Source organism: Bombus pyrosoma, linkage group LG5 (assembly GCF_014825855.1).
Source record: "Bombus pyrosoma isolate SC7728 linkage group LG5, ASM1482585v1, whole genome shotgun sequence".
In the NCBI taxonomy this organism is placed as follows: Eukaryota; Metazoa; Arthropoda; class Insecta; order Hymenoptera; family Apidae; genus Bombus; species Bombus pyrosoma.
The window spans coordinates 10428303-10669077 of NC_057774.1; the positions used below are offsets into that span (position 1 = coordinate 10428303).

At 37.0% G+C, this 240775-nt stretch overlaps 4 protein-coding genes across 21 annotated transcripts; 2 read left to right on the forward strand and 2 right to left on the reverse strand.

Moving 5' to 3' along the window:
* Nucleotides 1–2129: 2129 nt before the first annotated feature.
* On the forward strand, nt 2130–157937 carry LOC122567513 (papilin). 8 transcript variants are annotated; one of them, XM_043726117.1, is made up of 39 exons: nt 2130–2314; nt 101109–101169; nt 117437–117624; nt 120680–120740; nt 130209–130291; nt 131580–131730; nt 132079–132202; nt 132325–132405; nt 132513–132685; nt 133058–133193; nt 133850–134193; nt 134731–134910; nt 135121–135294; nt 135968–136150; nt 136723–136864; nt 137075–137190; nt 137396–137759; nt 138005–138214; nt 138503–139414; nt 139475–139820; nt 140083–140207; nt 140295–140504; nt 140809–141207; nt 141540–141896; nt 142170–142346; nt 142550–142729; nt 143474–143653; nt 146185–146400; nt 146538–146708; nt 146952–147365; nt 147948–148160; nt 148390–148575; nt 149184–149420; nt 149904–150226; nt 150555–150705; nt 151056–151565; nt 152151–152306; nt 152396–152509; nt 152884–157937. In XM_043726117.1, exons 1-39 carry the CDS (start codon nt 2295–2297, stop codon nt 153084–153086), a joined length of 8571 nt encoding a protein of 2856 aa, XP_043582052.1. In that variant the 5' UTR covers nt 2130–2294; the 3' UTR covers nt 153087–157937. The 8 variants fall into 8 exon arrangements, with proteins under 8 accessions (XP_043582052.1, XP_043582058.1, XP_043582057.1 ...); XM_043726116.1 differs by lacking the exon at nt 2130–2314 and adding an exon at nt 5092–5206; XM_043726119.1 differs by lacking the exon at nt 2130–2314 and adding an exon at nt 5092–5206 and having other exon boundaries at nt 148390–148566.
* On the reverse strand, nt 154346–162093 carry LOC122567886 (potassium/sodium hyperpolarization-activated cyclic nucleotide-gated channel 1-like). Its single transcript, XM_043727011.1, has 8 exons — nt 161861–162093; nt 161544–161777; nt 161188–161374; nt 160949–161083; nt 160389–160581; nt 160123–160314; nt 159822–160045; nt 154346–158454 (listed from the first exon to the last, which is right to left on the reverse strand). Exons 1-8 carry the CDS (start codon nt 162091–162093, stop codon nt 158170–158172), a joined length of 1683 nt encoding a protein of 560 aa, XP_043582946.1. The 3' UTR covers nt 154346–158169.
* A 437-nt stretch (nt 162094–162530) lies between these two features.
* Nucleotides 162531–240311, reverse strand: LOC122567525 (two pore potassium channel protein sup-9). 11 transcript variants are annotated; one of them, XM_043726154.1, is made up of 12 exons: nt 240225–240310; nt 239135–239771; nt 238082–238162; nt 237808–237983; nt 237016–237128; nt 234894–235033; nt 234633–234823; nt 215331–215555; nt 166947–167102; nt 166239–166582; nt 165838–165956; nt 162531–165381 (listed from the first exon to the last, which is right to left on the reverse strand). In XM_043726154.1, the coding sequence occupies exons 9-12, from the start codon at nt 167086–167088 to the stop codon at nt 165123–165125; spliced, it is 864 nt and encodes a 287-aa protein (XP_043582089.1). In that variant the 5' UTR covers nt 167089–167102; nt 215331–215555; nt 234633–234823; nt 234894–235033; nt 237016–237128; nt 237808–237983; nt 238082–238162; nt 239135–239771; nt 240225–240310; the 3' UTR covers nt 162531–165122. The 11 variants fall into 11 exon arrangements, with proteins under 11 accessions (XP_043582089.1, XP_043582086.1, XP_043582088.1 ...); XM_043726151.1 differs by having other exon boundaries at nt 237808–238162; XM_043726153.1 differs by having other exon boundaries at nt 237808–238165.
* Nucleotides 184010–186574, forward strand: LOC122567524 (muscle M-line assembly protein unc-89-like). Its single transcript, XM_043726144.1, has 3 exons — nt 184010–184310; nt 184816–185212; nt 186163–186574. The coding sequence occupies exons 1-3, from the start codon at nt 184010–184012 to the stop codon at nt 186572–186574; spliced, it is 1110 nt and encodes a 369-aa protein (XP_043582079.1).
* Nucleotides 240312–240775: the final 464 nt, after the last annotated feature.

The window sequence follows — 240775 nt, forward strand, 5'->3', positions numbered from 1 at the left end:
ATTACAAATACCGACACCGAGATACGGACAACTGTCAATAAATGTTAATCATTCACAAATATTATCACTAAAAACAAATACATAATTTCGCTCATTATATTAGCGCTGTAATCTAAACTACGCGCTTCAATCACTCTCGTCCATATCGATATCATTAGCTGAAAAATTATACACGTTTAGGCTTAAAGGACATGTATATCCTTGAATCTGATACACAATCAGATATACACGGCAGAAATAACGTGCTTTGAAATTGAAAAGCGTTGCACACGTGGTAAACTAGAATGAAATATCAATCAATTTTCTTGTAATTTCCAAAGAGGAATTAATTCTAAATTTATGTCACAAACATAAAGAAATTGATATCAATCGCGAGCCCATTTCGTCTTAAGCGCACGGCACTGTGGCATAGATGTGATCGATGTTGCTTCGATTATTTCGATCGCGGCGATTCGGTAATAGGGGATAATTAACAAAATCGGAGGGTGATTAATAAAAGGCACGTGTTGACGCCGTGATCGAGCGCCGGCGCCGATTCATCCTGACGCGTTAATCCGGCTTGTCGAAATTGAATTGGCGGGTTCGACGAGCGTATTGTTCGTGCGACCATACCACGCGCATTAATTAACAAACGGACGTTAACGTTCGTCCGCTAATCGCGTCCGTCGAATTTCGCGCGACGTCGCGCCCGAGTCGAAATGAGATTCACGCCCGATGGCACCGACAAGAGGCACGTTTCTAATTACGTTACGCTAACGTTTTCCTTTTTTTGCAACATCGTAACAACTTGTTTGATTACTTTGCGTGAACTATTTGCGGCTTAAGGGTGACCTCGTTGCCCGTTACCACGGAAAATATACAGAAGGCCCGTAGGATGGCGATTGGGGTAAGAGCAATATTGCCATGTTTCGTTAGTATAACGTACAGGTGAAAAACTTGGGATCACTTTCTGATTGCATCTGTATCGAGCGAGGTAAAATTTTATTCTATCCAGTTCAGATTTTAACGACAAAATTTCGATAATTATAAATTTTAGATAAATCCATTTTATTTCTTCCACTTGTAATTATGGTATCAAATATGTCACTTATAGGGAAAAAAATTATATTATCCAAGAGTTGATTCATCTTCTCTGGTTGTCGGATTATGTCAGTCTCATGACAACGTTTGTAATTTGATTATTCGAAGATTAAAATGCTGAAGCGACAATCGAATATTTTACGCCACTATGTTATTCATTTTCCAAGCGAGCAAACATTAAATAGGATACACAAAGATCGAAATATACGTAATTCTGGAACAGTACATTATTTATGTACATTATTCGATATTTTCACTTAATTTTTATTTTTAATCTGTAACGCAACTGATAGCACGATCTAAAGACAAATCTCTCTATCTTATCGCTAAACTGTATATCGTTTATTTAACCTCTTTATTACAATGTTATTATAACACGACGTGTAACTCGGTTGCATTTATACCGATCAATTCATTCACGTACTCATTCATACAGAATACTCATAAATCTCCAGAAGTGTTCTAACCGGAAATTAAAATCGTAGCCAAACACACCGCGAACAAAAATCTCTCAAACATCGGTCACCCTTACTTATCAAGGCTTTCATTTTCGAACCGGTTGAAAATTCAATTCATAGAAAAATATCCAAGAAATCCGAACGAAAATCTTCTATTCATGAATCACCGCATTCGTCCGAAACTTTCGCCATCCAATCTTTCGAGCAAGATCAAACCGAGTGCATCGAATTCGTTAATCAAGCAGCGTATAGCTGGCAGTTCGAGCGTGGAGAAGAAGCACCGTCTTTACGGTACTTGCAATTTTGCGGGGGCGTTTGAGTATGAATGAGTAAGAAGTCCCCACCAGGTCCTCTCTCCCACCCTCCAACTATTCTCTTCTTCTCTTTCGGTCCTCCACCCTGTCGCTGTTTCTCGTCCCTCCCGCCCCTTCTACGACCATCTCTGCCACCAACCTTCTATCTGCCTTCCTCTCTCCACGCGTCTCTCGTTTCTTCTCTTCCTCTCTTTCTCTTCGTACATTCTGCTTGTTCTCTTTCCTTCTCGACTCGAACCGAGAGAGTAGCTCGGTATCGGGGGTCGGTACTCTGTTCGTGTACCGCGCTTCTTTCGCTCAGTTTTCTCTCGTGAGTTCCACGCGCGCGTCCTTTCGCAAGGATTTCACTTGGTGCCGGTCTTAGCGCGAATTAACCGGATAAGAGAGAAGGAGGCTTCTTGTCGAAGGATTCCCGCTGGACGGGGAACTGTCATCCGCCACGATGCGCCGTCGAAGCACACGGTTAGTCCTAATGGATCGACTTACGTCGTTTTTCTCTTCCGTGAATATTCGTCTCGAGATTCTGGCGAACGGAACGTTCGATGGTCCGAGGGGCTTGTATCTTGCTTCGTGTTTTGCATGATTGATCGATCGGTGGTGAGAGAGTGTATGTATTTGTGTTATAGTGGAAACTTGGATTTGAACGATTTCATAATTTTGGGACTATCTTAGTGAAGAAGGCTTTTACATCCGACGTTTCGTTCGCTAGTGTCTCCAGTAAATGTTATGGTTAAGGTATTATGTATTGAGCGCGACAAAAAGCTACGTATACATAAGATTATTGAAAAACGTGGATATGATAACTCACATTGAAAAATATATTAGAATAATAGGTAGTTTACAGGAGTATACGGTACAGGTTTGGAAAAATAGATTATTACAATGTTATAAATACATTAATTTGTACAAATTTCAGAAAATCGTAGGACCTAAATATTTAGATTCGAAGGAAAAACCAGCGTCGAAAAAAAAAACCCTTGGAATTGTCTTTCATAACCATAAGAACAGTCTGAGGGAATAGGATTCGATACTATAAATTAATTAAAGAAAAAAAAAAAGAAAATTGCATTAACCTAACGTTAGTTTTCTCAACGAGTTGAAGACATTTCCGGAATTATTAAAAATCGAAAAATCATTACGAAAGATCCATGATTTCTTTTCAAGCAGCGGATAAATCTCATGATGAGGGAATAAAAATGCAGCGCGATTAAGGTAGTTGTTTCTCAAGCATCAAAATCGAATCGTTCACGGTAGTAGAACATCTCGGGCATCGAGGAAAACTGGAAATAACCGGGTTGGAAAAAGAAAACGGGGCAGAAACTGAGAACGGCGGAGGAACAATTGGTTCTGTGCACATAGGTTGTTAAAACGATTTACCGCCTGTCCCATAGCTATTAAATCTTGTCGTTAAAACTTTCTTGTCGTTTCGAGCTTCTTTCAAGCGTGAGACACGTCGTACGCTTCTCTCGTTCGACGATCGAGAATAGAATCCAGCTAGAATCGCGAAAAGCTGGTCCATGATAGCTACATAGAAACGATCGTCGGTGAAGTGATAACCTCCCCGTTAAATTTAATTAACTGTCTCGCTACTCCTCGTCATCGACTTTGCCTATCTCTGTTCTTCTGTCGCTCGAGTATCCCATCATGATGGAATCGTGTCGCTGGTTACTATTAAGGGGGCTATCCAAGAAGCACGCGTTCCATTATTCATCGGTCGTTTCTACACTCGCATCGAACGATCGCTCGTAAATCGCCGGTTCGCTTTTCATTAAGACGTCCGCGAGTAGAGTGAATGAGCGGCTGAATGAATTTCCAGAACCCATTGCTCTTCCTGTCCACTTGCCCTTGAACCATTTCACACTGGATCACAACCGTGTTGCTTCATTTTTCTACAGCTTGTCAAGTTTAACACGTAAGTGGGAGAAATAGAGAGATATCAATGGTATTATCGGTTATTATTATCGGTTTCAGTATAGAAATTGGCGATATTCTTGTTTTACGATTTGGAGTGTATTCACATAAAATATCGAAATATTATTATGGTATATATAAAGTGTCAAAAAGTGTAATAGCTATATTTTATGAGTATATTTTATGAATATAAGCAAACAAAAAATGTTATATAAACTTCAGATCATTGGTATTGTTGATAGCTATGAACGTAGTATGCAAATTTTGAAGTGAATCATGCATCTTACATTCGTGGTCAGTCTAATAGTTTGCCATGAGGAATGAATATTGATGGTGTTTCGTGTGAAGAACGTGCTAGTGGCTTGGGACTAGGTTCTTAGAGATTGCATGAAATATATTAACTAAATAGATTGATGTTCATCGAAATTTTCTATTAATATTGCACAGATCGAAAGCAAATGTTGTACAAGCGATAGAATCTTTAATTTGAAAAAATTATAAATAAAGTTGATATCGTTATATATAAAATATATCGTTATACGTACTCATAAACGTTTGAAAACTTCTGAATAAATCCTATACATTATTATAAGTGTTACCCATGTATCGTATACCGTTTCGTACTTAAAGTGCTTTTAAGAGAAAAACGAAAAAATACGCTTGCACGCTTTTTCGTTGCGCCCTTCGACTGGCTCGTTAGCATATTTAAAAATGGTAAAATTTTCGTCTATACGAAACAGAAACTTTCCAAAGTGCAACGTGCAAATGAAATAGCGTTCGAACCATCTTGTTAGAACCTCTCGTATCTTCTCCATTTCGTGAGCATATTTGGCGAACGATTAGCAAAAACGGACTAACAAAATCCTCAAACAGAAACATCCGCGCAAAGTATATTCGATTACGTGTGGGATCATCTATTGCGCCGTAATCTCCGAAAAGATGCCGATCCCAAACTTCACCAATTAAACCACCATTACTTCGAATTACACCTTTGAATCTCGATACCAGCGACAAATAGAAAGCATGCAAGAAAGCAACCAAGCACACAGACGGTTTTCTAAAGAGTCAAGTTCCGTTGATCGGTGTAAAAGGGATCGTCTGTTTATCGAGGAAAAAAGAAAAGTGTAAACGAAACGCAACAGCTCGGTGAAAGAGAAAAAGAAAGAGGAGTGAGGGAACGAGAGAAAGAACGAAGGGGGAGAAATTGACGGTGACTTGAGTGTCAGAAGGCCGCAGGCTCGTGGTCCCTGACCGGTCGACGCAGCCTCCTCCCGGTTCCAGAGAATCAGAGTCACGTTCAGTCAGTGGCCGACTCCCGTCCGCGGAGGTGGTGCGCGTTGTCGTTCCTTCGGCTCTCATACCAGTGTCGAGAGGGGTTTTCCGGTATCCAAGCCGTGGGTCCGGCCGATCTTCAGCGGGAATGACGGCCATCAGGAGCACGTGGTTAGTGGACAAATATTATTATATTTATTTTCTTCATTTTTCCCTCGAGCATAAATGAAGAACTTTGAAATTTATTATCCGTAGTTAGGATACACTAGAGTTTCTAGCGATCGGATATTAATTATTATCGTTGGAAATGACGGTCATCAGGCGCATGTACTTGGTGGATAAATATTGTTATATTTAATTTCCTCGTTTCTCCTTGGAGTATAAACGGAGGACTTTGAAATTTATTGTTAGGACGTAAGACAGATTAGAGTTTACAATGATCAAATATTATTATATAGGAAATGACGTCCACCAGATGCACGTAGTTGGCAGGTAAATATTATTGTATTGGTATTCTTCGTTTTGCCTTGGAATATTTCGTGGAATGTTCATAATTAGGACACATTGGAGTTTATACTGGTCGAATATTATAATTAAGATCATGTAGTGTGGTTCAGATGTATTATCATTCTTGAAATAAGCGAGTAAGTGAATTTTAACTTTATATTTCGATTTTGAATTTGGGGACAACTTCGAGACGTAGATCCTCTCATCAGGCAATTATTCGACGATGTATTGTATCAGCGACGAAACTCGTAAAAACTTTGAAAATAGAAGGACTACACATTTTTATCGGTCTCATTACGCCGCTTATCCGAGTGTTACGCCACATACGCGCGCCGCGTACAATTGTGACATAATTACGAGGCCGCGCGTCGCATTTGTCCGCTTTTTTCGCAGGTTTTTCGACCTTGCCTTCGCGTTCCCTTCGAGTCGAGTTGTTTCTGCTTTCGTAAGTGATGTTATGGTCCATCAAGTAAGAAGATAATGCATCAATGCATATTTGCCTGTGCGGGATTGAACGATATAAATTTCTCGTTAATTTATTGTCGTCAGAAGCTGTCTGTTCGGCGCCATACTAATCAGAATAAATTAGGAAATAGTTCAAGTATCAAACTAGATAGACATTTGATGATTCATAGGAGATATTAGAAATGTTTCTATAATTGATGTTTGAAAGTATGGAAAGTCTCTTTTATTCGAAATTCTCCAGTCAGAGGATTATCTGTACAAATATTATAATTTTATTTTTCTTGAAAGAAATTATTTCTCCAAAGACTATATTACAATCCACAAGTTAAATATTTAGTATACGTATTATTCCATCGAATAGAGTTCTTTTATTCCACGAACTTTGATTTCTTTCTCTTAACCATCAGATTACTCTAAATTATCCAAAAAGAAAAAAAGAAAATTACTTTAAAAGATTACTTTTACAAACACGTATTATTAGTAAAGCGTATTAGTAAAGCGACGTTCTAAAAGCTCTATTAGAAAATTGTGCTTTATGATCATAAAATAAATGTTTGAAATTTTCAAGCATTTCCTCGATTGCTCTATTCGCCCAAAAAATTCAATCCCCTAATCGCTTCGAACAAAATATATCGGACAATTTTCGAAAGTGGGGAAAGAACGCGGCTCGATGGAGTTTCAGTTAATCGAGGATCGCCGATCGAAAGCGGCAAAGCGGTTTTTCTCGCCGGTTTTCCGCCGAATAAGGCATGACTTTAAAAGCGTAAAGTAGGTTCACATGTTTCCGGCGTTGAAACTTAATTGAACGGGAACGAGCCGATAGCTGGGTCCTTCTCGTGTGAAAATTCATCGAAAAATCCTCGGTGCCCGGCTGTTCTCGGATTTTTACGATCCTCCTGACACACAATTCGCATATGCCATGAGAGGGTAGACCCTCTGGCGAGTTCCTCGAGACGCGGACCGGAGACATGTGCACTCTTCTCCCCGAGAACTCTGTTCGTCATTTGTCAAAACACTCCAGCAAAGCTTGTATGTTGCGTCATGTGCCGTACGGTTCCTCTTTTTTTCCTCATAGTTTCTTTGTAAGCAGCTCTCCTCCTTCAAGGGAGACAAAGAGGCTTGTCGCGTTCTATTACACGTCTCATGAGAAAACCTTATTAGAATTTTCTTTTATCGTCAGTTGGACAAATTTCACACTTAGCAATTAATTTCTTTCCGCTCATGTTTCTCTTCGATTTCTGGTAATGTTAGTTTTATGTGCGGCTACAAATTTCAATTAAATCCCAGATTAGACTAAATTTTTAAACGAACAAAGAGATTAAGATGAAAGATGTACGAAAAGATATATAATCCAGGAAGAAAAACAGATTTTTACTCGTGTATCTTTACAAAAGTTTCGGAAAACGCATCGTTGTAAATTTATAAAATTCCTATGAAAAATAACGAACTGATCACTTTGTCAGATCACCATTGCGGTAGTTCTAGCTTTAAGGTTCTATGAGCAGCTATTTAAAATTGGTTTAGAATCACTCGTTGTTAGTCTGTGTGTCATCTTCGTTGCAACACCGTAGTCATATAATTGCATACGACACTTACCCACTACTTACATAGTAATTTAATCTACTTAACCTAGATACAGTAAAGTACTATGTATTATTACTACCACTTAATTGCCATGTCAATGTATTAAACATTTTATCGCGTGACTGATCGATCGTGGTACTAAAGGATTAAGAAGTACATATATAAAAATGAATATTCAGAATGATCGTACTACACAAGCGTAATTACATAAATATCGCAATTACAAGGCATGGATATAGAAAGGAGCCTGCAATGGCGTAATTTTGCGTAATTCTTTTTCACGTAGTGCTAGTGTTAATTAGAAAAAAAAAAAAAAAAAAAATACTAAACTCCTTCCCTTGCTTCTACTTTATTTCAGTAAAATATTTTTGTTTCGTTGATAAAAGTTTTATTCTCGTCCTGACACGTGTCGGCAAGGGGAGTGCATCCGTCGCATTTTTACGAGCATCCGTGTGTCGCTATAAGCTATTTTGTCGTAGTAAGTTGGTCTAACATTATAGAAGGAAATTTTGTATATTTCGTTTGCTTCTTCTTCTCTTTTTCTTGGAAGCAAAGTTCGGGAAAGTTGAAATCCCGGATGAGATAGAATGAATCACGTTTCTTAGTACACCACTGTTTGCTTCCTCTTTTCGATATAGAGAGAAAATATATCTTACGTCAATTGCAAATTCCTGACATCTAACGTGGTCTCCCAATTAAAACGGAGTGTACAGGATTTATCTGACAATGAGTCTTTGAAGACCGCAAGTTTCCGTATACTCGATAATTCGCGTTAATATTTCGAAAACGACGATAGAAACTTACTGGAAGGTTCTGCGGATGTTAGTAGAACGCGTCTATGCAATCAATGACGATTGATATAACAGTATTTACTTAATCGAAAGAGTAATTAAGATCACAGGAAACTTCCCACGTACTCTTGCACGCGATATTAATAACGAAGTAGACTACAGTCTACTTCCAATCCATAGAGCAACCTATAAACCAGCATATAAACCAACTAACCTATATGAAATCAATTTTCTTCTTGTTTAATTCTTTGAGTCAAGTACTTCGCGAACCACCCATTCTCCTCATTTTTCAAGCATTCTTTTACGAATTCAATAATTAAGAGAGACAAAACGAATTTCTATCTTCTCTTCACTCGTTAAGCCAAATATTTGTCTAACCATCCATTCTCTCTGTTTTTTAAAAATTCTTTTACTAATCAAAAAAATTAATTAATATAAAATCATTGTTTACTGCATGGTCATTCTTTTAGTTCAGGATTTTTTAAACCACCCATTCACATCACACTGCAAGAATTCCTCTACGAATCAAACGATCAACACTCGCAATATCAATTTTTGTTTTCCCTTCGTTCGCCAAGTCAAAGATTTCCTCGACCATTCGTTTCCATTACCCTTAAAGAGTTCCGCGAATCGAATAACTAGTCGATACAAAATTACAGTCTTCCTTCTTTGTTCATTCTCTAAGGCAAACATTTTTTCAATAACTTATTATCAAACAAATATTCCACGAATCAAATAACTAACGCGAAATGAGTTTCTCTAAGAGAGTGTCTTCTCTCTTTTAACTATTAGAAATCTTTACATTTGTTCGTAATATCCTTCGAGAATCAGCAAAGTTTCTATCTCAACAACATGGGAATAGCGACGATCGATATTTTACATTCGATTACGCGATTGTTTGAATCAATTTCGGTCCCATATAATAGGAGCAACGATTATCGCACTTGGCCTGTATTATCAAGACATCCCTTCGCACATATAATTGAGAGTTGACAATATCTGGCCCTGGCGATAATCTAATCGGTTAATTGGCAAGTCGTAATTCCTCTGGCCAACCGAATAGGATCGCAAAAGCGCTCACGATACGTTTTCATACGATTTACGGTTATAACAGTACTCCACCTGCACTGTATAAAGGATTATTGTAGCTGGTAGAGCTTTCAGGTACCATTCTCCTGGTCGAGCCGTTGGCAGGACAATGGCTTATGCTAATTCCCTGCCTCTATGTAGATGTCCTTCCGACTCCTGTACACCAGCTACGCGTGTAATACGTCAGATTTAAAATTCAGCTCGGGTCACGCTCGCGGCGAGCACAAGATTAACCATCGGAGCTTGCGGACGCAAAACGAAAAGAAGATACAGAAGAAAAAAAGAAATATGAGGAGGAAAAAAAAAAAAGAAAATACGGAGGGAAGGAAGTGCGACAGGAGATGCGATTAATTCCACGTGTCTTATCCCGCGAGTGGTTTCGAAAGTGAATTTCGTGGGACTTCCTCTGGCTACGATTCGCGTTTGATCTTTTTGGGATACTCGCTGGTGATTTTGTCAAGTTGCGATAATTGAATAGCTAGATCCTCTCGCAATTTATTAGTTGATTATATTAGTGAACCGACAAGTGAATTCTTGATTATTGACCTTTAGCCGTTCGAACTAAGCTTTTATGACTTTGGAATTTTAATTTTGCAACATTTGCTCGTAAACTTGTTTCTATCAGATATTTATTAATATCGGCGAATTTTCTGACAGAGGAAGAGCGTAAATGTAAATTTAACTTGAATCTAGAGTGAATTTCGTGAATGCGTGTTATACATGTCACCGAATATATGTATTCGTTTAACGCTCGATGGGACTAAGAATAATTTATTTGTAAGATAAGTAGATTTCACACGTAAATTGCTACATTAAAACGAATATGTTTATTGACTTTTGGTTTCTGCAATTTGTTACAATTGTTAACGTCGATTATGGATAAATCTGTAAATAGTGGCAAACATGTTGAACTTACGAATTTCCACGACAGTTTATTCTCTGTTATGTGAAAATATTTACGCGCTTCATTTAAGCACTTTATTCGTCCGTATCGGAATCGGCGTTTATTTAATCGCGGATTGGAATTTCGACGTAGGATTTTTCTTGCAAATAGACCGTATCGTTAATACACGTTAACGGCGTCATCAATCAGCCTATTCGTGAATCCAGGGAAGAAATGTCTGCTCTGACTCGGATCATCGGTCTGTCTCCCTGTGCACGTTCCATTTGTACCCTTTATGACACGAATATATATCGCTGGCAACGTTGAGAAATCATTTTGTTCCGTAATATTCCAGTGAGCCGTGTTCGGTTGATGCTCGCTCTCCGCGTACAACTGTACAAGACCACCGTCATAACGAAAGAAAATAAAATCCAGATTGGTGCTCCGAGAAGAAACCCTCCGCAAGCTTTAGATCTCGATAGGAACTGTAATTAACACTCGGCCTAGAACTCGTAAAAACTTTCAACAAGCTATTATACCTATACTTGGATCTTTACCTTCGTTCTTTACCTTATCTCGATTTTGGTTGCAACATCAGAAAAGAAGTAACATCCGATTTAATTGCATCTCTGTGATACGGCGGTGTCTATAAGGAAGTAAAGTTTAAAGTTTAGAACATTCTGGTTTAACGATTTGAAAATTAAAAAATTTCCAAGTTAGAAAACTTTCAAACGTGTAAGTTTGAATATACGAACATTTGGAAACGAAAAGATCTAAAAATTTGGAAAATTGAAAGTTTGAAACTTTAAATATTCGAAACATTGAAAATTCAAGAACGAAACGATTCGAATTATACGTACTTTTCCTTCCTATGGTTTCGATCCTAATCGATAGCCACGCGAACATACTCCCGCAAACGAACGATCGTCCTAAAATTTTCTAAATCCGTATACGTGGCTACTATCTACTCGCGTCTCAATCCTTCCACGCCCTCGAGGATCACGCGACAAATTGAACAAGCTAAACGCGTCTGTGAGAACCGATTCGGAGCCATTTAAAACGATTAGCCGAGGCCGCGTTTCTACTGTATCCCTCCGCCCGTAGAAAACGATGTCTGTCAAGGTTAATCTTAATGCCTCCAACGACGGACAAGTGTCTGCCCCAGTCATCGTCTCTTTTCTCATCGGTGGCTCTTATGCCTTTCGAACTTTTGTCTCTTCGCGACAGGGTGTCCGTAAAGGGTTGTCGAAATAAATAACCAGGCAACGACGACGAGGAACAAATGGAGGCGCCCTCGAATATGCATCGACCCGGAATTCCCAAGTTGGGAAGCGGTCTCTCGAGTAAAAAGACTCGTAAGTCACGGACAATTCTGTGTTTCGCCGGGTTATTTTGGCTCCCGTGGGGAAAGCTGTTATTTCTGTTCCATAAGTTAATACGCACGGCGGCAACCTCGGTACCGGATTCTCGTTCTGCACACGCATGCACCTCCTCTGCCTCCTTATTCCCGGTCGCTCGCGAGATCAACTCGAAAGTATCGCCGTTTATTTATTGTAGCCGAGGCAACTTGTTGTTTGCCGAAGTGAAATTACTGTTTTCCGTGCGTTGAACTCTTTACCCGCGGAACAGTGCTGTCGAAATAGTAGCTTTGATCTCTCGAGTCGAGAAGAGTACGTTTACCTCTGCTAGACTAAGTGAATACATTGCATCGTTTCGGAACAGAGTAGCTTCGATTATTTTGAACGAGGATGGAAGATGATGTTTCGGTTGTTTCCCAAAGTCTTGGCTTTGCGACGCGAAGAAACGATAGGGACGTAGATGATGAATATGACGGTGTACAAAATGAGAATGTGGTGGTTACAAATTGAGCTTAGATGAGCGGTGTTCTACCGTTTTATTATAAATGTTGGCCTTTTACGGGCTTATATCTCTATCGGTTTAAAGTTATGAAATAGTTGATGATTGTTTTTTTTTTTCAGAAGGTTTCTTTTTATTTCGTATTGTTGCCGCTGATATATTGTTTTATTCAAAAGGTTTTAGTCTATGATTCTATTATATCTTTCACTGGTTCCATCATTCGTTTAAAGCGATAATGTTTTTTTTTTTTTTTGGAAGGGAACTAGCGGAGAACCATTTTTCTTTATGAATATTACATTTATCCAAGCCCTATCTCTAAAACAACAAACTCGTCCCACAATCTGCATAAAAATGCATCGTTTAAAATGGTCTCTTACGTTCATTCACAATTTCCATTTTAACACCAGTGATTACTTATTGGAACCTTTTATCCCGATAATGATCTCGAAGCTGTAATTTTTATTCAGATAAATGGAATTTTTTCTGTGTCTAATCTTATGCAGCACAAAATTTCTTCGTTCCGTTCTCATGATAAACGTCGCCATGCTTAATGCGTACACTTGGAACAACCGAGTTCCTTGAATGATTGAGAACCGCTTTTAGAGGGTAGGCGATTAGCATGAATTAATAAGAGGGACTGCACGTTTCTTTGATGCAGCCGACCAAACGTCCCTTTAGTAGTCGCACATGTGTGCACGTTGCCTGTAATTGCCACCTATATTCTTGCACAGTAAACGAAATGAACGTCGAACGCTCATTAAGGTAATTCATCTTTCCTAGTAAAGTGTGATTGACATGACGGGGTGGTTTTAAGGAACACGTACGTCGAAACACACAAAGATACCCTATCAATTGGCCCTTTGTGTCGAATAATGTATAAAATCACTCAACTACTATCTGTTTGTAACGCTAACGGTAGAGAGAACTCTACCACTAAAAATTAAGTATATGTTACAATACAACGATATGTTATTGTGCTTGTACAGGTTTCTCAATACAGAGCCATCGTAATACTCTACCGTATTATGCTACAATATGAATATTATGAATATCAACTGCAACATTTTCATAGTAAATTTTATACGCAAGATATACACCTCATCTATGTTCTCATCAAACTTTGGCGGAAACTTTAACAATTACTATACTGACCACTATACATACTAAGAAACTTATATAACATTATAACGAATAGTTTTCACGGCCATATCCCATTATTACAAACTGTACATTTTTCGGTATACGGATACAATAATACGGTTACGTAATACAAATACAATACTGTAGAACTCCATCTATCTGAACCTGTCGAGGGATAAACGGTCAGTTAATAAAGATACATTTCATACGTAATAAGTGTAGGAGTTTGCCGATTTTACTTCATTACATACGATTCCTACGATTGGCGAATGAAAGAAGCGAGAATTTAGATAATCGAGCACTAATTAGAATTCCATATAATAGAACATAACAGCCTCTTCATATTATATTATTAGTTTCGATCATCTTCCTTATAAGCGGTGAAATTTTCTGTTTCCCTTACAAGTCTAACGCATATGAAGAAAACTCTGTAAATGAGAGTTACTAATTTCAGTAATACACGCGCAAATAGTCGTTGAGTCATAAGAATGATAGAAGTTTAAGAATTTACGCGCGAGTCACCTATTTCTCTTAATTCAAATATCCTGTAAGCAAATAAATTTCCACTGTAAATTTTTATTAAACATTCGCAAGAACTACGTAGTTGGCAACACCCTAACCGAGCCACGAGATACAGACAGAACGGTAGTTGAATGTAACCGAACCGGGGGGTGTAAGTGACAAAGCACAGTTTCGTGAATTAAGTATCACGCGTTTCGAGACTGGGTCCTCAACTTCCGCCATTCACGGAACAACTCCAATATCTCTGGTGGTCGGTTTTCAGCCGGAGGGTCGGCGGGATCTTGCTGAATAATTCGAAAAGCCAGGTCAATGGTCGACGCTAAACTTTCGCCGTGGCGCACATGTGTTCTTCCCCGGTTGCCCATCCATGTCCCGACACGAGGCTTTTTCGCGGAAGGAGAAAGGTCGGCCGAAAAGGACGCGCGCGTTAACTTCTAGACTTTCCGCCACGACCTTTTCGGCCACGCCATACGACTTTAAATTTACGCCGGCCTGGGAATACCGTGACGCCTATGAAGAGCCACGGAGGAACGTTTCAACTGTTAAATAGATATGATAGCCAAGGAAGCTTTTAAAAGTCTTAAGGCACTCGTTTTGTTAAAATATTTTTGGCGTAAAGTTTTTAACACATTTTTATCGAGAAAAAAACATTTTTTAATGATATTAAGGATTTTTTTCTTAGTATAATATATATTAGGCAGTTTACACTAAACGTGTATTCACACTTTACATCACTGTTTTATGGCAGCAAATAGTATTTATATGATATTCAGTGTTTTTTTTTTTATAGTATTCCGTTAGTGATAGTGTTTATTTGAAGTAAATTTTTTTTATAGAAAAACGGTTTTCGTACAATCTAATATATTTCTCTTTTGTAAAATGTTAAACGAAACAAGTTCTTTCTGTATCTCTCGATATAATTCGATTTGAATGGAGCATAATAATCGAGGTGCTGAGCGGAAAAGTAGCAGGAATGTACTTTTCTTCTATAACTAATTGTAAGAAAAATATAGAAAATGATACGTAGAATCTGTACCTGTGTAGAAGAAAAATGGTACAAATATTTTCTCGTGATAAGCATGATATCTTTAATATTTTAACGATGGCGAGCATAAGGGTTTGTTCTGTAAAAATTAAAATTTTTTATAATTTACATGTATTTTCTTTATAACCAATTAAGTATTTTGTTGCTTCAACGAGTCATCAATCAACGACGTAAACGGTTTGGAATAGCCAGCTTTTTTTCCAGTTAAAAATAGAAAAGATTTGATATTCATCGGATATAGATTTTCAAATGAATACAAGTGTACGAAAGGAAATTCCAGTGAGTGGTTCGATTTCTATTTCCATTGCAACAGATATTTTTGTCTTTCGAATGTTAGTCTGGTTACTCTGGATCCTATATATACATTGTCGATGGGTAGCGTTGGCCGACTCGATAATCGTTTGCGCCCGCAATTTCCGGTACAGAGGATCGACGTACCTTCAGACGTAATACTCAATGTTTTTTCAGTCGGGTAAAATTGTTTGCTAAACCATCACGCGCGGAACAAAGTTGGAACGCTTTGTTGAACCGCGAAACGCCGATATCTCCGAATGGTTTCGTATATTCTTAGTGAAATTCACGTGAGAATTATTGAAAAGAACCAACGTAATAACGTAGGTAAAAGATACCTTTTTCGAATTCCAAAGCGTGGCGCAATTTTTCTTTCAAGACGAATTAGATTTACGTCTCCGGTTTAACGTAAATAAATTAGAGACCCTTGTTCTTCCCTTTGCCATTAAAAATACATACGGTGGACGAAGATCCATCGGGATATGCTCCGCGTGCTGCTCTTCTACGTGAAATAATAGCGGCACGTTGTATCCTCGAATTCACGAACCGTAGTAGCGGCCAGTCAATTCTTGTCAGCGTAAGAATAGCCAGAGAGTAAGAATTCCATTATTTATGAACTCAAAGAACCGAGCTCCATTATTTATAGAATTGGATTGATATCGATGACTGTGGAAAACGGGATTGTACTTGATATTTTCGTGTGGCCTTGAACGTCTATGAGCACGTTTGTAACGTTCATTTGCTAGGAATATCGTCTCTTTCTGTCACAATTTTCTACTTCCGAGATGTTAGCGGAATAACGGAGCGGTTGGAATGTCGATAGACCGATGGAATATTAACGTTCCATTAACGACCACGAGCTACTACTTTGTTTTTTCATGGTCAGAGCAAGATAGGACAATTATTATCGTTAACGCTGAGAAAATTGTCTTATATGCATTTCAATTGATACAATGAGTGGACTGTGGATGTTTATACATGTATTTATGGGAAATTTAAATGTACAAAAATAATATGTAAAAATATACAAAATATTCAAAGTAATCGTCATGAATACTGAAATTAGCTTTTTTGGCTGTATTTACAAAATGCATAAAAAATCGACAAGTCCCATACGTGATACGAAATGTGATACGTATTTGCAACTACACACCAAATTCTTATTTGTGTCTCAGTCGCATAATCTTATAATATGTTGCCGTAATATCTCGATGAACTTGTCAATTGCGAATGTGTTAGTCAAATGGGCTCGAATTTACATAAAACGTGTTGGACTGAAAGACAATATTGTACATCGACCGACAATATACGTACATATCTCATCAAGCGTCTACTTAATTACATGACAAATATTATACGGACCGCGCGATATTATACACATAACTACGTTTTCGCATACGTCACAAGAGTTTCATAATTCTACCTAACGTTCCAGCAATTTGGTTAATTGCTTCCCAATGAAGCTTCGCTAGTGTACAATCGTAACGAGCGCAATTACAGAATTCCGAGGCAACTTATTAATGCACGGTGCATTTTAATATTCCATTGCAGGCTTGAATAACAGGAAGACACGCGAGGAAGGGCGGTGCAGGGGTTAAACAATGTCGTAATAAAAAGTTCGAATCACAACTAACGAGTAATATCCTGTCCCCGATTCCTGGTAACAATGGCCCTTTCGATTGCGCTCGTCTGGTTCTTGCCCTCTCGGTTCGAGAGGGTTGCGTGCTTCTCTCTTTTTACCTTCCTCTGCTCTTCTTTTTTTCAATCCCCGCGAAGGCCCTTCCGTTCGATTTCGTGCGCTCCACGTCTCGAAAATCGGTGGTAAAACTGGCGCAACTGGTCCGTGTCTTTCGAGGGATGTCGTCTGGAAAAGTTCGAGGCTGACTTCGCGGCTTAAATATTTTGCCCGCTTTATACAAGCTGACGTGAAGCCGATAAGACCGTGCTGATGCGATACGATGGTGTCGTGGAACCTTCTTTCTGTCTCGTTAGCTCTCCACTCGCGAGCTGCTGTTCTCAGATAATCCGAAATTTACGCCCGCGATCGATATCAGCCTCCTACGAGAATCGCTTTGAACGTTGAACGCTTTGCTTCTTGGAAAATTAGAAATTTCATCGGACGTAGTTTGCGTGAAAATATTTATGTCGGAATTTGAAATTATTCACAGTATTTATTTTCAGATCTAATTAGCAAGATTTACTTTACGACGGTGAGTTTCTAGACGAGTATTTTTTCAATGTCAAACTCGATAGAAACGATAATTAATTCTCGGAAGATTTGACCGGATGATCGTTGAAACTAATTGAATCGTGCTCTTACGGGTTACGAAGTCAATGTACTTGCGATAGCCGCAATGCACTTCGCTTGCAGCGTTATGCCGATCGAATATCTTCGGCCCTTTAATGCATAACGCGATTGTTTGGCAATATTATGTATATACCTACGGTATCGTTCGAAAGACACGATACAGCTTAATTATGCAATAATAATTGATTTTTAAGAATTACTTCCCATTAACAAGACTGACATTACCAAATTTTATGGAGTTCTTTCGTTTTTGTTGGATTGTCTCGGTTCCTGCATTCCTGCATTCTTCTATCGATTCTTCCGCCAAGTAAGCACAAAATATTCTTCTCTTCTTTCCTTAAATTAAAAGATACAAAAGGGTGAGGTCGATTTTTAAAGTTATTTTCCTGTAAGTGTGTACTACATAAATCGACAATTTTAAACAATTTTATCACATTGAATTGTCACAAAGGATTAAAAGAGGACATTGGAAATAGTCATCTACGATTACTTCACAGATATTCAGTCAGGAGATAAGTTATATTATTTTCAACTCATTCATTAAAGAGTATTATTCCTGAAGCATAAACAGCCTGGAATGAAACTCACGGTCTTGCAAAATACATACATATTTACAAAGAATTGGCCAGATTCGTGGCTAGTTAAACTTTGTGCGATCTCGTAGCGCGAAGTTACAAGTTCTCGACCAGACCTCGAGCCTCTCGGTTTTATATTTTTGAAAGATGCGCAAACTTTTCGCCGAGACGTTTCGCAACAGTATTAACCGTTCCATGAATTATTCCCGTGGTTGAAGTGATTCATGCGCCACCATAACCTTCCATCCTCGTTTATACGATAAGGATATTTCACCACCCGACTCGAGAACACTTTACTCTATTCCTTCTCTCTCGTTTGTTCTTCCTTCTTCAACTTCCATATCCTGATTAGGATATACTAGTCCGGCGAGCAGCCTTCGGTCTTTTTCTGGAATTTTAACGCGATTCTCCGCGAGATAAATAGTCGAATGGTTGATAGGCAGTAAACTTGGAGCTTTTAAATCTTCTAGAAAGCTTTAATCCATCGATGTAATCGAATTTGTTATCGCAGTTCCATATTTCACGTTAAAAACACGATTTCGTAATACATATTCGTTTTAAGAAGTCTAAGAAATTGAACTTAATCTTTCTTATGGAACGACTTTTACTTTTAAGGGATCCATATGAGATTCTCTTAGAAATGGGTTACGTAGAATCTTGGTATCACGATCACAGTTAATAGCGATCTTCCGTACCGAAAACATATTTAATGGTTCCATGATACTTTCATCAAATAGAACTGTTCTCCACCGTTCGACAAATTTACATGAAATTCTCTTAGAAACGGCATACATAGGATCTTTGTATACCACGGAACTTCGTTAGTTACAGTTGATAACAATTTTCAATGTTGAAAATATATTCAACTGTTCCATGAAGCTTTTATCCTAAGAAGTCTAAGAAATAAAAATTAGTTTTTCTCACAAAATAATCAAAACGGCAAGACATCCGATCCCCAAGAAATTCATACGAAATTATCTTAGAAACGAAGCACGCAGAATCCTCTCGTTTCACAGCTTTACCTATCACACTTGATAACAATTTTCTACGTGTAAACGTCATGAGCAAATGGAACTACATAAGATATTCTTTGACTATAGCTCTTCAGATCCGTTTGTGAATTATCGTATGCACCGATCAAAGAGCATCCTGTATAACCACGATCAATCCACGGCCTCTGCGGTGGTCTATCGTGGAATGTCTCCTTAGATCCCGCATTGCTGAGAGCTCATGATGTCAGCAGCACCACGAAGGGACCAGCGAAGCTACGAAGGGAATCGACGCCGTCGAGTATTCCCTGTTGCAACGTAACTATTCTCCGTTGCATTGTTTGATGATGGTAATTACGAGAGCCGCGAGATGCCTGGCAAAGGAAGCAAAAGGGTCGAGCATGAAAGCGATGAGAAAATGGTCGCTGGTTCCTCGGCAAGCTTCACCTATGTGTGTGCACGCGTCGTGATTCTTTCCTGGCCAGGATGATAATGCTTCGCGGAAAAAGAACAACAGGCACAGTGCACGGTTCATCTTTCGATGATACGGCGTGATAGGGATGCGACCCTCTAGCCTCGTGGTTCGAGGGGATCAGGAGGAGGAAACTGAGAATCGTGGCTGCGAAATTGAGGATGGGAATGAAAAGGGAAATGTAGGCTGCGATGAACGCCCTGGAAGTGAGTGGCTGGTTTTGTTTGGATCAGATTTTCGCTTGGGAAACCTTAGGGGATTAGTCCGGAATAAATCTCTTGATGGGATTGCAAATTGAGTAGCTTGGGAATTTATTATTCGAAGGAGCAAGTGAAGAGGCACAAAGCGGTTGAAATTATTGGATATGAAAACCTTGGTTTTTGGAATTTTATAGGAGGGAGAATCAAATGCGATTAAGACTAATCCTGTACTGATAACTGCCTTCCAAGTATCAAATCCTTATAAATTGTATATTTATGAAATTATACACAGTATCGCAATCTTCATACGAAAATGAAACAGTGAATGTATTGATCGTATTTTAAATTTTGATAAGAGATAAAAATTGGAAAAGATGGGACTTGTTTCAACTATTTATTGAACATTAAAGTCTCTTTACTTACGTGTCAATGGTCAAGAGTTCAATATAGCAACGAAAAAAAAATATAGAATCAGAATTTTATAAAAAAAAAGACAAAGTTCTGTGTAACTTTGTTTGACCTTGACCACAGCACGATCCTTTTTCGATTAAAGGAAGATTAAGGCATAGATGAAGCTACGCGAAGAATGTTGCTAAGAGCGAAATTTTACTGTTTCGTTGGACGTTTATCGAGGGATCACCGATCAGAAACGAACGACCAGATGGCCATGGAGAATTGCTCTCGCTACGTGTTCTACTGGAGGCAGGCAAAAAGTCCGCGATTCGTTGCTGGCCACCGCGGTGCAGCATGTTTTACGATCGCTTCTGATGCTCACCGCCGTTGTTGCATTAAATATGATTCACATGGCGATGTGCCACGATCCGTGCTGCTGAGCCAGACATTCTGTCTGTCGGGTTCGGGCTATTTGCGTTGTTGAAATTCTGATCGCAGTCAGGGACTAACTAAATTATTCGAGATATTGGAGTAGATTGAATTAGGGAGATATTTCTTATTAAATTATATGGAGAAAAATTTCGATATAGGGAGAGGTTGGAGTGAAAATCTTTGAACTTTTCGGTTTAATTTAGCTCGGTAAATTTAAATAGCATTTTTAAATTTAAGTGAAATTCTTTGATACACCATACTAATTTCATACACCACATTAATTTCGGGCACATTTATGATCGTAATAATATTTTCGATATACTATTTATTTTTAAAAATATCGTACATTCTAATCGTTTTTAAATTAAGGCGGTATTTTTCTTTGATACTTCTCTAACATTGTAACAAACATTATACATACATCACATAACTACATTGTCATTACGCAATTATGATAGACATTATAACTATACTATATATCTATGGAAACTTTAAATGTGCAAACTTGTATAAAAGTACATAACGTGCAGAATTATCCAAAACGTTCAAAGCATGTACAAAGAATGAAACGAATTTTCATTCAGTTTTTGTCCTTTGACTGTATTCGTAAAATACATTTACGCAGATACCTACAGCCCCTTGGCAAAAATGTTTCCTTTCGCCCTCATCGTGCTCCCCATATTTCTCTCAATTCCATTTTCCAACGAACGCCGTACACAACTGTCCAACTATCCGTGGAACGAAGCCCATACGTAGTGCGAGCACGTGGCGCGATAATCGCGCAGAAGCGACCACGCGTCGTTCGATCATTCGCAGTGGCGTCCCCGGGTCCTCCGATGTGTTTGCTAATTTCGTTGGACGTGTCGTGACGCGTGTATCGCGGCTATCAGCGTGGAATTTCTCCGGGGTCGCACATCCCCCGGCCGGGGTGGCATTCTGCGACCCCAGCAGCAACTTGTTGCTTCCAGTCGTGGCGTTCTTCTCGGTTCCTCTTTCGGGATCGACCGGCAGAGTTGTCGCGTCTTGCTCTTGCACCGGCTCGTTCCTCGTCGACGCCTCTGCGTTCTCTTTCTCGCTGGTAGTCGGGGTTCTTTCTTTCGCGCTCCGCCGCCGCCTCTCGTCTTTTTCCCTCTTTCCAGGAACGATAGAACGCCCTTCGTCTGCCACTCGTCCGCGTTTATGTTCTCCTGGTATCGCGGAGGCCGGACGCGTCGCACTCTGTTGCTCCGTTCTGGTCGTCTCGTCCTCGTCGCACCGTCGCCGACGCCTATGCCGCTTTCTCGTCGACTCACACTGCCGCCGCTCGTCCCCCGACATCCCAGCTGTCACGCGCCCAGGCTTTTCTCGTCCCGGCTCTTCCTTCTTCGCTTTCCTCGTTCTTCTTGCGATCGCGTGTGCCGTACACGACGTTTCAGCGTCGCGGCGGTGGTACACGCTGCTTTCTAGCCGGGTCGAATTCGCGCCGGCTGCCTCCTCTACCGACTACTGATGCCTTGATCCGACGTTCCTCGATGTAGAAGAGCGCGGTCTCGTTCGACACTGCGTCCTATCTTTTTTCTAACTACCTCGGTACTGGTATACGTGCGAGGTCTGCCTAAGAGATATACAGTCATTTGGCATTCACGAATTAACGACGTATAATACATATTTACGTAGAGTAATGGCGCTTTAGATCGTTCAAAGCATTCTCCTTAGGATTTTGATCGTTAATTTATACAACAATTTGAGACGAACTTTTTTGGCACGTTGTCAGTTGCCTTGTCACGTTTTCTTTCGATAGCGAAAAGCTTTGGAGAAAGTTTCAGTTCTTAAAAATTAAATCTGAACTCTAGGTTGATAGACACGGCTGATGCAATACTTTGCCACAACTTAATTGTAAATTAATTATATATTACAACTTAAGTGATTAATTAATTAAATGCGGTTATCGTCTACTAAATATTCTTACGGAAGGATGGTTGTTCACAGATCCACGCAGTAAGGTTTTGATTATTTTAAATTATTATTAAATGGCCAGAAGATCTGCTGCCTAAATATTTCAGATAATTTAAGTTTTCCGTAGAAATGGGATTCGCGTTGAAGATATCATAAGAACTTTATGAATACGAAGATCGTTCCTAATGCAAGTTACATTTGTGCCGATTTCCGTGGACCATCAATGGCTCAATTGCCACGGAATGGTGTTAATAGGTATGACAGATTTGCAGTCGTTCTGGTAATGTGAGAGGATGGAAGTAATTGGTTCTTGAAAGGTAACATGCGCACACGAAACGTTTAGTTATATCGTTTAGCTTTATCTTTATGGATATTGTCGTGCGTCAGGAGGAGATACGCGAACAAATTGTTGTAACACGCGGACAACTTTGTGCTAACGATTTATAAGAGGTGTCAGCTCATGAATTTTTATCGAGGAAGGAAGTTAATCGATTCACATAAATTGGTCGAAGCATGCAACCCATTACGACATCATACGGGGCCAGTTTTCTCGGTTCAAGTTGCAACACCTTTCGATAAAAACTTGTTCCGCTAAATAACGTTATTACGATATGTTATTTAATGATTATTACCCGAGAAACGTTTGACAAAATATGATTTCATCCACACTCCGTCCGCACGCGATAAGAAAATAAAATCACATTGATATCTGGTTTGGAAAACATTTCTGAAAGCTTATTTCGATTCAAGATACATGTGGCAGAGAAAATCGTAGCGGTGTAAATTAACATCTTGAAAATTTGGTTTTAGTTATGTATTTCAACTCTTTAGAGTATCAATTCTCTAGTTTTACAATCAATTAATTTATAGTTTTATTAAAACTATGTTTGAAACGGAACTTTTTCGCGAATCGAAACAATACAATGCATTCTTTTTATAGCGATAGACACAGAACACTATTTCTTGAAAAAATAGCAGTTGATCACTGTATAAATCTTAAAAATTTACTACGAACTTAAAAACATGTTAAAAAATAAGAATGCGTGTATATAAAAAAGACAGAAAAAGAATGGCGAAGTTGAATGACGTTTCACCATAAATATTTGCAAATACCATGGGGTGCCATTGTATCCAATAGTTTGTTCTACGTACGATGTGTTTCGTCAGTCATAACTGTCTTCTAAAAATTATTATCGTCTCTGCACGAGAAGAGAAGCCAAGGTTTTCGAGCATCAAGGGGCGTCTGCGTCGAGGTACGCCTTTCTTCGTTCAGACCCTTGTGTTCTTTTTCCATTTTTCCTCGCTTTTTTTTCTTATCACTGCAAACGAGACCACGGTGGCTTTCGAGGGCGACTAATAACAGAGCAGACAGTTTGGGACGATTTGCGGCGCGGCGCTTCACCTCTCGTTCTGCGGTCAAAAAACCGCAGAACACCCAAAGTCTGGACGAATCCCAAGCCGCTGAATGGCTGTGGATTCGTTCACCCTCGAACAAATTTCGCCTTTATACGGCCGCCTTTGATAATTACTTTTCGTATCCGCAGCAAAAGTTAATGAAACTTGTATAACGTGAAATTAACGATATATCGACGTTAAGATATTTTTAACGTTATTTATCCATGTTTTCATCAAAGTTACAAGCAATTGTTGGTAACAACACTTTCTTTGTCGTAATTTTTAAATATAGAATTCATTCAGAATTATAAAATAAAATTTGATATAAAAGAAATATAGTATAACTTTCGATTATCGTTTTGCGATTGAAGACGAAGTAATTAAATAAAAGTATACATTTAAAATTAAATTCAACGTTAGTTGAATACATCAATAAACAAGCTACATTCAGACAGCTGTAAAATTCTTTCTTCCAGCCGTAAAGAAGGTGGAAGTATAATACTCGCGCATATGTAAAGACATCTTGTCAGACAGTTAAAAAGATGGACGACGCTTTTGGTTCACGTTGTATTAATGGTACGCGTCGTTCCCTCAAAGCCGGCGCTCATTACGCGAAACTTCCGGTGCATAGATCGCAATTGCAGCCGCGGCGCAGTCTAACGTTGTAAGATGAGAACGCAGCAGACTGGAACTTCCATCCGCGTGCACGGCGCGGCAGCTTCTCGAGCTTCGAATCAAATTGTTCTCGCTTGACGGGTCTCGGGCAATGCGCCGATTTAGCCGGACATCGTTCAATTATCCTTTTCTTTGCTTTGGTCTCTATTTTATTAAATAAAAGTTCGTCCTTTCTTTAAACGAAACGATACTATGCATGGAACATGTACGAGTCTTTAAATAATCTGTAATTTTTATTCTTTGTCTTTTTTCTTCAATATTCTTCTTAATAATAAATAGCTATACATAGATATTATCAAATTATTGTATATGGAGTGTATAAAAATTAATATTCCATTTCTTAGAATATTGTACACGGCAAAGGAAGAAAAATTTGCGAACAGTATATATTTCATTCTACTCGGTTAATTAGTCTTTATAATTGGTATTCATTATGAATGAAAGAGGAAGCTAGCAAACGATCGATTAGAATCTCTCGTAAGCACAAGCGTTTCAACTCATTTGCTCAAATTCAATTAACCTGATACCGGTGTTTGAAATAGCAATATGTATTTATTGTTCCTTTTCCGCTTGGTCAAACACAATGTTACCAAGAAAACACCTCCATAAATCGTCGTCCATGTCGTTGTATCGTAATTTTGTTTGCGATCGTTTATTCGTGACATTGACGCAACGTTGCTTTCTTTTATTAAACGCCTTCCAGAAATGAGTTCCTTAGTATAGGAGGAATTTTATTTATTTCAACAAAATTTCAATTGTACCAAATATCACGCAACAGATGACACTAGGTTGTACATTTTCTAAGCGAATTTTCCTTTAGATATAATAATCTACAAGAATATTTTTCTCCAATCTAATAAAAGACGAAAGACTTTTAATATAAGAACGATTAACATGAAATTGAAACAAGAAATCACGCATACATAACGAAAATGCATCGTTCAGATTGCACAAATTGAAAAATTCTTTTTATCGATAGTAAAACATGATTGAATGAAAGATGATCCACAACTCGTATCAAGATCAATTCTCAATCGTGAAAATTTAAACGCGATCCGAAACAACTCAGAGTCCGATCTTTGTTAAAAGATTCAATGACAATGATCCGTGATCCGCCCATATTTTGACCCAGCTAAAAATTCCATTTATCTACCAAATACCTATCGAACTTTTCATCTATTTTCACGCGAATACAAATTTCGTTTCAACCAACCGAAAAAAGGCCAAACAATTCTCATATATTTCGCGCGATTGTTCGATTTGCGGCCTCGATCTCGAGTTAAATTCCTAGCGTGCTTAGTTATAGGTTTCCGATCACCATCCCGGAAACATTTGGACTGCTCGAGGCCCGTGTGCCGCGCCGTTCCGAGTGCCGGTGGTCTTTTCGAGGTGTGGCGATCCTCTCGAGAACGCCACGATTTCGTATCTCCGGCACCCGGTTGAATGTAGGACAGTAGGACCTGTTTGTAGAAAGAATTCTAAAGCGGGGACCCCATTACAATAATCCCTCACGTGCTCGTACATCCCCTTCAAGAGGCTCGCTTCATCGTCTGCTGGTTGCTTTCATATCTGCCGATCCTTTTCAAAGCTACTACTCAGACTACTGAATAATCATATAAGAATTGTAGTACCTTTCTAACAGCTTCTTTAGCTACCACCGTTCCACATAGTAATAAGAATCACAACTTTGCAATATCATGTATGAAAGGAAATTTAAGGAAGTTTTCATTTTTATTCTCATAACATTATATAGTTGTATTTGTTTTTTCGTTTGTTTCATTTTTCAATGGACAGAAAGATACGATTACATAAGAGAAACGATTATTATTCTACGATCGACGTTTGGCTTTAATAGATATTTATTCGCATGACGTCAAAATTTATTCTGTTTTGCTGGTTGTGAAGATCTACAACCACATACATACATATTATACGTACGCGTTCTAGTAATATAAAGGATACGAAAAAGGTTACGAGTCAAAGAATGTTGTTTTCTTTTAAAACTAAAATACTAAACCCAAAAATGGTTAAAACAATTAATTATATGTATAGTTTGAAAATGAAATTGTACTATAGGACTAAAATATGATTACTGGTGGCGTTAGAAAAATGTTCAAGAAATTCCAAACGTTTCAAAAATATTCATAAAATGTATTTCATTGGATTAGTTAATGATCTATTTTTTCTGAAGATGGATGATATAACCCGATAGAATTGCGCGGTTATATTTAAATAAGGAGAGAGTTACGCGACGTCTAAATTTAGACGGCTGGAGTGCAGCTGTGTTGGACGTTTATCGGAGACATCGATTTGTTAGGTCGCGAACATCGCGCATTTCTTGCGTTGACAAATTAATTCGTGATTCCCATACGGACAGACACAATCTGTCTCATCCTCGTGCTTTCTAACCTGGAGTATTACATAAATATCACGATAACGAACTATTGCCTTTACAGCCTTATTTGTATAAATATTTAATATTTCTAAAGCAATATTGACACAAGAGATACATGTATATTTCTTGCACGTCGAACGAGACGATTTTGTTACTCATCTTCTTACTTTCTACACGTAACATTTACGTAATATTTAGGTATACTTGGTAAACTTTACCTCATATTGCGAGTTCTTCGAAGAACGTAGTGTTAAGATCTGTAATGTATGTACCATTATAGTGAAAGCGTTATATAGCGTTCACTAGGAAATGCTACATTCATAAAAAAACGTTTAATCCATACGAATTCTAATATCAATACTTTTAGCGTAAAAACATAATTCTCCATTTGTTTATGGGGATATTATACGAGATTAACATTAGAACGACTAATTGGATCGTTTTAATCAAGGAAGGCGATAAAAGCTATTACTTTCTTCAATGAGTATAGTTATTCGCAATTTTTTGACAGTCAGTATTAATTCTACTAAAAGCGCGCTTTTATAATTACTGGACTGCGGATTTTTATGCATTTATAGGAAATTTAAAAGCGCAAAATTGCACAGAATGCACATAATACGAAAAAAATATATAAAATATCCAAAGTATAATGCTTTCTATAATATTTGGCAGGTAAAATAACTTTCTACCGAGATCCCACCTTTTCATTATATTCTCAAAAATACGAATTTTCATAAAAATCCGCAGTTTATTAATTACATAAATAGGAAAGCAATAGAATTTCGTAACTCTACCGTTAACGGAATAAAAAATCTATTTTCGCTCCTAGTTCGCTGTTCGTTTTTACATAAACCGTCCTTGACCATCTTACCGATTCCCATCGACGAAACACGAACTAGATCTCAGTAGGTCGTGGTATCCCAAAAACACGTCATTATAATGATCCCGCACGTGTCCAAGGCGAGCGTATCTTCTGTACAAAACGTCCTCCATTGTGAATTACGGTTCGAGTAACCGCACAATGAATCAATGCCAACAAAGTACTCGAGCAACGACTTCTTTAAACCACCCCCGCGCTGTAACGCGACGCACTCGCACGGCTATATCCTTTCGAACAAAGCCCGAGATCCTTTCGACATTCCACGAATATCTTACAAGCAACCGGCGGCCCCCCTTTCCTGCCATGGTCACTCGATACACGTCTCACGTGCACTCCAAGTACCTGGCACTCGAACAACGTCGAATTTCGTGGGTCGTTTGTCGAAAATTTATTAGAGTTTATTGGAGGGATTGTTCGTTACTGTTATAGTTTCGTTAAACTTTACTTTGTTTGTTAGTAAACCTCCTTTATGGACAACACGGAGTGTGGTTTACCGACTGACCCAAGTTGGATGAAGTTCGCGGATAGATTAAGTTTCCTATGTTTAAGCGTGCTACACGTTATGGTATAGATAGGGAGGTCGTAAAATTGGGTGATAATTGAAATAAGCGTGTTATAGACGTTGGGATAACGAAGTTGATAGAACAGCGGATAATGAACGAGAAGTTGAGATTTTAGTGAAGATTGTATCAAGAAATTTTTAACGCAAAGGAGATTTTTTGCCGAAGTATATTTTGGTGACGGTTTTGGTTGCTGTTATTTTTGGTACATTTGGTAACATTTCATTGATACGTATACAGCTTGAGCTATGTCCTGACCAGTGCTATAATTTCAACTACTTTTCGTCTCTTGCGAATAGTGCTTTTGCACAATACGAGACCCGTGCGATAATTGCTGACTTTTAAATTCTACTGCTTTCCTATTGTTCGTTATCTTATCCAAATAAAAAGTTCGATGTAAATGATTGGTCGTTCGACATGGAAAATGGTCATAGCAGAGCGAAATAAAATTTCGCGCTAGTTCAGTTTTCGAGATTTTGAACGATACAGTTTTTTTAGTGAAAACCGACGAGTCAGGTCTCGGTTCGAGCCGTATATTTACGTTCACGTGACTGTTGGTTTAATAACTTTCCGTTGGTTATCCACGTTCGAATATAAAACGAATAGAAGATTAAAAAGGAGACGATTAAAAAGTGAAATTATATTCTCTATACAGTTTGTTTGCAAATGGTAAACCCATACAAGAATTAGCTAGAATTTTAAACCTATTTATGTGTGTAATTCCAGCTCATAAATTCGCCGATTATGCAATGATATTTACTACAAATTAATACCTGGAACCTCACATATTAATGCTTCTAACAGCACGCCATTTACCTACTTTATTACTGAGAAATAAAATCGCACACGATTATATCAGAAATTTCTATCTCATAATTCCACCAATTACGCAATAAATATTTATCATAAATTAATACCCATAACCTCATACATTAATATCTCTAACGACATACCTATTTATTCGCTTTAATCCTGAAAAATGACTTGCCATCGAGCACACAATGGTCGCTGTTGAGAAGGCCGTTTAAACTATAAAAGGATTTTGGAGCCTTGTCCCCAAAAAACGGAACGTCGATCGTCAATGCCTTCCAACGAGTTTAGAAACGAGAGTGCGTAGAAAACGACCATTGACCGCCTGACTCTGAACTCACGATATTCCACGGCATGACATAGCATAATACGTCGTCGCGTCGTGTTTCTCGAAACCAGCCCTTTTGGTATGTAGACGCGCGTCTGTGCCGCGTTGATATAGTTTGGATCTACTGAAGGATTATAGCGTTCTCGCGGGAGGTCGATACGTTTTCAGAGGGTTGAATCAGTTGGAAATGGAAACGCATGGGAGCGGCGAACAATATCAAACGGTACCACGATTATTCGAAGATTTTATCTCGGTGAATACTCGTTTCGAAGTGGTTCTATCTGGAACTCTCATCGTCCGGCAAATGTATTCATTGTCACACAGCTTTGCGTTTCATCGTTACGTTAAACAAATAGAAAATAACAATATCGAGATATAAATCAATTTGAATAATTTTATTTGATAATAGTCTTAGTATCAACACTGTTAGTATAGATTCTAATTTAGTATGAATTCTAAATTTTTAAGAAATTTTGTTTGGTAATTTTAACTTTAAGTAAAAGCGTATGTTCGTTTTTTTTTTTTTTACGAGGGAACAATTAGAATTTGTGGCTAGAATTTTTTGAAATGAAATTTCATAAAAGGAAAGAACGCGTAAAGGGATAAAAGAAGGAAGGAGACCGATTACGTGGAGCCAGAGTTACGCGAGAGTTTCACTATCGCGTAACTGATCGAGCTGATCGAGCCACTCAACGAATGTACGCGCCAGGGATTCAACTTCGAGTAACGATCCTCGAATCCCACTGATTGCACGTAGATCCTAGCCCGGATTGCAGTCTAATCTGTAATAGAATCTGCCGGGATTCGCGCGGGAATCAAATATAAACGAGACTAGTCAAGACGACACCAGACGACACAATCTCTCACTTGTAGTTCGAATCAAAGATTCTGTTTATTCAAGGCTAGTAATTAAAAATTGTTTCGAAATGTTGCTCTCTAACCTATTAGGCAAGTTATCTCTCAATTAGAAACTTCTATAATCGTAGGATTAAAAGTAAAACGAAGAAAGATCTATTTCAATTCTACAACTGACATAATGTATTTGAAAAGAAACATAAAAAATAATACATTTAGAAATAGAAAATCCATATGACGATTAACAAGATAATTTTTTCTGTTTCGTTGAAATAACGTGCAATTTTTTTACTTTTCGTTCGATTAATCGTATCTAACGACGGAAGAAATTTTGTCCTTGAACGTTGAAAATCTTTGGCCGCGACTATAGATAGAGCAGAATCGAACGGAACAGGATCAGTCGAGGTGTGAGAATATCACGAAATCGAGCGTTTATTGGCACGATATCCGGCAGAACCAACGTTCGCGGTTTTCACCGTGACGTCAATTCGAATTCCCGAATTTTATGAGATCGTTGACATGCTAGCGTTCACTCGAGCTATCCGGAAATCACGGTCGGCTCGTTATTGGCCCGTTGCAATCGATTCAATAGTTCGTACAAGTGCGTTGATCTCGTGGAAAACGTCGCGTGTCTTTTTTTTTTTCTTTTTATTGTCCAACAATTGGAATGCTGTCGACACGAACGAACAATTATTTGATCGCGTGTTTAAATTATGGTTTTTTGACATGGCGATCGATGAGAAATGAAGAACTATGTAGAGAAAGTAAATTGTGAATCGTTAAACCATATAAATTATACGACTATTAATCGGAAAAGTTAGAAATTTCAAATCATTTGAACAAGATTAAAGATCCTTATTATCTATTATTTAAAAAATATAACGTTACTTTATGTCAATAATTTGATCAAGCACTGTAAATAAAGGAGAAATAGCGTTATAACTGAATTCCACAAACCATTAGGCCAGAGTAAACATAACTAATAAAATATATATGTAGATCAAAACAGCAATTGTGCATTAATTTTGGAACGACGATATTTTACGTAACCGCGTCTTTTGGAATTTTGCGGCGCACCATAGATATCTCAATAGTTTGCCTTACAGCACTTTCCAGAGCCCACCAACCACCGGTTCATAACAAAACTGTCACTCTTACTCAATGCCATACCATCAATGTTAAACTCTCGAAAACTCATTACCACTTCGTACAAACGCCTCCCGAACTCCATCATCACCATTACCAACCACAATATCAATTACGAAATTCCAAGGCACACTTCGTAAACATTCCCTATCGACACCTTTACGATTCATTTTGTTTCGACGAAGTCTTTCACCCTAAAGTCCTAATTTACGACCCCGAGGGTCCCGCCACCCTTTCGCCGCAAGTTCACCCCTTTAGTTAGTCTTGGGATCAAATTCGCCGTAGCTAGGTAATAACATTGACAGATTAGATTTCAACATTCTATAAGTATCTGTCTTGTACAAAAAAGCAATACCTCCAAGTAAGTTCGAAATTGTAAATAAGTTCGAAGACAGGCTGAAACTTTCTATGAGTGTTTCGAAAAATAAGAAAGATATCGTAGATTAAAAGATGCGCGATTGGATGAATAATTTCGAAACTTTATAGCCAAACATTCACTTGAAATCATTTTTTGATTCGAAGTTACAAGCGCGAATGCCCAAGTAAAAGTTATTGAGCTTCGAAGTTAACTTGCGAAGGTCGAATATTTGACACGAATATTTACAATTACGTGAGTCGTTCAGAGGTAATCGAAAAGCGAAGAAAAGTGATGATTTAACATTGCTATAATTTGCCGTTATTTATGTCATCTTTTTGCTACAAACGAACTTATGGAAGTAAAAAAAAATAGAATTTATTATTTTGGCTTCTTAGATTCTATGTTTCGAATAAAGTTCGAATCTATAATGGATTTGATTGCAGTAAGTTCATATTGAACTTGATCCCATCACTGCCAATTATACCATCCCTATGTTTAATTGTCCTGTGGGAGTAACGTCGACCCATATTCCCTATGAATAATCCTCCGTCGTGTGTGTCATGACATTAAACAGCGTTCAAGCAAAGGCCGCGTGAGCTCTCGTTACTTCTTCCCGTGCGACTACCGTGCCTGAAGACAAGTTTCTTGTATGCATAGTGCATTAGCAAGGACGCGTCGAAGCACACTTCCGCCATAATCTCGTTGGACAAAGCGATAGCTTATTTCCCCGCGACGCCATTGCACCTGCAACGCAAACGTCAACACGATCTCTTCTTTGAATCATAAGCATCATCGTTTGCATCTTTCAGGCTGTGAACTGTTTGGTGTCTTCTTCTTTCCGAAGACCTTTTTCTCTTTTTTCTTTCCTTTTCTCTTGAAACATTCGCAGTGGTTTCTACGTGGTATTCAAACATTGTCAAGTGAAATTTCTGGCAGAGTTGCTGTTACCAATGTCGGTAGCTGGGATTAACCCTCTCAGTCCTAAAATCCTAGAAAGTTTTCAGGTACCGCGGCGGAGCCGCGGATTATCCTGTTACGTATAAGCGAGACTTGTACTAATTTGAATAATAATTACAAAAGTTTAGAGATTCTTTGCTCGGGGAGGATAATGATGGTTCTCTTTTATAAGTGTCTTTTCTATAGCTTTATACACAGCTCGTGAGTATTTTGTGTTCGATCTATAGTAACGTTGTGCAGGAATTTTATTAAGGTTGCGAAAATTATAATTCTTCTCGTGTAATCATAGGAAGATTATATTATTTGTTTAAAAGTTTATCAATGTCATAATAAAATCGTCTAAAGATTGGCAAAAATTAAACTAAATCAATCCATCTTCATAAATCGACTTCTTGCCCAAGAAATGATTCTTCACTGTGAAACGATCACGTTTATACATAATTCTACTTTCAATTCTACTTTTACCTGCAACACGTATCACGTATAAAGCACGTTTCATCATTCGAGTAAATTCTTAAACCGAAAACAATGTCATTCAACCAGAATATGCAACCATTTCCGTGCTCTCTATTCACCTAGAACGGCAGTGAAAGAATACCGAAAAGCGCAAGCACCGAGAATTGCCCTTTGCATCTCTGACTTACTTTTTCATCTTCTCGCCCGTACGACGCTCTCGTCTAAACAGCCCTCGAGACCGGTGGGAGAGCACTAGATCCGCCGGAGGCTGGAACTACCTAGCAGAGAACTATTATTAAAAATACAATCGAGGCTTGTTTGCAGGGAACGGTCACGTTGTACCTGTTCGTTTGCAGATCGTCAGTCGCGCGAGATTGTCGCGGCGCAGTGTCGAGCGGCACGTGTCGCATTGTCGACGATTCATCTTTCCTTTTCGATACCGAGACACGATGTAGCTCGTATGAATGAAGCACCCTTGTAGGCAGAAAGCTTTCCACACTGCACTGGCAGAAAATATTTGCCTCGCGAGGGTTTCATCTATACCGAGGCTGGAACAAACAAAAGCTCTTGCGTACACCGGGGGTTTGGCCGAGCCTCTCCCTTTCCCCATGTGAATGAAAATCTTCGCCCTGCGTTGTATCGTAAACGCGCAAGGCACTCTCGTGGGGTCGTTGCACCCCTATGCGACAGAGACAATAGACGGCTTCTTCGTGAATGGCGCAATTCGTCGGGTCTCGATGACATTATTGGTTTTTCTGCCAATATTTGCGCGAGATTTATGCCTGCCTCCCTTCCACGTTTTTTTCCAGACCACGATAGCGTATCGACGTACAGGCGTCTTTCCTTTTGCTCATTCACCAACCAATCGCTTTTCTGTTTGGACGGGCCGTAAAAGAACCGAACTTTTGGCTAATTTGGCTGTTGACGGTCGTCCGTGCTTTTCTATTCATTTCACTCCCATTATGTCGGCTCTGTCGACAATTTAGAAGACGATGAGAGGACGAGTTGTGAATTACGCTTCGTCTCTGGTTCTACAATTGCAGACTCTCTCTTTATAATGATAAATAATAATGACGCGATAATGATCGTATGCACTGTACTTCAGAATGTATCGTAGTACTAGTGAGTATGATGTGATTCTACGTTAGAAAATGTATTGAGAATGAAAATTTCACTAATAACATTAATTTAATTGTGCAAAGCGACCCAGGAAGTTATACCAAATTCGGAAATAACTAAAAAATATAGTTTAAAATTGTTTCGTTGAAAGTCTCCCAAGTACACCGTATATAAGCCTGTTTAACTTTTATACATTATATTTTAATGTATAATTAAAGTATAAGTATAGTCATTTGCGATTGTACTTTACAGCCCCGTTTGTCTTTCGTCAAAGTAAATTCAATGTCAGATGCAGAATAAAAATGATTCTAGACCGCATTTCTTTCTCAAAGATTCGCGATTAATTCGTCTTTAATTAATTTCACGATGGTCGTTAATTATTCGCCGTGCAGTGGGAAAAGATTTACGGTGGAAATTTCCTTTGAGGTCTTTCTGGTCCGCTCAGGGAACAATGCTGACCGAGTTTCCTGAAGTTCTTTCAATCTGTCGCCACGGCAGCAGGTGCATTCTTTCCAGGTCCATTTCGTCCGGCACGTTCTACGATTATTTTGTCGCGGTGTCCTCGATGATCCTTCTCCCGTCTCAAACGAGCATTTTTGCGGTCGCGTCAGGTAGACGAGGGCCCTTTCCCTTTCAGCGGCCGCCCCATCGAAAGATCTCGTCTACAAATTGGCCCCTTGGTTATCTCTGGCCACAACAAATCTTTACGCCGTCAGATGAACGAAAACATAATTTTCTGAAAATTATTTGCTTTAGATACACTCGAAAATAAAGTTTCCATAGCCTCTAGGGATCTTGTGAATGAATAGTGAGCTTTGCGCAAGAGATTATCTAGTCAGAAAGCTGTATAGATCATAGGTTATCGCATTCTCTATTTTCGTATCCGAATCAGTGGACTAATTACTTAAATTTGTCGATGTAATTTGTTTTTACATAGATTACTTGAACTGCCGAATTAAAGAAATATTCGAATGAATGAATCATTCTTGGTTTATAAATATCTAAAAGTTTATGAATTAAGCGATCATTTTCAAAATAAGTGTTATTCGATACTACTTAATACTTTTATTTTAAATATTTCATTGATCAACGATATACTCTGGCGCAACTAGATTGCGGATGTTTATATATTTACGAAGAATCTAAAGATGATAAATAATCAAAAGTACGTAAAAGCTACTCTTATGACATTCAATGAACGAAATAAATTTCTGCTTATATTCCATTTCTTCGATTATTTTCCCAGAAAAATATGAATTCTCCATAAACACCCACAATCTTCTTATAAAGTTAGAAGAAGTATAATAATAATTCTAACGCCACGAGAAGTTTGCATTGTCCCATGAATAATGAATCGCCCGGTTTAAAATTCAAATGTCATTCCACGAACAATAGACGAATAGTTCGATGATTATTCGCTTTCGATCCTTGAAATAACCGCGGAAAAAGATCTCCACCAGTGAGTAGTGGGCAAACAAATCTTCCGCTGATGACTATTGACTTAGGATGAACGTCTGTATATTTAGTGTTTTGCATTTCGCGACGTGCACATCTTCTCTCTTCCCTTTCTTTAGCCGTTTCGGAGACTGGCGCGATGTCGATTAAGACACAATACCTTTCGCGATACTTTTTACAATTGTTGAAAGCTTTCAGTGATTTCGAGATCGTAAAGAAACCATACACTTGTCGATTTTTACACGCGAATATAAACGCTCTTATTCATTGATTTTACCTTGATGGAGAACCTTGTACTCTGCCCCAAGAATATCAAAGCTAAATGGCTCATTCAGTTTCACTCCCACGCGAATCTTCTGCAACTGGATTATAAAATCTATAAAATTATTTTCTAGTTACGTACTTATTATCATTAACTGTTTCACAGCGTGATAAAACGAAGAATAATTCAAAAGGAACAATTTCGAAAATAATGATACCTTCTTCCGCAAAATTTCTTGCTCTCCTGACGTCACATTCAAAAGATACATCCTCGTACAGATACAAAGATATTTTCAATGAATTTTAATAATCTAATTTTAATATTTTCGTAATAAATTTTAATAATTTCATTTTTACAAGGAGACGTTCTTTCTTTTGTCATTTTTTACGGATGAAATACAAAGGATAATTCTCAAATTATTAATATCCGTAAAACTAGTACAGAGAAGAATTTTCATATTATGTCAGTTAAGTACAAAGGATTAAAAGAACGTGCCTTCACTTCTGAGCTGAAACTAACTGAGAAAATGAATTTCGGGTTTCCAGTGAAAAATAAATCTGTTTCTTACTCGATGTTTTCTACCGTACGTACGTAATACAGGATCTCATAAAGAAAAGGAACTTTCATAAGCAACCAGCCCTCGCGACCAGCAAATCACAGCGCCCAACAAGGTCCAGTGGCTGAAGAAAATATGAGCGTGACGATGCTCACGTATGATTAATTGGCCGTTTAAGTACGTACACGATGGCCGGGATAAACGTCAGCCCGCATTTCGGCCAGCGGAGAATCCAAATGGCTATGGCACACGTGATTAATCTAATTGATGTGGCATCTCTTGTCCCGCACGCCGGCATACGCGAAACACGCGTGCGCAGCTGCACTCGACATTCGTGCATGAGTTGTCGCCGCACTGTCTTCATTAATTAGTGTTTTGCCACGGTCTAATGTGCCGAACAGACGGCCGTTCGATGGCCGTTTTCGATATTCTGATCGGTGTCTCCGACACGCGTTCATTGCTGACCATTGCTAACCATGTGGGTGACCACCATTTCGCTCGACGTAGCTTTCGAATCTTCTCACAGTTCGATGGGATGATAGAGATACGTTAAAGGCTGATAACGTTCGTACCTTTAGCTTGTTGTAATCGAAACTTTGAATAAAATAAAATATGTTATTTCGTGGAATATAAAATCTATTCGTATCTACAGTGACAAATTGACTGCGGTTTGTATAAATTTATATGTTTATGAACACAGGTAAATAGTTCTTAAAATTGGGATCTGTTTCAGCTATTAAAATTTATAACGACCACTCTATTTTGCGTATTTTATACATTATTGTATACCCTCTGTATCCTCTGTGTTCTTGCGTCCCCTAAATAAAAATCCATAGTCTAGTGACGAATAATGTACAACGCTAATTTTATATAAAAAAAAAGTATACACAGATCGAAACATTCGGTTCAGATTCTTAGAAATTCGATAGATATCCGAAACCTAGGCTCGATACATTCAGAACACGCTATATCAGAAATTAAGACGCATAATGTCCCATTCACAAGCTCACGAACACCGTGTTACCCTCATAGAGTCTTTTTTTCCCCCGAACCGTAGGCGAACCAACAATTTTGCTTCCGAGATAGAGGCTAATAGACAGCGTAATGGCGGTCTAAGAGGATGCCGTCGAAGAAAAGAAAACGCGATTCGACGTAGCGTAAAAATCCGCTATGGCAACAGCTAGTGGATGCACGAGAGTAAAAAGGTCGCGGTTAATTTCAAGTCCGTTCGCTAACGAGCGATTTTTGCGGAGTCCAACGTCACCCCTTCGTTCTCTCTTTCTTTCCGCGATTCTCGCACGAAATTTGCTCTTCCTCTTTGCCTGTGTCGAGAAAGAGAGGCGCGTTTCGCAACGAAGAGGTAGAATCAAGCGACTGTCAGACGCCGTCTGGATTTTCGTCAGGAATAAGTCAATTAGCAGTCCTAAGACGGGGATCCGTTTCGTAAAGCTTGCTCCTCTCCACAGCCGTCCTCGAGAAGTTTCAAGTGTTCCGAGATGATATTAATTAGAGCTTCTCTGTAAATGATATGGCAGGGTGTAGCAGTTTGTTCATCAATTGCTCTTCTTATTTTTGATTGGGTGTGCCGAAGAGCTGGATTCGTTTCTTTTGTCGCAGTATACTGGGATAGAAAAGTCGTATAACACAATGACGTTTCTGAGTGATTTTCGTGCAAATTTTTCACGCGGATACATACGGATTCGTTTCGTACAATTTCACAAAAATTGGCAACTTTTGTGTAATCCAGCATATGCTCGTAACAAAACATTGCTTCTATTTTTTAAAAAATATCCTTTATATTGTTAATAAATAGATGGGGAATAGACTGCTACATTTTATTCATTATAACTAATCAATTCTGATCGATTGATCGAAGCGTTGGAAATATTGTTTTGACATTTTTCTAAGGTTTACTTTTTCGAAGCAAAGTGTAAAGGTTTCCGGGGAAATGTAGGCATGGCGAGAGGAATTTTGGAAAAAATTAAACTCTCAAATATCGAAAGACCGAGTTCTCCAAAGCCTCGATTACATTTTCGTTGGAGAAAATTTGAATGTCGAGAACTACGAGCGACAAGATCAAAAAGTCTACAATAGTAGCGTAGGTAGAAAGTCGAACAAGCCTTTTGTGGGCTCGTTCCCAAAACGCGTCTCGTTTATTTGGATTCGTTCCACCGACGCGAAACGTTGACCCTTCTGAGCCAGCTCTTTGGTGTCGAGAACAACCGGAAGTCGCGTGAGGCGAGATTCGGTGAATAAGATGACTGCTTGATGACTTTTCTTTGTCGAACAGCTCTGTTGCACCGTGAGAGAACAGAATGAAATGTAAACGCCCAGCCTCGGTGTCTCACGGCTATATTAAAGTACTGTTTTCATTTCAAGAAACGTGTAAAAAGCAGAGTGTAAAAAGTAGAAAAAGATCGATCCTAATTAGCGAAACGTGCACGTTCTTAAAAAGTATCTTTACAAATTTCAAACTAACGTTATTTTAAACATTGAACAACGATATTTTTCAAGTAAAATTTGCGGCTGTCAACAGCTTTATCCGACGGTACGTGCTTCAAAGATCATACCACTTCATTCCATGCGAGATAAACGCCCATGAATAACATTTTTGTCTCCTGAACGGACCGTTTCATGAAAATCCGGCTTCCGTTATCTCGCCGTCGTTATCATAGACGGTAGTTTGCGGGTTACACGATAAAGGGTAACCTGCTCCGATGTCTAACTAAATATTATGAGAGTAGGGCGCAACTCCGACAAGGCAATGATGATAGTATCCACAGCTTCGCATGGAACCACGAACATATCTGGCGGTTCCAGCGTTCCAAGTTTAAACTCTTTTTCTCTTAAACGCATTAAACTCTTTTCGAGATTCGATCTAGGTCATTGACTTTTCCATTTACTTTTCGTAATCGTGTCATCTTTCTTTCCTTTTTTAATTCATAAGGCAAGATCGCAACGTTCATAAATTCTTTTCATAAATATAAAATAACGAGGATTAATATACTTAAATCTTTTTTTAATAAACATATATTTTTTTTTATTACATATAATGCAATCCTTTAGACGCGAACAAATTGATCTTCTTCCAAACATCTTTCAATTATATTCTCTCCTAGAGTTTATTACCTTTTCTCTGTTACAAATGACTCTTCCACTTTCCAATTGAATTCTTCTTCCGACGATGCGACAGGCAATGAATTCTCATTTTCTGTTCGGATCCTTCTTGCAATCAGACATCGTTTGAAACCCGGTAGCCAACGTCCTAGTCGACATTAGTTTATAACGTCGCAATTGTAAGTCGCGATCGGTCAAGATGAATATCTACAGAAACGCAATTCCAGCTTCGCCAAGACAATGGGCCTCGCGATGACATTGATGCATAGAGCGGGATAATCATCGACGAATAGCAGGTATTCCGTGTATTCCGGGAACCGAAGGTATTCGATGTTCGGAGTAGGCCAATAGAATAGGGACACGCGTATAGAGGGCGAGCGAATAATCAGACTCGCGCGTTTACGGTTCAACACACCGTTCAATGCAATAAAATGGTAAATAGTTGTAAAAATTGTATTTCATTCAATTGCATGTAATACTATTGGTTAACGTAGTAGTGCCAACATAGTTAACATATCTATAGAGTTAATTAACGTTGTTTGCTAACGGCTCAAATACTTAAGTATCTACTAAATGTCACAATAGAAACAGACCAATGTATTTCCCTCTTCCATTTTTATCCGCGACATACGTTAATCATTAATTAATAAGTACGATAGAGTAATCAGACACTAAACGTATCATTCGATACGAAATATCTCCGCAATAATTTTATTTTCTCCTAGCAATCTCGGAAATTCATCGACATGCACAAGTCGTCGATCTTTCAAAATTTCCATTTCTCACGATCGATATTCCATCTTCGATCCATCGTCTACTTTCGAAGCATGTTGCGCCCGGTTATCTCGATCGTGGCTCGCCACGATACATATATGTATACGTAAGCTCTTGGTCCTAAGAGCCATTTAACGAAATATGTAGCTCGTGCCGAGATTGCCATTTATCACGATCATCCCGGTACCATCCGGACGCGCAACTACTTTATTCTCACGCGGTGAGAAATCGCGTTTGCCCCGATGGACTTGTTCGATTACCCTGGCGTCGGAAATTTATTCAATATGGAAGAAAGGACGCGTATGTGTATGGAGGCCCCTCGTTCCGAAACGTTGCGCCTCTGTATCTCTACGCTCGCATCGTTTTCCGTGAACCCGAACGTGTTACCTGGCGCGCCGATGGTGCATGACAGCCTTTCCGCGGCACTTTCTACGCGTTTATTAAACCGACTACGGTGAAAGGAGCTGCGCGCGACCGCCAGAGAGCCGCGAAAGCCTTTTCAAACGCTCTCTTGCCTGGAAAGGTCGGCGTCAACGTCGACGTCGACGACTAACGACCACCGACGACCGATTCAAATACCGTGGGGCACCGGTTGCGTTTCGTTTAATTAATCTTAATTAATCGCGCCAAAAAAGAAAACTCGCCCTCTCTATTTACCTGTCAACCGTAATTATCGAGCGGGCTGGTTCGACTTTCTACGTAGAAAATGTAGTTGATAGCCTGTTACTCGCTCTGTGACGGCTTTACTTACGTATCGGCGATAAAGTATGTCTATGGATGGCTGGTTCGACAGCGGTGAATTTCGATGGGAATTTCGATGAGAGTTTCGACAGGTAAAGATTACTCGAATGTATTATATGAAATAGAAGGATGAATTTCTATAGATTTGAGAAGCAGTCCCTGGATTACCTTAAACTTCGAGGGGTGAAGTTTGAGGGGTGAATCTTAAGGGGATCGTAAAATTTATGCTGAAGGGTCGAGGTCATTTTCAACGAGAGTCGTTTTTATAGAATTATTTGCTTATGAAATATCATTAATTTGTTATTTCTTCTACGACAACTTACGCATTTCAACGTTTATGCTTCGGTACAAGCCAAGACATCTTTATGTAATTTTAACGACGAATGTACCTCTACTGTTTTTCATTAAGTAGAGGCTGCTTATACTCCTCGCAAAGATAGAGAAATATTATATTGAAATTATAGTCTGAAATATTTTCATGTGTCTAATTTACTCTGTTAAACCTGCCTTTCTACATAATGATAGTAGCGCAATGGTTATACTACGATCGTAAACATAGTATCGGTACAAACGTAAAGAAGTCATTCGGCTATTACAAAAATGTGTAACTCGAAAAACAGAAAACGCTTCTTGAAGATTGTATCGCACATATTCTATACTCGCTTTATCTATCCACCACGCTTGTATCCAAAACTCACGAAGAAGTATCTCGTCGAAAGATAGGAAAGAAGCTAATAAAATCGAGCAGCGAAGCAAGACACGATCGATGCCAATCCATTTGAGAAGGGCATGACCGGTGATGGACGCGTAACGAGAACTCGGTGGAGAATCGCATGCGGATTAAATTCATTACGTGGGCCAGTGTCTTGGAGGCCGCGAAGCCGATAATTACGATATTCACAGGGAGACACGATCCGGCGCATGACTTATCGACCGCACGGTGTGTGCCGTGATGATTTCGCGTGGTACGATCGTGCGATTATGTTAGCGTTAATAACAAGTCGGCACCTCGAGCGTGGCTCGTCGCTCGCGGCGTCGTTCCACGGTTCCTGAAAGGGTGCTCTCTCATCAGCCCGGTTTGAAAATCCCGAAGATTAGGTAGGCCATAATTTCCACCTTGGCCCAACGCCATGATATCCGCTTCGGGTTTTCGAACGCCTCCTTGATTCCGCGAAAATGTCGATATTCGGAATACCTCTGCCTTCGCCATTCTCTTCTCCTTCCTTTTACGAGCGTTTGGATGCCACGAACGCCTCGAGGCCCGCGATTTTCGTATGTCATTTTTAATAAATTATCGGTTCTTTTGGGCGAGCGAAACATTGGATCGCTGCTGGTGGATTTTTGGTTGACGGAAAAAGAAAGGAGCAGATGCTAGGTATTTGTCGGAACAAAATTCAAGTCTTATTTCATTGAAATAATTCCTGTTGTTCAAAGTACGAACGTATCTGAGTCCTAAATTAGTTGTTGGTGTTGGCAGAAGTATTTCGAAAATAAATTCTGATATAATTTTTAAATTTCTTATATGCCATTTATAGAGTATAGTCAAAATTGATATCTTTAGAAACGAGTAATTCTCGGAAAAAGTTCCTTTTGTCGAATTAGTTATCAATTTCTTAAAATCTGCATTCAGAATCATTAATTTATACATTTATTTCTTAATAAATTAATTAATTTCTACACTTTCTTTTCATACAATCTCGACACAACTGGCGAACAGAAATCACCACATTTACGGAGAATTGCTGAAACTAAAAATACGAAATACCTCGCGAGTCGTAGACGAAGCGTTAAAAATTCCTCCGTCCATTTCAATTTCTGAAAAACAAAAAATCCTGCTTACGCTCCATAGCCATCGCGGATTTCGCTCACTCCCTCAATCTCGGGAAAATTCCATCCACTCTTTGGAAGCGCATACCAAACAACTAGGAGCAGATTTTTCGCCTATTTTATTTCGTGCTGGCTCGTTACGTTAACGACTTTCGCAGAAATTCCGCGCGTCGCGTAACGCGATACGAATTTTTCAATCAGCGCGGGAACGACGCAGATCGAGCACACGAGCGCCGGTTAATTAGCAGAAACGCCGCCGTTGGATTTTCGCACGGCGCACGCATTCCTCGGGCATAAAGCGCACAAGGAGGGTTAACGCGAGTTACGCTAATTAACCACCGCGAAACATCAAAGTCCTTTCGTTGTTCTCGTCGGTTCAAGGCGACGTTAATGGAAAAGTCAAACACTCGCGAAAAGAGGTGACACCTTTCACCTAGCGGGAAATCGGCGCTAAAGTGTTCCAACTGTTCCAGTGAGAGGATGTTCCGCGAACACCGCGGACCAGTTTCTCAGGGAAAGCAGGCAAAGTACATGGACCGAGACCGCAGGTTGATGGAACGAGATTCGAGCTTCTGGTAGGGTGTCGGGGTTTTGTGTCTTCCATTGTTTTCCTAAAACTCTATTAAACTTCGGTGCTTAAGAGGTTACATCGAGTTAACGCGCAGCGATCGATTGGATGCTGACTTTTAGGTAGAAAATAAAATCGGTGATTTGTACAGTTTCTTCTTCTTCAGGAATTTATTAAGTCTTTTGAAATTACTCCAAACAGATCCAGATTTATCGAGAATATCCACTCTGTTTATAATAACTTACAGATATTTATTCCTTTGTGCACATTCCGTGCACATAATGCGCGAATGTGTCTAAGATACTCGAAGCAAACGTATTCATCATATTGTGTTTAGAACACAAAATGAATTTTTATTTAGATTTCATCTCATCGAACATGCACAATTTGCTACTATATATCAACTCCTAGAATTTTAGTACCTTTGTTAAAGAAATTTCCCATAAATCAATTCCCCGAACAAAGTTTCTCCAACTTCTCCAAAAATGGAGATGGTCACGTTTCGACCTAGGTGAACGATTTCCTTGGTAAGATATCATCGAAAAGAAAGTTTCGAAGTAGCAGGAGGTGACGTACGGGATGTTTTATTAAAAATCTTCGCTGGTTGAAATCGACGTCTTCGACAGGACGTTTTCGGAACGAGGCGCGAGGACCAATCGTGGCCAGAACCAATCGAGCATATCTAGTTGGTTGGATCTTATATCTTGGCTCAGCCGCTGCTGCTGACGCTCCTTGTTCACCGAATACCATAAGGAAGAGGATGTGCCCACGATCCATTTATCACTGACCTGGCCAGGAGAAGCCGGCCGGAAGTACAAAGCCACGAACACCGGCCCGTCGGTGTTCTTGGTCTGTGCGCCCTTTGGATGACTTAATTACTATCTCCGAATTTCATGACGGCCACTCACTCGTACGATAGAACGGAAGTTAGATGATTAATGGATGGTTTTAGCGTAATTGAAATTTACTCGTTGCACTGTATAACTTGATTCTGCGTAAGAACCTTATCCTGCACTTCCAACTGTTCGTCTTTCCCCGAATCTTCAGTTTCGCGTATAAATCGCCATACACAGGGATTATATTTGATATAACGCGATGTCACGATTTTATAATCACGGTACGATTTAATTATCGGATTTAAGATAAAAAGACAAATGATGATTTTAATCTTCCTTAATGTAAATACTAAACATAGTAGAATATTGTGATATGATGCATTCTTGTCACCCAACAAAATATTTCAATTTTCCTTCACGATACAATACAAATATCAAGTACCTTCTTCTAACTGGAATTCTAAATCACCAAAAATATCTCATTGCAGGCTATATGATCCATATAACGGAACACATAGAAACTTTCAGGCAGAAAAATATTTACATTCCAAAGTATCGTCTCTTTGCTAGGATTTTACACCATCAAAAATCTCTTCATCCATATTCAACTGGTATAACTAACTAAGCTGGTCGAAACGATCGTGCATATCGCTTTTAGACGATGGTATCTCACAACTCCGAGAACGGAGAGTGGAATTTATAGATCGTGGACAAATTTAGCATCTTCGCGTTCTCTGCTATCTAGTAACGAATCGTTTATTTCTCCATCGGAACTGGGAGCCGCGGATTTTCACCATCGGTCCAACGATGACACGAAACACGTTGCCAGCCACGCCGAACCGGGGCAATGCGCATCGATAATGTCGATTATTTTCCTGGAAGGCAAGCAGTAAATCTAGGCCCGGACGCGTCGCCTCCCGCTGAAATTCACCGGTTGCCCGTTCGATGTTCACCTCGATCGCCGCCGGACTAGAAATTTATTTTCACGAGTTCCTTCGAGCGCGATCCGCTTCCGGTACAGGCGGAACCGTTGTTCGATTTATTGCAAAACTTCCTCTTATTATTTTCCGTTCTTTTCTCGCCGCGCCGTTTTCGCTCGTCGAGACACCGTGCAAACCGCGAGATAAGGCGAGAAACCGTCCGCCGCACGACTTCACGCTCAATTGCGATCAGTAGTTATGGCACGTTATCAAGCTTATAATACTCTCTGCGCCATCGAAAAGCGTAAATGTGTATATAGCTTCAAACGGATCGTAGATCGGAAGGGCGGATGATAGAAGAATCGAGTTTTGGAATTAGTGATCCGAGGATTCGTTGAAACGGTATTGTTGAATGATACGAGGTGATTATTTTGAGGAACAATGTACGATCGGTAAGTTGTAGTTTGTTGATAATGCGTGTTGCAGGTTGGAAAAGCAGACGATCGGGCGAAAGATCGAGATCACATTGAGAATTTCTGGATAATTTGTTGATTGAACCAATAATTTCATGATTCGGGGAAACAGTAGTCGTGCATGATGTAAGTTTATTTTGAGTTGATCGCTTGGTATGATCGTGTTGGAATAGTGAGAGAAATTGTGGGATTCTAATTTGTTGATAATACAAAGTGTAAATTGCGAGAGTCGTCGATGGAAGAATTGAGGTTCGATCGTGTTGAAAATACGAGGAATTTCTGGAATTAATAATAAAATATTCAGTAAAGCGATAATCGTGAACGATATAGGGTGATTATTTTGAATTGGTTACTCGCTGCAGCCTTAAATATTGGGCCATTTCTTAATAATTGCTTGTGAGTCTAGTTTCACTCACGAAGCTGACGAGAAGCAGCGTGTGTGTGTCGAGAGGATATGATATAAGCGTAACAAGCGATCCAAACGAAAGTGATCGCGATGAAGCGCCAAGAGAGAAATAGTTAACTAAGTTAACTTAACTGTAACTCGTTACTGGTTATCGATATACCACGAAGTCGGTAGGAAGCGAAGTCTCACATCGATGCTGTTCACGTTGCTTTCGCGGATGTCACACCTCAGTACGAATCGTTCGAGGCATGCAGAATTCTATATTTGTCCGTGAAACTATTTATATCATGGCGCTTGACGTAATCCATGATACTTATTCATAGCCACGAAAAAACAGCTACGAGCCCAATTAACGTTTGTGATCACATTGCACTGGATGATCGCGTCATTCTTTTAAATAATCGCTCGCTATTTCATTCAAACACTCCCATTCAGCGATAAAACATTACGACAGAAAGTTTCGTTGCAATTTCTACTGCTATTGCCACAATTTCCTCCTCCTTGTGTAAATTATTCGAGATATTTGGATGGTTATTGAAGTTATTCCGATAACAGAAATTAAATTCGAAATATTAAATAAGAGGTAACCTGTTTTAATTGGCTCATGAAATGTTTCCCAGTTTATACCTGAAGTATTGTTATAACATTTGATATCTCTAATAATTCCAAGGATAATAAATCTTTGCAGTACGAGAATCATTGTTCAGTAAAGAAAGACCATATGTGATGTATGGATTTTTATTTATACATTTATACTGACCTTCTTCTTTTTTCTATTTTATGTCCACGAATTATATCCCGATCTTCGATAGTTCTTGTTATACACTCGTTTTATATATACGTAATTTCGTAAGACGTTTTGTATATTTTATTATTTGAGGTTCTAGATGTTATGCTAAGAAAGCAAACTTGCTAATTATAACTCACGTACCTATAGTTGAGCTTGCAGAAGTTTTCCTTAAAAAAAAAAAAAAAAAATAGATAATGAGGAAATAGAAACGAAAAAAAAGAAAGAGAGAGAGAATGAGTTTCTGGTAAAATTATGAATCCAAATCCATGTTCATGACTGTTAATTCAACGATAAACATTCGCATCTCGTGTTATATCGTTAGATCAGCCAAAGTGTCGCTATCGAATTTGTCTATGAAAATCGTCGAATCTGAACAGAGAGCTCGAAATGGGCAGCACAGATCGAATATTTACCAAGAGTCAGTTGACGTAGCAGGTGGTAATACGTCGGACAATAATTTGCAGGGGCGATTTAATCGGCGTGCGGTATGGGGGCGGAGCCGAAGTTCGCTGATTAAAATATAAATCGCGGTGGCCACCGGATCAGATTAAACTGGCTGACAGCGTTGCTCAGTTTGCTCGAATCGACGATGATTTAGAACTGGCCAACGATGTGGTATGATTTAGAGGCGTATAGGTATGATCGGAGGTAAAACGCACGGCAAAAATCTACCCCTTGGGATATTTATCTTGGCGCTATATGTGGCACTCTGATAGGGAAACCGTGATCGACATCTGACTCGTAACTTTAGAAAATAATTGGAAAACTGTGTTATATAGGGTTGATTTCCAAATGATATCCGAAAATTTAACAATGTCATGCAGAATTTGCGATCGATGGAAGCGCGCGGATTTAAAATTTAGATTTGTGGACTTTGCTGTTTTATTTGAAATTTTAATTCAGCGATGATTCCTCTGTGCGCGGGTAGAGTAACGAAGGTTATTTAAAATGCCTTTTCAATTATATTTAATGTTTCTTGTAATTAGCAATTTTTATCCATAATAAAATACCACCTATTCTATATGCCATTATGGATAAAAGGTATAATTTTCTTATTAAACCACGAATTATGTCCTTGTATTAATATCAGAAATCATTATACTTGCAAGAGAAAGAAGTTTACGAGCCCGTTCATTAAATCTTGTTCCCATTACGACTTTCAGTGACGCAGTTTTAAACCTTCAAAGATTACCATTTTAGGAACATCCTGTACGTATCTGTCTCCGCGATAAAAGCAGCGGCCAAAGAGACAACCTTCGCATTCAATTTCACGCAACAAATAGCAAGATCGAGTATTAAGATTCGAAACTTCTGTCCGCTTTCGTCCTTAAAAGGCGGCGCAATTTCACTGTTGGCATGAAAACGAATCGCAAAAGGTTGTCGCTTTCCCGAATACCGATCCCCAGTCGATTCTACTAATAGTCATCGAAATAATCATCCTGGACGTTGCCATCGATCGAGTGTCCTTTATTGAACAGCTGGCTGTCCCGTATTTTTACGATTTTATTGAATCTGTGTCGGACCACCGCAACGACGACTCGGTTGCGCCCTTCTCTTCCTATTCACTGATCGTCGTCCGATGGAACACGAGCCAAGTCGGCCTCATTAGTCGACGAATTATGTTTTCCGATTGCCACGAATCGATATCGGCGACCTCCGGCCACGTTCACCGTGCCAGCCGCGCACAAGGTGAACGCTAACTATTTATCTCGGTATGCGGTAATTACAATCAATTAAACGTCGAATCGTCAACCAGCCATACGTCGATCGACCCAACTTTTCGACGTGGCCAGACTTCGTTCGAAAGTTCCTCGTGTTCTCCGCAGGAGAAACTGTCCCGCCGCGTCACCGATCGCACGGGCTTCCGAAACTTTCGAGAAATTCACGCGCCAGCTAATTTGATCATTTTGGTCTAGGATTTTGTAAGTTCTTTTAACGTTTCGCTTGTTTTGGAGGAAAATAGGTGTGGATATGACGAGCTATAGTTTAGAAAATGGAAAATCGAAACCAATCATAATTTCGGCAAAGCTTTTAATCTTTGCGAGGGATTTAACAAAATGAAGATAAACTTTTATCTAGTCGAGGTAGGTTTGGAAAAGATGAATGCATAATAATAGTATATAATATTATATGATTTTTGAAAAACTAAGCGAATTATAATTTTCAGAAGCTTTTTGTTTAGTTTGCTAAAGTGAAAGTGAAGATACGATGGATTATTTGGTTGTTCTATGATTTCGCAAGATTTGTGTGCTACATAATCATCCCAGCAAACCATCGTTCTATGAGCTTCCCATCTCTTTGTATATTTTAGAAAAGAAACAGTGGTGAATATGCTAGCCGACACGATTATTTCGTCATTTAGCGACACTTTAAGAAATGGGAAGTTATACATAGATATATATCCCGCGATGAAAAATGGAAAGTCGAAAATCAGAATGTGAAATGTGATGGGCCATATGAATCATTCTACATATAATTCAATAAGGCTTCGTAAACATTGAATAATCGGAATGAACCATAGTTTCGTCAAACTTCCGTCTATGTATCTTTTGGTTTTAGATTAAACGATTAAATACTGGCAAGTCAATAGGACTACGGTAGAGCCAAAGCAACCTAATTGAAGCTCACTTCTCAGTTCGGTATGCGTGGACGTAGAACAAGCCGGATATAAATGTACGCCTATGAATTAAGCAAATACACGAGATAAAGTAAATATCTCTTTCACAACATCAAACTGTCGGTGAAAGTTCCACCGAAACATTTCCACGTTCCAACGACTTGCACGCGTAAATTAACGTCGACGACTTAAGAAACCGCGCCGGCACATTTCAACTATTCCTTAACCGCGTAACGCGTGTATCTCTAACAGATATAATTTATATCCCTCGATGGTATTTCGGTCTCAGAGCTTACGTGAAAATATAGCCGTGCTTGCTTACGTATTTCTCTCGTAATAGACTTCACGTCGGTCGAATATTTTATTCCCTGGTGAAGAAGAAGAAGAAGAAGAAAAAAAAAGGAAGAAGTTGTAGAGACAACTTACTCTGTTTCTCTCACGAAAAATTTACCGCCGTGGATTTTCCTCTTGTAAATCGGCATTTTGCCTGACGCGTCTAGATTTCGATGCACGCGGGAATTTTGCAACGCGAAGAATACCTTTCGATGGAATTCCTTGGCGTACCTACGTGCCTGCCATCTTTCCCACCAAGGAAATCGTCCGATAGAAGAGCATAATCGTGCGCGAGCGGATTCGCGAAAATCGCGGACCAAAGAAATACGCTTTGTCAGAGGAATGATAAAAATTTGGCCCGTGAGTTGACGAAGACGGTACAGTTGGGAGAATAGAGGAAGCATAACGTAGATGAAGAGATAAAATTCGTGTATGCGTATGTGTATATATATCTAAGTAAAATAAGTAGACAGAAAAAGGATTGGTACGTTTGCCCAAATTACTCTATATATGTACATAGTATTTCTGGTTAACTATATCGCATTTCTTGAGTTATTTTCGACACAGTTGTACGCTTTTACTTCTTTATCGTTAAATAATGTCATAGATTTGAGAAAAATGTGATAAAATTGCTATTCAGACACGTGAGTTTATTGTTTCAATTCTGTGTCTGATGATTTTCTAGAGATATCAAAAATCTTTTAATTCGTTGAAATTCTCCTAAAATTTTGCGAACCGGTGCAAATAAGAGTATACCAACTGAGCATGCAAATTGAGATATTTTAATCATACAACTTTGCCCGAACAATTAATTTGCCGAGATGTGCTGAATTAATTAGCCACGTACAACTCTATCAATACCGTGTCATCGAATACTTTGGCATATGCATAAAACAAAACCTACAGCGTGGTACATCATTCATGATTTTAGCAGAACAATGGTTATCGATGTGTATCTATCGACTTTAAAGCGGACAAACTGCGGAAACTTCGATCCAATTTTATCTTAAATAAAAAATGATCGATCTTCCGACCAAACTACTTTATTACCTTTCCACGAAGTTGTCGGAAAACTTATCAAAATACACTATTCGAAGTGAAAGAGGCTGACAGTTAACGAAAGTCAACCGAATCCGAATCGCTGATAGCCGGGAATATTTATAACGTGGCAGGGCCGTAGAGATAGAAAACACGGTTTTTCCCATCGATCGATATATTCTCTTTCGGAAATATCTGGCGGCAGCGTTGTACCCATAAACCTAGATTCACGAGGGGAAGTTTTGCTGCGACAGGAGTTCCCTGAATAGAACGTCTTCACGTGGTCGCGCGTAGGAAGCAAGAACTTGCCGGATCAGAACTGAGAATTCAACGAGGAAACCAGTCCAGCTAGAACGAAGGAAGAAGTAGCCACGAAATGCAAGTGCCTGGATAAAATGATCAATCGATGGAAAGAATGGACTGTAGACACATGTAGATAAAATTTGAGCTATGGCAAATGTGGATAAAAGGGTCAAATGTGAAATCAATAGACAGCCCCTTCGTTGTAAATGGCGAATGGTACGCCGAATTCTTTTCAGTTTGATAAGAGAATTTACTGTGTTTATGAATCATTGTTAATTCCGAGAATTAATCTTAATTCTAAGATTTCAGAAATTTTAGAACTTTGAATTGGTATTTTCCACTGCCAGTGTGGCGATGACTCGAATAAAAAAAATTGGAAAATCAATATTCTGAAACTCATAGGTTCAAACATTTCGCAATTTGAAAATTCCAAAAATTATGGATTCAAACATTAAAAAATCTGAGTACTTGAACATCTCAATATCTGGAAATATATTTAAATGTTCGGAAATATTTAAGTTCCCGAAAACTTGCATATTTGAGTATTAAGTTCGGATGTTGAAAAGTTTGAATAATTTGGAAATTTAAATATTTATCTATAAATCTATAGTAATATAATAAAATTGTTACGACCGTTCGCGGAGAGACGCGATCGCGAGGAAAGCGCGTCAGCGGGAGGCGTAAATTCTCGCTACGATTCAGAAAATCGACGCCGCGAATTAGTCGTTCCTCTGTGTCTGTTAAGATGACAGAGGTGGTTAGTTGAAATTAACACTGAATTAACAGAGTTAACTAAAATTATATATTTGAGAATATATATATATATAAACAACAAGATAGTGATGCGCCACAAATTATTAGACAGATGATACAGTGAATTTGGTGTAATGATTCGACTCGACTTTACAATGTGTTTTGTATTTGGACGACTTACAATTCGTTGAAGACGTTAGTGTTTATAGTTTGGATCCTCGATCGATAATGATTGCCCTTCGATGGGCCTTTGTGTTTCATGGGAGACGATCCCCACCGTGCTCGGGTCACGCCACCAATCACGCGTGTCACCTTATGAATGTTGAAACAACGAACCGAATCGACGTTTCTCGAACTCGCTCTGTTTGATGTTGGCCGTTACATTGTATGTGTTGAGCTACTTGAGACGGTTCGCTCGCGATACTGCGATGCCACGAGCGACGGTTAGGAATAACGGCCTCTGAATAGCCACGTGGCGTAACAAAAATAATATAATATATATATAGTATTATTAATACTAAATAACACGATATCACAACAAGAACAACTTTCTACAGTACAAAAGCATAGCCGATGAAATTAAACAATAAACGAAACTATACCGTGAAAATATAGGAGAAAAGCAAGTTCCCGAGGAAAAAAGACAAACAGTCTGCGTCAGGAAAAACATGGAAAAATTCGTGGAACAAGGAAGAGCGCTATCGCTAAGGTTACGCTCAGGTTGACAATGCAGAGGCAGATCAATTCACATGTATAGTCGCGCGTGTCTCTGACAGCGAGCAAGAACGGAAACGTAAGTAAGTAGTCGTTGAATGACGACAAGGAATAGAGGAAAGGGTTACCGGGATTTCCCGAGGAGTTCACTGCTCCCATAAACACCTCAGTGCACATAATCTGCATTCGCTGATACGGTCCTTTGCGAGTGAATCGCGTAGCCTGCGATGCCAACCTGCAACGTCGTCGCAATTGTTTGCACACATTTCCAGTTGCATTTGGAATCTCGTCAACGAAGGGAAGACGAACGATAGATGAAGACCGCGCGTAAGAAAGACGACGTTGACACCGTCGTTACGGAATCTGATTTTACAACGAGTTTGTCTGCAAATCGTTACACGCCTGTTTCCTGTGTATTTACTGTGTATCTACTAAGCAACGTCAACGAAAAGAGGATTTCAGTTCTAGCTAATTACGATAATTCCGGCCTAGAAGATCACATAGTGTGTTGCAAACGTATATAACTAGCGAGAATTGCCTTCAAATGGGAATACATTACTGATTTATATAATCTATGATAGAATTCGTAGGTCTTTAAACGGAAAAAATTCTGTGGCACACTTTCTTGCTCGAGGAAAGCTTGCTTGAGCGCTTTATATCTCATTCTATTTTTAACCGTTTATATAATCAACAAAACTTTGAAAATCGTTTTGCAAATGCTGATTTCTTTCTTTTATAAATCTATCGGATGAGCGATTGTACTATAAACAAACGATAATGCGAATTATCGTAGAAAATAGCTCGAAAGGAATTAACTGTAACTCTAGAAACACATTTTATACATTTGTAGTATACGTGCGAACAACGAACACGCAATCCAATGTTATAATCTCATATTTGCCAATTCTTTCGCCATTTCTCATTTTACGATGTAAATCGGACACCAGTGAATCATGTTAACCGTGCTATCGCAGACCAATGTATGTGTGTACAGTATGTGCATTATGTCACCCCATGACAACCGGAGACTGGTCGCACACGGGTTAATTCCCACAAATATATTTCAACGATCTCTCGTTCGCTCCAGGCAAAATCTATTTCAAGCTCCCCAACCACACCACAAACTGATCTTCCCAATTACCAAAGAAGCTCCATACAACCCTCAAAATAGTCACACAACCGTCTCACGATTCCATCAATCTTCCACCTATAAACCACCCTCTTCGCACACACTTCGCTGTCCCTAGCTCTTCTCGCGTCTTCCATCCACAGCCTTTTATTCTCATTCCTCGTATACCGTTCGAAGAAACGTTAAAACATCCTCACGATCTGCCGCCGGCACAACCAGATGCTGATTCGCGCGCGTAACTCGTACGCATAAAAGAGCGAACGCGCGTAACTGTACGTACACGCGAACAATACACACACGCAGTCGCATGGATAGGCGCGTACACACGGCTGTTATTGCACAGGCGGCCAGTATGAATCACTGGATGCACTTAGCCGGCGGTGGATAAGCCTCGGCATATTGTTGCAACAAGTGCATCGCGGTGCCGCCTTGCAGTCTCGCCGGTGCAGACAGCGCGGCGCGCTCTCGCACGGCCGTGCCCCCGATCGTGTGTTACGCAACGCGGAATTACGTCGGGAGAGCTTGCCCTTTGGCAACCAAGCCAGAGAGATCGCCGTTCCCTGTCGACGGCTGGGATCACCGGTTCCACAGATATTTCGCGAGATGAATCACGACGTTGCGAACATCCCGTTGCACGGGAGAATAATGTTGCACGACGCTGGCAACGCAATAGTAATTAGCGGAGAGACGTTGACAGGGTGAATTCGAACAGTTTCATTTGACTTTTCAAAGGTACAATGCGTTTCGATGTGGATTAAGCGAGTTTTGTGAGAGAGGAATGGATGATTTTACGCTTTTGGGAAACGGGATCTTTGTTTGCGAGGAAAACGTCCGTGGAATGTTCCTTAATGCAAGTATTTAATTGGGGAACTATGGGATTTAGTTTTTGTTTTATTTGGAAGAAGGTAATGTGGTTATTTTTGTAGAGACGTAGATGTTATTGATAGATAGGTGTTATAATATAGTTGGTTGCATGTATTTGACTAATTGGAAGTTTTCTTTGAGGTTATTTGGAAATAAAGTTCTTAGGGTAGTGTTTTATGAATTGATAATGAAAATATGTAATTGTTAAAATCGAATGTTTTACGTTTCGGCAGAGGAAAGTTATTTTTGTGGAAAAATATGTGAAAAGTTGGAAGATCTGTTTGAAGCAGGTGTTGTAACTAGAATTGGTCAGCTGTATAATTTTTGGAAGCGAGAATTTTTCTTTCTGAATGTGAAGAAATAAAACGGTAAGAATATCCATAGGATGTTTTCCTTGAAAATAGAGTGTAAGCTTGATCTCTCGATTCCTTATTTTAGCAATTTTATCAAAAGGTAGAATTTATTTCCACGCGAAAAATTTATGAAGGAAATTAACAGATGGGGTTCCAGATGTCACGAAAAGAACTAATCTACTTGGTTTTTAGAGAGATGGAAATTTTGTCTGCACACTGAAAATCTGGAAATATTTATGGAAACAGAATTTCAAGGATATTCGTAAAATATTTTTCATTCAGATAGCGATGTTTCGTCTTTAATCTCGTAGATATTTCATTGATTTTTCCGGATAACAAATATACATCTTTGTAGAGAAATGTATAACGGAAATTAAAGAACAATTATTATTTGTATCCTTAAGAAATTGAAGTTTCCCCCTGTGGAAATATAAAAACGTCTTTGGAAAATGTTCTTAATGGAAACAGTATAGAAGGTTGATCTTCCCATTCCTTATTTCATTCCAATTTCCTCGGAAAATAGATTTATTTCTGTAGAAAGGGAAATATATGAGAGAAGTTAGGAGATGCTAAAAGTAGGATTACAGTGAAATTTGTTTCCTTATCTCTTGGAAATTTGCGTCGGCAACGTGACAAGAGAGCACTAAGTAAACAAGACTCGTGACCATTGGTTCCATCGACTCACCAGTGTCGCCGGCGAAGAGTGAAAACGAATTTTATCATCGCCATTACATCATTCACAGCGACACGACCATCGAGTTACCGGCCCCTTATGCCGGGACGATGAATTTCCGTGGAGCACTTACAGCCGCTTTTAGCGCATCGCCGTCGACGTTTACCCTCCACGTACGACCTTATCCTACGTTTTAGCCCCGGACATGTTTCTGACCATTTGCCTTCACTCGTTTTCTGTCATTCGTACGAATCTCTTTCTTTGTCCATCGAATCGCCACGAATCCAATGCTCGACGAATATACACAAATGGACTTGAAGAGGCACTACATTTCTTGAATCTTTGTCGAACTCAAGTACTTTCTGTTTTTCACGCGGAGAACACAGAACATATTCTTCCAGTCTCTATTATCAATTCGCCATCAACGAAATTGTCTGCGAAAATGAGAATCAGCGGCATATAATGCGTATCACAATATAAAAATAACCATCCCGTTAACTAAAATAAAATTTCGTCCAATTTTTCTTTAAGAATCAAATAAACGATTCATCGATCTGTCCGAAATTTTTTGAACCGTCTTTTATCCTCATCAGCGCCTCAATTACGCAATTCGCTGTCAACACCACGATTTTATAACTACGATCGAGATAATCTCGTAGATTGCCGCGATCGATAGGATCAGTCTGTTCGCTTACGAAACGCTCATGAAAACGTGAGGCACGCGCTCACCGTTTTGCTTGAATTAACGACAGTAGCTCGATTTCTTTCACTGCTTGTACGATCAAGATTTATCATTCTTTCTCTGCCCATGCGCTGTTATGTGGCAATTTGGACGAACATATGCTCGAAAGATACAGTCTTTCCCTTTCTCTTCTTTCTTTTTTCTTCGATTAATTTAAATCCACTCGAAAAACCGCACGATCATGCTACTCTTTTTGAGGCACGTTTCTCGCTTGATCATTTTTTGCCGTTCTGCCGATTATTTCTCCACACTCTGTGTCCTCTTTAATTTGTGGAACGACGGTCAATATTTTCTTTCCCGGCTGTCTTTAAAATCGTATCATGACAGTGTGGCTGTCGCGAATCGCACACCGAAAAAATATTGCTTCAATCACGTTCCATGGTTCGAAGAGTCGGCTTAAATCGGTACGACCGATCAAGCGGATTAGGGAGCCTGTTTTATTAGTAGAAACCCGCCTTCGCGTGCACAGTGTATTTTTATTGACTCTTTTAATATTTATCCAGCAAAACACAATAATTTTTATTTGAAGTTTCTTAGTTTATCTGTGCAAAGAAATAATTAGCAGAATAAACTATCCAAGCCCTCTTCGTTTGTTATTATTTTTATATAGCTACTGTGATCGATCATCGAATTTGCAAACATTTAATATTGCATCAACACTACGATTGAACTAATCCCTCTACAATGTCCTCAAAGAGACTTCCGTATACTGTCGGAGATATTATGATACTAGAAATTTTATTTTTTCGATGCCATATTATTATATACAATTATTAACGCTTCACGTGGTACATTCTATAAACTATTAATTAACTAAACGTTAAATGCATTTGTTTTTAATATAACGAGTTTCGAATCTCCCGTCACTTTATTACACTGAACGCGTCGGTAATTCAAATAAACAATTACTCTCTATATCACCCGTTTTTAATTTCTCCTCGTTTCATTATAAACGGGTTAATAACCTCAATATCCAATTTCCGCGTTGAAAAATCCACGAGCCAGAGCAAAACCACCGTCTCGTTCGAACAAAACGGGGCGGTCGGAAGCAGGGAAAAAGTGTCCACTTCCGGCGTGTCGCGGTGCCGTCTGAATTCGTGCGGTTGGTGCATTGTGCGAGATCGGGGCATCCGTCATTTATTGCGGCCAGGCCTTTCTGAAAGGCTCTCTCTCTCTCTCAGCTCTTTTAATGGTCCACAAAAGAGCCACCATGGAATCTCTGGAGCCGGTCGTCGTCGTCGTCGTCGTCGTCGTCGTTGGCGGTGGCGGCGGCGGCGGTGGCTGGCTCGCAATACCTAAATGACGTCGTCCCAATTAAAAACCGTCGCCCTCTAACGTATACCTTTTTATCTGTTTCAGGTAAGTCCCCGTTCCTGTCGTTTTCCTCCGATTCCAAGCTTTAAAGGCGCGCCACTCTTAAGAGGGGACGGTAGGGGGTGAGGGAGAAGGTTTGGGGAACAACCCCCCCCCCCTGTGGCCGTTATCGTCGATTTTAAAGGAAGAGAACCGCGTGATGCCTCCCGGTGGAATTTCAACGCCTTCGTAGTGAGAGAGAACTTGCTTCGAGGAAGCTCGGACGAACCGCGTGAGTGCGTTTTACCGCGTGGAATTCCCGATGGAACTCGGTGTAGATTAATTGGCCATGATAATTATTTCGTTGGCGCTCGCGTTTCGGATAACAGATGTTGCCGGCAGTGGGAATAATTAATTATGATTGGCCATTAGATTGGTTGGCAAGTGTTTAACGCATAGAATCGCTCGGATCTCTTTTTTTGTAGGATTGAAGTAATTCTGTTAATGAGTTTTGAAACTTGATAGGTCACTAGTTACAAGTTTTACTTTAACCGTGGCTCAAGCTAGTTACAGGTTAATATGTTCGTCGAACTTTCGAAGTAAAAAGTTACGAGGTTTTGAAAATGAGAGGGGAATAAGAGTTTGAAGTACGTATGTGCTTATCGCGTTTTACGCTGCATATTATTAATTGAAATAAATATAAGAAAACTTCTTTTAAACTCAGAGTCTTTGGCAATGGGGCTGCTTGATTTTATCGTAGATACGAGGAAATACATAAACTTCTACGAATAAATTTTGCAAATTACAAAGCAGATCCGAAAATAATAGAATCGTAAATGATCTCTACGACGGAAGTTATACGTCGATTCGCTAATATACTATTAGCTAGTAAATTATCCTGCGAGGAGAACTTAGTGATAAAGATAACGTTGGTTCTGATTTATTAAACCGTCGAGGATAAATTCCTAAAGTTTCTCATTCAGCGGTGTCCGTTGATTCAATTACGACAGAACGAGGAAGATTCGTCTTGATTAAATTCATCCTCAGGTATTTAGCCTCGAGAAGCGAATTACAATGGAAATAGGAGGGAAGCTGCAGTTTGAGAAATTCGGTTTCCGGAGAGGACGCTAAGTTATTCATTTCTTCCGGGCTATCTGTATCGACATCTGGCAATGCCTGGAGAAAAATTACTATCGATCGCGCATACAGCTGCATAATTCCTATAGTCATGGCGATACGTACAGAAAAGCATCTCGGTTTCGCAACCACGGCTCCGCTCTTTCCTTTCTACGGTGGAAGATGCGAGGTAAGAGCTCGAATCGATCGAGCCAACGATGGCCTCGGTGGAGTTAATTAGTAACTATTATCTTGATACCAACGGTGCAATTAATTACTGATCCGAAGATCCCCTTGTGCCACCCCATTTCGGACCTTCCACGCGTCTTTTCTTCTTTTTTCGCTTCCATTCCCCGCTCCCCTTTCGGTTCGTTCGCCATGCCGTCTTATTCCCTTCGTTTAATTCGAATCGTTCCTCGACGCAAAGGTGAAACGTCGCTTCTCTGTCGGTCAGCGTATGCCTCCTTTTTTCTAAGAGGAAGATTACAGCTTCGAGGACCGACGATTGACCTTTCTCCGGCGTTTTCCCGACTTTTTGCCACTCCGAACCTCAAAGAGAAAATCGATAGAACTGCGAAGAGACGCGCGATTGAACTAATTGCGTCTGAAGAGACTTCGTCGATGAGGGTTACCGTGTCGCTTCGAGTCCCGTTTCATTCAATTTCCGACACTTTCCGCCTCTTCGGGGGCACTTTCTCTTTATCACCTCGCCCTCCATACAGAGCGGAAAATCTCTTGGAAAACTTGTTATGACAGAATTCTGTGAGGAGCTCGCTTCTTCACGATCGCCAGACACGAAAATCCTAAATCTTTTGTCAATCTTTTTGATCTCCCAAATTCCTTCTTTCAAAATTAAAATCTTCTCGCTTAAAATTGCTTCAATCGAGAAGGAAGGTGTCATATTTTTTAGCGAATCATCGTTCAACGACCATATTTTATTTTTCAATCGTTACCAAGAAACCTCAGAGGTCCAAGAACTACGCAATTTTCAAAACTCCATCTTTACTTCCATTTACGAAAAAAAGATTTTTATACTCTACGACAAATTGGCATCGAAAGACCAACTATCAAATCTCTATCATTTATTATCAGAGAAGAACGTTTCAATTCCCAAAGCTCCATCTTTTTCAATCTCTCTTATTAACCCCTTCCCGTACTTTAGCGAGTCAGACTCGCGATGAAGATATTGGCGCAAACATGAATATCGCGAGTCTGACTGGTGACCAGATATATCTACATTTCGGTTCGTATTGCGACTGTTTACGAGCATCAGTCTGTTTAGCACGCGTCGATGTCTACCGCTTGGGCCCGAGTTTCGTCGAACTAAATGGCACGGGAAGGGGTTAAAACGATGCATCCACGAAAAAACATGCTATATCCTCGGCAATTCACGATCTAAAGACTCCTTATCCAAGGTAAGATCCTCGCAGTTTGCAAATCCTACTTTGCCAAATAAGTCGAACCGTTGCCAGATCATCGTATAGGAAAGCAGCGCGATCGTTTCGCGAGAAGCTGCATGGAAGGTTTCAACGAAATCCTGACGCGAATAACACCGCCGAAAGCCGATCTCCGCGTTCCCCCATAAAAATGTATAGGTATTTGCAGGCGCGCGGGTGCGCACTTGCATATTGTGTAGCTGCACAAATAAGACTGCGAGCACACTCGCTAGCCGACTTCACGGACGAGAGGGGAGGCTGTAGCATTCATACGTGGCGGCGACGCGACGACGAAAACGACGCAGCCGGCGAATGCGAATACAATATTCAGCGCTGCCGGCGTTACTCTTTGTTGCTCGATTTTTCTGTCTCCTCCTGATGCTCTCTGCATCTCCCATCCTCCGCGCGAACGACCAGTCTCTCTCGTTCTCTCTCCTCTCCGCTTCGACTTGCGCGTGGTCCAACGCGTTTCCTCTTCCTCCTCCGGATTTCTGCTCGGTTTTTAAAGAGGTCCTTCTCTTTCCTCTTTCTATTGTGTTCTCCGGTCTTTCCTAGCTCTTTTTGCCTCCTCTCCCCTTTCTTTGTCTTGCTCTCGTTTATTTTGGTCTCTTTTTTAACCCGGATTTCTGGCCTTCTTCTGGTATCTGTTTCCCTCGTACCTCGAATCTCCTTTGTCCCTTTGGCGCTCCGTTTTTCGTGCCGTTTACGTAGCGACTTTGGCTGAAGGTAATTCCATTCGTCTGCTTGAGATTTTGTTCTTTTCGTCATTTTTAACGAGCCAGTTACGAATTTTCGGAAACGAGTGTTTGGTGTATGGGAATTTCGTTCGGGTAATATACTACTCGATCGAATAAGTGGATGAACTTCTGGTTAGTGGAACTTCTTGGTTCTTTTTGTTAGTATTTTTGTATATTCTTATAAACTTGTTAAACTTGCCTGAGAAAAATTCTTCCTACTCGGTTTATGGTTACAATTCTATCACGGGATTTTCCTAAATCCTTCGGTAAAGTGATACGGGATACTAAAGTAGTTCTTTGATAGCAAGGTTAATCATTTAATCCTTTCTCCTTTCCTTTCATTTTTGCCCAATCTAATCTCTTTTTCCTTGAAATTACGAAACTTTAATTCCAGCATTTACTTCTACATATGTGTGTATACCTCTAACCTTTAATCCCTTAACTTCTCTTTCTGATCTAAACCGAATATTTTACTATTCTTTTTGAATAGATAGCTTTGGAATATTTATACATATTTAACTTCTACTACTTTTCGCGAATAAAGTATCTTAAAATTGGGTAAGAAAATGTCTGAAAGGATACAAAGGTAAATACAAGAATAACAGGGTTAAATAAATTAGACTCTAATTTAATTTAATTATTAGAGAATAAATTAAACCAATCCAATAATAAATTCTCCAATAAATCGAGGACCAATTTTCCGACAAACGAAGTATTAAATTTTCCATCCGATGAATATTCCACGGGATAAATTTCCACGAATTTCCTCGTAGCTAATTGCCATCGTCTCACGATGTTTCTCCATTTACTTCTAATCTTCCTTTTGTGCGATCGTACAAAGCGAACGCGATGTTTACCATTTGTCGTTCGCCGTAAGATTCCCAGCGTGTAACAGCAACGGCGATTACAGCAAATTGCCGTACACCGACGCGAAACCGTGTTCCGTATAAATTTTGTTCGATCGCGCCACTCGATGGAGCCCTTGTTCGCGATAAATGCGGGCTCAAAGGATTGCACTGCGATCGTCAGAGATACGAGGCGGGAGAATCGAAAAGTCCGAAGACTCTTTGACAGCATCTCTCCAATGTTTGTAACGGAATCGAGCTGTTAGTCTGAATACAGATCGCGTTGCTTTGTGAACGCTGTTGAAAATCTTCGCTACGATGGGGATAGATGACAGAGTTAAATTGTATCGCCAGACTGGAACAGAAATACTTTATTGTCAATGTTTCGAATGTTCTTATTCTGCTTTATTTTCACCAGTGTCCTATCAAATCACAGTCGATCCGAAAAATCTTTAATTGCTCGTCGTCGAATCATCGCAGTCGCGATCGCATCCGATATATAAATTCTTGATCCTTCAAATAGGATGCATTATTCGAGCGCATAATAAATTCAACGAAGCTGTAATCAGGAAATAGTCAGGTTGACCCTCGCCTCGCCGCGAATATGCAACGTAATCTTCGTGCATGCGTACACCACCGCGTCTTCAGACGCCGTGAATCGACAAGGGGAAAGGAACGAAACAAAAATCCTTTAAGAGGATATATACGACGTCGTTAGAAACAATCCGGTTAATTTCCCAGCCATGATGAAGGTCAAGAAGATAATAATGAATCATGAAGGCGAAAACGAATTCCTAGAACAACCAGATTATGTAATGAAATTCTAATTATGAGATTTATTCAGCAACTGGTTTCGAGTACACTGCGCTAGTCTCCCCGTTTTAACAAGCGAATACGAGCTTTTCTGCAGACTGGAATTTTGGATAACCCGAATATCGTACGTTATCCATTTATTATCGTATTGTATACTCAATAATTTTCAGCTTTAATTTCATGTTTCGAATGTTTATATCTATATTTTAATACAAATTATGTTCTATGCATTTATTTGTTTTGTTTTTCTATCTCTCATATATTGCGATGAAACTTAAACAAATATTATAATCCACAATGACCTGACCGAGTATTAATCGAAATACGTTCTTTATTGTTCTTTCGAGAGAATGATTGCAAGGCAATTTTGTTTTGTATAAAAGTATTTACCAATGGAAAACAAAAAAATTTCATTAACATATTCGATTTAATACATTATGTTTAAAAAGTTCAAGTATATTTATGAGTATATATTTACAGTCAAATTAATGTTGTTAGTCTGTGTAACATAGTATCTGTATCCTTTTATGTTTCTTCTAATATTTCTGAGCATTGAATTTCCGTCAAAGTTACATTTATCTGTAACAGATATGAGAAAATATGAGAAAGAACTTCAGCAGATTCCTCAAACTACAACTTCTACCGAGGAAACATATTTGACAGGTCTGACATCAAACATTTTCAGGAATTTGATCTATCGTGAAACTTGTTCCTCGAAATTTGCAAACAAATAAGCTTTCGAAACAATCTCATATAGTTTCTTTATCGAAGATAAATCCCCAAGATATTGGCAGCTCTCTTTGTATGTCGTAACGAGATCAAGGTTGACACATAAAAGTTCGAAGATCGCAATAAAATCATAAAATGTAAGATAACGTTAAATTTTGTTAACTCTGCAGCGTCCTTATGATCATTTTCAACCCAATAGTGTCTCCATTTCGCTATCTGAATGATCTCTTAAATTTAATAAAATATATCAAAATTCTTCTGAAAATAAGCAAATCAGCAAGGCTGGGACGTTGAAGCTGGAAAACTGTAACGGTGTTGAAAAATCCTCGAAGAAAGGAGAGCATAGACTAGGAAAACGAAAGAAGACGAGATTGCCCGGTCGGATTCATAAATAGGCGTATATCGTTACAAGCAAGCTCGGTTTAAGAACGAAATAAGTGGAACAAATCTTCCGTAAGAGGATGAGAGCCACCGTTTCAAGCGATCCGACTAATTTTTCCGAGGTCCGGCAATCAGCTGAAGATCAAGAGTAGAAACCGTGACGCGAGAGGGTATCGTCGTGGAGGAGATAATCCTGAGGAACGCTCGAGATGCCATCGTTGTCCCTTTTCTCTCTATCGTCGTCCCTCTTCGCTCTATCGTCGTCCTTTTAGCAACTTTAGCTCGCTCTTCACGGCATCAAGGGATCCTCGTTGAACACAAATGTAACCACAGAAACGTGTCCTGTAACTTACAATGTCGCCGCAATCCGGAACGTACGATATTAGCCTGACAACGCGAGGTCGCACTGCTGACACGTGAATGTAATTAACACTGATTGCCACGTGTTTAGCTCGATTGAGAAACGCGAACGAGCTATTCCACACCTCCTTCCCCCCGCAACTTCCTACAACATCGCGTGGTTCATGGAGAATTACGATCCTTGTTATGGAATTCGATCGATTGTCTATTCTGTGTTAAATGGAATGAGAAATTGGCGGTTTCTTGTTCGTTTAGAGGATCTTCATTCCTGTTAGATCGCTGTTTCATTACTCTTGTGGAAAATTTCTTCTTGGAATCTTCAAGCGTTCGATTTTAGATAGCAGATTGATTTGATGGTAATTCTAAATTTGGTTTTCATGAATCGATACTAAAATTTGTTATGTTACCATACATACACATAATTCGAATATAATAGAAATTTCCAAGTGTTCAATTTTAGATAGGAGTGTTTCGATAGTATGTGAAAATTCGATTTTTAAGATTCGACATTGAAATTCATTACATATCCACGTAATATCGTATATATAATTGAGATATAATTAGGATCATATTTTCATTTGGTTTGTGAGTTATTATGTATCTTTACCATCCTCGTGAACAGTTCAAAAATATTGATCTAGCGTTAAAACGTTCTTGCTGCTTTAATTCTACTAAAAATCCAGCTTACAACTCTTCCACGTTACACTGTTGAAAAATTGTGGAATTTTTCATCACATTTTCTCGGCCTACGCGTTGGAATTCCGTATCGTGGACGCATAAAGACGTCAAGCAAGGTTTCGCCGTTTATTTCCGACGAGCGACGAGAGGCAGAGGTCCTCGCGGAGAATTAACAGTTACGGTATCGTTGGCTTTAATCAGGAACGTCCGCTCAGCTGAGCCTGAGGAACAGGTAAGAATGATGAAGGGCGGTAGATATTATCGCCAGAAGATGCTGCGTGACGATTATTGTCAAACGTTTCATCGGCCGTAAGATGGTCTATGGGGTGGCCCCGTATAAATCCATTCTTAACAGGTTCCACGAGAAGATCTTACAGTCATCCTTATTTTTCTCGGAGACATCTACAGTTACATCGGTGTGAGAATGAAAAGCTGAAATTAATATCTCTCGCTGCGTTTTGGATATTCAACGCCAGCTGCCAGGCTTTCCAGCTGCCGCAGAAACGATAAATTTATTTTTCACGGAATATTTATTCCAAGCAGATTTGCCTGAAATTCTCCTAAATCGAATTTTTCTTACGTTCATCTACGTGGAAACGAATCTTGTATTGCAACACATATCGACTATAAGTTCAATAACCTTTCATCTATTTCCAATGTAATACACGTACCACAACTACCTCTACAATGAATCAATAACTTTTTTTCGTTCGTTTCTTCCTCGCTGGAATTTACGCCAATATAGTATCTAACCTCGTTCGATATCAAGAATATAAATTCTGGCTACTTTCGACATGTCGTGGGCCACAAACCTCGGTAAATCACGTAATATATACACCGTTTTTGAAATCACCGTAACGATTCTTCCTTTTTATCAAAAACCTTGAATTTAGAATTACTTTCTTTGTGTGACAGTCTATGCCATTGCAATGCCAATTTAAAAATATGTTGTATAATATATGCAACACATACATATAAATTTTCTATAATAAGCGTTCGAACACTCTCGTGTACCAGTACATATCCAAAATCACAGGTCCCCTAGGAATCTTCATTCTCAGAGACAACCCTCTATCGTACCGTAAGAATCTTCTAATCGCATCTTCGGAAATTTCACAATTTCCCCGGTCGACGATGATCGTTGAATAAAATTCCCAACGAGTGAATTTAGATGCTAACCTACCATTGAACTATAGTATTCACTAGAGAAATCCTAGCTCGTAGAATCCCGCGATTTCGACGGACCGATAAGTCGTCGCAGTCGGGGTCAATCTTCTCTCCTCCTCCTCCTCCTCCTCCTCTCTCTCTCTCTCTTCCGCGCGCGCGCGCGAAGATTCTTGCATAAATTCGCATGATATTACAGGGTACACGCGCAACCACGCGGAATTGCGTTCATTGAGTTTTACGTAATTCTTCGCCAGGCGAGCGATAGTGGTCAAGAACGATCTCGAATTGAATTTCCGCCGCGATGGAATAATAGCGGTGTGCGTGGCTTTGACCGCCCTTCAATTGCAATGGGAACTAGCGACTCGTATGACGCCCGTAAACGAGTTGCGTCCGTTTCGCTCGAAACAGGAACGGACCAACAAAAAAAATAATAAAACACAGGGAAAAAAGGAGGGAAAAAGGAAAAGCTGGAATGTGGGAGGAGGAAGTGGATAGGTGGGTGGAAGTGCACCGATGCAAATGAAAATTTTACTCGTTCGAATTGACGAGCTGACGACGATACCACGCTCAATGCTGTCGGAAAATCATCGGCTGAGGCGTGAAGTTCCTGGCTTTTTTTATTTTTTAATTTTTTACAAGAGGATATGACATTCGAGTGAAAAGCAACTTCGAAAGAGCCTTTGCTGCGTTCTTGTTTCGCGTTTTCGTTTGTTGATACGCGATCGTGACTACGTCTCTGATATACGATAGATTTGACCGATATACGGTATATATTGATGACATGTATTGAAAACATGCACGAATGTAACAACGACATTATTTAATGGCGCTGGAATTAGTTTTTGCACTATTTATCATGTTCATTTTAAATAACTTTCCTTGTCCTAAATACTTTCTATACATTTTTGAATATTATACACGCTTTTCACTCCTTTGCGTTAAACGTTTTCATAAATGCATAAACGTACCTAATCTATGTATTACATGAAAACGTAGTTTTACTTCATCGTACGTCGTAAAAATCACAGAAAGGTACGATGTAATTTGTGCCTTTTCAACGGAGATATTTCTAATTTTTCTAATCCATATTCACTTTACAACACAACGTAGCGCCAGATTTCTATCCACGTAAAACACGCAACGCTAGCAAAACAATTACAATACTCCAACAAGGAAACAGGCGTTATCTACTGCAGCTAAAATTATTTCAACAACCTGCCGGCCATAATCCCTTCGGCAAAACCCACGGAGCTTAAACTCCTGAGTCTGAACAAACTCCAACGCTGTGCTGCAGTTGCAAAATTTTATTCGTTAAATAAGGACGAACCGCGTTACAACTACGACAACGTGGAGACAAAAAGCTCGAAAAAAACATGGCAGTAGTTCTAATGTAACGGGATCAGACGATACATCTACTCTCTTATATTTTCTTCTTCGTACGATAAAGAGCCGCGGGGACCTTCCAAGAGGGAGATTCCAAAGGACGTTCCCGGAAGAATGGCGTTCCTTGAAAAACTGGAGAAGGAGCAGATCTCCCGGAAGCTTTTTAAGCCCGGAAAAATTACAAGGGAATCGTTGGCGTGAGAAACGGGACACGGGTGTTTTCCTATTAACATACGGGCTGGAAAATAACGTCCAAAGGGAATGAAATATTTGTCCTTGGGTCTTAATACTGAATAGTTTTCCGATATTTGTAAGCAGGGAATTAACAATGAAATATAATACAAAGCATCGTGGCGATATTAGCTGCAAACTTGGGTTCTTAATCCCTTCTCGCTCAGTTTTATGTACATACAACATTGTACTTTACTGTAAGCACGGAATTACCAATGGAACATAATGCAAAACATTGTGATAATATTAGCTATAAACTTTGATTCTCAACGCTTTCGTATATGTACGTATATGTATGTGTGTGAATTTGTTTTCTGGTCTTTTTTCATTTTTTTTTTTTTTTTTTTTTATTGACACGTTCGATATTACTAGATTGCGGATGTGTATACATTTATGGAAAATTTAAAATATTTAAAAAATATTTAATATGTACTTGTCATAGTATATTTAAAGTGTAATATAAACCTTTATATATGTGTGCATATATTTGTATCCTATTCCATTCTACTCAAACGTGGATTTGTAGACAATTAAAATATTTTTGTTAAAAACGGTAGTTTTCATAAATTGCTCGGGTTTTTATTCTTTACAATGATGGAACGATAAAATAAAAAAACTGTCTAAAAGTCTTTTTATCACTGTTACACGTTTCACGATCTCAACTCTGAATTCGCTTACATATTAATTAGAAGAGTTAGAAATACATATTTCTATCAAAAATTGAAGAGTTTGCAGCAATAAAGATCTTCCAATATCTAATACTTATTTGAAGCAGAAGAAAGATATAAGTTTAATATTCAAAAGTGCAAATATCTATTACTACGAATATTAATTAACAAGATATCTAGAGCACGCTTGAAAAAGTAATTTGATTTTTATTGATTTTGAGTCGTTTTTTATCGATTTACTAAATTAATAGAAAACGGAACTGCCTTTCTATTTCAACATCTATTTCAACAACGTCGATTTATAAATTACACGATTCAATAGACAAACTCCGAAAATAGTCTTTAAATTCCACCTAACCCCGTTTCGTTTCACTTTATTATGTAAGTAGTTCTTAAAAATTCCGGCCACCTACTTTGTCTTCCTATCTCCAACTTCTATCTCTCTATGTATCAAGGAAAAATAACAAAATCTCCCACGTTGGCTTCCTTCACCCCGAGATAAAAAGCTAAACAAACATCTCGCACACACGTTTCTCGACTTCAGGTGTAGCGCGTGTAACGCGTGTAAATCCTTACGCGAGACGGAGGATAACCCCGTGGTGTAGAGTGCACTCAAATTCCAACAGGGAGAACGAGAGAGCGAAAGGAAGAAAGTCACCCTCGCGAGAAGAACACAGACAGAAAGACTCGCTTAGATTACGTAAGAGAGAAAAGAGTGGATACTCTTAGAGTGTCGTTGACGTTACTTCGCAAGAGAAGAACTCTTACGTTTTACTTGTACGGGCATTCGCGGGCTTGATAACACTGAAATTTCGAGCGCCACTTTGGACCGCGTGCTGCTAACGGGGGTGGAAAGACGCACGTTCGAAATACAAGTTGCAAATGCTGTAGCGTCGCGAATTCACGTCGCCCGAGCGAGTTTCCGCGAGTCTATTATGAAATTTCCAAGATTCAATCGCTGCTATTTCCGTTTGTTGCTCACCGTGCTCTCGCGTGGAAAAGGGTTAATTTCATTTTTGCCAGAACCGTGTTGTTCGAACGACGAACTGAATTCGAACGGAGAATTCAGTTAGTGGTCTCGTTCTTGGAAGTTTCAAAATTGTCGAAGCAAGCGAATTCTGGATTCTTAGATTTCTAACCGTTGAACGTCTAAAGCGATACACGAGTGATATCAAGATTAAGTGGGATATTACGCTGAATATTATTTATCGCGTATTAGGTTTGGATTATACTTGTAGCTTGTAGGTCTAATTCATAATCCTTGGAACATAATTTGACGAAACTCGAGGCAATTAATTGATATAGTGCGCGCCTACGGTAATACGGTGTAATCTGTCGTTCACAGATACCTGTCAAGACGTCGTATTAGATGATCTATTACTTGTCAATAACCTACAGCATACAATAGTCTAACAATGTACGAGCTACATAGCTGAGGAGTACGATATAGAACTTCAAGCGTTAATTGACACGAACAGAACGCATTCAGAGCTCAGGGACGTGTTACTACGGAATCAATATCGATATTTCATCGTCAACCGTCTGAATTCTAATTCATAAGTGCGCTTGCTATCTGAAACAGACTTTGCTATCGAACTTCCTTCGATAGGAACGACTTTAGTTCGTAACGACGTTTTAATGGTAATGATACTTGAAAGTCCTGTCAGAGCGTAAAGAGTTAAATGAATTTATCAAAATTTCAGACGAAATTCGAAATGAAAGTTAGCTAGTCGATAATTCATACAGATTGCTAAAATACATATGTAAAAGCACTTGTTTCTTTTTTTCGTCTCGTAGAAGGTGGTTAATGTGGGCGTTTAAAGAACCGAGAACGTGTATTCGTTCGTATCGTATTTATGGCTAACGAGTATACCGATATTAGGCTTTTGAGCGTTGTTCTTAAAGGCCACTTTACGTGCACTCACGCGCAGTAACGTTCTTGAAGATCCCCCTTACGATGTACGCCGGTGGATCCTTCAAACCCACTTTCGTAGTCCTGAATGCCTTCTTGGAAATGACACGACCCACGGCCCACGGGCCATCGACTTCTCGACAGCGTTGATTCAAATGGAATAACGATGAGACAACGTGGCTAGATTTTCTATTTGCAACAGCGAATGATCATATTGTATGTACGATTATGAAACCTTGTTCATTTTAAATAAATTTGTATTTCATTCGAACTTGGATAAAACAATCTCTGTTATATTTTGGTCCGATTTTAAATCCTAATAATTAGCCGTCCTAAACTTGATTTTATTTTTCTGACTTTTAACAAATCTGATTATTATAAATTATTGAAAATCATCTATTAAATATAGAGGAACGAAATAAATTAGGATCCAATTCGACGTAAAATTGCGAAGGAAATCCTTTGATCGCTTGAATGAAGTTCGAACGGGATACAAAGTATACGTTCTTTCGTATTCGAATCTCATTTAATAAATGAATATATACGATTTATCAGGTTTGAGCCAGTTTGGATAAAATATCAAAACAGGCTCTCAACAGTCTTATCTTGACCTGCAATAATTAATTATCTCTATCTTAACTCGCCTTCAATTTTTTCAGATTTCTGATTTGTTCGCTTATCAAAAAAAAAAAAAAAAACGCGAGACTTTGGAAAGAGCACCGAAGAAGTGTTGTCATTAAGCCCGAGAAAAATTCAGTACAAAGTACCTTCTTCCACGAACGTGCGTTCCCTTTAATCATCCTACACTAGCTCTTTCACTTATCATAGCTCGGTAACCCGTCAACGAATCCTCGTCTCCAACGTGTGTCTGGCCTTTTTCTTTTTTTTTCCAAACACTCTCGACTCGACTCGCGACCGGGACTTTCAGTTTCCTCAATTGCTACCAGGCGAAAGCGAATGCGTGCTCTTTTTAAACTCGCACCAGGCGAATTACGCTTGCTTCTCCGATATTCGCGGCGTTTACGTTTCACGCGTGCTTCGTGCACACGTTCGAGTATCTCGTAGCTTTTTGATGGCGGCCAAAAAGCTTTCATTTTGCGCCAGTTTCGACTTTTATACCTTTCAGCGAGAGCTCTTTGAACGGAAGAATTCTATGAAGTCGAGTTGCACTGTAAATAAAATTTACTGCCCTAAATTCTTTAAAACATTTGCCAACGTTGCGAGTATTTTATTTGAAATTGATAGTTCCCCTCGTCGCAAATGTTTCTATTTTCTTTACCGTTCTGTTTTATATCCCACTTTGTATTTTATGGAGGTTCACATTTTTTTTTTTCCGATCCAATGTATAATCAGTAATACAAGTTACTTTTCGTGGTACGACGTGGTATTATCAAATTTACTAAAAATTCCCGCGGATGGAACTAATTGCAAATGACAGGAAAAATAAAGAAAATACTACGATAAACATATGACGATGGAGAAATATCGGAAGAGGTGTGGAAAGGATGGTTGGGGTGATTTGACGATTAACAGTAGTGGAATAACGTAGTGGAAATTGAATTAATTAAATTGAATTAGATACAAGCAATTAAAGGAATTAATGAAAATGGTTTACACTTAATTCGTCCAATTGAGTCATGTTAAAAGTAAACGAACTCGTGAAACTTATAGCTGCTAATGTGTTTACTGCTGATTCAAATTTATGCAATTGATTTTATAGCATGAAAGGAAGCTTCTCGGGTTTCCTATTATCTTCTAAACGTTAAATTATCTTACGTCAGGCTAAATAAAGATACATATCTCTGCATCAAATTAAATAATATATTTCGCAACATAATTTCTACGTCGTATTAAGTAACAATATTTTTCCGAAACGAGATAATTTTCGAGTACAAAAGCTTTTGCAAATTATAAATCGGGTGAACGCTCGATGCTTCAACAAACAAGAAAGTCCAACACGAGAGATCATTATACATTTGTGTTAAATAACAATATTTCTACGTCAAATTAATAATTTATAAATAATCATAAATTATATAATATAATAATAGTAATAAATTTATAAATCAAAATAATGTACAGTACAAAAGCTTCGAAAATCCAGTAAATTGAAGTTAACTATAAGTAAAATAATTTAAATTTAAGTTCAATCCACCAAAGAGGAATAAATCCAAGCAGAAAGATAATTTTACATTGAAGTTAAATAACCCTTTCTGCATCGGATTATGTAATATTTTTCTGAAAGAAGACGGTTTATACTACAAAAGTTTCGAAAATCTAGTAAACGTCCATCAAAGAGGAAGAAATCCAAGCAGAAACTCGATCGTCAATTAGGAGTACCGAAGTAGAATTCAATGAACTTCCAAGAATTCCATCCCCGTCTTCTCCGAGAACGTTCTCTTTCGCCTCCAAAGATATAACTCGTTCCCCAAGCCATCAAAGCGACGACCTTTCGGATCTCTTCTCTCCCGGGGGAACTTTTAACGGCACCCTTGGCTTGTCTTTTTTACTTCCATCGCCTCTCTCGGTATAATGCGTTTAAGAAGAGTTTTATCTGTCGTATCCAAAAATAACGCGGTTCAACCGCGAACGGTAAAAGCCCGGAAGCGGCCGCGGACGTTTTGATTATCGAATTGTTAAATTTCTCTTCGTCGATGCAAAACGCTTCTTTTTCCTTTAGAGAGAGAAACTGTTTAAATACAGAGCTGACGCAAGCGTCACAAAGTGTCGTCACCGCATAACTAAATTCAAAGTAGTCTCGTACGAGTTTACTTGTTTTTGAATTATTTAACCAAACGACTAACAACGAGGACTTTGTGGGTGACGTTTGTTTTACGAGTTGAAAGTTTCGGAACTTCATAAATTCATACGATTGTGAAGCTGTCGCGATGAATAGCATTCGAGCACGTTTCCAATGGTTCGTGGTGGGTGAGGAATGAAACAGCGTTGGGCAATATGTAAACGAACTGACGTTTAGCTGGTCGAAATATGACATATGGATTTTTAAATATCGAAAAAGGAGAAAGTTAAATAAGAATTTTTCTTCTACCAATAATCATTTATTTCTCTTTATAGCGTTCTTATTCACCAAATGTGTGTTCTTGTAACTTATTTCTTTTTCGACAACATTTTAACACCTTCGCCAACATGTTTACTCGAGTACATACATATGCTACGCGTAAAAAATAGGTAGAATTTCCTCCATTACAAATAGCGGTCAATTAGTTGACGTGCAAAATTCTCTTTATTTTGTCACGTTTTTTCTCACTTCTTGTTTTAGTTGAAGAATATTCTTACAATTTAGATCCTTTACTCAACTATTTCACGCATCGGCTCACAGCGTCCATAAAATCTGGCGTGCAGCGCGATATTACAAAAACCAGATCGCGTTTTTCGTCTGGGTCATCCAAACATTCAGTGCTCTCTGACTCCTCGTAAAACGAACACATTAGGCTCTACAACGTCGTAAACATTTGAAAATTCCAACAAACTCTTGGCGATTCGTTGCGTGAAAAGTTATGTTCCGAGGTTGGCGCGTGCCACGTGCCATTAGCCAGGTCAAACGAGTGTGCGCGCGTGCACAAGGGGAAAGAGATTCGATGAACGAGATGCAATCGGTCGGAGTTAGCAGAGCGCGTCACTCCATCAGCATACCATTAGAGGATCAAAAGCCTATCGTGTCTATCTGGCGCGACGCCGTCGTCTCGTCGTCTCTATTATAGGGATTGTTTATCGGATGTTCTAAAAGTACCAGTCACGGAGACACGGGAAACCGGAAGCGGCAGCCAGTCGCTGATTGCGCGCATACGCGTAGCTATTTATCGGCTCTTCCTCGTCCGTAACGTGATTTCTTGTTTTCCTCGTCAACGTGTTCCGCGCATTAGCGTTTGCTCGATTTAGACTGGGTATTTCTATTAGTCATAGTTCGGGAAATTTTAAGCGATATCGGTATCGGCAGAGGAATATGGAAACCATCATCGCCGGTGGTATATCTTTTAATATTATATGTTATTTAATAATTACATAATATTATCATAGGTAATATTTTACATTTAATAAATTTTATATTATTAATAATATTTATATTTTAAACTCCGAAAATTTTAAATAGAGAAATATTTCGAATTTTTACTTCGATTTATTACTTGAAAAATAATACATTCGATGGTGTTACATTTATTGGAACGAAATTTTAATCAGGATTAAATGCATCTGATTGAGTTAATAAGAGATATTTATCTGAAAGCGAACTCGTATCGCTTGAAAACGAAAAATTATCGATTATTTGGAAGAACTAATAAACTTCTACTTATATATGAATTTCAGTTGCGCGTTCAAACCGTCCATCTTCGAATAATTATATTAAAAATATTTAGCCAGGCCGTAATTCTACTATACACATTTTTGACGTAATCAAATTTTAAAACAGAGGCTTATTGTACGTCGAAGTTTGTTGAAAACATTGTTATTAAATATTTTATATATATAATTTGAGTTGAAACGTAGCTACAGTTTGGCTGGAACCTTTTCACAGTTACTGGATTGGAACTTTGTTGATTCCATATTCTAGAGCACTAATTTTCGATACATAAGTTCTCGAATTTCGAGCACAATGAATTTCCGTTTTTGCTTTCTCAATCTTCTATGATTTTTATCTATATAATTACGAGAAGTCTGCGAAGTCAATAGACATTCTATCGATATTATATGATTGCACAAGAGACAAGCGATATTAGGCCCATAACGGAAACCCTGCGTCTCGGCTACTTACCTTCACTAATGTCGTCATTGAAATGCCTGATGACTGATTGAAACGCCCACCATACCTAATCTAGCTTGTAACTAATTCCGAATGTACGCGCGCGTTGCCTTGTCCTCGAGGCTACTGAGTTAATCGAGAATTGAATCGAAACAGAGACAAGCGCGGTGTTTGGTTGATAGAAAATTCGATCGACCCGTTTCTAATCAATTTTACTCGCTCAGACACACTTCGTTATTCGCGAGTATGTCGACTAGTCGCAAATATGATCTTTTTGTTACACTTTTAGTTTCTATAAGTAATCCATCGATCCTGCAACATAAATATCTCATCATTCTCTTATTCATTAAAACGTTAGAAATTTGTGTAAATTCTTAAAAAAATTGGTTCGCATCAGAAAGTTTTCTCTCTTTGAGATAATTTAATAGAAGATTTTCAATTTCTCCGAGTTCCAGAAGAGTACAGATACGCATCATTTTGTTGTCGAATCGAGAACTCGTTGAAAATGCAGAATCCGCGGTGATTGATGGAGAATTTTCGTAAGCAAATGACTACGTCGTTCGCAAATATTGAACCATCGCTAAAACATCGGTGGTACTAAAATCCAAAAAGCGATTCGAAGTAAATTGTGAAACAACTTCTGGATTACGGCACTTTGTGTAGACATTGCGGACACGGATAGTAAAATATGTCCGTTCCTTTTCGGTTGATTTTTATACTATCCAAAAAAAAAAACAAAAATGATAAAAATAGCATCGCGGCAGACGACTGTCATGTAGGTTTATGTTACCGCTTTCAATATTTTTTGGCAGCAATATCGTAAAAGTTGTATGGCATTTCCATTCAGCTTATTGAATTTCGGAGCCTCCTCGTACATGATAGATTCCATATATCTATGATACCTTGCTTTTCGTTATTATATGAATTGAGAAAAATAGAATCGTTCAGCGTTTACAAAATCTTTCATTCGTTTTTCAAACGCTGCTTTTTAGCTATCCTATCATTAAAATCTCATTGTAGTTCTAGTTTTATATTTAAAAACCCTTTTGCCGTTTCTTACTCTGAAAACAGAACGTATTGAAATATTATAATACGACGTGCGTTAATTTTTGAAGCACCATCTTTTACCTATTTTGCAATATCGATATTGCATTATGTCGTATATTTAAGAAACTTCCTGCCAGTTCTATAAAAATGTTCCAAGAAAAGAACGAATCGAAACATTGTACCACGATATACATTAATTTTTGAAGGCCAATCTTTTATCTGTTTCGCAATATCAAAATTGCATTATGTCGTATATTTAAGAATCTTCCTGCTAGTTCTATAAAATATTCTCATTCCAAGAAAAGTACGAATTGAGACATTTATAGCATGAAGTTTTAGTAATATCAGAATTACATTGAACTTAATGTTTAAAAAAGTTTGTGTCATTTTTGTAGGATATTTTTACTTTGAAAAAAAAAGGGGGGGAAAATAGAATAGAACATTATGAAAGGAAACCTCTAAACACGTAAGCGTTTGAACGTGGAAGCGTTTCTGTGTTTCCCTTTATCGACATACATAATTTTTTGCGGAACGACACTGGTGTCAAACTAAAACGAATCTCGGTCGCGGTTAAACCACAACGATGACATCGCTCAAGTCATCTGCATACATTAAAAAGACGTGACATAACGCACACGACCAGTATGCGATACATGGTAATCACATCCAGCGCAACGTCATTAATAATTCATTCAACTCGCCATAGAGACGCATCAAAACTTAAAACACCAAATATAAACGTGTCAGAATGTTCGCTTAATCGTGTATGCGTTCCGAAGGATACGCGTTCCACGTACGAATTACTGGATAAATTCACCAGAAAATCTCTTTCACCATAAAATCGCATTTAGTAAATTGTAAAGAAAATGTTTTCATTCGTCCGACGATTGCTCCAGAAGAATCGTACGAACAGATGGGAGATTGTTAAAAATGTAAAGATACATATAGCTCGAAATTTTTACAATATTTCTCACGTTAATCTGTAGTAACGTTATATCATGAAAATTAAACGAATATATTTCAGTTGCATTTATAACTTTTTATATATTGTCAAGCAATAAGTCAAAGTAATTAATTCTATTCCGAGACTTTTTAGAGAAACCAAACGATCGAACAATCATTCCACATGTTGTCTTCATAATTTTTCGATTCGTAAATACACATTCACTCCAATTTATATTCATAACTGTTTATTCTGTATAAATCGTAAATCCAAGGAGCCAAGATATATCATAGTAATATATATATATATACGCTTAAATAAATAATCGTTTTACATTGTACTCGTAACACTTCTTTCATCGTAAATCAGAAATCGGAGGCCTGAAAATACATATCATAGTACAGCAATACATTTACAATGTTACATAAATAATCATTACAAATTGCACTTCACAACACTCCATTCACCATAAATCATAAACCTAAATCTTCGAGATATATCACGGCGATGTATTTACAACTAAATAAACATTCACACAAATTGCATTCAGAATTCATGATAAATCATGAATCTAATTCCTGGAGATCCTCGAGAATCTCAACATCCACTGGACGCAGCAAGAACGAAACCCTCGCCAAAAAGAAACAGTCACAAGTCACGCCGACAAACCGCCATGATGCATAAAGAAGAGCTCTGAAAAAAGCGTCAAAGCGATCCCGCCCGGTCATAATTTACCAGGTTTCGTGGAATCACATACGAGGTTGCAGAAACCTTTTTCGTCACTTCATAACGCCAACGTATACTGACAAAAAAGCAGAAAAGAAAGGGAGGGGGCGGGGGAAGATGAAAAGATGGAAACAGAAGGAAATTCTCCATTGAATTTCGCCATCCGTGCCACGTGCTGCTTCGTGTAAAAATAGCCAGGAAAGTCTTGCACGATTACGTCAGCAGACCTCGTTGCTGTGTTACGCGGGCAGTATCAAAAATTCCGGAGGTCCCACGTGTTCCCGTCGCCATGTCTGGCGTTCGCGTTAGCGCGGGTGGTCCTCCGCGTCCTTGAGGCGCATCGGTGTTCCTCGTAAATCGCTATAATTGGGCAAAATATCGAGCAATTTTTCATAAATCGATCGTTCGAAGGATCCTTTTGAAACGCAACGTTTTATGTTGCAGTTGTTATTTGAGAATGTTACGTAAGGGGCGCAAGAGGATCTGATTCTTTGCAAGCTTATGTAAGCGGATTTCATAAGAGCATTTCCGTACGTGATTGTTGGCGGAAGTTGGTAGTACAGATGGAGATGGTATTGATGGTGATAAGATATGAATAATTCTTTTAAGTGGTAACTATCGAATTGTGGTGATTAGTGTTGTGGTTGTTATTAAAAATTATATTGTCTGTATTATGACTAAAATGTGGAACTTGTTTCAGAGAAATCAAAGACAAGTATCCAGCGATATATTTTATCAAAAAATCACTTGAATCCCCAAGAATGCGTCGTTATTGATCTATAAAATGTCTATGAATCGAGAAATTGTTTATAATTAAATTTGACGATATTCGGATATTGGTACAAGGAATAAAGGGATGAAGAAGAGCTTCTATTTGGTTAGTCAACATTTTAGATAATCCAGGTGAATGTACTTACATGCACGAAATTGATTTCTCTGCTTAGGTAAATTTACATACTTTTAGCGATAAGATCGATGTATGTTAATATGAATATTTGCAAGTCGTTATGTAAATCGTTATCGGAGTATGCAGGGATTGGCACAATCTATTTGTACTTTCTAAATTTACAACTAGACATGTAATTGATACGAACAGCTATTCTTAAATTGTACAAATCTCCTTGAACGTCGAACTCTTTTTCATATCTCATCATTTTATATTTTTATAATTCGAGCGCCTGAGTACAAAAATTTAATCAGCGTAAAATAGCTTCCTCATAATAGATACAACTAATCACCATATAATAATAAAAGGATCGGAAACAGCTGCAAGAAATTAAAACCATCACTGAAAATATAACAATCACCTTCGCTACTTAATTTTCTTAATCTTCTAATTTCAACAATTCGCATTGAAAGAATCACTTTTCAACAGTGAATGAATCTCAAAGGAGGCAAAAGTTTCCAAGCAATTTGATTAGTATTTCGCTCACGTGATCAGGGGCCATGCAATTATAATTAAAGCTGGGGTTTATTTCGTTCTGGCATTAACATAATAACAACGATATTGGTACGCGACTCGTGGCCACCATTTAAACAACTTTCAGCCCCGTGTTGTACACCGTTGTTCCTGGTAAACAACGAATTACGTAGAGCGCGGCGATTTCGATATTTGCGATCGTGTCCGGAGGCAAATGAAATTGTTTAACGATTTAATTACGGGTCACACTGTTTTCGTCGCAACGACGCAGCCGTTGCGTCCTATCCACACTCGCGAGATCTAGTTTCATGGTTGTTTGGCCTGATGTTGAGGTCCACCGTCCGACCGTGTTCAGGCTGGATGGTGTTTGAATTTTGTTAACTGACATGGTTCAAAGTTTCGGTTTAACGTAAATTCAGGAGAAACAATAGTAGATTTTATGGGATAGAGGATTTCTTAAATCAGCCATAAAGCAGCTTTTAGATACTGTTCAATGATTTAATTATTGTTTTATTAAGGAAATTAAAGCTTATCGAACAAAGATCAAAGATTTTAGAATATTTTATTAACCTTCCTAGGAATAGATTAATTGTTAGCAGTATCATTTACGTTCGTTTGTAAAAATTATACAAATAGAAAAAGTTCAGATTCTTATTATTCTTTTTTAATATTAAAAACAATCGAATGATACTTTAGGAGAATTCTCCTTATCAAATTCTCGTGTGGACCAGGCCCGCTATAAAATCTCCCTAAAATCCTTTTTATCTGTCAAAATTTTTACCATCAAGTTAGCCAACGATGAACTCAATTCCAACGAGAATTTCGTGCGCAAAAAGCTTAAATAACGTAACGAAATCGTCGATTCATTGAGCAGTTATTCGCCAGGCGTATTGTGTAGGCGACGATACCAGCCTCTGCCCGTTTAGATAGCAACAACATCCCGGATGCTCGAACGATAGTGCCTCTTCCCCCGCATTTCCTCGCGCTCAATACGCATCATCCTCCGAAAATGACGGAATTTCGCGTCCTTCGCGTCGGATCGCGTGTTTCACGCGATGATCCTTCGATCCTCATACGCTTCTTGTAAAACACGTCCGATGCTGTGAACCGTTCGATTTAACCCTAAAACGATAATGTTGAATTTGTTGTGATATGTTAAATATTATAGGATCGCGAGCGATCCAGAATGAAATGTAAATATTTGAGATATTGCTCGATATTTTCGAAATACTTGAAATATTGCTCGATATTTTCGAAATACTTGAAATATTATTCGGTAGTTCGGCAGTATTTGAAATATTACTAGATATTGTCCAAATATTCGAGATATTTCCACTACAGAATATTTCCGAAATATTTGCGATATTACTTCTAATATTTAAAAAAAAAAAAAATTTGTTTGTGATTCGTTTTTTTTCACATATATCGAAGAAAAAAGATGACCGTGATAAAACATTTTTGATTGAGAATACTTACGATAATTCTATATATACGTAGAGCGATGTTTGGAAATTGAAGTTGACCAAACCGGGGCTAAAAAATGATTTTTCCTCTAGTGGACAATGTTACGAATGATTTGCTTCGTTTCTCATGTTGTTGGCTCAACTTTGATGTGGGCAAAAATATAGGAGGAAACAAACGGGGGATGTTTTTGTGTAACAGACTGGAAAAAGAGTTTTGCTCCGATAAATGGAGGGTTTGTAAGCGAGGACATGGAAAGATGGTTCCCGTGGTCGGTTGGATAGGTGGCTCGATGAAAGAAAAGTCTTTTATGTTATTTGTTAGCTTCGTTTTTGTCGATATTTGTTTCGTGTTACAGACGAGCAGAGGACTGTAATATCTCAGGGAAACGCAAAGTTGGTTTTGATCAAAGGAAGCAATCGATACTTTGAAAGTTACCATATTCTATCAAATAAAATATTAAATAAGATTTTTCTTTAGATCGTCCCGTAAATAATGCGGCTCCGACTATACCAGAGTATCCAACTTGTTGCTGAAAAATTAACGCGAGATTCGATCCTGATTCTGTGCATATTGTATTAAACAAAGCATACATATATTGGAAAAAAGCAAGATAGATTATAAAAATACTATAAAATTCTATATACAAAATCCCATATTTACTTTCAAACGAAACAGAACTCCAACCTACGCAAATACACACGTATCAAAGTCTCATCTTACATTCAATTTTTCATCTTAACCAAACCTCGATTCAGAACGAGAGACTTCGAAAACACGCGCATACGCCGACTGTTAAATTATTCAACTCCTCTACGGTGCTTGATACGTTCACGCATAAAGTATATTACACATCTCGTGTACCCTTTCGTGTATTCGGCGAAGCTTCTTTACAAGCTCTTTACAAGCTCTTTACAAACGCCCACGACTGCACCGCGGTGCCTTTGGAAACTGTATATGTTCCATTCCTTGAAATTATTTCGCCGTCTCCGTAGCCACTCGACATCGGGACGAGTAGCGAATTCTCTGAGTGTTCATAGGGCTCCCACTCACGATGATCCTAGGAAGAGGGTCCTTTTCTCGATCAGTGGAAGGAATTCCAAAAGGGCTAGCGTAAAAACGGCATGGAGAAGAGAGAGAGGTTGGCCAAAATTGGCCGGCTATACACTTTGAAGAGAAAACCGGCCAGGACGAGAGAAGCGGAGAGTCGATCGAAGCTTCGAAGCCTGTTCTACCTACGGCCATGGCTATGGTTCCGCTCAATTAGCTCGTAGTAGAGACAAAGGGGCTACCGACGGTTTTGGCAGCCGACGACGGATCTCTTTTCTCTCCTTCTCCTCTCCGTGTCCTCTCTTCATCCTCCACCCTGTGTATCTCTCATTTTCTTTTTATTTTGCTTTGTTACTCCATCGTCTCTCTTAGGGACAACGATCTTGATAGAGGGTGCCGTTTACGCGACCTGTAATTCTTTCGCGAGCTAAACGTAATACATACACGAGGCGGTTGACGAAACGAGGGTTGGAAAAAAGAGGGAATCTGATATATTATGCCGGTGCTTGAAATCGTGGGTCATAGCGCTGTGGGCCGTGGATAAAATTATCCTTCCACTGGAATTTCCTTTTCCTCTCTTTTCTTTCTCTTCCATTTTTGTCTATTTGAGTTTTCCATTTTTTAATTGTCACAGCGTACGTTAAGGCTGTCTCGGTGGCTTTCTCTTTTTTGATTTCGTTAGTCTCAACTGGTAGGGGGTCTCTCTGGCAAAAAATTGCCCATTAACCGCGAGCCATAAAGCTCTCATCGTTTATTGTTCCGAGAACTACGCGATCCACCGGAGGATACCAGGAGAAAATGGAATCGTCTGTCTGCAGTTAATGCAGTGCGCGGGATTTGATGCGATTTATGAATGAAATTAACGAAGTTTCCGTTTAAAACCGGCGGCGGTGGTTGTGTACCTGTATGTACATGCATGTTTCTGCTTTCAAAGGATGCCCGCATCAAAGAAAGAATATTTCGGAATACGTTTGCTGGAAACAGCTGGAAATTACATTTCTGTTGACGCGGCCGGTTTCCGTAGAAGAGTTCGGGATTCAGCTAGCTTTCGCAGCGGCGGATAAAATTGCGTCACGGAAATCTACAATGAATCCATTGACTTATCTTACAGAGCCTCCTATCTTGTACCGAGGTTGAAACGATCCTCTAAGTTGAAATTATTTCATACGATCTCGTTATTATTAGTATGCAAACTAAAAGAATCTAATTTTAACTCAAGAGACAATTATATACGTACTAAACAAATAAAAAAAGAAATTTTAACACAGTAACGATAATAACATTGATTATAATGATATTTTTTATCGCGTATCTGAATTTACATATTTTTCAGAAAGGGACGAATGGCAAATTGCATGTGTCCTGGAAAGTATTTTGAGGATACATAATGTGTCACATTTATGTTAATTAATTTCTAATATTTATTAATTTAATTAATATTTAACGTAATCATCTCTCGATGCATGTAACATTGGAAACAGTGTTCTAAGTAGAACAAGCACGAAACCGATCAATATTTTAGAACGTACATGAGCATATACAACGAATCCGCTTAGCCCGTTCCGTAATCCATTCAGAAACGCGAACTACAGAAAATAAAACCGTTCGTCGATATCTTGGTGAATCTATTCACGGCGGCCAGGCTAGAATTTGCGAGGGCATCCCTTTGTTTTCCCTTCTCTTTCACGTGGCCGTGGCCGGGACACTTGTTTTTACGGCATCCGAGCGTGAAACTGGACGTGCTTTCGAAGCCAGTGAGTAATGTTAGCCGCAATTCCGCGTGCCCTCTTTTACTACATTACAAAAGCGACCGTACGACGGCGGTCTTCGTGCATAATACAATACAATAAAAACGCTCGTAACCCTTTAATGAACATACCAGACTAATTTTATTACATTTACTTTATCCTCCATTTATAACTCTGTCGACGATTACTCAGTCTGATAGTTTCCGAAAATCGAGAATACCTTTCTTCGATAAATCGTATAGCAGATATGGAAATGGCAGTGATTGTTGCAGAATTGTGTTTAAAAGTAAAATTGGAAAGGTTTACGTGCGTGAAATTGTTAGAGACTCGTGATCGGAAGAATTGTCTGAAATTAATAAAGAATTTTAAGCGTTAACGTCCTTCTTTTCTCCTCGACGCTAACAGGTTTCCAACGATGCTGAAACCTTAGAAGCTGCAGGATTCATGGACCTCGATGATGGTTACTTGGTTACTTTTCGAGAACTAGATCTGGTAGTGCATCGTATCTCGATACGGTAGTATGTTATCCCATAAATTAAATGGCAGTTCAGAGCAAAAATTGTACAATACAGAGATTGAAAAAAGGATCTTGGATCATCGAAATCTTTAATTTAGGGAAACTGTAGATTAAATTATCCTTCAGTTGTATGATGAACGAGATACGATTGAGAAAATATGGAAATCGCAATATACTATAGAAAGTTATTGAAAATAATCGCAAAGATATAAATCAGGACCAGAGAATGGTATTACTATACGCACTATGTAAATATTTTATTTAAGTTTTCTATAAAACCAAGTGATTTATTCGGCTGATGAACGCTGTTCATATTCTTTGTTTAAAAATTATACTTGTGCCAAATTTCTATTATTCAAACAACATCCACCAGCCATCGACGTCGTTCGAATAATTATGAGCTGTAGTGTATACACGTACGATTCACCTAAAGCAGAACTAACAAGTCACGAGTACAATAGTTTACAATATCGGACATCCACATCATTATCACGAACTGAAATACCCAACACCCTTCAAACAATCACGATACTTGTTTGGTCTACCGCAATATCCACGATTATTCCCTGGAACCAGTCCGGACCTCCATTATTCCCGCTATAGAATAGTCTTTGGCAAACCCAAAGCGCCATAGTGTTCGATGATTCGGCAAAGATACTCATTGGGACGAGACGAAACGCGTCGCTTCAAAGAACGCCAGGAATAAGGTTGGACGGATGGAAATGGAAAGTTTCATCAGTGGAAGTAGGATTGCAGCAACCATGAGCAGAAAACGAGGAGACAGATAAGTGTTACAGTGGATAGGGACAGGTACACGACGTTCATCCTGCCCATCGGCAAAGAAACCCTTGAAATCGGTTTCTTTGTCTCGGCCGGCAGACAACAATGTAGCAACACTGGCTCCTCGCTACTTTTTCTCTTTCGTCGCCGCGAAAATATTGCGCACAGTCTCGATACGACATCTGTTATTTTCTCTGGTGAACAGCTTGGTTTCGAAGATTGATCTGTTGTATTGAAAAATTCGTGAACGTTTTTGACAGTTGACGTTTTAACTTTATTTTATATTTTGCGCTTTTATTGTATGTTCGATGAGTAAACTGTGGATTTTTATACATTTATGAAAAATTTAAAGCTGCCAAAATGTGTAAAATATGATATGCAAAAATGTGCAAAATATGATAGGAAAAAATGTGCAAAATATGATGTGCAAAAATATAAAAGGTATTCAGAATGAAGTGCTTGTTGTAGGATTTAATGACAGAAACAAATTATGTAGTTTCCATTTCTTTGACCATGTTAATAAAAATATGAAACTGTGTAAAAAGCCGCAGTTTATTGGCGGCATTCGTACAGAATTGCTACGTATTTGTGTAAAAAATTCTTTCAACCTTTCAGATGATTTAATATCTTTCTGCTTTTTTCCTATGAAGATACACAATCTTCAAATTCTTTTTCCTCTTCGAACAATATTTTTTGTGTGAAAGATGTTTTGTTAGAAAGATTCAATGGATCGAGGCGTTAGCGAGGCTACACGTATGGAAGTTTCTCGAGTCAAGGCGGATTCTATTGAAAGAAGAATATCAGGAATGAAGTTAATTTCGAAGAGTCTTTGGGCCAGCGGTCGTAATCAGAAATTCATCAGGCGGAGTTTTGATGGGTTTAAGAACAGCTGGCTCTGGTAGCCGTGAATTCTTCGCTGCGGATTTGATAAATTGCTCGCTGCTATTGGCGCAGTGTTCCGTCTAAATCGTTTCCTCGTTCTGTGATAAGTTTCCATTGTGTCGTGCACTGAGTTAAGATTTATCACCCGCGTGCAATCTTCGAATGTTCAAAAATTTGTGTCGCAATGCGATCATCGCGATCCTTTCGACATTTATTATAAATATCGAGTAAAACTCTAGCGAAAATATCACAACCTCGATTTTAATTTTGATTCAGTGATTCTCAACTGCGATACAGCTTATCGGAAACAGTGATCGATAAAAAAAAAAAAAAAAAAGAAACGAATATAAGAAAATTTCCTACTGGAATCCTATGACCTCCAAAAAATATCATCTTCGCTACATCTCTATCACAAGAGTGTAGTATATTATCGCGAACTCTGTCACTTAACGCTTTCACAAAAGAAAGTTGCGGTAACATAGTCGAAGTAAAAATTGAACTTTATCCAGCAAGTGGATCAAAAACTTAACATCACCGTCGAAGGCACGCGAGGTCTATTTATCAGCGGAAGATCAAAGCGCAAAAAGCACCGGATAAAAACGACTAGGCTGAGAGTTGGGTGCTCGGTGGGTGGCTCGTAGCCTTCGGGACAGACTCCATTCATCGAACCAATCAGGCCCTAGATACTTGCTTCTCAGAAAAGAACTCCGATTTTTCGCCAAGAACACTGCCTCGTAATAATCCTCCTCCGGCCGCATAACTAAATATATTCCCCATTAAGACCCTCCTTTGAGCGCTGCACCGCAAACGAATCGAATTATATTGCATCCATAATAATCTTGGTACGAGCTATACAGAGTGTTTCAAGAAGTTAGGGTCAAACTCTAGGAGCGCCAAAAGTAGTATTCAACGAAACAAGCAAAAATATCTTGTTCCTCCTAACTACTATCTTACAACTTCGAAAATAACGCTATCTATTTTAGCGAGATTTATTAAGTTCTTTCTGCTTATTTTGACGAGTACTATATGCTCCAGAAATTTCATACTTTTTGAAACATACTGTATATTCAAGAAAGAGAGAAAGCAACAAAAACGAAACTTTTAGTCGCGAGAGTTTATCGCAATGAGAAAATCGCCGGTGACTTAAGGCCGGACCAAGAGTCGACCAGTTGTTGCGATTAATCATCTCGCGAAGAATGCGTATCTAATTCTCTAATGACGACGACGAATAACGACGAACGACGACCCGTTTCCGCCATGCAAAACCTGATCGCTGATTTCCTCGCGCGACTTCACAACTAGTGTTCGTACGTGTCTATGTATATATATAGACACGGAACGGAAAGGAACGTAAGGCGCGGGATTTATTGGCAGTTCGACGGAAGTGAGACTCGTCAGCTTGACCACGGACGTGGGCCAATTAGCGACGCTGCGTTGCCCGCGGTTTTCTTTCTTCGACGGCTCGCTCCTCTCTAACAGCGGTTCGTTTCATCTTCTTTCTGCAGATAGGACAAAGGAATCAAATGTCCTATAATGTGATTCGAGGGACTGGGTCTAGGGCAAGATGAAAGAATTTCATATTGATCGATATCGGTGGGTTGAGAGATGGCGTGAAAAGAAATTCGTGGTTCTTCTAATTCTTAGAGATTTTTTTATTAGCGCAAGGGAGTGACGTCTGTATTACTATACTTGTACGTGTGTCGCGTATAAGTAAAATTTTACAAGCCACAAGTTGTAAGAAGAAATGTTACGTGTCATAAGTTACCCGAATTGATAAATTCTATTGCATATGACAGCGACAAATTTGGCAATAGAATAAATGAAATTTTATAAGTTATTCGATATCTTGACAGGAAAATTTGTTGGCTGTCAGACATGGGCGCATATATGTACATCACACGTACTCACGTACGTACGTACTGCAAAAGCTAGGAAATTCAGAAAAAGATTCTTCACACATAAATACTCATTCTCTTTTTGAAGAAAGACGGACTTGTACTATTTTCCACCCATTCTAATATATCGTCAAAATTCTACATCTATCCATCTCTAGTTCATTCTTCGCCAGTTAAAACTTTAATTTTAGACAGAGTCGAAAGTTTAATTAAGGTTAAAGCTTTCTAATCCTATACACAGCGAGTCCTATTCGCTGCGTTAAACTCTATAAAATCTGAACTCCATACATATTTTACGCAATCCTATTGAACAACGTGGAATGACGTAGTCTGATTTAACGTAGAAACACACGCAAACACAATGCCGCCAATAAAACAATGACGGAGAGAAGCCTCTCAGTCTCTCATCTTTGTCAAATATCAGGCAGCAATCTACATCTACTCATAACATCTTATTACGAAGATGAGCGCCATGAAGCATACTAATCGCGTGTACGTATATGCCTAAGATGCCTGTTTCGAGCCGGTCGAATTCCGCAATTACTATCGATTCTGAGCATCGGTAACCGGTATTCTTTCGAGAACAATGGAGTATTGGCCGGCTGAATACGACTTAATCCTGCTCTCATGATACAATCGCATTAGGATTGCAACAATATACCTGGCCACGCAACGGCCGGTGTCAGAGAGGAACAAGAGTGGGTTTCTACTCTCTCCGGACGATCCTCGAATCCTCGAGAGCAGGCTAATAAACGGGCTTCGTTACGGCGAATCGGCTTAATTGAAAGCTAAAATACGCGGCCGCGAGCGTCAGCCACAGACTTTTCTACGTTCGAAACGTCGCGATGTACGCGGCTCGAGTGATCGCACGGACCCACCTCTTCGATGTTTTCCATCGACCGTTTTTTCAATGGTTCCTCCTGCACAATTCGAGTAATATTAGTAATGAAATTTTACAAGACAAGAGTCATCAATTGCTACGTAACAGTAATACATTTTCTTGCACAACGCGGTCGGTGTTAAATCAAACGAAATTTTACAAAGTTTGCAAATCATCTTATTACCGTAGTGGATAAATTATTATGGAGAAGAGCTCCAGTGTTTCTTCAAAATTGTTTGGACGCTTTATGCTGATCAATTCTAAGAATGTTACATGAGACGTAGAGAAAAATGACGATCTTGTGAACATTACATTTTAAAATACTTAAGTAAAAAGTACTTTGGTACGTGCGATTATGTATTTATCCTACTTCGTCCTGATAAACGAATTTATGGAAGTAAGTCGTTTGCTTTTTGATATGCTGAATACTAATCACGCATCTGACTAATAAACTTAAGAAATTTGCAAAAAAATGGAATTGATGGAAAAGATTTATAGATTTTACATACTGCAAAAAGACTAATTGGATTCCAAATTCATATAATTCATATTCACGCAACGATAGACACGAAAGGTGCCAAAAATACGAGTTATTGGCGATCGTGCAGCAAACAAGAACTGCTATTCTAAGGAGAATAAATCCACAAATACAAATATTGTATTGAACGATAAAGCCAAAGTTGCAATTCCAGATTTACGTAAAAGAAGCGCGGAAGGTGTCAAAGGTGCAGGTTACTGTCGATAGTATATGAAACGGGAATAAGATATTTGAGATTCGCGTGCAGGTGCTAACCAACGGAGTTCTAACCGCGATTTTACGAGGCATCATAATTTCGACCATCGATGTTGGCACGTTGCCAAGAACCGGCCGGCGGCTAGATGCTCGCTCGGATAGCCGGCTAATGCCGAGGTTTACGCTCTTTTTCGTCCACGAATAGGGTAGTGATCTCCGCGGCGGGCCCTGGAGTCGAGTAATTGGATACCAAAGTCGGGCTATATAATGAAGAGATTATTCGCGCTGCGAAAGATAAGGACCGCGAAATCGCGTTTCAAATTTTCGAGGTTCGAGGTTTCTTCGAGCGATCGCCGGTTCCATTTTACGTCGAAACTCGCACCGTGAAATTGATTTGATAACACGTTCAAGCTACATTTTTCACGGTGAAAATTATTGCGATAAAAGGGTGAATTTTATAAGAATAAATTGGCGATTGGACCCGTGAAATTTTTATCATGGAGGATCTCGAATGATGAATCTGATTTTCAGATGGTGGATTTTCCACGGTGATGGTGGATGGAACTTTGTTCGGGTTAAAAGAAGAGATTAGTTACAGCGTATAAAGTCACTACGTATTTCGAAGAATTATCGTAATGAAAGTAAGCAACTTGGGCGGCATTATTGGGTAAAGAAGGACGTAAATGGCAGACCGTTTACTGTTCGATATTATGAAGGTGTAAAATACTTTGTATGATAGTTCTTATATCCTTTTATGAAATCGTTATAAATGAAAAATAAAATCGTGATATATGAAGAAAGCATGGGAAGAACGTGAGAGAACACGCTATTTAATTGATTTGTTCATTTTTATGTCTCTTGATGGGTAAGTTGCAAAGAAATTTTCTAGGCGATCGTATTTAATATTACAACAATCGAAATTTTGGAAACTCCAACAAAGTGCAAAGTACGTATTTAATTTTACAATCAGACAAAAGGACTGTTTTGGTAACATGGAATTGCTTACCATGTTCTTTCCCTGAGTTCTCTATACTGATAGAATAATTCGATCGGAGTTCAATGGTTTCTCTCTCACATGTATTGGCTGATTTCAGACAAGTGTCTTCACGATTGCTGTAATGCCACGTTGTCTATTAGCAACTAAGTAGTAGCCATCGCATCTTATAAATGTTCACTTGAGAAAAACGAGACGAGCTGCACGCACGCAATTAATAACCATAGCGACGGAGACGAGGCGGAAAGTGCTCGATAAAATATTAAACTTGCCAGGTTTCTGAGGTCCCGTCTGTCCGGTTAAAGAGTTCCAAGTTAACGCCGCGTCTTAACCAATTTTCTATGAATGGTCGACGCGGTCGTTCTCGTTTATATTCTTCGAGAATTTCTATGCGTTTAAAAATGAAAGAAAAAAAGGAAGGAACGTTGGATGTGGAAGATGATGGAAACGCGTAGTATCGTCTAAATTAATCGTGACGGCCTAAATGACGACGGCTGAGCCGCGCGAATCCGAATTCATAAAAATGTTCAAGGCCAATTTGTCCCGGAACACCGTCGGGGAGAAGGGAAATCGTAAATTATGGGGAAAATGATCGATAGTAATTGCTGGAGCTCGCGTCGCTTCGTTCGATCGCGATTAATGCGCTAAATACCCCGTGAAATATTGTTTGAGAGAAATGAGCGTATAAAAAATGGAATACCTGAAAAAGATGGAGCTTTTTTCGTGAGAATATGTATTGCAATAATTCATAGGAAAATTATTTGTATCGAATTTTGTATATTCTGATGGCAATATCAGATGTATAAAGTAATTCAGGTGTTTGGAGTAAATATATTTTATTGATACTGCCGATAGACTATTATGCAACGGTATTCGAACAAATAAAATCCACAGATGAGATTATCGAATCGGAATTAGATGAAATCGATGAATTGTATAAATTATTTATATGAAAATCTGGAGTTGAATTTTGTTTAAGAAAGAACATCTAACAGGCAATTAAAAGCTAAAAGTTCTGAAAGAATGATACGGATATGGAAAAATTTGGAATGATATTAACGTCGTATCGTGAAGTCGAAAGTTGGTGTATAAAAATTTCCAGCAAATTCTCGCCAAATTACACAATATCGAACAACATTCATAACACTTATTTGGTGCTGTTAGCACCCAGCCGTATTGTCCACAGTAATCACACTTGATCAAGTACAGGGAGGAGCGAGCTCGCGTTCGATAAAAAGGGATCAGTTTCCCCGGTGCAATCGTGAAAATTACACGTCTCAGTCGGGCGGTCGAATTACGTTAGTGCACGTGTTCACCGAACCTCGAAAATCATACACCTCCGAATCTCGTTCCATTTGCCAGTTCGCATCGAGAAGATCGAAAACCGCTACGGTAGAAACTGCTACTCTTAATCATCGGTGCCAACCGACAAACATATTCAAGCATCGTCAAACTTCATAAAACGGATTTTTTATCCTTCAAAACGTTCGTTTTACGCTTAGAAAAAATCACACAGTCGATGGAAACGATCGTGTTGTCGATTTGGTTCGAGGAAATAAAACGAATGTACAGCAATGGGGATTCTATAAAATTAAAAAATATAATATTGCGAAATTGGTCGTGTAATACGGGTTATCATCGTGAAAGGGATATACCGTTACGAAACGCGATAATCACCACGAAATATTTCATCGCGAATCGTGTGCGTGAAACGGGTCGACGCTTCGAGAAACCGATCACCGTGTCGTTAATTATCGAAGCCGGGCCATTTGTTTTTCAGACGATAGTAATTGACCGGAGCCGTTGACGGGGTGCGCCTATCCATTGTACAAGACGTGGTTACATTGGAAAGGTGGTGCATGCACTGAACCAAGATCGAATTCGATATTTCGCGTGGTTTCAAACGACTGGGTGGTCGATGATATTCGCGTTTCTGTTATCGATCAATTGTACCAGGGATGCGCGATATATGGGCTAGCGTGTAAACCATCTGTCGATTTTAATGAGATTCGCGACATGATATGAATATTTTTTAGAATTAAAATGTTTCGTTTATTCTGGGATGTTGGACCACAACTGATTCGTTCAGGGAAAAGAAGGTACACGTTGTAACAGAAATATGAAAATATTTCAGACGTAAGAGGATATCGTTGTTAACGTAGCGAAATTTAATCATTAGAATAAAGTATCGAGTAGTATTTAGAATTTATCTTATACGTGAATTTGTTCCTTATTTAGAGATTTCTTGCAACCACTTGTTAATTGAAGTTAATTCATATTCGTTCATTTAGTTGTTTAGTCGTATTTTAACACTGTTATGTTGTTTGTAGTTAAAAACACTTCTTACGCCGTAAAATTATATTAGCATACTATAATTAACTGTATTACATAATATCTTACTAATTCGATAGAAACTATCCTGGATTTTCAAAGTCACGCATCTTACAGTGGGCGAGTAACTTGAACTCTAAAATCGAAAAAGATAAATCAATCCGAGATTCTTGAAATTTGACATAGTTTGAAATGTTTGGCTCGAAAACGTTCGAATTCATTTATCGCAAAAGATCGTATTATTCTAACCATAAATTAATTGGCGTGTAAATCAGATTTTCGCGTTCTGGCGTTAATCCAATATTAAACAGAATCGATAAAACATAATTTCAGGATAAGTCGTACGTTCACGAATCATGCCATTAAAATTGAAGTTTCGGCCTGGAGGATCTCGAGCGTGCGTTGTTAATAGGTCATTACGCAAGCGTAATGGAAATCGATAATTAATTGATCCGGCGAGAGTGCACGACCCCTCGCACCGTGTTAATTGACTCTTGAATATTTATGATTAACGAATTAGCAGCGTTGCTGATCGTTTAATCCGATGCTTGAGAGTCGCCTGTGTGGAATTACACTTTTAAAGCGGACTTACGGTTTCTTGGTTCAACACGTCGCTTGATTACCACTCCATTTACCGCTTCGTTAAGTGGTTAACGTTTTGGTCTACCAAACAAATGTTCATCCTGTGTGATCATATTGCACTCTAACACATGTATATGTACATGTTGCAGTTACGAATAACTTGTAACTTTGACTCTACTTTCTAACGTGTCTTATTTTTTTTTTTTTTTGTATCCTGTATTTTTGTTTTATTTGAATCATTTTGAACATTTTTCTATTTTCAACGATATAAATTTCAGAGATGTAATATGTGCTAGCATTTTTATATCAAGCCTCGAGTTTTTATATAGCATAAGTCTTTTACCGCCAACGAAAAATTATTAATCGTATGAAACTAATATTAAAAAATTTCTAAAAAGCTTTGTAGTTGGCCAAAATGAAAACAAGATTAAAAAATACAAATAAAAAAAATCAATGATCACAGTAAAAAGAAACTGTCAAACGATAGCACAAGCACATTACAAACGTATTGGTTAAGCGATCAAAAAACGAAGACCGTTCAGGGAACAATTTACTTAACCCATAATACAATACGTGCATAATATAATTTCCGTGCGTCTACTCGAAAACACGCGACGTATTCGATACCACGTATGTCCAATTATGAATAACCGATAGGTCGGTTAAAGCGCAGTCGGAAACGTTATCCATTGCAGTGGCATGCAACGAAGGCACGCGTGGCTTCGTGGTCGCGATCAGATACCGCGTTGCACTTTCGCGTGCGCATACCGCCGCGTTTTTGCAACTTTTGGTATTCTGCATATCGGTTCGCTACTAATGAGCCCGTTGTCCGCGCGCTGGGATTCACTGCGATCCCATCGTACCCGCCTCTCCAATTCTCTCTCTTTCTCTCTCTCTCTCTCTCTCTCTCTCTCGTCGTTTATCACGATCCTATTCCGTCCGGAGCGCGGGCAATTTGCGGTTTAGGCAGCCAACTTTCGCGTGGCCGCTGAAAACGTGCCACGGCTCGCGCGGATGTTGACGAGAACCGGGGTTGGATAACGAGAAAACGTGTGGCCCTGGTTCGTTAAGGTTCCATCGTGTCCCTGTTGCGATTTGATAAGGTAATGGTTGAAACGTGTGACGAAAAAGCTGCTTTGCAGATTAAGGAGAAGGATATTTAGGAGAATGGAAGCTGAGAGAGGTGGATGCCAAGAATCTTTAGGGGTACGTGGAAAGGCTGTGTTGAAAATTGAACTGGGGTTAGTTGAATTATTTTTTAAAAGCGTCGTTCAAATATGATATTCGAAAAATGAATATTCAAGCAGTAGATGATTTTATTTGGCTAGATGTTAGTATAAAATATTTGAGGAAGAATTCTTTAAGTAAAGTACGATCTTATTTGTTTGTATATTGATTTACAAGTGTTTATAACTAGAATGCGAATTTTTATAATTTGTGGGAAGTTTGAAAGTGTGAAAATAATATGCAGAAATACGTAATATACCCAAAATAAAGTATCTGTTACGAGAAAACAAATCGTTGTTTAAAATCCATCTCTTTAGCTGTGTTCATGAAAGCATGAAATTGTATCAATATCTACGGTAAGACAAATGTTTAATATTTTCCATAAAGTATCAAAGTATACATAAATATTTTTGAAGTGCAAAGGATTAAGAAAGTTCCTCGCGTTCTCAGTAAATAATCACGAACAGGTAGTATCATCATGTAAACAGCTTGGTGCTGGTTCCCTGAAATGGACCTTCGAAAATTAGACATAAAACCTTGTTTAAACTTCGAGGCCGGCATGGAAAGCAGGATCGTCGTAATTGTTCTGACCTCAGCAACAGGGTAGGACTTGGGTGTAAGCCGAAGAACTTGTCATCTGTAACGAACCCGACCGTAGGAGGTCCTCGTTAGAAGCCTTCAGGATGCAGGTTCGGTCGGTCGCTTCGCTTTACATATTCATGCCGTTCCGAATCTCGTTCGATGCGAACCGTGAATTTCACAGTTGCCAACTGCTCGTCGCTTTATAAGCTTAGCTCGTTCTTGGAATCGTAAAAGATGCTGCGTATCGCCGCGAGGGCCAAACTACCGACCTTTAAAAGCTTACAACGTAATAGAATATTCGATAGGATCGAGTTAATAGCCAAGCTGGCAGAGGATTATGTCTCGTGGTTATTTCGAAGATTACAGAAATTTTCTTTACTAGTTGTTCTGTTTGACAGGCCACTTGGAGCATTGTTACGATTTTATTTAAGGTAATTTTGAGAGGGGAGTTTAAAAATCTCTCATATCAAAATATTTCAAGAGTACCAGATATTGCATTATACTTGACAAAATGAATCGTTTCGGCAGAAATGGCATGGTTTTGTGAAATTGATTCGTTACTTTAACTTGAAAATCACCCTTGTAAATTGGAATTGTAGATTATGTTAGTAACGATTATTCCACGAAAATGATGTATATATGTATTTACTCCGAAGCAACAGAATTACTCAGATTCTTATAAAAATGGGAAAAGGTTTACAAGAATGTGATGCAAAATTCACATATACACTGAATTATAACCACCATAACAGAACAGTACAGTTTTGAAAAATAGTTTTAAGAATGAACTTAAGTAGCTGTTTTGTCTGATCCTACAGTTCACTTCTACTTAAACGATGTTAATTAATTTTTAATTAACTATAAAAACTCGAGTAACATCAGGTTATACGAAACCAAGAGTTGAAATTCCAACCGAGTGTGTATCTCCGTGGACACCATACGCGCGTCGCATCGTAACATGGTTAGATTTTGTAATTGTACGCGTTAGAATCGTGTCGTCTCTTAGCGGAGCCATTTAATTCCACTTAACATCAATTTCACGTTCGCCACCCAATTAAAATTATTCACCGAGGATCAATTACCGCACCCACGAAGCATCCAGACGTCAAGGCCGAGGTACGATAAACCAGTCTCGTGTTTCAGTGAAACCGGTTGCTCCATGGTGTTTTACGCGCGAACAGAAACATCACACGAGGATTTCGCGGACGCAATTAGATCTCTGAAAACTACGTTCCAATTAACGCCTCCGTAGATCCCTGTGGCTCGCTGTCATGTTTTATGCAACCGCCTCGTGCAAGTATCTTACACCTGCGACCGGTTACAAAGTAGTTGTAGATCGAAAGAGGTATTCGTGCGTTCGCCCGTTTCATTCGATCAAATTTATCGTTACACGTACGTACTACGTACATGTAGAATTATGATGCAACTCGAACGCGAATATATGGAGTTTAGATGGATCATCGGGAGAAGTTTTAGTAGCAAAATGACACATAAAAGTAATAACTATATTTTTGAATATATTATCGATTCTATTTATTGTTCTATTTATATGTTTTGAGAAGATTTAGGTAATTTGTGGGGAAGGAAGGGGATGAAAAGAAAGAAGGATAGGAGGGAGAAAGGGAAATATTTACGAAAGTAAAAAAGCCCTTAAGAAGTAGCATTTACTTCTATTTACTGCTGCTGCTATTATTCTAAATTTTAATTAATTATATCATTGACAGATTATAATACAAGAGTACTAAGTAGTAATATAAGACCTTGCAAAGTACAAGAACATAAATGTAGATGCAACTATGATCGATTTCGTTCCATCGTGTAAGAGATATGTTCCAATAAAAATTCAAATTTCCCCGTCGAAGGAAAGTATGCCGTTAACCGAAACAAACATTCTTTCTTTTTCCCTTTCTGGCATAATTCACCACGCGATAAATCCCTCTTCAACCAGCGAGAGAGAGAAAGAGAGAGAGCGCGACAGAGAGAGGGGTGGAAATGCCGGAAATAATTCGCGAAGGAAGCTGCGTGGCGAAATTTACGGGCGGCGAGCTTTTTAGCAATTTATATCCGGCCGGGGCAAGATTGTTGTTCGCCGGCCATTAAAACGGCACGACATCTCGCATTGTTCTGGGCCAATAGCACCGGTGAGCCATTTTTCACGAGAATATTATATCTTCCGACCGATAGCAGAACACGGTCCCCCTTTCTTTCTCTTTCTACCTCTCGTTGCCACGATCCGATTCAACGATTCGAACAGCGAATGGCTCACGCCAGTTCCCGGGCAACGTTCCAAACCAGTGAATGACGCCCACTCAAAGAACTTACGTAACGACGCGCGCCGATGCAGCAGAAAAACACGTTCATTCACGTTTTGACGACGGACAAGCAGTCGTTGCACCGGTCGATTCAAGATATCGCCGTTTTTTTCCTTTTCGTTCTTACTTGCATCGATGCGCACTCGCACGTTTCCACTTCCAACACGTGTATTCGAACCGTTGTTACTTCGAAACGTTGCTCGAATATTTTTCTAGACGGAGGATGAAAGGGTCTGATCGATTTTGTCTGTCGGTGATTGGTTTTTGTTTATAGACTTGTAACACCTGCTTCCACTTTGTTTAATGGGTTTATAACTTCTTTTAAGAATGTGTGACTCCTTCGAAGACTATGTTGAGTGATCTCAGGATAAATTAGAATAGGAGATAATTTAAATAGATTAGATGAGATTACAGTAGGTAAATTATGATATGCATATAGAGACAGCTGCGATAGGAAAGGATATACATCTTTTCCAGTTACTAGAATTTGTCTTTAACGTACTGTTAATCTGTTGATAATACCGTTTCAATTTCTTTATTGCACCCTTACGAGGTACAAATTATACTGTAATATAATACAGATTGCTGGTCTTTTATAAATTTACTAAAAATACAGAGCATAATTAGCATAAGAATAAAGAATCTGCACACGTGTCTTAGTATTTTATAATTCACTAGAGATGACGATTTTAATGAGTACAAAAGATATTTTGTATCATTGTTGTGCGATCGTATAATACTTTAGTCCTAGAATACCACTCTTCAATCAAGTTCCATTTTTTCCCTCCCACTAACTTTCATCAGAAATCGATACGATCGGATAAATCTTTTCCAGCGTAAATTTTCCAGTTTCCTTGAAACAACACCACTACTTTAACACGCTTTTACATGGTAGCACGACGAAATTGCGACCTAACAGCACTCGTACCACGTGAGAGCTCCTGATTCGCAGGCGGATGATACTCGCCGATAAATCAGGCGAGAAAGTAGCGAGCGTCGCGACTAATTCATACAATTTCAGACAGTTGGTAGATTTATCGGCAGCCTCGGCGCGTGCTCGCATGTAAATAGCAAGAGAGCGGAGCCTCGCGGCTGCTGCAAAATAATTTATCGCGTCGGCCGCGACGGCGGGGAACAACGAGCGCGTGATGGTTCGCCTGTTCTCTCTATAAATCCTTTCGTCCACAGGGGAGAGCATCGGCTCGATTACCCAGTGGCTCGTTCCAGTTTTGTAACGCACGGAGAATATCTTGAATTTCCAGTTTGTCAGGTGAAGACGTCGACGACATTCCTGGGATGCTATCTTATCAGCTTAATTAGATAAATTCTGAGAGTTAGAGACCTTCGTGGCTTCCGTCATGTATATCACGTTTTGATATTATTTTTCCAATTGTTTATGTATATACTTGTATTCGTATATGTAGAGTGAAATTGGGTTATATTTAAAATTTTTTTAATATTTTATTGTGTGATAAAGTTACAACGAATTGCAAAAGAACAGTTGACGTTAAAAACATGACTTGACACTGATAGATTGATAGATTGATTGAATAGAATGATAGATTCTAATAATTATATTGTATATATATAGCATAATCTAAGATATGAAATTTACGATATTATAGTTGTAGTTAATCCAGAGCATAATGTTAGCATAAACCTCAATACCAGACCTTGATACTAGTCTTAATATTAATCTACAATCTATGTTAGACGCTCAGTGGCCGAAATGGATTATTATACACAGAATTTAGGATGGATAGCAGACAGCTTAAAACTAACATCCGGAATCCAGTCTACATTTTCCAAAATTCCATTGGGATTCCAGAGAAATCTAGAATGAATTGCAGATGTGGGACTCGCATACTAACTCGGAACTTCTTGAAACTAAGGCGCCGCACGTATTTCTCGACATTCGATAGAGCTCCCACGAAGATTCTGCGAAAATACCTCGATAGGAGTATTTGCAATTCTGTACAATCGACAGATTTCCTTTGAGGATCAATTGGGAGAAGACATATTTATATTTTCAGTTGTACGATTATTACAATAGTCCGGATGACCAATTTGTAATTTTTCATAGAGATTTTATAGATTTAGAACGGCGTATTTTTAAACTTTTAAATACAATTTATAAACTCGCCGTATTAAATTATTGAGAAAATATATACATATATTTTTATTATAGAATATTAGAAAATATAATGCATTAAAATTACGATCGGTTTTATCAACATTGAATACGCTTATTTAGTTTAGTAGCGCAACGTTGCGTCGTGAGGATAAGAGGGTAAAAAGCTACGATATATTATTCTAATCTTTTTTCTCTGCATTTCCCATAGAATTTTCATCCCTTTCCACTAAAAAGGGTCATTTCTCATTTTTTTTTTTTTTTTTTTTTAGCACTTACACCATTTACCATCTCAACATCTCAGTTACGAAAGCGTGTCTTGACACGAAAACCTCATTATCAGACTTTTTATACATTTTTATATTTCTATGGACATGTATAAATCCAAGTTTAAATAGAAATTTTTTACCAAACATATCATACGCATTGTGTGCATTTCTGCATCTTCAAGTTTCGTAAAAATGCATAAAAATCCGTGGTGTACCGATCGCGAATTCTCGTTTCAGAAATCTTCGAATTAAGAATCATTTTTCCTTTCTCCAGTAACTACGGTCAGTAATATCGATGACGGCCAGAACTCGTTTCACCTAATGACACACGTAACTGCGTATCCAAGGCTGACGTAACTAGTTGCGGGACAAGTTCGCGGTGAAACTCGTCGCAGCGTTCACGCAAGAATCAAAGTCTGGGTCAATGTTGCCGGCGACCAGTTTCCTCGCCGGTTTGCCTCGCGTGCATTGGTCCCGTTGCGTTTGATTTATCGTGGAAAACGACGGCGCGGCTTGTAATTAGCTTGCGGTTTCTTGGGTGGTTTAATTGGCGGTATTACTTGTTGGATGGCCGAGTGATTGATTCGTATGGGTGAATGTGTGAATCGTGAAGAGGACAGATGTGAATAGATCGTGACGCAGAGACGCGTGATTATTTCAGTCATGGTTTATTATTACCTGTCTTGTCTTTCTTCTATCTTTGATTCAAGTAATAAAGGGGATGTTATAATGTGAATGTTGTAAAGTACAATTTAAGGTACTGATTGGATATTTATTTGACAGAATATGATCGTATAGTTGATCATTTTTATCATCACTATGACAAATTAAATGTCGCTGTGATATTACTTAAAACGTTAATTTAGATAATAAGATGCGATTCTAAAAATACTGCGTTCGTTTCAGGTTCGGGTTAGGTCCGAGTCAAGATTCCTTCAATCTTTGATTTCAGTACTAAAACGTATGTTACGAATTAAATTTTGTACAGATAAATTTTAGAAGATGCCGATTAGAAATTTATACGGTATAGTTGCATTCTTCCATCGTATGATCATTTTTATCATGATCATAGAAAACTAGATAATACCCTAGTGTTAATTGAAATGCTAATTTGGACGATAAAACTAGATTGTAAAAGAGAATATTATGTTTGTTCCAAGTTTAAGTCAGGTTTTACTTTTTTTTCAATCTTTGATTTATATAATAAAGATGTTACGAGGTAAATGAAATAAAGTATAGTTTAGGCAACAAAGTATTCATTAAGGATTTATGATTTATTATATGATACAGTCGTTTATCATTTTTATCACAGCAAATTAGTTATTAGGTAGGATACTAATTAAAGCGTTAATTCAGATGATAAAACGAGATTGTAAAGGAGAATATTGTTTTGTTTCAGGTCGTCGGTGCTTCTTATATTTATTATAGGATTATGCCTGCACGACGTCTTCGCGAAACACGTGAGTATATAAGCTTGTTATTTTATTTTGCTCATCGTTTTATTCAACTTTAACGATAATTACAAAACGTTTTCGACAGAACACCCACTCGATACATTCTTTTCAATTTTACTGCCTTTGAAATCACTGCCGCAGGTTGAATGAGGAACGTTACCGATCGAATTATCTTAATCAACGTAATTTGTACAAAATGTGGAAACGTAGAATGTAGAATTTATGTCAAATGAGTCTCACTCATTAGCTCCGCTAATTTCGAATTAAAAGCCACGGGTGACCCGTCGCGTTCGATGTAAAACGCCATATTTGAAAAGAATCGATAATAATAAAATTCGGAGATTACAGCATCGTTAAAATGAATCTTAATGTTCAATAAACAGTCCTTTAACATGGAATATGAAACGTATTCAAACCAAGTACTACAAGGATCGTAACACGTGTTTCCAACTTTAATGCTTTACAAAGAATTGCCGCACGAATCAATTTCTCAAAATCTTTACAAAATTGAGCTTCTGTATTAAAATTGGGAATAAACATTAAATTATAATTAATTCGAAATTTCGTTGACATTTCTCTTACATCTTACAAAGAATTATCGGATTAAATGGAAAATTTAAATAGCATATGACTGTGTCATCTTATTATACGCACAATCTCTTATAATTACCTTTCATCTTGAGATTCTTTTACATACTGAGACTGTAGGCGTATTTTTAAAAAATCGTTACCATCTCGTACCATTTTCTGTTAGAATAGCAAGATTTTCTCAAATTTCCACCTTAACTCAACATTACTCACGAATTGAATCAGAAACTTTAACAACAATATTTTCCCAATTGGCTTTCTAGTGGTAAAACGGAAGCTACTTGGCTAAAACCATTTTTCCTCGTATAAAGGCGCTCGAGAGACCATGAAATGCTATTCAGGGTAAATAAAGCCCAAATATCCTGAAGATATCATCCACGCGGTCCCTAATTCCGAAAGAAACAGTCTCGAGGCACGAAAGACACCACGTGAAGTTAAAAGGAATAAAAACGCGCGTGTGGAAGATCTCATCGTTATGACGCTAATATTCGCGTGTGAAATGGAAGTCCAGCTTTGTTTTGCTAAAGAAGAATTTCAGGATGAAGGTAGAGGAGTCAAGGGGGAAGTAGAAATGTGGAAGACGAGAAACGATAATCTCGTTGCTCGGCCGCTGTTGCTGCCGTTCCTTTTGCTGTTCCATACACGTACCTACACCTTGCATCCGTCTTTCGTGAGAAATAACTCATCGTAGGAATAACTCAGGATCGTGTTACCCCCTCTGGCCCTTTTACGCGACGCTTTGCTCCATGAACGTGTCCCTCTTTCCCGTATTCTTGCCTCGGGATCAACTCTGCGGGTGTTCGTTCGAAGCTTTGTTCGAAGAAATTTCAATTGATTAATCGTCGAGGAAGCGGTTTTGTAATCGCGATTATAGAGGATGAATTGTGGAATAAGAAATAGGAAAACTCGTTGGAGATTTTGTGTTACTTAGAAGTTGGCTTTATCGCGTGTTTGTGGTTTCACTTGCGAAGTTTGATTCAGTTTAGACTATCTTGGTTTTCTTTGAATATTCAGAAATACGATCCTCTTAGTTATATCATTATACAACGGGTACTTCAGTATTACGTGAAACGTACATATTTTCTGCTGATCAAGCATAAATTTGACTTCATTTAATTTCTAAAACGATGAAACTTTTAGACAATCGAACATTTAATTAAATAAGAAGGCTATTGAGGACAAATATGATAATTTAGATCTTTTACTTTTTCTTTTAAATTCAATACGCTGCCCAATAATCTTATATTACTAAACATGTGTTTTTCTCATCTCGTTAAAAGCTAATTGTATCCTTTTTTTTATTAAACTTTGTGGTATTATTTAATGTGGTATTAATTATTTCCATGATACTTAGTAGGGGCAATTTTCTACCAAAGTTCTATTTTCCTAATTATGTTCTCAGAAATATAAATTTGCACAAAGCTCCTCGGTCAATTAATCACGCTGCGCATGTAAATAACATTATACTAAACTGACAAAACTAACTGTGAAAATTTCAATGTTATCATTTACTGATTATCAACATTCCAAGACAGCAATCGTTCGATTTCCTCGTCGATTCTATTACGCTCATTTGGAAAGAATGTCGTACAATTCGGTAACACGCGTGACAGGATATCCAACAACATATAAAATATCGGCTACGTCCATTTTCCCATTTCGAAATCGTATCGATTTCGTGGTTGTCACGAGCTTGTCATACGCGCCAATATTTTAACCGACATCTGGAAATTACGTTTAAAATCCAAGCTTACGATGCTTCTCTCTGCACAAAACCGTGTTGTCTTTAAAACTGACTACAGATTATCCAAACTGGTATTTTTATGAACACACTCTAAAAAAGTAGAACCTACGCACCTATTTCTTTCATTTACTAGATATTTTTAACTACTATTATACTTTAGATATTTTATATATTTTTGCATATTTTGTGCATTCTGTGCCTTTCGACACCAGTGAATTTCTCACAAATGCATAAACATCCACAGCGACTTTACTGATGGGATTATTGGATCAGAGTTCAAGAGAGTCGACACCGTCTTTTTGTAACTATTAATTAGTATTTTCATAAATTTTGGTTAGAATACAGTGGTATGTCGTTGGAGAAAGGTGTTAAAGGAGTAAAAAGCGCAGAGAAAACGTTGGTAAACCTTTGACTCGCACTTTTACGACATTTTCACCGGGCACAATGGAAACGCGCAAGAAAGGCAGAAAGAGAAGCAGTCCGAGTGTTCCCATTGAGCATGGCGCGTCATTTCGACCCACGCTGTCTATTTTACTTTCTTCTTTTCTCGCTTGCACATAAAGTTTATTTCATTTGTAGTAATTTACGCTGCCTTTTTCTATTACGTATTTTGTACTATTTAGTGTGCTTGTGCTGTTATAACAATTAGATTCTGCAGCGACCTTTTACAACCGCAAACGTAGTCGCCAACCCTTTGGCGGTGTATGTGGCTAATTTGAGTTAAGGGTTCTCCTGACTAACTTTGCAGGCGCGGTGTACAGAGTTTACGAGGATGAGAGTAGAAATTATTATTAAAGTCAATTATCATTTGTTCGAATTTATTATTTCGTTACTCTTAATAATATAGTTCTCCATATATCCTATCAAATGTATAATAAAACGAGTGGATTATAAAAAACAATACTGTGATGATATGAGCTGCCCAAATAACATAATTATTCTCGTAATTAATAATGGAACTAAACCACTCACGAAATAACCCAATAATTTTCATAATTACAAATGCAACCAACCAAATTTATCTAATTTATAGTTGAAATAGATTTCCCATTTCCCTTGTTTAGAAATTAATGAAATATTAGCTAACTAATTTTACGCTCTGTGCTCAAATTTCTAGATCCGTGATCCACGATCTTCTCTGTTAAATAGCAGTTAAAAGGCCGAGAAAATGTTGAAGAGAGTCGCGTCAATCTGGCCGCAACTCTTTAGGTCAGTCTCGTCGATCTTCCTACGTCGAACGAATGCAAATGATCTCGAGAATCTATTGGGAATCGAGCACGGTATTCTTGGAACGTGAACGTTGATAGTCGGAAGTTGTCTCGTGGTTCGGAGAAAACCTGTCTCTTCTAGATTTGTAATTATCGTACGGTACTTTTCTCTGTTTATGTGTACATTTAGATGTATATACGAAGGATCAGGCGGTTCAAAGGATTATAAACGAAAGAAAGGAAAGGAAGGTATCAAATGTGGTACTTTGAAACTATGCCATATAATAAGAGCAATAAAGCACCGTGAATAGCGATACGATCGGGGTTGTTATGTAACTACGTTTGCAATGAATGAAAGAAGAAATCTCCCGCGACTAATGCCCTTCGTTCTCTTACTGACTTTACACTCTGAGAGAATATTGGAATATAAAAATATATGTGGAGTATAAACGTAACTCGTGTAGCTTGGTAATGTATGGAATTTTCCGAATTATTCGAATTTTCCGCAGTTATTAATCTTTTCGCGTTACATGTTGTGTTAAACCATGAATGTATTTATTTCCGATGAAACTGGTCCAAATTTTAGTGCGTTATATTTTTCCTAGAAACAAATCCGTCGGAAACGCTTTTGTTATATCTTTATATATCAAATATTTTTGATAAAGTTTACATTTTATGTTTTCTCGAACTTTACCCAGGCATTCCTGAATTCCTCTTTTGTGACATTTTTTGCAATAACGTCATTCTTCGCTTGACGTTAAAATCGAACGTATTAATTAACAGTGTCTTCCCATAAAGAATTTCCTCCTTTCCATTTGTACAACACTTCCTACATCAATCTTAGTGTGCATAAAAATAGTTACAAAACGAGGATGTCATAACGGTGCCATACGAGGAAAAGATAAAGGACGATTGTACAGTCCTTGTCTTCCAGTGAGGAAATGTGGCGGTGGCAGAATTTACGAGGAGCTCGAATCCGTATCTATCAGCCGCGATGGATTAGGAATGAAGTAATTAAACTCATTTTACGAGTCTCCATCTCTTTGCGCTCGTTTTCACAGTATCCAGCTCGTAAAACGAACGCGAAGAGATTTTATGGACCATTTAATACGGTAGATATATTTTTTGTCATTGCACACAGAACAGTTTATTTAGTAAAAAGAGAACAGATCGTCAAATCCAATTTTCGAATTAACGCGGGAAGTAATTTTCTAACGAATCGCGACAGAACGTGGTTAATTCCCTCGATGCTTTTAAATGCATTTTAAAGCTATTTGGTTATTTCGGCAACGTTCTTTCCTCGGTGTTCTTAAGCCACGTGTTCTTAAAACGCAGCAGGAAATGGAAATAAAGCAGCAGTTCGAAAAGTTGCTGCTCAGGTACTTCTTGGAATTACGCCTTTTCTTTCTTGCAATGCTTTCTTTCCCCTTACTTTCTGTAAACGTTAATTTTCGTACGGTTCTCGCTTTATATTTGGTTGTTTCGCTGTGGCACAGATGTAAACCGGGAAACAGGTTAGAAGCAACTTTTAATTGTATCTCTGTGGAATAAGCACCGAATGCAACAGAAATTTCAGCGGCAAAAGGAAACGCGCCAAGTCGTAGCTTGCAGGCTCCGCAATAGTTAAGAAAGACGATAACTTATCTGTGATTACCCTAGTCGTGACCAGAATATTTGCAAACGTTAATTACGCAAGTAACTTTAAAGTAATCCGATAAAGGTTCGCGTTTATGCGCCACTATATCTGAAAATCAATTTGTAAAATACTTCTCTGAATAAAGTTACTTTGTTTACTTTCGAGTTTCGATGAATCTGTAAATCACTAAACTTACTTTCAATAGAATTCTCATGAAATGTATTGGCCAATTCCTTAAGCACGTTGTTATTTATAATAATTCTCTAAATAACGATACTTGCTAGATTACAAATTTTTATGGATTTCAACAAACATTTACGATATACCCATACCGAAGGACAGCAAGAGAGAATAAAGCAAAGATACTTTTGTTACTACGGCCATGATCCCACAATAAACAATTTTCTACATAAATCAGCTCCACCATAGAAACCACACCAAACCTCTACCACTCACAATTACCCAAGATGATTGCACGCCAAGATATTACATAGCTTTAAATGTACACAGATATACAAAGGTATAGAAGGCATCCAAATTAAAAAGATGCAAGAAGATTGTCCATTTGGATCTCATTTCTCGAGCCGTATTCGTAAAAGCACAATTTGCATTAACACAGTCCAGCGACAATACTTGGGACAGATCCATCCACACAGGAAATACTTCTCCAAATAAATCGCAGACACAATCACACAATCGCAACGTCGTTTTAAACGAACTCGTTTATCCCAAACTCGTCTCTAAATTGCACCCTCAATGTCGCGTTTAAGCCTACCTATTACCCCGAGCAACGCATCGTACATCATCATTACCAAATCCTGTTAACTCGTCCGTCTGCCAGAAATCCCGCGATTCGGTGTCGTCCGCGATTTACGCGAGCGAGAAGAAAGGAAGAAGAAGAAGAAAAAAAGAGGGAAGTGTACAGGAAAAAAACGCGTTCGTTAACGCGGCGCGCGGTTGCATCGCGCGAAGGCTCGAAACGACGGCTCGTCAACGAACGAAGCGGCGCGATAAATTCACCGTCGTGTCAGAGACATTCCCATTTCGCCTGTGTTATCGGGCCGGATCTCGAGCAGACGAAATCGTCGTGGCAATTTGCACGATTCGAGCACGGTTCGTCTCTGCGAGCAGTCAGACGAGCGGAATGTATACGCGGTGATTATTAAGGGAAAGGCGTGGTGGTGTGTACGGTTGCGTTCGTTCACGGTTCATCGGCTGACCCAAGCGACATCAACTTCCCCGAACCATTTAATTAACTCTTCCCTAACCGCAATCTCGTATGACCGTCGAATTTCAAGGACCAGTGGCCACCGGAGATCCTAACGCATTTCATCACTGATCTTCGAACGAACGTTTGCGGCATGAGATTTGTTTTCCAGACACATTGTAGATAAATGTTGATATTTAGGTACACTGGGTTGGTACAGGAGGTATATCGTATCTTAGTGAAATTCTCTGTTAATGAAATTCTCGAGTAATTATTGTAGATAATTCTTGAGTAATTGCGGTTAGTGCATGTTCGGCGTGGTTTGAATGAGCTTGCGGGTAATTATGTAGAAAATTGTTTGATGGGGATTGGAAGAGTGAAATGAATTTTTAGTTTACTGTTTTATTGTTTTAAGTACAGTGGCTACAGAAAGTATCGTAAAATAAGTGGAACGAGAAGTCTGTCTTCGTACGGGTCGTGTTCCTCGATTTGAAGCTGTTGAATACCTCAAATAGAAATATGAAAGAATATTTCAAGTAAATGACAGGATAACATTGACAAAGGGGTGACGCATGTTGCATGAATTCAGATCGTTTGACCAATTTGAATGAGGCTTAACAGTGAAAGTGTATACTCAAAAACATGGAACAGTGTGGTCAGTATACGAAACGTGATTGTAATATTTCACGGCCTCCAAACCGTGTGCATAACTTCAACGAGCGTGTAATGAAATGTGGGTCAGAAGTTAAACGAAATTTGAAATTGCCCATTAACTCTTTCAGGAACAAATTTATTTCTGTCAGTTAGAAAGGCTATTTTTTCATTAATTATTCACAAATTATTATAGAAACACATTTTTTTCAAATGATTTTATAAAACATATATAATGTACGAAAATTAGAACAAGTACATTTATTACTTATGATAGAGATTAGATTTTACAAAAAGGTTAAATAAAATTTATCTAACACGGCATTAAGCATGAAAATTGGTTGTATCGTTGGTTAATTAAGGCACCATTATCTAGAAGTTTAAGGCCAAAGGGCTGGAGATAATGCTGTATGTGAGTCTTTCCAACGATTCCAGCTATTCTGGAGTTTCACGAACGCAAGTACCAGAGATGCAGTAAGTCGATGCATTTAAATCCTCGTTTTTGTTGCCAGTTCTGCTCCACCTTTCATAACACGAATTCATGGTGTGCATGATTAATGATCTCCTTCTTGCTAGGAGAAGTTATCGTTCTATTGCTGAGACGTTGCTACTAAAAAGCATTCGTGCTTATCTAACCACTAATGTCGCGATTATTGGCCCATGCTCCACGAAAATGTGTTTTAGGCGTGTACATGTTATAACGACGTTCTCATGGGAAATTATGCGGCCGATAGAACTTTTCGTCCTTTAGAAAATTTCGATTGCTTCTTAACCTTTCGATACTACATCCATGAGAAGTTCACTTAATACCATAATAGACAACTATATATCCCAACTGGGAGAATTAGTCAAAGGGGAGTTTAAATGGGCGAAGGTTATAATTTTTTTAATTTTATAGTCATCCAGTCATCTCAAACTGGAATTTTGTCATATAGTTATGAATACTACTACACCACTACTACATACTACTGCACATACAAAATATGAAAAATTAATCTGATACATGATTTCTCACTTCAATTTTATGTTAAACATCTTAAGATATTACGAACTCTTTTCTTCGACAAAAATAAAAGATTATATGAAAGATTAAGGTATAAGAAGCTATCATTTTTTAGAAATAACCGAAACGAAAATGAGTGAGAAACGAATTGCTCCACATAGTATTTCAAGACTAAAATAAATATATGAAAACTAACATGATTTAAATATATTTTTGGAAATTTCCAGGTAGGATAATAAATTAAAAATTGTCATACATAGATCTATAAGAAACTTTATCTTGACACATAGCATACTTATTCAAATTTAAATGAAAAATTGAAACGACTTTCAAGCTTCCACATTCCGGTCGAGAATATTCAATCTTCCATCAGCTTCATTCACGTCAGAGATCTATCAAATTCGCTTGGATTTCGATTCGACGAAAAAAAATTCTCTATAAACGTATGAAATCGTTTTCGAGTGAATATGATTTCCAATAGAATAGAACGATTGATGTGTTTTATCGAGGTGCGAACGAGAACGAGCCCGACAGGTAAGCGTATACGATCGAGCAGCTTAATTCACTGTCATCGAGATTATGTTAATCTCGGTGCGGAGAAGCGGTGGCTCGGCTGAGTTATTCGATCGGTGGTCGCAGAAAGCCTCTCCTGCGGATCGTTGCCCTCGGGATATTGGATTATGTTTCACTGTTAACAGGTTACGTTTCGTATCTCGCCACGGCAGACGTGCGACGCGCCGGAGCCAATGCCACGGCTAATCGACTACAGGATCGATCATGGAAACGAGCGTGATCGACACTGTCAAGATTGCCGAGCCTCGATCCGTGTCGATCGTCCCTTGTTTGATCAACGATTCGACAGCCGATGAAACCTACTGAAAGAATCGACACCGCCATTGAAAGTTAATATAGTGTGATATCTTGCCTTGGTATTTAGCATGATAATTTTAGGATTCGCAGCTTTTGTTTGGATTTTCCATGCATTTCGTATTCGATTGATTTGTACAGGAAATTTGAAGAACGATTCCAACGGTTTAGAAGCTTCATATGAATTTGTGGAAGAATAGATGCTAGAATTGAAAGTTAATATTATATGGTATGAAGTTAGTAATTGAAGTATATTAATTTTAGGATCCTACGGGACGGATTTTCTGTTTTAAATGATCTGGAGTAAGTTCCGAGAATATTGTTAATAGAGAAGTTTCATAACGAAGAAAAGATTTTGCTCAATTGTTAATTCGAGTATTAAACTTTCGAATTCCATCTTTATGAATTTATATCGACCATAAAGGTAATTTAATAAATGCAATTTTTGTTATACGATTTTTTTCATAAATTGAAAACTTATAGAATCTGAAATATATAGTTTTGTATGGATTGCACATAGCTCGCGAGATAGAAGTTGAATGAAATGAAAGGCCGTTACAGAACAGAAACAATTTCTTGGTGCATTCCATGGCCATTTGGACAACATCGTTCTGGGATGGCGACGCGTCAAGCCGCAAAGGTGCGGACGTTGCACTTCCTCGACGCGTAACCACCTCGTATTAGCATAAATTAGCCGGTCGTCCATGGAGCGTCGTAAACCTTAACAATTGTAAGGTCCCCGCTTTGATGTCAGAAACGGTTGAACGATCGTCCGCTTTAATATAGTGACGCGAACACGGTGAAACATTGCACCGGGTTAAACGCATTCTTTGACATAATTTGTGTAATTGTGGCACGGCTTTCGCGCGTTTCTAAATGCTCGTACAGGAATGAGCGCAAGCAACCAAATGAACGGTGAATAATTCGTCCTCCGTCCACGTTCTATAGCAATTTCTAACCAAATTATATTCGTCTGCGGACTTTTGGAAACTGTCGAATAAGGATGGAACTTAATCGCCATCTAATTTTGATAATTCTATCTTTTCTCTGTAGTCATTCTTGTCAAATTTTCAGCTCCGTTCACAGAAAAATTAGAATCTTAAAAGGGAAGAAATTGTACAAAAGTCGAAGTTCAAACCTTTAAATAGTTGGAAAATTATTTTCGAAATGTTCGATAGAGTGCAAAAATACACGTTCAATTCTACGAGCAAATAAAAGGACAGTTTTGATAACACGGAGTCGATTATCATTGAACTATAAAATTGCTTATCGTATTTTTTGTCTGTGATCTTCGATCCTAATTGAAGTTTCAACTTTTTGTACTTGCAAATCTATCAATTATTAATTACGTTATTGCCTATTAATAATAACAACGCAATGAAAAACAGTGGAACAATATCAAAAGTAGATATCGAATAATACAAAAAAGAAAGAAGATGCAAGTAGAACACGTTCGAATTTCAATCTAAAATTCGGCCGACCATAGGATGGTCATTGCCAATACGAGAATATGATACGATACAGGAGAACTATATATAACAACGAACCATTCTAACGAAGCTTTACGAGTCATGAGACAGCGTACCACGAATAAACGCACAGTCACCAATGACAGACATCGACTCGACTCGCGGGAACTGGGTTAATCCAAGAATTCTTATGCCATGATTAACGAGAAAAAGCGGCTAGAAAACCCGGCAGTTGTTTTAATTGTATCCAACAGAAGCAACTAGGCTGCCAGAAGTGAACGCCGTCTTGCAATTTAGCCGAGCCGCGTCTGCTAGTCTGGCGCAGAAATAGCCGATCGTTTCACGCGCGTGTCGCCCGATGATGTAAACGTAAACCATACAACAGTAGCAGCTGGCTTCACGTACACGGAACGGTTAGTCACCGTTTAAGAAGCCAGTTTAATTACATGATTTATCGCGAGCTAGTCGTGATCGCGGCTATATTGCTGTGAGAATTGCTGGAGACCCAATTTTCCCCTTTTATTTTTCAAAAGATCCCTTTATAGCTGCGGTATCAAAGGGAATGAAGTGAGTCATTGATAATATTCGAGATCTTGGAATCTGCACAGCTGCTGGATCAATCTTAGGAACTGTGTCATGGCTTGAATTGAGATCACTTCTTCTCGGGAATCTTTCATTTAAATTTCTTAGCTGAGAGCTTTTTTTGTTTGTTTGACAAAGTGACTTTAGATTAGGAATATTTGGTTGATTGTTTTACTAGGAATTTTGTACCATGTACGAGGAAGAGGATGTAGGATACTATTGCATTGAAGCACTTGACAATTTTTGATAAATGTAATTCTGTATAATTCTAAATTTTTTTCTGTATTCCGTATATTTAAATTTTGTACCCTTCTAAATAAATAACAGATGATCTTCATTTGAAGGAATTTTTATGAGTTGTCGATTGATTCATATTTATCTTAACTGACTCGGATGTAAGTTTCACGAAGATAGACAATTTTCACTTCAAGAAATCTTGGCGAATTAACACGTACACGCCAGTCGTACGATAAATCTTTCGATATTAAACAAACATATCAACTATTCATATTTCTACTCCGAGGTTGTATTTTATTATGTATCATCAATAAACTGTGCTTCAAGATTCGAAGATATCCTTAATATCCTTGATAATTTAGAACATAATCTAAAAGTCTACTGACCTAACGAAATTCCAAAATATCCAACATCTCAAATACAAAATTACGCACCCCACATTCACCTCTCGATTTCCTTCATTGTAAATCAATCCCTACCATTGGTTAACCTTTCACTTGAACCGCGAGTAACTCAGGCGAGCGAGACCGGAAGTCCTTGCCAGCCAGAAGAAGAAACGTCGAAAAATTACGATTCTCCGAGCGACGACGCATAAATTATACCGGCCACCGGGTGTTCGCCGTCGAAGAAGAAACCCGGCGTTTTAATCTGCACGGTTTTCCCTATGTCGGTGGACCTCTTAGAGAGGTGTTTTGCAAAACGGAATCGCGTCTACAGGGTTTTATAGTCACCCACGTTGCAGTCGTGCCATTATTATCGTCGTATATTCTCACGTTACGGTTCCAAACGACACAGGGCGCAGATGCTCACTGGAAAGAAAAGCCTCTGAGTCGACTCATGCGGAAACGCTGACGACACTTCTGGCCCATGTGTTCTCCCACGCTCCACAAAAATCCACGTACAGCTGTACGAAACTTATTTACAGCCTGCCAGTCTGTAATCTCTTATTTTTTTCCGCTGTATCGCGGAGGAACGACCGGAAAAAGCGCCACGAGGAACAGGAATATGGAACCCTTTGAAGCTTGATACGGCCGACGTAGACACTTCGCGACACATCTTTAATTGCGACTTGCGAGACTGCAAAGGGAACGAAGAAGCTTCCATAGAATTAAATTCGTCTTAAGTTGCGGGATTTTTCTTTTGCTTTCTTTTTTCTTTCGTGTTAACCGGTTGCGGTTGGAGAGTGTTTTAGAATATGGACGATCGAAGATGGTTCGCTCGAAGGTTTCCTCGAAATTTGAAGCGATGATTCCCTGTGGCGTGTGTAATAAAAAGTAAAACGTTCCGTGTAAATTAAGCAGATCTTTGGGACTTTTGGGATAATCTAAACAATCGTACAATTCTTAGGAAATTCCACTAGCCGATCCTAAAAATTTTCTAAACTTGGAACTTTTGCCATAAATTTTTCTAAAGATTACAGAAATTTTAGCACTTTCAAATTTTGCAACTTCGCAAAGATTTCTTCCAAATTCTTCAATCTTTTCCAATATTCTAAGTTTTGTCATTTTTCAAAAATTCGGTTTCGTAATATTTGAAAAATTCAAAAAATGTCCTATCTTTCGATTTCCTCCACAAGAAGTACATAAATAACAACGAATATACGAAATATATATCGATATATGTAATTCAATAGATATTGAAAATACAATTAGCGTATTTGAGGAGAAAGGAAAGAAGGAAGAAGCGTTCGTGTAGTGTTTACCGGCTAATCTGAAATCGAACATTGGCGTGTCAGTGGATAATTGCTTCGAAATCGTTTCGTTGGAGGTATCGTGAAAACCAATTTAAGGTTCACCCGTGGGTTAACTACTATTTTGTATACGAATAATCGACCAAGACAAACGCAGAGGGATCGGAGAAGGAATGGATGGGTTTACAATGCGTAATTGCACGGATGTTTAATGGAAGATAGATTTATTGCGTTCGTATTGATTATGCCGCGTGGAATTCATCCGATTAGCAAGTTACGGCACAGAGTCACGAGCCCCGCGTTAAATTATGCCCAGCTTGTGTTCCAACTTTGATGAGATCATGAAACGAGATTCCCCGAGAGTTACTTAATGTACTGGCCGATGTTTGAATAAATCTCGTTGCGTGTTATCCAACATGGTGCACCGGGTCGGTGAAGATTCGAAGATTTATAAACTCGGTTCTGAATTACCGCCGCTTGTACCGCACAATTCTTTGTATGCGCGTCAATTAAAATATTAAAACAGTGAGAATTCTCCGTATATTTATGTAAATTAAAGAACGAAAGAAGAAATCGGTCTGAAAGAAGAGAACAGGGATACGAATTTTACCAAACTAGAATATTTATAACAATTAGAAAATTTCAAAATCATTTAAATAGAATATATAGTAACTGTGTGTTATAGAAATGATCATTTCGAGCCATTTAACTTTTCATACATAAATATATTTGTCCACAATCCGTAGTCAAACCTATCGTGAGTCGTCCATGTCCAAGTTCTTTCTTTGTTGCTGCTCTAGTCCTTTAAAAGATCTGGAAAAATGTTGAAATGGTTATGAATGCCTCCATTGTGATACAGAGCATTCGTTTAGTCGAATATCCGAAACTAAAATTACCATTTTCGATCGAATTGAACTGTAAGAAAATATAATTGTTTCATGTTATATCGAAGTAGTATCATATCGAAGTTTATACCTTATTTGTCCAAAAATGTCGATTTATATTACTTTCCCCGGGTCATGTTGCTGCTCTGAAATAGTATCTCGCCTCGGACTATCATCGAGCGATTACTCGCGACCCAGCTTCGTAAATGCGTTACTGGGTTCGAGCCGAGAGCGGCAAGAAATTTAATAAAGTCGGTGAAAAATGAGCGGCTGTTCGGGCCGGTTCATTTATCACCGCTATTTATCGGTCGGAGATACACTTCGATCAAGGAAACTTTCGAAATTGTGCCGCGAGGTTAACTCAGCTCGTGGGACAAGTTTCAACTGGTTACCAGAAACTCTGGAAACTTCCTTCGCGGACCAATAATCTCGAGGAAATGTACACCGACGCCAGTAGAACATGCAACTTCTCCTTTCCTTTCTATTCTAACCAACGGGTATCTTCGATCCATGAGCTCCAACTAGAATAGGATCATTTGAATTAGAAGGATGTTTCAGCTAAACGAGTTACCTTACAATTCGCCAAATTTGGTTAGGAATAATTTTTAAGCAACTTAAAATGGAAAATGGATTGTTTAACTCGTTGCTAGTGATCTCGTTAACATAACGAAATATTTGGATAAAATACATTGCATAGGGTACGCGATATTTTCTCATCCTTTCGTTATTATCTTAAGGAGCGACGATATCACATAATATACAACAACTTTGATTATTCTGTGCAAAGTTGAATTCTAAGATGTTGATCTAATAAAGCAACCCTATCTAATATCTAGAATCTGGAATCTAGAACTTAAATCTCTTAGATATTAAGATATAGAAAGTGGAAGGAAACGGTAGAGATCGTTAAACGAAAGGCAATCTTATCTATCTGAGAAGGAGAGAAAAGCCGAAGGGCAAAAAGTGTGGAGCGATAATTCTATTTGAAAACGGGAGGGCATGCACTTTACAACCAACCAATGCAAACTGGCTTGGAGCCATGCCAGAAATGGTCGACCGGCGGAAACGTTATGTGACTGCCGTTCTAAAGGTGAAAGAAGAGCTATAAAAGAGAAAAGAGGCACGAAGGAGAACCCAGGAGTCCTTTCAAGATCGCACGATTGTCGTCCCATTTGCTTGGATATTAATCTCCAGCTTTTCTTTCTGGGTCAACTGAGCAAGGGGTACGCTCACCCACTGCGATATTTCTTCCAGGTTTCTAATTTGCAAGTATGAAAGTGGGGAATGACTAGGGGAGCGCTCGTCTCTTGGAGTGTTCCGTTGCTTCCTTTCGCGGTAGGAGAATCTAGTAGAATAATATAGGATTATGCGGACGAAATTAAAAGAAATAGAGAAATAGGAAAATATAAACGAAACCAGGAGTTTCTACTATACAGCGTTGTTAGTTGAATGGAGTTAAACTGAATTTCGCTAACGTTGGTTGTTTTGTTCGTGAGAGGATCAAGTAGAATGATGCAGAATTATACGGACGAGAGGAGTAGAAAGAGAGGAATATAAGAATATAAGCGTAGACAGGAACTTCTTTGATGGTAGTGCGAGACGGAACTTTGCTAATATTGGTTGTTTTATTTATGGTAGGATCAAGTAGAACGATGCCGAATTATACGGACGAAAGCGGTAGAGACAGAAAAATAGAGAAGTATAAATGAAACCACTCTAATACCCTTAATGAACTGCCGAAGAAAATGTAGCTCGATGTTTAAGCTTTTATTACCTATTTTATTTTCTTTTATTAGAAATCTCTTATTCCATAAAAAGGAACTAGACTTTGCGAAAAACACCTGTTGCGTTTCGATAAAATGCCGTATTTGGTACAAACTGAGTGCTTTCCGCTGCTTTTATTTTCTTCACATTAGAAATCTGTTATCGTAATACTAAAATACCAAGAGAACTACAACAAAACAATTTATTACAATTTTCCAACAAATGCGTAGGTATCTTAATACTTATAGCCACCAGCTTACGTCATGAATCTACCACGTAGCTACACCGTAGTAACTCGATCACCTCGCCTCCAACTTAAACCCAGCTGAACTAAAGAAAAACTACACACCTGTGCCTGCTGTTTAACGTGAATCTAACCCATAAAGCCATCGAATATACACTTACAGGCAACGATAACGTAGTTCACGTTTCACCCCTGTCACTAGTTGGCCGTTCATCACCGCTAAAAGCCTATACCTTATCGAAGCCAACCGATAAGGGGATCGCGCCTACGTTGCTCCCCACGAAGGTCACTTATGCTCCCATTGCAACGCAAGACCCAGCGCACAGGTGAATAAGAGGGCACTTAACGTTGAAACCTTCGCCCTGTGTTCCCACGTCTTCTGCGCGACCTCTGATACTGATACTCGATAGTCGAACCTTGCCCTTTGTTTGACCTCTTTGGAGGATTTTGTGCTACAGCAACAGCGTGCTAAGTGTATTTTCGTGATTCTATGTTTCAGCATCACATAAAATTGAGGCACGAAAGACATCGTCGTCAACATGGAGAAAGCTATTTGCCTAGTAGCTTCGTGTTGGATACGGATGAACCTGAACAAGGAACGTGGGGACCATGGTCCACGCCTAGCTCGTGTTCCAGGTCCTGTGGTGGTGGTGTCGCGCATCAGACTAGACAGTGTCTTGATATAGAGTAAGTGGTTCCACTTATTTGATAAGTTTTGTTCATGATTTTGTGATAAATTGACAAATATTTGCAACTCTACGGTTTTACGTAAAACAGGCATACTTTGTATTATGGAATTCATTTATAGAACTTTATTCACTTTAAGAGAAAATTTATTATTAAAATAACCATTATAAGAGAATTTATTATCACTGGTGGTAATTTATAAAATCTCGTTAATATTGCTCTATTATATTTCTTTTACTACAATCGTTATTACATTAGTTGCTAATAATGTTAACTTTACAAGGACATTCAGCATTCTAATAACCACGTTTACCATAGAAACTCTTCCAATTATATATACTTTACATTAATTACACGTATATATACAGTTTAATGTGGCGAACAGAACGTTCTAATTAAGTCACTGTTACATATCCAAACAGGAAGCACATAAAGACTTTCACGACAATTCTCAGATACGGTTTTCGTTCTTGTAAATATTCACGAGATGTTTTTCCTACGTTTAGAATTTCTTATACCGCGTTAATATTTCATTACAAGATATAGCTGCAGGCGAACGTTAACGAAACTGAGCTTGAAATTCCAACCCGCGAAATGTCCCCAGTCGGACTCGGTAATGGAAAATTAATTTGTTATCTCGTCTTTTCGCAAAAGATGGGTTTATTCAAATTCAATTCGGTCTCGTCGCCGTTTCCACGCTTCGGAGACTTTTCTGGTGAGAGTTTTTGACGGGTCAACTTCTTGCGGAGAATCACGGTAAATCCTTCTTATCTGAAGGGGGATGCTCGGCTAAGATTAATCGCGACCACCAGCGCGCGCTTCCGGTATCCTTCTGAAGCTTCGTCTCAAACGATCTCACAATTTTTTTTCCTACAAAATTTGTTCCTACATCGTAAGATTTTATGTTGTGTTTTACCATGAATTATGAAGCATTTTTTATAATACACATTTTTAGATCATATATAAAAGTTTTAAAAGTAAAAAGTTTTAGCTATAACTTTCATCATGCAGGTTTTCATATTATAAATTTTTATCAATACTTGTTTTTATATTATCTACGTGGTAGCCAAAGAAAAGATCACGAAACATTAAAGAAATGTTTCAACGTAACTCGCTCACGCTTCTAATGTCGTCTCAAAACTTCGTTTCCAAGAATTTCGCAATTTTCGTATAGAAAACCCTATTTTTTATATTATAAAACTTTGCACGTTTAATTTATGTAAATTATTTTTAAAAAAATCTGTTTTATTTAAAATACATCTAAAGTCTGTTTAATAATAATAAATAACAAATTAATAATAATAGAATCTATTGAGTAATAAAGAAATAAGACTAATCGTGGTCACTAATGCATTCTTCCGATATCGTTCCAATCGTTTCAAAGAATTTCGCACTGAAAGGAAGGTAACGAGGACCGTAAGTTCGTTACGTAAATGAAACGAGGGGAAAAGAGGAAAATCGAACGAGAAAACGATGGGTATCGGTCGAAGAAATCGAGAGCCAATCGCTAATAACACGTTCGATGAAACGAGAAAGCGGGCTAATCGTATCTTGTGAAAGCATTCGGCGTGTAGAATGATCTCATGGATGGATCGTGTCGCAGGTCAATCTTAATCGCGCTGCTTTGCGGTTCTTTTCAATTTACGAACTTCGTTTCACGACTTCCGCGACTGGAATTTCGAACATGACCATCGTTCTGCGACTAGCGTATCTAATTTCAAAGAACCCGATGCTAGATTAATTTCATGTTACGATTCGTAGATCGGTTATATTGCATCGTAATATCGTGATCCGAAATTGCCGAAGAAAGTGTTCACGATGTGAAATGGAAACTTTCTAGGTGCCATTTTTAATTGTTTCCGATAGAAGTTAATTTTAACATTTTGATTGGCTTATAATCGCTGGTTTAATACAATGTTGGAATTGATCAAATATTTAGATTAAATCTTTCAAGATAGGTATTTTAAATTTAATTAGTGGATGTAATAAAACAATTGTACGGACCATAATACACTCAAGTTTGAAAAACATAGAAAAACGAGCGTAATTTCCCAAACGAAATACCTATCTAATAATACACCACTCAAAACAAGTAGAGAATTACTACTATCTGTTGCACTTCACCCATCTGTTTGTTCAGACGAACAAAGGTAAACAGATATAGGCTCAATATAAATTGATATCTCACTTGTACTATAAGGATTTGCTTTTACGATCTGCAAGTAAAAAATGTTCAGGCATAAGAGTGTGAAACAAACTTCAAAACTTCGTGCTAAGTATATATTTACTTAAAAAATTCTAGCGAGTAGTTCAACTAATCCAGGGCGGTAATTCAGCGCCGCTTTACAAGTGCATTAAACTCATACGTTAAATTCCTTCCGCCTGATTTCCGCATGAAAATTTCATTCGAATGGAAGCCGTGTAAGACGAGGGAGCGCAATTTCCCCGAAAGGATTGCGCGCGAATTATTTAGAAACCGAGCCAGCGAATCGCATTTTTTCCCCAGCGTGTCGAGGTGGAGAACGTTGGCGGTTTACGGTGCGAAAAAAATTCGTCGCTCCACTTTTCCTTCGAGTTTCCTCGAAAGAAGCTCATTAACGAGGAGGTACGACCGACGCAAGATTTAACGGACTGTGAATTTCCGATTAGAGATACGAGCCGCCATTTTTTCGCGATCGTTGGATCTACCGCTTTGGAATCGAACGGATCAGTGTAACACGCTACAAATATTCGCCTGTTCGTGTTATCTATTCAATTTTGGTACGAGCAGAATAAATCATAAAATTATCGAATTATGGAATTAATCGGATGAAGTCGCAATTTTGTGGAATCGCGAATTTTTTAAAGTTTAATTTGATCACAATAAATTTGTGATAACTATGAAATGAATTGTGATTTTGGATTTTTTAAAACTTACTGTTGCGTCTCGTTAAGAACAATAAATCATGTGGAATCTAAGATAAATATCGGGAGTATCGATCTTATTGATTATTTAATCGTATATTCTGTTGTGAAAAGGCTTATTGAACGCTATAAAGATGTCTTATCGTTGCAGCGACAATGGCTACAACAGGTGCAGTGGTGCGTCGAGACGATTCTTCTCTTGCAATATCCAGGTGAGTGTGATCTATAAAACGCGATGTTATTATATTTATTCTACTCAAAATATCGATATGTAAAATATCAGTAAAGTATTAGCACAATAATATAATAAAAAATCCAAATATAGTTGCGTAAATCAAATCAATTTTTTAAGCATTTCAAGCATTATTTGGTAATCATTTAGAAATCATTTAATAAACATTATTCGATAACAACCACGTTAATTTGATTGGAGCAATTTTCTTTTTATTTTTATATCAGACACAAAGAATATCATAAGATAAATCAAACGCGTAGTTATACATCATTAATGGTCAGGTAGTTAGAGAAAATCTATGCGATCTATTATTGTAATAGGTCAGTTCTCTGGACAATCTATCAAACAGTAACGAGGCCGCGACGCGTGTCACATGCTTCAATTACTCGCATCTGCATGACCAATGAGTATCGTTCTCCATTATCTAGAATTGCCCGATATTTTCACTTTGGCTAAACAGCTTCTTAATACATTCTACTCTGTTATTATTGAATCCCTAACGACGCGTAAGAAATTATGCTTCTCCTATACATGAGTTTAACAAGAAGATTATATAATGATAGTACTATAGTAATGATGATAATAACAAGTTTATTATGCAACTATACATAGATATATGATTTAACACATCCACAACTGATTGCATTTTCATTCATTGCACGCTATGTGGAATAAAACTAATAAACAATTTTCGTGCCAAGTCGACTTCTATATTATATACATTTACATTAATAATTTGTTTACGTAATTGACAATTATGAACCAGAAAACTAATTCGTGTAAAATACAGTACAGTTCATATTCGATATATGTGCATATTATATCGTACAAATATTACAAAAGTAAATTTGCATAATAAACTTGCTACAGTTAAAGATTTTCTCAAACCTATATAATATAAGAAATAATATAAAAATTGATCGAACAATAATACTTTATCACATTCATCTTACATCGTTTCATTAAAGAAGAACTTTTCAATTGTTCACTCAATTACTCTTCCCTCCTAAAATTTCGTAACGTATTGTGAAATAGAAATTCGTCAGCTAAATTTCTCCCAGCTATTCGCGTTTAAAGCAGATCTCTCATCAAACGAACAGCTTTGCTATGAGTAAATATACGTTGCTTGGTGCACGTCCCTAACCTTTAGATATGTCGGTCAATTTCTCGCGGATCGGTTCGACGGTCTTTAATAAAATGATTTATACCATTATTTAATTCAGTTCGTTAAATGTCAGCCGCAGACTGGCTGAACTTTGAACCCGGCGACGGATCTCCCATCGACGATCGACGTTTCACGTGTGGCTCGTTCGAAAGAACTTTTGTCCCTTTATCGCGCGTCTCGTCCCACCGTTTAACCTGGATCGATCCGGCTATCATTCTCGTCGCTTTGGCATTGCCCGTTCGACTTTCATTTAAAACCACTTAATCAAAGCGATACTGTTAATCTCCATTCCTTTCTGTCCGATTCGCCCCATTTTGACAAATTGATTCGGTGATCCATTAATTCGCACCAAGAGTCGCGATTCGATAGATGTAGCCGCGGGTTCTGCTTGAAAATCTATCTATGAATGCTATTTTTCGAAGAAGAAAAACGCTGTTTTCGTTTACCAAGCTTTTAACTTGTCTCACTTTATAAATTTAGATGTGTCCTTATTGTACAAACGCATTTATGGGTGAAGAAAAATTGTATTATTGCGATCTATGAATATGTAATTGGAGGTGAAAAGTGATAGAAACGATCAAATAAATCCGAAGCTTTCTTTTCGAAAATAATCTCTGTATTATTTGTTCAGAATTTTTGCAAAGAGAGCAAATATGTATTCAGGTCACGAACGCTCTTTACGACTTTAATCCTGGAGTATTACAATAGGATATTGCATTCTCCACTCGTATGTTTTAGCTATTTCTAAGAGATAGCTCTTTGTTATTTATTCTTCTTAGTAACTTCTTGACATGGAAAAACGAACAGTTTGAACCACCAACATGAGAAAACTTGCTTCGAGTGGTACGTAAAATTATGTTGTTTAATTATCCAAATTCTACTTTCTATTCATTTTTATAATCAGAATATTCACTATTTTATAGCGTGACATTACAAAATTGATAACTTTGTCAGTTTGAAAGACAATTGGTACTGAAAGGGTTAAAACAATTTACTTTTTCAACCCTCGCACAGCAGGACCCGAATTTCAATTTGATTTGTTATTTGATTTTATATTGATAAAGCAAAGAGTCGGTTGAAAAACTTTTTACCTCTATCTGGTAACTAAATTTACTTGAAAAATATAATTTGTTGCTTTAGTTTGACAATTTTCGTCCGGCGATTAAAACTACCCTCTACTTTTCTATCGTTCAATTACATCAGAAACTATATCCCAAATTTTAAAAGCACAATCGTTCGTTGCGAAATAAATACTTCAAACGATATAAAATAGCGCACGATCCTAAATACTTAAACGATCACGTTCTGCCAAAGACACTTCTGTCGATTCCAATCAACCCACGACGAAAATGAACGAGAGAGAATTATCGATCAATAACTAGGCGAAACGAAGGGTTAATAATCGGCGACAAGCAGAGCCGGTCCCTGAAACGTTGCATGCCGCTGTATTCCAGCCGATGACTGTAAGCTCACGAGGTCACCGGGACGCCGTAAAATCTCTGGCCCAGGTAGCGTTTGCAGCAGCCACGACGATCGTTTCGCAGTACATCCGTTGGTTGATGGACGCGTTGACCCGTTTCGAAGCCGCGAGCAGGGATTAAAAGTTTATAGCCACGGTTAAGATCGCCCTCCCACGAGCCAACACTAAATCTTGAGTCGAGGGCACTCGAGGGTGTATTCAGGAAGGTTGGCCAGGTTAAAACCGTACGATCTCGCTCGTGGCAATCGTAAACACACGTGGAGACCGTACATAGTCGTCTTCGAGGAAAACGGAGTGGTAGAGAGGCTCGGAGTTTGGCGAACTTCTTTTGGAGTTTTCTTTTTTCTTTAAACGGGATTTGTTGGGGAGGTAGAATTTTAGAGGTGAATTTTTAGTAATTACAGCGGGCAGAGTACTTTTCTGTTCAGAGGTAGCATCTTTTGGGGAGGAAGAATTTGGGAGGTAGATTTTTAATAATTTTATTGATTTCTCCTTTGAAAAGGGCAGATTTGTTCAGGAGAGGTAATTGTAAAAGTGGATTTTTAGTCATTGTTTATCGATTAGAGTTTCATTTCTTTAGAGAAATAGCAAGATTTGCTAAGGAGGGGAAAACGTTGAAATGGATTTTTATTTAATTCCTTGAGGCCACATACGAGTAGGTCTGAAAACCTTTTCAATTATTGAATGAATTCGTTCGTTCGATTAAAATTGGGTCGAAGTACAAGCAAACTTTTTCTTAAACTTGTGTATTATTTCATTTTTTATTCGATTTCGTAGCGAACACTACCTACTTCTTACTCAAACCATGAAACGAAAAACAACAAAAACTTTTAAGTGTCGAAGCGTATTGTTAATACTTGAAGTGGCCGTACGATAGAAACAACGAAACCAATTTTTGTTCGTATCGAACTCGAGTTGAAACAAACTTTTGAGAAATTGTACGAGAGTCTCGAACGAGGTTTCCCTTTCGTGTTAAAAATTAATTCCCCCGTCACACACGGTCCACGGGATTTTTCCCTCGCTGTTGCTGCCGGTAATTGAAGCTACGTCGTCGCATCAATTTTCACGAGCGCCCGCCACGCCAATCGAGCCACCGATCCCACAGCTTTAATTTCATTTTCCCGAATCACGAACCCTCGATCACGGCCTACCAAGACACAAGAAACTACTTCGGAAACAGAACCACTTGCCTCAACCCCCGACCGTTTCTTCCTAGATGGAGAAGATCACTAGTGAAAATGTATTTCTGAAAGTCACGTACCCGCTATAAAAATTATTTCCACCACATCGCAAAACTTACGATGCTTCGAATTACTTTTCTGCTAGATGGATCTAACTCGAACTTCTATGCAGCATTAAGCACGTCCTCATAATCGCGCTTCTTCCGGGAATATAATGATCTCCGTAGAAGTACAGAGAATTTCTTTAAAATCTTCAAAAAATTCAAAGACTCATAAATTTCATTTTTTCAATGCAGCTGTTTCTAGGATATCTTTTTGATGTTTCCACAATTAAAAAATTATACGTAGAAATGTGACAATAGATACATGTATATCATAATACATATCTATAACATATTTCTGTATCTTATAATACAACAGCATATGGAAATGAATATTTTACAGCAAGATGTGTTATTTCATAAAGATATTTAAGCAGAAACAGAAAGGGAAACTTTCTTTTTTGTATTTGTATACTCTTATTATTTCGAACTAATGTTTTTGCATAATATTTTGTATTTAAAATAGCTTTTAATTGGTCTTCGTCACATAGAACGTGCACTAACTTCGCGGTGAAATTTTCTAGAAGACTTTCGCGACTGATCGAATACAAATCAAGTTTGAAGATTAACTTTCGAACTATTTCGATAATAGATACAGAAAATAAAACATTGCAAGAATGAGAACGAGAAGAATACCAATATAAAAGTATTTGTCATCTTAAAAATATTTTTTCATCCGTTTAATTAGGATATGAGTTCCAAAACATGATAATTCAACAATATGAAAGGATACATATTATAATACGATGGATCAAACTGTGGACGTAAAATCACGTTAGTTGATAGAAGGAGGATCGTCGAAAATCTTGCGTGGCTTAAAGGCTCTTTAATGATCCTCGAGAGCAACAATATGACCCAACCACCCGATAACGCAGCAGTGCGCTGTCGGAGATGCTAAAATTTATGAACGGCTGGGCATTATACAGCATGGACTCGCGAAGTATTAACTTCGTTAAAGTGACGTGCTAAATGAAACGAGCCGCAAGCTGCGTCGCTGTTATGCGTCCTCGGCCTATGGATATTGATCGCTGATTCAGCTTGCCCCACGATAATCATCTTCAAATCTATATAAATATTCATCCGCATTAAATATGATTATACACTTTTTTAATGATATTCCATAACAAATATCCTTTTACTTTTTTTTTATTGTCGTCACATTTTAGATACAACGTAGCAATAAGTGAATTAATGATAATTAACATTCTAAGCATCATGTAATTACGTTTATTGCGTGCGAGAAAGCTGTTGAAAATTGATGCGAGAAATGTCGCTTTTATCTTTATCTCCTATCTTTGGTGTGTTTCAAGAATTTTTTTCCAGACTAATTTCCATAAGTAAATTATAAATTTTATTTCATTACAAGGATTTGAAATTTTGCATTCTTCAATTGTTATCTCACTGCAAAAGATTTTCTAATTTTTAAAAAAAGTATATAAAAGTTCCTTAATTCGTCGTATCTCGCTCTATTCTTTCAAAATTATTATCTTTTTCAGAAAGGACAAGAAAGTTGAATCGAACAGTTAAAAAGCAGTAACGGAATGAAAAATTTCCTATTTTTGCCTTCGATTCTATTTCAATTTTACTTCACTTTCCTCACATTCAGAGCGAGAAAAATATCCCCTGAACGCTAATTAATCTCGTTAAATTTTAATACTTACCTAACGTCCCATCGTGCATTCTGCTAAAATCATTCGGCGTGTAATCTAGTTCCCCGGCAAAGAGACGTCCCACGGCTGCGATACATTCCAAGGGAATTGAACGAACGCCAGGCCACTTACGATATCAGGGGCAATCCATTTCTCGCCGCGAATTGCTCGCCGTTGCAAAAATTCCCTCCCAGAACACCGCTCATTGTTCTCGCCCCTTTGTCCCGGCACCGCGAAACATTTCGTAATTAGTAACAATGCCTGCCGGCTAAACAGAGATTATTGAACGGCGGAAACTCCCGGGAGACTTCGGTGGATGAAAGCCAGACCAGAACGAGAAATAAACGAGGGAACGGAAAAGAGGCTGAAGAAGATGGATTCCTTTAACGAGGCAAACCTTTAATTGCGAGTCCCCGTAATTGCGGGAATATTCGATCCTGTATTTATGAAACTGTTTCCACTGAATTCTCGCCAACTTCTCTAGTTTACTGCTGGAATTAGATAGGAGAATAATTGTAGGGTAAGATATAAGATTATTAAGATTAATACAGCAATGAAAATTACTAGTTTCTTTCTCCATTTTTGACAAGATTTTGGACTTAGCTGGAACTTTTTACATGTGATAAATATTCTCTGAGCTTGTAGATTGTGAATCGTAGGAAGGTGATAGTTTGATAATTTTATGGGAGATTTTACCATTGTAAATTAAATGGCTTAAAGAAAATGACGGAACTTCCTACGATACCTAATATTTTATTTGATTTAAAAGTTTTCAAGAGACGTGTGAAAGTAGATAAAGAATCTATGAAAGATCGATGAATCGAACTACACTTGGATTTTGATGGAGGTCTTCCACTCGTCAGTCGATTGCTTCGCCACTTGAGCTATTTGAACATGAGATCGAATAAATTTCTCTTCCTTACGTTTGACACTTCGAAGTGACGACACAGAAAATGTAACAGATCTTTATTTAGAACTATATATCTCTTGTCTGCCAACTCTAGATCTAATTATACATTCGTGAGTATAGTCGATTTATAAGCATTCTACGTCAATATCGCATGTTTATTCTATATTCTTTGAGGATAACATTTTTTGAAACTAAGTAAACATGCATTGGATATTTTTCCTCTTTTTTTTATGCTGAAGCATGTTTGACGTTTGACGGGATGGACGACACCTGCTAAAGGCAAGTGGCATATAACAGATCGAAACAAACGGACGTTCCGCATATTCGTATCCCAAACGTGAGATATTGCGATTCTTTTGAGAATTACGACCACGGTGTGCTTGCAAAATGATAGAGCAATCGTATGCTTTAATACTCCTGTGTCCATAAATCACACGGAAAAGAGAACATAAAATTGAATCATTCAGGTAGTAGTAGCACTGTTCCAAATATGTACTTCTAAATTCTCTTTCACGGCCTTTATTGCTAATTCATTACGTTTCGTTACATTATGTTCGTTGTTCATATTTTATCTCTCATATCGTTACTCGTTAATAATTTCATTGGTTTCACAACTGAAGAATTTTATTCCATTTCTGCCCATTCTAATAATACCTACAGATCATCCCATTTATTTAATAAAATCACTCCATTTACCTCAACAATTGGAATAACTTCATCTCATTTTACTCTAAAATTATTGTTTCATTTCCATAATCACAAAACTTGGCTGATGAATTCTTTTTCTGTACGAAGAACGCACATATGCTTATTTTTAAATAAGATCAAATCAAACTTAACTCGTAGCTTTCAAACCCAATAATAAATAAACCAACAATTGCGATCAATTCTCTCTGATACCACAGTACAGAAGTTAACCACAATTTTGAAACAATAATTGCAATCCTGAAAAGAGGCGAAGTCTCTGATCACGAGCCATGCATCTTGCAGACTTTCCACGAGATTCGTGCAGGTTCCTGCGACTCCGCAACGGTGCCCCGTGAATCGATTCGCTACCAAGCGTTCAAGGTCAATCGCAGGACCGCCACGGCAAAGCGGTTCGCCATAAATCACCAGGGTCACAGAACCTTTGACATCGTTTCGGGATCGCGGGTTTCGCGATCAAGATCCTTTTTCTTTTGCGGTCACCAAGCGGCCCGATTTCACCCAATGGCCCCACCCCTTTCCACGGGGTCCTGTGTCTCCGCAAGAAATCTCCCGTCATAAATCCTAGCCGACGTATCCTCGTGCGTGCTGTACCAGTCCCTCCGGGATATCTTTTTGTCCGTTTCACCTCGCTCGATTTATCGACATTACCTGAACAGGCCAACTTTCCTGTAGCTCTCCTGTTGACTCACAATGTTTCCCCGTCTGTGACTGGGGCCATCTAATTTTTGTGACCATTCGTTGGTGGAAAATAGTGTAGCGGAGTATCATGGTTGGATCGTTCTAAGGGGAATTTTGGGGCGTGCGATGTTATTGATTTGATGGTTGCATTTGATTGATACGGGAGATTCTATAGGGGACACGCGTGGATGTTTCGCAGGTTGATTTGAGATTTGTTTGAAATTGGATTTTGCACAGTTTGAAGACCAGAAATATAGGTTTTTCAAGGATTTGTTGTGGTTTTATAAGGGTTCTTTGTTGAACTTATTAAGTGGATAGATGAAATGATATTTATTTATTAGATATGAAGACTCAATGTGGATATTTACTTACTTGATGTGTTTTACTCTGTATGCGACGTTAACGATAGAAACGTGACTAAATTAAGAAAGTTGCAATGTTAGATTACATATGTACCTCTTGCTTTGAAATACATATATATCATTCCGAAACTGATTAGCCTTGATATTTATCATTAACAGGTTATTATTTACTTCTTGTTGCTGCCTCTTTCGCACGAAATAACGATGTCTGTGAGAAACATAAATCCGAACTTAAAACTGGAACATGGAAATTGACGATAAATTACTGGGTTGCGAGAGGATCTGAGGTGAATAGGAAAAAATCTTGATGTGAATGCACACGAAAAGCTCGCAGTTACGATTACGAGTAACGTGCGTTCATGTGCTTTCCTTTTTCCCTCTTCGTTGCCTACGGAATAATAAAATTGCAGTTTGCCCCACACGATCTTGCGAGACTTGGAAATAAATATTGTAACCTAACGGGGGCGGACCCTTCGAGAAGAAATATGCGTGTGCGTATAGCAACGACGAAGATTAGGAAACGTGCCTGGTTACCGTATATGACGAAAACAAGAGGGTGACTAGATCCAGAGCACAGGTTTCAGATGTGGGGATCTAGTAAATTATATTTGTGAACGATGCAGCAAGGAATGACCATTCGATGAATCATTTTTGCCACGGATTTCTTTTCATCTTTCTTTTTAATAGGTGCAATTGCAGAGCGTAAAATGTCGTTTTTCATATAAGAGCAATTTTTAAATTCATTATTTTGTCAATCATTCACATATTACCAAAACTTTTTTATTTAATTTGAACGTGGAGTTCTCTCGAAAAATGTTTACATCAAAAATATTGATTATTCCACTTCGTATACGAAAAAGGTTTTTAATTAATCTTTTCACAAAACTTCATGGATCTGTCATCTATTGCCGAAATGCTTATATTTCTAGATCGAATGGATTATTTCTTTTCTCAACTATGTCATACTTAAATACACCTAAGTTTTCGAATCACTAAATAACATTAAAATCATAAGACCAACAAAATTATATACCAGTATACCTTTCCTCCATTCTCATCGATAATAATACGAATGTGCATTTAATTCCTTGTCTACTTGTAAATTATTCGTTTAAAGTTTCTGAATAAATGGAAATAACTCGCACGTTTAGAAAGGAATTTCTTAATTCTTATTAGCTTATTAATACGCTGCTCTTTGTTTCTTTATTCAGGAATGTCCCGGTGAACCGAAGGACTTCCGAGCAGAGCAGTGCGCCGAATTCAACAACGTTCCGTTCGAAGGAATTCACTATGAGTGAGTATCGCAAACCGCGAGTTGCCTGTGATCCATTCTGTCAGTACATTCGCTCAAAATCGTCGTGGAATGCCGATGGAGTTTCTGGATACGCGGCGAAAGTGATTTATTGTCGACGTCATTTTCGACAAGAAAAGTTCGCGGACTTTTTGCGAATCTCCGACAAGATCTAATGGTCGTCCGAAGTTGAAATCCATGCTCGTTTAAATTCGCGTTCAATGCGAGGTTTCACGCTCGAATTTCACGTCACGCTGCTGAAACCCCGAACTGTTTGTAAAAAAAGCACTTTTTCTCGATAGGGAAATATTTTGACAGTATCTATTGAAATGTTTTTATTGTAACATGTTTTCATTCTTTTTTGTTTTTTGTGGGTTTCAATTTTTACTTTCTACGATCCATAGTTCTATTATATTTCAAGGCTACAGAGAAAGAGAACACGATAAATCAATTTTCTGTCTTACACGAGGAAGTACTTTTCAAATTCAATGCTTTACGAGTGAATTCCATGTTCTTAAAATTGTTCTTTTATTCAATTTTGAAGCTAAATGTCGTTTTAATATTGGAATATTGCCTATCTTAGTAACAAGTTTAATTATAAAGCGGTCTTAAAATTGGAAACTCAACGAAAATATACTTATCATGTTCTTCTGCTGTGAAACCTTCATTTATTTTACCAAAAGTTTTAAATCTCTCATCGAGTACGAAAATAGTAATAAATTTGAACCGCCATTGTAGTGCTCAATTTAGAATACGAATTTAGAATTGACCCAGTAGAATTGTATAGCCTTGTTTTACACTTAACGTCAGTATTCATTTCAGAGCCGGTGCACGTTTTTTGTTACGAGTTATACGACTCATATTAATTTTATAGCGGCCAAGAAAGCAGACGCAATAAATATGTATATAGATCCATTTAAACAGTTGAAGGTGACCGATCTTCTTAAACAATAATACTTTGAAGCGAGATTGATCGCTGATGTCATGTGTTTATATTTATTCCAAACACGATAAAAGGTGGTCGAGTGATCGAGTGATTCTCTGTTAATCTTTTAATTTTAAGATTCTACGTAACACATTTTTGGTCGGTAGACGAAGATCTTTAAAAAATAAAGTAAAATAAAAAATAAAAGAAAAGAAGTGAAAACTCAGTACCCAATCGTGGCTGAAAAAGCTGCTAGCAGCTTCGGAAGGGAGAACAGCTAGTTATCGAGAAGATCGATGACGATCGCCAGATTTCCGCGCCATAAAACGGCCCACGGCGAGACTAATCGCGCAAAATCGTTCGCAGTTGGATTCCGTACACCGGCGGGCCGAACAAGTGCGAATTGAATTGCATGCCGCGCGGCGAGCGTTTCTTCTACAGGCACAAACAGATGGTGATCGACGGGACGCCATGCGAGATCGAGAAGAACGACGTCTGTGTCGGAGGCAAATGCATGGTGAGTTAACGATCCTCGATTCACTGCAGCGGGACCAACGCGAATTCGTTTCCGTTCGTGCACGTCGAGTTGTTTTGTCTGTGGGAGACAATCGAATGAACGACGAAAGCTCGTGAAAAAGAGTAGATTTAGCGAGAACAAGAAAGAGAAATAATATTTCTCCTTTACTCTCGCTGTATCTATTTAAGTACCATTTCTGTCAGATTTAGGTTACGCTGAGTTCTAAATACCGAATATTGTAGAGTGGGTTTGTTGTTGGGGAGCATTTGAATTTAGGCAAAACAACTCCATTGGAATTTAAGCGAGGAACATTACTGTACCGGCACGTAATTTCTGTTTGATTGTCAGCACGTCGGATGTGACATGATGCTTGGAAGCGACGTGAAGGAGGATGCATGCAGAGAATGCGGTGGTGATGGATCCAACTGTAACACCGTTTCCGGTTTATTCGATACCGACGATCTTCAAGTGGGTAAGCTGAGAAATTTTACATTTTTAATATTATTGTAAGATACGATTGATAAATAAAACACGATTCAACATACCGAAACAAACTTTGTCGTAAGATTACCAATTTTATTAAACTTTCTTTAGGATACATCGATATTATACTGATCCCGCAGGCTGCAACAAACGTGATTATAAAAGAAATCAAACCGTCGAACAATTATCTAGGTGAGTGAAATATCTTAATTATAAGCGATTACCATTTATGATTATCCAATAAGGCGTTGATGAAACTCCTGTCGTTGTTCACGTTTTAATACATTTTATACCGGCAGCTATTAGAAACACTTCAGGCAGTTATTATCTAAATGGAAACTGGAGGATAGATTTTCCACGAAGCTTAAAATTTGCCGGAACCATATTCCATTATTCGAGAGATCCGCAAGGTTTCTCGGCACCCGATACCATTACCGCCTTAGGGCCGACGAGTGAACCAATTTACGTGGTGGTGAGTGGCTGCATCGCTCTTAAATAGCAAATTACAACGTCATCCAGTTAAAAAAAGAGTGCAAATTCTTCCCAATAAAATAAGTGAAATCGCTAAATAGTAAAATGGTGCCTTGTCCATAATTTTTTTTATTTCTCTCTCCACTTTTGCTTTATGAAGCTAATTTGCTGAAATACGACTGCAATGTTTCATCGAGCATAATTTCTTTTGTACCAGAAATAATCGATGCGATATAATAATGGTAGATGTAATATAATAATATAATGATCGATGTAAAATACTGTTAAAATAACGATCAGTCGAATAAGTAGATGGGTATGCTACATTATATCATATAAGAGAAAGAATAATTCGCCGAATTGATTTCGACAGCTTTTGTATCAAGACCACAATGTCGGCGTGCATTACGAGTATAGCGTGCCGAAGAGAATCTCGCAGCAAAATGATGCGGATAGCTACACATGGATAACCGATGAATTTTCCAGCTGCAGTGCGACTTGTGGCGGAGGTAATATTTCCAAAATTAATACCGTTACCCAAATACACGGTGAATGTAATCAATAACCCGTCCGGCTAGCGTACCGAACGCGTTTCCATCGGTTCTAAATTTGATAGAGTAATTTACGAACGGACGGATACTCAGCGTTTGATGAACGTTTATTAATTAATATGCTTTTCATTTAACCTACCTGAAACAGATCATTCTGTGTCCATCGCATATTGAATTATCGAATCGGTAGATCGCCAAGGGCGAAAGTTGTTGTATTTTCGCCAACTATGAAAACAGCTCTTGCTTTCTAGTTTCGAAGTGTCATTTATTTACTTAGAAGGCAAATTATGAATTACAGATACATTATTTTCTTAAATTGCTAGAGTACTTTTATATTGTATCGTCTCACTTATCGTACGCATATTGATAGCGTTAATCCCTTCATATTTTATTCATAAAATCAATAATACGATAATTATTAGGTTTCAGTTATTGAAAAAAAAAATATTCGTTAAAAGAATACAGCGTTCAATTGCAATAAGGAACATAGTATTAATAAAATAATTTCCCAAATGATAACATATTTTTAAAATTTAATAAAAAATGTTTACAAATCTCTATAGGTGAATGACCTTGCTTTATAAATATTCATGTTGAATAATTCTCTTTCGAAGGTTACCAATCGAGACGAGTGGCCTGCGTACGAAGAAGGGACAGGCAACCGGTGGATGAGAGCCTTTGCGATCCACAGATGGAACCAGATACAACCGACGCCTGTAACGTGGATCCATGTCCACCTGTGTGGGTGGAGGGCGAGTGGGGTCCTTGTAGCAAGCATTGCGGCGAAGGAGGTGAGCAGAGCAGAGGGATCAAATGCGAACAGGTCATCTCTGGTGGAATCCCTACGGTGGTGGACGATAGTCAGTGTCTGGAGAAGGTGGGACCAAAAGGGCCGACCAAACAGGAGTGTAACAAGAACGTGACGTGCCCACAATTTCACGTTGGACCCTGGAAACCGGTACGAATTACTTACGTCTTATTTTTCCAACTTGATCTTTTCAATGTTCACTAAATGGCGAAATAGAAAGAAAGTCGTGTTTTTATGAATGCAATGAAAAGAATGGAACCTGATCAGAGATTTGTTTCACCTAGTAAACTTCATAGTGTTTTTATAATGTTATTTCATACATCTTTATATATCGTGTCTACTCTTCTACTTTTATATTTTTAATTAAAAGATTGTAAATTTTATGATGTTGTTGTAATACTTCTTCAAAATTCATTAAAAAGACAAGCAAATAGAATATATAAAAAAGAAATTATTTAAATCCAGACACCAAATCAATTTACGCACCCAATAAATTTTTTCTATAACTTGTCAATCAGTGAAAGTATTAATTATATAACTCTATAAACGTGTTTATTCTCTGTTATCAGACAATGTGGTTGTTTATCATACATTTATATCACTTTGCTAATATGTTTTTAGGCAACTTATTAAACAATGAAACTATCAATTAGAATTCTATAAAAATCTTTGTTGTCTTTTGGACAGTGTGATCATTTATGCGGTCCGGGGAAGCAAACGAGAAAAGTGACGTGTTACATGAAGGTGAACGGAAAGATTCAACTGCTGAAGGATCAGGCCTGCGAGGGAGAGGTTCCCAAGTCTGAGAAACCTTGCGAATTGAGACCTTGCGCCGGCCTCGACTGGGTCACGTCGGATTGGAGTGGAGTAAGCTCGTAATTTTTCACGCGATACCCACCCGAAGATCACCGCGTTCCATTAAAAATATTCCCCGCGAAAAAGTAGAAGCTTCTCATAGAAATATTTTTGGCAAGCAATATTACAAGAGCCACGTACAAATGAAATGTGTCCCCATTTCTTTTCGTGTCACGGACGTTCTTTGCGATTATCACCTGACTCTGGTCACTTTTCGTTTAGTGCGACGACAAATGTGGTCTGACTGAAGAGACCAGGACCACGTACTGCGCTACTCAAGATGGGACCGTTTATCCGGACGAAAAATGCGACGCTGAAAAGAAGCCGGAATTGACGCGAGATTGCGAAGCTGAAAAGGATTGCGAATTCCTCTGGTTCGCCTCTCAATGGAGCGATGTAAGTCAATTACATTCCTTTTTGGAACGCTTTTCAAATTATATAGCGACATTATATTTATTTCTTGAAGAATTGGAACTGCAGTTATTCTTCATTTTCTAGACATTTACAACATAACCTTTTTGACATTAACGAGACGCTACTTTAGAAGATAATTTTTAGTAAGTTTAGAACGTCCTATTACGAATATGAAACAAAATGAACTTTAAAAATAACGTTTAATCCGTTCGTTGTTAAAATAAAAATCCGCCTCGAGAGGGTTAATACATCCTTTGATGTTAGTTCAACATAAAGGATGTATACAATGGCACAAAATAAACAAATTGGAACGCTTTTCAAATTATATAGCGACATTATATTTATTTCTTGAAGAATTGGAACTGCAATTATTCTTCATTTTCTAGACATTTACAACATAACCTTTTTGACATTAACGAGACGCTACTTTAGAAGATAATTTTTAGTAAGTTTAGAACGTCCTATTACGAATATGAAACAAAATGAACTTTAAAAATAACGTTTAATCCGTTCGTTGTTAAAATAAAAATCCGCCTCGAGGGGGTTAATACATCCTTTGATGTTAGTTCAACATAAAGGATGTATACAATGGCACAAAATAAACAAAATTCATTATTCAAGTCACACTTGACACACAATTACTTTGATCCCATAGTGTTCAGCGAAATGTGGGTCAGGTGTACAGACACGCAAGGTGTTCTGTGGCACGTTCGATGATGAAACGGTGAAGAAAGTGCCAGACGAGAAGTGCGACGCAGACAAGAAATTCAACGAAACGAAGAACTGCACCGCCAAGGAAGAGTGCAAAGGTGAATGGTTCGCTGGTCCGTGGAGCAAGGTAATGTATATATTTGAAATAATCTTGACTATTCCCTAGGTTTTCTCCTCTTCAAGTTTTCTCAACGATTCTGACGAAGACCATTCACTTTAAGTATGTAGTTTCAAGAATAATTTCGTATGATTAAAGATGATAAAGTTTATTTAAAAAAGAAAAGTAAGGAATAAACGGATTATTATTAAGATGAATAGTAAATTGAAGATAACAGATGTATAATAAAATAACGATAGAGACAAATGCAAGTATAATCAAAAAATGGTGTTCCAATGTTAAGTAAATACCATTGACACGGATAACTCGAGAAACGAAGTTTCTTTCAAATAATTTCATAATGCTTCATCTAGCCTTTCTTCTTCAATTTCTCCTTGAACAAACGGAATCGTTGACAAGAAGTGCAGAGGCTGATTTTTTTTCGAAAGTCTCGTTAGCCACGTGAAATATCCGCGAGAAATACATCGTGTCCTATTCCCTCGGTCGTCGAAGAAATTCAATATCTTCGACGGCTTTGTAGCGAACCTAACAAGAAGCGTCCGCCTCAAATTTCTTCCATTAATCACCTTACCGTGTTCCAGTGCTCGAAACCGTGTGGTGGTGGCACGATGAACCGCAAGGTGATTTGCATGAAAGCCAACATGACGGTCACATTGAGCAACTGCGACTCTAATACGATCATATTCTCCATGGAAAATTGCAACAATCAAGCCTGCGAAGAAGGTACGTCCTAAATCTTGGAGAAGTTCAGAAAAGTTGAAAATTGATTCATGCTGCAATTAAAAAATCAGGTTTTCTAGTGTTTTAATAAGTCACCTAAACTAATTCAATTATATTAATTTACGTATTCAATGTTCTTAATGTAAGTGTCGTTTCTCTCCAGAAATAAACAATAATGAAGGATAATTTGGTTAATGAAAATCTTGTTTACAGACGAGGTGATACCAATGCAACCAGAGAAAATCCCAGATCTCACTGAAGAGGACGAAGAGTGCGAGGTGTACGAGGATGAAAACTTCGTGACTGTCTCTTCGAGCTTGACACCTAGCGTAAGTGAAATTTGATCGTAGTTAATCAAATACTTAGTTTCACAGTTTCTTCATCCACCGTTACATTTATATCTCATTTTCCTATGAATGTGATGATAATTTATCATTTTTCTATTGGTACAGGTGTTATTAAAATTTATTTTCTCAATTTACTTTTATGATTCCCCCGATTTACATAAAAGTGTAATTTTATCTATTGATTTAGGATAAATCTAGTAAAATGTTAGATCTTACGGAAGCAACTCCTCTGAGCTCGCCAGATATGGGTGATACTACCGGAAGCGACATATATGATAAAATGCAAGGGGATGCCGGATATACCAGGGGCGACATATCTCCTGGAGAAATGGAAACGGGTGAAGGAAGTGGGACAGATTTCACGGATATATACACATACACATCAGGGTTTGAATCGACGTTCGAGGGCAGTGGAACCAACGAGGTAACCGAAGATGGTGAACTGTTTGCAACGGAATTTGGAATGACGGAAATCGGCGTGACTGAAGAGATCGAATCCACCATGGATTCTACTGACGAATCGACAGTTGAATCGATGACTGAGTCTGATGGTGAGTTGATGTGATTTTGTTCTTAACAATTGTAGCGTGGTAAAGAAATTGCTTAATTGAAATGTCTATCTGTATTTCGAAAAAATAATATTGGAAGACATTTCCTTTTTAACTAGATAATATAGTAAGTTTTAGTGTTTTTCCCTTAATTGAGATATAAATTTAATGTATTGACAACAAATTTTATTATGAAATTATCTTCTTGAATAATTACGTTGTTTGAAAAATATCACAAAATAATTCAGGTACGGATATGACAACTGAGTCTGGTGCAACTGAAGAAACAACAACTGGATCGAGTGACGAGACTACCGAAATGCTAGAGAGTACTGAGAGTGGACCAACCGAGGCCACGGAATCCACTGAATCGGGCCCAACCACATCTTCGTCGGAAACCGAAAGCACGGTTACTGAACAGACCATTTCAATAGAAATGACCCCTACCGAGGAATCTGGTAAATCGAAATTCCATTATTGTATAAACAGAAATGTTACGTTAGAAACACCATCAATTGAAAATTTTGAAATACTAAATAACAACACAATTATATTAAGAATTAATTATATGTTAATGATACAAGTGTAATTTAATTATACGATAACCTTTGATCTACATGATAAAGCACACTACAAATTCTTCACACAAAGGCTTCTACTTTTTTCTTTCTAAAAGTTTTGCCTCTTATTCTGAACTCCGAACAAACCAACTATTGTTGCTGCTAATTATTAATTTTATATGTCAGCAGTTACGTTCGAGACAACATCAGAAGTAGAAGAAACGGGTATGACTGGAGAAACAACAGAATCAGGTGCCACCGAAGAAAGTACCGAATCAGGATCAACAGAACCAACGATGTCTACGGAATCAGGAGCTACAGAAGAAACCACAGAATCTGGTGTAACGACAGAAAGTACGCCAATAGAAATCACTGAGTCTACAGAATCTGGAGCTACGACAGAGTCTGGAGCTACGACAGAGCCTGGAGCTACGACAGAGTCTGGAGCTACGACAGAGTCTGGAGCTACGACAGAGACTGGAGCTACGACAGAGTCTGGAGCTACGACAGAGTCTGGAGCTACGACAGAGCCTGGAGCTACGGAAATCACTGAATCAACAGAATCTGGAGCTACGGAAGTCACTGAATCAACAGAATCTGGAGCCACGACAGAATCTGGAGCTACAACAGAATCTGGAGCTACAACAGAATCCGGAGCCACAACAGAATCCGGGGCCACAACAGAATCTGGAACCACGATAGAATCTGGAGCTACAACAGAATCTGGAGCCACGACAGAATCTGGAGCTACAACAGAGTCTGGAGCCACGACAGAATCTGGAGCTACAACAGAATCAACAGAATCTGGAGCAACTACTGAAACCACGGAATCTGGTCCGACAGAAACTACCGAATCTGGCATGACAACAGAATCTGGTATGACTACAGAACCTGGCAAAACAACAACAGAACAAACGACAGTTTCCGGCGAGACCACCGAATCTGGCGCCACGACCGAATCAGGAGAAACTACAGAGTCTGGTGCAACCACTGAGAGCGGCGAAACCACTGTGTCTGGCGTAACTGATACTACTGTTTCTGGATTGACACCGGTCACTGAGGAAGCAAAATCGGAAGTAACTGAGAAGATAGACAGACGTAAGTACATTTAGTTCATTGATACGTTTTGTATTAATTAATATAAATTTTCTCTTTCAGTATACGGATTCTGGACGACCATTGGCCCAGAAGAAACCACGCGCAAGCATCGCGTGTGCAAAGTGCTGAGGAAGAAGACCTGCAAGGCCTCGCCCTTCGGTTGCTGTTACGATGGAATTACTGCGGCTGAAGGACCGTTTGGCCAAGGATGTCCCACGGTACAGACTTGCAACGACACTAAATACGGTTGTTGTTCGGATGGAGTGTCTGCAGCCACTGGTCCGGAGAACCAAGGTTGTCCCGAATCACACTGCAAGGAAACGTTGTTCGGTTGTTGTCCTGATGGAATTATCGCTGCTGAGGGCAACGACTTCGAGGGATGCAAGAAACCTTGCAGCGAAACAGAGTTAGTATAATATTTTAAACATTGCGATAGTTATTATGTTTTATAATATTCCAGAAAATAGATTTTATTAATATTTTAAGGACATTGATAAGAGAAACAGTAAGTAGAATCTACATAATGTTTTAAACGTCACAAGAATGATATTTAATGTTTAATGTAGTGACATGAGAAATTCTGTTGCAATAATTAGTACGATATTTAATATATATAATATTTATTTAATATTTAGATATTTGTTAATGATATTAAATAAATATTTCAGATTTGGATGTTGTCCGGATAACGAGACTGCAGCTAGCGGAAAGGATAATATCGGATGCTGCAATGTCACTGAATTTGGTTGCTGTCCTGATGGAATTAAGCCTGCTTCTGGACCAAATGAAGAAGGTACATTGTAATTTTTACTGAGTATATTTAAAAATCCTTAAATGTTATTAATCATACTGAGATGTTTGGTTAATATAATGACTGCAGGTTGCGAAGAGGAAATTACTTCTGTCACACCTCTCACAGAAGAGTATGAAACAACTACAGTACAGGAAGATTGCGCAAATACCACCTACGGATGTTGTCCGGATGGTATTTCGACTGCTACTGGCACAAATTTCGCAGGATGCGGTGTTATCAATGTAGAGAACTGCACTATATCGTACTTTGGATGTTGTCCTGATGCTGCCTCACCAGGTAAGTTGCATAATTATATAAAAATCTCAAAATATACATTCTCGAAAATTTCTGTATTTCTCTAGCCAAACTTCTACAAATTCAAATGATTCTATTAGGCTTGTTCTATTATCTGTAAAAGTACTTAATTCCAATTCCCACATATTACGCCATCTTCAATATTTCTAATCCAAGATAAATTCTCCTTTCTCAAAAAGATACAAAAAAATAGGCTGGTGATATATCAGAGCAAATTAAATATAAAAAAGAACTCCAGTCTTCCAATTTTCTAAGATAATTACCAGCTAATAAACATCGCACGTAGCTTTGGGTCCTAACAACTATGGCTGCCACATGCCCTGCGAAAACAGCACTTATGGCTGTTGCGATGACGGTAGCACTCCTGCTCATGGTCCAAACAGAGAGGGTTGTTGTCTGTCGACACCGTTCAAGTGCTGTCCAGACAACATACTTCCAGCTCGTGGTCCAGATTTCTACGGTTGTGGCTGCCAATACTCGAGATTCGGATGCTGTCCAGATAACAGCACTGCTGCTCGTGGTCCAAACAACGAGGGCTGCGGTTGCAAGTATACACCTAATGGTTGCTGTCCTAACCGCTTCACCCCGGCCACAGGACCAAATTACGAAGGCTGTCCGTGTTATACGTATCAGTTTGGTTGCTGCCCTGATGGTGTCACCATCGCTAAAGGACCTCATGGACAAGGTAATTATGTCAAAAACTGAAATCATGTTAATCCTGATATACATATAGTGGCGTGGTAAAGGAATGTTTAAAATTTTTACTTACTCGTATCAGTCTTAACTTAATTATTACTATTAATTATTACTATTAGAATTTTCTTTGTCAAAAGGTCCTTATTAATAATCAAAGCATAAAAAGACATAGGAATAGAAATACAAATGTAGATGGAACCAGAAATAGACAAATCTATGGTCTTTATCTTTTTCCCTTACACAAATTAATTCTAATTCACTTCATATATTGTGGAGAAACATAACCTCAAAATGTACTTAGTACCACATCGTTTCTTGCAGGCTGCGGTTGTGAGAATACAGAATTCAAGTGCTGCTCAGATGGAAGAACTCCAGCAAAGGGTCCAAACTTCGCTGGATGCACTTGTGACACCTCGAAGTATGGATGTTGTCCCGATGGGGTGGAAGAAGCTCAAGGAGAAAACTTCGAGGGCTGTCTGTCTGTTCCATCTACTCCTGGTGCAGCGTGTGCTTTGGAGAAGGATAGAGGACCATGCCGGGACTTCACCGTCAAATGGTACTTCGACACAGAGTATGGTGGTTGCTCGCGGTTCTGGTATGGAGGCTGCGAGGGTAACGAGAATCGATTCAAAACGCAGGAAGAATGTAAGCAAGTGTGTGTGCAGCCCAAAGGAAAAGGTAAAGTACATAAAACATACTGTTGAAAAAATTCAAATTCATTTAAAACGTTGAAATTCAATTGAATATTTGAGAAAAATTTAAAAATAATATATTTTTAGGGAATTAGTTTTTTATTAAGAAACATATGCACCTTTTCTGTAACAATTGTGATATTATAATATTTGTACAATATTTACAACGTTTATGCGTACAAGTTAAATTTTTCTTATAGTTTTAAACATTGCATATTTTAATTATATCCGAGATATTAGAAGTCAAAAAATTTCGCAGATTCATGTAACCTGCCGAAAATCTCTGGGCCCTGTGAGGGCTACTTCCCTACTTGGTATTACGACTCTGGGAGGAAACAGTGTGGTCAATTTGTCTATGGCGGTTGTCTCGGAAACGCGAATAAATTTAAAACGAAAGAAGAATGTGAAGAGCTTTGTGTCACTCCCGATGATTTGGGTAACTTCACCAATTCTTATTGAAATTCTTTTCTCGTTTTTATCAATGTTTGACAACATTTACGACAAATCATTCTTTTAATATGATAATAAATATTTTCAATTTGCAATTCCTCTAATTCCAAAAGGTAAAAGTTAAATTTATATTTTGTATACTGCTACTTCGTTGCTAATATGCTCTCTTGTATTTTGTTACTTATGAAGACCCGTGCGAACAGTCGAAAGAGCCAGGTCCCTGCGAAGGCAACTTCACCAAATGGTATTTCAACGCAGAATCGCAAGCCTGCGAGCAATTCCGCTATGGTGGATGCAAAGGAAATGATAACAACTTCGCGACGGAAATCGCTTGCCACCAACAATGCTTGCAACCAGGGAGGACACGAGGTACGTTCTCCAGCGCAATTCTCTTGATTCGACATTCGCACGTACCATGCTCGTTATACTGCCTGAACCCATTTTTCATATTAGATATTCTTTCCTACCAGATTCGTTTGAAAGTGTTTCAGATTTTTATCTATTTTTTTGCTCGTAGAACGAATCGAAGAACGTATATTTCGTGTGGCAACCTTTTTGACGATTGTTTTTGATTTTCATTTTTTAAGCGATTTTTTTTACAGTTGTTTTCTGATGAACGTGAAAGGAACAGAAGTACAGCTAGCAATGGGAGTGGAAAGATTTATTATTAATTTATTTAATAGTAATTTATTTAGATTTAGACGATCAGAAAAATAATTCGCGCGAGATTATTTTTTATTACATACTGTGAACAGAATTTCTTGATTAGTAGTCAATTTTCAAGCTGCGGTCGATCGGAGAAATTGAGAAGAATAATCGAAACTAAATCGCCAGATAGTTCGTTCAAATTCCACAACACGATACAACGAAATACACTCGGATATATTAAATGGATATGAACTACGATTTTCTATTGTACTACAACTCTGGCGACTTAGTATTCGTCTGAAAACATCGCGCCAACAATCCGAATCTACATTTTCAACCAAACACCAAACACGATCTCAGCAAACATTCAGGCACCACATGTCACATAAAAGCACCAAATTGGCACCGACCATCGTCAAATATATCAAAGCTCTATGAGTAATCCGTAAAAATACATATTTCCAGTAAAACTGACAGACGTGTGCCGCCTGGAGAAAGATCCGGGCCCTTGTCCGGGCTCTGTGTTACGCTGGTATTATGACGCCGTGCGTCAGATGTGTAGCCAATTTGTTTACGGCGGTTGTAAAGGCAATGCCAATAGATTCCTTACACGTGCTGCCTGTGAGCAGCGCTGCCCCGTAAAAGGTATCAGAAAAAGCAAAAAAGAAACAATCATAAAGAAAAAAAGAAAAAAGAAAGAAAAAGAATCCAAGAAAAAGAAAGCGATTAAGTAAAAAGGATAGCACAGAAAAGAGAAAACGGAGAGATCAAAGGAACAAGCTTATCTGCTTCTTGTATAACAGTGTCGCTAGCAATATTCAGAAAGAGAGTTGTTTCTCGTTCATTGATATTTGTGGAATGGTTTAATATTGGATAATTGAGAAATTACTCTCGATGTTGTCGTTGGTGATGGTTCGTTTGTCGTTGTCTCTATTTGTTGGCACAAAACACGTTTAACCCTTTGACAACTAATATTAACTCTGCTGTGATCATCGAATGTTTATTTCAGCAACGAAAAGGATTTGTATTGTTTCAAGAAGATATTTAACGAGGAATTAAATCGCGGAATCACTATCAATAAGAATATTTTCATTTTAACGTTAGAAAAATTCGATTTAGATTTGTCATGGATGAAATTTCATCCATGACAGCTTCCGAGAAATAATCGTGAAAATTATTATCTCTCACCAGGTTTTATTTCATGTAAAGTATTTTCCTCAAAGTGACCGATGTCAAGGGTTTAACGAGAAAAGTGTTAATTGTAATCTGAATATCTTGGTTTTACAAATTTTTATTTCTTCTGCCTTCTTATTGATCGTAATCGATTATATCAAGCATTGCCTTTTATCAAAGCACAGTATGCACTCAAAAGCACCCTTTCCATTTAAGTTGCACGCGATATCAAGCTGTCGTAGCGTTCTACGAGTCAATCCAATCAATGGAACTTGATTTTGTCGTATTATGTCCTCCGCAAAGCGGTTCTCGTCTCGAGATCGATCGTTCGATAGCTTTTGTCTGGCTTCGAACGAGCTCTCTCAATGGAGTAGCGCGATTTCCTTTCATTAATATTTTATGAGTGATCGCGTCGGTGATTTTTTATTGATGGTATTACAAGAAAGAAGGAAAGTCATTTAACTTGATTAATTCGTATGACGTTAAAATTCAAATAATCGAGCTTATCTTATTCTTTTATGAGCGCACTGATTTTATCTGTCTTATTTCTTAATTGATCGATTGTGATAAGAGAATTTCACGGAAACATTTAACTGATAATTTTAAACGGAATCTTTTTATGGTGGAATGTAGAAATGGAACTGATAGCTGCACGAAATAATGCTTATATTTTCAGGAATTACAAAAATATTCGTTTCAAAGGTCGTAAGATAGTTGCAATAACACAACAATTTACGACTTACAATAAATTATATAATTATGACGTTTATTTAATCTGTCAAAATATTGAAACATGCGATTAAATATATAACGATAGAAATAATGATACACGATACTAAATATGTTTTAAGAATTATATTAAAGAATTTCGAGATTTATGCCACTTTTTAAGTAGTATAATGCGTATTTTATTTTGGATATTGCTGCATATTATGTGCATTTTGTACATTTTAAGCGTTTAAATGTTTCATAAAAAATGAATTTTACTTAATTAAAGATTTAATCATTAAAACGTGATTAAAATTAACTAATTTCTATCTTCGGTTTTGATTCACTAGTTTGAACTACTTATTACTTGAAGTCTACATACATCTTTTTCACTGTTTTAATATTTTTTTAGCACTCTGTATCGTGCATTAATTTAGAAAAAAAGACCGCAGATCGTTAACGACAATATACTAAAATCTAATACTGCATGATATAATAATTAATGCGATTAACAGATAGTTGCTTGCTGCCGCGAGCCGAAGGTAACTGTGGCGAGAAGCAATCTCGATGGTACTTTGATCAGTCGGAGAATCGGTGCATGCCGTTCTATTATACTGGTTGCGGTGGAAATAAAAATAATTTCGAAACTAGGGACGCATGCGAGTCTGATTGCCCGACTAAAATTGGTAAGACTTTGTCTGATCACATTCATCTTATTTTCATCATATTTCTTAAACATACAAACTATCTCTTCTCTGTTTTGTCTAAACTTTAGCTTCTTTTAGGTTAAAAAGTATCTTTCAACATATTTCTTTTAGCATAAATTAACAGAATATAATCTAACGCTTACAACTTAATTAACGCTTTCCTTGTCAGTTTCGCTGTATTATCGTTATTGTTCCTTTCTTGTGTAATTGTTCTCGATGTCAATCGTACCGCATGCACGTAAATTGTTTTACGGATTATACTCTAATGTGCGTTTTTTGCAAAAACAAATATATTCTTAATATACGTCCATCGCATAAATATATTTACAATAAATTAAGTTATATACGTTGTATGTTGCTTTATTTGTTACAAAATGTGAGGAAAAAAGTTCAATAAATTTTTTAAACGAATGTATGGAAAACGAGAAGGATATATTATAGAATTTTTAAAGATATTGTTCCCGACGATTATTCGCGATTCAGGACAATATTTTAGCGATTTTCCAAGGATTTTATTGAACTTTTTACTTCTCGGTATCATATGCTGAAACAAGGCAGATTTCTTATGCTATCTTTGTCCAAACACAGAGCAAGACACCTGCCTCTTGCCCGCGCTTTTGGGAGAATGCCACAATTATACTCAACGATGGTACTACGATTCGTACGAACAACAATGTAGACAATTTTACTATGGTGGTTGCGGCGGGAACGAGAATAATTTTGTTACCGAACAAGATTGCTTTAACAGGTGCCAAACTACTACTAGCACCATCACACCATCGGAAGAGGACGGATTTAGACCAGGTAATATTTTCTGTAGCTAAAATATCGGATATTTTGTTCAATATAAATCCAATACTTGCAGATAAAATGGAACATTGGGATTACATGAATTAGACGTAAAAATGCGAATTTAAAGTTTAATACGTAAAATTTTCCAGATTTCTGCTTCCTTTCGAAGTATACCGGTCAATGCTCCGAAGAACACGTCAAATGGTTCTACGACAGCGGCGATGGTGTCTGCAAGCAATTTGTGTATAGCGGCTGCCAGAGCAATGGAAATAATTTCGACAGTCACGAAGAGTGCGAATATCGATGTGGAGATGTTCAAGGTTTGTATCATTGTTTTCCTGTTTCAATCACTGTAAATAAGTTTACCATAATCACTATGATAAATTCTCTTGCACTATAGTAACAAGTTTGACAACAAAAGACACGAAATTCTGAAAATAAACTTTACAAATTGCAAAAAAAAATGGAGAAATGATTACTTCAAATATAATACTTGCTACCAATTGCTCTAACGGTTGCACTATTTATCTTTCTCATACTTTTCTTTTTACTTCTTTCTTCAGATCCATGCACTCTACCCAAAGTCATCGGTCCCTGCAATGGTGTCGTTAGACAATACTACTACGACCATCAATCAGATTCTTGCTACGAATTCGAATATAGCGGTTGCCAGGGTAATAAGAATCGTTTCCAGGATAAAGAATCCTGCGAAAGGAAGTGTCAGAAACATGTTCAAACAGAAACACCTGCAAATGTTACTGTCGTACCTATTGTATCGGTTGAAACTGCCTCGAAGAATCCGATTTGTTACAAGACTGTCGATCCTGGCTCTTGCAATGGCGATATCACCGCTTATTACTATGATTCACACAATCAGTTGTGTCAGGCGTTTATCTATGGCGGCTGTGAAGGAAACGCGAATAGGTTCCAGACGGAAGAACAGTGCGAACGTCTTTGCGGAAAATTCCATGGTCAAGGTATGTGTAGTGATTTTATTACTTTTATTACTATTCAGGCAGCATGGTTTCTGGGACTATAGCTCTATATACAGGATATTAGAAAATTTATCGGAAAAATATCTACAGATATGTGCATAGAATCGATTCTAGACATCAACATGATGACAAAATTTTAACGGATTTATAGATATAGCTACATTTGAATCTTTCGTAATGAAACTTAATTTAACAGCAATTTATCAACGTTGTTAATTATGATATAACTATAGCCAAATTCTAAACAGGATTCGGGATGAAATTGTATTTTTAGAAATTTTAGACATTTTAAGCGATTTTATTATCCTTTTATAATCCTTTTTACTATTCTTAGGATATTTAGTAGGATAAAATTCAGTGATGTTATATAGATATATAATGATTATATAAAACAGATTAATAAATATTGATCCTATTTAAAATATATTCATGAATCATTGTCTAATTTTTGTATTGTCTAATCAGTAGATTATCGTATATATTCCAAGGAAATTGAGTAACAATTTAAAAGATTCCTCTGTTGTGTAACTTTATTAAATCTTTATTAAAAAATTCTTTTTACAGATATGTGTAATCTACCAGTGGATTCTGGCGTTTGTAGAGGCTCTTTCGCCAAATACTACTACGATTATGTCAATCGCGTTTGTCGCGAGTTTCTGTACGGCGGATGTGAAGGCAACGCGAATAGATTCAGCACGATGGCAGAGTGTGAATCGATTTGCATTCATCACGAAGAACCCGTGCCACCTGGAAACGGTACCAGCCTCTCAAGCTTGTGTAAGTACTACCACTCGTTTGATACGCAAAATTCCACCCAAACTTACTAACAACGTAGACGATCTCCGAAATCTTTAAACGAAACGCGAAAGAAATTCGAAAGAATATTACTCGAAAAGAATTTCTCATAATTTTCTTTCAATAAATCTTTAAAAAGAAATCGGGAATTTCTTTTCGAGAGAATAAAATTAGCTCGCGACAACAATAATTTTGAACAATGATGATCCAGCGATTTGCAAAGAACCGGTCGACACAGGATCTTGTGCTTCGGGTCGACATGATTATACCAAGCGATTCTATTTCGACGACGAACAACAAACATGTCGAGGGTTCATTTATACTGGATGCGGTGGAAATCGTAACAGATTCAAGACCTTCGAGTCTTGCATTAACACTTGTCTTACCAGTAAGTCGAGTAAGTCGAGGAACGGTGTTCCCCAACGATCTAAACGATATTTTTGTTACACGTTTAATATTTTGAGCTTCGAACATGGTGAACACATTTCCATTGTATATCACTGTACATTGTAGCCTTAATGTTTTATATCAATGTTGTTTCAAATCCTCGTGCATACCTTTTCCTAATACCCTTTTTCTATCTGGAGGGGAAGAGCACGATAAATCACACTTTCTATTTCTCTTTTACAAAGCAATGGATTTTAATTTAACCGTTTAATTTTAATCATTTTACTTTAAAATATTCCTTCTGAGTCATAAAGCGACATTAAAATAAAAAAGCGGCAAATATATACGCATCGTGTATGTGACCAGCGATGTTCATTTGTCTGAAAAACTCTGCTTCTTATTTTTCCACAGTTTTTATTTCTCAATCGTTCATCCTATCAGCTATTATCGCTCCTAGTCGTAAGCTTCAAAATCTGTGTACTATTGCTTTCACCGCAATATGTTTTTTTTTATTATTCTTTTCTTATTACTTTTTATATACATTTTTATATTTTTTTCTTTCTATCGTAAGAACGTTTGTATTTTCCTTTGTTGTGACTGTAATGGGTGTTTTCATAGCTACTAACGAGATCGACTCCGAAGAGAATAAAAAGGATCCTTGTGCGGAAGCTCGCGAGGAATGCAATATGATTCGTTGTCCTTACGGCAAAGAGGAGTTCGTAGATTCTCAGGATTGCGGACGATGTCGTTGCGTGGATCCTTGCAGGACACAGATTTGTCCGGATGACACCAAATGTGCCATTACTCTGGTTGGTACCGAGGATGGCACCGAATACAGAGGAGTTTGTAGATCAGGTAACTGGAAACATTAAGCTATATTATATTTTCTATATTGTCTGTATTGAAGATAAAAAAGGGTAACATACGGTTCTTCTTTTCATTTATCGATTTCAGATCCAGTCATAACCAAATCCACTTACAAGAATCCAAATACCCATATCCATCCTAACTTTGTTAATTTTTCCCTCTTCTAACGAAAGTCTGCCTGATTTCGATTGAAAACAAGTTACGTGGTAAAGTAATTGAACATTTTTCTCCTTTTAATAAGAAACAAACCGACATTAACATCTAGAATTGATGCTCCTCTTTTTATCTCGTAAACTAAATGAATTTTTCCTGGCATGATTTAACTTTCCAATTTACCGCTCACATTCACGATAAACATATTAAATATATGACGAAAAATTGTTATACGAATGACGTCAACCAATAGCTTCCCAATTACTATTACTTGCATAATTTAACTGTATGTAATATAACAATTTGTTTTTAATTTAGTTACGAAACCAGGCCGCTGTCCGAGCGTATCGAACAGCACAAGATGCGAACAGGAATGTCTCACAGACGCTGATTGCGCCGGAGAAATGAAATGTTGTAACAATGGCTGCGGCGCTTCCTGTCTTGAACCGGCTGTCGATGAAGTTCAATCGACTACTCCGCGACCGGTAATCACTGCACGGCCGGTTGGTTCGGAACCAGCCTCGATCAAACCACCGGAAGAACCAAACGTTAGCGCTCAGGAGGGTGGCTATGTGACATTGAAGTGTGTTGCTTTCGGGCATCCAAAACCAACCATTACATGGAGGAAGGGCACAATGCTGGTGAGATTTTGATAAATTATAAGATATAATCTCAGTTCTAGGAAAAATCGCGTTCTGTCTTAATGTCTATAATTTTCAATTTTATCGGATCTTGAATTTTTAGTGAAATCGGAAAGACGATTGAAAATTGACGAAATTGGATGAAACTTAAAGTTAGAGATATTGTTAAAGTATTATAAGAAAGGATTTGTGTTGTTTTAAATTTTATCGGATCCTGCCTTTGTAAGAATAAAAGACTAGAAATAAATGACGTTAGATAAGGATTAGAGTATTGTAAAATTTAAATATTAGATGGAATTGTAATAATAACAAAGATTGATGTCTGCAGATTGCAGCTTCAGAGAGCAGGCGTCGCATATTGCTGGATGGTTCTCTTCAGATCATTAATTTAGACCGATACGACGGTGGAACTTATGTCTGCACAGCTGACAATGGTTTAGGACCACCGGTAAGAGTGGAATACCAATTGGTGGTCACAGGTACGTACTATACGTTAAGTACTATAAAGACTGTCTTGATGTCTTGCAATGATGAATGTATCCTGCATCGTAGACTTAACGGTTGATCTCTTTACTTGATCTTTTAGTAGCTGATCTAACCAACTTTATGTAGAAATGTTCTGCCATGTGTTTAGTAGTAACAACACGTTTTAACTATTCACTTAAAAAAATTGCAATTAATTAAAACGAGAAGAAAATGGAAACGCAAATATATCCATAAACCGCGGCAGAGTTAGCTGTACTTTTAAACTACCTTTGTTTGCAATAATTGGTGATGGTATTCAACGTTCTTCTCTTCTGCATGCTGTTTTCTCTCACACACTATACAGAGCCCAGAGAACTGGCTGCGGCTATCATTGGAGAGCCTAACACTAGCGTGACGGTGACCATGAACTCGCCCATATCTCTGCACTGCTACGCGTGGGGTTGGCCTAGGCCTTTTGTCACTTGGTGGCAAGGCGATCGCATGTTACCACTGTCTTCGGAAATTTACGAACAGGATTCCGACTACACACTTTTAATTCGAACCGTCACGCTGCCCACGTTGGGCGTTTACACGTGTCAAGCGTTTAACGCGATTGGCAGAGCTGCCTCTTGGTCGGTAGTATTGCAAGCTGTCGGTCCAGTGTACAACATCAATCCCGAATACGAACAATATCTCAAGTATCTGGTCGATCCTCCTAAAAAAGATGAGAATATTCTGTATCCCTATAGACCTAACAGAACTCAAACTACTGACTTTCATACCTATGGAATTGTGTACACGACCAGACAAACACATATTTCCACGGTCAATCCTATTGGATATACTACTTTGGACTTTGGTTCGAGGTTCAGAGGTGAGAGGGTACTCTACTGTAGTCTTTTCCAGCTTTCCCATTGCACCGTGCTGAAAGATATTGTCAAAATATTAAATATATAATCAATTAGGATTTTGATGTTTTCCAAATTCATATCATAGAATTATTTATAATAATAAAATGAAATGGAAGAAAGGTTTTGTTCAGTACTAGAATTTGTTGATTCGTTATTCCTACAATTAGTAAAAATTTGTGAATCCTATAGATAAAATTAATGCTGACTTTTATTGAGATGATGTTTTAAACAGAATTGACACGTATATCTTTCGAGATCACAGTGCAGTTTGGTTTTTCTCTCTTCTTTTCTAACGACTGCGAATGCTTCTGTTTTATTATATGCTATATCGAGCATGCTTAATTTGCTTGCATGTATGTTCTTGCTAGTAATGATTACGTTCAATTTATGTACAATGTTTATGTTAATAATAAACGTCGATAAAAGGAGGTAAGCACACGATCTATAATATATTCAAATTACTTTCAGTATTTTTTCTTTCTTTCTTTTTTTTCTCTTGACAATATCATTTGCAAATATTTCTTAATGTGAAATCAATTATTTCGCAGTGCCTGTCACGGCCAACATATCGATAGGACAAAACCAATTCCCAGAAGGTAGTGACGTTACTATCGCTTGTAACGTCGATGGATATCCGATTCCTCGAGTATTTTGGTACAAAGATAACGAGCTGATTCACCAAAACAATCGAATTCAAATTACTGGTAGGTAGTTCTATTTATCTAGCATTATTGAATGATTCATTTTTTCAGCAGAGAAATTGTTCAAAAAATGTGTGAAATTTTATTTCCAGATTTGAACAGACTTGTGATCAGCGACGCAAATCGAGAAGACTCTGGTCAATACCGTTGCGAAGCGAACAACGATTATTCGTCTGCTTTTGCGATGGTGGACATACAAGTTGCTGGTAAAACTTTGTGTTTTCTATATACTGTACACAAGAAAGTATCCGAAAGCTAAAATCAAAATTAATTTTTACTGATCAGTATAATTTTAAAATGATATTTTATTTATCATTATTTTATTTACGCAAATTTTTGAATTTCAAGTATTCAACTTATCAGTAATAATATAAATAATTAGACAGATAAAAACTCTTTTAAAAAATAAAAGCTTATTTCAACAGTAAAAAAGTTCAACTGTGTAAGAAAGTGCAATTATCTTCAACCGATTCAAAATATAAAAATTCTCAACAATTTCAACATTTTGATGAACGACGTTATTATGTCACGAAAGAAACGAAATTGATTAGAGTTCAAGAAATAATTTTTCTGCTCCTAGGAATCTTCATTCACCCTAATTGCCAGGACAATTCGTTCTTCGCGAAGTGTGACCTGATCGTGAAAGCAAGATACTGTACGCACAAATACTATGCGAAGTTCTGCTGCCGATCCTGTACCGAGGCCGGCCAGCTTCCTTCCAGAGGGCCTCACCTGAACACATCGAGAAGGAGGCGAAGGTACATCCTGAAGAATCTCGTCTAAGAAAGTTTCGTTTGCTTCCTGCGAGCCCGATGAACAAAGCAGAGCAATCACGATAAGGTCTCTCTTGCATAGTTCAATTAATATTGTTAATAAAATTTGACAAGTCACAAGTTTTCAGCACTAATGAATTTTGAAAAAAAATAAATTTCCCAAATTATCAGACTACTAATTATCCTACTTGGATGGAATATGGAATAGAAAAATTATTAAAAATTCCAGGACACGATATAGTGAAATTATTAAAAATTCTGCGACATAGGATTATAAAATTACCAAATGTTCGATGGCACAGGATAGTAAAATTATTAAAAATTCTAGGGTGTAGGATCGTAAAACCTCGAAAGGAAAGTTTACAATCTATAAATTGTAGCTTGTCAAATTCACTATTATCGTGCAAAAGAGACGTCTGAAAAAAAGAAGACTCGGCTCTCAAATGTATCGTTACTAAAGAAACGAAGGAGGACGACGACGAGGCCGCGTGGTCATTCGATCCGATTCGAGGACACAGAACTCCTCTGTCTCGAGCACGTGCCGCATAAACGTGACGTTAATTCACTGCCAAAGCCTTAGAACGTCTATACATAGATACTTTTAATATATAATTAAGCAACAGCGAGACGGAAGAGCGCGAGAACGAAAGAGTTACACAACGAGACATAAAATGGTTTTATCGTTGCTGTTTCTTCTTTTCCTTCAATTCTGTTTCAACGTCGTCGTTCGTCGTTGTTCGTTTTATGTATGTATATACGATCTGACGCTGGAATCCTAGTCGGTCGAAGCCATATGAGGATAGGAATGATCGCTGTCCTCCGGGGAACGAGAGAAAGCGCATCTCGATCGATTAAGCGATCGATAACATTTGCTCTTCTTTTCATTTTACTTTCCGTTTGGTTCGCGTTCCAGTCGTTGGCCATCTCAGAATATAATATGGAATCATGCGATGAAATACAGAAATTGAAAGCCGAAATATCTAGTGAAGATATAGTCGAGGAAAAATAATTTAGCAATTTATGAGTAAACCTAGGTTTTAAACGATTTCTTTTTTCTTTTTTAATATCCAACCCTTGCAAAATTATTTTTCTCTAACATAAACAATTCGATAATTCGTCAAATATTCTAAAATTCTCTCTTTGTTTTATCATTTAATGTATTCTAAGTTAAGAAATAAAAGGATTCAAAATTCTGAAAAAAATCTATTACATATCTTAATTCTAGATTTAAAACAAAAATCATACGTTTAAAGAGTTACGTTATACGAGTAAAAGATATTCGCAAGGTTCCAAGGAAGTCGTCACGATGAATCCATACGACAACGCGATGTATCGATCAATCTGATTCTGCAAGTGAAAGAGCTTCGTAAAATAGACACGTCAGGGGAACAAAGAAAAATGTCGCGAAAGAACGAGTTAAGATCGCTATATCTTTTTTTCTTTTTTTAAGCCGATAGATCGCACTAAGCGATCGCATAAAATGAAAAGAAAAGAAGAAATAGGGAATTTGGGGGAGGGGGGAACTTGTACCTATTTGTATGATGCATACAAATATACGCACGTTACGTTGTAAAATATAAATAGTTTATTACGCAGTACACCATTTATATACTCTATGATACTGTTACTACTTATATCCCTTATCGATATTCCAATATATTGCCATAACACAAAACAATCCTCTGTCAATGAACAACATTTTACGATTATCATAGCGACGATTAAGAATGGCGAAGGTGCAACATCGTGACGACAATATGCTGGCTCGTAAAATGAGTAGGAATGGGAGGAATTGGTAAAAAAAGGAAAGGAAAATCGACTCTTTGCTAACGTTTTCGTTTCAATTATTTTAAGTTTTGTGCTTTTACGTAGTTTCGTTCTGAAAATTGTATAATAGATTAATAAACATATCGATAAAATTAGAAAAGTTTCGGTGGTTACAATTTTATTTTGCAAAGCTCGTTAAAAAGAGGATCGAACGGTTAAGTCGTTAGAGGTTAATAACAATTTACAAGCATTTATCAGTAATTCAATCACGATACGCACCTTCTTTCACCATATTAACGTGTTGCATTTATATATTTGTTCCTGAACATTTTAATCGTAATGTTAACTACACACTGTTACTATGTATAGCGTATCATCTATCGCGAAGCCTCGATGTTTGAGAATAAGAGCATAAGTTGTGTCGATTCCGAACTTATGAAAAAGTAGCGTGAAACTCTTATATAAAATTACTTCCTTCTCTTACACGATATTATATTCTAACAAGTTAGAAACGACGTGTTTCTTCTTGGTAAAGCTGATACCAATTTTGATATATTATCCCTTCTTCGCAAAAATATAGGAAAAAATGTATTTCTATTACTAATTGACAAGAAAAAAAGAAGAAGTTCAGGAAGGTTCAATCAACAAATGGTTAATTTCGATATAGAGTGGAAGAAGGTTACATATCATTGGAAAATTGTATGCGTATTTCGTTCCAACATCGGTAAGAGATAATTTATGCTGTTAATCTTGAAGCGTCGCAAAAATATCAGTAGCTTGTAGCGTATCAAAATTCTGAAGGAAGGTACCAAAAGCATTTATAATTATATATAAATATTATAGATATACTGTAAGCGTAAGTTTTACTCGATAATGGAAAGAATCCACGGAACTGTAGGAAAAAAAGGACATTCTTCTTTCGTCTGATCGTTTCAGTCACAGTAAATGACAGTGCCTTATTAGAAGCCCTTCGAAAGTGTCGAGGAAGGAGTGCTAAATAGAACTTTACATACAGATTACCATTAGTGTAAATACGAAAATAGTAGTATACGCGAAGCAGAACGAATTGTCTGAAGATTTTCAATCGCAGAAATTTACTGATAGTCACTAAAAGGAAAAAGATATTAGACGATCGTACCAAAGTGTGAAAAAGCTATTCCTCCAATTTTTTACGTTTCCTTATCGAATAAAATATATATGTATATATATATATATATTTATTCGTATATTATTTCCTAATTACGTATCAAACGTATGAAGACCACAAGTAGAAATATGACTCAAGTCATATTTTATTTTAGCAAGTCTTTTATAGAAGAGCAATTTTAAAATTCGATGTTATTGTATATTCGATATTATATTAATGAAGTTAGAGCAACATAATTGTTCGTTTCGTACAAAATATTATGGGTTTATCATTTATCACAAGATGCCCTTTTTGAACTATTTCATATGAAAATAGACGTAACAAATGTATAACAAACGTATTAAAATTTTATATTAAAATACGTGCAACAAAATAATGAGAAAACCAACCAAACTGAACTTGTCATATTTTTCCCATGTGTGGTCTTCGTGTATAGTAGAATCTAGATAAAATTTGGAAATTGTGACAATCACAGTATTGCTTTAAAAGAAACGAAGCATGTAAACCTTTATTATCGTTTTCTTCATTTACCCGGAGGAATCGTAGCAGGAAAGGAAAGAAACAAGGAATAATGGAAAGATATTGAGTACTCTTCTCCTCCGTACTCCTTTAGATATGACCAAACTAGACATGACACGATTGTAGTAACGTAGCAACACGACATTATTTAGTAAATGTATAAATAGCATAAATTCTCCTAGTTTACATAGATATATCCTACTGATTGCATATCGGTAACAAGCAAAAAAATAAAGAAGAAAAAAAAAGAAGACTAAAGAAAATGTAACGTAGAAAAGAATGTGTATCGCGTTTATTACAAGAAATGATAACGCAAGGAAAGAACAAAAGGTACATAACGTCAAGCAAGTTGTTTCGGTAGATTTTCTCTATTCTATAGTAAATAATTTATATTTGTACCGTGTGATTTTAAAGTCTATACAATGGCAACATATTCACTTACACGTTATACACTGGACATGTATATAATTATCCCTGTATTACGTACTGTACTCGTTTGATCGACCTATCTTACAGACCGCTGGACAATTCCTTGTGGAAACTTTGTAAAATTCGTAGAAACGATCGTGACCGGTTGATTCGTCGATTTTCAAACAATTTTCCAAATATCAATGCGTTTTCTTTTTGTAACACAAAGGTAGTGTGATAATGATAATTAACATATAGTGATGTTTAGAATGGCTATGATAGTTATAACGATATATTATAATTATATACGCAAATAATTAAGGACTTAAGATAATATAATAGAACTATTGATTCGTGTAACGAATAATTTTAGTCAGTTATTTGCAACTTGAATTTTGTGAATTTAATCGTTTTGGAAGATATAAGTGAAAATAGGATCTTTCTATACGAGTAATTTTGAAATTCGTTTCACTTCATTTTCTACGTGTTTTACAGTTTTGAGAAACGCATTTCATTTCATTTCTATAGAATAAAGTTAAACAAAAATATGCAATGGAACGTACCTCGCGTAGAATCGACAGAAGTCTCTCGAAAAAATTTTGTTTCAATATTCTTATATAAACTAAAGAGAGTGAAGAAAATTCTTAACGAGTCAGCTACGATTTACGATTGTTGCTACGAATACACCGACGAAGGATTTAAGCGTAAGTTACATGAGAAAAATACGAGGAAACAAGAAAATTCGCCAAAAAAGAGAAAAATGAAAGACGTGAAAGAAAGATTAGATTAATCATACAAATTCATGTCTCTAATGTATTATCACACACATCGCGACAGTGCTAAAGATTTTAGTGATTTTAGTACTTGTAAGTTATACCTTAGGTAACGATTAATATAATATAAATATATATATAATTATATATATATAAAATAAAGGTAGAAATGAAGGAATGCCACTATACAAACATTGTATGGACAATAATAATATATAAGATCCTTAAATATATGATTAAACGATTAGCATGATTATTTTTCTTATCGAGAAACTTTGTTGCTATCAGCGACTTCTTGATGAGGATTATTCTTTCTCGTAATTAACAAGTATGTGAATTTTTCTAACAACATTTTGTTACATCTAAATCTTTATATCACATTGTTTATTTAATAGTTACAAGAATTATTAACATAATTACTATATTAACATTTATTATTATTGAGTATAATATTACGTATTATTCGAACTATTCTCCTTTTAGTAACGTCCTACTGTTTTTCTACGATCACCTTGAGCAGAACTTCGCTTAAGATGACGTTTATGGTGTTCTTCAATGATCATAGCTCTCTCGATCCTCTCGGTCGCGAGTCTCTCGATCTTCGCGAATAATTCCGTATGCACGGAGATACACTTCCGAAAATCTTTGCGATCCAAACGGTACACCTCGCACACTTCGATCGCGATCACGCTTGCGACTCTTCTTTGTTCACCAACTAGAAGCGCTACTTCTCCAAAATGGGCTCCGTCGTCCAGGTGACAGATCTACAAAGGAAAAAGAAAAAAAAAAGGAAAGAAATTAGCTTCGTAAATGATGAAAATAACGAATACTCATTATTGCCTTAAGATAATTGAATCTTAAGAAACGAAAGTGAGAAACGAGTTGAAAGGGAATTGTGTCTCACATCGAATACCTCTTTTGCAAAAAAATCTCTCTATATCGATTTTTGTACTGATTTTATAATTACTGCGAGATTCCTTCGAACGATGAAAAGTAATTACAAGAATACGCATTTTATTCTAATCTCAATCAATATGTGGGAAAACTATAACACGCCTATTAGCTTACAATCAGTGCCTTTATAAAGACGTCATATAATTTTAACTGTGCTCCATAATATCGACCATTATTCAACCTTCAATTCAACATTCAATTTATTCAACCTATGAAAACGTAGTCACAGAAATCAACGACAAATTACCGTAATAATCACTTCGGTTGAATGCAAAGTAGCTTGAAAGATAGCAGGAGACGCGCACTTTAAAATGCTTTTTGTTTTAAGTCGATATCTCAAGTGGTTCCGGAGATACAGCGATTTAAAGCGACGCGTACGAATTTGTGCGAAAGGATGAATGACCGAAATTCACGGAAACAGCGTGACCTAGTTATTGCACGTGCTTACGCGCGTAGTACGGTGCACGTTGCTGATTAGCGCGCATGCGCGTGTGTGCAGTAGGTTAGGGAAGCCGCGTGCGACAGAGAGATCCGAGAGTGCGAGAAGGACAGCGATAGCGAAGCGCTGCGAGTTATCGTTCATTTTAAACTGACGTAACTTAAAGACGAAAAGTCGTAGGACCTTAAATCGCAAAGCATTTTAAAGGGAAGGGTTCGATCTTTCTGGTGTGTTAAACTTAAGTGAAATCTGAATCGAGCAAGTACCCTTATGAAAAATAAAATGTAACGTATACAGAATGGAGTTTAATGGTACTTATTCGATAATAAAATTGAAAGAAAATGATTTTGTTCGATGTTCTCTTGTTGATTTGTGTGTAATTACATTTATAGAGTAGGAGAAAATTGGAGGTATGAAGAGGAGGGACATTTATGAACGGAATTTGATTTCGAAACCAGGGAAAGTATTTCGGGAGAAATGGAATCTAATGGTATCGGTTCGATGATAAAATTGCAAATAAATGTTTTCTTAATATGTTCTTATTAATTTACGTATAATCATATTAGCGTGTATAAACACGTTTGGAAATTAGAGACATAAATAGAGAGGAAAATTGATATATGGCACGTTAAATCGATACTGTAATTTAAAAGTTTAAGTTAGATTTCATGGAAATTTTAAATTTTCCTTTGATTAGAAATGTTAAATGATACACTGTTGAATGGCCCTACCACATACCTCTGTCCCAGTGGGTGTTAGTACAGCGACAGTTCCAGCAGATAAAAAGAACATACAATCGCCGTAAGCTCCTGCTTTGATGATCACGTCGTTCGGTAGATAAAGCTCGAATTTCAAATTCTTTATGATGGATCGTAAAACGTATTTGGGTAAGTCCTTGAATATTGCTACATTTTCGACTAAACGATGGCTCGATTGAAGCGCAATCTCTTGACGTAATTGTTCTAGATTACAACGATTCGTTGATTAATTGTAAATCTTAATCAAGAAACGAATGAAATAGTAAATTATATTTGGTTACCTGATAGATTAGATAAGATAGACTTTTCGCGAAAGTAACTATTCCTGAAACGATAATAGTAATAAGCCAGAAGACGAATCTTCATGTGCTTTGGTAACTGTTTTTGACTCGTGTAAGCGCTTAACTGATTTATTATTTCTTGAAATTTCAACTCCGATGCTTGTTTTCCAGCTTTTATTTGAATCAGCATCACTAAAATGAGATTCATATGCTATTTAGAGATTGAAAATATATGCGTGTACGTGATTCTTTAGAAAACATCTTGCCTGCAATGTAACATTCCAGCACTCTACCAAACAGTATAAGAACAAAGCTCAGTACAATGTGACCGTCTGTTCTTGGCACGTAGCCACCGTAACCACTCGCTGCTAATTTCTCCACGACGATAAAGAGTGTATATTGAAACCTGGAAGGTATGCTGCTGCTGTTAAACCCTGTCATCCAACATTCAGGACATTCCTGTATAACGTTTATTAAATTATATTACTGTAAATTTTCTATCTACATTTCTGTAATTCTTAGAGGCTATCATTAGTGAAATTTCATCTCACGCGAATTGTGTTTTAATATTATCGTTTTGTAATAATATTTATTTGTTGCAATTTTATTATTTTCAATCACTAGAAACAATTATCTCTCTACTCTTCATACTGAATAAAAGTGAAACATTTAATTCCTCCTGTTTAACTTCATTGATCTTTTTAATTTGAAAAAGATGCAATGCTATGAACTTTCACTCATGAACATGATATATTATTAAACGTTATTCATTAATTAGCTTTTGAAATCTAAGAATAGGTAGTAGTATGTATTTTTCATCCCTTACTTCTGGTAAAGAGTTACTGAAGTGCAAAACTAACACTGGTATCAAGTAATACAGACACGAAGACCAGTACATTATGTAAAATCCCAGCATGAAGGTGGAAAATAGCTCGTAATAAAAGTACATCACTTCGAAATGCTAAAATGCCGAATAAAGATATTCGTGACAATGATGTACGCGCGCAGTTAAAATTATTTGTAAATTTTTAAAATTTCCTTTAAATTTAAAAAAGGGTAGATTACGCTGAAAAGCTCGGAGATTCGCATATTCACGTAGCCATAACGCGACAGCTTCAAACAAGGTAAGAGATTGAGTAGAGAAACTAAATGATTAGATTCTCTTCCAGGAAGACTTCGCCATGGCAAAGTTATGTGATCCCATGGCAACGAGGAAAGGATATCCAATATAAGAAAGTTTTTTAAATAGTTCCTATGAGAATAAATCATGTTATTCGTACTTTTAAATCAATCAACATTCATGCTAGATATTTTTTAATATCACATGACATTTAAATCAATTAAAATTCAAATGAATAAAAAATATTCTACATGGAAATTCTACAGTATCAAAAAGATATATATATATATAAAGAAAGTACATGAATATCTTGAAGGGAGCCAATTCCACCTGCATGAGTTTCTTGTCGTAATATCCACTGAAGCAATTGCATACTATATCCATCCAGCAGAAAGCGTAGATTAAAAAATTGAATTTATCCATTCGAATTTTATCGTGACTCATGACAATAAAACTGACGGAAAATGGGATCGTCAGAAATCCGACCATATATACCACAGTCATTACCAAGTCCCATAGAAATCTAAAAAATTTCCTTAGTGCAAGCAGTATCTGTTTAACCGCTTTTTAAAAAAATATTTTTTATCTTTTCGTTTATGTCCTTAATTTCATAGGTACCTCCAACTGCTGCAAGGATGAATAATCCACCAATGTATCAGAGCGTGCCTTCTTCTCTCGGCACACACGTGCGCCATACTGTCGAAAAATATTTTCGCCCTCGGTGTTTTCCCATTGATTTGGAACATGTTTATCCATATATTTTTACACGTGATGTCCTCATCCGAACCGAACATGTAGTATTTGTCACTGTTTTTTAAGGCACAGATATGGGGCTTCACGCCGGAATCCATGCTTTTCTCTTGCTACAAATTGTCTAGTTATGCGTAATATAGCAATTTGAAACTCGAAGCTTAAAATGCGATATTTGCAAATATCTGCAATTGTAACATTAAATCTTGAACTTCTAGTCGGAAGTTTTGAACGCTAAACTTGGAACTTCGCCCCGGAATCTTGCGCTTTTAACTCTTCGAACTCTGAACTATGAACTGTAAACTTGAAACTTTGATTTTGATCATTTTCACACAGTTCGAGTACACCGCGAATATAATTTAGCGTAAAATAATTTCCATATCGCCTTATTTCTATCAGAATACAACTTTTCCCCGATCGTGGATCGAAATTCATAACCTGAAGGATTTTCACGATTTTCAAGTCCCGATCCGAAGTTTGCAAATATCGAATCGATGTAAGTGAAAACAGGCAGGGAAGAAATGAACGTGAGAAAGAAAATAATGAACTGTCGTTTATTAAAAAACTCTCGACGATAAAAAATATACCCAATCATATACCGCCGTTAGAGTACGACGAGCGCCTATGAACTAAGGTACATGTATACAAATGAGTGCACATTATCGTTTACTCTGTGCAGCGATGTTCCTATGAGGATCGATGAGGTTTTCTCGCTATTTTTGTTAAACGATACGTAACTGTTTTTGTGCGTGTGTCGATCACTCAGATCAATCATCGATAATTGACGAAAACAGAACGCGTCGTTGGGAAGAAAAGAAGCATTGATATGGTACGGTACCGGCAACTGTAAGTTCGAATGTAAGAAAAAATAAAACATAAAATATTTTGGAATTCGTTTTAACCCTCCAGTCAGTTTGTTTGCTATGTTTAATGCACTTTCATTTTTGAGCATCATTTTTTCTGCTAAATATTTTTACACGTACGTGAGTTACTCCGAAGCCAGAATAATCAACTTCATCGAAATAAGTTTTATTTGGTTTCTGGCTTATTTTGGCTCGAAGCAAAAAATATGCCATTTTCAAATTTATCGTACATAGATTAATTATATATGATTATCAAAAGTAAACTGTTGTCCTTTTATCCATGTTTCTATCCTTTGTGCATGATGTGAAAATTTTCATAAATTTATAACCCTGTATTCTGCAATGAAATATTTACGAAATAGCATTGAATAATCTGGCTTCGCTTGTCAAATGTTAGAACATGCGTCAATTAAATATTTGTAATATTTAAAATGAAAAATTATTTATCTTATGTTTTACATCTCTAGATACTTGAACCATCTAAACAGATATCTATCTAGACTATGGAAATATTCAAATCTTCGGAAATCTACATTTTTCCTGTTGGCCATAGAAACTGGTCGAAATTAATGTTTAAAAATTCCCTCTAAAATCTCAGTATCTTTAGTATTATCTTAAACATCTAAAATACAAGATACTTAGGAACCACTCTGCAGTTACTTGAAATATTCACAATATATCATTTTTTAGTCTTCGAAAATTTCGTTTCACGTTTAAGCTACTAAACATGAATGCTTTTAATCAACAACAAATAAGCGACTATTTATCGTATACTTTTACAAAATTCACGATCGCTTACACAAATACTACATAATTACAAAATGAAACAGACAAACGTAGATACTATAATAAATGAATTATAAAAATACTAAAATTACACGAATTCTTTACAATTCTTAACTTTGTAACTTTTGGAGGGTTAAAACAGGCGCCTAGAGAAATTTTTGTTAAAAAGATAACAACTAGTCGGTTAATTCAACTATCAGTCTTCCCGGTTATTCCTGTTTGTCGGTTGATATATTCTCTAATCTTAGGTTTAAAAAATACGACGCTAAGATGTATACGACGTATGTTTCTTTCGCATCGCAAGTACGATAAAATTGTTATTCAAGTTCGAGTTACAATTCTAGAAAATTGTACAATCACAATTTTCGTAGCTACAAAATTAAGCTACTTCCTAAGATCGACTTTTTCTTTTCGCGAAATTTTCACATTTTCCAGCTTTTACGTTTATTAGTACAAACATCGAGTCGTATATATGTATTTAACAATCACGCTAACGAGGCCTGGATATTGTTCTGTTTACATTTGATATATTCAGTATACATACAAATAACCGAGATCGAAACGGCGATCTCTGCTTCTTCAACTTTCATCAAACGAATTATTTTCCCTTTTACGAGGATCGTTTTGTCCGTAGAATATTTTTGAAGGATATCAAAATCTAGGCAAATGCTTTTGTCATAATTTGTGTAAATCATATACATACACTTTGAGAACAGATTTTTGTAAAATGTGAAAGATTTTATTGACATACAACGTAGATAGTGAAGATCATAAAAAAATTTTAATTCGAAAGTTTATTCGAAGAAACCCAACTTATCTTCGGAACAAAGCAATCCTCTAAGCAACAATTTCTAATACCGACGCAACCTTCATGACTAATCTACAATCTTCAATAATTTCAATAATCGTCCAATACATATGACACAGCATAAACACCGAATACGAATTCGAATTCTTAAATTTTCTAGAGAATTTGAAACTCTCTCGGAATTCACCGGGAGAAAATGGTCCGTGGTACGATATGAAACGTACGAAATCGTTAGAAAATCGTCTACAAACGATCAAACACTCTCTGAACGTCCTTCTTCTTACGACTATTCGTAATATTACAACATGAGCCAAGTACAATTCAATAGTTCGATTCTAAAGTCACCTCCTCAGAACAAACTCCACTGGCTGTCTTCAAAATACGTCTTCAAAAATCGATGAATGTGCGCTAACGAGTCCTCGAACGTTATAAGGTAGATCTTATAAGAACACAATTTCGGACATCGGTCCAATTTGAATCAACTTGAAAAACTCCATTGTGAACTGTACCAATGAAATTATTTTCAATGTCATTGTTTCCTTCGCGGATCTTTAAATCCATTTTTGGTTATATCAATTTTCGAGTCGATCTTTTACACGTCGATACCAAGTAGTTCTCTGCTGTCGGCTCTCGATAATCGACGACGTAAACTGCGACGACGGAACTCCTTCCATCAGACGGATGCACGTTTCACTCGAAGGCTCGAGATTGAAGGAGGCCTGTATCCTTGGTAACCTTGGTCCAGAAGCTCGGAATTCGGTGGTCCTAGACACGTGCACGAGCACACGCTCACGCAGTCATCCGTATCGTGAACTATGGGCACGTGGCCAGCTAATAGTTTTCCATTTACAGCGACCACCTCACCGTCCAGTGTTAACACGTGATGAGAAGCTGGTTGAAGCTCTTCGTCGCGACGGGCGTCACCCGTGTTCCTATTTAATAATTAGGAAAGATTAGAAATTTCAGAATTTTTCAGGGCTTCAAAATTCAAGATTCAAGATTTCAAGTCATTTCAAGTCAAGTCGAAATATCAATGCTTTGATATTTCGCCAGCATTGTAACAAGCTTCAATGAAATTAGAGATAGAACTCTCTTATTAAGTGTAATGTTATAAATATAACTTCTTTCAATCTTTGGAAATTTTTAATAAAAAGAATTTGCCTGTGAATAATTGAAATTTTGTTAAAAGAAACCCTCTTTGCTTTTTGACCATTGAAGAAGTAAAATAAGTGGGATTGTGCTCGAAGATATCACATAAATTTTCGAAGAGCAATATCTTGGACGTGACCTACATTTACAGCGTGGCCTGAGAAGACAGAGTGGCGATAAGTAAAAGGGGACAAGCGAGATATATGTGCACGCTTTGGGGTGAAGGAATATGTACTTACATCGTCATAAAGCGGAGGACGAGTAAGTTTATGCTGGCAGCGACGACGGCCAGGCCAAATAGTATAAAGACTAAGCTTAAGGCCACGTATCCAGGTTTATTGGAAAGTGCGTGATCATTCTGCAACGTTTTCATCACAAACAAATATTACAAAAGTCTTTCGCAAAATTTAAATATTAAGATAAAGCGAATTGAAGAAGAAATATCAACAAAAATGAATTAAGAAATAAATAATAACGAAGCAATAAAATTCAAGCAACAAAGAAGTTCTTGCTAAAAATTAACAAATTCTAACTTCTTCCTATGAAACTTCCTATGAAAATATCAGGGTTATTAATACGAATTGACAAAGGTTTGATAAGATTTTGATGAAACATTGAATTTATCGTTAGACGAATTTACCTGTAAGGCGACGTAATCACCAAAACCGATGGTAGTCAGCGTGACAAAACAGTAGTAGAAGCTGTCGAAGTAGCTCCATCCCTCGTAACGCGAGAACACAGCAGCTCCAGTGGTGATAATTATGCTCGAAAGTAAACCAGTCGCGAGCATTAGATTCATCTCGGTTGCTTCTGTTTTCTGGCATCTTAAATACGTCTTTGCTCGTTTGATGACCACAGAGGCGAACTTGTTCAGACGTTCACCGATACTCTGGAACATTACCAGACCGAGAGGAATGCCCACCATGGCGTATGCCATGCAGAATGCTTTTCCTCCTATGGTGACTGGCGTTGAGTGTCCGTACCCTTGAAATTTTATAGGAAATTGAAATAAAATCTTACTGCGATTAAGAATATAGATATACAAATTTTTTAATATGAATGTTTCTGATATAAATGATCCAGAATATGTAAAATTAATTTATCTAGAGTAATACAAATATAGAATAATAATAAATATAGAATAGTATAATGCTCCATCAACTAAAAACTTAGGATTATTATGCGTCTTATAGAATATAGGAATTTATTATGTATTTTATAAATACATACACATTAAAGATCCCAAGGTTCTAACATGATATCGATTATCTACGATACATATTTAACTTCTACTGCACAAAATCAACATTCTAAACACGTAACAAACACGCTTGAGGGTATCACTCACCTATCATAGCAAGCACAACAGTCGCGAAATAAAAGGCACCAGCGAATTTCCATTGAGGGCCTGCTTTGTGTGGCTTATTTTCTATTATAACAATCTCCAACATTATGTAATCTTCCTGCGTGATGTTGTACTTCTTGATCATGTTTCGACGAACCTCTAAAACCATTAACGTAACCACAAGTATTATTATTATTATTATTATTATTATTATTATTATTATTATTATTATTATTATTTATGTATATACTCTACTATTCGTGGCTACATATTTTTCTGTTAATTGAGAATTAAAATTTGCAGGTATGAGAATAGCAATCCTGAACCTATCCTTCCTTGCTATTTTTCATCCCTAACTCTTAACAGTATATGTGATCACATACTCAAATATTCACAAGCGGAAAATGCTACTAATTATTACCTAAAATATTCATCTATGAAAATATCATCGCTGAATATCATACTGTGCATCCTGTCTCTCTATTTTCAACCCTTAACGTTATACGTTTACCTTAATCCCACGCTTAAACATCGACACGTGAAAATATCAAGCCCGATGCAGCTAATACGTGCGTGTGTATTTATACTACCCCTCTATATATACTACCGGCCTTATCTCTCGCCATCAGTGTTCCATATATTGTTCATTTGCCTATTCATTTCCTACCAATCCCTTACTCTAAGCATTTCTCACATTCACATACGTGAACAACGAAACAAAACTCGTCCAATAGAAACTTTCGATCTTATACATTCTACCTCTTTCTCCATACTTTCGTTATCAATTCACATCACGAACGTTCCATATATAACACACATTCTGTTTTCCACAGATATATCTAGCAATCGCGGACTCAAATATGTACACGTGAAAATAAACAAACAAAGTTTATCCAATAGAATTTTCGAATCCTATATATTCTATCACCACCCTTCCCCTATATACATTTTCACCCTTAACTCTCATCACCAACTTTCCATACAGCATTTATTTTCATATGAATTTTCTACCAACAACACATTCGCATATTTACACTTGAGGACAACGAGACAAGTCTCACCCGATAAAAACTCCCAGCGCTTCCTCTCCGTGTTCGACTCCAACGCGTCGAAAACCGCCGCGCCAATCAGCAAATAAGTAAACGTACACACTACCAACGACAAAGTCCTCACATTCTGCCTCTTCATCTTCACAGTCTGCCAACCACGAGAGCTGATCAGCTCGTGTCGAAGAACCGCGAAATCCGGCACACCTTCCAACGATTTGTCGTCACGTTTCTTCCTACACGTTCGATTGCACGAACACAGATCGCGCGTCGTTCATGCTTTTCGCAGGTTCAGGGGAATAAATAGCAACATATTCTTTTTTTATACATGCAACGCTATCGATCCTTCGACGACATGTCACGGACTGAACGATTCGAAGAGGAAAACGTCGGGACGCTTACACGATACACGAAGGTCAGCACGACTTGGACGACGCTCGACACACGATTAAGGCAAGTATTGATCAAATCCATGAGCCACGGTAAGCTCCATGGAAACGTAACCAGTGCTGCTACGAGACTGGCTATCGGCAAGAGCGGTGTTGCAGTAGAACGAATCGATCAGGAGTCAGGCAAAGAGGTTTGGCGTGGAGATTGATAAAGCAGAGTTGATATTAGAACAGATGGGGTACAGAATAAACGTGATATGCAATGCTTTTTCGTGCCTGGCGATTTAGGCGTCACCTGGAACTCTTATTTTTCGTATCATATGTAACATTACCGATTAAGTATAGTTGTAGTTTGTATCAAAATTACATTTTTCGATTGTGTGCAAGTTTCCTATTAAAAGTTAATTTTACTTATGAGGTTGCATTACAAATTATCAGTTAAACTGTGTTTTGTAAATGTTTTATGAAAAGAAATTGAAAGCGCTGAACTTTACTATAGTAACTTTGGTCTAATATTGAGTGAGTGAAACATATTCCTGTTTAAATTCTATTTTTTTAATTGTATTTATAAAAGCATTTTTCTTATACATCCGTAATCTAATGATAACGATGATGATAATGATTTTGCAAATCTTTAGAAAGAAATCACTTAAAAATTCCTTATTAATATCCGTATATAATCCGTGTATAATCAAATAAAGCTCGTTAGTATTAATTAATAATGCTAATATCTTACAGATAATCATTACAAAATCTTACTAAAAAGTTACTTTAATGAAAACTAAAAATTATTAGTTAAAAGATACTGTTTATTGATAAAGATTTAATTTTTCAGTAGTATGAGTCGGTCACTGATCAGACACGATTTCACCATTGGATTGGCGTTGGGGAAGCAACTCTTTCAGCTACTATGGATAATTCAGGAGATTCTTTACCGACCGGGATAAAGACACCCTTTACACCCTTCAAGAGAATATGTCGATTAAAAGGTATTTGCTGCTCGACATAGAGTTTCGGCTTAACTTCCTGAACTAGTACACGTATAATCGAGTTATTAATACTACTATGATCTAATTTTACGAGAAAATTACGACCTTCGTCGTTGTTCATGCAATTATTTGTTGCTCATAGACGTCTATTATTTCTGTCGAAAGTTTCTTATCTTCTGCGTTCCTTACTTAGATCTTGAAATGAAAATCACGTCAGAGAAATTACTGATATTTCTGTGAATTTTTATATTATTTTAAGTTGCATTTCCTTAGTACCTATCTGAAGAGTTAAATCTTTACTGGATCGTCGAATAGAACGTCGTGCGCTATTCAAGACGCGTGGGAATGAAGAAAAAATATATAGGAGTGACTTCAGATCTAGGTTAAAGGTGAAAAAACCGTGAAAGTGCACATTTTATCGAGCGTCAAGCACGTGCCAATGCAATTTTTCCTTGTTTAACGATATTAAAATAATACTAATCCTTTCCAAAAATTTTCCCCTGTTTGATAATATTGGAACAATATTACAACGCGGAAAGCGTTTACAGAGGCTAAAGAAATATTCGCACAGTCCTTATTTCCCGATAAATTGTTATTTATCGTATTTTTATTTATTTGTGTATATATATATAAATATTTATATATTTATTTATATTTATGAAGAATATTTACGATTATATATATACACTTTCTGTAGCAATTTAGATAAAATTAAAATTAAATTGAAGAATTAAAATCGTGGTTCTCAAGGACATCCACGGTAACTGGATAAGTCGCGCAATGATTTTACGTTCGCGCGTTTCGTACTTTTATTGCGGTTACACGTCTTACAGAAAGATGTTTACGATCCAAAGTTACGACCTGGCGAAAACAGAAGGACCCTGTGTGTATAGCGATAATTATTTTATATACGAAAAATTTACATTATCGGAAAACAAAGAGAACTTGAAATCAGGATACTTGCCAAGTGAATACCGTACAAGCGAAATTTTGCACTTGTCGCTTCTGTATTCGAAAACTTATGCTGTCAGAAATTTCTGGAAAAACAAAGGACGAGAAATTCACTTCTGCTGAAAATTCGATAAAATGGAACAACAACTTTTTCCTGGTAGTGATTTGTGTACATTTTTCCTGAAACAGCCCTATTCTTGTTTTCGACCGGGAATTAAATAAAACGTTAAAAGAAGATTAATAAAATTTCGAATTCCGCTTTTTAGCCTTTGTATTGGATGTACAGCGACTTAAAGAACCATTGGTCCCATATAAAACATAATTAATCTATACTGTCAAAGGAAAAATTAATTGATCAGGATTAAAGTGGCTCAATAGAATTACTTAGGAAATTCAGTCAAGTTCGTAAAAATATGAATCTCGTTTATGAAATGCATAAAGTCAAAGAGTAACGAATATAATAGGAAAATTTAATAACACAAATGCTAAAATTAATTTTATTATTTATAAGATTTTTGTTACAATATGGAATAAATGGATTTCTCATGGACCACGCATATATCATACATACATATAAAATAACAAAGACATGAATTATAAGTTTAATTTCCCAATGATTTTTTAAGTTTGTTTCATTATCTTTGAGCATATAAATTTTCAGAATAGTTTCAAATTGTATCAATATTGTCGTGATAACTGTGCTTTATTGCAAAACTAATGAAATTTCAACATGTTTCTTACAACACACATAATATACTTATGAAAGATCTCTACAAATTCAAATGTGTACTTTCATATTTGCCACTGAATGTTAAACTCATGCAATTATTTTGAAAGCAAAGATTCAAACAGAACATCGAAAAAATAAAAAATAAAAAGACAGGCGCAGAATGTTATGCAAAATGCGATTTCAACTCCAGAAACGTGTGTAGAACACAAACGATGGTGTAAATGTTTATACTGAATGGGGTTTTCGTTCGAGTTTCACACTTGATGTTGCAGTAATTTCCTTTCATCCTACGCATCCTACGTAGCGAATTTTCTACCAGTTTTAATCTTCATTCTCCCATTGTTCCGGTTAAAACTACGTTTTCCGGAATCCGTGGTGTGTAATTAATTCCTTTTCAAATTATAAATCGTATCTCATAGAAGAAAACAACGACCATCAAAGTTTCTCAAATCGGCGAACTTATTAATTACATTTTAGTTAATGGAATTCCACATCTTAAAGAATTCCCCAGCCTTTGCCCATTGAATCTAAAGCCGCATGAAACTTCCGACGTTCTTCACTTTTCCAGTAGAATTGTGGGGGACAAGCGATTATGTGAAGTTACATCGTATTAGGCAGATTAGCATAGATTATTAGAAAAATAATTAAATCAAAAATTGTTATTGATTCGAAATAACTATACGAAACACGCAATAAAATGTGTAGAAGTTAATTACAAGGTGAAAATAGACTACCCATCATTATCTTCCATGATAATCTGATTTAAATTCTATTAAAAAAATACGTAATAAATTAAAAAATCGGAAAGTGCAAAATGTTAATTTGACTTTATTATTGTTGATATATGTATAATTTTCTGTGCTGGACTAGGTTAAACGCGCAGTAAGAATACTTGTATCAGTGTGTGGGAGTATGTGTGTGCGTGGGGTCTCAAAAACAGATGGATGTAAACTGTTCAGTCGTTAGAAGCATCTGGGAGAGTCGTTGGTTAACAGTCGGGTATGGAAGGAAGTGCTGAGACGCGTGCAAATATGTATCGATAAATATAATAGAGATCGTCCATTAAATAAATGTATAACTATTTAAATATTAATTAAAAGAGTAAATTTTGTGCTCCCATAACATTATTTCGGCTTCAAAGATCCAAAATTCTCGATAATTATAATTCAGAATTGTTATAAATATAGACAAGTGCCTGATCTACTAGAAATATGGATAGTCAAGTTTAATATGCAATTTCTAATACAGTATTATATTTAGAAAGATGAAATATTTGCATGTGACCCTAATTTATCGGTCAAAAGTTGCTCTCAGAAAACAACGCCGACTCGTCTTGTCCTCCACGGATACTTTTCCAGGAAAATTGTCCGCTGATCTCCACAGGGAGCACGTTAATCGAAGACATTCGTACAAAACAATGCTTTGAGCTCGATTGTTAAACTATTTGCATGCAAATACCACCCCAGACGAGTGATCTTGTTTGCAGGAACGGGAGGATAACGAACGTTCTCGCTATATCGCTAATAATGAACGCCACACGGGGCTGCTACAAGGTGAAATAGCAAGAAAATTACCGTACGTTTCGTCGATCGTTAAAGGTATCGCCTGTTTGTCAAGAAAATTGCACTCTTCTTCGATCGTGCGCAGAAATTCGCCTTGAACGCGATAGCTCAGAATACTTCATGGAACGAAGAATGAAAGGGTTACGTGAATTCTCCTTTCCTTATTTTTCTCTACTTCTCTTCTTAATAGAAAAAGTTATACGATACATTTTTTCCTTTTCTTCCGTTTTATTCCTTTTACGTGAGAGGTAAAAAATAATTTTATATACTGGTCTTGGTGATTCGTGCAAAGTGCTGATTAAAGTTCAATATTGGCTGTTTAACGGAGAAGTCTAACTTTAGGGAAATCGATAACCGATTAATTGATAGAAATACAGAAACTTTTGCTAAATTTTATCGACTTTTAATACAAATATATGTTCAACTATACGTATAAAGCATGAGATGATTTTTACATAAAGTGGTTTTTTTATATCGTTGTAAATAACAGTATTTACATCATAAAGCTAACGTAGTACGTTATACAACAGAGATACATTATACATATATTGGTATTTTATAAGTGAAATAATTTTTTAAATGAGCCATCATGCCAGTTACGAAGCAACTGATCTGCGAGTAATTGAACCAAAAGATACAATTCAATGATCAAAAGAATTTATTTCAATTGTATGCAATATTTGCTGCATACTTACAGTTCTTCATAGTCGTACATTATGCCAGACATTTCACGTCCAATTTAAAAATTCACGCTCACGAATATCATATCGTTCATCGACAAGGACAACGTGCTTTTCGATCAGAAAAGGCGAAGCTCGAAGGAACGAATCGTAAAGGTTCAATGTGAGAAAGAGTCGAGACATCGTTGCCATTCAGCAGACTGTTAAATCAAAAATTTAATAAGATCTGCAACGAATAATGCAGCTGTTATCGAAGAAAAAGAAACATTCTACTGGAAGACGATATAAGAAAAGTGGCAAATAAATGCTCGCGAAGAGATGTCTCTTCCGTAAAGGACCACGAAAAGGGAGGCGAAGTGTTCGAGCAGGCACTGACGAGCGGCACGACTTGAAGAACATGCTAGCTTCGCTTTTTATCATTGCAACAAATGGACCGAAACGACGAGGAGAAACGTGACGATACGACGCGACAATAACTGAAATCGCTTCTGGCAAAACTTGAGAACTAGTAATATCTGCCGTTGCTTTGTTTGCATCGAATTCGACAAACGTTGATATAACAGCTTACTTTTAAACCGAGCATCGCGATACTCGAACACTTTGGAAACTCAAATTGTAATCGAAACTGACTTAGAGATAGTGACCTAATAATGGATGAATTCGAATGTTTCGATATTTCAGAATTCAAATTATTCAATTTTATGCTTCCAAGCAGTTTAGATAGTCGAATTAAAAGACTTTCATATTTTCATATTTAAATTATTTCGACTTTAAGCTTTGGAGATTATAAACATGAGGATCTGACAGATGTGCCTAAAAGTAATTTAGAAAAATAATATATAATAATAATATAAGAAGTTAGCTTCAGCTAGTGTCTGACTAAGTGAACTACATCCGTTTACTTCAGGCTTCGGCCGAATGTATTTATCATAGTAGTAAGTACTCTTATCATAGTAGTAAGTAAGGAGGAGCATCAGAATTCTATTAGATAATACTGTGAATGAATTTGATCAAGTTATTGTCAACGATTATGTTTCTTACTTACTACAGAAGCAGTCACAACTTCAAATATATCAACGGGGAATGTGATTATGATCCTATACAGAATACATCCCTTGGAGGCCCTTCTTTTATTAATATCGCCATTGTCAACGACCCGTTTTTCTTTATTGGAACATAGATCCCTCTTTAAACTATTTTGTAGTCTCAATATTCGTTCATCTTGTGGAAAATTGGGGGATAAAATATATAACAATGTAGGGATAGAATCAAAGTATAGGGCGAGTCATCATTCGTAGCAGTCTCCTCGTGGCGTGACCCTTTAGTATAGCGAACAATCGGTATCGCAATATCAAACTGATAGCTAAGATTTATCTTCCTTGTAGTCAATTATTATTGAATTATTATTGAAATCAATATATATATAAGAAAAATATCGATATATTTATATAATAACTATAGCAAACCCAGAGGGGAAATTTCATAGTTATATAAACATCTTTTTAATAAAAGATACCACGATATGGTTCTGACATATGGGTCCATTCATGGAAAAATTTTTCCACTGTCATATAGCAGATACCAAACAGTATATAAAAATATAATTTTCTTTTTATCAATAAAATGATATTTTATTTATTTTAAATGATTTTATTGATAGCGTATCGTACAGCAGCTCTCGAATTGTAAATCGACGCTCGCGGTTCAAAAGAGACGATGTGACGCAAAAATAATTGGAAACGAAAACGCGAGATGACAAATTGACGTGTCTGAAAAAATAAGTATATGGAACGGGCCTAAGCGAAAAAGCTCATTTGCGTGTCAGTGACGTGCTCGGGTCTCTTGTCGCCCGCATAAATTTGCCGTCGTGTATCTTCGTTTTTCCCTTCATCGGAAAAAGAGGGAACTGAGAGTGCATTTACCGGAACCAGCCACACATTTTTTTCATCGTATAAAAGCTTCACATTGATGCCTTGATATATCCGCGGCAATGAGAAATGAACTAGACTCGGCGACTTCCGTGCGTCGACAATTTGGCACGTTAAAATGATGTCTGGGATCGATTTATCTTGTGTGTACTACGTATCTTATGGCATTTTAGAAACGGAAAATTTGTCCATTCTTTGATTTCAATTATATCAAGCTTTTGTTACCTACCGATAGATCGTAGGTTTTAATGCAAATTCATATTTTTATGAGCACGACTAAATCAGTGGAATATAGTCAGAGATTTGTTTTATCTACTAAAAATTGTAACGAGTAATCTACTATATAAATTCGAGAATCGTATTATGGTTAAAAGAGGATCTTCTTAAAAATAAATTTGGAACAATGTACAGCTAATCCGCAGATTAATTTTCACAATGAAATTTCCATCTCCTTTGACCAAGATATTAAATAAAATGACGACGACGAAAATTTAAAAAATTTATAAACCGATGGAATTTCCAGAATTGTGAAATCCTGAACGAAAAAAGCTACGCGTTTATTATCGAAAATTCGGCGCTTCTCACGCCCAACCGAACCGGGTAAACGAGATTTTACGTTTCACCGATCCTTCTACGCAATATATGTATGTCGAGCTTAAACGCCCACTGATCTTCCTGTGTGTTATTGAAAAATTATTCAAATAAATTCTGTCCATTGGTATTTCCTGTATCGTGTGGCCCGCTTTCAAAATATCGCACCGTTATTGTTATAGAATATCGTTCATTATTGTTATAGAAAATAGACACGAGTGAGGGCTATTCGGATCGGGCAGAAATAAGGAATAATAATTTTGAAAGATAGATTTTTAAATGGTAATTGGCGTAAAGATTGGGAAAGAACAACAATAATTTTGTTTTGTTTAATATCATCGTGTACGAATACGACAGGCATATTCTTTTTGAATGAGAACAGTGTTTTTAATCGATAAATAAGGGAATCGAGAGAAAGAATTTTGAGTGAGCATCATTGAGTACATTGGAAATTGTTGTTATTATTAATAATGTATTATCAAATATATTTCCGTAGGAATTTTTATCCTGTTATCTCTAGAGAAATGGAAAGTACAGTGAATTACTTAAATAGTATGTAACTGTTATAATAAATAAATAAATAAATAAATAAGTAAATAAACAGTGCGTAAATATTTCTTGCAGTCGTATTCGCTTTATCATTATTCTATTCTATTTTATTTAACATTTCACAAGTGAAAGATCTATCGCCGCGACTCGAGAGACATATCCATTATATTATAGTTAAATTATTTGTCAAAATAAAATTGGATAATGAAGAAATAGCAAGGTACAGTAGTCGTAGCCGGGTATGTAATTTGGGCATCAGTTTACGGTCCTGTTCCTGGGTGGACCGTAATGAGACAAAATGCCGCGGGTTCGCGACACTTGCAGACATCCTCTATGTAATTAAATGGGAAACTGTAATTGCAATCGGCGGTTAACGACATTCCCGCGTCGCGTTCCTGTCATTACGCTCACTTTTCCACGACCTAGCACGTTCGAACTTCGCCGAGTTTTATTACACCACGTCGAAAATATCGTGCTTGTTTCTTCGTTTCGTGTTACGTTCGTGACCATTGTTTCGTAGCCGATTATTTAGTTTCATTTAGAAACGTTCCAACGTAATATCACACGTAATACTTTACTCGTATTGAACGAAATAATACAATAGATTACAATTTAATAAATTATTATTTAATAGATTGTACTTTATGTCATTTAACAGATTATTTTGCGTTGGTAGACTGTTTAGTTCGTTAATGAGGCTTTATTAAACGAAGGTAGGTGTATGTGAAGCCAAATTCGTTAGTTTTCGATACGCTATTATGATTTGAATTTCAATGGTTGTAACATAATTTTACGATGTTATTATACTTGAAATTATGATTATTTTGAGATAATGATATTATGTTAGGTATTTCGAGTATTCGAGTATTGTCGTTTGTTGGTATTCTACTGCAATTTAAATTCGGTAAATGGCAGAAATGCAAATTTATTATCATATCAAGATTACCTATTAATTGATAGTTTACGTAGATTGATTCTTCAAATTTGTCGAATTAATCGTTTGATTTAAACACAAATATTGAAATATCTTCCCTCTCTAGATAAAATAATATAAATGATAAGAAAATATATTCCATGTTTTGAACCATTGTCGACAATGATGCGTTTTAGGCGGTTCAAATAATTTTATGTAAAGTATACAAATAAAAACTTGCTCTTTCTCTAAAAATTATGTATTTTCCCATATATCATTTAAATTTGTTGGTACAACTATTGCACTTTGTAGATGTCAAACTTGTAAATAGTTTTAATGTTAACGAACGATTCTCATACAATTCAAAAACCATCCCCAGTGAATTTGTCACACGTCCACGAAGATCACGCAATCACCGCGACGACCGACTTTGAATTTTCATCGAACGATCAGATTCTCTTGGCAGGCGACGCTCGTTCGATAGGCAAAAGCTCTTTCGCTGTAAAATTCAAGGGGAACTTAGGCTCTCGCGGTTAATTCACGACGTGGCTATAGTCTATCAAGTCACGGTGATTTATTGCGCGTCTGTCCCATGAACTTGCTGTAAGATTCAAGGACAGACCTCGACATATAGCTGAAGAGTCAGGTTCAATTACTCTTCAATCCGCCTGAACGACCATAGTGAAGGAAACGTGCACAAACTGATAGCTTTATTGGTCAGACGAAAGAATAAGTAGCGTATCGAGCTGGCCGAGATTCGTTGAGAATAATTCAATATCGTTTCACATACCAGATGCATGAGACCTATGATTAAAAGTGAGTGAGAAAATCAGGCCAAAAATCAAATTAGATCATTGCAAACTTCTTGTGATTGGAATTATACCTACGTGATATAAAATACGGTAATATTGTAGTAATATCGTAATTTAGTAGAATTTAAAAAATTCAAATTATGTATACCAGAAATTGTTTTTCGTTTAACACTAAAAAAGTTGATCTATTAGAAGATTGAAGAAAATACAAGCCATAGTCACCACCGAATGTGAGACATTTTTATTTACTTTACGGATCAGATATTGAAATGTATTGCTGCGTATATAATTTTCTTCTTCTTAAAATGTAATTTTTTCATTTGAATTTGTTACACGCCCTTTAATTTAAAGAATTGTCCACCCTTCTCTAATACAGAAAAAGTCAATTTAGCAATTACCATTAATCTTCGTTTAAATATTTTTACACACAAAGGAGACTACTGAAACTCAATTTCTATCAAAGATCCTAATCTTAGACGTTCGCCTTAGTACCGTCATACACAGAAGACCACCCAAATTCGATTCCTGTCGAAGATCCTAAATGTTCGCCTTAGTATCTTCACACACAGAAGGCTACACAAACCCAATTCCCACCAAAGTTGCTAAACTTCCCTCCATAAGAATCACTATAATTATATTCTATCGATCTTGTCCTTACAGAAAGCTTGGAGATAGATATCACCCCCTTTTTCACAACCACAAGAAATCTCTTCTCACACATTAGTTTGCTCAGAAAGTTTGTTTTATGATAGATGATGTAGTTTCGGCTGTATTTAACGGAATTGGAGAAAGATTATTTACTATGAACATCGGCCTGATAACGATGTTTGCCACGTTTTCTATGTTAAAATTTTCCAATCCTGTGGATTGCGAATGAACAAAAAATTTTTCAAAAGATCGTAAATGATCAACGATGAATCATTCGTATGGAAACACAATGTTTAGAAATGTTTGTCAAATGTCATCGTGTTTGTTACATCACCCATGTAATTTTCTAAATTAAATTTTCCTTAAATTTCGCATTGAACATTTCCAACAAATGAACACGTCTTATATTTGTAAGATTCAGAACCTCTTACCCATCCTCGACTCGCGAATTCATTTTCACTGTCATAATCATCCGAATCCAACCATATGTACACTCCATTCGCAAACGAGGCATAACGACGTTTGCATCAAACCGTTAACGATGCGAGACGTCGGATCGGACAATCGTTCGATGCTTGACCTATTTTCACAAGCTTACAAACCGGCAAACGTTAACTCGACCGTAAGGGTGAGAAGCAACGCGAGACTCCCTTTAATGTCTCGGCTTAGGGAGAAGAAAAGCCTCCCTGGAGGATTCTTACGTCGTGTCTTTCCCTCCTTTCTCCGTTGTTCACCTGCAGCCGCTAGTTTACGATGTCCTTCTAAGAGGGAAGTAAGACATTTCCACGGGACATTGCTTTCGCTATCACGGCGAACTTCTTTCGTTCGTGTATTGCTACACGTCCTTCAAAACGTACTTTATGTCGGAAAGAAAGCGTACATAGAATCACTCGGCTTCTAGAACGGGCGATATAGAGCTGGATACTCGTGCAAAATGTTTGAGAATGTTTGCCTACGTTCGCTAGTATGTATTTGTATCGATGGAAACACGAAGTGTGTGCGAACTTTATTAAATAATTGTGTATCATTGTAGTATTTATAAGTGTTTTAACATACTTCTGACAAATATTTGCAGACATTCGTAAATAATTGCATTTGCGAGTGTTTGAAGCGAGGTATATTATGTGGATATATTAAAAGTTGAATGTCCATTTTAACTAAATATTTAATTGTTTAAAATAATTTCGTATATTAAATGTCGGATAACCATCAAACGCGTGCTTTTAACAAACGTTCATAAACATTCGTAGAAGTTTATGAAAATTGTCATCATTGTTGAATATCCGTGTCAGATAAATGATTGTGAATAAAAACGTGTACCTGAACATTTACCGTCGATCTATAGAAATGGTGAATTTACCATTTATCTTCACCGAACGTGCAAAAACACAAATGAACTGCCATTGTTTTTAATGTGTCAACACTACTTCAAACGCTCGCTATCCTTTTTAATTGTATACCGGAGTACATATTCGATCTTCAAAATGTTGCCTAATATTCGCTAATGTTCTTTAATGTGAATTTTTTTTGGCGGAGACACGAATGACGAACAATAACTAAGGATTGCTAATATTTACATTTAAGATACATTTAAGATAATGTGGATACATCAAAGGAACTTTTACTTCGATTTTACTTCGCATTTCCTTCTTTCCTTTTGGAATAGTTATTGCAATATGTATGTAAGTACGTAACTGCAGTATGTAAGAACGTAACTGGAGACGTTTCTCTACATTTGGTAATGTTTCTTAACCCTTCGAGCGTTATTGGCCTTCCACGATATGGAAATAGAATACGTACTAGTTTCTCAGGAAAGGTACAAAAAGAACTGCTCCTGAGAGACATATTTCGATATTCTACGAGCTCGCAGAAGAAATGAAAATAACGATGCGTTACTTTGTAAAAGAAATTTTACAGTGGACGACTAAAATGATATAATACTTGACATAATATAGTAGAATTAATTTGACACGTCTTATGATTTAATTGCTTACCGACATATATTTATATTTATTTATTCACATATTTCATAGTATCTAACATGTGATAGAAAAAGAAGGGAACAATCTCTCTCTGACACGTTCTACAACAATTTTTAAATTTCCTGAGACTATAGAAAAAACTAATAATATGCAAAAAATATACTTTTCGTTTTGAGAGAAACGATTCAAATCGTAAAACGTTGGCTCATTTCTCAAAGAATGCCTTTGGTCATCCTTTAAATTCAGTTGCCCTTATACACCAATATTTGACCTAGCAATAGAACTTTTATTTTGCAATAAATCTTCGACTTCCTAACGCTATAATAAACCTTCATTCCCTTTGAGCTCTGTACGTTCGATCCATTACTTTCCCATCTCTTTTACATTCTCCCTATCTGACATCATCGAACTAGAATGTTCTCATCCTAACACCGTACCGATCATCGACGTATCAAGAAACTTTTCAACTATAATTCATTGTTCAATCGAGCGACGTTTCCGCGAAGGGCGAATTAAAGCAAATGCATCGTCTTTTAACGCGGACGAGTTTCATCGAGCGTTCTTGACTCGTGTTCCAGCTCGAACGAGACAGAAATCCGCGACAATCCCAACAGCGAGGCATTCACAGAGCCGTGACACTCTCCCCTGTGGCCAGTCGAGCGCGAAGAACGTTAAATTCGCGAGGGGCGCTGGGTGGCTTCGCATAGTCAAGGACAAAGCTCGAAAGTTTTTCGTCCACGTGACAGTTGATCGATACACAGACTGGCCAAAAGTAGCAAACGAGTTAACTGCTGGAACAACGATTAAAGTATAATAAATCGAGCAGTGATTCTGCAAGAAAGACGCTCTCATGTATAATACATGTAATAATTTTTAAGTGATTAGGAATATTGTCAATTTTATGCATTTGTGGGAAACTTGAAGGTAGTTTCAAATAAAGATCAAAAAATTGTTTTAAATAATGTTAAAAATAAGAATGTAGAAAATACAGATAATAGGCAGAAAACACGAAAAATATCCAAAATAGAATAAAGCTATTTTCTACCTAAGTTCCATTCTTTTACTTGCATTTACCAAAATATCACTGCATGAATATCCGCATTCTGGTGATCAGATTGTTGCAATCAGATGTATAGATCACAGATCTTATATATCAAAATTTTAGATAACTCGTGTAAAGTTTAAAATTCGACGATCATCTGCAAGGGGAGATTCTTTGAGAAAGTCTGATAGGGAAATTGTTGTCGAATTAACTTTCGATATTATGTGCAACGGAGCAAACATTATGAGATGGGTGTTATAATGCACGAAGGTAGAATGAGGATAGCTTGTACGGTGATAACGACGAGTTCGAGGCGATAGCGAGGTTGGCAGAATCTCTTGTTGTGGAATTCGACAACGTTTATGTCAAGGATAAGGGGGATGAATTTTGGGTTTGTAAAATTTAATGGAACTCTGGAGTAGCTTGGATATTTGACAAGAACGATAGTGCGCTATTGCTAATATCGCCGATGGCAATATAGCGTTGCTTGATTCATTTTATAATTGTGAAGTACTCGGATGATGATGACGAAAATTGGATACATTGAAATTAAAAAAGACGCGCACGTTGCAAAATACGACAGTTAGAGTCACGAAATTACAAAACAAGACATCTTTACTTCCGCAATAAGGAAACCTTATCGAGACGATTCGAGACTCGCTACACTTAGATCCAACGTGTGTCAGGTTGAGCAAGCCAAGGTTGATGTCTTCACGGTTGTGAAATTTGGCCGCGGTAAGAGTGATAAATCTGCCATATATATACTGAGCTTGTAAAATCTATTTCGAATTGGGATTCGATAAGGATGATCAGGATTTGTGGGTGGTGGGCCGTGACAGATCTTCCTGTGAATTACTCGAACTCATACAGCGAGTAAGTTATTGCCTAAATATATTTTCCAAGTAGCCTGTATCCAGAAAATACTCGCCATGATTTATGTGGCACTTCGTAGTTGCATGAAATGCTGATGATTAACACTCGATGAACCTTCATGACCTTTAAATAACCTTCAGTACCAAATTTTCAATGTTACGTACTAACTCTGGCCTAGCTGGCAGCGACACGATCTCGATGAACCTTGTGATCTCCAAATCACCCTAAGTACCTAAGTATATTTATATGACCTTTCATGATATTCAAATGACCCTAAGTATCAAAGACTATTGCACAAAGGCCCTCCAAAATTGATATAACTTAAAATGTCAATGTCCAAATAACATCAAACAAATTTCAGTACTTTCATACACATACATTCATATACACACACACATATATATAGTATAATACTAGTAGTAATGAAAGTAGTACAATAGTAATATACTAAATATTGTACTACATATATAGTAAAATATTTATAATTTGTTTTGCATAGAAATATTAGATTTCCAATATTTTATTGTTATTTTCGAAATAATCGTATTTTAAGAATGAATTAGTAAACTGGACAAAAATTTGGCACTGAACGAAAACGCAAACATGTGACATCTTTTTATACAACATGACGTAGCTGCTAATCGATGAACCGAAGGAAACGAGTGTTTTTCAACGGCGACAACAACTCCGCTGTTTCAGCGAGAAGCAATCCACGGGACGAAGAAAAAAAGTGCCATTACTGAATAATGGCACCGCCAAAGAGGAAATCAAAAGGCCGACTCTGGAAGGAACAAATAATAGGACCACGTTATAGCTATCAACAACGTCCTAAGCGACAAAACATTCCACGCCGAGTACAGACTCTTTATCAACCCACGACTGTACGAGAAATGGTGTACAGGCTGCTCAACAGCAAACATAACCAAGGTGCTATATTATGCATAATGAATTGCCATAACGAGTCTCGTCGATAATATTATTTTCCTTACAGTCTCCAAGAAGATATAATACATTTCAATTAAAGCAATTGAGATGAATATTATTAGAGACGAAAATAAAAGAGCTGCGTATAAGGAAAAGGATTTAATTTCTTTCTTCCTCAGAAGTTTCTTTTTATCGATGTCTAGTAGTAAATTTTGCGATAATACAAATTAATCTTTGAAAAAGATAAGGAAATTTATTTAATAGAGCAAAACTTGAAACGCAAAAAATGTAGTTATTTCACTTACTCTTCTAGACTGCTCTGACCAGAGCGTTGTGAGGAAAAGGAATATTTCACACGATATTACAGCTTTCGAACACGTAGAACATTAATAACAATTACGAACCTCTTTCAGGAAAAAAGCAAAGAGTCCCTGGAAGCGGCAGGCTTCACGGAAGTATGCGGAAATATCAAAATACACGAGAGTCCTCGTACGATAGCTCGCCCTATCGCGATAGCTCGCCGTCCATTCAGGACACAGAGTACACAAAATCCGTGGCAACGTCCGTGGAGAACTTGTCGAGAGTGATGGAGGCCACTGATAGCTCAGGAGCCAGCAGCTCTGGCAACAGCAGCGTTTCGAATGCCTCCGCGGAACCGATTGCTCTCGCGAAGACGATCGATAACACTAGAGCCTTGCTGAAGAAAAAATCTTTCGTTCAGGTCATCAACAATTACATCAAGGCCGGAATAGAGGAAGGTATCGCTTGGATGCTCTCTAATCCCGGTATTTGCTAGAAGGTCGAAGCCTCGTTCAATTTTTTATCAGGATTACCTTCGAGGAAATAAAAAGACTACTATACACAAATTTTGTACAAGTTTTCTTTAAAGTTTTCTTTAGTTTTGATAGTTATCATACAACGCCTCTAAAAATGGAATTTTTTTAGTATTCTTTGTATTTTTTAACTTAATTTATTCTTTTAATTGTATCTAACATTGTAAGAAGAAATGTTATCAACCTGACGATCACGTAATATAAATTTAGTCATCAAAATATAACGTATAGAACATAAACGAAGATGGCGCGTTTCAAAATTTCCATAAGACGGCGAAGTACGTGAATTTAGATCAACGACGGATAAATCTAAAGGCACTGAATCAATTTACACGTCTTTTTAAATCTACAGAATTTCGTCGTTCAGTTCAGATTCTATTAACCTTTATAAAGTTTCTATAGCGCGACAAACTTTTTACCTAATCCTTAGGAAAACGGCAAGCGAAGAAGTACATCCGCAAGGCACTTTCCTTCGGCGTGAAATCCGGTTACCTGATTCCTGCTGGTCCACAAGGACAGGTGATACGAGTATCTCCAACGTTAATAGAATCGAAGAAGAGTGACATAGAATCACGGAAAAGACGAAGGAGGGCCAGAAGAGGCGAAGAAGACCCGATAGCCGATGCCCAGAAACGGCGTCGATTGACCCCTCCTTGGGACACGAAGAACATCACACGCCGTGAAAATACACCAAAACCGGAAACTCCGCCTCGAAAAAGAAGGAAGACGTCGAAAAATTCGATTCAGGCGAAGAAGAGTCCCAGGAAGAAAACCAAGGAACGTATTACACGGCAGAGCGGAAAAAGGAGAACTAGGAAAGAAAAAAAGTTAGTAATCTAAACGCTGTTATGCGCTTCTTATGTTATTCTTCGCTTTTTGTGGATTTACCAGAGCTTTGGAAATTAGGGGCAAATATCTTTGGCTATGCTTGCACTTTTTGTGACGGACCATTAGTTAATTTTTATGAGGCATTTTTTGCTCATTGCTGGTTAATTTCTTCTACTATCAACGATGTTTTGTCAAGTTTGAATAATTGACGAGGGTTTAATTGATCGACTACTAACTCAAATCTTTTTCCAATATTAAAATCGTTAGAATTCTGTTTTAATGGTTAGATTGCCGATTTTTATACACTCTCATATTTTTGTTATTTTCTATATTTTTGCATATTATATATGCATTTTATACAATTATAATATTTGCAACTTTATAATTATATTGTAAATCTACATAATTCTAATTGTATAAACAGCCGCAATGCGGTAATGCTTATTTAAACGTTACTACGTTCTTCAGATCACTATCGTATTAATTATATTTTTATATCGTTAAAAAATATCTTGATTTTGAGAAATGATGTCTTACTTCAGTTTTGTACTAAAGTTTTTCTTAAAATAGCTAGTATCGTCGAAACAAAATCGAGATTCGAACACAGAGATTTGTAAACTCTAACAATGTTAATATTTCCACGTAATTAAATTATCCCTCTAATATCATAATCACTGAAAAGCGATTCATTTTATTTAAAATATTTATTACAGCCTTTTTCGTCGATAAAATAGTTCATTACATAACAAGAAAACTACGAACATTCACAAACAAAACGACAAAGTGCTCTAATATTATGGTCTATGGATAGCAAAACAAACAAGTGGGTGTTTACGAACGAAACAGCAAAATATCTATAAATTTCGCCTACTATGATCAAAACGGTGCAATGGATACTCACGAACGAAACGACGAAATGCTTGAAGAATAATTTGAAGTTCTGTTTCAGAGATACGTTAATAATATCAAGGCTGTGCAAGAACCCGAGCAACAAAATCGACGAGACTCAGAAGAAAATAAAAAGTACGCGAAACTCGTACAAATACGATGTGGACATGGGAAAAGAGGATCACAGAAATCGCAGGGCCAAATCTTCCCGTTCAAAAAAAGGAGATAATGAGAATTCGAAAGAGAATAAACCAGACTCGAGCAACGAGGATGCATACAACGCGGAATTGAGCGGAAACGAAGAAATCAACGAAAGAATGGCGATAGTACGACAGAAATCGACGACCAGTCGAGAGGATGCTTTGCGAAATGGCAGCGGATCATTCGGAAATCCAGGGAAAATCGTCGAAGAAAAATTGGATGCCTCCTATGAAGAAAATAACGAGAACGATACAATTGAGAATTTGAATTAACTATTTATTGTATAATTTACTTAGAAAAAAAGTGAAGAAAATGTTGTAAAAGATTTCTACACAATTTTGAAATATTAAATTTAAAAGATGAAGCTTTTTATAGAAATTTATTGGATATCTTTTAACTAGCAGTGTATTATTAGTATGTATACAATTTTAATTTCTTTTGTAATTACATAAATTTCAAATAAAATTAATTTTCAATCGTACATGTAATATCAGCTATTCTGGTGATTTTCTGGTAATTCTAGCAAAACAGGACCATCTGTAGTATGTATTTCTTAGAACTATAGCAGTTTGGTATATGTTTGGAATTGTATAAATTTGCCGCAGGACATCGATTGATCGTGTAAGAAGCAATTGTACCATCTGGTATAATTTTACGTTCATTGAAAATTTCAACAACGTTCAACATAAATTTAGAATAAAGGATATATTTGTCTTAAAATTTGTACTACAGTGCAAGCAACGACAAAATTTTCATCACAAAACGCGTCAAATACGATTCTAGATTTATACTAATTATAAATAACTAATTTTATATTTGAAACTCTTTGTGTCGATCGACTGAACTCTAAAAGTCAATAGCGAGATTTCATCTACCATGCAAGTCGACATTTTTTCGAGAATTTATGACGATGTCGACGATCTCGGGTCGCGGAGTTTGACCTCATCACCCTTCGCCAGCTATACAATACCGTGATCGTGGTTGGTTGATCGGGTTCCACGAATCGGAAGTTGTCGCCATGATTCTGTCAATGTGTATGTGCACACATAAAAAAAAAAATAGACAGAAAAGTCAACAGACGAAAAATAGTTTGGATATTGCAATGTCAAAGGACTGGCTTATAATGGAACTGGCAAAGAACTTAAATGCGAAATGGGAGAAGTAATAATATTGGTGTAAGTAATAGTGTAATGACATTGAAAGTTGCATAAATAGGAAACTAAATGAGAAACTGTGGAGTATTTTCTTGTCCTGTTAGATATAAAAGATAATGAACCTGAAATTCTTCTGTGCATAGATCTAATTTAGTTTCATTTCCTGTAATTACAAGCTTAATTTAATTATGAGCTTTACTACATTCGGGACAGTAATCGGTACATAATATTGTGTAATAACAATTTAATTAATCATTTTTTTTATTATCTTTCTTAATATACCTCATGATCTTTCTTTAGTTGAAATGAAATAGAAATCGAAAGTAGAGTATTTATTACGATCAAGTTTGAAAAAAAAAATGACAAAGAAAATAATTCTTCGGCAACTTCGAGTGATAAATAGAAAATAAATGAATGAGAAAGTAGGCAGAAGGCAACGCCTGCTTTATGAAACGCGTAAAGAGAACAGCAAACGTGTGAATGTAGTCGACGAGACGAGATTTCGTTGTTCGGTGAAAAAAAAAGAATAGGCGAAAGGAACCGATGGATTGGCACCGTCGGTCGTGCCTCTCTTCTTTTCATCAATGTCCTGAAAATTCCTAGACAAAATTCGGCGCCACGACCGATCAAAATCCTAGAAAAAATTCGGCTGGACTATCGAAATCCTTCGGAAACAACGGCGGCTGAGGAACAAGTACGGACGTCCAGAGGAGTTTCACATCCATCAGTAAGCACAAAATGGCCCACATAAAGAGACGTCCTCATGCGCGAAGCCATCACAAGATGAGTGAGTGATGATCTTGGAAAAGATTTGAGGAAAAAATGACAAAATTCCTGTTTTATTTCCACGAGAAATTCATTGGAATGATGACGTAGCGTATTCTCTATATACTTTAGAAGTGACGACTTTTTATATTCTTCGACACTTTTTTGTTTTTCCCGATGAAAGAGGTGAAATGAATTTGCGTTAGAATATTAATTTAGAAAATTAACGAGACTAAAATGCGCATTTTTTTTTTCAAAATAAAGGTACGTTATCGCCTAGCAGATTTTATTGGACTATTTCTTTGATTGTCAGTAATGGCCACAAAAGAAGCCATTCATCGCTTGACCATATATTATATTTTGTTTATTACATTTCGTAACGACACTCACGTCTGGTACTTTGTAATTCTTCCGTCGTTTTTCGATTGATTTCTTTGAACTGAAACGCCAAACTTCGTTCGATATTTGCGACAAGCATCGTGGAACATCACTAAAAATTTCTCCCGCGAATTCCAAGGTACCTTCCAAGCGTTTTCATTATTCAAATCGAATTGACCAATTGAAACAGCTGCCAATTTCTTTTACTTAGCCTAGAGATCGTATTCTAAATTTATTTTTGATTTATTTCATATTTTTGATTTGGAGAAAAATTCAGTATACTCTTACGTTGTATTCTCAACCTAAAAATAGTCGATTCTCTACGTTCTACGAGAATTTCTAAAATATATATTCGATTTAAAAAATTAGAAATTCTACATTTAAACTTAAGACGACAAATAGTGAAATATTTCAAGTTGAAATACCTTTTTTCCAAAGTTTAGAATAGACACATCCCAGTTTCCATCCTTAAACTTTCAAGAGCAGAAGCTTTCGGTCGAATTTCATAGAATTCTCGTATCCTATCACAGCTCTTTAAGAACACCAATAAATCTCTAAATCTTACAAAATTCTTCAAAAAAAAAAAAAAGTTACATTCAATATCGAACAACCTACAATACGTCAGAATTTTCACTTAGCAGTCGTCTCAAATTCTCTTGCACCTCCCGCGCGCTTCTGCCTGAACTTGCGAAAGAATTACACGTAAAGGTCCAAGCTTTGAAAAAGAAAATCCTTGTCTGGGTATAGCTGGAATCCTCGCGACGACTAGTTTATCGCGTTTCAGAGTTACGTCGTAAACCAAATATCTCGGAGCTGGTGTACAAATTCCTGCGCCTTGGCGGGAGCAAGGAGGAAGCTTGTGAAGCGTTGCGAAATTACAGTAGGAGGTGTCGGTACTGCAAGCGGCCGAAACGCCGTGAAGAAGTTTTGGATTGCCTAGATTCTCGACCTGGCGGTAACATGGCCAACAAACGGAAAGGTTCGGCAAGGAATTCCAACATTCACCGGGTGAAACGACGCCAAACCTCCAAGGACCACACCCTCTCGTCATGCATGTATAGGAGCAATGGAGGAGAAGGTTAGTGCAATGAAAGTCATGGAAATTGTTTCTACATTCTAGACGATGCACTGTTCGAAACAGATTAGCAGATTATCCGCGTTTAATCTGCTGTTGCATAAACTTTCTAGATCGATACTATAGGTTTTTCAAGTTTTATTATATATTTTCTTTTTACAAGTTATTATGAGTTTCTCATCTTATGGATGATGGATATACTTTGATACTTTGTTTACATTAAACTGGTGTTTTATGAGAATTGTTTTTATAAATACTTTCTATGTATAACTTTTAAACCTTTTTATATTCCTTTATAGTAGAGATCTCTTTTCACGCTTTTTGCGTATAATACTCTATATCGATAGCTAGGTTAATAGTTAAATAGTCTGGTGAGAAGAGCGTGAGATATATGTATCAGAAGGATGTATGGTCGAGAGTTCAAGGCGAATAAAAATAACAATTGTAAACCCTGTCCCTTTTCATAGTTAAGAGGCAGAAAAAAATAAACTATCATTGTTATATTCGAGGTCTTTCTTGTATTATTCGATAATTATATTTTACACTTTCTATAGCTGTACTTAAGACAGTGACATTTGTGATATCGGCATAGTATCTAGTTTAATTTAATGACTTGCTGAAATTATGAATAATGACACCTATCTAAATATCATTATTTGTTACTTACTAATTAGCTTAACTATAATCGTAGGTCGAGTAATATTTATTATGATCCGAGAATAATTGCAATTGCTTAATGAACGCGAAAGTCGAGTAATGGGTATCGTTACCTTTTATTGCACCGTTACATAAAGGCAATAAGATGATTAATTAACACAGCAGTGCATTATTATTATCGTAGGCAGTTAAATAATAATCCGACATACTGCACCTCATATGTAACTTATTGCTTAATAGAAATAAAACGTTCCCTTTTTTCCCCGACATACAACTTACCATTTAGCCGAAATTAATAACTTCCGCGTGCCACGTCACGTTTCCTTGCGATAAACCAATATCGTTGATTCACCATCGTTGGATTAATACAACAAGTTTTATATATAAACCATTTATGAGTTTTCTCAATGCATTATTTTTTCTATTCATTATCCAATGCAGCATAATAACTTTGAAAATAATTTTTGAATACCAAATACACGCGAAACGTTGCTCAAAGTTGTACATATTCTTAAAAATTCTACATTCAGAGCATATATTATATTTATCAAATATATTATAAAATCCAATTTCTCTATAGGAATAAGAAAAATGAAAAGATACATCCAGAAGGCAATCGATTTCGGCGTAGAATCCGGTTATCTGATCCCGAAAGACGCGGCGTACAAAGTTCTCCGTGTATCCTCGGATCTAATGAACGAAGGCAATTACGAAAGTAAGGATAGAAAGTCGGACAGCACGGTTTCACAAGTTGAGGACAGAAGGCCTCGTCGAACGCCGATTAGATTCGAAGACTACGAGGTGCAGGACGCCAGGGGGCGACGACGTAGAAGCAGGAGGAGAAGAAGTTCAAGGCGAAGGAGATCCAGGAGTGGGTCCAGAAGAAGGCGAAGGAGATCGCGAAGGAGATCACGAAGAAGACACGGCAGGAGGCGTGACGAGTAATTCTACCAAGTTCTTTTTTCTTTTACCTTCCCGAAATAAAGTTCGCGTGTAAGAGAAATACTCATAGAAACTCTTTCAATTACCTTTTGGAAACGCCATCCTTCTTAAGAGAGGAAATGGCACGGCAACAATTGCACGAAAGGATTTCGAACGTTGTATTTTTCAAGAAGATCTGTTTATTCCAATTATCTTCGGTTAATCTATTGCTTGACTCTCATCATACGCGTTTCATATCGTAAAACACTAAATAAAGCAAGAGGTAGAATTTCCCAATAAATGTAATTAGCGCATGTTACTATATTTATTGCTAACAGCATATGTCCCGTATATTTTTGCTTCAAATTTTCTGCAAACATAAAAACATCCATAATTTATCGATAATAGCATTCCAATATTTCCAATGTAATAATTCATTCATAGTCTAATAATTTGATTATTAATTTCATATCAAAGTTTCACATCAGGAACGTGAAGTGTAGCTTCCCAGAACATTCTTCTTCTTAGAAATTTAACTTTATAGAACCATCCCGAAGGACAGTCATAATAGAATTAGTACTATTAACTTGATCCTGATGTCGTTGCCAGGGCCGCCGTTCTAAGTAATTAAACCGAACGAATTCGTTTCAGATCTGGTGCCGAGGAAGAAGTGGTAGAGATCGAGAACGACGATGATTACGACTTCGAGAAACAGGGAGAGAAAAGGAAGAGTCCGGATAACGCGAACGGAAGCGAGAAAAACGAACGTCTAAATCAGTCCGATGGTGAAAAGAAAGCAGAGAAGGCAGAGGACGATGGTTCGGATCTGTCCATCGACGAGGACGAAAGTGACGACGAGGAAGGAAAAAAGAGAGAAGATACGACAAAATCGTAAACGTGGATACATCGACAAATTGATCGTGTTGTGTCAAACTCATACCTTGAGATTATGACGTCAAATGAAACTGTTTATTCATATAAAAAAGATGAAATGTCCCGTGGTAATATTTTCTTATTGGAATTCTTCATCCAATTGACAATTATGTAGAATACTCATTTATGGTCGTGGTGATTCATACAAGTGTAGTCATGACTAATAAGTTCACGTTTACATTTTTTCACAATAAAACAATAATATCGTGAAATATATAATTAGATTTATTCCACTACATATCGCGATAGTGGAAATTAATTTTACCCATTTTCTTTAAAAAGATAGGGTTTCATACCATTTGGAATTTGATTGAAATTCAAGCTATTTATTTTAATAATTTAACTTATGCGAATAGAAACTTGAATTCGACTAATTTCAAACTCAAGCTTCAGTCACTTAAATACAAGCAACTTTATTAATCTGAACGACATTTACGTCAAAAAGTACAGCTATAGAACATTCCCACTAAGTACCTCTAATACAACCACATAAATTCAGTGAATCATAAAGCGGTAGCCTAATTTTCCTCTTCTGCCAACTAGTCGACTGTACCTCTACTATTGCGATCCTCCAAACCTCTTGCGAACCACGCGTCCCTTTCCTATGGGAGCGTTCACCTTCGTTCCAAACAAGTAAACGACCTCTGATAGAATTATTAAAAGCCCCCCCCCCTGAAGGGAAAAAAGGGTAAACACAGAGGGACCACCTATAATCCCGTCGCCTAAGTACTTCATTGGTAGTAGTAACAAACGACAGCGAGCCATAGCCCAAAGGAAATTGACCATTAGCCGGCCTACGTGTAGGTTTTCTTGCACAATTAAACTCATTAGCATGATTTTACAAATCACAGATACCAGACTACCAGTGCTAATAAATTTCCTTACATAACAGTATTAAATTTGACAGGAAAATAACTAAAAACGATATTCTATGAGTCAATTTTATAAATTCCAAGCCAGCTGATTATTTTGTTCCATGTAAAATAATAAAATTGTACAACAAAAATCTATAAGCTACACTCGTTATTTCTTGATTTCATTAGTATTATTGTTAAATAAATTATTATGCAGAAGGACCTAGGACATTTCCACCACAGTTGTCTCTGTCTTCTTCGATATTACTTGCAAAATTACGAAAGAACTTTCGGGTCGATGATCCAGGTTAAATCGAGAATTGCTCGTGAGTTTCGTTTCGTATGTAGAAATAGTATCCCAAAAGCTACTTCGAAAGAGCTATCTCGTAAACCATAATTGGATAGAACATACGCTTCCAACAGGGAGCGAAAACATATCCCTTGAAGAACGAAGGCAAAAAGGTTCCGCGTTTTGTTTCGGTGGGCTTTTACGAGCTTCCCCCGTTATCCCAACTCGTTATTTGGCTATTGTGTACGCGAGAGAATAGAATACAGGGTGCATATAGGGGTGTGGAATTTGACCGCTGAATTTACTTGAATTTTTCTAACCGTGAAGTTTCTTAAGAGTAATTCCGTTTCCTTTTTGTACGATGAATATTTATTTTGTATTTAGAACAATTTTTGGGAGAGTCTCAGTTGAATATTCTAAAGCAACGCTTCAGAATCGAAATAAAAGCTCGTCAGTCGTATGTATGTAACTTGAGGTACGAATCAATGAAATGTTATTTCATTGAAAATTTTTTAATGGTCACTTTATTCCATCGTCATCAATTTCTTTGAGGAGAAATGTTTGTTAATCCTGTCAAGGTTCTAATGATATACATATTATAATTATGGACGTATTAAAATAAATATTCTCAGATTTCAACTACACGCATATTTTAAACATACCAATGTTAATTTTGATTATATTCGAGTATCAAACATTTTGTTTTTATCTACCAAGAGAATACGAAACTTAATTAATTATCGGAAAGGTGCGCTGATGTACATTCGATCCAATCTAATTTTCTTTCCACGTTTTATTTAATTCCTGACTGCACAATACGTTCGTAAATCTAACACTTTTTCTAAAGATCCGTTGCACTTAGTTCGATCAACACATTTGTACGGCGAACATAGGTTTTCACAGGTCTAACAACAAAAGCTATTAATACATCTTGTGGATGAATAATGATATAGAATCAACTGTATCACTATAAAAACCAATTAATTTTCTTGCAATAAGATAAAGGCAACAGTGTAGATCAAAAAAAAGTGACAGCGCTATAATTCACTATAGTCTAGAATTCGTATCAAAGAAATAAATGAAAGGAAAAGGGGGCAAGTATTTGTTTATATACTTTCCAAAAACTTATCAAGGTCTTTAAACATGAACCGTGTTGCAAATCTACAAAATTTCTACTAAAAAGAAAAAAGTACGAATTGATCATTGTAACCATTCTGGTAACTTCAGTACTTTACAAAAAAATCATTCAAGTTCGCAAAAATGTGCTGCTATAAATGTATGAAATTTTCACAAAAGCATAGAAAATTGTTCGTTTTAACCACTCTGATAGTTTTACTATCAAAATACAACACAAAATACAATACAATCATTTCCGCAGACGATACCAAATAAAATAAAACAAAGCAAGTATTAATATTTATCAACACAGCCGAAAAGGCCGCAAAAACAGCATAAAAGTTCCCATTTCGTAAAATCCGCGGAACACAAACAGCGAAATCAAAACAAACCCGAAGCCCCAATCCAACCATCCGTTAGCCAAAGTTCAATGCTCGGTGTTTACAACCGCTGCGGAATAAACCCTGAAAAGCGATCGCATTCTTCTTCCTATGACCCTCAATTACAGTCTCGACAATCCACCGCAGCAAGTTGATCGCGCGATGTCTCCGGTCAAAAATTCTCCGCGAATTTATCAGCGCGTATGTAGTACATACGAATAACCCAGCTGGGCGGAGCGACGCACTCACGAAATTGCAGGAAGAGCGTGTGCGATTTCCCGGTGAACAAGGGAGTGCGGTGATCCAGTGGCCCTCAAACTATCCAATGACTGCAGCCATGGCCAAGCACTTGACCTCCGTCGCAGCCCGTGAACTCAGCACCGATATTTACGAGCGGTATTCCGCTCGCTGGTTTCCTCGCCCTCTTCGAGGCGCGTATTCTACCATCCTCGTTCGTTCGACGATGTCGTGGCAAAGCGTTATCCTCGTTGCACATAGACTACGGTGCACCGATCGATCGTCGTCGGCTGCATGGTCGACGAAGGGCGCAACGTTTCCCGCTTCGACGGCGCACAATGCGACAAGAGCCACAGCTTTTCAACCTATCCCCGTAACGAAAGTCTGAAACGGTGTTCCGCGGTTTCGCAAAAAGCAGCTGATGTAGCAGGGAATAACACGGTCTACGTCGTCGAGGGTGGCTTGTGTGTCTTAATTTAGTTCCTTTAGGTTAGGTTCCTTTCCTCTTTTTCTTTTCATGGCTTTCGGGTGGTTTCGGAGGTTTGAGGGTGGCTTATGCCTCTCGGTTTGGTTTTTTAATCTCGGTTTGGATCTTTCTTCTCTTTTGTTTGTTTGTTAACTCATATCGTATCATGCGCAGTTTAGAATTTGTTTGATCAAGAAAATTCGTAAAATTACAGGCTTGCTTTTTGGATCACACACTTGATATCATTGAGAGGCGGCTTGTATATTTGTATAATTGTTTGTTGATTGTTGTTATGTTATTGTGGAGTTTCGAATTTGTGGATTAAAGGCAAAGAATTAACGTAAAAGGAGAGATACGTCGTCACCACTGCCCTCTTCTACAAAACAATTCACGTTCCTCCGAAACATAATATGTATATCCTAACGATATGTAATAATATATGAACATAATAACTACAGTCTTCCTCTTTGGCCTTAAAGCGTCTCACAATAGATAGCTCTTCAAAGATTATTTCATTAAACTTTCACCCTGAAGTCTCTATTTACCCCCAAGATCTCTCTTCCTTGCACATTGACATTCATATCTACATTCCTCCAGAAACTTTATTCCTTTTCATTTCTATCATACACTCATATATAACAAACGTAAACACCACCTCTGGGTTTCACTCAATATCCTCTGTGTAAACATTCACGTAATACTGTCGTCTTTGATTAAAATATCCGATCTAAATCTTTGCAACATCACAGAATACTAAAAGTTTTATTATTTTCTTTTACCTTTGTCCTTTTTTTTCTACATTCAGTTTGAAATATTTGAAATATTATGTATGAACGTTAAAGGGAAAGATCTGATAAATACAATTTTATTGATTTTCTGGTTTCGGCGTTATTCAATAGACATATTTTAGGATAAATTTTAAAAGGGTACATTTTAGTATAACATAATCAAAAAGAAAAACAATATCTCAACATCTTAAACAAAAGTCTTATTTCCATTTAATATGTTGCAAGGAAACAGCATAAATCTTTGTAAATTCCGAGATGAATTTTTAAAAATAATGCTGTAATTGTTAGTTCTCTATGAATGTAGATTTATATTATTTTATTGATTAGCATGGCCTCTGAACGACAAGTAAAAAATACGGGGAACTTCAGGTATTTCGATATAAACCTTTGAAAAATGACAAAAATGCTAAATCAGACATTTTAACGGCTTAATTTCGACGAAAGCAATCGGGAATCATAATTTTGGAATTAGTAATTTAATTTTACTACTGATCCCTATCACAAAGAACGCAAGATACAAAATACAAAATCAAAGTAAATACCCTAAATTTTAATAATCTGACATAAACTAACACAGTAAAGCCTCGATTATACAAATCCCTATTATTCGAATTCTCTATTATCCGAATACGTTTCGCATTAACGACCAACGATACTACTAGCGAAAAGAGGAAAGAAATAGCTTTATCACAGATTAGATTCAAAAATAATTCTTAGTTATGTGGTGGTATATGCTTGAGTGGGCTTTAAATGTGTAACACTAAAAAGAGAGTGAAAAAAGCTAGCGAAATACATTGAAGACACCATACAGGAAGAAATAGAAGTTAATATTACGACGTAGAAGAGACTCTTTCTGCATTGAATATAATACCAGAATTCGATGACTGTGATAATACCGACGTGGTAGAGTGGTTTCAATGTAATAAACCTCCTTCAATTAACCATGATACTAATGTTACGTGTGCTTCCAATAATAAATTGAGACATGGATATAATAGCAGTGATGATATTCCTCGACATTTTGAAATATTTGAAGCTTTTAAAATAGAGTTAAGATGGTAAGAGGACGAAAAGTTTTGTAACTGTAGCGAATTAAATCTGCTGAAAAAGTCGTGTGATTTAGCAGCTGAGGAGATTTGTCGAATCGAATTATATTTAATTCCATTACTTGTATCGCTATTAATATTTATGTTTCTTTTCTGAAATTCATACATGAAGATGCACATCAGGAGCCTTTGCTATTATCCGAAAATGTTCTTATCCGAACACCGTTGATCCCCAAATAATTCGGATAACAGAGGTTCTACTGTGTTATAGTTATGTATAATCCAACGATACTGTTTCTTAACTAAGGAAAGTAGAATCCTCTGCTGAAAGAAAAAAGTAAAACAGACAGTACGTTTCGACGAGTCACGAGCGTCGACCGGTCGACGATTGCGCACCACGTGGATCTGAATTCGCGCCAGTAGGGGTAGCATAGTAGGGGTAGACTGCGCCTAGCTCGGATAAAGGGGACGGAAAACACGGAGGTGGGGGGAGGGGTGGTTGACGTCCAGCGCCGGTAGACGCACCCGACCCCCTCCTGGCGATTCTGTGGTCCCAGAAGGAAAAACGACGGCTTCAGTCAGCACGCGGCGTCGCGACGCACTCCATCGTACGCGTTTCGTCGAACCGCGAAACAACGGTCCCCTATGTGTGTCGAATCCCATCGCTCGACTGTGTAACCGCAACATAAACAACAACACTCGGGGTGAGAGCCGCGATCACGAAACTTGTGTAAGTGATTGGTAAACGACTTTTTCTCTTTCGTTCGTTGCCACAAACTACCGCGGACGTTCCTTGAACTTCGAACAACGAGCGACCGTGAACGTCCGTATTGCGGCCCTCGACCAATGGTGAGTTTTGAAAGTGTTTTCTCTCTCTTTTTTTTTTTTAAGAGATATTATTCGTCATTTAACGAGGAGTTTCAAATAGAAAGATTAGTTATTTTTAGATCTGATCAAGTGGTATATCAAACAGATAATATTTCTATGATGAAATAATAGAAGGTAATTGTGAGGTGGATGTAATGACAGAGTAAAGAGGACGGATAACAAATGTTAGGGCTTTTTTGTAAATAGTTGGGTACAAGTTTTACAAGTGTTCGTGCTCGTGAAGATAAAATTAGAAATTTATCTTGGCCTGAATAAATAAGCAATTTCCCAATACAATTAAATGTAATAGTCCGTAAGTGACTATTACATTTCTCGCGTCAATGTCAAAATTAATTTCTTTGTACGTGTAACTGATTCTGAATCTTATTTATGTATACTATTTTGTGTAACATTTATGACAATAGTATAAAGATAAATTAGAACACTTTGTCAGCTAATATATCGTTACTTAGATTGTTAACAGGATTATATATTGCCAATCTTAATATTGTGCATATAACACTTTAAAACAAGCGTAGACAAGTGCACAACGGCGTACAATTATATTGTGCAACATTTTTAACTATAAATTCCACGACATTTTACGACAATCATTTCGATCCATATTAAAACACCTTGTCAGTCAATGTATCGTTACACGTATTAACATTTGTTGTCGTGGATGAACCCGAATTCGATAAATCTCCCTATTGTATGTTTACAGTATCTTAAATCTAATGCGACGTTTAACGCTATCAATTATCGTGACGTTCTATTACATCACAGCGTTTCGTGTAATTATGTAGGGGAATTACCCAAACGTGGTTCGCAATAATCGCGACGCGTTTGTGTAACGATACGACAATGAAATCGACGGAAATCGTTCCCGCTGATACGCGTTCGTGTAATTATTGACAAGGCTGTCAAACGAAAAAAGAACTGTATCGATCGCGACTCACCCAATTACAGGAAGAAACTTAAGGGAAGAAGAACTCCAATCAATTCGCGCATTCGTCTAATTGCTATTTAAATTAGCGGAAGCAATACGATCGAATCTCGTTCACGTGGTCGCTCACAGTATTAATAAAAAAAAGAAAAAAGAAAATACCATAGAGAAAATGAAAGGTGCAGGACGAACTAGACTCGAAGCACATTGTTAAAATTCTCGTCAAACTTTCTATCTTCCGCCATTTTACTATTATTTAATCTAAGACAAGGGACGTACCGATTAATTAAGTAGGATACGAATGCTTGAAGTTGAAAACTCTCAGAAGATCAAAATGAAGACAGTCTTATTAAAATATTCTCAATTTTGTTTGAAGGTTGCTCAACTTTTTCAATGATTCAACATCTAACACAGTTCACCGCTGTACCTCGACCAACCGCGACTTCTCATTTTCCACTCAATTTTCTTCCTCCATGCTGTATGCCTATTCATTCTTTTTTCTCTTAATTTATTTCTCTCTCTCTCTCTCTCTCTCTCTCTCTCTCTCTCTCTCTCTCTCTCTCTCTTTCCCTTCTCGCTCTGATAAATTCAAGCTTAGGTTCTCGAGGTTTTCCAAAGAAACTGGCGACAAATTTTTCATCGAAATAGAAGAAATTTCGCGCAGAAGGCGTTGAAACCACGTTCTTTTCCTACGGTTCCTAACGTGTAGCGTTCGACGAAATAGAATTCAATAATTCCGTCGGTGTTTCTTCCGTAAATTGGTGACTTCTATGCAATTTCATCGACATCCTCCTGACAAATGCATATTGGAGTAGTATCGAGCCGGAGATCCATTCTTAGGAGATATTCGTCGAAGATCTCCAGTCTCAGAGTACATCCTAACACTTTCTTTCGACTTCTTTTTATAACTTTTCTCTTGTTACTCTAGTCGATAGAATTTTAACGTACTCGATGTATCTCTACATCGATCGTACCTTATTCCCCTATTCCTCTGTCTATCGTGTTTACTAATTAAGCGATCCTACGGAAGACAGTTAAAATATTCAACGAAAGTCCTCCCTTCAGTCTGACCCTCGAAATCCCCCTCTGTATTACGTCACAGCGCAATTCGTAGTTCCCATCCCCTTGGACGTCCGTTAATATTTATGCGCATCTGTCAATTCAGCGACAAGCTTAGAATCGAGGATCTAATAAATCGCCCCGAATATCGTAAATCGATTTTGACACTGCCAAGATTTTGAAATTACCTTTTTCGTTGATTCTATGGTGTTCCGTCGTGTTTTATATAAATGTTACCGTAATGTTGTTTGCAATTCTTTTGTGGATCAGTGGAATTAATATAATATCATTGGTATTGGTAACTTTATGCCAATATTAGTTCTTTTTTCTTCTTCTTCTTCAAATAATTTTGATTTAAAGAGAATCATTGACTACGCAATCTCTGTGTTTACAATTTCCTGCGCGTTTTACTCCTACGATAATTTTAATCCTTTGTGCTGTAACTTCGTACTACGGCACGGATTACATGTAGTACCGATTCAATAAAGGCAAATTGTACTTGTGACGAAGTTTAGTTCAAACTCCAACTTCAGTTTCACTTCTACGAACAAAAGGTTACCTACTAAATATAAATTATACGGTCGGTTTGTTAGAAGAGCAATATATTTAAAAATCTGAAAAAGTTAAGTATAAGAACGAGTTATTTATCAGTATAATTAATACCGAACGATAATATATTATTTGGCAAGTAAGGCTGTTTTTATCAGCTTCTTAGTAATAAACAATACACGCAAGCGAATAAACTTTTTGAATATTTAGCTTCCTAATAAACCAATTAATAAATTAAAGCGAATTACACCTTCAATTTTACCGAACGTACAAAAGCTACGTAAACCTACTTCATTCCACGCCTAAATTTAATTTTCACGGAGTACCCCTAGGATCTGTCATAATTTATTGTTTAAAAACGCTCAGATTCTCTAAAACAGGGGGAAACGAACTTACCTCGAGTTAAAGGGAGAAAATCCATTGAGAATTCAAATTCGTTGAATCTTATCTGCTCTGGTTGGTAGAAGTAGTAGGTAGTGCGCGTAATCTCCCTGTTAAATCGTCGAACTCTCGTTCAATCACAAGAGATAAAAGCTATTCGAAATGAATCTCGTTGAGGGTTCGCGCACGCTGCAATTTGTCAAGCGAGTTAGTTGCCGCGGAGAAACTGTCAGAAAGAGGAAATGTGCATAATGGATTGTTAATCTAGGCCGAAGGTTGCCTGGCGATTAGATACATGCACGACAATACCACTGTACCCGTCTTCTCTTTATCGTAACATTAAATTTTATCTTCCGCTCGTCTCTGTCTTATAGCGTGCCACCTACCACTTACATATCTTTACGGGAAAATGCATTTTAAACGGTATTACGCTGTCGACGTGTTGTTACATGTCGAGAGAAAATAGTATTTAAGCGATGGAAATGTGTTTCAGACGTTAATATTCATCGTATCTCTGGGTAAAGGATAGTTGAGACAAAAATAAAATTTCTTTTATAACTCTTCTTTATTTCACGAACCATATCCTCTCAAAATATGTTATATATCGTTATCGAAAGTAAGCTTCCATTTATTTATATATACACAGAGGATTGGAGGTAAAAATGTACGAATGATTCATTAGACTTTGTTTTAAAGATCATACGTCGACTAATAAGATTTGTAATAGTATTGAAGAGATAGTAGTATAGAATAATATAGAAGACAATCTCTGTTTGTTAAAATACAGTTAATGAGTAAAGTAGAGAAAATATTTGGATCTTTAGCTGCACAAAGTACAGCAACTTTATCTTTCTAGCACCTTATGTCTATAACATTGAAATTCAGGAAAAAGTTCGAGATTAATAGCTGGAATTCGTCTTTCAAATTTATTACCATAAATTAGTTGCTTTTGTGCAAATATACAAGAACCATAAGTTACTCATGTAAGAGCATTCAAATAAATTTAAGTATAATTTCGTGTGAAAAATTTTCTGCAATTTATATTGCTTTAATACAGCAACAAATTGTTACTGTATATTATCGCAATAAATCCCATATTTTGAATGTTACACATCTCACGTACACTATTATACGATAGTACGTATATATATTTTATTCGAGTTTTATTCGTCCATTTTTAATAACTCCATTAAAATCTACTAACATAGCTAAGCACGTATACGCAAGTTTTATTCTCCAACTGTATCGATGATGTTTAGTCAGCTTCAACCATGAAAACGTATTCGAAACACGTACCGCTATAAGAATGATCAATTCCGCCCGATAAGCGAATAGAGTTGAACAAACTCATTGATAAACGAAAGCTAGGATTGAATGAGTCGTTTTCTCAATAAATAGTAATCTGTGTTGTGCAAAATATTCCGTCGAAAGCCTCACACGTACTTGAATTACTCGCAAATGGTCATAAATTTCTTGACCAAGACATATGAAAAATATTAGAATAATAATTATGAATAAGAAAATATTAATTATTAAATTAATTAATTAATTAATCTTTACAATATTATCATAATCAATATTTTTGAAATATTTAGGAGGACAGTGAAGATAAATATCCCAAAACCGCTAATATTTGATTAACACCATATATAATTTCAAATTTTCCTTCGTACAAAACACATTTTTGTAAAGTACAATATATAATTTACCAATTTGCCTAATTTAATTTACCATCAAATTAGTCAAAAATTGGACGACAAAATTCTACAAAAAGTCCTAAAAACACTAGTGTTATTAATATTTATATCAACGGCAGTATCAATTTTAAACAGCAAAAAGTATTTTACAAGATGTGAGGTGTAATTAACAAATTTAATTTACGAACGAATGCCAACTCGTTTCATGCTAAAGTTCGAAAAAAGAAAAAAACAGGTAACATTACACGTGCTCGCCAAATACACACGACCAAACGTCTATTTCAATGAATGTAATTTACGTCCAAGACGATGGCCAAAGGGATCGCCGGGACGTCAATTTTTCTCCGTTACTCGTGCAGTACCACGCGTGTTTGTTCCAGCTTGCGTGTCGTAAGGAGGGCGAACACGTGTCGCGAAACCATCCGCGAGGTCTATAAAAATAGGGTGAAGAAAGCACGGAAATTGCACGCGCGGTCGCAATCGTTTTAACTGTGCACACGCTTCATTCGATAAAATATTGCATCACTCACGGGAAACTTTGAATAGAGAAAGCTGCATTCAACCACCGACTCTTTGGAAGGAAGTAATAACGTTGGTCGTCAAAAATGACCGATACTCTCCTTATCCGTCGTACAACTGTGACTATATAACGTTATTCCATAGCTACTTGATCGCTGCGAAACAAATCTTGACCATAATAGTAGTAACGATAAGGAGTAACTAGACAGAAATAAGAAAATGAGGAGATTGTAATTCTACGTGATTTTTTGTGTAAACATGTAGAGGCAAAGAAAATTATTTTACTGCTCTCTTACGTCTCGGGGGAAAAGTAGTTGTGTAATACTTTAACTTCGTAAAAGAAATTGAGAAAAACAGATAGTCCCTGTAGAACTCCGCCTTCCAAAATTATCTAATTATATATTAAATAATTAGCTTACTTATTTAATTAGAAACAAAAATCTCGATACCTGCAGTAGTAACTTATATCAAGAGCGTACATCTTTTTGCACATTGGCTCTGCTAACGTCTTCATGCTATATACATACTCTGATTCTTCCCACAATTTATCTCTATACAGTCATTCGTTAAATGTTCCAACGCCCCAGATTCTATCGCATCGATGAAAATGTATAGTTACGAGATAAAGCCTTGATAGATACTCTATTTCATAAATTCATTGAGAAAGAAGCGATGTTTGATCATACGAAATTTTCTTTTAATATTCCTTCGTTCTAGAAAAACCATTAAAAGAGGAACGATTAAAAAGTATTAAATAAAGACCCAGAGATTCGGAAAATTACTTCTCTCGGCGTACTAACAAAATTCAACTACGATAATTATTGCAAAGTCGTATAACTATAAATGAAAATCTTTTATTCTTTCCATATTACTTTATTGTTAGAAAATGACCGAACGAAAGAGATATTAAGGAAAATAAAGGAAGTGATAAAACCCTGGTAAATTGTTCACCCTGAGAATAGGGTCGTAAAGAAACAGAGAAAAATCGTTTCCGTAGTGGTCGAGGATTTTCAATCGCGAGCCCCGTGAAGACCTCGTGTATCCTTCTATATACACAGCCGTGTAACGCAAACTCGATTCTACTCGTGTTTCCTCTACAGGAGAGACACGTTTCCCTTCTTTATTCTCCACTGACTTTCGAGAAATCTATAAGACGAATGGCTATGCAGACCGCTCGAATATGTTTTTTCCCTGGACTTAACATTTAGAGCATGAAAATTCTTGAGAATTTAGCTAAGAGATTTTGTCCCGAACACGATAACGATTCTGTTCTGTGAGGATAAAGAGGATCAGCGAAGTAGAATGTAAAATTGAGAAGATTTCGTGGAAAACGGGAAAATTATATAAGGTTTCGTGGTATCTCATATTATACATTTTATTGATAACTAAAAAGATTGGCATTATATTCAGAAGCTAAATTACAAATTGCAAATGCTGCCAAAGCTCAAATTGATCAGTTTCATTCTTCATAGAATTATTAGTTTTGTGTTATCCGGAGACGTAATTAATATTCAACATCTCAAAGAAGAAATCTTGTTTTTACAAATTTCTTATAAAAAACAGTAGCAACAAATAGTCATCAATTCCAAAAGGAATTACAAAGAACGATGCTTGTAATTAAAATCTCGCTATGCATTTTAATTTACGGAATGAATTATGGCTTCTCAGCGACTCAGTTGTAGAAATATGCATCTATCTCTGACACATTGCCTCTTCTTACGCTTTATGCAAGAACGGCACATGAGAACAAAAACACATGTGACACAAATCCAGCAATTACAAAGCGACTAGTTAAGAGAAGAATAAATCATTGCGGCAAGATCACCCAAAGGACAACCAGTACAAGGTAGAATAGAGGACAGTTTGTGAGAATTCAACGGAAGTTGGTTGACGGAAACCTGAGACAGTCGGATAACTCGGGTGAAACGATGTAAAGTTCACGGTAGGTCGTTCTGCCGTTAACTTTGTCGAACTTCCGATCTGAAAGTTATGTTCGGCTATATTACGAGAATATTAGTGCTATCGAGACGGGCCAAAGCTTGTTTCAGGCTGGTTTCAACGCTGCTGAAAATATCCAACACATGTTTCTGCTACACGCTTGGACAACAAGCGTAACAGCAAATGGAATAAAACTATGAAAAGAAACGAAAATCTGTTTCCGTGCGTGAAACAAATGTGATCATAAAAAGTTTATAAATCAGGTCACAGCTGCACGTGTACATAATACGCGAGCCAAAGTCCGTCGCTGTGGTTCTCAGAAACCACAATTTTTAACCAATCCTTATATTGCAATCTGCGTTTGATTGGGGCAGAGTTGAGGGAACTTTCGGTGGATTGACATTTTTACTAATTGTGTTTCTTGTTCAATCTTTGAGACGTGGGGTATACATCTTTGTGATTATATAAGTTAGCTTTTGAAATCGCTAATCTTATACTTATTTACTAATTAACGAATTTGTAAAGTGGGAAAGGCTTTATTCTTTATAAAGTTGCCAATTTATCTTGGTTAAAGAAATGGGGACAAATTAAGAAATAATAATATAAGATAATCAATCTTTAAGTTATATATATATATAAAACAAATATAAAAGTGATATATATATTATGATATTTGTCAATATTTGAAGATTCTGAACTAATGTCAATAGAAGATTGCCAATATTTATTAACAAACCGTATTTTCGGTGAGAATATTGTTGACGATATTATATTGACAATATTATTGATCGTCTAAGGGCATCCTAACATTACAAATACAAAAATCATCCAATTCAAGATACTAAAAAACAAAATTTATATCTAGAAGATATACAATTGTAATTTGGAATTTCGCATTCTGACCTAAAATCTGATATTACAGTGAACAGAACAGAACATAATGAACACAAAAGAATCGCTGAACCCCACTGAAGACGTTGCACATGTGCAATGTGCACCCACCTTAAACACCGTATTTTCCTCCGATATACACAGGACACAGATACATGTATCTGCATCCTAGACTCAAAGGGTGCCCTCATCGCGCTCCGTCACCGCCTTTGACAAGGAGTTGTCAGCTTATCAAGCTCGAGCCAAACCCGGTGTGTCGTATTTAACGACACGTAGTCGACCAGTAATCGATAGCTTTGTCTGCTAGGCTTCGCGGCCGAGTAAACAGCCCCTCTCCCAAGGTATAAGAAGGCTCGCGGAAACGCGAATGCTCGAACGGCTCGAGAAAGAGGCTGCCAAAGTGATCTTTTCAACGGTTGAGGTAAGCGGCACCAGAAGAAGCAAGACACGAAGGGAATTCTAATTTTATCGTTCAATCGACGATCATGGATCTTTCAACGTGAATCGTTTCATTTTTCGTGCTTCCTTTCAATCTTCCTCGTAATTCTTCGTGCTGATTTTATCTCGTTAGAGTGGAAACTTATAAAGATAGCGGACCAATGTTCTTAACACTAGCCTTACGGGATCCGTCAATTTGACGGATTTCAAACTTCGAAACGAAATATCCCAAGAACCATAGCATTAATTTTAATCATTTTGCATCGTAAATTAGCCAGAAACCATTTTTATGATAAAACAAAGTTTGGTGTGCACGTCGTTGACCAGATGGCACGGAAATATAGTATGAAAGCAGGGCCCTTCAAGTTCTTTTCAATATCTTAGATTTGGCAGCGACAAACGCGTGGATATTTTGTAAAGAGAGCACCGGATCGAAAATATCCAGAAAGGAGTTCGTATTTTGCCAAAGATCAGACGCTTCATTTCTGTCATCTTCAACGTCAGAAGTGGGAAAACGTTGCCAAGTGTCCTACTGCAGAAGAAATAGAAGCAATAATTGTTGTATATATTGCAAAAAGATCGTACGTGAGAAATGCACAAACAAAATTCAGTATATTTGTAGAAAATGTGCTCAATAAATATGATTATCCTATACCGTTAATATTATTGTTATCAATTTCGTGATAATTTTTTGAAAAAGACCTTTTACTTATTAATAATTTATTTAAACGTGAAGCCTAATATTGTTCAATTCAGACTTAGTTTGAATAAATCGATTTTTTAAAGAAAATTCGTATTTTCGTTTACCCGTCAATTTGACGGGTGCTCGTAGAGATAGGTATATAAGAAACGCCCGTAAACCTAAGCACATCGACAAGGAATATAAATAAGAAATACTTATTATTTATTTTGCAAATTAATTTATGAATACAAATATTGCTTGTTTCTTAAATTGCTATTAATAAAAAGAGAAACGTTTAAAGGATATATATTACGAAATATTATCGTAATATCAATTTGTTCTCTCTAAATCCTTGGAGAGAATATTGAGCAAAAAAGTTCTGTTTGTAAAGTTTTTTTTTCTGCCTATAATAGCTCGCAAGTCGCGAGAGTCGACACTTTGGAGAACACTTTTAATCTTTAAACTCGATCCTCTACGGTTAGAAAAATGTAGGTAATTTGTTCCATGACAATATCTGCTTTAAAGATATACAAGATATACAATTCGCTAGCTGCGAAAAGAAACTAATGTTTAAGAAATAAATCTTCGTCAACTGTCTGGATGTCACTTTCATACACATTAGTAGATTCTCTAGAAATCTTACAAAATAGTATTTGCAGTTACACCTGCAATAATATTGTAATTTTCTGAACAACCTATATCACGATTTCTCTAAAAATTCTTAAAAACCCGCAAAAAGAATTATTTGCACGACGCTCGATTATTTTAAAAATTAGTAAATCAATAAATATTTGATTATTGAAGAAAAAATCCCTCGTATTCATAATAAAGTATGTAAAATATCTAATACGATATACAAAAGTGCTGTAAGTAGTAAAGTAATATACAAAACGTATTAATCCAAAATGTGAAAGAGTAACTATTCGCAAAATGCCCGATTACGTATATAAAAAGAAACTACTTCGAGCTAAGTAATTACGATATTACGTAAATTAACGTGGAATATTAAAAGCATAGTTAAAATACCAGATGCTCCTTCGCTTCGACGTTGCCTATAAATTCAATAAGCTTACAGTTCTCCCATTATTTTCTACTTAAATCTTGAAGCAGCGACAACATTGTTTACGATGATCTCATAACGAAACGCGATCGAAGAGTTCGCCGATCTTCTTTTTCCTTGACGACTGACTTTGGCGGTGACGGAGATAAACAAACTTTTTTTTTTACACTTTTTAACAAGTTACTCGAGGAATGAAGGGGTGGTGTGGTATAAACGACGTAGGCAAGGGGAGACGCCCAACCCTCGTCGCGAGCTTACCGCAGTAAGACGATCTGTCGCGAATATATCCTCGCATTTAATGAAGGTTATGAGAACGCAACCACGCGGGAAGCGTCGTATTCCCGATTGTAAACTAAACGGAATTTAACCTCGGTCGTCAACCTACTGGGTTATTGAACGGCGCGGTCGAGGAAATTTACCTGTAGGGTGAAAAATAGAAATAAGCAAAGAAGATGCAAATCGAAAGGAATCCGGATTTTTAATGTTTCATTTTTGAACTATTAACAGAGCTTTTCGTGATTGGAGAACTTTTTCGAAAAAAATTGAATTGATTGTGGCAGGAGATTATGTTTGATTTATGTTATTTCTATATATGTGTCAATATTCCAACAAATTTTTATTAGACATATATTTTATTGGAAACATATATAGGGATATATATCTCTATACTATAAAGATTTTTCGAGAGGTAAATTTTAATATAAAAGGTATGAAAAATTACGTACGATGGTCTGTTCTTATGAATTAGTAGATCGATTCTCAATGATTCGATTGCGATTGAACAAATTTCTATTTTGTCAATCCCATTTCTTGCTATTATTTGCTATTATAGTATCATAATTGTTCAAGTTGACTATTATTTCAAGTGCTACGTGTCCGTTGTAACGTGATGATTTTCTAAGCGAGAGATATCAATAAGAAAGATAACAAATACCTAATTGAAGAAAATACGCCATTGTAAACTAATAAAATTTCTATTCTATTCTAAAAATTACGAATTGATCATGCGACTTATTGCCAAGTAATAAGGATAGATACAAAGTTTCAGGTTTCAATGAGAAAATCAGATGAAGATATTCCTATTCTGATACCAGAATTCTTTATTCCCCTCATTTTCCGTGAAATACGAAACGTATCCAGAAAATACGAGTCGATTCATTACGATCGTACATCGATCTCATAAATTGCAGCCGTCACGGAGGCTCCCATAAAATATCACATTCTGTACGACAAGCGAAATGTATATAACTCATAACACGTTCTCATCGTTTCGCCATTCTATCTAATTATAATTACAATATATTAAACATTAATATAAAGGAAGAGAAACTCGTCGAAGCGCGTAAAGACATTAATCTCTTTATAATAGACGAAACGATACTTCCATAGAAAAGTCTGACAAAATAAAACAATCAACGAGATATAATGCGTATTTCAAATTTATTAGCTGCATAAAGGGAATCGGGGCACAAACAATTTTTCATGCTGGAATAACTTTTTTTCCATTCGAAATGATTATCATTCGTTACGCGTCAGAGGATTTCAAAGAGGGAAAGAATCGTATATCTGATCGCGATTAAAGGTGTGTTTAATCCTCGGCGTCAACCTGTCTGGTTGTTGAACCCTCGTTAAATTAAAGATATTCGAGAACGAATGGCTGAAAAGCAAAGGCGTTGTGCTCCCTGAGCCACGTCGCCCATAATTTCTTCCGTTTATTATCTTAGCAATTACGAGAACAGGCTTCGAGACAAGCCTTATAGTCGTGGGTCGACGCAGCGAGGGGTGATCTTGCGATAAATTCATTTTCTTCGAGCCGTTACATGTCGAACGAGTGAATGAACCGCGAGACAAATACAATCGACGCGTAGGATTTAATTAACCCTGTGGACTTTAGAGTGGCGTTCGAAAAGCAGCGTTAATTAGGACTGGTCGGGAGTGAAACCGCGTTTTCGTCCTGCGAACGAGTCACGCGTTAGACGCTTTTCAACGTCTCTCGAGGAAAACAAGAACACTGCCACCACCGAGTGAATATACAAAGCCACGAAACTTCCGTGTTCACTAATTTGCAGCGGCAGTACGCTTTGAACTTTGTTCAGGGGATTGCCGTGGGGACAATATTTTGCCTGGAAAATCGAGCCATTCCTAACGAGTGTGCGAGGATTTTCTTTATACGCGAATAAAAAATTAATTTTCTTTCCTCCGGCGCTCGTTGTTCTGGAAAATGGGCCGAGTTCCGAGTGTTTGTTTAGTAGACGCGAAAGAAAATATCGTTCGTTTGTTGTAGAAAGTAATGCCAATATGTTAATTTTGTCGATCTGACGAATAGGTATCATGCGTTAGGTTAAAGCTAGCCAAGTTATGTGAATTCGAAATTATTTAAAGCAGCTCGAAATTGTATCAATGTAAAGCTACTACTTTACTTGTCTTAAAATATCATTCCTCTCAAGCGAACTTGACATTTCTTGATATGAAAGGAACGACAAAAGCCAAATAAAATAATTTCTACTTTCTATTAGCTGTCCACTTAACGTCAGATTACTCGAATTCAAACAGCTCTAAATAAAGTAATTTGACTTTTGTGAATAGGATATTCAATGAAATCTGTCTATAATCGTTTTCTTGGAGTGGGACAACGTGTACTAAAACTGAATTTTGTTTGCTATCGGGAAATTATTTTACGCAACTTAGTGATATTGAGTGCAATAACTCGCACCCTTTAATTTCCACCCTGCCCTATCCATGGCTAATTACATACTCATTACTCACAATCGCTTCATACTCGATAACCTTGGATAATCGCTGATAATTATGCATTGAAAATCCCTTCCTTTTCTCGATAAATTGAAAACTTTTGCGTGAAACTTTCAAGTAACGCCGTCTGCGCCCGACGATCGCGCATTCATTAAACTTTTTATCACTTGCCTGATCGCTATGGATATTTATTCAAACGAAAGGCGAAATCTAAATATATTTCACGAGCAGGTTTTAATTCCGGACTCTGTCTCCCTTTTTATCTTTCGATTACAACGTCCTGGGAAACCGGACGATCTGAATGGAAGAAAGCAGAAAGAGACACTATCAGAAGCCACGATAGGGTTGACAGTCCGCGCTCGATTCTCAAAGAGGCTATTGCCTCTACTGTAAACCCAGATTCTATTTCTGGTGTGCACGAAGCTTAGACGATATTCGCGGTTTAAGTTACCATCCTATGATCCCCACTGGCCGTTTTTGATTCTTAAACGTCGTCACATTATCATAAAAACCTTTCGGTAGCTGTTCGATCGCGGCACGTCGTCGTTCTTTTTAAAACGCTGCTCCATTTTCTTGACTTTATTGAAATAAAACGCGGAGAAATCGTGTCAATGTTCAGACACTATTTAGGTTAATTCGTCGAGAAATTATTAGTTTACGAATATCTACGAATGAAAGAAACATGAAAGGAACAAGATCATATAGTAAAAAGTTTAGATTAACAAGGTGAAACAAGAAAAGATCGATTTACACGCTTAAAACACCACGGAGAAATATGTTTCCTCTTTTCTTTGTAGTCATTAGACATATAGTGGGCGGAGGGGGGTACACATTATAATTAGTGCAGTTTATTTGCGTCTTGGTTATTTTTGTAGCTAAGGATTGCGCGATTGAAACCCTTGTACTTGAAGAAAATATGCGTTCTACGTCTAACGTGGGCGAAAAAAAAAATATCATCGCTAAAAATAACCGTTTAGAGTATCTTCACCCCTGAGTAAATGATGAAGTTTAAATAAACGTTGCAGCAACATCTCCGCATGACATTATTCTGATAAAAATACAGACTTCAAACTACAATACAAATATTTACGGTGAAACCAAATTTGTTTTGCCTGTTCAATTAAACCACAGCGTCGTGTACTGTGTGGCTAGAGATAAAATAAACTATCACCGAAGAAAGTTGCGCGCGTGTACGCGACGCATCAAAGGGTCCAGATCGTTTAATAGAAACTTCATTGATAAATTATTATCATAATGCAGGCTTTGATTCGTTCAAATAAACCTACGAATACTGCCCTAGTTTACCAAAATATCCTGAAACTGATAGCCAATTATTGAAATATACATGAGAGAAGCATGAACGGAGAAGTGGCACAAGCGAAGCTCATATGGAAATTCTGCTTTAAGTTACGACAAGATCATTCTGTTCGAAAATTATTAAAGAGTGATGTAATTATTAAAGTATAAAATTTCATGGGATATGGGAAAAGTTACACGAAACAGAACAGTTCGATGAAATCTTCCAGAAGATGTCTATACGATATTTCATCCCTAGATTGCGCCTTTCACGCTTCATCTTGGATCCAAATAGAAATATATTTCGAGATGCTCGATACTCTTGGGAAGTGCCGCGCACAGGCTGAATGATCCATATTTCATCGGCGCCCGTGTTTTAGACAGGTTTTCATGGTTATTCAAGGGTAGACAGTTTTTTAGCTCAGGACAGACAAAATGAAGGTGAAAAAATTGGTAAGAGGTGACTGATATAAACGGATCTATCTGGATCGAAGGGAGTAGTTGACACGATTTACCAAGAAGCTTCACAGTGTATCCAGGCTACTCCCAAAATAAAGAAGCTATTCCGGCCAAGAAATGGACTGGCAATTCGAGTGAACAATGAACTTATTTTCTTAAATAATTATTACACTCGTATACGGTAAAGTTACAAATCTAAAATCGGCGCAAAGTCTTCGTATACTGGATTCTACGGATGAATTTGAAAGATTTCAAAGGAAACAGGAGATGCTAGAGACGTCGAGGAAAAAGTTCCTTGAGTGATTTTCTTTCGATGGTTTATCTCCACGTTGTTTTCTCAAGCGGAGTCTAGTTTTTTTCACTAATTTGAGTAATTTCATAGCAGAAGCTATCAGAATTAAATTAATTAAAACACGAAGAGACACAAGGGAATCGAATTATTGCAACGTGCATGAATTGTCATTCGTTGTTAACATCCGATCGATCACGATTACTCGAGGATTCGGATCACGCGGAATCCATTTACCTTCGCCCTTTTCCAAAATATTGAACCAGGGAATGAAGCGCAAACATCTTTTTCAGATATTATCGATCCTATTCACGTCATCCCTCGTCAAATAAGGAATATTTTTTCTTTTATTATTGTTCTCAGGCATTCGAACCCTCGATGAAGATTTGAAGATTAAAATTAATAAATAATTACATAATTACTAGAATGTCACATTTTTATGAATAACGTTGAAAAACTGAGCTTAAGTAAAAGATTGCTTTACTTTGTACTATACCTTCAATATTTTATATATTCTTGCATATAGATTTCCTTAAAAATTGTTTCTGACGCCTACCAAATTATTCTGGAAATTTTTTCAGCAATCTTCGTGTACGCTATAATAACATAGTTAAAAATTGAGATGTAGAAAAATCTCGATATTTGAAAGACAATGCTTCTACTATAGGGGTATTATGGGGATTCTAGAGTGAGAAGTGTTCGATTTTCTAAAGAATTGTGGAAAAAAGGCAATGGTGAATAACATGGGAGTAGCAAAAAAGAAATTTCAGGAATTAAAAGGCAAGGAAACGTCAAAGAGAAAATTCCAGCAACGATAAAACGTCGCAAATACAATGAAGAAGGAATTCCAACGATGAAAAAAGTAATGAAGAAAAGCAGTAGAGTTTAATAGTAAGAAACAACATAAAACTATCAAAAAAAGAAACTACGGTAACAAAAAAAAATGCTAGACGACTAAAGAAAGGTAAGTTAAAATAACAAAATACGAACAAAAGAAAAAATTTTCTACTAAGTCAAAACTGAAGAAAAAGTAAGATAAACCAGATTATAATACAATATTAAAATATATCGGACCGTTTCTAAGATATATACTCGTATAAAAACAGAAGATATACTAGAAACGTGCGAATGACAGCTTTAGGTGAAGTGTTTACTTGCCTTACCGACGTGAAAATGTTGCATGGCGTTACCAGAGGTAGTTTATGTAGAGAAACCGAATATTTAAAAAAGAACCTTAAAGAAAATTAAGAGCATATATCTCGTATTATTTCCACATTATAGCCTACTCTTTCAAAGCACACAAGAGGAACTGAAGACGTATTATGATCCTAATAATCTACTCAAAAATCTTTTACTCTGATCCTAATCCCACGGAATCGATACGCTGAAAGATATCGCTGAACTGCGAAAACTTATATAACTTACTTACGCATATAATACACGATATTTATTACCAGTGAGTATTACAATGATATGATATAATGTAATGCGATGTAAAATATTGTCTTACACATCTATGATAAATAAATCAAAATTTGAAGGAAATCCTTTGCGTATTCCAACGCTAGAGGCTACCTGTTTACATAGTAGATAATATAAACATGGTGCCTTCACTTCACAACGCGAGCATTCAACTTTTACACACCAAATTTTTATGTAAATCGTCATAAAGTGTCATCGGTATTCATAAAAGTATATGAAACTATAAAAAATTCTAGCAATCCAAATGAATCCATCAATGATTCAGCCGCTCGATTTTATGACTTTCATCTTAACTTACCAAACGAGGATCAATCACAGGGTCCCAGAACATTTTATGGAATCACGGAAATCCCACGATAATGGCCACGAATTCATGTCACGATACTTCGACAGAAATGATCACGTCGCTCGTTGTTTATCCGGACAGAATCTGTGTTGGCGTAGCGATGGAGCATAACAGCTCATCTGGACTACATTCAGGACGATCCGTAAATGAAACCATACGTGCCCGAGGGGGTTCGTTGCTAATTATAAATTCGGTCCGACGACTCGGATCGCGAAAAGTCACGTAACGCGACGAGATCGACGCAAGGAATAGCCGTTCAACGCGATTAGTCGATAATTAAAATATCGTCGAAATGGACAGACCTATGCGCCATCCTTACCTTGTCTCCTATTCCGAATAATTTATCACAGGCCGGATTCCCTCTGACGTGATATTTACGCTGAAAATGCCAACCAGAGTCCCATTTGCGATGGATCATTGAACTTCTTGCAGGCGTTAATGGACCGTAACGATCTTCGTTTCTCTCGCGTAGATTCTCTCTTTCCTTCTTCTCCTTTTTCTTTTTTCTTCGTTCCTTTTCTTATTCCCCCTGATACTGGAACGACTGAAAAGGATGACGATTAGAGTTTGTTACAACGAGAGATGTATTCTGAATGCAGATTCCTGATCGCGTTATTTAATACTTTAACTATTTAGATGTTAGAACACCTACTTGTTATATTTATTGGGATACATTTTACTTTATTTGATATCTTACATTTTAAGACACGCATAGTGTAAACGAATAATAGATCTGTATAGATAGATAAATGGATAGATAAACAAATATAATAATATATAATGCGAAAGTAACTGATACATTCATCAAAGCCCAGCCTAAACATAAATAAAATAGAGATAAAAGATACGCATTTTTTTTAAAGGATACACATATCTTACAAATTGTTAAAGTTTGGCATGTACAATTCGGCGTATAAACACGTCATTCAAAATAAACAAACACGTATTTCAGTGTTTTTCGAAAGTGAACTCCCAAAGTCTGTTCAGAAGGTCAAAAACATATATTCAAATACTGCCTGGACGGAAAGCTAGCTTGTGATAAAATAACAAGAAAATATAAAAGACGTGGAAAGTATTACGGTCTAATAAACACGATGGAAATTAGTTTCAATAAACGATTATTTCATTTTCGAACAGTATATATGTAGTATCTTCAATGGAATATAATGTTATTATATCATAGTATTTGTAATTTATTTACAATGAATGGATTGTACAAATATAGACAGAAAAACGATGGTAGTTTAATATGAACTAATCGCAATAACACGCTACAATCTAGACAATTGACTCGACACAACGGATCCAACGTTCTCTCTCACGCGGACCTCACTCTCTTTACAACGCTAACAGTACTATATCGACAACGCAACTCGCACTCTCTCTCTCTGGCTTCTCCATTCACAGTCTTCGACTTCTCAACTCAAACTCCCCTGCTCTCGCATGTTTTTTGTCTTCCCGTAGACCCACCACACACGTGTTCTGCGACCGCTCGTGGCCAAAGCCACGTAGACCTTTTCTATGAAACTATTCATTTGAAGGACATTGATGGGCCCATCGGCACCTCGGCTCTCGGGACATTGTTTACGGTTTAAAAACGCCTCGGCTCTCGTGACATTGTATGTGGTTTACCCGCTAACTCCTAGGCCTTATGTCCGCGATACTACATATACGTGGCCATATGTATATGAATAACAGGATTTATCTTGGTGATATTTGGTACAAATGCCCTGTTGAATGTCAGAAACAAAATTTTATTTGTGTAGTTGTACTAGATTGTAACGTATGACTGACGAAGCAATTCAATTGAAGTGGTTCAACGAAGAATAATGTAATTTTTTCACGCCTCAATTAAATTATTGAGCGAATATATTGGAAAGCGACGTGAAGTTCCTCGATACTTTAGAAAAGACAAGCTCTGTCCATTTAACTCGGACGTACTGTTTTAATTAAAATGACTCATTATTCCGCCCCATTCCTACTTTACCGCTTCAATTCAGGATAACAGCTAGAAGAATCGCAGTCGACTCGTAAAAGAGAACATATAATTTAATTATACTATGCAGTGAAGTAATAAATGACATTTTCCTTGACTAATCGAAAAATTTATTCATCTAGCAATAATACAGTTGCTAGTCTAGCAACATTGCAATAATGCAATAATAACATTATCTAGCAATAATGGGACTAATTGTTTCTTCTTACTGCGGTTCTAAAATTTCATATATATGCAAATAGATTAATATAAAAATTAATATAAAATAATTTATGGCAATAAATATAGTGTATATATATTAACTATAGGAAATAATTCTTGCAGTTTAATCGAAAGAGCACATCTAGAGTGCGGATATTATGCAAATTCGTATTTTAATGAATACAATTAGAAAAATGAAAAGTATTTTACGTACTAAATATAGGTATGTTTGAGAAATTTGTTCTACTTTTACAAATTACGTGATCATTTTAATCATTTTTATACCTTCAAATTACCTATGGATGCGTACAAATTTTACAGTATATCTCGAAATAAATAGTATAATGAATTTAAAAATGATATTATACAACATTTCCAAATTTAAACTTATCTATCCTCCAAATTTTTCAAAATTTCACTTACAGAATCGGCCAATTCATCCGAACACAATAGCGAAAGGTAGAAATCTCGTTAATTACGACAAAATAAATCGAAGATGAAATTTAATCATTTTAAAAATCAGGTTACTAAGGAATTCGCGTTTCTGTTCATTTTTAACCATCGAATAAGCGAGATTTCGATTGGAATGGAGATTGGAAATTACAAAGTCTAGAAACAAAACGCGAAACACATAAATTGCGATTAAATAATCGGCAGGCTGATAATAATTCGAACTTGTGCAGGCGTTCGAAATTATTAAAGAGAGCCGCCCGATCGAAAGCAATAAACGAGTTTCTCCCTACTTGTCTCTCTATGTCTTTCCCTCTAATTAATAGACTTGCTCTCGTGCTATTTACACCCGGTTATTTGCAACGAGTACAATTCTCGGAAATTCGGGTCTGCCGTAACGTCTCGTCGTTTCAAAGGAGAGAACATAGGGGAAAGGGTGAGAAGCAAAGGGGAGAGGCGACGGGAGGAAAAATCGAGCGTCATTCGCGGATTTGCCATTGCCGTTCTTATAATGGATCACGAGATTGTTCAAACACTTATCACAGAAAGCTCTTGCGTATGTATTATATGCATTCTACGAAAGTCTTTCGAATTTCGTCAGCGCTGTCACGAGACACGACTGTGGTAATTATAATGATAAAATTTGAAATTAATCCGAAAATGCACGTGGAAGTGACAAGACACTTATTGCGAAAAATTAGTACACATCGTGAATAGTAGTATTAAAGATACAATTAGTGTTAAAAGTAATTTCACTAAATATTATGGCTTATTAATAGCATAGCGAATAATCGACTGTTCAAACAGCTTGGTGAGCTTTGCAAAGTGTACGCTTTCAATAAATATCTCGTAACTTGTATTTAAATTTTCAGATGCGTTCCAAAATTTCTCGATATAATCACGAAAGTCGTGTCTCGTTACGGTGCTACATTTTAAAATCCTACGCATAGAAAATTTCAAAGAGTGTCGAGATACTTTGATGATCCACTGTACTATGTTACGGGAGATTTGTTAAGGAAAAAAATTTCATAATCTCTGTTCCCGAAGCGAGAAAGGCAGGAACGAAGGAAAGCACGTCGATTACGTAATGGGGCAGCAAGCAGTCGTTGGAATAGGGGTGCACCTTTCTTCTTGGCTTCCCTTTCTTTTCATCTCTTCGTCGACCCTCTCCTCGTCCCTGTTGCGCCGCCCTTCCTTTTTGTTCCCTATAGAAAACAAGCGACATTCGAGGAAAAAGAAACGGGTTCTGGATAAGTAGAAAAGGACGTAGATCAGTGGGAAAAGGACGCCGGTTTAATTCGATTGCTTGGAAAAGTTCAATTTTATAACCTTATAATTGTATAATCGGAAATTATATGAAGGAGATGGAGAAGGGTAAGTGTTGAAATAGTCGAAAGATTTAAAATTGGAATAGGGACGAGCAAATTGAACGATCCGCTGATGTTTCATCGCGGGCTCAATGGAGATTCGAAGAGATAGAATTCTCTAATGGAAACGAGGTGAATAAATTCTTACTTTACGTTTTAAAATCTCATTAAAATGACGTTCGCAAAAATTTCTGCGATGATTTTTTTTTACGTTCAAGGATGAAACGACATATCCTTTGCTTTTTTGTGATTATCCAACGTTCCATATTTTCCACGGATATTAATTTAGCTCTCAACGAGTTTGAAACACGCGTACGCGAAATATTTGTCGAAACGAAATATTACGATTATACGCAATACGCTTGTTAGACTAGTAAATAAGCACCGTGACGTACAGACCGTCGCTGATTAAACGATGTTTGGCACGGTTTTTCGTGAGTATTTATGTGCCCGGAACAAGGAAAATCGAAATAGCATTCACACTGCTTGCAAAGATCGGAATGCCGTTAGATTTGCTTTGATTCTTTCCAGTACGTGTAATTAGAGCAAACTCGTGAGATTGTGTAACATTCAAACATCAGTTTCATTTATCAGTCGACGTCTATTTATAACCCGACTAACTCAATAGACCAAGTTCCCTATTATTTAACGTACAGTGGCACGCGAATACCCTGTACGCTTGTACATAGAAACATTCTATGTATATATCATGCGCGTTATACGAAATACTTAGAAATTTCATTGGCACTGCAACTAAACTCGACTCGAAGATATATCGATATAATTATTATTATAATTATTAAAATGGCGTCTTATTATCGTCTTATCAAAATGTTTCATACAATCCATACAATATGGAAATTTTCTATGATAAATGCTCAAATTCTCTCGTGAGCGACTGTATTCTTTCACAACAGTTTCGATATCTTCGACAGTAAAAATTGAATAGTTAATTGTCGCGCTAAAAGTATAATTGATAACTCGAAGGTCTTTCTTGGCTTCAAAGAACCAAGATTTGGAAACGAATATGGAAATTTTCTATGGTAAATACTCAAATTCTCTCGTGAGCGACTGTATTCTTTCACAACAGTTTCGATATTTTCGACAGTAAAAATTGAATAGTTAATTGTCGCGCTAAAAGTGTAATTGATAACTCGAGGGTCTTTCTTGGCTTCAAAGGACCAAGATTTATTCGCCGATTTTATCTCGATCGCTCACCGACAAAAGAAAATAAGTCTCTATTCGCGTGTATGTATGCGTACAATGAGAAAGCTTTTTTTCATCGAAATGATTTACGTGGCGCAAAAATAACTGCTAGCCTGTCACGAACAAATTGCCTAATCCAATCTTCGACCTCAATATTCTGCGAATATATTCATTGTCGGACGAAAGCGACGAAACACGAAACACCGACGTGTGTCTGTATTACGGGAAACAAAAATATCGCAGAAATAGAACGCGTATTGTGAACTATGATGAATGACATATGGTGTCGTCAGGGATTTTTACCGGGAACCTACGATATAAATGTTAATCGATTCATTTTTGTATGAAACTTGAAACGCGACATTCCAATATAATGTAGTCGTTCTGATCGAAAAGTGACAGCATTGGAAAAAAATACATTTATCAGGAAATCGGTTTGAAACCATCCATTTAACGATGGAAAATTTTTTCTCCTATCTATAAATCACACAGAGTTTATTCGTGGTTAATATATTTGAAATACAATAGATGATACTTATCAGAATATTATCTAGTATATACTTAGTAGATGGAACAAATCTCCATTTAGATTATGAACGTATGAATTGGCATAAGTATCCATACTTTATTTATTCTTACTTATCTTTATCTATTCTTCGAGAAATTACAACAGCATTCGAATCGTTACGTTCTTGTTCGAGTTCCTTCAGATATCTCAAAATCGACAATTTTTTTTTAAATAAGTTACTCTCGCTACAAACCAAAAATAAAGATCAGAAGTTTCGAAGTTAAATGCTCGACAAGAAATTGCGGTTGTAACTTGACAGGGAAAAGCGCTCCTTTCAGGAAGATAGTTTAATTACCGGACACGAAGTATCTACATGGTAATTAGGAGTTAATTAAGAGACCGTGTGTGCTATCCTATCGATCGAACTATATCAAACACATGTAGATAAAAGGTCGGGACTTTTTACTAAGAAATAAATCGCTCGTTCTACAAAGCGAAATCCTTTCTTTTAACGATATTTTTCACTGATGGAGATCGTGCAACTATTTAGCGCTGCCATCGTTATTCCGTTGACATCGTTAAATATTTAGTTTTACGTGTCCGTGGATGCACAGATGCAGGTGATCGCGTGGCGATGAACAAACAGAAATTTAGATACGATAACAGAAATCCGATAATTACGTTTTACCGTTACCACGTGTATATAGCCGTATTGGTTTGACTGGGAATACGTTCATTAAGCAGGCTTGTTTCGAGCGAAACCATTACCCAAACATTGGCTAAATTCATTATAACGTGCAGGTACAGAATTTTCGGTGGAAAACATTAGTATTGCTGCTGGTAGGCAGGGAAATATAGATCAGGGCAATTTGAGTTCGTACCTATGACGGATATTTTATACAATCGTTAAGGCATTAAAAATAAACGTATATATTTATAGCATGGTCCACGAGTTACGTGATATCTGATAGCAATGATATTGAAAATATCGAGTGTTCTGCAATCCATGAAATCCGATGTTTATTATATTTTACATGTTACGTTCCAAAATTTCTCTAATTGTTCCGAAGCTTTTATTGGTTTTTATAAATTTGAAATTACTTCCAAATTAGTGTCCTGTTAACTGCACAAGATAAATTAACACGTTACCTAACCTTTTTTGTAATAATTTCTTGATCTATGAACCCGCTATGTTTGATAAAATTCCCTTGTTCGTTTCGTTTCTATCTAGCGTTTCAACCGATGATTTATTTTTTATTAAATTTTAATCTTGTACGTAAAATCTTGAGTCAAGCGTCTGATTAATGATTCGTTTAATAGATTAATATATCAAATGTAACGGATAATTAAAAGCTGAATTAGCAGAATAAATATTATAGTCGAATGGTTGAATGGTTTCTAAGAAATATAGATCTAAGACTTAAATCCCAACTATAAATTCTATGCACTAGGTAGATGCGTCATAAAGTCAGAATTGAATCCAAGATAGATATCAAAGTCCAGATAAACTCTGGGATTTGAGATCCTGAGGTCAAATTATCAAATAGATTTACATAAATTCCGATAGACGTTCAATTCAGTAAAGTTTGTAATCACTGCAAATACAATACTAAAACTCGGAAGATACTACTACAGAACTCTGCACTTCATCTTACTGATTCCAAATTGTCTACCCATCGAATTGAATCTATTTACGTTCCAACCGATCCACAACGTGCCATCCATAGCATTCCAATGGATCCGTAGTATATTTTACTAAATTCCGTAGGATTGAGAGTTACCTATATCAAGCTCTAACATACGTATAGCAGTCTATATTGAATGCTAGGAATCCAAAACAGTGTATATCAGAACTTAAGAATTCGTGACGATTCACACGTCGGGTTCTAAGTGACCACTTAAGTAACTTTTGAATTGTTCCTGATTTCAACGACATTGGGAAATCTTACGTGACTTAGAATAATTAATACGATGATTAATTTCGATGACTTTAACAAATTTAGATTTAGAATAGATCGAAGATTTAGAATAATTTTTACGCGATTAAAGTAATTTTCAGTGATCTTCGAAACAATATTTCGTCAATTCTGAATCGCTTCGCGTCCTTCATGCTTATAATTATTATATCGAGTTCTAACAGGATCATGGTTACTTGCAACAGATTCTATGAATTCCGAGTAGCCTCTGTTAGCATACAATCGGTCTGTAGTCGACTAGGTCGAGTCCCTCGAGGTCCGCAATCATTCGATTTCGCCGATCTGATCATGTCGCGAATGAGTTCCAGAAATCTGTGCGAGTTCCAACGTATCTGTATACCATTCAAAAGTTGTCGATAACACGGTCTAGAAGTCTATTCGTTCTCGCATGCTTTCAATAAATTTTCTATTCTCACCTCGTAATGAAATATGGATGGAAATCGTTAAAGAATAATTTATCAAAAATATTAATTATTGTCTATGATAGTTTACCGAAATATCGATAAATATATGATATGACAGAACCAAGAGAAATGAGTTTTCGTTATGTTTGCAAGTAAAACATGTCAATAACGCGACACTATACTGATAGTAAATTTAATTTTTACTTAAATTAATTAACTGTTCGTAATCGAGTGATGCCAGTACAGTAACATTAATAATGTGAAAATTGTTATTTTATTTTATTTCATTTCCACCAATAAAAAAGATGGAAGAAGAAAGAAAGCTTCTATATAAATAATTAATTCGACGGAAAAGCGATATAAATTAACAGAGATTTTTTAGGCTTCTAAAGATTAAAAATGGAAATTATAATCTTGCGAAGAAATCAGTTGTAAAAGCTTTTATCATATGACGATTTAAAGAATCCTATCGATTTAATAGCCATCTTATTTTCAATAGATACAAGGAAAGATAGATTGATCATATGAATGATGAATCTTCTTCAGTATTTGTATGACTTATCCAATATCAAATGGCAAAAACTTTAGCAGATATTTCTTTCATTTCGCACGCGATAAATATATAATGATTTTATTGATTTTTATCCTAGGAAAATACAAATTTCATTGAATCAAAAAGGAGCTATTTGCAATGGATTATGCAATGTTGAATGTCAAAGGACTGGATAATGACACTGTGGAGAAACTCGGAGATAGTTTCTATTCTTTCTTCTCGATAGATTAATAGCGATCTTTAATGGGATCTGTCATGCTCTTATATTTATATTACTTGGAAAGGGAACGTTGAAATGAAGAAAATGTCTACTATAACATCCTGATGTAGAAAAATGATATTAAAGACAAGGATTAGGAATAAGAAATTGTACTTTTTTATTAAAGAATTTTATCTCTTTACTGACAAATACTTGTGACAAATGAAAGTAAGGAAAGAATATCAAAGATAAATATTTCGTGTTTTATCTAAGCATATTATGAATTCAAAAGAAAGCAACGTTTCTTTACATCAAGACTTTAGTAATTATTCGAAAAAAAATAAGCTTCGATATTAACGACTTAAGAAGGAACGACCCCACAACTATATTTGCTATATACTCCAAAGGAGTTTTATATTACTTCGAAAAACAATTTTAACGATCTTAGTAAAAGAGACGGGAGAAAAATAACGTAAAAATGGCAAATCATTCCTTTTTATCACAGTTTTGCTCAACGTAAATAAGAAAATTTTTCTCGAGTTTTTTCTCGAGTGTCTGAAGTTTTAACGATTTTTATCTTTGCTTACAAAATTACAACGAATTAAATTTTAGTTAATAATAATATGAAAGTACTGCAGAAATCACAGACAAAATATTTCAAGTACGTCAATTATCGAGACACTTCGGAGAAGTTGGATTTCCACTCGAAAGTTTTATCCAGTAAGTACAATCTCCAATATAATCTTCCCTCTGTCGGATAAATCATACCACAATATCGTTCTCCACTACAAAGCTTACAAAACTTAAAGATAACATCAGCCTCACACAGTGCCAACTTTGTTTTACAATTCTACACCTGATGCCACGCTCGAGATATAAATATTTATCGAGTTATCTACATCAGCTAATTCTATATTCACCCCAAAGGATATGGTGACATTCAAATTGTAATTTTATTGTGGTATCGACGTGGAAGGGTTTTTCCAAATAAAGGCCTGTTACACAATTTCTACAGTTGCATGCACGTACGTGTGTATGTATTACACGTATATATTTGATTGTAATTTAAGAAAAATTTAACATTTTGTTAAATAATACATCTTTTCTGACTATTGAAGTAACCACAAGTTCTTCTTTAAACAACTTCTCATTCTGTTTAACGATGTCTCTTCAAATCCTTAAAGCGTCGAATTTCTTGTAATTAAAAACACTTTAAGGATAAATGATAACGCGACTCCGTTACTCTCATCTAATAAATGGAATTGTATATTCTAGTTAAGATTCTACATTTTTTGCTTACTCTTCGTCGATACACAAGACGTTATCTTGTTAAAAAATGTGACCACTAAAATGATATAACTACCAAAATTTGCAACTAACGAATTCTGAATTGAATTTGGCATTTCATTTTATTGTACTTTTGCCACTTTTACCAAGATATGAAGAACATTATATTATTATATCGAACATTCATGAAATAATTTGCCATCCTTTCAAATAATTGCAGAATAATTAACTGTTGATAATATAGGATTTAAATTGCAATGAAATGACAATTTGGTCAGAAAATTCTAATAACAGCTGCAGGCATACATTTACTGTGAGAATTGGAATTTTGCTATGAATATTTATAGGGAACTATATTAACTGTAAGTCACTGAATTTCGAGTATTAGAAATGCAAGGATAAAGTTACTGGAGATTAAATTATGGAAGAAGAGATCCACCCGTTAGAAGGTAGATATGGCCGCTTAAAGTTTAGAATGAACGAGACCCACAATTGTTTGAGTGAAATTACTAAATTTATAACTGAATGTTTTCTGGAAATTATTTGTCAATTCTGTAACAATATTATTATTAAATAAACTTAATTTTTTAAATTGTATATAAAATTATTATTGCTATTTATCGAATAAAACACGGAATAAAAATGGATAGCCATAATATACCTCAAATCTAACCGAAATTTTGTATTTCTTTATGATTTAACAATAAGAAATTGTATTAATACTTTTACTTATATAAAAATCTCATATTGCATCACTCAAAATAGTGTATATGCACAATTAACAAATAAAATACTTTACAACATTATCTCTCAATAAATCCAAGAAGATAAATTATATCAACAAAATTCAAATCAACCAAACCCAACTTTTTTTCTATAACTGGACTCCCCTTAGCAATTCGAATCTCCAAATTGATCTGCTGGATACAATTAAAATGCGACCGAGTGCCCATACCCGATTGAAATTGACTAATTACTCGCAGGACAGGATGCGACAGAGTTACAATCAGAGTGTACATCCGATCAAACGCGGATATAGCCGCGGTCTGACCCGCTCAATAATTCAACACCGTTTCGATCCGTTTTACCAGACAGGAGAAATAAATTTAATCGTCGTGGTAAAGCCATGAGCGCCGCCAAGGGTGCAAAGGGGCGCCGCAAGCTCGATGCGGTTTGTTTGCGTTTGACATTTAGGAACGAAGATTCCGGATGAAGAGAGTCGATCACCAAGGAAAGAATTGGAGTTTCGTGCGGTTTCGGACAAGCGACCGGATAATTTCTCTGCTGGTTATAGCTCGAAAAATGAAGTTCCCTGTGTGTTCGTTTGGAACCGAATCGGAAACCAGTGGTTCCTTCTGATTAGATTTGCCTTGTTGAACATGGACCTCTGTCAATTTAAATTCATAGCGAAAGTTTGCGATATTTTCTGATACTGTTGGAAATAAGTCTCTGTTACTTTGTAACCGTATTAAAAATTTGTCATCTTCCGAAATTTGATTAGAGACATTATAAATCACTGTTAATTTGAAGACGTATTAGAAATTTGCGACCTTTTTTGGCATTTTGGAGTCGTACGTAACAGAATGTTTATCAGAAATGTAAATTTTTAACGAAGAATCCCGTAATGACAATGAAATGGATAAAAATGCAAAAGAAAGCAATTCTCTGGACGAATCCTCACGTCATGAATTTAAAATACTCTTAGTAGAGGGACAGAAAGAGAGAGAGAGAGAGAGAGAAAGAGAGAGATGTGGGGAACAGAGAAAGAGCCGAAAATATCAATCTGTTTCATCTACATTTATCACGAAGCACGCTGAAATTTAAATTATCGCAGCCAGTTAATTTTAACGTTCATATATGTACCAAATTTAACTAAATATTTCACATGTTACGCGTTAATTATACATACAGTTTACAATATTTACTATCATTTTTCCTTCTTTAATAAAATAATAAAATAGAAGATAGAGTAGATTTATTGATAACATAATCGTTAGTTAAGATAAATATTGGAATTTAATTTTCTTAAAATTACAAGTTATAATGCGATAAGAGGGAAACAGAAATAAAGAGGTAGAAATATAGTGTCCAGTTAAAGGAAATAACTGGTACCTCGAAACGTCCGGAAATTCTCCATCCTCAGTGAGGCTATCTTCAACCTTCCACCTTCAACTTTTATCTGACACATTTTCTGTTATCACTAATGTAACAGGAAAGGTTGCCCTGGTTGATGTTTATGAATGTATACCAAGCGGAATTAAGAGAATAGAATTTCCTTCACTCTGGTCCTCTCGCATATTTTCATTATCAGATAAGAAACGCGGACATGTACCGAGAATGATGAAATTATTCAAACCTTACGCTATGTTCGAGTAACCCAACTGTATGCTAAATATTCATAAAAGGCGTAGGATTCATTTATTTATTTTAGTTAATAAAAAAAATAATAACACGGGAGTATACCAATGTATAGCATACAATAATGTTTGTTTATGATAAATATTACATATATTTTTTGATATTGGTATTTAACAAATATTAAATGATACAAAGTGTTTGATTTTCATATTTAACAAATTTTTTAGTATTTTTTTGGGAGAGAGGAGAGCTAGATTACGTCTATTCGTGATATTTTCATTAGTGTGAAAAAAGTTTGCAAGATGAATATAAACATTTACTAGTTTTAAAACTGTTTTATATTAAACAGAGATATGCCATTAGATATAGGCAAACTGAACAGACTATAACTGTATCAAGTAGGAAAAGCAATTTTCCCGCTATTATAACTTTGTATATGAAACCAATGACCTCAACACGTTGGCCGCAATTCACAGATATGAATGCACGCAGCTGAGATATCGTTAATTGCCGAGAAATCCATATTATACATTAGCTGCTACTGATGATTGAGATCACATGCTCGATAATTTATACATTAAATAGACATTCTGATGCGAATAATACGATAAGGCAATAACGCATCAAACAGGATCAAAATTCATTTCTCTATGTGATTTTCACGCTTGTTTACATAGAGCACTAATTAGAAAGATCCACTACCAACATTGCATTAATGCTGTATTCCAATCGTGATAGCTTTTCAATCAATTTACATTATCGAATTCTATTCCCTTAACAATGCGGTTATGAAAAGCGATTCCAAGGATTCATTCTTCCGTTCTTGCTATTTTTTCCTCTACGATAAACGTTCAAACACCTTTGTGAACCAGTATAAATTTAGTGGTGGCTGTCAATGCGTTAATAACATCGCATTTATGCAATTTCTACGCTTGCTGCTTCGATCGGTTAGAATGGAACGAGCTGTAATGTTGCTAAAACACCTCTAACCGGTATGAAATTCACTCCAGGAGAATATTGCGGACAATTTATACATAGTGTCATCAAGGAACATCTGTCTTGGACAGAGTATCCTAAGCTGGGCCACAGAAACACTGCTACGTTATCTGGACGCGACGTGTTCGCATCATATAGCTAATTTGCATGGAATAGACTTCTGGATGATTATAACTCCGGACTAAGCTAGCTAGAAAGGGCGATGGCGTCAGAGGATGCAGCTGGAAAATCCGATAGCAAGAAAATTGCCACCGCATTATCCTTGAGTTTCGATACGGCAAGTTTAGTAACATCCATGGCAATACACGTTGATATCGATACACGAAACGATAACGTTCGCAGAAGTTCGCAGAAGTTCGCAGAAGAAGATGATTAATTCGAAACCTAATAGGAGGAACCTTGCTACTATCGAGCGAGTTTGGCTGTTCAACGGGTACAGGCAACGCGGGTGAGGCGTTGATACATTACGTGCAACAGATTTCCACGAATCTTGATGCCACGGGAATAGTTCGAGGTTGTTCCAGGACTTTGAAAATTATGTTGCACGAAATTTAATATCGTACTGTCGGGGAGTTGTAGTAGTAAACGATGTGGCTGTCAAAATCTCTGTGATTTTATTTAATTAATGTTCCACAAACTTTCTGAGCGAATCTTCCATAGTACGAAAGATAACTATTAAGAGATACGAAAGTTTTTACGATTTCTCTACCAATCTTTCGTTAATTTCAACTTTGTGCCTGTCTTCGTATGAACATATCGTCAGTTTCTTAGATAATACAGCGTATAGTCTTTTGTAACGTGAAAGAATCTCACAACATTTGGTTTTAGTTAGTAAATAAGAGAGTTTACCGTTCTAACTCGTCAGTCACGAATAATAATTATAGTACTAATTTGAATTATTATAAAGAGATTGATACATGGAATAAATTGAAGAAGAAATTTGTAACTTAGCAGAAAAGCAATGATGATTTGCATATATATTAAAGATTTAACGCTATATCGTTACGCGTATAAAATGAAAAGGAGCAGGGTGGATGAAGTTAGTGCGTTTAATCAAATCGACAGGAAAACTGTAAAAACGGTAGATCCGTGAATAATTTCGTAATTTCCAGAGTTTTAGTCTTAAATAAATAGCACGGTAAAACGTGTGTTTAAAGAGCTGAAACTCATTAAACGAAGCCAGGAAAAATCGGATGACTTTTACACAAACGTAACTTCCACTCCACTTAGATATCTTCTAGGAAGGCAGGATATTTTACGATGGATAAATATTGTCAGCTTGATGAAGTTGATTAAAGCTTTTTATAAGCACGAGTACTTGCTACTTTATGTCAATCACGGAGAATATGAATTGAGAATATTGATATGATAGAATCGTATTTATACGAACCTGTATCTTCGTATGACTATAAAAACTTAATATCATGGAAATGAAACGTAGAACCTGGTAAAAAACGCTTTATTAGAAAATGATGACATGTGCGAATACTTTCTGCAGTCACTGCGTGTAAAAGAAGTTCTATCGTAACGGAAAGGCCATTTTTTATGTCTATGTAGATGTTACCGCCTACCTTTTTTTTAAGAAAGTCGAATATCTTTTGAACACGAAAAAGAAAAAGGAAAGATCAAATTGGCAAATAAAAGGAAAAGAAAAGTACAGAGACGATCTGGTAAATATCTGCCGTTAGATACCAGGACAAATATTGAATTCGGAAGAAAGCCCATGGTCAGCCATGATCTGAATAATTCAATTTCTAGTAGCAGATGTCCGACAAACAAACTTCGAACCTATGCTTGGTAATCCAATCGAATGACTTTTCTATACCGTGAAACTTTCTGTAACTACTTTTCGCGTTATTTATTTCTAGCCTTTTCGACATTTATTGATCTAATTTGGATCTTCGAATATTTAACTTTCTAAGCAAAGGTTAAGCATTTCTAACTTTACAACTTAACAACGAGAAGAGAGTACTTTTGTAAGAAAATACAATTTTAACAAATGCATCTTGCTGCATCTCTCACACGAGTTCGCATAATTAACGACCCGAAGTGCTCGTATACACGTATGTAGCTATCACTATCGTACGACAATGCTCTTTGTTCCATACTCAAAGGGCGAAATTAGTTCTACAACTTCTGGTACCGAAGTTGCAACTAACTCTGAATATAATTGCCTTAATCACCAAACCAAATGTACCTGTGTGATCGTGCCTTGTCGTCTCTCGTCTCTCGAAGATTGTAATATTAGAATGCAAGATATATATGTATATTTATATTTACAGTGTGTAGCGAATAAATCTTGAAGCTTAAACAAAAAGGAAAAATATTAACAAGAGTCTATCGCGTGACGCGAGCTACAAAGTATTAAAATGATTTCTGATTGAAGATACTTCGAGTTTTCAAAATGTCATATCTCGTCAGATAACAAAGAGTCATGATATTTGAAATTGTGCGAAATTGTAAAAATTTCTCTAGCCACAGATTAAAACAGGTCGCCCCGTTTAACTACATAATGCACACCATGAGCCAGGTAATCTGAATCTTTCAACGACTCCCGGATATCCCGTTAAACGTTAAACCTTGATGCATGAAGCTCGTAAAACATCCACTGGGAAGAGGTGAAAATTATGATCTTCGGCCGAGATCACATGATCGTTGCTTGAAAAAAATATAACGGTCCTTCGTGTTCGTTGACGGGGACACTACAATATTAATTTAGCAACGGAATCAAGTGTATTGTAAATAGGTTCGAACATCTCGGGAATACTTGGAGAAAGAGAACAAAAGGCTACACCTTTTAATGGTCTTTAAAGTAGAGATAAATTCTCGTGAATATCTCTAAAAAGACGTAGTGAAGAAAAGCTGTACTTTTCAATAAATTCCTAAGTGAGATAAATTGTAGATCCTTTATATGTACATTGAGAACACAGTACTTTCCAATTTAAATATAATCGGAACTTGACCGAATGGGTTTATAAGTATTTTCCAGGAACATTTTATTTTATGCAAACGCGTATAAAGTAATATTTTTTTAGATAACTCCCTATTTGGAATATTAAACGTGTACGAAATTGGAATGTATATTGTACATGTAATTTCTTATCTTTCAAGATACAAATATTCTCAGAGACCAACACGAAATAGCCACAGTAAGAGCAATAGCGAAATTCCTGTATGCATTCACAGTAAACTGCGATGCTTTCACGTTTTCTTCCACGCGATTTACAATTCTCCAACCAGAGTATTACGTTTCTCACTAACTTTTATATCCTTATAACGCAGGGATAGTTGTTAACCGAGCTCTTTATTAAATCATTAACTCTTCATGAAATAAATTTTATTAAATAAATAAATTGTTAAATAGACTTTTATAAAATAAATTATTAAATATATCTTTATTAAGTAACAAAACTCGTTACTTATTTATCATTATCATTTGTACCATACCAAATGACAATTAAATACGGGTTTCTCAACAATTCTTCACAAGCTATCCCGTTCGTGGTAGAAAGGAGAGAATACGAAGAGGAATGTTGCATTTGCTTCGGTGGTAGAACGAAAGTATGTACTTAGTTAAGGTCAATAGGCGTGTGTCATCGTAAAACATTCAAGATAATCTACATCTCCTAGTTAACTATGTAATTACCAAGCCCTCTGCCCGTAGCATTAGGCCGCGGCTTCTTACCTTACACGTACATTACTGTACGTACGTATATGTATAATGGGACAATGCAACGCTCAGAAAACACTATGCAAGCCGTATTTTAGCAGAATTGAATTTTGAACAATTGAAAGTAAAATTAACATATTGATTATTATTTGTCTTTCTTTTATAGAGGGATTTATTTAAAGATCATTGAATGTGTAATAATTTGAATCCGCTTGCGGTAAATTTTGATTTAATTAACGATATAAATAAATTATCACAGTAATACTAATTTACGTTTTATAATTAATTTCCGTTTCAAGATCGTAAACTATTCAACAATTACGAATCATTTTGTTCATAGAGTTCGAGCGTATTTGCTTCATCAGTTTTACGATATTGCCAAAGCAATTACATTCTACATTTTTTAAAATACAACACGCGAAATCCCAGCAAATATATCAAGTTTTTAGTTTGACTAAAAGTGTTCGTTCTATAGCCGTTCAAATTCATAACTTTCATTTTATTTGTAATCACTTTACAATTAACACGAGGTGATTTTGTACAAATTTCCAGATTTTCCACTCGTATATGTTATTAATAAGTGCTTTTAGTACCGAACAAAGGAACAAAGGGGACGAAATGGATTTTGTATCAACGTATCGAACGTCAGCATAAATATTTCACGAAGAACAATTTAATGCGATACAACTTTCGATTAATACAAAGTGTTGTATAAAATTTTCCAATTAATACGTAATACAACAGAATTTTCAATTCAGCAAAAGCACGTTTCGAAAATTCGCGATTTTATGCGAATTCGAAACGGTAATGGATGGTTTTCAAGTGGCGTTTCATTCATTTGTCCGAAGCGATTTTCCAACGTAGTATATAATATAATTGGACATTGATTGCAAAATGAATATTCGTCGCCCACGAAAAATCTGTGGAAGTGAAAAATATGCAAAAATCACGTGACAACTTTGTTTTCGTCGTCGCTTTGCAACGAAGTCAAACATCGTGTTTGTCAAAATGCGTGTGTTGACGTCCATTATAACTTCTGAATAAACCAGAGGATAACTCTCGCGATACTTTGCGAAAATACGGCCAGCTGTGTGAAATTTCCGAGTGAACGCTAGAATATCATTTTATTGTGAGATAAACCGCATAAATATAAAACAACATGCTTTTCTCGTCTAATAAATATTTCTCATTAAATAGCTTTGACGTAACCATTGCGCATGTAAAAATCGAACACATTGCGTAGATAGAAAAAAATATAAATAAAGGAAGCCACACTAATTATTTCTGTGTGCCATGCTTTAATTTAGATAACTCGACGAAACAGAGAGATATTGTTCCAGCTGCGTACTGTCGCTGATAATGATTGCAAATACGTACTGCAGGTCATGAAAATATTCAACTGCTTAAATTTACAAATTTAACAAACGAAATATATATGCTAATCGAAAATGCATCGGTGTACCTTTAAAACGATATAATCTGTGCAGCAAAGAGGATGTTTCAAGATTATATCATAAAGTTAGAACATAGGACAAGAACATATGCTGTATTCACTGTAAATGTACTACGAAGGCTAAGAGATATCTCAAATATTTGACTCAACAAATGATTTACATAACGTAGTAATAAATATTCTTAACTTTCATGAAAATATGTATATACAGGGTGGTTGGTAACTGGTGGTACAAGCGGAAAGGGGGTGATTCTACGCGAAAAAAGAAGTCGAAAATATAGAATAAAAATTTTTCGTTTGAGGCTTTGTTTTCGAGAAAATCGACTTTGAATTTTCGCTCGGTACGCGTGCACTTTATCATGTCTGGGCTGGCATAATCGGACATCTGAACTAAATCTTCCTCTGACATCTAAATTAAACTTCCTCTAGTTCTCAGCGATACATCTTCTAATAATTCCGGTAGTTTGTTTTGTAAGAAATCGAAATATGCTGCTGACGTAACATTTCCTTCGAAAAAATATGGCCCAATAATTAGATTCCGATTATGCCAGCCAAGACGTGATAAAGTGCACGCGTACCGAGCAAAAATTCAAAGTCGATTTTCTCGAAAACAAAGCCTCAAACGAAAAATTTTTATTCCATATTTTCGACTTCTTTTTTCGCCTAGAATCACCCCCTTTCCGCTTGTACCACCAGTTACCAACCACCCTGTATAACGATATATAAGTCAATATTCCGTCCATTTAGAGCACCTAGAAAGCCAATTAAAAAGACAGCAAAGTTATTTATACGCGAGAGAACTAATTGAAAATATTCGAATTACCTTTACGTCTGATGACAATGTAAGAAAAGATAAGAAAGACGTATACAATTCGACGTGGACAAGTAGTGGATGATCGCGACAGTGTCTCAACGAGCTCTTAACTTTCATTGGGATTGCGATAAGTGTGGTTTCCAGCACGCGCGTAACTCGCCCTCTTAACAAGAATATTCTTACCCGCGTCGTTATTTCGACATGTAGATCTTGGCATTCGTTCAGCTCGTTTCCCACAGCGTTACCACCATAAATTTCGAAACTGCACAGGTCCATGTGTCATATCGTCGTTTGCATCAACAACCGTTTATGCTTTCATCGTTTGCCCGGTTGATTTTATACAAACCATAAATTGTTGGCTATCCCTTCGTTGCCTGAAATAATGTAAAAATGAATATGACGCGAAACTGAAATTCAATCCGTGGAATCAGGGAATGTACTCACGGTCTTTATCCCATCGGATAAAATAAACACGTAATATACGATCTTTAAGTGATGACACAGCTTCGTGCAATTTTATCCCACCTGCGCTGGTAATTGCTTGGGAGAATCCAGGAATTTTCAGCGGCCTCGCTGTATATATTCTTGATTTAAAAAGCAATTTTAAGAACTTTGAAAAGGCCCGGCTCGGATGAAATATTGTAAGAAGAAGAAGGAATGATTTCGTAATTGAAAACGTAGGACGGATCAATTACTCCCCTTTATTTATAAATTAGATTAACTAACAACTATCTAGCTATGAGATTAATGTATAATATATTTTTATAATCAATCTAAATGTTATTTTTTAATTCTTTCTGAATAAATATGATTTTTTACATTCATTGTTGGTAGAAGAACTAGATTGCTCATGTCCAAGCCTAATATTATTACTACTGGAGAGTCTTCAAGTACCGAAAAAGATTCTGGAATACTTATCAATGTCTCTACTATATTCTACAATCATCTACTCTATCAAATGATTACAGCTTGCCCCACTCGATATGTACTGCCGGCAATCGCAATAATCGCGTGAAATCCTCATTTCTCATTCACTATAACGAATTCTGAAGTCCTTGCCAATTATCGACGTGGAGGAAGAGAGTTTCTAGATAACACAGAGTGTAGCGGCCAGAAGCAGAAGAAACAGCAAGGACGAGTCACTCGAACGGCTCTTTTCATTACGCGAGACGATCATCAAATCAAGACGTCCCCGTATGACGTCCGTGGATGCCTTTAAAAATAAATACGGAACAAGCGGGTGCGGGGGAGGAAGATCGTCCGACGAATTAGACGTTGCTCGACGTTGGAGAGCCGTTGAGCGTGTGCAGTTGCAGCCTCGCGTACAGAAATAACCATGAACACCATGGAAGTGTATAAAGGGAATCGAGGAACGAAGGACGTTTCCCGTTGACCCGAATAGCGTGACCCGTATTCTCGGCTACAGGACGCGCCGATATCGTCGACCTGAAGCGAGAGCTCGATGACCTGCGGGGGCGCATGAGAGGTCCTTTGCCAGGATTAATTGAAATTGGAGCAATAATAATTCGCGTTTAATTGCATCAGAAGCTCGGCTGCGTTCACTAGTAGCACAGTCGTTCCATGTGCGTTCGATTAAAACATTCCACCTCTCGTCCCGTTTACGTTGATTGAACCGTTTGCCTGTACGCGTATCCGAATATCCTGAAATAATACGAAATCGTGCGCCATCGAAAACGTGCGCTAGGCTTGTTCAAATCGTGGAATCCGGCTCGCGAGGATTTACGACGACGTCATGTAAAATCGAATAATTGTCACATCTGGTTCACGTTGACAAGAACCTGACATGACGTGTTTAATCATAGACGAAGATACTAGACAGAAAAGAAGGAGCTACTGAACTCGAAGCGTACGATAGTGTAACGTGGTGAGTGAAAAGTTTAAAGTGACTTGAATTTATTGGAATATTGAGTGGGATTAGGGGAAAGGAGTGGCGATGGTTTTATAAATGGTACTATTGAAGAAGTATCAAATATAGTATCGAAGAGGTATTTTTTTAAACCGTGGGCTTTATCTACTAATAATATTAGGCCGTGCGATAGAAATTTAATTACAATTTGGTTACAGTTCTAAAAAAGTTAGATTTTACGATGAAAATTTGATAACCAAATTACAGGTAGGAAACCTGTAATAATTTTGCATGTAATAAGATATTGCAACAATAATAAAATTTCGTGCGCAGTAATAAAATTGACAATTGTTATTGTCAAACAATGTGAAGATGTTTTACTGTTTAAAATTTAAAATTTATCTTCAGGATGTTTAATTTTTACGCTATGTATCGGTTGAAGAAAATTCTTCTAAGTTAATAGAAAGATTAGTAACATCAATATAATAAGTTAAGCAATATAATATACATACAAAGCTTTCCTGTTAAGTGTCTCGATACATGTAAATTAAACGTAATTTAAGTTTATATTTTGTCAATTTCCTAACAGAATAGTACTACCTTCCAGCCCTTAATTTGCACACTTTGATAAAGTTAATCATCAATGAATCAATAATCTAATTATCATCAGTGCCCAAATACTTGTGGAAGATAACGTACCTTAGATTAAAACGAACGTGTGATCAACTTCACCTCGAAAGAAATAAAGCATGCTTTTCCTCGATGCCCTAGGGAGAACTTTTCCAAGGATTCCCAGCAGTCATAAGAGGCTACTGAAACATTTGAATAGGTACATTAAGTCAACTGCTGCTTCTTGTTTCTTTCCAGTTACTGTAATAATTCCGTGCTAACAGAATTATCATATTAAAATAACAAGAAGCGAAAGAAATGAAAGAAAAGAGGCAAATAAGGCAGAAGGTAGACCAATTATTAATGACTCTAAAGAAAGAAGAATTTCTTATGTATTATTAATATTCCATTCATTGATATCTGAAAGCAAATTCTCCGGTTTCTTATTATTTCCTTAATTACAAAGACGCGCAATTTTCTACTTTCATACTTTTATTAAATTACTCATCCCTAATGCATTGGTAAATAAAAAAGCAACAGACACGCTGCTACAACATCGAATTCGATTTCCTGCGAAAATCGACATTGGACAGATTGGAAATCAGAATCCGATCAATAGTACAAATATTGCTGAAAAACGACATCGCACTGTTCGTCCTGCGAAAATTCGTTCTTTCTCCGTTCTTTCATTCTGTCCGCGTTTATCGGGAATTCAGTCTTTCGCCATTTTCTATCTTTCTCTCTTTCCCTGATTCCATTCTCAAAACTGCAATGAAGCTAAATGGATTTTTAGCTCGCCACCGAGAAAATGCTTTTGTGCCACGATGACAGCGCTGTCTCGGAGAAAGCTCGAGGACCCTTTGAAGGGCTGCGAATCCTTACGATTTGATTTACGATGCTCTTCGGTTGGATTCTCCCTTAGAAGAAGAATGAGAGAAAAGAGAGAGAAGGAGGAACTCCTTGCGCGTTGTTGCTCGGAAAGAAAACCAGATAGAATACCAAATTATGAAATTATTTCTCGATGTACAGCGATTTCAGCTCGTTTTAATTAGCTCGTCCTAGAAAAGATAGAAGCTTAATTAATTCGCAGTAAATATTATTATTTACGAGATGAAGAAGCTTATGCTTAATATTTTAAATCAATTTTAAAGATTACCTTCAATTCTTGTTGTGCATATATGTATAACTTTACGGTTCATTTTGTCTATCAGACAATAGACCTTGTAACAAATTCAACCTGCTTGATAAAAAATATTTTTTATCTAATACAATGATACGAAGATAAAAATGTCGAAGCGAAGAGTGATTTTGTACAAGCTGAATAACATGCAAGGTCTCTACTGGAATTTATTTTAAACTGCTATGTACCTGTAAATGTTGAAAAAAATAAATACGTAAATTTGTTGGTAATTGTTCCAATTAAAAGCTTCGTTGAAATATTCTGATACAGCTTCTTTTTTAATCTACTTTCATTTTCAGAAAAATTAAGTCGCTTTCAAAAATTAATTCAGCTCGTACAGCATCACTTTATGCCTGCGTTTGTGTTTGAATGTTTTTATCACCCTATTGAATATAAAAAAAAACCACATACATTGTATCATGTTTCGTAACTGTTGTATCATAAACACCTCTCGCACCCGGTAGCTGACATACAAAAAACTGCAAGGTTGCATATAGCAAAATTAAAAGTGGCCGTGAAAATCTATTTAGAGACACGTATGCAAAAGATGTAATGCCATTGGCTAAAAAGTGTAAAATCCAGGACCAAACAAATTTCAATCAGCTCGTTATCACGTTATATGATTTGTTCCTTACAAAGGAAGAATGTATACCTTTGTCTTCTTTAAATTTCTTACGATTATTTTGTAACTCTATGTTCTAATAGTTTCATTTTTAAATTCTTTAAATAAGGATTTTCTGCACGAAGGATCTTATCTACCAGAAAAATTATATTTCACCGAACATTGCCGTTGATCATTAAATAAATCTACTTCAATAATAGTACCGTTATACCAGAGGAAATGCTGATACTACGCAATGTCAAAATAAATAGAAAAATTGGGAATAAGCTCGGGACATCTGACATTTTCGCGATGTTTCCTCTTAAAGCTGGGATTGCCTTGATGCAACGAGCGATCTTGCTCTTTGTTTCGTCTGAACTTGCGTCGAGGGTTATCTTCTCAGCCTAGAGACCATAAGATTCTCCAACCTTGACACAGATCGTTGAGCTTCACGGGGAAGAGAATGTCGCGCGGAGCTCCCCGAAACTTTTAATGCTTCGGCCTATTTAGGGGCAAGCAATTTAGCTGGTTGCTCGAAAAGCAGCTTAACGCTGAAGGCTGTCTGAGTGATTTGTTCTGCAAAGAGGAGATGAGTGAAATTTATTGAACAAGGATTCGCCGAAAAACATCCTACGAAGGTGCGAGAGAAGCAACAAAGTAAGCAAATAAAGTATGCTATACTGTAGGATGAACTTTTAAAACATTTCTTTTCTGAAATTTTTTATCGTCGACATATCCAATTGATTTAATGTAATCTTAGGGGATTGATACAGTGGACGATCTTTGCTTCGTTTCATAGTATTGTTGTAAATTGTAAATTGTAAATTGTCGTTGTAAATTTCATACACGAGAATATATTCTAGATAAAAACTTAACAGTAGAGCAACTAGAGTGGTAAAAATGAATAGAATTATCAATAAATAAATTTAAAAAGATTTACTTCCTTTTTGCTTGTTTTCCTCTTGCGTTATGTAATTTTTCATGTAGCTTCCATTTTGATTTCTTAATTTGATTGATTTCTTGTACATGAATTTGTAATGCAACACTTTAGCCTCGTCGGTAATTCTAGTGTTAAGAATATATAGAGTTAGGAGTTTTTAATTTCTCGAATAATTACACGGAAAGGTACGGTACTCCATCGTCATACGTTTGCAAAATTTTTTAATTAACATGGAAATTCTGTTCTAATTACACGAATTAAGCTTTCGTTTATTAAATATTATGTGAAATTCAGAATCATTGATCGCACACATCTATAGTCCTGTCAAATGATCGTATGGGAAGCGAAACAAATTATTTTAAAATTCAACAAATTTGATACTACTATATTTGACATGTTGACACATAAAATTCCAAATTTGATAGCCTCGTATCGAAGCGTGCAAACACTCCGCTCTCCATTAACACCAACTTTTACCGGCGATCAAATTTGTTTCCTAACAGTAAACTATTCAAAGCATGAAATTTACCTCGTCAAATGTTTGTGTATAAAGTATGTCAAACACCTTCTCAAAATACCTTGCAAGGTTAATTTCTTTTTTTATTACATCCTCTAGCTCCCGCTGACAATTCTACCCCTCGAGCTCTTCGAACCTCGTAGGTCACTGCAACGGTATAAAAACTAATGAAAACAGGAATCGAAACAAGAATTCGTCTGCAGAGAAATATACTGCTTAATCCATATCCTGGATTTGTTCTTTCCTTTGCCACGAAAATTCTATTACTCGTTTTTAATCGAATTTTTCGTTTCGACGCTAATGGAATTTCAAAACGAATGTTCGAAGTTTTTTACGTACATTAAAAGATCTTTAAATTGAAAATAAAAATTCCAGAGAATCGTGGTAGCGAATAAATATGGCGAGTTTCAAGCGTAGAACGTTCAAGGCTCGATTATTTGTTGATTTTCTCTGGAATCACCGTGATCATATGCAGGAACGAGGAACCAGAAGCATTTGCGTCGCGTTTTCAATGCACTGTGGCGGAAAATTGCAAATTTTTGAAGCGTTGCGATAGCGAACGAACTTTCTTGGAGTTCTTCACTGAATTTGTAGGACGAAGTGCTCTGAAGC

What these genes read in the sequence shown, in the direction of transcription:
- LOC122567513 (XM_043726116.1), top strand. Translation starts at nt 5,184, where the DNA reads ATGACGGCCATCAGGAGCACGTG. An exon ending in TACCGACGATCTTCAAGTGG is followed by an intron (nt 132,203 to 132,324) that starts GTAAGCTGAGAA and finishes AACTTTCTTTAG; the next exon opens with GATACATCGATATTATACTG. An exon ending in GACCCCTACCGAGGAATCTG is followed by an intron (nt 138,215 to 138,502) that starts GTAAATCGAAAT and finishes TTTATATGTCAG; the next exon opens with CAGTTACGTTCGAGACAACA.
- LOC122567886 (XM_043727011.1), bottom strand. Translation starts at nt 162,093, where the DNA reads ATGGATTCCGGCGTGAAGCCCCATATCTGTGCCTTAAAAAACAGTGAC. An exon ending in CATCCTTGCAGCAGTTGGAG is followed by an intron (nt 161,778 to 161,860) that starts GTACCTATGAAA and finishes GCTTGCACTAAG; the next exon opens with GAAATTTTTTAGATTTCTAT. An exon ending in TCAGTAACTCTTTACCAGAA is followed by an intron (nt 160,582 to 160,948) that starts GTAAGGGATGAA and finishes AACGTTATACAG; the next exon opens with GAATGTCCTGAATGTTGGAT.
- LOC122567525 (XM_043726145.1), bottom strand. Translation starts at nt 168,131, where the DNA reads ATGAAGAGGCAGAATGTGAGGACTTTGTCGTTGGTAGTGTGTACGTTT. An exon ending in TGTTGTGCTTGCTATGATAG is followed by an intron (nt 166,583 to 166,946) that starts GTGAGTGATACC and finishes TAAAATTTCAAG; the next exon opens with GGTACGGACACTCAACGCCA. An exon ending in GTGATTACGTCGCCTTACAG is followed by an intron (nt 165,957 to 166,238) that starts GTAAATTCGTCT and finishes AAAACGTTGCAG; the next exon opens with AATGATCACGCACTTTCCAA.
- LOC122567524 (XM_043726144.1), top strand. Translation starts at nt 184,010, where the DNA reads ATGCGGAAATATCAAAATACACGAGAGTCCTCGTACGATAGCTCGCCC. An exon ending in CAAGGCCGGAATAGAGGAAG is followed by an intron (nt 184,311 to 184,815) that starts GTATCGCTTGGA and finishes CCTAATCCTTAG; the next exon opens with GAAAACGGCAAGCGAAGAAG. An exon ending in AGAACTAGGAAAGAAAAAAA is followed by an intron (nt 185,213 to 186,162) that starts GTTAGTAATCTA and finishes GTTCTGTTTCAG; the next exon opens with AGATACGTTAATAATATCAA.